This window comes from Chroicocephalus ridibundus, chromosome 20, assembly GCF_963924245.1.
Source record: "Chroicocephalus ridibundus chromosome 20, bChrRid1.1, whole genome shotgun sequence".
Taxonomy (NCBI): domain Eukaryota; kingdom Metazoa; phylum Chordata; class Aves; order Charadriiformes; family Laridae; genus Chroicocephalus; species Chroicocephalus ridibundus.
Window position 1 is genome coordinate 4,563,638 of NC_086303.1, and position 268,154 is coordinate 4,831,791.

General features: G+C 53.9%; 5 protein-coding genes and 2 non-coding genes across 35 annotated transcripts; 3 read left to right on the forward strand and 4 right to left on the reverse strand.

The window, feature by feature from the left end:
- Positions 1-4,411: 4,411 nt before the first annotated feature.
- PPP1R15B (protein phosphatase 1 regulatory subunit 15B) lies at positions 4,412-10,662 on the reverse strand. Its single transcript, XM_063356566.1, has 2 exons — positions 8,909-10,662; positions 4,412-5,958 (listed from the first exon to the last, which is right to left on the reverse strand). The coding sequence occupies exons 1-2, from the start codon at positions 10,451-10,453 to the stop codon at positions 5,755-5,757; spliced, it is 1,749 nt and encodes a 582-aa protein (XP_063212636.1). The 5' UTR covers positions 10,454-10,662; the 3' UTR covers positions 4,412-5,754.
- Positions 10,663-11,647: 985 nt separating this feature from the next.
- On the reverse strand, positions 11,648-36,688 carry PIK3C2B (phosphatidylinositol-4-phosphate 3-kinase catalytic subunit type 2 beta). Its single transcript, XM_063356609.1, has 33 exons — positions 36,610-36,688; positions 27,279-28,262; positions 25,296-25,396; positions 25,012-25,166; positions 24,732-24,852; positions 22,524-22,635; positions 22,337-22,416; positions 22,186-22,249; positions 21,814-21,960; positions 21,503-21,536; positions 20,967-21,162; positions 19,294-19,416; positions 18,340-18,507; positions 18,046-18,157; positions 17,813-17,955; positions 16,818-17,006; positions 16,586-16,679; positions 16,358-16,452; positions 16,097-16,277; positions 15,908-16,015; positions 15,728-15,820; positions 15,485-15,614; positions 15,057-15,193; positions 14,751-14,920; positions 14,450-14,606; positions 14,246-14,355; positions 13,917-14,118; positions 13,660-13,784; positions 13,466-13,583; positions 13,122-13,203; positions 12,918-13,024; positions 12,705-12,833; positions 11,648-12,596 (listed from the first exon to the last, which is right to left on the reverse strand). The coding sequence occupies exons 2-33, from the start codon at positions 28,188-28,190 to the stop codon at positions 12,408-12,410; spliced, it is 4,884 nt and encodes a 1,627-aa protein (XP_063212679.1). The 5' UTR covers positions 28,191-28,262; positions 36,610-36,688; the 3' UTR covers positions 11,648-12,407.
- A 1,682-nt stretch (positions 36,689-38,370) lies between these two features.
- TRNAK-UUU (transfer RNA lysine (anticodon UUU)) lies at positions 38,371-38,443 on the forward strand. Its single transcript has one exon. It is a non-coding gene; the product is annotated as a tRNA-Lys (tRNA).
- A 168-nt stretch (positions 38,444-38,611) lies between these two features.
- TRNAK-UUU (transfer RNA lysine (anticodon UUU)) lies at positions 38,612-38,684 on the reverse strand. The gene has a single exon. It is a non-coding gene; the product is annotated as a tRNA-Lys (tRNA).
- A 416-nt stretch (positions 38,685-39,100) lies between these two features.
- Positions 39,101-59,839, forward strand: MDM4 (MDM4 regulator of p53). Of its 5 annotated transcripts, none has more exons than XM_063356912.1 (11): positions 39,101-39,249; positions 45,481-45,587; positions 48,316-48,390; positions 49,850-49,983; positions 50,443-50,492; positions 53,301-53,362; positions 54,129-54,225; positions 55,607-55,767; positions 56,312-56,446; positions 57,171-57,251; positions 58,833-59,839. In XM_063356912.1, exons 2-11 carry the CDS (start codon positions 45,513-45,515, stop codon positions 59,385-59,387), a joined length of 1,425 nt encoding a protein of 474 aa, XP_063212982.1. In that variant the 5' UTR covers positions 39,101-39,249; positions 45,481-45,512; the 3' UTR covers positions 59,388-59,839. The 5 variants fall into 5 exon arrangements, with proteins under 5 accessions (XP_063212982.1, XP_063212984.1, XP_063212983.1 ...); XM_063356914.1 differs by lacking the exon at positions 39,101-39,249 and adding an exon at positions 42,932-43,595; XM_063356913.1 differs by lacking the exon at positions 39,101-39,249 and adding an exon at positions 42,933-43,591.
- A 15,427-nt stretch (positions 59,840-75,266) lies between these two features.
- Positions 75,267-109,869, reverse strand: LRRN2 (leucine rich repeat neuronal 2). 2 transcript variants are annotated; one of them, XM_063356705.1, is made up of 2 exons: positions 109,721-109,869; positions 75,267-77,696 (listed from the first exon to the last, which is right to left on the reverse strand). In XM_063356705.1, exon 2 carries the CDS (start codon positions 77,396-77,398, stop codon positions 75,308-75,310), a length of 2,091 nt encoding a protein of 696 aa, XP_063212775.1. In that variant the 5' UTR covers positions 77,399-77,696; positions 109,721-109,869; the 3' UTR covers positions 75,267-75,307. The 2 variants fall into 2 exon arrangements, with proteins under 2 accessions (XP_063212775.1, XP_063212774.1); XM_063356704.1 differs by lacking the exon at positions 109,721-109,869 and adding an exon at positions 109,307-109,611.
- A 54,445-nt stretch (positions 109,870-164,314) lies between these two features.
- NFASC (neurofascin) lies at positions 164,315-264,811 on the forward strand. Of its 24 annotated transcripts, none has more exons than XM_063356735.1 (32): positions 164,315-164,454; positions 204,264-204,439; positions 207,560-207,577; positions 208,465-208,570; positions 208,769-208,965; positions 209,939-210,061; positions 210,272-210,442; positions 213,820-213,870; positions 218,714-218,825; positions 219,841-220,025; positions 220,630-220,761; positions 221,072-221,215; positions 221,618-221,729; positions 221,828-221,994; positions 222,580-222,727; positions 223,351-223,475; positions 224,373-224,408; positions 225,195-225,296; positions 225,399-225,596; positions 226,589-226,659; positions 227,310-227,532; positions 229,505-229,620; positions 230,895-231,099; positions 233,166-233,288; positions 233,896-234,069; positions 236,158-236,172; positions 242,979-243,203; positions 245,475-245,591; positions 247,494-247,649; positions 252,631-252,762; positions 253,361-253,430; positions 259,237-264,811. In XM_063356735.1, the coding sequence occupies exons 2-32, from the start codon at positions 204,346-204,348 to the stop codon at positions 259,466-259,468; spliced, it is 4,080 nt and encodes a 1,359-aa protein (XP_063212805.1). In that variant the 5' UTR covers positions 164,315-164,454; positions 204,264-204,345; the 3' UTR covers positions 259,469-264,811. The 24 variants fall into 24 exon arrangements, 23 of the variants coding, with proteins under 23 accessions (XP_063212805.1, XP_063212806.1, XP_063212807.1 ...); XM_063356736.1 differs by lacking the exon at positions 164,315-164,454 and adding an exon at positions 164,814-165,040; XM_063356737.1 differs by lacking the exon at positions 164,315-164,454 and adding an exon at positions 165,261-165,282.
- Positions 264,812-268,154: the final 3,343 nt, after the last annotated feature.

Below are 268,154 nucleotides of genomic sequence, written 5' to 3' on the forward strand. Positions count from 1 at the left end.
GCTTCACCTCGCATCTGGCCTAAATTCTCTCCGAATATCCGAAACAGCAAGCCTAAAACAAGCAGCAGGATGCAGGAGAAGGGGAAAAGGCGCCGAATCCAAGCGTCCCTGGCTGGGTCTTTGCTTCTTCTCGGCACACAGTCCCCGCGAGAGACCTGGGACCATATCCCGGGTATCCCAGGTATCCCTTCGCACGTAGAAGGGCTGCAGCCCGTAGCTATTTTCCGTTCCTGCTGAGGGACCCGGTCCAGGGGTGTCGGAGAAAGAAAGGAGCCGACGCTTCCCAGGGTTAAGGAGCAGCTCCCCCCGGGCTCTCGGGAGCAGGGGGGAGGCAGAGCTGCTCCAGCGCCATAGGAAACACCTCCCTCCTCGTACCAAACCTCCGAGGACCCACCGAAGCCCTGTTTTCCAAGCAGGACCTTTCTTTGTTCCATACCTATCAGTTACCCTTTGTGGCAGCTACCTTCCCTAAAGCCAGGCTTTTCGATTTAGCTGAGGATAGTCCCATCCGTCACACAGGTGGGGGAATTTACCTTCAGCAGCTTGAGGACACTAGCCCATGGGCTAGCGCAAACCACGCTTGCCCCCCTTGGATGAGTAAACGGTGCTGAGGCCTCCCTTCCCACAGCCGCTTCAAAGCTTTGAGTCCACCCTGCCGGAGCGGGATACCCCAAACTGTACGTTTCTACAGGCAGGGGGGGTTTGTTGGGTTATTTCTTTCTTGCGAGAAGCAACATGGCTAGTGAAGGGAAGAGGACGAGCGGAGAAGCCAGTTGAGTCTAGCAAAACGCCGCACGCCATCCTGCAAAGAGAGGCGAGGACGAGGAGAGCGATGAATATCCGACGTGCTCCTACAGCCGGGGCGGCTACGGAGCAGCCAGTGTTTAATGGCCAACATCATCGGCTGGAGGGGCAGATGGATGCCTGCTGCTAACGGGCTCTAATACTTCATATCCCCACGACTAACGTGCAGCTTTGCCAAGGCTTCGCTTCCCACCAGCACCAAACACGCCGAAATAAACTTTGGATTACGCCCGAGTTACAGCCACGTGGCTGGAAAGCAGCAGACTCTCCCCGGAACCACAATCACGTCACGACTCGGCATCATCAGCGCCTTCTCCTGCCTCCCGGTTTCACAAGAAACTTGTTTTTTGCGGGACCAAACCAGCTCCGCAGCACCATTAATTTGCAAATGGCATTTCAGTGGACGCAGTCACCAGCGACTACAGAAATAGCAGCTCATTTACTCCCCACGCGCTTCGCTGACAAACAAGTTCTCAAGTCCCGTGGAGAAGATGCAGCGACCAGAGCAAGAACAATTCTACTCTCACACAGATAAATTGTCAACTAAACTCCAACGGCAGACCTCGGTGCTGGTAGAATAAAGAAATCCCAGCAGGGTTTCTACATTCCAGATGGCATCTGGATGCGCTGCCAGATACAGAGGAGCTTTTATTTAGCACGCTGTTTCTTTAAGCTATCTCACTGAATAAAGAGAAATTACAATGTTCGGGGTCTTTTTACTGAATAAAGAAATTACAACGTTCATTTTTTTTTTAAGGCAGATTTTAGAGGCAGCAGAACAGGTGAATGTGGCTTTAAAAAACCTCCGACCCACTGTGGTTCATAAACCACTGCAGTTCGTAATTACGATGTTCAGCTTTGTTCACTGTTTTAAAGGGGGTATTGCAGGAAGTTCAGACAGTGTTTTTTCCATGCCTAGTCCAGCTGTTTTCTGCCCACTATACTTTTATAGAAACAAATACCACATGACGAGGTTTGAGATGCCTGGAGGAGACGCAAGCACCGCGTGAGACACGGCTCGTGCTGCAAGACAGGAGCAAAAGCCTGTCCTACCGCTCCGGTTCTCAGCTCCGAGCAGCACTTTTCTTTAAGGCACAAACTAAACAACCGATAACTCGAAAGCTCTCCCCAAAACGTCGCTCTGGAAGAGGGGTGACGAACCCCGTGGCCCTTGAACTTATTCCAGAGACGACTCCGCCACGACCATGTCACCTGCGGTGAGCGTGCCACCAGCATCACCACTCTGGAGGAAGCTTGTCAGCAGCCCAGCCTCATTTCCCAGTATCCCACTGGAAACCCCTGGAAAAGCCGATTTATGCCTGAAAACACTTTGGGAAATGAAGCCCACGTCCTGTCGCCACCCTCGTCTTCCAGCCTCCTTCATCCCACCCAGCAAAGAGCCCCCAGCCGAGGGCGCGATGCCCCAGAGAGCGCCCAGCTCCTGCGAGGCATCTGGGCTCCACGCTCCTGGAAAACTCTGCCAAAATCATGGTATTCCCTAGTCTAAAAACCACGGAGTGATAGACGTAGCTTCACACACCAACCAAAAAAAAAAAAATCATTAAAAACAATTATGTTGGATAATGCTGCGCAGGATTAAGTGTCACTGGGCCTTGCCACCTTCCCATGCTCGCGCGTATTCTGAGCTCCTCACCAAACACTTTACTCCAATTCATTAAAAAAACCCAAAAGAAATAAATAATTGTCTGCATTCTAGGCCAACGCTGCGTTAAAACAGAGGGAAGTGTTCGGGCTCTTCTCTAAGCGAAAAACGAGTAGATGTGACTTCTACTCACCTCACATTTGTTTTAATGCAAAACCTCAAAAAAACTTCAAAAAACCCCACCCTGAAATGCCTTCAAACCCACGTACTATTCATATTTAAAGTTATGCTAACCAGCGAGCAAACTAAACCCAAATCTCCGATACTCGGCTTCAATTAGGGCAACAAAACATTAACATCCCTGTGTACACCGAGCCAACACCTCATCTGAATAAAACTAATTGCACTTGCACACTTTGTATTTTAGTTTAAAAGCTTCATCAGTCCGAGGAGCCCTTTTGGAAGGAAACTCACAGGGAAGAGCATCTGCTTCTAAATGACCACAACCTCCTCTGAAACACCAAAGGTGATGAAAAAAATAGTTCACATTCTGATAAAGCTAAACAAACGTGCATGAATCACGCTTTCATCCAGTTACCTGATGTCTCCCCTAAGTTCTTTCAAAGAAAAACAATTTGGCATTATCTTGCAAATATCTTTATTACAATGTACAGATTAGTTCTGAATAGTTTTATTATGTACAGAAATATAACTTTAGATATAAAAACCCAACAAACTTGACACAAATCAATTAAAATCTGTATAAAGCCAATGTTGAAGGTTTTCTAACTTCTCTAAATTATACAAAAATAAAATCTGATAATTACAGTTTTGATTTAAAGTTCAACAAGTGTTATTTTTACTGTCTCACTCAAAGCACTGACACATACACGTTCTGTGTGACCATTTTAAGGTACGTTATAGGGAAAATGGGAACAATCAAGCTTAGCTTTCTTCTGAGGTGATGTTTACGGTGATGAATTTAGTGTTAATTAGCTGTCACCTTACACTGGATACTTTGAAAACACGAGAGGCAGAACAGCTTACCCAAGCAGGTATGTTTGAGTGGGAATCAGCAGTGTTAGAACACAGTGCTTGATACACTGCAGACTGGAAAAAAAAAAAAATTCTCAAACGTTAGAAGCGCTTTGGAAGTAGTTTTTAATCTAGTTTACATCCAATTTGTCCATTCTGGTTGTTTCCAGCTGTAGCTTTTTCCAAGCTTCTGCAAACAGCCGATCAGTATTTGCAGGTGTTAATTCACACCACTCCAAAGCTCCTCACAAGCACCAGGAAAACAAGTGAGTTGTCCGGAATAACTGAAGCACCAACAAGTTTCTCCAAGATCGAAGAAACTAGGAGAGTGACAGAAAAATTGCTATAGAATATTCTGCCAAGAGCAATGAACAGCGTTTTTACTTATCAGTCACACTTGGACCATAAGTCAACAAATTTTCTCCTGTAATTCTACATTTGTCATCCTGCGTGCTTTTTCTAAACTAAAAAGCAGAACGGCTGTTATCAAATGATACAGGAAAATTAACTCCTAAAGGATTAGAATTTCACAACTAAAATTGTCTTTTGTAGGAAAGAAGAATCCAATTATTTTTTATGCCATGGGGATGACGAGTGCCATTGCTGCATTGCTCCCAAGCAGCCAGTCCATAAAGCTGCTCGAGTTTCAGCTGTGTCTTAAGGTTACGCGACAACTCTACTGTGTAGAGTTCATAACTGTAACACTTCTGATGTGTAGCAGAGAAAGGGAAGAAAATACATCATGCAATAAGAATAAACTCAAAAACTCTGAAATTTGAGACAGAATTAAAAATAATGGCCAAAAAGATAGCATGATAAAGCAGAAAATTCAGTAAAGTGCTGTGAAGCTTTTCTGTATCTGTAATCTTCTTTCGAATTAAAAATTGAAGCCATTAATGAGATAACAAATCTGAAGTTTTTAGGTTTCTCCCTTAAAAAAAAAAAAAAGGGAAACAATTCTAGTCTGAACCAAGTAGCAAATCATTTATTCACACAACTTTGTGCAAACAGGTAAGAACTCTTTGATGTTTGGTATTTATTCCATTGCATGACCTCATACCTGCTTGGCTAACAGCCACACAACATCCTTCAGGTCCAAACACATATCCAAATGGTGTTGCTTTTCTATTTTTGACTGAAACAACAATTAAACATTTTAAGTTAGGAACATAAATAAGGAGTGTTTTTCTTCCACTGAGGACCTCAACTTTCAGATCCTAAGTGTGAAATGTTATTTTCGTACCAGATGAACAAAAGTGCAGACGCATAGAGGTATTAATACTGGCTTTTGGTAAAGAACACAGCAACTTGTAGCCTTAGATTTCCATAAATCAAAGATAATTCTCCTCAAAAGTACCAAAACAAGCATATTGGATACAAGAAATATGTAGAATCCTCCACTTCAATCCCATCTTCAAAAAGCAGAATCAATTACGGCAAAGTTACTCTAAGATTAAGAAGAACTAGGGCCTAGTTCCCTGTGCGTGGCTTAAATTCAAACTATCGGCCATAGCCTCGATACATACCTTGAAGCTTTAATTATTGATCAGGGCGAGGCCTTTCATTGCCCTGAAAGCAAAGAGGTTTGGTGCACAAGCAGCCAACACCCTTTGGAACAGTACTGGGTAAAGGTATTTATTTAAATAACGAGAAACCAAAGGGCTTATAGTGCACCAGAGCTCCCCTGAATCCCCCAGTGTGCTAGACTGAAATATTAAGACAAAAAAGCATTACATAAACACTCAAACATTAGATTACATGCAAAACTGGGATCTTAAAAGGAAGGAATAAACTATCTGCTTTGCAGTAAAGTTAACATTGTTAGCTAACAAAATTTTGAGACTTTTGTACAAGTCAGAAAATGGAGAAGCACAAGGAAGTACCACATACCTCTAGAAACTTTAAATCAAAACTGCAATAACTAGGTTCTGAGCCCCATAAATATCTCCTTCAAAATAGGTTTTGCTTTTTCAAAGTGCAAAAATCCAACTAAATAGTCACCACTTCTCCACATACGGCAGACAAGGCATTTTTGGAATGGATTTAACCTAAAGCAGTCTGTTCCTCAAGTGTTACTTAAAAGGAATGCATCCTTACCCTTGATGATAATCAAAAGGTTTTGTCTGGATACCAAAATGGGACACACAGATATATCTGTTGGCTGAATATCGAACTGGGGAAAAAAACCTGTTAAAATCACACTTTTCTCCCCATTTCAAAATAGCACATGCAGCTGCCACTTCTTGTTTTGAAGATGTTCATGAGTGCGTAGGGTCACGCAACTACCAAATCTTTTAAGGTGCTAGAAGAGATCAACCCTCTTGTAAGTAGGTTTCTTGGAGTCTATGAAATACTTTTTGCCTATGCTCTGTCGTGAAGCAGTATCCTATGGCTTCTTCTGTTTCTTGGATACGTTTCTGGAACCTGCATCCATCTCGTGCAAGCTCTTCCCAGGGTCCTTTACGATCCTCCTCGCTGCTTATGTAATACTCAGTAACTTTTTCAAGGAAGGTTACCTGGAAAAGACAAGTCATTTAGTAAAGCGTTAATCAAACACTCGTGCAAAAAGGAGCTTCATATTTATTTGCACACACAAATTTAACAGAAGTTATTAAATGCCTAAAATAGCAAAAAGCCTCAGATATGCTACCAATTCATGCTAGGTCTCTGCACCACCCAGGCCAGAGTATATGTCACCTCTCCGCTTTAAAAGCCACCAGTTGCTGATTTCTCCCTCTATCAAAAGTAGTGCTCAAACTACTAGAGTTTCTGAACTGCTGCCTAAGAGGCCTCTTTAGGCTGACGGCAGATCACACAGTGTTCCCTGTGAAATAACACCCTCCCTGACATCAGCACTGGGTTATAACCTCACACAGATACGGTTCAAGCAGGTAACTCAGTGGGACATGCCAGGACACTCACCTAAGGCAAGAAATATGCTACCGGCCAACACCTCTGATTACTGAAGCTCACATAATAAGAAAAGGAAGAATCATTGTTCTGTGGAATAAGTAATCGTGTGAGTCAGCCTGTACTTCAGCACCAGAAAAAGAAACCACACCAAGCTACATATAAGGAAGCGACACTCGTCACTAGGCGATGGAACAAACCCATCTATTCAGAGCTGGGATCAAATTCCAGTCTATTTTAAGTTCATGCAACAAAACGAAGTCAAAGTCATGGCACTTTAAAATACATAGGAAAACTTTGACTCTCTGCTATTTTTAAGAACTATTAAGCTATTTTAAGAAAACAAAGAAATTTACAGGCTCAGGATCTAAACTTGACTGCATTTAGACTACCACTATGCTAAGGATATAAGTTTTTCTGTTATAGAACGATAAGCGAAAGCCAGACTATTTCAGGCTCCTACTGAATCTTTCACTTAGCTGTACAAAAGGCACAAAACTGAAGCATCCACCAGCTCTCAGACTAGAACAGATTCTTCAAGACAAACCAAACACTGTCCTTACGGACAACTCCACCAAATTTGCTGTAGAACAGCTACCTCTGGAAGGTCAGGAAGAAACTTGGGGGGTACAAAAAACCTGCTGCTCCATCCCCATGTTTTATTAACACAGAACCCTAGATTCACACCCAGTTCACGCTAACACAATGAGTGTAGAGTGAGACTGCTTTTTGTGGTAGTCACCTTCCAACCTTCACAGAAAACATGAAGTAACAGTTACAGAAGAAATGACCTACAGGAATAATCAGCAGTTGAGGATAAAGAGCCGCAAGGGATTGTGCAGAAGCAACCTCCAGAAGTCATCCCATTCTAGGGCAGCATTCCCAAATTACTGCCGAGCTGTCTGGGAAAGGCAGGGGCATCAGAGCCCACACATCCTCACGTAGTGTCAATGCATTTGCTAACTCGCAACTGAAACAAAACACTCCCAGGTTTTACGACTCTACAAACAGGAATATTGCTGCTGTTTGTTTGCAGGATGCCAGATAGGAAATAGCTTTGAGCAGGATGAACGGCCTGAAGATTTCCCGGGAACACCTTGGTCACTGCAGTCACTGCTCAGCAATCTCTGATGTTTAGCAGCCAGACCTAATTAAGTCTCTGCTTTCAGGCACACGGAGCTGTTACATCAGCCTATCCCTTTGTGAGTTCCTACCTTACATCCTTTTTACATCAGTCTAGGACACCCTTGGGCACAATTACTGGATTCTGTAACATCACGCTGAATATTGTGGCTAGATCACCGTTCTTTCACCATGTCAACAGATTGCACAGACTCAAGCAATAAATTAGTCAAAAAATTACTACTGGTAAGGTACTACATCCTTGACACGCAACAACATTGTAGGTCACAGAAGTATGAACTTACAGCAGGGCTCATCAGTGCTACCTCGCAGCATTTCAGACAGATGCTCTCAGTTACAGAGGACCTCTTGCAAAAACTGTTTGAGTATTTCCCATTTAGATTAAAATATAATAATTTATCCTGTGTGAACCATTAAATGCCACTTGCCCTAGCAAAAACAGGTACGAAGTTACCTACAAGTCAAGCTCTCAATTAAAGAAGAAAACAAATCTCTCCACTGTAAGAATGCTAAAGCAAGCATTATACAACTTTTCTATTTTGATAACTTGTTATACTAGTTTATTACCCTGCGACTTGGTATCACAACTCATAAAAATGTTTGCACTATCAGGCAAGACTCAGACATTGCACCTGAAAAGCCATCTTGTACATCCGTAGTATGATAAAACTCATGAGAAGATGAATTTGTTTCTTACTCTTTACATGAATCCTATTACATGTATTAAAAAGTTTTCTAATGCACTAACTCAACTAACTTTTGCGCTCAAAAGCCCAGTTCCAGATTACATCCTTTTAATAAACAGCTGCTGAATTGTAATAGTCTCTTAAATGGAAATGGGAGTATTACTATACTCTCTATTGAGACTTCAGTGGCTTACTGTAGCATGCGTTAACCCACAACACAAGATTTCTTCCTATTTCAAAAGACATTTGTAACTCAAGCAGGCTTATCACAAGTCCTAAAAAAGTTTACAATACTTTACATCTCGATTACACTACACACGCAAAGGTCCTAAAATACTTTACCAACATTATTCATAACAGAAAGGTGTACTTTCCAGAGGAAAAACTGACATCACAGTTCTCATCCGTTTCTCCGATAACGAAAACTACGTTACAACACAAATATAGAATGAAAACTAGAAACGGAATTTAAAGAAGTTACCCACTCTGTGTCACTGAATTACGAAATCTACCATCACGTGTAAGTGATGAGGCACAGTCATTTCAGCCAAATAATTAGACCATAAGCTCATGGGGGCATGATCTGCCTCCCCCATGGCTGGAATCCCGGCACAAGTAACCTCACCCACTTGCATACCTCACGCAACGTGGGTTTGTTGTTTGGTTTTCGGTTTGGTTTTTTTTTTTTAGCATCCCCAAAACACAAAACCATAAACAAACTATATACCTTTTTCCGCTTGGTACTTCTACATTTCTCACCAGAGAGAATGCCATGCTGCACAAAGCCAGTGACCCCACAGTTATGTTTTTCCAGCTGCACCCGACAGACAGTTAAGTGACTGTGCTCAGAAACAACCAAACTCGGCCTCTCTGCTCCTTTTAAACCAGGCGTCCCCTTTTTCTCTGCTGTTTGAAAGGCTGCCTTGAAATTTAAAGGGTTATATGGATCATCTGAGGTACAGAACGAGTTCCAAAGTTTCAAGTTTTCTGCCTCATCCACACTGCTACAGTCCCAGTCGTCCTCCTCTTCAGAACTAGGGTGAGGTGAGCCTGAGGACTCCTCTGCCCACGAAGAATCTTCCTCATCCTCCTCCTCCTCCACATCCGACATATCCTTTCCCGGATCACTGGAAGATGTCTGAATGGTGGCTGTGAAGTTCTGAGGGTTGTATGGATCCAAACTGTAGAAGGAATTCCAGAGATGAAGCCTCTCCCCGTCCTGGCTATCAGCATCTGAATCAGAGGGGAGCCCTTCGCTGTCAAACCCGTCATCATCATCATCATCCCAGTCTTCCTCATCATCCGCACTCTCCTCCCCACTGGAAGCTCCCCCTATGATATAGTCTATTAATTTATTTGCACAGACAGGTCTGGCTGAAAATGTAAGGTTTTGCTCTATTTCGGAGTCCCTGTCATCCTCTTCAGCCAAGGCTTCTGCCTCAAGTGCTCCCTTCTCAGCTGAACCCCTGATCCCCTCCTGCTCCACGGGACCACCTCCAGCTTGTCTCCCTGACTCACTCGGCTCCTCGGGCTGCTTCAACTCCCCGGTGTCACACCGCTGCTCCCGCCGTCCCTCTACCTCTTGACAAACACCCTTGTGGTGCTGCTCCTCCTCCAGGCTGTGATAGCCGTGGTCCGGCTCTGGCACGGCCAGGCCGCCGCTCGCCAAATGCCACCGCTGGAGAAAAGCCAAGCGCTTGCTGCAGAGGAACTCAACCTCCGGCAAGCCGCCCCGGGCAGGGCAGCCTCGCCAGGCCTCGGCGGGGACGTCGGCTCGCAGGGGTTGGGGCAGATGGCTCTTGCCGGAGGAGCCGGCCTGGCCCTGCTCCGGGCCCAGCACGTACCAGTCCGCACGCCGTAGGGGGAAGGGCACCAGGCTCCGCACCAGCCCGCTTCCCCAGAGACCCGCCGGGGGCTCCGTGCCGCCCTCTCCCCCCTTCTCCAGGGCCTCCTCCGGCCACGGCAGCGTCTCCTCGGTCCAGTCCAGCGAGGCGGCCGGCTCCGGGAGCAGCAGCAGCTGGGGTCCCTTGGCGGGCGGCTGCCCGGCGGCGGGGCAGAGGGCACTGCTCAGCGTGGGGCCGGGCAGCAGCCGCTGCAGCAAAGCGGGCAGCGGGGAGAGGAGCTGCGACATCAGTCGCAGCAAGGAGAAAGGCGGGCTCGCCTGGGGCGAGGCGCCGGCGGGGGCCGCGCTGGGCCCGGCCAGCTTAGGCCAAGCCGCGGCAAAGCCCAGCCGGGCCCGCCCCAGGCCGCGTTCCCGGCCGCTGGGCTCCATGAGCGGCGGCGGCGGGCTGAGGAGACTCTTCAGCGTTCCCAGCGGTGCGGCGGGGCCTGAGGAGCGACGCTCCGTCGAGGGGCTGCGGGTCGGCGGTCGCAGGGGTCGGCGGGCGGCTTCCCTCCAGTTCTCGACTCCATCCTGCTGCAGGCGGCGGCACAAAATGGCGGTGCGGGGCCGAAAGCGGCGACTCCACCCGCCCGCGGCCTGCGTGAGCGCCGAGGGGCGGGGCCACCCCAAAGACGCAGGCGCCTGCCCGCCCCCTCGACGTCACCGCGCGCCGCCGCCGTCCATTGGGCACGGGGGGCCGTCGCCGGGGAGGAGGCCCCGCCCCTCGCTCCGCGTGGGGATTGCATCAGCCGGCGCGCGGCGCGTGGCAGCGCCCCCTCTGGCGGCGGCGGGAAACCGAGGCCGGGCAACGGGAAGCGGGGCCGGGGGATGAACCGGGCCGCGCGGCGGGGAAGGACACGGGCTCGGCGGAGGTAAACCGGGGCAGGGGCAGCTGCCCGTCTCCCCGGAGCCTGCCAGCCAGCGGCACACCCCAGTTAGTGTTAGTCACAGAATGGTTTGAGTGAGGAGGGGCCTTAAAGCCCAGCCAGTGCCACCCCCTGCCCTGGGCAGGGACACCTCCCACCAGCCCAGGTTGCTCCAAGCCCCGGCCAACCTGGCCTTGAACCCCTCCAGGGATGGGGCAGCCACGGCTTCTCTGGGCAACCTGGGCCAGGGGCTCACCGCCCTCACCCCCGAAGAATTTCTTCCTCAGATCTCATCTAAATCTCCCCTTTTTCAGCGTAAACCTGTTCCCCCTCATCCCATGGCTCCCCTCCCTGATCCCGAGTCCCTCCCCAGCTTTCCTGGAGCCCCTTTAGGCTCTGGAAGAGGCTGGAAGGTCTCCCCGGAGCCTTCTCTTCTCCAGGCTGAACCCCCCCAGCTCTCTCAGCCTGTCCCCACAGCAGAGGGGCTCCAGCCCTCCCAGCATCTTCCTGGCCCTCCATTAATCAGCCATTTGTGGGCACGCTTCGTCAGCCCTCGGGGTAACAATTACTGAGACGGGCAGGAGGGGGCCGGGGTCCCCGCGTGTGCCAATAAGATGGTGCCTGGGGACGGAGGGAGCCATGTCCCCATCCACCCAGGGCTCGGCCTCCCAGGCCCTGCAGCAGGCAGATGTGCAGGCAGCGCTCACGCATCGCCCCATGCGTTTCATCTCCTTTATTTTCACGCCACCGTGTTACAGGCAGGAGGGTCCCGACCGCAAGAGGGTGACAGCTCCAGCAGCCCCAGCCGCCGGCGGGGCCAGGCTGCTCCCCCGGCTCCGTCCTTCCACCGCCTCCCACTAGATACAATATTTAAAACTTTTAATATAAAGGTTAAGTTCATTATTCTCGATCCTGAGAAACATTTCGTCCGTTTACGGAGCTCTCGCTGTAAACAAAGCACCACAGGCACCAAGCCCGCACCCCGGCGCAGGCGTCCCCGGCTCCAGGGCCGGATGGCAGACAAGGAGAGGGATGTCCCCACCGGCATGGGGACAGGGGGACCGGCTGCATGCACAGCCCTGCCACACCTCTCTCCTTTGGGAGTGAATTCCCCGTCATGGGAATTGCCCGGATCCAGGCAGGCAGCTCCTGGCTGGAGCAGTATCCGGGGCTCTGCAGGTACACGCACCCCCAGCAAACCTCCACCACGCCTCCCCTCTCCTCTCCGCCCCGGTGCACGCTACTCATTATTAAAAAAAATTAAAATACAGATATCCCAAAGGAAGAAATACCCCCTGAAGCGCCCCACCGGTCCTCCCTGCCCCTCCCTCCCCGCGTTGCTCCCTTGACACAAGGTAAACTTAAAAAAGAAGACGCCTGCGGCAGCGCCCGTTGGTGCCCGGTCCCTACGGGCACATCTCGGGGCGGGCAGAGCCGCGGCGGCAGTGCCGTGGGTCCCCAGCCCCGGCAGTGGGACCTCAGAGGGTGCCGTGGCCACGGGAGCCCAGGGCAAACCAGCCCATCTTCTCCTGCGCCAGGTCGAGGTCCCGCAGGCGGATGCCGACCTCCCCGAGGAGGATGTTCTCCCAGAAGCCTTCCTCGCTCAGCACGCTCAGGCGCAGCTCCCGCTGCTGCAGGTCCCCCCTGGGGATCCCGTCGTAGACCAGCTGTGGGGCAGGATGGGGCAGAACATCAGCCATGGCCCCCCTGGACCCCTCCATCTCCATCATCTCCATCCCCATCTCCATCCCCATCCCCATCCCCATCTCACGTACCATCTCGTTGTAGGTGGGGTTGCAGGTTTTTCGGGCCACTTTGGTCTTCCTCTTGGTGGTTTTTTGGGGGTCGGGCAGCAGGTAGGTCTTGACGTAGGGGTCAGGGTCATTGCCATCCTGCAACGGTGGCTGTGGGGCAGAGTGGGGAGCCCTCCATGAGCACACTAGTGGGGTGGACCCCCACCCCACCCCACCCGGGCACCGCGCACCTACCAGCCCCCGGATGTGCATCACCATGATGAAGAGCTTGTTGTTCTTGTAGGAGATGGAGAGCTTCACCTCCCCGCCGACCTTCCCCAGGGGCCGAGCCCACGTGGCGTCTGGAGAGGAGAGGAGGGGTGTGGGTGGGATGGGAGCCCCTCGCCATCACCCCACACGGTGCCAGCTGGATGCCGGCACTGCCGCCAGCCCCCCTACCTGCCGGCTTCGGGGTTGGGTTGGTGCCTGCTGCCTTCTCGTCCCGTGGCAGGGGGTGGAAGAAGGTGTAGATGAGGTCACACTGTGGGGGGAGGAGGTGACATTAGCGGTGACGGTGGTGACCATGTCCCCCGCCATTTGGGAGCAGTGCACGGTGCATGTGTCAAAGCTTTATGTGCACAGCGATGCACCATGATGGTGCATGCTACGATGCTTTATGTGGTGCATTGGCCTCCACGCACTTTCCCACCCAAGCTAACCTCACCGGTGTCCCCAGCACCGTCCCCACTTCTCAGGAGGCAGCAGCCCCCCTCCGCCCCACCGGGACCCCACTATGTCCCTACCTCTGCCACCTCAGGGGTGGCGTGGATGAGGTGCCAGATGTAGCCGTTCAACTCCTCCTTCCGCCGCTCAGCCACTGCTTTGCCCCGCGACCGTCCGATGACGAACCTGCTGGGGAAGCTGCAGGGACGGACACTCAGCAAAGCCCGGGGGATGGCGGAGAGCCCCGGGGGTCTGCCGGGGGCCTGGGGGGTACCTGGGCAGCAGTGAGGAGGGGAAGAGGAGGCGCAGCTTGTTGTGCAGCTCCTGGAACTCCTCGAAGGTGCGCTGCACGAAGACCACCTCGCTCGGGCTCTCCCGCTGCACCTTCACCACGTAGGTCTGCAGAAAGATGGGGCTGTGACATGGGATGGCGACCACTGGGTGCCCCAAGTCCATATGGGTCTGGGGAGAAGCACCAGGACAGAACCACCCAAGTTGTCACTTTGCCTGTCCCCAACCATCCCCACTCACGTAGCCCTTGCTGGGGTTGAAGACCCTCTCGTGGTGGCAGAGGAAGACGTCGCGGATCCGGCCGGACGTCTTGATGGTGTGCGTGCGGGGGGCGAAGGAGAGGGTTGGGCGGGCGTCGGAGCCCGTGAACTTCATCTGCGCCAGGTTGTGGATGAAGAAGTTGAGCTTGGTGGCCACGCTGCCCAGGCTGGACTCGATCAACCTGCAACGAGGCCACCACCACGTGCTCAGCATGGAGGAGCCCGTCAGTGTGCCAAGCCGGTGCCCGTGCCTCCCTCCATGGGCTCCCTCCATCCTCTCCTGCCCCATCACCCACCCATGTCCTCTACCTGGTGAAGTAGGTGGTGGCATCGGCATCAGAGTCCTGCGGCCTTAGGGCATCGTAGACGTACTTGAGGTCCTCCAGGTCGGAGAGCTCAGGGATGCCACAGGACAGCATCTGGGAGACAAGGCAGGGGGTGAGGGCAGGTGGTGGCAGGAGGACCCCTCTGCTGTGCCTGGCGGAGATGGGCATGTGGCCCCCCAGCTCTCACCAGCCCCAGGAGGTTGAGGAAGAGGTGTGTGTGCTTGCGGATCAGGTTGTAGGCTTGGCAGCACAGGTCGACAAAGTCATGGAAGCGGCTGGAGGGCTTGTCCCCCCCGTTGATGACATACGCCATGTCCGAAGTGAAGACGAACGGCGCCCGGTCCCTGCACCAGTGAGGGAGGGACAGAAAGTGACCATGGCTGGGGGTCACCCACCACCGCGACCAGGAGAGGGGGCTTCACCCGTGAAATAACCCCGCAGGGATGAGCCCAGGCAAGAGGGAAGGAGATGCCAGCAGCATTTCTCACCTCTTGATGTTGCCGAACATCTGTGCGTGGCCCAGGAACCTCCCGAAGTCGATGTGGAACATGTGGCCAGTGGTCTTGAGCATGATGTTGTCATTGTGCCGGTCGCAGATCCCCAGCACGTAGGTGGCCACGCAGCAGCCGGCACAGGAGTAGATGAAGTTCTCCACAGCCTGGGAGGAGAGAGGGAGGGAGGAAGTGATGGAGCCACCAGGCGTGGAGAAAGGCTGGAGACGTTGGGAAGCGAGGGGTCTCATCCCTGGAGAGGGGAGCATGAGGAGCAGGAACCCTGGCCAGGCTCCTCCTTACCTTCTCATACTCGTCCTCCTCGGGGTTGTGTTTCTGCAGCCAGTCTGCCAGCGGCCGGTCTTTGAAGGAGCCCGTCACTCCGTGCTCCACCTGGATTTTGCGTAGGGTCTCGGCGTTGGGGATCATCTCCACCATGCCTGGCAGCCAAGACAGCAGGGTAAGACCCATCCATCCTGCCCGGGGGGGCACCGAGACCCCAGACCCCTTTGCCACCAACCCAGCCGCTCCCCAGCCATCACCACTGAGTGACAGCCTGCAAAGCCTTGTGACCGCAGAGGGGCTGGTGGGATGAGACCCCAAGGTGGATCACAGCTACTTGCAGCAGCTCCTCTCTAGCAGAACCCCAGGACCTCCTGTGCTGTCACCAGCCTGAGAGCATCACAACCTGGGGCCCGATGCCACCTGGGGATGCCCTGATGCCAGGTTACCTCGTCCGCGGCCAGTGGAGAAGCAGCGGAAGATGACCATGCGCATGTCCAGCCCCTCCTGCACCCAGATCTTGTTCATGATCCGGATCATCTGCAGCGTCAGCATGTCCTGCCGCAGGTCATCGCCGCACTGTGAGCCGCAGGGGGAAGAGCCATCAGAGCCAGGGGCAAAGGTGAGCCAGCCCCACGAGGGCTAGGGCAGCCATGCCAGGGGTTTGGGCATCACCGGGGGGACGGGCTCACCTTGAAGATGACTCGGATGTTTTCCCCGAGGGGATCCACATTCTGGAAGGAGAGCTTCAGAGGGACGGCGTTGGAGTTGAAATAGGAGCAGTCCTGCAGCGGGGAGGAAAGAACAGCCCGTCAGGGTGAGCCGGGTGCAGGCAGAGGAGCCCCCCGCCACCCCCCGTCTCCGGCACTCACCCGGGGCACGATCCCCTTCACCAGCAGGCTGGGGCTGAGCGGCAGCCGGCACGACCCATTGGCTTTGAAGAACTGCTTCACGTCCTCCAGCCCCTCGCGGAGGATGCCCTGTGGGGTGGGCATGGGATGGGGGGGCTGAGACACAGCCCGGCACCCCCTGCACCCCCTTCCCACTGCCCCAGCACCCACCTGGCGTGCGGATGGGGCGGCATCCCGCACTTGCTGGGCCAGCCTGGCCAGCGTATTGACGAGCAGGCACTGCCGGTCAAACTCCTCCCGCAGCCCCTTCCCGCAGCAGCAGAGCAGAGCTGCCAGCAGGTACTGGTAGCGGATGCTGAACTGGGAGTCCTTGAGGCCGTCCTTCAGCAGCCTGCTCGAAGCAGGGGCACACGGGGTCAGGAGAGAGCCCCAGGGTCCCCCCCCAAACCGCTCCCAGCCCCCCCAACCCACCAGAAGAAGTAGTGGGTGATCTTCAGGTCGCAGATTGCTCGCTTCATAAGGAAGCGCACCAGCGGGCTGTCCAGGTAGCACTCGTACTTCAGGGCCTGGAGCGGGGACAGTTTTGGGGCACAGCAGGACCAGCATGCACCCCATGCCACCTCCCGGTCCTGGCATGCACCCCATGCCACATCCCAGTCCTGCAGGCACCCCACGCCACATCCCAGTCCCACCACACACCTGGACCAGCTGGGGCAGGTAGTCCAGCAGCTCGGTGTCGGAGATGGAGTCGATCCACTGCACAGCCGTCCTCCTCACCTCCTGGTCCGGGAACCTGTGGCCAGGACAGGCATCATGGGCACAGCATCCCCCCTACCCCGTTGTCACCACTACCCTCTCCCTGCCTGCACGGGGAGGGCAGCAGTGCCAGAGCATGCATCCCCGCGGCACCCGCAGCCCACTGGTGGCTTACGTGGCGTGCAGGAGCCCCAGGGCATCCTGGTGGCTCATGTAGGTCCACTGGCTGAGCAGGGCGTAGATGTCGGGCAGGCAGGCCCACTCCCAGCTGGGCGCACTGGCCAGCAGCATGGGCAGGGCGCCGGGTGCCGCGTGGCAGTAGTAGCGCTTCTCCCACAGCCGCTTGCGATCAGCGTCCATCAGCCTACGGCAGCGGGGGGGACGGGGTGCACGGCTCAGGCTCGGGGCAAGGGAGGGGATGGCACAGATGGGGATGGGGCTGGCAGGTTGGCATCCCTCTGTCCCCATTACTCATGGCGCATGGGACACTGATAAACCCCTCCCAGCCCTCCTTGCTGCCCCACGATGAAAAAGATGGAGAGCAGGATCTTGCCTGCATCCCCCCAGGTTGGGGCGAGCTCAGCAGACAGCTCTGTGCCGTGCTGCAGGATGCTGGGGGCTCCCCCTGTCCCCACGCTGCACCTCATTCCCAAGGGACAGCCAGGACCCGAGCGCCCGTGCACAGGGGTGACCAAGACGCTGCAGGGATAGCCCTGGCTGTCCCCCCCTGCCCAGGGACCCCCGAGCCGGTCGGGGGCTGGCTGTGCACCCCAGGCATTTTGCAAGGAGCGTCAGCACTGTCCTGCGTGGCGGATCCCGGCGCAGCTGCCGACACCTGATCCTCCCATTTATAGCCAGCGCCAGAGGACTGGGACCGGCTTGGCCGTGCCAGGCTGGACAAGGGGCCGGGCGGCTGTCCCCGCCGGGGGGGATGTGGCTGCAGAGACCCTCCCCAGATAGGGGCAGCTGGGGAGGGCAGAGCGCTGAAGGACCGACGATAGGCATCTGCGGGCAGGCAGCTTTGCCAAACGCCAGGCAAAAGCATCCCCAGAGGCAGGGTCAGACCCTCAGGTACCCGCTCTGCGTGCCACGGCAGTGCTGGGGGTATATCAGAAGAGCCCCCCCTGCCAGGGCGATGGCACCTCTCCCCCCCACCCTGGGGTTGCTTACCAGTACAGCGATTTCTTTTGCATCGCCTCCCGCAGCTTGCGCTGGTCCTCCTCCCCCAGGCTGCCGAACTCGTACTTGGGGCTGAACTCGGCCGCCGGCGGGCTGGTGAACTTCACCTCGAAGGCGGAGGTGGGGAAGTCGATCTGGGGCAGAGGCAGAAGGTGAGCAGGGTCCACACGTGGGGATCAGCGCCCGTGTGTCCCCCCGGCGCCCCCCCCCCGACCAGGACGTACCTGCAGGATGACGCTGTCGGGCTGGTTGAAGTTGGGGGCGCTCGACCTGGCTCTGGAGTTGTCCTGCGTCGCCGGCCACAAGCCCAGGAGCTTTCGCCCACAGGTGAGGACCCTGGAGGAGAAGGAGGGGTGAGAGCCAGGCACTGGGGGCTGCTCTGCTGGGGCAGGAGGGTGGCACCGCTGCAGCGATGCTGTCTCCGTGCTGAGCCAAGGCGCTGGGCCCCCTTCTGCCCCACTCTGAGGATGCCGGCATGGTCCCCCCCCATGCCCAACGCGGCAGGACACCCCACGTACTGCCTGAAGTTGAAGAGGGGGGTGGTCACCCAGCCCAGGGCCTCGGGGACCCGCCGTTGCTTGTTGGCGTCGGAGGAGCTCCCCGGGGGTGGGACAGGCACGGCGAAGAGCGTGACGCTGAGCAGTGTCTCCCGCGGCAGACGGTTCACCTGGATGGGGAAGCAGATCCTGCAAGACAGCAGTCAGCGGCTCAGCCGTGCCGGGGATGGCCACTGCCAGCACCCCGTGGCACTTGCCAGCCCCCTGCCTTGGGATGCCAAGCGTGCCCTGGGAGAGCCCGGCCCAACAGATGCCTTTGCTGATGGCGCTGGGGGTGCCACGTGCCCCACGGAGGTCCCATGTCATGGGCAGACACCCCGTGGGAGGTGGGTTTGGGGAGAGCCTGAACGCTCTCTGTCCTGGGAAGGTGACCGTGGGGCAGGGGGGCTGCCACAGAGGGCCCCCACCGCACACTGACCTCGTCCCGTGGCCAGGGAGGGCTGCGTGGGACCCCGGGGCTGTGGCTCCTCTGCGATGCTCCCAGGGAGCCCAGGGCAGCAGCTACATCCCGCCCGCGGTGGGCAGGGGCAGGGGATCGCCCGGCGGAGGGGACCGGCACCACTCCGCTCCCCGCCGGCCGCTCGGTGCCTGTCCTTGGGGGGCACCGGCGCCTTCTAAAATTATCCTGTCCCATCCCCACCTCCCCGGGCTGCTGCGAATGCCAGGCGTGGTGAGGGCTCGGCACAGCCTCCCTGCCTGCTCCCGGGGCTATTTTTGGAGCAGATCCCCTTTCCTGGGTGCAAACACGCAGGTCCAGGGAGGGCAGGGCTGGCGGCGGGGACGGTGCTATTCTCGGGGATGACACAAATGCTTCCGACACCCAAAAAATAGGGAGAGGCACAGAGAGGAGGAGGAGGAGGCAGGGGATGGCAGCGGGCACCCCCTGCCCGCCCCACGGCTGGGGTGCTGCCTTACTGCTGGTCCCATATGATGAGGTGGAAGAGGTATTTGTAGACGTGGGCCTTCCTGGTGAGCAGGGGGCTGCACAGCTCCTTGCCGCCATGGCTGAGGGAGCAGGAGAGGTAGAAATCTTCGTAGCTGCAAGAGGAGCAGAGAGAGCCATGAGCCATAGAATGGCCTGGGCTGGAAGGGACCTTTCAGATCATCGAGTCCAACCATCAACCCAACTCTGACAAAACCATCACTGAACCGTATCTCTAAGCACTGTGTCTACCCGTCTTTTAAATTCCTCCAGGGATGGTGCCTCAGCTGCTTCCCCGGGCAGCCTGTTCTGATGCTTAATAACCCTTTCAGTCTACAAATTTTTCCTAATATCCAGTCTAAACCTCCCCTGGCGCAACTTGAGGCCGTTTCCTCTTGTCCCATCACCCGTTCCTTGGGAGAAGAGACCGACCCCCCCCGCGCTACCCCCTCCTTTCAGGCAGTTGTAGAGAGCGACGAGGTCTCCCCTCCACCTCCTTTTCTCCAGGCTGAACACCCCCAGCTCCCTCAGCTGCTCCTCATAAGCCTTATTCTCCAGTCTTATGAGTCAGGGGGGCTTTGCCTGGGGCCGGGGAGCTGCCACCGGGGGCGTTCACCCCGCCATGGGGCAAACCCCACGCCGGTGGGGTGGGTGGATGGATGCGCTGCCCCTCTGTGCCTTCCCCAGGCCGGGCTTGGGAAGGGGGCTGTGCCGGGGAGGGGGCGCAGAGCTGGGAGCCCCCGTCCCCATCACCATATGCCACCGCGCATACCATCACACGGGGGGGCTGCCGGGGGGGCCCTGCCATGTGGCAGGTGCCGAGCGACAATCCAGGGAGGGCTGCGGGGCGCCGGAGGTCAGGGGATGCCGGCATTTCCCAGGCTACCCGCTTTGTTCGGAGCCAGTCACCAGGGGGAATACATTAAGGACAGGACAAAAGCGAGGGGTCCCCGGCGGGGCGGCTGCTGCTGGCGCCGCTGCCTCGCACGCCGTCCCCACGGCGGGCTCCTGCCGCCTGCCCGGACCCCCGCCGTCCCCCCACGTGGGGCCGAAAGCGGGTACAGGCACCGAGGCACCTAACAAAGGAGCACGCTGCTGCTGTGGGGTGAGGGCAGCCTGGCTCTGCTGCACCGGGGCCATCTGTCACATCCCTGGGGGTGGCGGCGAGCCCGGGAGCGACGCTGCAGCCATGGGGACTCGTGGGGGTGGGATGGGAGAGCGCGGCAGAGCCCGTCCCACCTGCTCACACCCAGAGGTTCCACCAATAGCTGGCTCTGAGCATCCCTCATCACCCGTCGAGCACCAGAACATCCCTCATCACCCATCGAGCACCAGAACATCCCTCATCACCCATCGAGCACCAGAGCATCCCTCACTGCCATCGAGCACCAGAGCATCCCTCATCACCCATCGAGCACCAGAGCATCCCTCACTGCCATCGAGCACCAGAGCATCCCTCATCACCCATCGAGCACCAGAATATCCTTCACTGCCCATCAAGCACCAGCTTCCTGCCCTTTAAGAGGCTTGGGGTGTGTTAGCTCTTATTCCCTCCATGTCTGCTGAATATCAGGGATGGGGACACACTCCTCAGCCACCCAGAAGAGGGACACGGTGTATTTAAGACAGGTGTGAGCCCCGGGATGGTGGCGGCAGCTGCCCTTACCTGGCAGCCCAGGTGATGGGGATGCGGTGGGTGGCGTAGACGGTGAAGGAGAGCGGGCAGGAGAGCAGGCGAGCCTCCTGCGCCACGCCGTGCTCCCGGCTCCCGTGCACGGCTGTCTGGAAGTCGGCATTGAAGGTGCTGCAGTAGAGCTCAACCAGGTTGAGGATGGCAGCCGTCAGGCTCTCCACGATCCTCTCTGAAGGGGAGGAGGGAGAGGGGTGAGTTGGGGCGGCCGCTGGCCCTGCTGCCCCCCGCAGCGTCCCCTGGGGCTGGAGTTGGGATGCTGGAGGGACCCCGGGGCTGGACCCCAGGCAGGTCCCCCCCGGGGACAAAGCGGGTGTGAGAGGGAGAATTTCAGGCTTCCCATTTTGCTGAGTTGATGGGGAGGAACAACAGCCATTGCCTCCAAAAACCCTCTTTTCTTAACCAGAACAGTTTCAAACACATTTTTGGCCTCAATAATTGAAGGGGAAGGGTTTGAAGATTAAAAGCACCGAGAACTTGAGCCCAGAAGGGGAGGAGAAGAACAGAAATACCTCGATTTTCCCTCTTGGCCAGAACATTTGGATCCTGTTGAGGAAAAAAAAAAAAAAAAAGAAAAACCACAAGAGCAGCATCAGAACCAGCCCCGCGCTGTCGGCGGGGAGCAGCTCGCCAAGCCGGCCGCTTTACGTAAGCTGCCCGGGCTCCTCGCCTTCCAGCTATTGAGGAATTTTCCACGTGGTACGGCAGGAGGAAGGAGGGAAAGAAGGCAGACGGGAAAACGTGCTTCCCCTCCGCACCCCCCGGCTCAGCCATCTCCCTCCACCCCGACCCCGCGCCCCGTGGGGACCTGCCCATCACTCACCTTCTGGATTTTGGGCTGCATGCGGGAGGGACAGGGGGGCATCTGGTTGAGGGCTGATGTGATCTCCTGGGACTCCACGGCAGCCAGGGCGTTGCAGATGGCCATGACCGACTGGATCACCCGTTCCGCCTTCAGCGGGAAGTCTCCCTGCAGGGCAGAGGTGGGCTGATGCAGGACCCCCGGGCAGCCGAGGCTGCTCCCTGCACCCCACACAGGGAGATGCACCAGCCCGTGCCTCAGTTTCCACTCCTTTCACGCCTTTCTCCTTCTCTGGTTCACCCTTTGAGCCCCATAACAAAAAGGGGGGAAGAGTCCGCTGCAAATGAGGCAAGGTGGCCCCAAAAATGCCCCCTCCGTCCCGCCGGTGCTCACCTCGGCTGCTAGGAAAGCATCCACCTCGTTGTGGAAGGTGTCGAAGAGGAGACTGAGGGCCTGCCTGGGGGACAGGGAGCAGAGCTCAGCCCCAGCCAGGTGGGCACCCAGCACGGCGCGGGGGGGGCAGTCCCACCGTGTCCCCCGCTACCTGCTGATGGTCTGCTTGATGGGTCTCTCCTGCAGGTGGATGTAGTGGTTGAGGGTGGAGGGGCTCTGGTCATCGTTGGCCTGGAGATGGAGAGATGCTGTGCTGTAGCTCGGCCACCCGTGGGTGCTCCCGAAGCAGCGAGGTGGCATGGCTGCCCCCACCTTGCCCCCCCCTCCCCGGCACCCACCGTCCTGGCCAGGTCGCTGCGCACCCCCTTCCTCTTCATCAGCTGCAGGCGAATGTCGATGTCGAACTTCCTGCAGTGCTGGATGTACTCGTGGCTGCCCAGCGCGTGCTTGCTGCGGGCACACAGAACCGCACGCTCAGCCCCACGCCCCGCTCCGTCCCATGAGACACCCCAAAACCCAACCCCGGGATGCCCCATCCCGCCGCCCCGGGGCCAGGCAGGGTCGGCTGGAGCTCAGCCGCAGCCACCTCGCCTGCAAAAACGGACGTTCGTGGCAGCGGGTGGTTTGCTCTAGGAAACTCAAAGAATAAGCTATTGTTTTCCCTCCTTCCCCCCGCGCCCTCCAAAACGCCGTGCGCAGGCAGCAAGGCGCCCACGGCCACCCCTGCCTGCTCCTGCCGCCCCTGGCGCCTTCTGAAAGCCAAGGGACAGCAAGTGACAGGAGCTCAGGCTGGTTTGCAGAGCTCAAGAGCCCGGACCGGCTTTGCAGGGAGGGTTTTTGGCACTTCCAGCATCTCCTCTGCCGCAGGAAGATGGGGAAAGAAAAGATCAGCGACAAAAGGGCTTTATGTCCCAGGGCTTTCTCAAAGGTCCTTTGAGGGCCCCGGGCGATACGGCAGTGCCTGCCTGCACCGGCTCCCGGGGAACCGCTCGCCGGGGACGGGCTGTCCCGCTCCGTGCCCAGGATGCCGTTCCCTGCCAAAAAAGCAGGAGGTTTGTCCCTTTGGGAAATGTCCTCCGAGCTGGCTGGATCCGTCCTACAGCTGAGTGCTCCCTGGCAGCCCCGAGCCACCCACAGCAGAGGTTTGCTCTATAGAATCACAGCATGGTTTGGGTTGGAAGGGACCTTAAGGATCATCTAATTCCAACCTCCTGCCCTGGGCAGGGACACCTCCCACCAGCCCAGGTTCTCCAAGCCCCGTCCAACCTGGCCTTGAACCCCTCCAGGGATGGGGCAGCCACAGCTTCTCTGGGCAACCTGGGCCAGGGGCTCACCGCCCTCACAGCAAAGAATTTCTTCCTCAGATCTCATCTAAATCTCCCCTATTTCAGCTTAAAACCCTTCCCCCTTGTCCCATGGCTCCCCTCCCTGCTCCAGAGTCCCTCCCCAGCTTTCCTGGAGCCCCTTTAGGGACTGGAAGGGGCTCGAAGGTCTCCCCGGAGCCTCGCAGGTCAGATGTATGGAAATGCCGCTGTACCCATTAACAGCTTGCACCTCCGCTGCATGCAAGCACATGTACACACACGTACACACACGTGCACACACACGTACACACATGTGCTGTGGTGCTTGGCAGCAGGAGTGCTCAGCACCGATGGGAATAAGCCCTTTGGCAGCCGTGCCGGGCAGCCAGGAGCAGAGGCTGGGCTCCGCTCGCCCTCCGCACAGGTGCCACGCAGGCTCTGCCGGGCTGAGCAATTCCCAGCTGCCCCTTTAGGGCCTAAACCGGCAGCTCCTGGAGGCCATGGCAGATTTCCGGCAGATTTCCCGCGGCAGGGCCAGGCTCGGGGCTGCTCTCCAGCAGCGGGAGCTGGCTCGCTGCACCGAGCCGCCGGCAAGGACGGCGTGTGCCTGTGCACGCGTGGCTGCTGCTGCTTCCCCTGCCGAGAGCGCTGCCGAGCACCACAAAACCCCTCCGGCAACGCTGCCTTCCTCCAGGAAAGGCAGCAAGGGCAGGAGGGATCTGTGCAGGTCTCACCCCCCCACTGTGCAGGTCTCACCCCCCCATCACCCGTCCCCGCTCCATGGCCAAGGGAGCCCATCACAGCCCTGATGCTCCCATGCCCCCTACCCTCGCTCCCCCCCAACACGTCCCTTTTCCACCTTCTCCTGCAAGTTAAACACCAGGCTAGGAGAAGCCGGGCTCTGCCGCTCCGCTCAGTGACATGGCTGTTATTAATACTCCTCCAAAGAGCTTTTTTGGCAGCTCCCTGCTTTTCAGGCCCTTCTCCCGGCGCGCAGGGGTCGGCGTGACGGATACCCTGCCACCGGGAATGATGCTCCCAACATGCTGCTTTTGGCAAGAGCACAGCTGCGGTTCGGGAGGAGGCGGGAGAGGGAGCGGAGAGGCTCCCGCTGTGCACGCCGGGATCAGCCCCGGCCATCCATCACACCCGGCCGAGGCCACGTACGGGGTGAGCACGGCCGAGCCTGGGGACGCCTGGGTTGTGTTGTCACCCCCCTCCAGCCCTGTCCCCAACACTCACTTCTGCAGGAACTCCTCCAAGCCGCAGATCTTGAGCACGAAGTCCTCGACGTCGATGGCGTGCAGCTCGTCGTGCGTGTAGCACAGCGCCTGGTAGATGAGCAGGTCCACGGTGGAGGAGCCTGCAGGGAGAAGGAGCAGCATCCTGAGCCCCGGGGATGGCGGGACACCCCTCCCCGATCCTCCACCCAGGTGTTGCTAGGGTTTTTCCCCGCTTCACATCACCCCCCGATTGCTGCAAGGGGGGACGGGCAAGCGGCTGCGCGGTGTGGGGCACTTACAGTCGCAGGTGAAGGTGAGGGGCTCCCGCAGGCTGTCACACACCACTGTCACCTTCAGGCTGACGCCGTGACCCAGCTGCTCGGGGCTGAGGTTGACGGCGTTCCACACCAAGCCCGTGAGGGAATAGTCCTTGGTGCTGTAGCCGGACCGCAGCCTGCCGAGGCAGGGACAGGTCAGAGATGTTGCCCTGCTTTGGGTTTTGCCCCACCTCCCCAACCCCCCAACAGATGCCTGTTTTGGGGCAGTTTGCAGTGGGATGCTCCAGCCCCGGATGGGTACTCACACGTCCAGCATGTGGCAGAACGCAGCCACCTCCTCATCCCGCTCCTCGGAGACTTCGAAGAGCTCGTAGCCATTGGAGAAGGAGTGTGGCCGGGGGGCAACCTACGGGGCAGAGCATGAGCCCATCAGCTGGCTGCAGTGTCCCTGGGGGCTCCAGCCCACCACCCGCCCGGGATGGGGTTTGCCGGATCCCCCCCATTAGTGAATCGGGCACTGGGAGCCTTTGCTCGCCCCGGCGTTGCTGTGACCAGGGGAACAGCAGCTCCGCAGCAGCGCGGGGGGGACGTGGTCCAGCACCGGAGGGGTTTGGGCCAAGCGGGCACCAGCCACGGGACACATCACCCACGTCTGCACCGACACCTTCCCCACGGCCGGGAGAAGGGAGACCCGAGGTCTCGCTGCCCCCAGCCCACAAAACTGGCCGTTTCCAGGTGGTTTCCAAAAGCCCCAGTGGGGAGATTCCCCAGTGGAGACAAGGGATGGGCAGAGATGGACCTGAGGATGCTGCGGGATGGGCAAGGACCGTCCCCAGGCCACCGGGGTGCCGCAGCAGAGCCCTGCCCGTGCCCGGCCCCACTTGCCGCTCCCCTGCCGCGGTGCCGGGGCAGGCGGCACCGCCGTGCCAGGCTCCCCCCGTGCGTGGGGGTCCCCGGGGCCTCCATCGCTCTTTCGCATCAAACAATGGCCCCACTGTCAGAGCAATTAACCCAGCCAACAGCTAATGGGAGGCAGAGAAAGGCAGGGAACACAGCAGCCGCTAAAGACAATTTTAATGCTCTTTTATAATTAGTTTCTGGCACCAAGAAAGCTGAGAGTGACTTACGTAGCCCCCACCGGTGGTCCCTGGCTGCATCCCTCGCTCCCCGGGGAGGGGGGGACCCTGTGAGGAAGGCGACTTCTCCGGTTATATATCTCCTCCTCTTGCCAGAGGTGGGATGAGCCGCACCAGAGCAGGGGCTCTGCCCCTGCAACGGGCACCTCGGTGGGGACGGGGGATCCGGCAGCCCCGGGAGAGAGATGGTGGCAGCGCCAGCAGCCCCCCAACACCTCCCTGAGCAGAGGGGAGGTGTCCCACTCGCCGCTCGCCACTCGCCCGGAGGGAAGAAGGGAGCCGGGATAGGAAAGGATGTTGTGAGTCGAACAGGAAAGTGATCGCCCGGCTGCCGGGAGGAGACTCCCGGCTCTTTCCGGAGGATCTTGTGACATTTTGCGCGCTGGCGGGACACGAGCCCGCTGCAAAACACCTGCAGCGTGATCTCTGGAGACAGCGGCGCTTGCGTGCCCGGCGCGGCAGCTCCAGGGCACTCATGTGCTGAGCCAGCCATGGGGCTGGGCACTGCCCGTGCCCTCCTATGGCCACCAGGCTTTGGCTGTGGGGTGGCAGCGATGGCCAGGGTGCCCTCCGAGGCTGCGGGCAGCTCCAGAGGTGTCTTGGGCAGGAGGGTGCAGAGAGGAGGCAGCGCTCAGGATGGCTGTGCACGGAGCATCCCGCCTGCTCGGGATGATGGCCAGGTGGGACTGGCCCTTCTGCTTGGCTTCCTGGCCCCAGTTCACCTGCCCTGGAGGGTTTTGGCCGTGACTACGTGATCCCGCAACCCTCGGGGAGACATGCAATCTGGAAAGGTCTTATTAACCCCCAGGGACAGTGTCTCAGGGTGCGGATGCCTCCGATCGTGATGCACAAACAAGACTCTGAGGAGCCACAGGGATGGGACAAATACAACCAACCCGGAGCAAAGGAAACACAGCAAAGCCACAGGCACCCATGGACCTGTTCACACCCTGGCGCCGCATTTCCAGCTCCCTCCAGCACCTCGGCTCCATCCCAGCCCCACTTCCAAGGCACGGAGAGAAAGGCCAGGTTGGAGGGGGCTTGGAGCAACCTGGTCTATGGGAGGTGTTCCTGCCCAGGGCAGGGGGTGGCACTGGATGGGCTTTAAGGTCCCTCCCAACCCAAACCATTCCATGGTTCTATGATTCTTACCGGGTCGATGGAGATCCTGCGGTTCTTGTTCGGTGCCAGATTCTTCCTGTTGCCGAAGCGGGAGACGTATGTCCGCGGGGGGACCTGCGGGGGCATGGTCTTGCTCCGTGCCACCGGCTTGCCACTCGATTCCTTCTCGAAGATGCTCCTGCCTTCCTTCCAGCCGCGGGCAGCTTCCCGCAGCACCTCCGACTCGTAGGTGGACTTCAGGTTGAGGCAGGTGATGGCGTCGTTGATGCCGTCGTAGTCGGCGATGCCGTAGGGGTCCTCCTCGGAGATGCGGCGCCCGAGCAGCTTGCCGTGAGCCCGCTCGTGGGCCGCCGAGAACATGTTGATGTCCCTGGGCTGGGGTCCTTTGGACGACGGGGGGGATCCCTTCCCCAAGCGCTGGTTCCCCTCGGGGGAGCTCCAGAGGGGGTGCCGGGGGGGCAGCGGGGGCGGCGAGAGCTTTTTGGGGGAGCTGCCCCCGTCGTCGTGGGGTGAGGTGCCATTGAGCGGCTCCCCGAGGAAGTCCCCCCCCGACCCCTCAAAGATGTACAGGTAGTCCCCGGCCAGGGGTCCCTTCAGCCAGGGCTGGGGGTCCGGATTGGGGGGGCTGGGTCCTGGGGGTGGTCTGGGCACGGGGGGACCCTCGGGCACCATGGGGATGTTGTAGCTGAGCGTGGGGTCGGAGCCGGAGAGGCCACGTGCCGCTTTGATGCCGTCGCAGCCGTTCCTCTCGGCGGGGTCATCCCAGGAGATGAGGGGCTGGTCTCCACGCTGCTTGGCCCGACTCTCCTCCTTGTCCTGCCGCAGGCGGGAGAGCGCGTCGTACTCCATCTGCAGAGCCTCCGCCAGCGCCAGCTCCTTCCGGCTGATGCCCACCGACTCCAGGGATTTCCAGTGCTCCCCATTGCCGCGTGTGGCGGACATCTCTCCGGAGACCGGGACCTCTTCCTCCCGGGCTGAGGGGTCAGGAGAAAGGCATGCTGCACCGCCGGCCACCTGGGAGGAGGGGAAAAGCAAGGGTTAAGGCTGGGCGGGCTACTGTAGGGAAGGTTGGCTAACAAGGGTCTAGCGGGCAGCAGCCGGTGGCACAGCCCTTCCTCTCTGCCACAGAAAAAAGGAAATGTTTAGCGGCTCAGCAATGCGATGGGTTAAATAAAGATTTTACTGCCTGCAACCCCCCCAGGACCCCATGGCTACCAGGCAGGCAGGGCTTGTTGGCCCCGCAGCAGCTGCTGGGGCTATTGCTGGAGCCCCGACGTATTTCCCCGAGGACAAAATAAGAGGCAGAGAGCGGGGAGGGCAGCGGGGCCGGCGCCTGCAGCTGGGGCTGACTCAACCTGCAACCGGGGCCGGGAGCTGGCGCGGGCTCCGCAGAGGTGCCGATGCGCCGGTGGCGTGGCTAGGACGGTGGCGTGGCTAGGACGTGGCTCTGAGGTGCCTTGATGGTCTCGGGACCAGCACAGCTTGGAGAAAAAGGGCAGCCTCCGCCAGCAAAACTAGGGGTTTTTGAAGGAAAAAGGAAAAGATGAGAAGGGCAAGGAAGGGAGGAGGCGCTGCCCCCCTTGCCCCACACCATGCCCGTGGGGGAAGTGGCTACTCGGTTTGCAGCAGCGAGGCTGGTGATAATTCAAAACCCGCCTGGACGCAGGTCCTGTTCGACCTGCTCCAGGTGTCCCTGCTTTGGCAGGGGGTAGGTGATCTCCAGAGGTTCCTTCCAGTGCCCACTGTTCTGTGATTCTGAGCCACGAACCTCCCGTGGCTGGTCCCGAGGGTTTTACCCGGCAGCACCCTGCTCCCTCCCCGTCTGAGGGCCATGGCATCCTCTCCCCAAATCCCGTTTCAGCAGAGGGAACCGCGCATAGCCCGGGATGGCCGGGAGCACCCGCTGCTCACCGGTTCCCATCGCTGTTCCCCAGCGCCGACCAGCCCGGGCTGCTTCAGCGAGGAGGACACGGGGCACAGCGATGGGGACGCAGGCGTCGCGCTCTGCTCTCCTAACCACGGACCCGCAGGTCCCCCCGAGCCTCTCGGCGGCGCCCGGCGCTGCACAGCCTCCAAGCCTGGGTTTTTGCAAAAATTCAGCTGCACGAGCAAAGAGGCGCAACAGCCGGACTGGAAACTGCTCCCTGGCCCCTGACCAAAACCCGCGGAGAGCGGTGACCGCAGGGGGAGCTCCGCTCTGCCCAGCCAGCACCGCGCTCCCCGGGGAAGGATGTTTCACCTCCTCTTCCCTTCCTAGCAAAATAAATAACGAAGTGGATGTTAAACAGAAGAGCGGAGCAAACCCGAAGCCCCTGGAGATGGCCAGCACTTGAAATCTTGAGAGTCAAGAGGCAGCCGAGTGTTCTCGGGCTCCGGCCAGGGCTCAGAATGGGGAGGACATGGGACCTGTGCTGCCACCCGGGGCTCTCCTCTGCCCTGCACAGCGCAGGGCTCCGGCTGACGCTCTGATTTAGGGCGAAAGGGTGCAAATAACTCCTTCCCGGTGATTGCAAATGTTTCTGCTGGAAAGTGCTGCTGGGGGCTGCGGGCACTGCTGAACCGGAGCATCCTCCCTCAGTGCCCGTGGCCGGGGGGGAGCCTGTGCTCAGGTGGCAGGAAAGCCCTTAATCACGGGGAGAGGATGGGCAGACCCCTCTGGCGATGGAGGGGCCCATCTGGCACAACATGTGGCCCCCACATCCCACTCCACAGCATGGGGCAACCACCTCCAGCCTGGGCTATGCCGGTGACCACCCTCCTCCAGCACACAGCACCCCGTGGAGCATCACCATCATCATGGAGCACCGCCAGGCTGGTCCGCAGGTCCCCTCCCAGCCCAGTCGCTGGTTATCACCCCCCTCCCACCTGCAAATGGGTCCTCTTGACCCCGGGACCAGATGGCTGCTAATTAGCCCGGCCCAGGCTTCGTCTGCTGCAAACACATCTCCTGCGAGCGAGGTGGGTTTGACCACACGGGTCCCCTCGCAGCCCCCCAGCACCTCACTCAACCAGCGCTTTGTGCTTTCTAACTGGAAAAACGGCTTCGGGTTGGGGACAGGCTGGAAACGCTCCTTTCCCCGGCGTTTCAGTCCCTGCCGGCAGCCGTGGGCTTTTCCTGGAAAAATAGAAATCCCAAAAGCTGGCAGTCCTGGGCTTCTGGAAGCTGAACAAAGAAAACCTGCTTTTAACCCAAAAGCAATAAAATCAACCCGATTTTTGTGGCTGACAAAGCCACAAACCCGTTCTCATCTCCAAGAGAATCATCTGCATCTTGCTGACGTTTCAAGCGGAGAAACGCTCCCGCCTGGTCGAGCCAGGGCTCCTGCATGGATGGGTGGGATGCAGCCGGACCCGCGCCGGGGCAGCAACAGCAAACTTGGACCTGCCTCTGCCATGAGCCTCGGGCACCATTGGAGCGGCCACGACACGGGGATGGGGACAGGGATGGGGATGGGGAGGAAGGCTTAGCCTGTGCTTGGCATAGCAACCCCGCGGTGCCAACACCAGCCGGAGAAAAGTCACACGGGAAGGGGCTGCGTGCACCCCAGGGGGTGTCACCTTGGCTGGGGACACCACGAGCATCCCCAAGCTCTTCTCCCCCATCCCCTCGTCTCCCGAGCCGGCATGGCAGCTGGACCAAGGTGGTGCAAACCCACATGAAAGAGCCCCAAAATCTCCCCGTCGCCCTCCAAATCCTCACCCAGGGGCAGGACTGATGCTCAACCAGCACCTCCCGCTGCAGGCTCCTGCTCCTGGGGATTTGGTGCCTGGCCGCAAGCGTTTCCACCGAATGCCTCCCTCTCCTCAGCAGCCTGTTACCAAAATTACCCGGGACTGTGAGCGTGGGTTGGGTCTCAGCACGGGAGCTCCCCAGGCGGGAGCTGAATTCCAGCGGAGCAGAGACAGGCAGATTTTTTTCCTCTTTAAAATACTACTACTACTACTACTAACATAGGGGTAATTTTCTGACTTTAAATTTCCTGGCATTCGCCACGGTCACGTCAGCCTCAGGAGACCCATCCGGCGAGCACTTGGGATCCCACCTTTTGGCGAAACGCTTCGCTGTGCCGAGCTCCTGCCGCTGCAGCGCACGGCTCGGCTGGAGGCGCGCGGCAGGGAAAACAACTCGGCCGCTGGAAACCCTGTGCCCTAAGCCCCGGAGTATGGTTTGACACAATTTTCTTCAGAGTTTGCACCAGCACAGCCCCGTCAGGGAGACTGCAGCCTGGCGGGGAGCCACACACAGCACCGCATCCCCCGTGGAACCCACCAGCAATCGCTGCGCTGCTCTGTGTGGCCGCGTCAGCGGAGCGGAGGGACGTTTCCCCATCGACGCGCTGCCCAGAGGCACGAAGCCAACCTCTTCCCGGGGACAGCCCTCCAGAACATCCGTGCTGAGACCAAACCCAGCTCCAAATCCTCTTTTTGGCAACCTCTTGCATTTTTAAATGCCATTTCAGAGCATCTGCTGGTTGCAGCGTGGCCCCTTGGTACAGCACCCTGCCTGCCAGCCCGGCCAGCACCCCCCTGGGCTCCGCAGCCCCTGGGGCACCCTCCCGGGATGGGACGGGAAGGGAAGGGAGGCTTGGGCTGAGGTTTTCACGCCTGCGTGCCAGCGGATCCCGCAGAGTTTATTTTTCAAATAACAAAACAGTCGGACCCACCCAGGAGTGAGCCCAGCCTGACGGCAGCGGTCAGGTCCCCCCCTCCCTGAGGGCTCAGAGACCCCGTTATCCCCCTTAAAATCCCCCCACCCCAGCGGGTCCCGCTGTGCGGTGGCTCTTGGGGACGGCCTTTCTGCAGGGCTTTGGGGCGGAGGGTGCACGGGCTCTCCCTGTCCCCACGCCCAGCGTCGGTGGGACAGGGAGGGATGATCCCAGCCCTCGTGCAAAGAGCCGAGCATCAGCTTGGGGCAGGCCGGGGGGGATCAGGGGGGAGCTCAGCATCTCCTGCAGCCCCTCCATACCCTCTCTGCTCCCGGCAGCTGAGCAGCACCTGCTCGGCACGGGGAGGGACTAGGGAAACTGAGCAGAAAATTGTCCTACGGGATCCCACGGTGGAGCAAACCCTGGGGGACGGGAGCCCGGGGCAGAGCCCCCGCGGATGGTGGGGGCTTGCTGTGCACCCCCAGCTCTCCCCATCCCTCCCTCCCTTCCCCCTCGCAGGCAGCTGCGTTGGGAGCAGATAGAAACGTTCTGAAGCATCTGGGAAGACATCAAACATCTGAGGGCGAGGAAGCAAAGGCAGCCCTGGAGGGGCACCTCCCCGGGGTGTGGGAGCCGGGGATGGAGGTTATGCCTATCAGGGGAGACAATTCACACCCATTTATAATCCGGCGGAGGGAGGAGCGGCCGTGAGAAGGATAAAGCACCAGCCTTCACCTCTGGGGCTGCGGGTCCATCCATCCATCCTGCCGCTCCCGCTGAACAGGGTGAGACGCGGCGTTCCCAGCCGCCGGAGCGGCCCCTGCCCGGACAGGAGGATGGCGAGGGCATCCCCGCTTTGGGGACACGGACCCAGCTCCCGGCTGCGTTCCCAGCCACGCAGCGTGTCCCGGCTGCGTGCCATCGCTCCCGCTGCAGGTCACAGCACATCGTGGGGTTACAAAGCTCCCCAGACGCACTGGACCCTGGGGCCACCCTCCGGCGCTGGGGATGCTCTTGCATCTGCGAGGCAGCACCAGTTCCTCGTCCCATGCAGCTCATGGCATCAGGGGGCATGTTTCTGTGCCCCCCAACAGCTCCAGCACCCCCCCGAGCAGGCAGGACCCAGCTCCCCCTCATCCAGAAGAAACTCTCTGGTCTCAATTCTCCTTTTCCCCTCCAAAACGGGAGGGAAATGGGGCCTTTCGGGACCTCCCGCTCAACGTCATGACCAAGGAAAGCCCTTTGGCTGGGTCTCCAGGTGGTGTTTCGACACGGCAAAACGCAGGATTTTCATCTCAGGTTGGAACTGGAGCTCCAGAGAGGGAACCTGGTCTCAGAGGTCATTGAAAACTGAAACCAAAACCCAGAGCGTTTCATTCCTGGAGCCACACTCGGCGCTGCCAAAACACCACCCGTCAACCCAAAACCCAGCAAAACCAACGCTCCGAAAGTGCTCACAGTGAAAACGGCATGATTCCCCCCAAAACTGATCCCAGCAGACGTTTTCAGGCTACTCTATCTGTTTTCCTCAGTTTGCAGGCAAAAAGCCCAACTCTGAAAGCCGAGGGGCTGTGCTCCCGGGAGTTTCCAGACGGGGTTTGGAGCTGACTCCCCTGCACCGAGAGCAGTGGACAGCATTTTTCAGCAGGGCAATAGGAAGGGCCTGGAGCTCATCCCTGTCCCCCAGGATCCAGCCCCACAGCCGGGGTCCCCGTGCCAGGCTCCAGCCCCACTTCACTGCCCAGGAGCCACCGTGGGCACGAAGGACACGGCTCCTTCCACGCACCCCGAAGCCTCCCATCACCGGGACAGACCTGCAGCGCTCGCTGCTGCGATGTGGAGACCCGCAGGGTCCGGCTGGTTCGTTACGTGCAGCAAAATAAAACCCATCAGCTGCCGCCCCACACACATCGAGCCGAGCAAACGCCTTGAAAACAGCCAGTGCCGCTCACTTCCAACCTGTTGCCTTACGGCCGGAGGAGTTTCTTCCTCTTCAAGCCAATACGTCTCCTATTAATAGCAGAGCAAAGCCCAGTCCGGTCCAAGCTCTCTGGAGGAGGCAGGATGTGAAGGTGGACGATGCCAAACTCTCTTCCATCATTTTTCTACGTATTTCCACCCTCGGGAGGAAATCCTGCCCCAGGACGACGGGTCGGGTTTGGGATGGGAAAGCCCCCCGACTCAGGCCAGCTGAAGGAGGGAGCTCTGCAGAGGAACCCCCCAGAGACCCGCGTGGCAGGAGCTGGGTCCGCAACAGGGACAACGGAGGGGACAATGGGGGTGTCCCAGGCAGGCGTGGGGCAGGAGGCAGCGTGGGTGGGGGGATGTCAGAGCCCCCCTGTGCAGCGACAGCCGCACGCTCGGCTGCACAGGAGATGCTGAACCTCACCCAGCACCTGCGAAGCGATGGGGACGCGGGGAGGAGCGTGGGTGGGACCTTTCCACAGCCACCCACCGCTGCATCCTCCCCGGCGTTCCCAGGCGGCAGCACCGACAATGGGGCCAAAATACCTAGTGCCTCCTCCGCTCCCCGTCCCCGGGGCACACCTCCGGTCAGACTTTCCAAATTACTCAACCCTCGCTGCTCCAGCACCCAGCACCCGCCCCCGGGGCCGGGTTTTCTCGGTGCTCGGTGTCCCGGGGGGGGGGATGCTGGCGGTCAGGTTCTCCCCGGCACAGCAGCTCCGGCACTCGGTTTCTATGCAAATCTCAGCTTCCTCCGCGCCGAGCGCCCGGTGTGGCGTGGTTAGCTGTACGACGGCACGGGTGTAGGGGCACCCAGCTGCACACACCGGCGTGCTGGGAGTGATCCCGCACGGGGGGCTCGGTCAGGCACGAGGGACTGAAGCCCACCCAGGAGAGCGGAGCCATGTCAAGCATGACACCTCCCCATCCTCGGCACATCCCGCTGCACCAGCAGTGCCCAGGAAGAGTCCTGCCCACGCGGCGGAGCTGGGATGGGCCGGCACAGGCTGGCAAGCAGTGGCCACCGCCCTCCCTGCCCTCTGCCCCGCAGCCCAAGGGATGGATCCTGCTGCTGCGGTCGCAGCTGTATCCCTGCCCCACACTCCGCAGGGCTGTTCCCTGATCTCATCCCAATGCTCCCGCAGCTGAACCGGCCACCGAGGACGTGCAGCAGCCGGGGTGCAGCCCCCCCCCTGCCCACAGCACCCTGTTGGGGTGCAGGGTCCTGGGCAGACCCAGCCCAGTCTGCAACGGGAACCGACTCCTCAGGCTCTGCCCGCAGGATTTACACGCCGTGGGAGAGCTGCAGCCCAAGGACAACACATCGCAGACACACGCAACCCCTCCAGAGCACCCAACATGCAGGGAAACACCTCACTCAGGACAGGGCTGTGGATGCTGCCGCTGCTACAACCCCAGTGGTCCTTCCCCAGGGCTCAGGACCGCGGGACCCCCGGCATTGCCGGCACGCTGGCCTCGCACACACCTCCCCTGTCTGAGGGTGCCGGCATGCACGGGCTGCACACACATCCCTGGTGTGCATCCAGGCAACGCTCACACACACACATGGAGCATCGACTTACCCTGCAGCACGCAGGGAGGGCCGGCTGCATGGCTGCTGGGCTGGAAAAGCAGCTCCTTTCGGCTCCTGGCAGCGCATCCTCTCCCCGACCTCGCTCCAGTCTGTATTTAGGAGGGTGCTCCCGAGGCGAGGTGGGGCAAGCGCCTCGCCGGGGCGGTTAGCCCAGGAGAGCTGGGTGCCCAGGCAGGTTTCCCTCATCCCACAGCTCCCCGCTACCCCATCCCTCCCGCCTGGGGAGGAAAACATTGATTTTTCTTGATCACGCTGGTGCTAGTTCACCCCGGCCCAGATCCCGTGAGCAATTACATTCGTGCTTGGCCTCGCACACACGAATAGCTGCGGTTAAGTCAATATATCTCCTTTGCTTAGGGGTAATAGCTCGCATATCTCTGGAGTTTACTGCTAAATACACGCATGGGCGTTTCTGCAAGTTGAGGATCCAGAGCACGGTACCGCAGGGGCAGAGGGAGCGTCGCAGCTGGCTGCAGCGTGCCCAGCATCCCCAGAAGCGCCTTCTGCCCCCACCACCGCACCGAGAGCCCACCGTGGCTTCGGTGGGACGAGCTGACCCTTCCCGGCCGCAGATGACCACTGGCTTGTCCCCATCCCTGTCCCAGCGCGGGGGGGGGGGGGGGGGAGGGGGGGGGCTCTGACATGCTGGCAAAGAGCAGAGCCCCCCCAGCCCTGCCTCTCCACTTTGCTGATGGGCAACTTTGCAATTTGACGGGGATCGTTTCATTGTTCTGCTCATAAAAATAACCCAACTTTCCGCCCCCTCCCCTCTCCCCCCCGCCCGACGGTGCAATTCAAGAGACCCAGACTCCGCACCGTGCCCCGGGGGGTGCAGCCCCCGGGACCCCCCCACCGCCGCCCCGGGGCTTTTTGGGGGGTTTTCAATCCTGGGAAAACCACAAGGTTAGGCTGGAGCGGGGGGAAGGACTGGCAGCACCCCCCTGCGCGACCCGATGGAGCTCCCCCATCTCCCCCCAGGAGGGGAAATTATTGATATACATATATATGTAATTTTTTATTTATTTTTTTTTAAAGGGAAAAACCCGGAACGAGCCGCCCATTGGAGGAGCCGGCCTGCTCCCCCCTCCCCGTCCCCCCGCACCCGCTGTGGTTGCCCCGTTGTTCCCCCCCCGCTCCCCGGGGGCTACGGCCCTACCTGCTCCGAGCGGGCTGCGGCGGCGGCGGCGGCGGCGGCGGGGCCGGGCCGGGCTGGGGCCGGGCGGCGGCGGGGCCGCGCCGCGGCGGCGGCGGCGGGAGGCGGGCGGAGGGAGGGAGGGAAGGAGGGAGGGAGGGAGCACGGCGGCAGCGGCGGCGGCGGCGGCGGACAATGGAGGGGCGCAGCGCGGAGCGGGGCCATCTCCCGGCGGCCCGCCGCATTGCACGGCGCCGGGGACGGGGGGCGAGGCGGGGCTGGTCCCCCGGGCAACCCCCCGCGGCTTCCACGTACGTGTCCCCGGGACTCTGGCAGCTCCCTCGGGATGCTCGCTGCACAACCCCCCCCCACACACACATCCCATCTCGCCTCCCCCCCATCCCACATCGTCCCTATCCCTCATCACCCCCATCCCGCGTCCCCCCCATCCCGCATCGTCCCTATCCCTCATCCCCCTCATCCTACGTCCCCCCCATCCCGCATCGTCCCTATCCCTCATCCCGCGTTCCCCCCATCCCGCATCCCTCCCCATCCCACATCCCCCCCATCCCCCACCGCCCCTATCCCACAGCACCCTCATCCTGCATCCCCCCCATCCTGCATTTCCCCATCCCTCATCTGCTGTCTTGCATTGTCCCCATCCCGCATCCCCTGGCAGGACAGTTGGTGGGCGATGAGACACTCTTGCTCCTTTGACGGCCCCCTTCCACCTCCCCAGAGTGCCCCATGCTTGGGGGCATCCCTGGGGTCCCCATCAGCACCCACCTCCCTCTGCTTCCCACTGGGCTGGTGCTTACACAGGCGCAGGTGCTCCTCTGTACCCCTCCGGGGAGCTGCAGGAGTGTGCTGAGACACCCCACAGCACCCCACTGGAGAGCTGGGGTGCTCCTGGGGGTCCCCAGAGCCCCCCCCAGCTTGGTGGGGACACACTCTCACCCGCAACCCACGGCTCAGGGAGGAGAGCAGGGGCAGAAGCAGCTGCACAAGCACATTGTGGGTAACAGATGTGCTGGAGCCACGGCAGCGGTGGCTGTAATTTGTTTTTGTGGGCGGCCGGCCCTGCCAGGCTCTTGCAGACGGGGGAAATAATCACCTCCGAAACCCCAGCGCCACGCTGGAGAGCCATGGACCGCGCTGGGAGGGCTGCGAGTCACAGCCTGTGGTTTGGGTTTAGTGGGGACAGTGTTATCCCAGCCTCCCTGCTTCTCTGCAGATCCCCAGGAGACGGGAGGATGGAGGTCATTGCAGGATTCACCATGCCACGTCGGGGGAAGTTGGGACTTGGGGGTCTCCCAGTGCAGCTGGGCACCCCGGGGCCCCATCTCCCACCAGGCCCTGGTGGAAAAATGGTCTCAGTCTGCACCACATCGGCCTGCAAAACCCACGGGAATCGTCACCCACGGTGTGGGATGCGGGGCTGTGGGTCGACTGGAGAAATCCCGCTAATTAAACACACCCCAGTATCCCCTGTGCTGGGACGGACTATTCCCAGTACTCTTTCTGTTCCCACTTTGCCTAACACCCTGCCCGCCCCCCCCCCTCGCAGCTTTCCCCAGCGCTGCCCTCCCAGCAGCAAGGAGCTTTGCTGTGGGGAAGGGCGACAGCCGGGGGGCCACATCCCTCCTCGCAGGGCACTCCCTGCCCGGCGGCCCACGCTGAAAGTGTCCGTGGGGGCGCGGGTTTCAGTGAGGGTGCAGAATGTAGAGGCAGCCGTGCGGATCGCGGCTAGAGTGATCTACATGCACGGCAAACTGCACTAACAGAGCCCGGATAGCTCAGTCGGTAGAGCATCAGACTTTTAATCTGAGGGTCCAGGGTTCAAGTCCCTGTTCGGGCGTTAACTTCCTTTTTTTCCCGCTTCTCCTAACTATTTTTTTCCCCCAAAAGCCTTTTACACCCGCGGCAAGGGCGGCCTTTCCCACCGGGGGTGTTCCGGCTGCGCCCCCAGAGAGGAAATAAAAAAAAAACACTCCAAAAACAAGTTCTAGCAGAGGAAAAGTAATTACGCCCGAACAGGGACTTGAACCCTGGACCCTCAGATTAAAAGTCTGATGCTCTACCGACTGAGCTATCCGGGCTCTGAGATTGGCGCTCCCGGTTTGTTCCTATCAGCATATGCAAGCACGGCAGGGCATGTACCTGGCTGCGGAGAGGCACGGAGTGGGGGCCGTACCGGGCCGGTGTGCGGGCACAGCCCTGTTGGGGCTGGGTAGATGGAAGGACGGGAGGGTTGGCATTGAGCTGGAGGAGGAGGGGTGTGTGCAGCTCTGTACCTTATGAAGCCGTTCCGGCGTGAGGGGCTTCCACCGGGCCGGGGGGGTTGCAGCGGACCGAGGGGGGCTGTACCGGAGCGGGCGGTTTGCACCGGAACGGTGCAACTCGTGCTCGGTCCTCCACCGCTTGGGGGCGCGCGCGCTCCTCGCCCGGGGCTCCGCGCCTCTCTAGCGGCAACTTCCGCTACGCTCTATGGCGCGGCCCCGCCGCGCCGGGCAGCCATGTTGCCTGCGAGGGGAAGTGGCGGCCCGCAGCCCCGCTAAGATGGTGGAGAGGAGGCCTCGGGGGGCGTAGGGGCCCGTCCCCCCCACCCCCACCCCCCCGACCCCGGCCTGTGGGGCGACCTGGGGCCCATGGAGCAGCTCTAGGGTGAGCCCGCCGCGGGAGGCCGGGGCTCGGGGGCGCAGCGCTCCGGGGCCGGGCGGGCCGGGGGAGCGGGGAGGGCGGCGGGGGACGGGGGTGAAGGCGGTTGAGGGGCCAAGAGCTTTTCCGAAGCACGCTTTTGGCTTTCTGAGCTTTTGCGTACCCGATGGTTACCTGCAGCATTGATAACTGGGGCAGCATTTAAAGTAAAAGCTTGAGGGATGTGATGTGAGCTGACTACGGCAGAGGCTGACAGGGGCTGTTGCCATGTGTCATCTTTCACAGAATGATTTTACCTTAAACCCTGCCGTGCTTTTCCAAGGCAAAACACTGCTGGAGGCTGGGCAGGTTAACGCTTGGAAGTAGCTGCTCTGCTAAGTGCGGTGTTAACAACAAGGAAGCATTTTCAGGCAGGGATTAATCGCTCGAAAGATTAGATGTGTGATGTTTCACGTGTATTAAACAGATGGACTTTAAAAGATGATCCCTTGTTTTTAGGCTGATCGGTTCTGACATACCCGCTTTGGGATAGTGCAGAATTTAGGGCTGTAACGCTCAGAGGGTTCAAGAGAGCTGAAATAAACCCACAGCTTTCCAAGACTTATATTTGACAGAAGCAGAATTTACTAGATGCAAATGACAAACTTTTAGAGAAGGAATAACAAGAGAGGTTGAAGGGGCCACTGAAATATGAACACAGAGCTGTTATGAGAACTCAGACTTGTTTCTGCTACGGTATTTGTTCATTTAATGCTCTCCAGCAGCTCCAAGTGGCCGCACGGCCAGCGTAGGTGGCCCAGCTCCAAGCAGGGTAGCCTGGACAGTTCTGCCAGGTAGGTCAGGTGCCAGGCAGCTCCCTGCGTTACACTCACTGCCCCGAGACTGAACAGAAAACATACCCAAAAATCATAGAATCATAAAATGTGTTGGGTTGGAAGGGACCTCTAAAGGCCATCTTGTCCAACCCCCTGCAGTGATCAGGGACATCTTCAACTCGATCAGGTCACTCAGAGCCTCATCCAGCCTGGCCTTGAATGTCTCCAGGGATGGGGCCTCCACCCCCTCTCTGGGCAACCTGGGCCAGTGTCTCACCACCCTCAGTGCAAAGAACTTCTTCCTAATGTCTCATCTAAACCTGCCCTGCTCTAGTTTAAAACCATTGCCCCTCGTCCTGTCACTACATGCCCTTGCAAACAGCCCCTCCCCGGCTTTCCTGTAGGCCCCAAAGAAAGGGTTAAAATTCATATCCCGAGTGCCTGCTTCTTCAGAAGTGTTCTTTGGACCTTTGGGCCACGTGGCAAACACACGTAACAGGAGTTTGAGTGCATGCCTATACATTCAGCAGCTCTGCTAGCAGTGGAGCAAAAGCCCCTAGACGTTCAGCAATACGCAAACTCATAAGTGAAACATCACGCAGCTAGTTCTGCCGAAGATGTGATTAAAATCAGGGCTTTTCTCATTTTTCACTGCTACAAAAAATAGATTATTAGCTTCAGTTTGACTCATAAATTCTAAAGTATTTGGCTCAACACTGAAGGGAAAGAAATCTTCATCTAAGCTGTAGTTTGCTGTGACAGGAACAGTCAGCACAGTCACTTCAGGGTATTAAATAGCCCTTATCTGATGGAAGCAGCTTGTTTTCATGATCTAACTACTTTTTGCTCCATGGTTGAATGCGTTAAAATAGTGATATTGATTTGACATTCCCTTAAGGAAGTATCTGCTATTGGGAAAAGCGACTCCGAGAAAAAGCCCAATTTCATCTGTTAAAATAGAGATAAATGGAAGCAGGGGCATGCGCAGTGGGGTGGAAGCGCTGCCCGGTTCCAGACATCACCAGCAACAAATACCGGCGGCAGCAGCTGATTTAGGGAGATTTGGAGCGTAATTTGCCAGTGTGCCTTTTTAAATTGAAACTATCAGTTTTGTTCTCCCTCCTGCTTAACTGGTTTTGCAATAAAATGAGCATTGCATAACATTTGCATTTGTTAACTACTAGTGTTTATCAAAGGTTGGCTAATTTTGGTGCATTATTGGCAGACCTTTGGGGAGCAGCACACAATTTGGGGCAGATGCAGCACAGCAGCAACAAAACTCATGTCAGGTGAAATTCAGAATTAAAATGGTTTTTGAGTTCGAAGATATGGATTTTACTCCAGAGCAGCTGCCTAAAAAGGAACTCTAAAATTAGCGTTTAGTATTAAAAATAGTAGCCTTGCCTTTTGTTGCCATATGTAATGCATTAAGGGACCTCTCCATAGTGAAATCGGGCTTTTCTCTGGATGCTTTTCCTAGCAGAGGGTATTTTTCCTGATTGAGTGCTAAATAAATATCAAAGCAATGAATTAGAGCATTTAACTGAGCACAGGACAGCAAAAGTTGAAGTCAAGCAGTCTATAAAGTGTGAAATCTGTTAAATCACGTAATTCACAGCCCAGCTTTCTCTCCTCCTGCTACCACTCCCATTCAGAAGCCCCCAGTAACCAGCCAACACTTACAAGGGCTCATGGAGTAAAATCGTGACAAGGTGGCAGTGGAAGGGCAACTTCGATGTCCCCTTGGCTGGCATTGTGCGGCTCTCAAAGGACATGTGTGAGCTTGTTGGGAACACGGTGATGGGATCGGGTGAAACATAGAGCCCAGAGAAAGGTGGAAGCACTGGGACAGCGGTGGTGGAGCGAAGGATGTCACAAGGTGTGGTTTGCAGGGAGGGGTAACCGTTTCTGTCACAAGCCGGGTGGGGAGGAGGACTTGCAGGCATGAAAACCTCGCAGGGACTCACACTGATAGGGACAAACCTAATTAGCTCTGGCTCTTGTCAGATTAGCGCTGGTGTAAAGCCCCCCTCCAGGGCCGCCCTCTACAGGACACTGTACAGGAGATTGCAAGTTTGTTTTCGGTAGAAATTTCGCTTTACTTCAAAGCCTGATGAAAAAGGATGATGCTGAGGACAAGACTTAAGTGTCAGATCGTAACCCACTGTTGAAGTGAGCCATTACAGGGTCCACAGATACACCGAACAATAATATCTAGCTTACGCTCCCTGCTATGTTTTCACTTTGCACAGAAATTAGAAATTGTGTTCTTTCCTTAAAAGAAGGAGCCTTTAACACGAAAAGTGAACTTGAATTACAAGTTTAGCTTCAGCTTTTTGGACACTGTTGTCAAGAATGTCTGTGCACAGTACACTTGCGCTCCCTTCTGGGTCTGTTAAATCTTCTGTCTCAAGCCTTGTCTTCTGCAAGCATCAAAAGCTGTGGTCTCGTGGGGTTTTGATCTCTCAAGAGAAGGAACTTTTACTCACAAAACAGGCAGATGACTCGTTCCTGTAGTGTGCATGACCATATAAAGTGTTCAAATGGAAAAAAATTGTTACTTCATGACTACTTTGTGATTCATGGTTTCCTCCAAATCATTACTCTGGTCTGGTGTAATTTTCTAACATGTGGCTCCAAAGCCATAGAGGGGAACAGCGGTAAGTTCACTGGTGCTTCCTTCAGTTGGCCACAAATTAGTTTAGACGCTTCCAGGGTTGTGGAGTAAAATATTTGGCATAAAATAGATGAGAAAATAGAGTTGCAGGGGAAAGTTAGATAGGGCTCACTGAGCAAGAAGCTTCTCAGTTCTCTAGGAATTGCCCCCTTTGTTTCTGGCCAGTCTCTGGACAGAGGGTGGTAACATAAATGAGATTTTCTGTCTTGGCAGGACGGTGACTGCCAAGTCCTTGGCAGGACTGGTGGCTGCCTCCCTAAATCCTGTGGCTGTCTGCAGCCTAGACACATTTTAGAGCTTGCATGCTTTGAGGGGCGGCATTCAGTAATCTCCAGATTAATTTCTAGTTAAAGGAAGTTAGTATTACTAAGAGTCAAACATACTAAAAATACAATTTGTCTGTGAAGACTGGAAGCAAGGCACTAACTTGCCTTTCTCTAATAAAACCAGTATTGAAACGGTTAAAGTCATCTTTGGTTGACACTTGCTGAGCCCCTTTCCAGGAATGCAGGGTGGAGAGGAAATCCACTGCTTTCTCCCTTTTTGTCCGTTTTTCACACCAACTCCAGCTCTTACCAGAGGCTGATGCACTTAGCAACTCCCTCTCCTGATTAGATGAGTTGGAGGCAGGAGCAGTTTTTGAAAGAGCGACTCAGAGCCCAGAGCATCCGCCGGAGCCCAGCCAGGCGTGGGGAGCTCCTGGGGAGGCTGCACTGAGTCCCCCCCCGCGCAGCTGGAGCTGCTTCTCCTGCACAAGGACCCGCAGACTCTCCTTGGCAGGAGCAAAGGGAACCTGGGAACCCGAGGCAGCGGCTGGCCCATCCTAGTGATACTCCTTAGAGCAGAGAAGTTCAAGGTCGGTAAGTTTGTCTGCAGCTAGGACAAAGTACAGCTTTAAAGCATAAAGGATCCGGTGGGCAGTTTGTGTTGCAATGTGCTTGGCATTATCAAGTAGAAACTTTAGTTAAAATTTAAGACACTGATAACGTGAAAGTTGTTTTAGCTGTTATAAGTCACTTATTTTGAGTTACTACCTAGACCTGTTCACTGTCAAGGTTATTTACCAAACTTGAACATTTGATATGCTTTAATTAAGCTTTCCTAAATATTTAGAGATATGTTTGATCTTTGGGAACGATTTTATTCCTGATAGTGCCTTACTTCAGGGAAATATAATGCTATAGGAATTTTCAGAAGCCTCTAACAAAGTCATTGTAAATTCCTTTTACTAGACAGGGCAGGGGAGGGATAGGTGGTCAGTAACTTGAATTGGTGCTCAGATTTTTGTCATTGCTGAGGTTTCTGCACTGCCTGCTAGATAGATGTTCAGCCTGTTTTGTCTACATCTAAAATGTTTGGTTACATTCCTCAAGGCGTAAGTCCGGTTGTTTTTCTGGTTTTGTACTGGCTTACATTCTTTATAGCTGTTGTAGTAATAGTAAATTCATTTGCTGTATCTGGAAAATTTTGCGAAAGACAATTTAGATACTGCTTTGAAAGTTTTTGCTTCACATGTTCAAATCTAATTTTAACTACTGCATGGTTAAAAGTCGATGCTTCTTCCAGATTCCACAGATTCCAGTAAAAACTTTCCTGAAGTTGCATCTCTGTAGGCAGGTTCAGACTTTTTAGTTTGTCTCGTGCTCTAGCCTGAAGTTTACCAAAATCACAGAATGGTTCGTGTTAGAAGGGACCTTAACAATCGTCTACTTCCAACCCCCCTGCTCTGGGCAGGGACAAAAATGGCAGTTGCCGGGCTTGTTTCTGTATTGCCTGCAGAAGTGCATCCAGATGAACGTTGAAATGGAGATTTTATTGTAACTAGGTCCAGGGACACACAGTTTTACAGCTATATTGATCTGAGCTTTACTGCTGCAACCAAGAGGTCAAGACTTAAGTTCCTTCTCCAGCAGGTTCGAGTTACTTTTTTTCAGTGGCTACTTAAATTTACACTGGCCTTTCTCTTTACATATAAAGAAGTTTTCAAACTTGTGTGGTTTGTGCTGTGAGCATGAGTCATTACAGATCATTCTGCATATGAAGCTGTGCTCTTTGGGTGGATACTGAAACTGATAGGGCTTGAAAAATTCAAATAGCTGCAGGACTTCCCCTTTTGTTCCTTTCCAGGAAAGGATCATTTCACCTGCTCATCCAGTAATGCTGTAAAAACTGTTCATTTATAGCCTGCATCTAGTTATTTGGGATGAAGGCTGCAGCAGCTTTAGCAGGTTTTCAGCTCTTGGAAGAGCGGGTGGGGAAGGTGTTAATTATTGCCATCAGCACTGACTGCTCCTCCGTTTGGACAACTGGGGGGGTTGCTGTCTTGTGGAGATTTCCATTGTGGTTGATTGTGACTCAGCTTCTATTTCCCCCGCCTCTGACTCAAGGATTTCACCATGTTAAGAATTTGCCAGGGGCCTGATGGAGACTGGCAGGTCCCCAAGTTCCTCACCATGCTGTGCCACTCCTAGAGATGGGCAGTTACAGCATCCTCAGTGCCACAGTGGATCTGTCCCAGTTGTTCCCACATGGCTCTTTGTCAGACATGGGGCAGCCGGGTGCCGCTCAGGTAGGACAAAGCAGGTGAGGGACACAGTAACTTTCGCGTTATACAGCAGTGGTTTAAGATATGCATGCAGGGCTAATTTTAAATACTGGTTTCCTGAAGCTTTTAAGAAGTGGAAGTGGTTAAACTCAAGACCAGGTTTTTCAGCTTAATTGATACATGGCCCTTCTCATTTATAGGTTTGTGCTATAAACAGCTAATCACTGCCAGAATGACATCTTCAAGCTCTGCCCAGCATCCCGCAGCTGAGAATGCCTGCAGAATCACACTTGGACAAGTTAACCAGGTAATTATCTCTCCCACTTATTCTCACAGCTTTCTCCTCACTGAAGCAGTGATTTCTTCCATCAAATCAAAGCTCTCCCAAGTGCATTTAAGTAATAAGAATTTAGCCTGCTGGAGTAGGGCTTTTATCCTGAGGAGTTCTGTTGGCTTTCAGTTTCATATCAATGATTTATGAACATTTTAAAGGGGGAGAAAGGGGAAAAAGCAGTTAAAACTTGCCATACAAGAAACTTGATAATGCCTATTTTTGTGCTGGACCTATATTTAAGAATTCCTCCTGGTGCTGGACTCTTACAGACAGTTGTATTGGAGCTTTGTAAGCTTCTATGCTGAACTTTGTCTAGTCAGTAATGCACCCCCATGCCTTTTTTCATGTCAATTTAGATAAGTATTGAACACGTAGTACTCCCACTATCTAATATTCCTAGAGTGTCCCTGGAACAAAAAGTACTTGTAGCTGTGAGCCAAGGCCAATGTGGCAGGTGTGTGGTTTGAGTATGGCTCGATACCATGTTGATAGTAAGTCAGAGAAGAGAAATTTGCAAACAATAACAGTAAAAATCTGGTCTAAAAATCAGAAAGGTTTCTCTGAGACAGGCATCCAACCTTCCAGAGCCAATACATTGTAAGAAGCATTTCCACAGTATGAGGGGATGTGGCAGGAAGGGAAATAAGCTGATGGGAAGTTGAGAGAACCTCCTATTTGAGGCTTAATTTAGAACTCATTTGAGGCTTAATTTAGAAGCTTTGAAATGTGGCCAAGTCCTGTGCAGAACTGATGTATACGCTTATTTATTCAATTCACTCTGCATGAAAAAATAAGTAAATAGGCTCTGATATTAGTAGCAAAATATTGATTGTCAACACTCAGTGTCCTAGGCAGTGTGGAATAAACACTTCCATTTTGGCTGTACTGTAGTAGCTAAGGGCCCATTTTAAAGTGATCAAGCTAACTAGGTTGCTGCTTTAATCAGCAAGAGATGTGTAAGAAGTTACTTATACCCATTTGAGAGTGGTCATTAGAGAAATGAATGAATGCAAACACATAATTTCATCTTATTAAAAATCATGTGCTGATAGAAGCACTTATTCGAGTTGTGCTGAGCTTTTTTTTTTCCCTAGTGAAAAAGCTGATCTTGAGAAGAGACTTGGGGCTGGACATGAGCTGTTCCATTTGAGCTTAAAAATGCATTTTGCAAACATAATAATGAGAAAACAGGCAGCCCAGACACATTCACAGGGGAGGTAATTTTTTTACAGTGTTAGAAAACAGGTGGAACAAACACCCCACCAAGATACTGTCTGATAGCTGAGTGACAAATTAGAGTTGTGACAAGCCACCAAACCCCACTCTTACCTTGTGCAGGAAAATGGTGCTGCAGGTCAGACTGTCCCTCAAGGGGGTATTACAGGGTTGCAGGGAGGCTCTGCTCCTTGGAAAGGCAAAGGGAGACTGCAATTGCATTTATATAGGGAGAAAGGAAGGGTGGGTATGCGACACAGGTGAACCCACCTAATAGTGATAGGTAAGGACCTTTACTACCTATCATGGATCACATGCCTGGAGAAGGCATAAGCCTTGTCAAAGGGGAAACAGCAATGAACGTCGTGCACTGAGGACTGGACTTTCTGTGCTGTGACAGATGGAAATATCTTGCTGTAGTAGCATCTGACAGACAAGGAGAACAGAGGAAGTGATTCAGTGTGGGAAATGTGCATTAGTGTACAATATTGTACATAATAGTGTAGCGTTCAGAGAACAGTGAGGGCTTTCTGACATTTTTAGAGAACACAAGGCATCAGATCATGTGGTGGCCCTCTCCTAGGAACTGTTAAAATTCTTTTGGAATAGATGAAGGAGCAACGTAGGGGGGAAGCAGCTATTTAAAACTTGCTGCTGTTTTATATAGCATCATCTCTCTCATCTGCTACTCAAAGCTGCTTGAGCGTGTGGGTGAAACTAAAGGCATTGTGGAGCAGTTGCATCGTTCCCAGGGTGCTTTATATTTTATATAATAAAGATTTTGTTTGATGAGTGAGATCTACAAAAAATACAGGTTCTGATCCTTGGTGTTAATTAACCACACCTTGTGTTTAACGCAGTCTTATTATTATGTGTCTATTCATGGATCCTAATAAATACATGCTCCCAAAGGTCTGTACAGAGCAGACCCAATTTGTTCACTGCATTAATTGAGAAAATTCAGGTGTGCTGCTCTTGAAGTGGCGATCTGAATGCACCACCATCGCTCCTAAATACATGACTCAGTAGTTTGTTAGTCGCTGCCTTGGACTCCATACCAAGGGTCTGAGTTTCCAGCCTTCCCTCACAGGATGAATGACATCAAAGTTAATGGGACAATGTGAGTGATTAAAGCCTTTAGAGCTGGCTGCCCAAATTCCTTGGCTTTTTTTTGTCTTGCACTTGAGTCAGAATGATTGTGCTGATTTCCAGTCCTTCTAACTTCTTTTTAAGCATTTGTCCATGCAGATTACTTGTAAAAAAGAATACCAGCCTTCAGCAGGTTAGCCTGGGGCAAGCAGTGTTTCCCCACGACTCATACCAGGGTTGTCAGCTCTGTGCTTGGCGTGAGTCTTGCACAGGTTGACCTGGGCAGCGTGTGTTCGTTTGCTGTGATAGGCAGGTGTGCGTGCCCGGGTGACCTGCTTTCTCTCAGCAGGGCACTGCTTCCCGTCATTCAAACAAAACTCTGTTCTTTGTTTTTTAGGTGCGACCCAAACTGCCGCTTCTGAAGATTCTGCAGGCTGCAGGTGCCCAAGGTGAAACCTTCACACTGAAGGAGGTGGGCTCAGTTTGTTGGCACTGAAATGTGCCTGTCCCTCGTTGCTTGGGGGATGGCTCTTTGTGGGGCAGGGATGGGACTGGCTATTAATTCTTCTGTACTTTGAAGCCCTATCTGCAAAACAGGGATATCTTAGCCATAGGGCTGTTGTGATTTGATCATAAATTGTCTTGAGAGCCCCTGGAGGAACTGGAATAGGAGAGTGAAATATTAAAGAAAATCATTTATTCTGGAAAATCAGAAACCTCTTTAAAGAAAGGAGAGATGGGATAGCCATAGTCCTGAGGAAGTGTGGGAGATTCTATTCAATTGTCTTGCTCTCTGCTCAGTGCATGAAAGCCTTAAAAATTGGATTCCAGTTGATATTTTTCTTTTAAGTTTCCTTTGAAATGGCTTGTCAGCTAAACCTGAGACCCCGTGAATTCATTTATTTTAAGATCAAAATGCAATATGTGTACGAGATTAAAAAAATGACACTGACTGTGATTTACAAGAGTACCCTGTCTGCAAAGAATTAAATGCAGTGGTTTTTCATTATGAATGTGTCAAATATTCCTGCAGAGCCTTGTGACTTATTTTAAACACTTATGCATTTAAATAACTTATTTAGCTTCTAAAAATTTTTGCAAAAACAAATTGAATGGTTTAAATGGGGAGAGTTGAGTATTAAATGCAGGTTACTTGTATAGATTAACATTTTAACTCAGGCAAGTCGTTTTTTTCTGCAGTGAATGGAGTACTGTTAGCAACTTCTTGGTGACACTGTCATTCAGGAGGGTCACTTGTCATTCAGGAGGGTCACTTTGGTGGGTAATGGGGGGGTTGAACCTGCCTATATAGTGCTTAATGCACTTTGCTTTATCCTCTTGTACTCTGCATTCCTCACTGTAGCAGAGCAGTCCCCTAGCTCTCAGGGGATGTTTCCTCTCTTATCCTTCTTTGTGATACTAATGCACTTATTTTTGCATCTTGTAAACTGTCCTGAGGAAGAGCACTGTAAACGTGGTCATCCTTTAGTAACAGCTTATGCTTTTCACCAGGGATACCTTCTGTCTCCTCTGCACCCATTCCCTTCTCTTCTTTGCTCTTATTTGGGCACCAGCAGTTTCCATCTGCAGCTCTCACTGAGGGAGGCTGCTCAGGTAAAAGTGTTAGCACCCATGTCGTGTTTCATTTTAACGTGGGGTAGCAGAGTGACTGCTGTTTGTCCGTCTTTGACCCAGTTTTCCGTCTTGTCAAGGGTTAATAGTTACAAACCTTATAGCAGTATGGTAAAGCATAACTCCTTTGGTTGGGAGGCACTAACGAATTGCAGGTGTGCATAAAAAGCAGGTGCCATTTGACTCACACTGTATAGGGTAGCAGGAGGCAAGAATCATAAACGAAAGCAAATTTCCAGGGTCTTTATTGGTTTGGTTTTAGCTGCAGATATGGCTAACGGTGTGTTACGTATCCCCAGGTTATGCATTACCTAGGACAGTATATAATGGTGAGGCAGCTATATGACAAAAGACAGCAACACATGGTCTATTGTGGAGGAGATCAGCTGGGAGAACTGCTGGGACTGGAGAGCTTCTCTGTAAAAGATCCAAGGTAGGAAAAAGTCACCTTCAATGTATGTTGTATTGTAGAGGTTGTCGAGACCCTTGGTGTCACTGTTTTTATTCGCTGTCGCATAACCCTCCGTGCATACCAAGTGCCCTGCTCAGTGGCTTATTGGTGATGCATTTGACAAGTTTGAGCTGAGTTCCTTTGTTCTGAAGAGCCAGTTTGGAATGGTCCAGGCAGTGAGCTGCTTGAGGTGACATCTTTTCCCTTTTATTTCTGCGTCTTCTCAGGCCCTTGATCTCAGACTTAAGCTAAAATCTGCATCCTTCAGTTAAGTTCTGAGCTAGACTTCTCTATAGCAAGCATTTAGGAGTGGCAATCTGCAGTTGTCCTGCAGTTTTCAGTGTCTCTCTGGATAATAAAAGAGAATTTCTGTCCCTGGTTTAAAAGGGTAGTGCTGTTTGATTTTGCGAGTGTAGTCAACTGTCGCCTTCTTTCCCATAGCCCAGTCTATGACATGTTGAAGCGGAACCTGACTTCTGCTGCAATGGCAGGTAGGTTTGTCACAGTATGGGCAAGTATATTCAATATAGTGTTGATGTAACTTGGGTAAGTAATGATATTCAGAAGAGAGAAATGTTTCTGAAGTTGGAACAAACTGCTAATGAAGGCTTTGACAAGACAATCTCTTCGAGTATGTGTCTTTTCTGTGTGTCCACCATCAGTAGCTGTGATATGAAATCAGTTAGCTGTTGGATGTACAAATCAACATGGCTGTAGTATCCCACCCAAATAATTACTGGTTTCTCAGTCTTTTCTCAGTTTCATAGCATGCTGTGACTTCTCGCTCTCACCTCATTTTATACATTCATAGTCTTGAGACTGAATATGAGCGCTGGAAACCCAGCCTAGTTCTGCAGGCCAAAGAGGTCTGGGCTTTAATTGAACACTTGAACCTTTAAAGGTCACTGTTACTTTCCCAGCTCATAAGAGAAATCAAATCTACCTACATCAAAAGTCCTTCAGTCATAAATTAAATTTATTCTTAAATTAATCTCAGCTGATGGCTTCTTTGCAGCTGTTCCCATTGTACAGATGGTAATCTTCATTTGAAAAAAACCTTCTAATGAAACTACAAGTGTGCAAATCATGCGGGAGCTGCACCAGGAGGGTTGTGGAGTCTCGTGCCGTACTTCCTGGGGTCTCTAAGCAAATAATATGCACTTAGTTCTTCATAAGGGCTTAGCCTGTTTTTTACACGTACATAAAAGCTTGCACAAATTTAGAAACTGAGAAAACATGGCCCTAAACTGCTTAGTCCTCTGCTTTGAGCCATGTCTCGGTGCCTCTGAGGTCCCCTTCCTTTCTCTATTTATATAGAACAATCTTCCTAAGTTGACTCTCGTCAAAACACATTACCTACAGAATAACTGTGTGAGTGCGGTTTCCCTTGCTGGTGATGCCCTGGCCTCTTCCCTATAGGCATTGTATGTGGAGAGCAAAGGATCCCAGCGAAACGCTCTCTCCTCTGCTGCCCTGTCCCCTTCTGCTCGGTGTGTGCCTGCGGCTGCGTGCCTGTGGCTGCGTGTGCGTGTATGGGCCACTCATGGTGTAACTATTTTTAAACCTGCCAAAGGAAATACCGTTCCTTTAGGGAGATGATCACTGAGTTATACCACCGTGTCTGCATGTGTATGCGTGGGACTATAAAACGAAACAAGCTTGGCAGACCAGGCCTTCGCCAAATACATAGGAAGGATGACTAGCTATTGTTTTGCCTTCATCACAACATAGGAATAACTAGAAGGGCCATAGGGCTTAAAGAGGTCTTCATGTTTCATGTTCTGTAATAGCTGCTTGTATTCGTTAGCCAAATCAGTGCTTATCAGCACATCATTTTGCAGATTATCTGGGCCACTTCTTTTAAGTACACTTGTAGAAAGAAAAGTGACTGCAGTACATCTTGATAATGAAGACTAAGCTCTTGCATAATGCTCTTTATCAGATGGTGTCCTTACTTGGCTAGCTTTCACGGAGCGTGACTGACATCAGGTGTATTTAGGAATACCTCACTTTAGAGGACATTTTGTATAGTATATGTTGGCTTCAGAAAAGGAAGCCTTCCAGTAAGTGGAGTGTCTTTTCACCCAGTGTTTAAGGCTAGTTGCAGTATTTATAAAGTGTTAGAAGGGTAGGTCTTCACTTCTTCTAGTGTCTCCGCAGAGCCAAAGCAATTATGGATGAGCCAATTGGCTTCTGTTTTCCTTCAGGCATTAAATAATCAGTGACTGCAGAAGCTGAGGGTGATGGAAGGGAAGAAAGGAAAGCTGAACTACTGCACGGAGGGCAAAGAATATAGCATGGAGCCATCTCATTTTGTGGTCCTGTGCCTTGGCTCATTTTATGGACACTTTGTGGTCCACTTTTCTGCCTATAGCAGCAGTTTTCAGTGTCTTCATATCAGTGCCAGCATTCATGATGTGAATCGGACTGTTCATGTCTGCCTGGCATTCAGCAGGGAGTTTTTCTGGTAAACTGAAAGGGGAGCAAGCAGGAGCCATCCTTGCATCTTTTGTTCTCTAGCAAGTCGTTCTGTTTAAAGGGTAGGCTTCCTAAGTGCAGCTCCCCTATTGTGTAGAAAGTTTTTTGTTAATTTGATTGTTCTTGCTGTTTAGGTTGGCCTTTTAATTAACTCTCGGGGCAAGCATAATCATCTGCATTAAATTGTGTAATGGATGTGTACACAGTTACCCAGGAAAGAGCTTGCTGTGCATGGAATTTTCCTTTCTTTAGTCTAGTCATTGTTCATGCCCACACCCTTTAAGGAAGACGTTTTTCCTGTCTCAGCGTGAGCTGAAAGAGATGGTGTCCTCAGGTATTTATAAAATCTTACTCTTCTGTGTTCACCTTCTTCAGCATGGATCTGATCCAGCCTTCAAGTGAGAGTGCCCACCCTCTGCTATTGCTCTAGGTTTCTGCCTCCATGCAAACCTCTTGAGTAAAGGACCTAGAACTTCTTGTGGTGTGAAGATAGCCTGTAGGAAAAAGAATAGTTCTTCACCTTGAGAAGAAGGTTCTTACATGCTGTGAAGTTTCATCAGGCTTCATCTCTGAGGGGGCACAGACTCTCTGTTCCACAGGCTAATGCCTCCATATGGACCTGGGAAGGCCTAGGGAATACTGGAGCGATGCCTCTCTAGGAAACGGCCAGCTCTTTAAGGAAGAAAGGGTTCTCTTTCTCGTAAAGGGTTACTTAGAGGTCTGCCAAGCCTGGCTCGTTGGTTGCTTGCTGAAGACCCTCTGTGTTGTGAGAATGGTTATTACCAGGGAAGGTTTTTTCTTTTGTTTTACCTGCCATCTAGATGCTGCACAGAATCTCGCAAAGGAACAGAGCGTCGATAAGCCAAGCCAAGACCAGCTGAAGGTAAACCCACTGCCTGGTGGTTTCTTTTGTTGTACAGAGTGCCCCTTCTCTGTACCTGTGCATGGTGGACTGCCAGAACTTTGTGCTGCTTGGCTGCCAGGTCCTCACCTTCCTGAAAAGTTCTTGGAGTCCACACAGCAGGGACAGAGTGACCCTTCTCTGTTCTCTTCATAACAGAGTACCAGTCTCTGAGCGCGTTTCTCTGGGGTGTAGCACTTCTAGTCCTCAGTTCCTCCAGCGTGCACTCTATTTTCATGCCTTTCTCCCCTCTCTCCCATCCCCTCTCTGAGTAGGAATTGCCAAATAATTAAGCTTTCTAAAATGTGTGAACAAGTTTTGTGTTTAGTAGGATTGTTTTCAGAAGCTTTCAGGCAGAATCTGAAACCTAGGAAAAATCTTTGCACACTCAAACTTGTTTCCAGGTCTATTTTGGGATTAAAGTAGTCTGAACTGGGAGGTGTCTGTTCTCACTGGGGGCCAGAGGGTCAAAAAGATCACAGCATTACTGCATTAAAGATGGCAACTTTTGGACTTTTGCCAATCTTAAGATTTTTCCTAGGTTGCCAGTATATTGTTTGTGCTGATTACAGATGCGTTAGCTTTCTTAAAGGGTCGTTAGTGTCTAGTTTTTGTTCAGAGGCTTTTATTCCTTTTCATGACTTCATGGTCTTGCCCTGCAGCTGGTGACTCGGAATTGAAGTGCTACATCCCCTTGTCCCTATAAGCTCTGGTGGACTAACATCTCGTTTTTCCTTCCTTCGTGCAGTTTAGCCGACAAGAAGGTTCTGACACTGGCGTCATGGACGGTGAAAGCAATGCTTCTGCTTTGTCTACCTCAGAGCAAAAATGTGAGAATTACGAAGGTGAGTTCCAGCTTTTCTGCGGTAATACAATGTGTACAAGCTCTTCTGCTCCTTCTCCAGTGTGACACATTGAGCTCTGCATCAGCAAAGTGCAGTAGGAGGGTTGGGAGACTAATAAAAACCTGTTGTGGAACATAATTTTTAAAAAATCATCATCTTATGTTAAAGATTGAGAGAACTGCAAATGTTCACCAAAGGTATTTCAAGGTAGACATGTTTTCTAGCTTGGATATTTGGTCTCATAAATAAACAAACTCTTTGAATAAAATGGCAGGATAAGCTCCAAAAGAACATCTATCACTAAACAATGTAATGAAAAATTTTACAGACCTTGCTGAAGGGTATTTTAAATGCTGAAATTATACTTGTATCTATTTATCTTCCCAAGGGACTCTCTCCTCTGATTACAGAGAACACAGCCTGAGCTGTCTGCAGTCATTACCTGCAAGCCAATCAGGGAACTGAGTAACAATGGAAAATTTTTTTCTTATCCAACTTAAGTGTAATACAGCTCCTTCATATTGAGGCGTTTCCTTTGTTTAATGTCTGGGGATTTCTTGCTGGTTCACTCAAGGGTTTGTGGTGTTACGGAAGCAATTTTCCTGGTTTTCTACTTTCTATTCTCACGTCGTTCTCATATCAAGGAACCTAATTTGTAAAACCAGATCTTCTTTGCAAGCGTGGGTATTTCCAGATCAAATGAGAGCAGTAGACATTTTCCTGGCTGCACGTACAAAGGAGGTAGAAACAGTCCTTGTCCTTTGAAACTCTTGGCACTGAAGAGAGAGAGATTCAAGGTTATCTTGAAATTCAGGCTACTGAGTTTAGGATCATAGACTAAATTGCACAGGCTAAAAAGGAGGCTGAAGCATGGGGTTATGGAGGATGGATTCTTACCTTCCTGCTTCCTATTTGGAGCCTGGTTTCGGAATTCAGGAGCTCCCATCACTGGAAATTTGAACCAAATTCAAAGCAAATTCTTTCTGCATCTTAAGTCACTCAAGAAATCTACGCGGTGTTGACTTGGGTTGAGCTCTGAAAGAAGCGTTCGTGTTTCTGTGCTGAGTTTTAAAAGCGAGGTAATGCTAAAGAGAACCTGTACGGTTATAGAGATACTGGGAACACTGGGATGCTTCTCTGAGCTCTGATGGCTCTGCAGTGACCATTTTGCCAGGTTCACTTGGATATTACATGAGTACAGGTGTGGGGCAGATCTAACTAACATCCCAGTACACTCACACAAACCCAAAGCTCTTAGCAGTAACTGGCTGTAAGAAGGAGCAGGAAAGATTTCTGAAATCTGATGGGGCCAAATTTTTCTCTGATAGTCTCTTAAGTAATGTAGGTGTGGCATGACTTAGATTCTACTTGGCTCTTACAGACAAAGACTTAATAGAAAACCTCTCTAAAAGCAAGAAGCCTAAACTGGACCTAGTGTTTGAGGAATGGGATGTAGCTGGTCTTCCATGGTGGTTTTTAGGCAACCTCAGAAGCAATTACAAGTCCAGAAGTAATGGATCAACAGATATTCAGACTAACCAGGTGTGTAGACATTTTAAGTAGGTGCACTGTATTCTCTTCCTCTCCTCTTCTGGGTTCCAAATAAATAAAATATTCTTGTTCTTTCTTCCCCCTTCCCACTCCAGGATTTTCGGCCTCTCCCTTGTGTGTTCCTGTCCCAGCCTTTCACATCAGGTGGTTGGTTACCTTTAGTGTTCTTAAATAAACTAGGAGCGCACTGAAGGCCATGTTCAGCCATTGGAGGTCCGTCTGTCTGCGCTCCAGAGCATTAGCTGCACTTCAGGAGTTGCCCCTCTTCCGGGTTGAAAGTTGTTACGCGGTGCACATGGCTGTAGCCTGGTGGCCAGGTGCCCTGTGGCCAGCTGGCAAGGGGATGAGCACAGGGCTGCTTGCAAAAATGGGTGTTTTTGTGAGAGTAGCGAGCTGTCCCCTTCTCTCCCAGGGGTGACTGGAGAAGCTGCCCAGGGCTAAGAAGGCTGTTAGTGAGAAAAAGGGGAGAGGAATTTGCTGTGGTGCTGCTGCTAACCTGAGCTCTGAGTGGTCTCTTCTGTTTCTTCTCCAACAGGACATAGACACTGCCGTTGTTTCAGATACTACTGATGACTTGTGGTTCCTCAACGAATGCCCGTCGGATCAGAGCAGTGCTGCAGTCAAGGGGGAAACGGTTGACTGCGAGGAAGTGAAAGAAGGTGACAAAAAGGTACTTCTTCAAACAGCCGCAGTGCGTGTGTTCCGCAGGTTGGCCTTGTTTAATTGATCTCATGGAAGTGCAAAATCCTTTGCTTTTCATCTGCCTTTTAGTGCTGTGCTGATTTGGGAGGAGCTAGGTCTATAACCATCTGGAGTTTAAACTGTGTTTAAAAAAGGCTGTCACCATTCCATACATGGGGTGATAGTTTTCCAGTCAATCTGCTTGGGTTTTCATTTAAATGCATGTATTTTCAAGGCAAAAAAATCATTTAAAATTAATTAAAATTCGAGCAGCAACTTTACTATATTTCTAGCCAGTAGCTGCAAGACTGATAAGTGAAAAGACCAGAAGAGGAAAATCTGAGTTTACGTTGTGTTAGTATTCAGTGTTAGGTAGGCTGGCCTCAGTCTGCTAGCTGAGGTGTAAGTCACTAGTAAGATTGATCAGAAGAGTAATTAATCAGGTGTGTGTTAAAAGGATTGAGTTCATGATTTCTTGTGTATGTGTTTGCGTGATTCTTGTGTGCATCAGAGAGAGGTATGGGTTGACCAAAGGAATATCGCCCAGCCACAGTTATTGACAACAGTCTAGAATGGATAGTGACTATAAAGTAGCTTTTCATTCACTTACAGAAATGGCAATTATATAGTCATTTTAGTTTTGGTGTCCAGTGCCAGTCATGTCATAAATAGAGATTATTGCACCCCTCTTACAACATTTCCACTCTTTCCAGGTGACTGAGGATGCATGTTTGCATGACTTTGAGGATTCTCAATGCTTAAGTGATGACACAGATACAGAAGCTACTTCTGAGGTAGGCATGCGTTAGGTCAGCGTTCCTTGCTTGCAGTGTGCTGCATCGTAGCAGGGCTCTGTTAAATTCTGAGCTGGATAGGCATTGAGCACTGAGAGCCCGTGAACGCTCTGATCCACCCAGTCCAAAGACACCAAGTGTTTCTCCTGACTGCAGAGCAGTCCTGGAACTTACCTGATTTCGGCCACTATTTCTGGTGACATGAGAGAATTCATACATGCTCTGGCTAGGAAGGTTTTTTGACTAGGAGATTAGGGTCCTTGTTTCTACGTTGTTCGTCCCTTTTGTGCAGGGTAATGTAGTGTCAGCATGGGCAGCCACTGGCTTTTTATTCGTGATTTAACTTGTCCCTTAACACACCCAGGAAATGAATGAAAATTAGGCCCTCAGTTTCCAGCATGGTCAGTCTAATGCTATATGAAATTAGTATTAACAATATCCATGCATGTTTTAATAAGGTTAATTCTGTAATGTCCTCTGAAAGGAAATCTAGAGTATAGTCCTTGGCAGAGATTTGGAAATCTAAACTAGGCACTTTGTAATCACCAAGGTGCTCACACTCAAAAAAATTGTTAGTGGAAATTTCTGTGTCAGGATCAGGATTCCACTGAGTCCTGGGTGTCCGAGCCAGCTCTGAAGCTGTCACTTGTTTTGTTGTAGTCTCTGGGATAAGAGAACCTGCTTCCCATCTCACCCCATTTTTCCGAGATACTTTGTCAGGAGGAGAGCCTGCGTACCTGCTGGTGTAATGTCTTTGTCCTCCCAGTGCCTCTCTAAGGACAGACCAGAGCTCTTCTCCCTGTTTTAATGAGAAAACAAGGTGGAAAGAGAGAATAAGCAGTAATTACTGGGTTGTCACTCCTCCCCAGTACCCCATTCCTCTTCTGAATTCTCATGATAGATAGCGAGGGACATCAAGTTTGTGTTCTTTCATCTGTCCTTTTTTTCTCCCAGTCCCGCAGGCTGCCTTTTGAGGTTTTGTTGTAAGTCAGCACAAGTGTATCACAATACTCTTTGCAGCTGGTGGCACCAAAGTTTTTTAGCATAAATTTCTAGACTTCTAGACATCCCAGACAAATCGGGATGTTCCTGGCGTTGGACAGCTGAATCATAGCTCTGAACTTGGGCAGCTCTTGCCCTCGCAATGCGGGGTAATCAAGTAAGCCGCTATTAGTTGTGCAGATTCAACAGATGCTAAGTGATTAGTGAGTCTGGGAAATATATTCCTGACTGATTCCAGGCGCTCAACCCGTGGATTTAGAGTGAGATACTGAAAATTCAATAAACTGCACAGCTTGAGAACATTGTGTTCTTCCAGAGGCTGGGAGGAAGGAAGGACAGATTTTAATGCTTAAGAAGAGATCTGCGTCGGTAGAATGCACAGGGTTAGTCAAATTCTCCTTAGGCTTTCTGAGCTGCTGATAATCAAACTAGCAATTGTGCATTCACAAGCTTATATCCAGTAATAAATGCCCTTTTTTGATGAAGCTTCTTTGCTGCTTTTCCTGTGTAGAGGAAAGGAGTCGTACACAAGAATACACTAACTCACTGCTGTTTTTGTCTGCCTCGATCATTCCTCAGGACTGCTGGCAATGTACCAAATGCAAGAAATTTAACTCTCCAGGCAAACGGTACTGTTACCGCTGCTGGGCCTTACGGAAAGACTGGTACTCAGATTGTCCCAAACTGGCTCATTCTCTTTCTCTGTCTGACATTGATGCTATGCAAAACAAAAATGATGATGAAGGGATAGATGTGCCGGACTGCCGAAGGACTATTTCTGCTCCAGTTGGCCAACCCAAAGACCTGTACATGGTAGAAAACAAATCGCACGTAGATCCCTGCAGTTCTATTGAGTCTTTGGATTTGGCACGAGAATGTGAAAGCAAGGAGTCTCTGTTGCGTTTCACTGAGCATAAAAAGGAGGAAGAAATACAGTCTTTAGAGAGTATAAAAAAATTACTCAATCCTTGCTTCTTATGCCATCATAGACCGCGGGATGGGAATATTGTCCATGGAAGGACTGCTCACCTTGTGGCCTGTTTCAGGTGTGCAAAGATGCTGAAGAAAAAGAGATCACCTTGCCCAGTGTGCAGGAAAGAGATTGAGATGGTGATCAGGATCTTTATGGGGTAGTTGCGCCAGTTCAGTCCTTCCCCAAAAGATAGCACAGAGGTTTTCTTGCACTCACACAGACCCTAACTTCAGAACTCGGCTGGTGAATACCAAAGAGAATTAAGATTCAAATTTGACCAAGAACACTGAGGACCCTCTGCATTAAATGAAGCAGCATCCACTTTTCAATGTCGATTTAAATTAAAGTCCATAGGGAGCAGGGAGCGACCGGCATGTTGCTGTCAATGCCCCAGCTTTGAAATTGTCTAAATCATCTAATTTCAGCTCAGTGGTGTCACTGGGATTCTCAGCTCTGACAACTGGTCCTTGCAGAAAGCAAGTTGTGGAAAGAGTTGTAACTTTGGCTGTTGGAGTGGTGTTCTCCAGTCAGTCAAACCTGTGCAATGCCTTTTACGGGGGGAGTCTGCATCTGAAAGATAGATAGAGAGAGAGAGATATGTGTGTGTGCATGGGTGGGCTGGGGTGGGAAAGGGTGGGAGGGAAGGTTAGACCACGGTGTTTGCAATTTAGATAAGCCATTTCTCCAAGGATCAGTTCTCCTGAGGGCGGTGAGAAGTAAATAATTTGGTTTCTGCTTTTTTTTGTTGTTGTTCTTTATTGTAGGTTTGTTAGATAAAGTGAAGGTCCTCTTGCTGCCAAGATTGAAATAAGTCCTCCTAAAGTTTTAGTCTGTAGCTATCTCAGGTCACGTATCAGATGGCAAAAGAATGGAATGTTATACTTTGCTTAGTTATTGGATCTTTTGGTTTCTATTGATTTTTTTTTTTTTTTTTTCATTTAAACACAGTCCTATGTCATCTGTGCCTAACTTTGACGGAACCTGTCCAACGTTAGCACAGAACCTGGTCTGCCAGCTGGATTAAATTATAACAGCTCTCTCCATGTTTTGGGATGTTCTCATAGCTCTGTGCTTACAGCCCCATCGCAGTTTCTACCTGCCTCATCTCATCAGGCTGCTATAGGTAGAAGATGGTCACTTCAGAGCGCGATGTGGCTTTAAAGACAGGATATGGGCCTTTAAGGAAAAAAAAAAAAAAAATTCCGTAAAGCACCAATTGCAGCTGGTTAGTCTATGGGCTGTACTTGATGTTAGTTTCTGGGTTGTTTTGGTTTTTTTTTTTTTTTTTCCTCATTTTCTCCACTACTTTTCTTTCCCCGTGATTTAACGCTTCAAATCTGTTTTGATTTGAACGCAGCATTTACGTGGTCCCTCAAATTTACGCGTGGTTGCTCTACTGACTGTTAAAACTCAGCTAGAACTTGTAGTTTAAAAACCACTAACCCTTTTCTGGAGCGTCCTCGCACCGTCCTCAGCCTTCCTGTTCTCCAGGGCTTTGGAAGGCCTGCATCATGCGGCAGTGCCTTCACCTTTCAGGTATACAGGCACATCAGTACAGTGCGTAGAATAAACCCCGTTTTGTTGTCTTCTCTATAATTCCCCCTCTAATCTAGGAAGTACACCTGAAGACCCAAAAAAAAAAAAAAAAAAAAAAAAAGGGAGATAGTGCTCATACCTTGGTGCTTCTCTAGGCTCCTCTTTTCCCCTCGATTTCCACACTCCTTGCACTGGTCCAGCCCCAGCAGGTCAGGTGTACGGTGGGAAGCCCCAGAACCTGCCCAGCGGAAGGTCCCTGGGACACCCCAGCAAACTGCGGTGTCCGAGTTGTTTTTCTGCAAAGATATCAAGAGTAGGTGCTATAAGTAATCACTGCCAAAAGCCAGATCTATTTTATAGTTTGCGTAGTGTTGTGATTATTTCTTTGTTGGCTGTAATGTAGGCTATTACTGTTGGCTGTTATTTACAGTTGTATTTTAAAAATCGGAGGATAACCGTTTGGAGTTTTGGTGCACTATCTGTAAGTCCACGGGAATCAATGTACATGGAAAAGCTCTCGTAACTAAAAGGCTGTTAAATTGCTGGTGATGCACTTTAATCATGCTAAGATCAGCAGCGTTACCTCCTGGAGTTGTAGGAGGGAGTTTCTGTCAGGTCGTTTCTTCCCTTTTTCGGTATTTTCTTTTCTTTTCAGGTTAAGGTATCGGGTTCAGGGTGTGTTGTGGCACTTTGTGGCACTTCTGAATGCTGTGAATTCCCCCTCGCCCTGATTGCTTCTAAGAACTAAACCTTTTTGCTAAAAGCAGTTTTACTGAATTGTTCAGATCTGGCCACGCTGAAAAGCATGTAATTTGTGTTGACCAAAAAAAAAAATAAAAATATAGTAGTCAGGAAAGTTTAGTAATGGGGTTGAATATCCCTCCTAAAATCCTCCCGAGATCTGTACGCAGCTCCCATTGTGAAATGAAAATTGTTTGTCAGTGTGGCAGTTAGTGATGAAAAGCAAATCTGTAGGGTAACTTTCAATGTAACAGTCTGTATCTGTGACTTCTTGTTCGGTATAACTATGGTGTTTACAAATTGCATTTGTCGAGTTCTTAATTCTTTTAAACTGAACTAGTTAGTGGACAGAGGATCACAACGTAACAGTTGATTTTCCTTCCTATAGAAGAATAAGCTATTGCAGGGCACGCACGCTGCGCGTAGCTGTAACTGCCCAGCTCGTGGCTGGGGCTTGGAGGGGTGGGGAATTTTGGTGCAGGAGAAGGGGCGAAGAACGTTTTATTGTTTTAACTTAAGTCTAAGACTAAATACGTAGCAATTTACCGAGAACTGTGCTTCTGACTTCATTTTTACGAAGTGCGGACTTGAGGTATGGGTTGAAGAAGTAGCTCAGGGCGCTCGGCTGCAATACTTCGGTTGCAGCGCAGGTGGGATATTGGCCAGACAGTGCTATTACTTTCCTTCTCTACAGACGCGACAGTTCATGTGGGATCCTAATTCAGAAACCCATTTTTTGGAGGAGCTGAGCATTTACCTGAGACGGGTGTGAATTCAGGTTCTCTGAATAAGTCTTGGTGTCTCATAGCGGATGACAGTTCTTCTCTCTTACAGTGGTTTTACTATGAAGTGCAATATGAGAGAAGACGTCCTTGGTAATCTTTAGCGGTCTTTGCTGCACGTCTGGTAGGAGAAGTGTTGACCACAGCTGTCTTTTGATGCCCAGACTAGAAAGGTTTATCTGTGTCACTGCTTTTTTCCTTGAGTGACGTTGGTTGGTGTTCCTCAGGAACCTGCTGAAGTCTCACTAGCGCGAGTGTACCTGTAGGTCAGGTTTCATTTACTAGATCCCTCAGCTTTTCAGCCAGAAGTTTTGGCGCTAATTATCCCCAGAACCAGCAGCTTTCTTACTTTGGTGGGTATTTAAATACAGGATGGGAGCCATGAGGCTCGCAACCGTATAGTGCCGTTCAGCACATTATAGTGCTCTGCAGCGTGAAACTGTACATACATACGTGAAACTGTAAACTCTCGGTATTAGCAGCCAGAGGTGCGCACGTTGCATTGACTCCTGAAAGTTTTCCCAGTTCAAGTGCCTCTTCTCGGTTACTCTCAGTGACTCATTTACTAACGTGCACAGCACATCAGCCTTTTTTGCAGCGGTCTCTTCAAAAAAATCTCAGCATCCCTCCTCTGCTGAGATGGATTATTGAGCCAATTTAGCCTAAACAAAGCCGCTACACGAATTACAAAGACCCTTTGGAGGAGCCCCCCAGAGTGCTTGTTTCTTCTGAACGGTGGGTGTTTCCACAAAGACAGCAATGAACTTTCTGCCTGTGTTAACGTATTTAGTACCGTGCATGATTGTGATGGAAACAATAATGTAGCTTGCCTGGATCTGCTCCACCCTTCTGCATCCAACATGGATTGTATCTGCTGCTCAGAAGTTGTCCTTGCAGAGAAGTGGCTGTTGGATAAATGGAAGTGGAAATGGAGTGGAAACTGAGCGTCTCAAAAACCCCATCGGGGCAGCTTGCTTTTGCCTGTCCTGAACTTCATCTTCCAGTCCTGGAAGAAAAACCAAAATGCTCTCGCTAGGGGCCTTCAGTGAAGGCTGACCATTTTGGAAGATGCCATGATTAAGCAATTGAAGAAAGAGCCAGGGCACCGGTCTCCATTCTGTCTTTGTCCCTAAGCTGAGCAAGGAGCTCTTCAAGTCCTGTGCCTGCTCTTTGGCCACCTGGATGGACATCAGCAAGTAGCGTCAGGATCCTTGAAAAGGAGATACTGCGAGGCTGTTCTGTCAAGAGCAAGAATGAGACCCGCAAATGATACGGGGGTGATAAACTGTGCGTTTGGAACAGCTCTGGAAGCACAGATGACCTTCGTACAGCATCTTTTCCGCTCTTTCTTCGGTTATCTATCCACAATGGCTGGAATTTTCCTTGCTCCTTTGAAAACAAGTGAGGCCCTTGTGACTACATGGTGGTATCTGGCCAGCAGAAAGGTCAGCTGCCACCAGCGGGGTTACGCATCCCATCAGCTCGCTCTCTGCACCTTATTCTGATTAGTACAGGCAGCTGTTGTGATCGCAGTCCTGGTTTTCTGTGCTGTTTTACCCTGGTAACGTGCAACGGCTGCCCACACGTCTGTGCAGACGCCCCACGCTGCTTCAGGGAGACGCAGCCGCCGAGCTCGGCAGCGACCGTCAGAGCCTCCGACTCCTAGAAGACATAATCACGCTGAGGAGATACACAAAGAAGGCAGGAACACATCGTACCTCTGGCAAAGATAAAGATTTGCTGTTCTGGAAAGAGCGATTTCCTACTGGATCTCCCCAGCACCCTTCTTCCCTGCAGCCTGTTGTTCCCGGATATATTTTTCTTGTTTAGAAAAACTCTGCGTCTCAATATCCACCCACGCAGTCACTGCGGTAACAAGCAGGAGCGCTCGCTGAACAACATCTGTGTCGTTGCACTATTGGAAAAAAAAAAAAAGAAAAAAAAAAAAAGGCATGTAGCACAAAATTGATGACCTGGCTTTTGTGTCCTGCACATAACAAATTTAATTAAATTGAGCGCATTCTATGATAACGTAGGTTTATTTTTTCATTTGTACTGCGTTTTGGGGAAAACCTTTAAGTAAAGGGCCGTTACCGGTTCAGCAGCCTGGGATCTCCCTGTGCGTCCACCATTCCAGGAGGGAGAGCCCTCCCGTCCCTCCCAGTATGGGGCTGCCCTGCCGCTGGGAGGGGAGGCTGTAGCACCTTGTGTTTGCAGAAGCCAGCAGGGACGGGAACGGCTCAAGAGTCATCTCCTGAGCCAGCCTGGGAACGTTCTTCCTGGGATGTTTTTAAGCTGGCTCCGCGGTCCCATTGCCACCAACAGCCGTCACCATGCCAGGTTCCCAGGAGGGGCAGCCACCTGGAAGAAACACAAGGTGGGATTCAAATACAGATTGTAGACATCTAAATTTCAATATTTCTGTAGCAGAATTATAGAATGTTTGAGGTTGGAAGGGACCTCTGGAGGTCAAATGGTCCAGCCTCCCCCCTCAAGCAGGACTACCTAAAGCAGGTTGCCCAGGACTGTGTCCAGACAGCTTTTGACTATTGTCAAGGTGGGAGACTCCACCACCTCCCCAGACAACCTGTGCCGGCGGGTGGTCACCCTCACGGCAAAAAAGCATTTCTTGGTGTTCAGAGGGAACCTCCTGTGTTTCAGTGTGTGACGGTTGCCTCTGGTCCTGTCACTGGGCACTGCTGAGAAGGGAAAACGATGGCAGTGCCAGTTTAGCCCCTTTCCAGCTGTTTTTAAGGCAGTTTGCTGGGGGCGGGGGGGATATGGAAGCAGCCCGGGGGAAGGCAGGGGCTCCCCGGGCAGGCGGCTCACTAGAGGGCACCCGCTGGCCGCGCATGGCACGGAGCGGATGCTGGTGGCTCCCATCTCCCAGCCTGCGCACACCCAGCCTGCACTGACGCCTTCTGCTGAGGGACGCACGTCCCATGGTTGGGGTTGGTCTTTTCGTATTTTCCCTCGGTTTACGGTGCTGGTTGGAGAGCAGCGGGCTGCAGGTGATCAGGAGGAAGACAGATGAGCGCGCTCCGCTCTTCTGTGTTGCAAACCAGCCCCGCGCACGCCCAGCAGTGATTTATCACCGACTGCTTGCCGAGGAGGAGATGCTGCTTCATAACGGAGAGCATCTTGGTTGCTTTGGGGGGAAAACAATAAAACTCCACCTGTGGTGTCAGAACAGGAGAACCTGCGCTGGTTCCCCCAGCCCTGGCACGGGGACACGGGCTGGCAGGGGACGGGGCTGGTCGTATTTACGGTCCTGCCCAACTGTCCCTGCTTGTCCCCTGCCCGCGTTTCTCCAGCAGCTTTAGGTAGGGCTGGTGTCCAGGATCCCACCGGCCGTTTCCATTCTGTCCCGCAGCAGCTGTTAAGAGCAGAATTAGACTTGCTGGTCACCTCTGCCAATCTGCAAGCCCGCAGGGAAGTCTCTGGCTCTGCCCCCGCAGCCTGGGTTAACCTGTCCTTGTTCCCTTCCAGCAAAACCAACCTGTCCCAACCTGCTCCAAGGCGCAGGGGCTGCATAAAGCAGAGCAGCTGCGTCTGTCCTGTTTGCCAGGGGCTTTGCTGTGCTGGGGAGGTTGCCCACCCTGGGCGAACAGAAGCCAGGGGCAGGCGAAACGAATCCTCCCGGTTTTAACGGAGAAGGTACTGGAGCAAAGTGGAATTGCTCACCTCTGAATTTGACTTGTGAACAGGGGGGGCCGGCCGGCTGCACGCTGAAAGGAGGTGGCCGTTCATCTCAGACAGGAAGCAGCAGCGTTTCGTCCTCCTCGCAGGTGTGACCACAGCGTGTTTCTGTGGGGAAGAAATCCTATTCTTAGCAGAAAATAAAGGATGCTTTTTTTCCGCTGTAGCGTGTGAGTCGCCGGGGCTCAGTGCTCCACGCCGACTCAGCTTCTACCCCCGAGTCCCTCCACCTCACCATGCCTCATTTTTCCTTGTTTTTTTTTTTCCCCGGAAAAAACATACTTTTCTGATGTGAGCCACACCGCTGCTGTCCTAGCCACTGGCCCAGGCTTGGAGACCCCCTGTTCGGGGTCTCCAACTGGAGCTTACTGGGACGGGGAGGAAGGCGGGGTGAAACCTCGCCAGCAAAGCCAGCTCAGCACCGCGGGTGTGAGCTGCCAGGGCACAAAACCCAGGGTGGTTTTAAGAAAATTAAAAAATAAATAAATAAATAAAAACTGCAGCTTTTTCTTTTAGCAGCTGAAGCCTCATTAATGTGAGGATTGAAATGGCCACGCAATCGGGACGTGGCAGCGCGGTCCCAGCGGCGGGGCTGAGCGGGGGTTAGAAGGAGCCAGCACCAGTCGGTGGGGTCTGGGGGAGCAGAGGGAGGCGCTGGGGGGGCCGGGCCGTCTCCTGCACAAAGGATGGGGGGGGGGGGGGGGGGACTCTTAGTTCTGCACATACCTTTTTTTTTTTTTTCCCTGGAAAACAGGCCTCTCTGTAGCTCCGTTTCATGCGACGGCGACGCTCTGCCTGGAGAAGGGCCCTGGTGCCACCGAGGACCTGTCCTGTCCCCGCGCAGCGCCAGAGCCGGCCCGAGGCCGCAGCATCCCCCAGTTCAGGCAGCGGTAACGCAGGAAGGATTATTTACGGGAGTGATGTAGCGACATGCTTTAAACGGCACGTAAACGTTTGCATATTGCTTTGAGCGTGGGAACAGCTTTACAAGCGCTGGCTTTTGTTATTTTGCTTTGGAAACCATGTTCTCCTTAAAATCGATATCGCAAAGAAGAATGCGCGAGCAAGCTAGTTAACTCGCGACAATACTCTTCTTATTGCCGTTAGCGGAGAGGGTTGTAACCCAGGCCGAGACAGCCCTGCGCGCTCTGGGTCTTACTCTCATTTGGTGTAAAGCATCGCTTACTTTGTCGCGAGAGAGCACCCTCGGCCCTGACTTGCAAAACTGCGTTTTCTGCTCATACCTAGAAATAAAACACGTTGCAGTCAGGCCTTAAAGCTATAAAAAAAAAAAAAAACAACCCCAAAACAGCCGAGTATACAAAGAATACATCACTCTGGCTAAAAAACACAAGGGCACGGACATTTTGCCACCGATGAGGAAGAGGACAGCGAGCCGGGCTGCTCAGGCTCTTGTCCCTCGCTGTCCCCGCGGAAAGGGCCGGGAGCTGCTGGCACTTGGCAGCCCGGAGCGGGTTTAATGGTGGAAGTGCTCGGGTATCCTCTCTGACCCTGATCCTGCACATGTGTTCAACGCCCACTTGCTCCCCAAGTGCTTGGGGGGGGGGCGTGTGTGCTTTGGGTTTTATCCCAAAGTGGGGCTTTACCTGGCAAGCCGGGAAACGTGGGGGGCTCCCAGTGGGTGCCCACTGCCCTCGCTGGAGGGACGGGCACATCCTTGCGCACCCACCCCAGCCCCATCAGGCTCTATGAGGGCTTTTTCCCACCCCCCAACACGGTGCTGAGCTGAACCCCCAGCTGCAAACTCCCATTTTCAAAGCAGTTCAGCCTCTGCCCACCTTCCCCCCCCCACCCCAGCGCAGCCCTCGGTGTCCCTGGGTGCCAGGGCAGGGAGCTGGCGCCTGCCCCGGCGCCGCTCGGTTTATTCCTGCCTTTGCTGGAAGAGGATATTTTATTTATCTCCTTGGTGACTTTATCTGGACTTAATGTTCTACAGGTGCCACTTTTATGCCTTCTCCCCCCTTTTCCCTTAACCTTCTTTGTGTAATCGCTGTGCCCAAATTAAATATTTACTGTTTTCTCTGTACTGGTGAGCCTCCCAGTTCCCTTCTGCTTTCAATTAAAGATTTACTAGGTGGGCATCAGCACTTCTGCAAGGCCGACGAACCAGCTCCCCCCCGCCCCCCGTCAGGTTTTTAAGTAAGTGCTTCGTTATCGCAGTTCAGCAGAGCACACCCTAAATTAGAGCTAAAAACCACAGCAGCAGGCACACACTTACCCTGCAACGCCCGGCTTGGGCTGTGCGAGGCCGAGCCCAAAGGCAGGACGGGAGAATCCCTGTCTCCGGAGGGGTCTTTGGCTTCCCCCAGAGTGCTGGGGGGACTGGGGGGGGGCGCTGGGGACAAGCCCATGGCAGGGACACGGCGATGCTGGGCCGGGCACCGCTCCCACCGCAGCTCTACTGAGACAGACGACAGTGTTCTGCCAGGCAGAGCCGATGCCCATCCTCAGGCCACATCAAGAGAGGGCAGTTTCCTGCCAAATAGGCAGAAACGGGGTCCTTTCTCATCCCCCTGCTGTAATATTTATAATTAACCAACTTTTTAGATCAATATTTTATTGGGAAGGTTGCTGGGGTAATTCACGCTTCGAGCATCTTCCCTCCACGCGAGTGAAGCCCGGGCTATTAGGAATAATGAACTTTTTGCTGGTTACCTTTAGCGAACTAATAAATCTTTAATGCTGGCTGGAAATTTAATAACGGAAATTTAGTCCGTGACCTCAAAACTGACAGAAAAAGGTGAGGGAAGTGGACGGGGAACAGGGTGGCAGGCAGGAGCTCGGTGGCACAGCGGGTGAACGAAGCCGAACCCGGGTGGCTTTGGCTGGAGGGATGCTGGAGGGATGCTGGAGGGATGCTGGAGGGATGCTGGAGGGATGCTGGGAAAGGAGCCGGAGAACCCACAGCCCCCCACACGCCCCATGCTCAGCACCACCACTGTCACTGAATTAATTCGGCAAAGAGCGAGAAAACAGCAGGGTCTCCAGGCGAGCTGCTGAGCCCGGGGTCAAGAGACACCGTCAGCTCCTGCCCCTTCCTCAGCGGCCGCAGTACATGCTGCTTTTTATTTCCAGGCAGGAGAGAAAGCGCTTTTACCCCCTAATTCCGCCCCCCACACCACCCCGGGCTTTTTGGGAAGGCCCAGGGGCTCAGCATCACCAGGCTCCCCCCCCAAATCAGCCAGTCCCCCCCCCCTGCCCCAAGCAGCTGTCGGGGACCTGCATTATTTATCTGCTCAGTAACATTTACTGGGATCTAGTGTTTAATAACTGTCACTCCAATATATCTTCTCTTAATCCCCTCAGATCTGTCGCTGTGGCAATTTTAAATATTTATCAGCGCAGTTTGTGTGTTCACCGTTAAGGTTGCAATTTTCTTGTAATTAAAGATTTACAAGACACTGCTCGAGACTTAGGGAGGATTGGCAGAGATCAAAGCGGTTTGGCATTCGCACTAGAAATCCCCAGCTCGCCGGAGGATTTCCCCAGGACCCCCAGACGCGGGCAACGGTGCCGAACCCCCCCCTTTATATTTAGTTATTTTTGCTGTTGCTTTTAAGCATTTTTTTCTGGCTCTTGTTGCAGAGGTGGGATTTTTTTTTTTCCCCGCTCCGCGTCTCCCCGTATCTGCTGAGTCCCCGCCAAAACCTTGTATTCCTCAGGGCCTCATCCAGCCTGGGCAGAGCCCCCGGCCACGAGTTGCCTCGAGAAGGTCCCTGCTCGCCCCACGGGTCCCTGCACTCGCTGCCCGCCCCCACGGAGCTGGGCTCTGGCTTGTTATTCCCTATTAATATTCACTCCCCATCAGCGCCAGCCCTGCCTGCCTTTCCCTTCTCCCAGCTCTCTTCCCATTTAGGCACATGCAAATCCAAAAAGCAATTCCTCCCTTTCCCCCCCAACCCCGGCTAATTAAGATTGAATCCGGCTGCAGGACGATGCGGGGGCAGTGAGGGTACCAGGGGGGGCGGATGCCGGGATGGGAGCAGGGGGCTCTGTCCCTCTCCCTGGGGTGGCCACGGCCTCCCGCGCCCTCGCTCACTGTGGGGTCGGACCCCAAACACGCTAAAATGGCACCCAGGAGGACACCAGTTGCTTAATGAATGATTTAAGCCTGTCTGGCATCGGCAGCATGAGCAGAGCCGGTGGCCAGCAGCGAGCACCCGTCTCTCACCGGGACCTGCAGCACCCGTTGGCAGCACCAACGTCTCCTGTGACGCTCCTCCGGAGACCCCCTGCACCGCGGGACAAATCCAAGCCACGGCCTCATCCGTGACAGCATCCCCTGCAGATGGCTCGACCATTCGGGAGAGGAGCCAGCCCTGGGAAGGGTCCTGGGTTTCCCAAAATACTGCCCGAGGGAGCGGGAGAGCCGGGAGGAGGCATCCAGGGCCGGGAAAGCAGCTAATCGCAAACCAGCCCCCGGCGAGGCCGGTGCTTTTCAAGCCTCAGCCAGCTCCAACCTGACCTCCTGCCACCTCTCCTGCCCCGCTGCTTTCCATCAGCCTGATTTTAGCCTCAATTGCCTACTTGAAGGCAGCTGAAGCCATTTACTCGGGCCGGCCGGGCTGCTCTGGCGGGGGGCAGGAGCTGCTTCAGCTCTGAAAGGCTGGGAAAGGCGACGGGAAATCAATGAGCTGCAATCATTCCTCCTGCCGTCGCCTCTTCTTCCTTTCCTGGGCGACTTCTGGATGGAAAGGCCAAAGCACCGCTTGTCTCCTGACCCCAGCGTGTGCTCGGAGGGGGAAAAGGGACCGGGGACCATAAGTCACTAAGCCTCTCCCTGCCTCAGTTTCCCCACTGTGTGAGAGCGCAGAAGCGTTGGGAAGGAGAGCTGGGTGCCGTGGAGACTGACAGGTAGATTTTCCTAAAGGCTTTGAAAGCTGCACCTGCTTCATCATAATGGCATCATGCATATGGATAACAGCGCTGACATTTCCCGGGGAGGTCGGGTGATTTAATTTAAATCATTTTTGAGGAAGTGCTGGAGAGGGGCGGAGAGGCCTGCTTTGATTCTCTAACGAACTAATAAATACGTGCCCGTCACAGGCGAGCCTGGGAGCCTTCGGGGCGGGCGGGGGGCGCAGGCAGCCCTGGGAGCCCGGCGACGGGCGCTGAGAACGGGGCACCTCCACCGCCGGGCCCTCGGCAGGGACAAGGGCTCCGCGCAAGAAGGACACAGCAATGGAGCCGCTCCAAAAATCGGTTTTATTAGGTGCTTAAAATAGAGCCTGGCACGCAGTGTTCTCGGCTGGCTTTGTCGAGGGGAGCTCGGTTGCATGAGAGACCCACGATGCTGTTTGCGCTGAGAAAGAGGAGGAGGAGGAGGAGGGGTGGAGGGCAGAAGAAGCAGAAATGAGGACTTTCACTGCTATCCTCAAAGTGAAGGTAATATATAAAAAAAAAAAAAAAAAGAGAAATTAAACCTTGAGGAGCAGCTAAGGAGGAGTGTTTTATGGGAGAGAAACCAGTGCCTGGGGGTGACACCTGATGGGACAGGCTGGAGGAGAAGCGTTTCCCAAACAAGCCTGGATGGATGGATGGATGGAGGAGGAGGAGGAGGACCAGGAGGTGACGGAGGCCACCCCCACTCGCCTCCCTCGCCCTGTTGGGCCCCCGGCACCCCTGGGCTGGGCTGGCAGCGGCCAGGTGGGGTGTCAGGTGTTGGTGACAGTCTCCTGGGCTCAAGAAATCTGGAAGCCTCTTCACTAGAGCATCTCTTCGAGAGCCGCATCCCTGCGGGGGGGCTCGGAAACGGAGCCTGCTGTCCCCTGCTACCCGTAAAACTGCTTCAGTGGTGAACTACTACTGCTGATTGTAAAAAACCAGAGCGACGTCTTGTTTCTGATTTGAGTTGCCCTGGCTCTCGCCGTGCCTTTGGGGGGCAGATTAAAGAGCCCTCTAGCCGAGAGCATCCTGGGTCAGACACCACTTTCCCCCTTTTCCGAAGCATCTCTGGTTCCTGCCGCATCCTCGCTCTCCGGGCTGGCAGAGGAGCCCCTGCAGAGCGAATCCACCTCGGCGCCCAGGGAGCTGCTCCCTCTTGAAGGCAACTCGAGATGCAATTAGCTTCTGCTGTGCCTAAAAAGCCTCATTCCCCCTGCCTGACACCCCAAAATAACTCTCCTGCGCCTCCCAAAGCCCCCCCAGGTGCAGAATCCAGCCTCCAGGCGGAGGGACGGGCCTTAAGTCCCGATGGCCAGCCCTGTAAAACTTCGCAGCCGCTATAATTCACCCGGCGAGGTTCATTTTTGGCCGGATCCCTCCCGATGAGGAGCGTGAGCATCGCTCCCCTGCGCGGGGGGGTTGGTGCTGTGGGGCTGGAGGCTGCGCGATGAGGGTGAAATGTGCTGTGGGGCTGGTACCGAGGCGCTGGGCTCTCCCCCAGCGAGGGCTGGGCTTTAATTCAGCCGCCTGCCTTGGACACGCTCGGTCGTGGCCTCTGTAGGAGGAAGAGTCTTGAGCAGATGGGACCTCGTGCCCCTGGATGACAAGGGACAACGCCGGCGAGGCTCTGCCCACGGCTGCTCCAGCTCCACGTGCCCCATCCAGGCTCGGGCACGGGGGACAGGCACCGGTTTCCGGAGCCTTTCCTCCAGCACCGTGCCGGGGAAAAGCTGGTTGGTGCTTTAAAAATAAATAACAACAATAATAAATAGCGTATGAGGCGCCTACGGTGCTCTCAGCCCATGTCCTCGGAGGAAGGGAGGGGATGGAAGCGGTTCACAGCGAAGCTGCTGGTTTGGGGCATTTTGGGGAGGGGGGTGATTTGCCCCCCCACTCCCCCAACCCCCCCGTGGGGAGCCTGGGCTGGCTGAGTGTCACCCACCCGGGGACACTCGGGGCCAGGGACCCACTGGGCAACGAGTCCTTCAGCGGCGGGTGCCCCGCTAGATGCACGGCATCGAGCTCCCTGGGTTGCTCCGGTTTCCAAGGAAATCAAATCCATTGCAGGTATCCTGCATTTCAATCCCTGGCTTGCAGGCATCGCTTTTAGAGGAGAGCCCACGACTCAGGCAGCGGCTGAACCTTCCCCTCCCGGCCCAGCGTGGCGGCGGCAGCCGCAATAACCCTGATCGAAGAGGCTTTTTTCCTCTTACACCTACAAAATTACAGCCTTTAAGGGGCTCGGCCCTTGCTTTGCGCGGGAACCGATAGTGTTTTTGGCAGGGAGCGGGACGGCGGAGGGGACGGGAGGCGCCGGCGCTCAGCCCCTGCGTCGCGGGGACGAGCAGGATTAAATCAGGGACGTGTTTACACCGGGGAAATTCCTCAGCAACTATTTCCAACGTGTTCCAGCACCAATTTCGCTGAACCACAGGGAATACATTCCGCGTTTAAGTGTCCCCCGCTGGACAAAAGGCTGTTTCAGGCCCTGAGTCTGCAAACTGTGATGGTCACACACCTGAGCAGAGCTGAATATTCAAAGGGCATCCCGACTCTCATTCAGCAAAGTATTAAAGCCTCAGGGACCCCCCCGGGGACCTCGCTGGGTCCTGAACACATGCTGAAGCGCTTTGGCGAGCGGAACGGGGAGCGGGGAGAGCCGTTACCCTCCGAAATAATTCCCCCGGCGAAGTCGCGGGAGCCGTTTTCGCGTGCCTGGCTGAGCGGAGCTTATCCAGGGGGGGAACCATCTCGCCTTGGCCGGAAGATGGATGAGAAGTTCAAACGGCTTTTTACCGCGTCAAGGTTTTCCTGGCCCCTTCAAAGCCGTGACTGCGCTGGCACAACCCGCTGCGCACGAGGGGGCACCGCGTGCGCAGGGAGATGCAACCTCCCGGGGGTACCCGCACCCCCTCGGCCCCCCCAGCTCTGGCTGGGATGTGTTTTCTTGGTCTTTCCCATGGAAGGACCCTCTAAGGGTGGCGTCGGCCGGGCTCTGGATGCACCCATGCCCGCACCACGGGCTGCGCCGGGCTCTCCTGGGGCCGCGCGCGTGTTGGTAAAGGCGATTTCATTTAGGATTGCAGATAACCCGACCCCAGAGCCCTCCCCCCCGACGAGCTGGCGTTGGGTTCAGGCCCCAGCAAAGGGGTGGCGTGTTCCCGTTACCTGGGGAGGGGAACATCACCTGCAGCATCAGCGTCCATCGAGCAGGAGGGGAACGGCTCCAAGGTCCCTTGGTTTGGCACAACATGGTGGTGGGGGGGGGGGCGGGGAGGGGGGGGCTGGTGCTGCCCACCGCTCCTGTTCATTTGCAATTTTAATTGCTGATCAGAGAAAGAAGCATCAGCCGCCCCAGAAGAGCAGGTTTTGTGTCCCTGACCTCCCACACGCACTCAGGGACTGTCCTGCAGAGGCCCCCCAGATCCCCCCCCCAGCATCTGTAGCAAGGGGTTCCTACCACGAAGCTCTCCAGCTGCGCACCAGTATACAAAGAACTTCCTTTTTTTTTTTTCCTCCTTTTTCTTTTTCCATACAAAACCAGTAAAGCAAGAACTTCCACCCCATCCCCCACACCCCTTTTCTTCCCGTTTTTTCCCTTTTTTTTTTTTTTTTTAAACATTATCCACAAAAGTTTACAAAATAGCCGTGAGATTACGCTTGCGGGATACAGGATCCGATCGCCTGCGGCAGAAGCCGGCCAGCCCCGCAGGGATGCCAATTAAGAGATGTATCACCATCACCATTCCTGTTCCTTTTGCCCAAAGTCCCCTCCTTTCCCCTCTGCTTCCCTCCGGCCGACGGCCGCGAGCAAACGACAGGGCAGCGGGAAGGCGCTGGGGGCGGGTTTGTGGCTGATTATCTGAGTGCTCAAAAAAAAAATAAAAATAATGAAGAAAGAAAGAAACAAACAAACAAAAAGAACATGTATCCCAAAGGTAAAGGCCTTTTTTCTGTATTTCCAAAACAGAGACTGTCCAGCCAAGGAGCTGACACCACTGGGGTGTTGCGTGGTACCAGGGGGAGTGGGGAAGGGGGTGATCTGCTGATCATCCGTATGGCTCTTCACCGCTCGGGGCATCAGCCCCCTCGGGCTCGGGCCCCTCTGAGCCCTCCCGGATGCCCAGCGGGTGCTTCGGGGAGCCACGCACAGATCCAGACCCTACACGTGGGTCGAGACCCTGCCAGGACCACGAGAGAGACTCTACAAGCCCCGTGGCCAGCTCTGCTCCTCTCCATCCGCCACACCGCTTCGATTCGTGGTCAAGTCCATGATGAAACTCCTTTTTTTTTTTTTTTTTTTTTGTTCAGTTTTGTAGTTGGGTTCTTTTTTTTTTTTTTGTTAAAAAAAAAAGTTTCTCCCACCTCCCACCCCAAACCACCCCACCCCACGGTCAGCCCCACCAGCACATCAACCTTCAGCAGTCCAGGGGGGCTGCCTGCACCTCCACAGCCAGCAGCTGCCCCCCGCGCTGCCCCCGAGCCCAGGGCTGGCCGAGGGGGGGGTAGACCACCCGCACGGCCGTGGCACCCCGCAGCAGCTCCCTGGCCCTCCTGGGCTCTGCCCCAACGCCATAGCGAGCCACGAGGCTGGCGGCGAGCAGCAGGAGACAGAGGACCAGCACCATCAGGAGGCTCTGCCGGCCCTCCAGGAGCCGGTAGCGGTGGGCAGCCTCTTTAGTCCTGGCGTTCACACAAGCCACCTTGGCCTGCAAGTCTACAAAGGCCACGTGGAGGCAAGCCCAGTACTCCGTGTCCTGGTGGAGCCGGGTGATGTTGTACGTGTGGGTCCCCATGGGGATCCGGGCCACGTTGGTCATGTCCAAGTTGGAGCTAAGCAAGAAGCTGGACCAGGTGAGGTTGGAGGAGACGGTGTTGAGATGCGGCTTCCAGGCAACCAGGATGTGGTAGGCCTGGACATCCGCCACCACCAGCTCCAGGCTGTCCTCACTGAGTGGGAAGGAGTGGTTGACCATCATGCTAATGCTCTTAGTGTCTGCCCCAAGGAGGTTGTGAGCCACACAGGTGTAGAGCCCAGCCTCCTGAGCTGAGATCCCATGAATCTCCAGCGTCCCTTCAGGGTGCACCTTGTACCGCCCATCTTCTGCGTAGGGGATCAATTTCACCCCCGAAGGAGTCACCCAGTAGATCTCCGGGTCCGGCTCTGCCAGGGCTCGGCAATGCAAGGAGACATTGTCACCATCTGCCACCTCTAAGTGGGAGGGGAAGCTCTTGGTGGAGATGAGAGGCAGGCACCTGTCTGTCATCTCCCGGAAGGGGACATCCCGAATGTGTCTCCTCTTGAGGTCAGGGGGCTCGGCGCACAGCGTGGACTGGGGTTCAATGAAGCGGATGTGGTTCTCTGTGCTGTTGACCCAGCGGATGACGCAGTCACAGCGGATGGGGTTGCTGTGGATGCTGATCTCCTGCAGGTTGGGCAGGGACCTGACCGTCTGCTTATGCAAGGCACTTAGGGCATTGTTGTTGAGCATGAGGGTTTCCAGTTGGGGAAGGTGGTGGAATGCATTGGGGTGGATAAAGGACAGCTTGGGGTTGTTGGTCACATCCAGCTTGGTCAGCTCAGGGAGGTTGATCAAGGCAAACTGGTCTATGGACACCAGCTCCTCCATGTTGTTGAGCCCCAGCTCTTTGAGGTGCAGCATGTTCGTGAAGTCGCTTTGCTTGACCCTCTGCAATGGGTTTTTGTTCAGATCTAGGAACTTCAGGCCAGGAACTTGCTGCAGCGCCCGTTTGGGGACATTCACGAGCTTGTTGTCATAGAAAGAGAGACTCTCCAGGCTCCGCAGCCCTTCTAGAGCATAGTCTGAGATCTCCCTCAGGTTCATCCCAGCCAAAACCAAACTCCGCAGGTTCGACAAGGGCCTGAAGTTCATATCCAAGATCGCATCCACCCTGTTGCCTCCGATCATGAGGATCTCCAGGCTGGGGAGCATCTGGAACCAGCGGCTGTCCACCATCCTCAGCAGGTTGGAGTTGAGGTGGAGGCGCAGCAGGCTGCCGAGGCCGGAGAAGGCACGGGGAGCGATCCTGCGGAGCTGGTTGTGGTTCAGGTAGAGCTCCTGCAGGTTGCCCAGCCCAGGGAAGCTGCCATCGGGCAGCTCAGAAAGCTGGTTCTCCTCCAGGTGCAGGCTGAGCAGCTGGGGCATGCTCTTCAGGCCAAAATCCCAGACATCGGAGAAGCTGTTCTGTGACAGGTCCAGCTCCGAGAGGTTTCTGAGATAGTCCAGCTCGCTCTGCTCCAGCCTGGCGATATTGTTGCTTTGCAACAGCAGGGTTTGTGTCCCCTCCGGCAGGTCTTCAGGCACGGTGGAGATGAACAAGTCATTGCAGTCCACCGTGGCAGCCTCCCGGTACACCGAGCGGGGGGTGTACCACGGCCTGATCTGGCAGACACACTGCAGGGGGCATTTGACCTTCCAGGGCACGATGGGGATGGCAGTGGCAGCCACCACGCAGAGCAGGAGCAAGCTGGTTTGGAAGCGTCTCATTTTCGGCTGGTGGGACCAGCTTCCTCCCAGGCAGGAAAGGCTCACGGGGCGTATCCGGAGCGGGGCACGGGGTGACAGCCAGGTGGGGACAGCATCCGTGGGAGAAGATGCTCCATGAGAGCCCCTGGCACCGATCAGCCCCTGCTGCCGGCTGCCCTGCCTGGTCCCCCCTGGCGAGAGCACATAAGACCCAGGACCGGGGCTGGTGCCTTCAGTCAGAGCTTCGCCTTTTCTTCCTCCCCAAAAGATTCATTTTTGCACTCGGCTGCATCTTTCGGGTCCTTCCTCGAGGTCATTCCTGAAAGAGGCCAGACAACAAGTTGTGTTAGAGACACCTCCTGCACATGGCAAACAAGAGAACAAACAGGCTGGAGAGGCAAAGCCCCATGTACAGGACACCCGAAACCTCACCCAGCCTCAAGATAGACCAATGTGTTCACTTAGTCTATTTTATATCCATAGCATTAACTGCGCCCTCCTATCCCAAGAGGTTTTAAGTATAATTAGCCCATCGATGCTCTGCTCAGGGCCACCAGCAGCCCATGCACCAGAGGCTTTCCCCTGAGCAGAGCCAGAGCTGCAGACACTGGGAAGAGAATACCTCCATGGGGACAACTTTCCTCCGGGCTCTCAGGACTCTGCTTTCTGCCCATTACCCTCCCCAGCACCGAGTGTCCTCATCCAGAAGCTCCCAGCCCTACTTGCAGGCCCCTAATGTGTTTTTCCTTGATGGGCTTATGGAGGAAACGTGTCCCCAGGCACAGACCTGTTTCTTGGCGTCTCTAGCAGAAGCCTCATAGCAGCACACAGGCCCGTGGCAGCACGTGGCCCACGGGCTCAGAGCTCACTTTGCTTTGCGCAGGGACAGACTATCCCAGACCCACCTCACCCCTTTTGTTTCTACACTAGCAAAGCAGTAAGGACACCTACCTCGGCACAAACTTGGGCCACAAGGCTTAAATTAGCTGATACTGGGGGGAAGCCGGTGGCCCAGAGGGCTGGTGCTCAGCAGAAAGCCAAGCTTTTTTAGGAAAGAGCAGTACGAAGCCAGCACAGCCCCTGCACGACGGGGCTGCGGCATCCAGAACAGCCACACAGACCCCTGTACAAGGAGGATTAAAGGACAAAGCCCCCCCCGCCCCGGCCCAGCTCCTTTTAAAGCACTGGCCCAGGGTGGGGGCAATTTTCTGGGAGCAGAAAACCCTGATTGGGCTCATTAGAAGCTCCTGGGGGAATGCAGAAGCCCTTTAACCCCCTCCATGCTGGACCTCCATGCGAGGTTCTCCATGAGGGACCTTGTCCTCAGCCCCTTGCCGTGCACTGTGTCTGGGGAAGAGGGGGGTCAGGGTTTCTCGGTGGGGTGTTCGGTGAGGGGCTGGGGTGGGCATGAGCCCCCCGGTACCTCCCTGCCCCTCTCCCGGTCCATCCATGGGGTTTGGAGGAGGCGGAGCCGGCCATCACTCCACTTTTGATTTTTCGGATTTGCTACAGCTCCCCTGACCCCCGCTGACACAAATCAAACCCAGCCCCAAAGCTTCTCCCTGTCTTAAAAGACTCTCACGCAGCAGGGAAAAAAAACCAAAACCAAACATTAAAAAGCAGCCAGAGTGGGAAAAAGAAGGTTTCTCTCCGAGCAGCTCTATTTTATCACCCCCTTGTTCTCCCTGTAAAGGGCTTCCAACCAAAGTTTATTCAGCATTGACTCGGCCAAGCCTTGCGCCAGAATTGATCCCGCACGCTTCCCTTCTTGCCTGCTGCGAGGGCATTGGCTTTTAAACCATCTCCCGGAGAAACAGCATTAAAGAAGAGGAAGGTTGTATTGATTTCTGCATCCTTCTGATGGACCCTCATCTTTCTTTTTAAGTGCATAGACATTTCTGTGACTATAAATCTCTCCGGCCATTAAAATATTATAGCATCTTTTCTCCTTAAAAACATAATACGGAGGACCTGTGTTTTTTTGTTTTTGTTTTTTTTTTTCATTTCCTTAAGGCTGCGAAGAAGAGCCCAGAAAAAGCACCTTGTTTCAAACCCCGTTTTACAGGGGAGACTCCCCGGCTCTGCTGTTGGGCGATATCTCTGTGGGGTTTGTGTCTCTAACCAGGTTTTATCGCTTTTCCCCGGCACAGGACAGCGTTGCAGCACTGATGGCCACGGAAAGCCTTGGATACAGGATGACGCCATAACGGTCCAGGTGTTTGTATAAGTAACGGGATCAGAGCTTGCAGAAAAATGTCATTTTTTGGGAAGTCTAGCTAATAAACCTCATACTTCATGGTTTCAAATGCCGCGGAGCAAACGGAGCAGGGAGAGCATCGGCAGCGTGTCGTCCCCGCGGCGGAGTACGAACCCCGGGGAGGACAGTCCTGGCAGGGGACGGAGCTGCCCCCCCCCACCCCTGCCGTGACAGCCCAGCTCCCTGGTGATGGCAGTGACACCCTGGGGACCTGCACCCCGAATTCCCACAGCCCAGCCGTGGGGCGGTGAGGAGACGGGGAAGGAGAGAGCAGGAGCCCGCTGGCTGGCTTCTGTCCATTACCCAGTGAAGTCGGGCTCATTATTTCTTAATTAGGCACCGAAGCAGCCCGCAGGTAGCACACAAACTCCTTCAGCCGTTTATTGCGCTGCACCAGAGAGGGATGGTGGGACGCACCGGGCAGTCCCGCAGCTCCCACGGCCACCGTTTTAGTTCTGTGGGTTTCCCGTTCGGGTTCGAAAGCCTCCCCCTGCGGAGCTGCACCCCCCAGCCTGGGGGAGGCGGTTGGGGACGGGGGTCCCGGGACCCGCGGGCCCTCGAGGGGCTCCCATGGGGTCGATTCCCCATGTGCATCTTTGCTGTGATTCACGTACGCACGCACGTAACCCAAACTCCCACCCACCCCATCCATCCGCCGCAGCACCAAAGCGCTGCCCGTGCCCCAAAAGCCCTTGTTTTCCCCCCAAACAGACTCAGGGCACAGAATAAGACAGAAAAAGCGGAGGGACGTGGGGTTTGAAGCTAACAAATAGAGAGATCAGGCTGGAGACGTGGCTGAGGTTGCGAGGCTAAGTGGTGTGTCCCAGGGAGCCCAGATTTCATCTCCGCTCCGAGACAGCCTGATTTCTGCCTTCGCAGATGGTGGGAAGACGCTGCTCGGGATAACGGGAGCCTTGGTAAAACCCGAGAGAGGAAAGGGGACAGCCAGGAGGAGCGGGGAGGTGGGTGCTGGAGGGTCTGCTGGGGACCAGGACCCCCCCGCAGCCAGGCTGGGCTCCGGCGATGCCACGAGCCCCCCGCTCTGTTTCAGCCCCCGGCTGCTATTTCAGGCTCTTCCTCGGCGTGGGCTGCGGCACGGCGAGAGTGACAGCAGGGAGCCGGGTGACGTTTATTTTTTTCCAAAAATGTAGAGCCAAGGGGGCTGAAACATTTGGTGCAGTGCCCCGGCACACTGGGAAATGGAAAATACCCCCAGTTTCCTTTTTTCCCCCCAGCAGGACTCAAGCCCGGTCCCCACACCGGGGATGCTCCTTGCCTCTTCCATAGTTTCCCAGCATTTACCCAATTCCTTTGTCGCCCTAAGGCATTTCTGTGACTTTCTGGATTTACCCCAGGTGCAAATGTCCATCTCCCCTTCCTCACGATTGCAGAGAAGCTGGAGCCCCAGTATGCCTCTGGTAAGGATTTTATCCGGAGGCGGTCACCGAGGAAATGAGACACAAAGTGCCAGGGGCAGGCGGGGGGTCTGTGGCACTGCCCCACATGGTACCAGCCTGAATTTGCCACAAGCCCATGACATCGTCTGCGGTGTCACTGATGGGGGAATCGGTTCCCATCCCAGCCAGGCATGCTCAGGGCTGGAGAGGGGGATATGGTGGAGAAATACAGAAAGAGAAGGGATAAGGGGGGATGAAAGCGCCACAAGGAGATAAAGAAGGAAAACGAGAGGTGAAAAGGAGAAGGAAAGGGACAAAGAGACCATCAGAGAATGAGGCCGGGAGAGGGAGAGGAGCCGGGGAGCGCAGGAGAGCCGGGGTGCGCAGCGCTGGGGAGGGGGGAACGTGGCTGCATGAACAGGCGGCAGAAGCCCAAGGAAAGGGTAAAAAAAAAAAAAAAAAAAAAAAGAAAAGCAAAGAAAGAAAAAAAAAAAAAAGAAAAGCAACGAGAATGAGAATTGATGAGGCACAGAGAAGGGAAGAATCTTTTCATCAGCAAGTTTGCTGGATGAAGCCAGGAGATAAATCACCCGGTAGAAGGAGCCTTGGTCTCGGTGCTTGCACCGGCTGCCTCTCTCCCTCTGTCATCTGTCTAATAGCCCGGCTTCGGGAGATAAATGGCTGCAGCTGAGCCCGGGGCTCTCCTGCCCGGCCCTCTCCCTCACCGCCATCAGCAGCCCAACGCTTCCCCCATCGTGCTGCCGGGCGGGAGGCGACGGACACCCCCTGCACCCTGGGGGGGACAGGGAGAACCCTGACACCTCCCGGGGTCCCTTGGCTGGGGGAAGCCGGGAGCGGGGCCGTGCTCAGCCCCTCTGTGCGGGGGCAGCTCTCCCGCAGCCGCGTCCCCAAGGGGTCGCAGACGCCCCAGCCCGTGCTGGGTCTCGCCGGGGACGGTGAGCTCCTGCCAAGCCCCTGTCTTTTCTGGGTGACGGCTTTAAGCAAGCAGAGCACACAGCAGCCTGCGACACGGCCAGCGCTCTCGAAGCTTTCCAGCCCTGCCGCATTTCGGCAGCTGCTGAGCCTTCACGTCCCTGTCACCGGCCCCGCCAGCTCCCGGCGGAGGCAGATGAGAAGTGGCAGTCGGACGCTGTGGGAAAATCCTTTCCCCTCGCCCGTCCTCGACGCCTTTTGCCTCTTTTCGATTCAAATCCGCAGCCAGCCCCGGGGAGAGGAGGCGGTGGCGGGGAGGATGGGGATGGGTTTGCTGCCGGAGACACGCACACGCTGCCGGTCCAGCCTGGTCCAGCCTCTCTGCACACTCAGACAACACCAAACCAAGCTGCGCAGCCCCACCGTACCCCCAGAAAAGGGATATTTTGGGGGACATATCACCTCGCCTGGCTGCTCTGGGCTCAGGGCTTTCCGCAGTGACACCCAGCAAAGTTTGTCCCCTCAGGCTGGGGTCACATCTCTCCTCTTTAAATCTCAGTGTAATAGCTTCATTCTTACTTGTGATAAAACCAACAAGAATTAAATAGGGTTCTGTATCAATTACTTGTAAAAGTTAGAAATAGGGTACCCTGCTGTTATCCGAAACACTCTTATATCACTTTTTCTATCTGGAAGGAGATGCTGTATTAAATCCTGCAGGGCTTTAATGACCGGTTTTAGGAGGTTGGCTCTGGGGTTCTTGCTGTCTCCAGGGCTGTCACCGTCCCTTGCCCTGGAGCAGCCGGCACAGTCTCCCCTGAACCACCACCCTCCCCGGGTAAAAACTCCTTGGGAATTCCTATTTTCAGCAGTGCTGAGCACCCACATCGTGCCTGGCATCCGGAGGCAGCTGTGTGCAGTTCACAGGACGCAATCCATGCTGGGAGGAGAGGGGAGAGGGATCGCATGGACTCCAGGGTCCCCAGCCCTGCCCCTGCTGCCATCGTGATGCCAGCTGAGAGCGTGACTTATTTATGATGCGTTTACAGCAGTAAAAGCCTTAGTGCAAATGCAAAACAAGCCCCTTCCCCGCCCCCCCCCCGGGTAACTCGTGCCTTCTGGAGAGGATGCACAAACGCTGCCAGCGAGGGCACTTTGTGGCTCCATCCACCCTGGGCCAGGGGTTGGCGCTGGGGCAGCTCTGCCCGGGGAGCTCAGATGCCACCCAGGGTCCCCATCGCTGCCTGTCCCCACCGCGGAGCGTAGGATCAGGCCAGCCTGAGTCCGGATCTAAAAGCACAGTTCCAGCATGGCAAATCCATCCCAAGGGATCATGAAATGGCATGCATTCTGGATTAGCCACTTATACAACTGTCATACTAATGGTATCTATTAGATAGCTGTTAATCTTGAATAAATGTTTTTAATGATCCCCTGTTTAACATACAATAACTGACGTATTAAATCTCAGTTAAGCTGCGGAGGTCAACTCATTATCTGGGGCTAATGGTGGCAGGGATGATGCGGAGACGTAACTCTGGATATCAGGAAAAGGAAATATATCCTTCAAGTGTTACAGAGGCTCTCGAAAGGTTTTTCTGGTGTAGGGACCAGCCGGTGCCCCTGGGCACTACCGGGGATGGAGCAGCGATGGGGCGGCTGCGGGAGGTGGGATGAGCCCTGGGCTGAGCGTCCCCCTGTGCCTGGGGGCAGAGGGAGCCCCACAAACCCCATCCCCGTGGAGTCTCAGCCCTGCTGCTCATGGGTTTTTAGGGATTTTCTCCATTTGCACCACCAAGGGGGGGAAACGGTGGGTGAGAACCAGCCAGGCAGACAGAGGGATGCCTCTGCAGGCGTCCTGGGTTTGCTGCAGCTGATACAGGGATAGAAAATGGCAGAAATTGCTGTGTGAGATACCTGACGCTCAAGCAAGGAATCTTGTTCAAGCACCGTGGCCCAGAGTCCACCCAAAGCTCCCCTTTGTCAGAGGAAGCACAAGTTTCTCCAACTCAGCTGGCCTTGGCTGGCAGGTCTCCTCGCCTCTCCCACAACCAACAAGCCCAAAGCCCCCAGCCAGGTTTGATTTTCCTTCCCGGACCTCCAGCATGTCCCAGCAGTTGTACCATCCGGCACTGGTAAGATGCTCAGTGTAAGAAGGAAAACTTCACACCCGGGGAACGGAGCAGACGGGGGTTCGATGCAGCTGGAGACCTCGGTGGAGCCTCGTCTGAGCTCGACTCTCCCCTGTCCTGGGCTGAAATTCGCTCCTGGTGCTGGTGGGAAATTCCATCATGCAAAGACGTGTTCAGGGTAAGCCCCCGGCGCCGGAGGCCAGGATTTCTGGGCTCAGTTCCCATCTCAGACCCGTGTTGGGACTGTGGCAAAATAGTTATAGAATCACAGAATGGTTCGGGTTGGAAGGGACCTTAAAGGCCACCCAGTTCCAGCCCCCTGGGTCACGGGGGTGACACCTCCCACCAGCCCAGGTTGCTCCAAGCCCCGTCCAACCTGGCCTTGAACCCCTCCAGGGATGGGGCAGCCACAGCTTCTCTGGGCAACCTGGGCCAGGGGCTCACCACCCTCACAGCAAAGAATTTCTTCCCCAGATCTCATCTAAATCTCCCCTCTTTCAGTGTAAAACCCTTCCCCCTCGTCCCATGGCTCCCCTCCCTGATCCCGAGTCCCTCCCCAGCTTTTCTGGAGCCCCTTTAGGGACTGGCAGGGGCTGGAAGGTCTCCCCGGAGCCTTCTCTTCTCCAGGCTGAACCCCCCCAGCTCTCTCAGCCTGTCCTCACAGCAGAGGGGCTCCAGCCCTCCCAGCATCTCCGGGGCCCTCAGGCTTCCCAAGCCCTGTGTCCTTACAAACCCGGCATGCAAGGCAATGGCAAAGCGGGGGGCTGGGATGTTCCAGCAACGCTGCCGGGGAGCTCATGTCTCCGCACAAGCATCTTCAAAGCCCTGGGGTGGAAAAGCAGCTGCTCTGTTCGGAGCAAAGATCCCGACACAAACCTTGGCAGGGAGTTTACCGCCGTGTCAGAAAACAAACAAATAAATAAATAAATAAAGAAAAGACACCGAATCTCCCCCCACCACCCCCCCTGTAACGTGGCAACCGATCCCCCCGCATCCACGGCAGCCTCCCTCATCTGTATGCTCCGTCACAGCCCCGCACCATCCGCCGGGTGAGCACCATGGCAACACCGTGGTCTTTAAACACAGGAGTTTGTGCTGCGATGGCAAACAGCATTAGGCAATTTAATTAAGCAGCTGGCAAAAGGAAAAACTTTGCCTGTTTGAGGCGTTTTATTAAATTCCGGCGTATTATGCAGCTCTGCGTTGCCGCTGTCTGGTTCGAGGGATGGGAGGATGCTCCCACCCCGGCTTTTCTGCAGCTTCACCCCTGGCTGAAGCAAACAAATCAACGCAGGGCTGTGGGGGGCACGGGGAGCCCCGTAGTGGTCCCTGCATCCTGCACTGGTCCCTGAATCCCGCACCGGTCCCTGCATCCCACACTGGTCCCTGCATCCCACCTTGCGTGCTCTCTGCGCCAACGCACGGGGCCACAGCAGCAAAGCCATGCTCCAGCCTCAAGCGGTGATTTTAGCTCTTTAGCCCCTGAAAATCATTAACACGAGACAGGGAACAGACCCCTCCAAAACCATCAGCTCCGGGCTGCTGCTCTGCCGGCTTCTCTGGCGGTTTCTTGCCTCGGTTAAGTCTTGCTGTGTGCGGAGAGACCCAGGGATGCTCTTTGTGGCCCTTCTCCTGCATCTCTCCTGGCAGGGAGGGCGATAGCGTTATTTCTGCTTGTCTGGGAGATAAAAAGCTGCCAGGAGCGTGCAAAGCAAACCGCTCGGCTGCCTGCACCTCGCTATCGCACCCATCCGCCAGGAGCCGGTAGGCAGGAGCCGTCCCCGCTTCTTATCTGGATGCTTCTCTGCCTCCACTTGGGATGTTTTTTAATGAGGAGGGCTGGGAAATAAGCCTGTTGTTCTTCTTCTTTTGCTTTCAGGCTCTGGAAGGGTTGCGGTGGCTCTGCCTGCCTCCAGAACGCTCTCACAGGTCCCAGTGGCTTCCCGGAGATGCTGCTGGCAGCTTCAGGCGCAGCCTCCAGCCTGAAGCGTTGCAGGATTTGGCCCTGCTCAGCCACAAACTGCCCACGCAGCACCGAGCGCATCCCAGAGCTGCTTTTGGTCCCACACTCGTTGCCTGGGGATAAACACGGTCCCATCCCGCCGGGATGCTGAGAGATCCGGTACCGCAGTGGCCGGGGAGATGCTCAGGGAGGAGCTGGGGTCCCTGGGCTGTGCCGGGGGTCCCTGCAGAGCAGCTTCTCCAAAACGTGGCTCAGCGGCGTTCAGGCTTTCGGAAGGTTTATTCTTCTTGGAGACAATCACCAGGGCCCTTCCCTGCCCCTCGTCTCCCTCGTTCTCCTGGATTGCAAAAGTTGAGACGATGAGACCTTGTTGGGGAGCAGTCCTGGGGCCGGGTGGCCACGCACAGTGGTGGGGACAGATGCTGAGATGGCACCTGTGTCACCCAGAGCCACGGCCGGGCTCCTCAGCGGGGCCAGGAGTTCCATCCATCTGCTCTGCTGGGAAAGCAGCTTTGGAGGTGCTGAGCTGGTGGCACCAGCTCTAAAGGCATCAGTTCTTCTCCCGTGTCCCGCATGCCGCATGCTCGCGTCTCTGGAAAGCCTCAAATCCATTCCTTTTTGGCTGGGCAGCCCTGGGGGCATCTCATTTTATCCCCGAGAATTGCAGGGCTGGTCTCCAGGCTGTGGGGTTAACTGGTGCATTTGTAAATGTCTCGCAGAAGCCAACTGGAAAAGCTGGCGGATCCCCGCTCCGGATTGCCCGAAGAAATAAGAGGCTGGGAAGATGGAGTCTCAGTCCCAGCTCGTAGCTGAATTGTCCTTTGCTCTGTAAAATTGGCGTCGTTTGACAAAACCCGCGCTGCATCGGGCTGCAGCTCGCTGCATTTTTGGAAGCGTCTCTAACGACTGGCACCGTCTCCGGGCTGCAGCAGGAGCTGAACGCTGATCCCACACCACCCCCCGCACCCCCCGACACCCCTTTCAAGTGTCAAAGTCAAGAACATCCGGGGCAGAAACGGGATGGAGAAGGTGGGGAGGTGCCGGCGAGCTCGGTGAAAGCAGGAGAGCTGCCGTGCTTGGTTTTGGAGGCACCTACCGCACCCCCCGCCACCGGCTCTTTTGTGATCTGCCCTGGTCCGTTTTGCTTTTCACGTGGGACCCATTTCACAGCTCCAACCCTCGCCATTTCCCTGCCCAGACCCTTCCCGTCCGGGCAGGAGAGCCCGCAGGCGCTGCTCAGATGGCAGGAGCATCACTGGTTTTGCTCTGCCGCTTTATTTATTCCCTAATCCCTCGCCTGCCATTTGCCCTTTCCGACTCTTGCTGCACTGTTTGACTGTTTCCAGAGCTATCTCCGCGATCTTCTTCCTGAGTGGCAATAGCTAATTTAGAGCCCTTCAGCTTGTAAAAGCCATTGCTGAGCTGCTGAGAGCCTAGCGCAGGGTTTCAAATGGCGTTTGCCTCCTTAATCACCCCGAAGCTTTAGAAAATGTTATCTGTGATCAGCAAAGCTCCTGGTTCCCTGGAGAGCTGTGTGTCCCAACCCCAGCACCCTCAGACAGCACCCAGCGTGCCAGGATGCCCCGAGCATCCCGAGCCCATTTAAAACCCTCATCCTTCCCCTCTGCTGTGCTCAATTCCCACTTTCCACCCTCGCGGTGACCTCCAGTTTGCTCCAGCACCTTCCCGGCAAGGCACAGCTCCAACCTGCCCGGGTCGGAGGCAGATAGTGACGGTCCCTTCCCCAAACTGGTGTGACTGGTGTTGGCCAGCGGTGCCCGGCAGCAGGGAGCCGTGCCGCAGGCGCAGCCTGTCCTCGCCACTGCCGTGCCATGGCTGAGAAACAAACAGCTCCAGCCCGGTAATGAGCTCCCCCAGTTCCTCCTCCCCGCCGTGCTGTGGAGCAGCGTGTTAAATAATTCAGGCGAAGCTCCTGAACTGCCTGGAAAACACCTCCAGGTCTTTCCTAATGAGCTCGCTACGGACCCGCCGTCCAAGGCTAGAGAGGAGCAGGGAGGGCCAGTCCCTCCACCAGCACAAAGATGCCAAGCCAGCATGGGCGACCGCACTGTCCCCAAACGCGGTGGCAGGGCTGGCTGCCGGGTCCCCAGATTCCCGAGCCATGCAGGCAGCACCACAAGCATCTCGTGGAAGGAGGGAGGTGGCTGGGCCATGTCCCGGCTGGTGCAAAGCCGACCAGGAACCGCATCGGTGGCCACAAAGGGCCACGAAGCAGAAGCGGCAGTGCCAAAGCCAGGCAGATTCAAACCAGGCAGAAATGGGGGACGCAGCAGAGAACAAAACCTGGAGCAAAGTCCCCCACGGGGAGATGGGCTCTGCTTGCGGGTGCTTTCAAAGCCAAATCCTTTCAGTATGGTCCAAGCCCGGCTACTGGGGCGTTGCATGGAGCTTACTGGTGGAGCAGGGCACAGCCTCCCTCCATCCCCAAAGCCTCGCTCCGTAGATGAGGGTGGCCGGGGAGAACCACGCCGCACCCCACAAGCAGCAACGGCTCCAGAGCAGAGCTGGAAAGCCTCGGATCAAGCCCTACACCGCTGACATTTCCCTGTGTCCCCTCGTTTTTCCCCTCCAGCATCCCCGTTCCCTTCTGCCGAGCCCCGCGGTGCCCTGGGCAGAGTCTGGACGCATCCCCCAGCCCGGCGGGGGGGCAGGAGCGGGGCACTGCGGAGGGAACACACAATAATGTCACTCATGCCATTAGCAGGGCCCTTGTCCTCCTGTTGCCTGTCATTGTCTGGCTCTTGGTGGCAGCTCCGATGACAGACACGGCTGCTGTGACGCGACTCCCCGGGGGTCTTGGGAGCACCGGGGACAGGAGGAGGAGGCGGAGGAAGGGGGAGCAGGGTGGGTGGTGGGGCCACGGGCCAACACATGCATCTTGCTGGGAGGGAGCATGTCCAGGAGGGAGGATTCGGTCCCACCAAGGCTGGCTACAAATCCAAGGTTTAATGTTCGCTTGGCAACCTCCTGCAAGCAGGTTAAGGCTGTGGAAGCGGAGCCTGCTGCCTGTCAACGGTGCTTTGTGCTGCTGCTTTGAGGCTACGGGAGTGACAGTGGCTGAAAACGCACATGGGAAGAAAGTGGTGGGAAAAAGAGGGAGATGGAGACGATGGAGAGATCCCCCGTGGGCTATGGACCGCGCGAGGCTGCTCTCACTGCCCAAATTTCCACCCAACTCTGATCTCAGGGGGAAATTTGCCCTGGCTTCTGAGCTCCTCTGCCCTCTGCGGACAGTCCCCATAGTCCGAAGGGGCTCTAGGAAAACCGGATTAATCCCTGAAGGCAGGAAAATCCGGGGGATCCCCAACTCCAGAGGCAGCAGCCCCAGCTCTGCTCTGGCAGACCGTTCTGCCCGCGTCGCTCTTGCCCTCCTCCCAGCAGGACCTCAGGGGTGGGTGCACCCATGGGCGACACCGTGGCTTGTCCCACTCGTGGTTTCTGGGTGGAGGAGAGCACCTGCGAGCCGAGCCCCAGCCCTTCGCCCGCCGCAAGCCAGAAACCGAGCAAGGCCAACATGGGCTTGTCTGGAGAGTCCTGGCCTTGAGAGCGGAGCAGCCGCGAGTCCCAGAAGGCCCCACCAATTCCAGCTAATAAAAAGGATATTTCACACATCAGGCACTTCGCAGACACGTTAATGAGAGCAAACAAAGGCTCCGCGATGCAAATTAGGGGATGCAGGAAAGCATCTCCCAGGATGGGCACCGCCGGTGGCAGCCAGCCCAGCTTTGCCATCCTCCTCCTGGGGGACACCCCCGGGACCACCCCCGGGACCACGGCCGGACTCTGCCCTCCGGCAGCTCCACGAGGCTGAAAGGCTGCTTTGGAGGGCAGCACCGTGGGGCTGGGGGGCAGAACCGGGCAGGCTGGAGCTCCCCAAAGTCACCCCCAGGCCTGGGGAAGGGACCAGCGTGGTGCTGCGGCCGCTCCCCCGAGAGCGAGAGGAGGCAGGATGCCAAGGAGCCGTATTTTTCATGCAGCCGAGCACCTCATAAATACAAGGGGAGGCCAAGGGGGAGCTTAAATCACCGCCCCCACTCCTGCCGTATATTTCAAGCACAGAGGAGGGGCCAGCGGGTGGCTTGCCACCCGGGATGCTCGCTGTTGGCCGAGGGGATAAGGCCCGTGGCTGTCCCACTGGCGGGCAGCAGGTACGGCCACAAGCCCGGTGGGATGCAGCAACTCCCGACATCGCCCTGATGGAGCAAACGGCGTCACTGGAACAGTGTGTCCTCATCCTCCCCACGGGCGGGGGGTAGATGGGTGCTGTGCACCCTGAGGGGCTGCACCCACGTTGGACACCCATGAAATCCAGTGTCAGCTCTCATTGGGCCAGTCCTACCAAAAGCTGATTACGATCCAGGATCTTGCTTCAGCTCCGGTGACAGTAGGAGCTTTAAACTATCCAAATGCTACGTTAGAGTCTGATTTCTGCTACTCGCCATGCGGAGTATCCAGAAATGGAAGCATCACTAGAAGGGTTAATCCCACCCCCACCCCCCCCGGCTTTTCCTTTCCTAAAGGAGAGATTTCATGCCATGCTGAATAAATAAAATAATGTGATATTACAAAAGACTGCAGCTCAGTATATTAGATACCACAGCACTGTTGCAGGGCGTCTGTCAGCACCAATCACGATGACTGATGACTTATCAAGAATGGACCTGACATTTCCAAATGAGCTGTTTTGATAGAGTTGTCACTCAAAGGGGAGCTAAAATAAAATAATAATAATAATAATAAACCCAGATAGGAACAGGAAGAGAAATGGAAAACATTTGCCGCCTCTGTCCCACCTATTTAAGGGTTCCCAGCTTGGCAGCAGGACGATTTGGTGTAGAGCATCGGTGGGTTGGGAGGGACGCGCACGGAGACTTTGCTGAGGCTGCGGCTACAGCCCAAACGTCCCTTCCAGACCCGACCCACAGCCAGGGTGCGGAGGGATGGGCGGCCCCAGCGCCCTGGTCCACTCAGCGGGGCAGGATGCGGCCGCCCCGGCCGCTGCCCAACTTGCTAATGGAGGGGGGTCAGGCAGCCAGCGCACGGGGGCACGCGCGCCCGTGTCCTTTCCTTCAAATGGCTTTTAAACTCTCCAATTTCAAAGATAAGGAGGCAGCTACGAGTTTTGTGAAAATATGCGGCCCGGGAAGGCTTCAGCGGGTGTTTAAGCTCACCAGGCAGCAGCACTGATCACAGCCGGCTCCATCGGGGTGTCAGAGCTGCTCAGCATCCCGACACGCATCCATGGGACAACTGGCTGCAGCGTCTCCAATGCAGTTGTCCACTGGAACACCACGTTGCCACTTAGGGCTACGAAGATGCTGAGGGGACTAGAACATCTCTCTTATGAAGAAAGGCTGAGGGATTTGGGTCCTTTCAGTCTGGAAAAAAGACAACTGAGGGGGGACCTTATCAACGCTTATAAATACTTCAAGGGGGGTGTCAGGAGGATGGGGCCAGGCTCTTCTCAGTGGTGCCCAGCAACAGGACAAGGGGTAACGGGCACAAACCTGACCATGGGAAGTTCCATCTCAACATGAGGAGGAACTTCTTTACCCTGAGGGTGGCAGAGCCCTGGCACAGGCTGCCCAGAGAGGTGGGGGAGTCTCCGTCTCTGGAGACATCCCAACCCCGCCTGGACGCGTTCCTGTGCCACCTGCTCTGGGTGACCCTGCTCTGGCAGGGGGTTGGAGGGGATGATCTCCAGAGGGCCCTTCTGACCCTGTCATTCTGTGATTAACGCTGGAGATCTCCATGCAGATATTATACATCAGACCGGTGCGGTCTGTGCCCGGGTCTGTGCCGCCGCTGCCGCGCTGGAGCAGCTCCCGGGGCAGAGCCGGCAGCAGAGGGGCAACACACAGGCAGAGCCTTTGGGGAGCGTATTGCTGTGTCTCCTTGCCTTTTCCCCCAGGCACTGTGCATCCACTTGAATTACTTAAATAAAGTAATATCGCAGTGTATTATTTCTCTTCTGGAGAGGGAAATTTGCAGAAGATACAGAGTCCCTCTATTATTTCTCTTCTGGAAAGGAAAATTTGCAAAGGATATGGAGTCCTTCTTGAAAACCCAGGGCTGTGTCACACTGCAGGCAGCAATATTAAGCTTTGGAACAGGTTATTAACCATTGGAACAGGTTATTAAGCATTGGAAGAGGCTGCCCAGGGAAGTGGTTGAGGCACCATCCCTGGAGGAATTTAAAAGACGGGTAGACACAGTGCTTAGAGATACGGTTTAGTGATGTTTTTTGTCAGAGTTTGGTTAATGGTTGGACTCGATGACCTGAAAGGTCCCTTCCAGCCCAGGCCATTCTATGATCCCAATATCACCCTGGCCCTGGTGGCTGGGAGCCAATGAAGCCCTGGCAGGGCTGGATGCGGCACCTTGCCATGGGGAGAGCCTTCCCGCAGGCGATGGGGCAGCTCCCAGCCCCGGCACGGAGAGAATGGGTATGCAGCATCCCCCATACCAGGGGTGGCTAGCACGGTGCAGGGCTGCAAGCCCGCTCCCAGCCAGCCCCTTCCCCTTGCAGCCAGCAGGATTGTGGCTGCAGGACCCCCAGGAACACGTACGCAGATGATGGGTGCATCCCCCGGATGGGTGCTGCTGCAGCCAGAGCACCCAAGAGGCGGGCAGGGAATCACGTCGGGGCAGAGAGACAGCCCACCATCGACTTGTCTTCGGAGGAACCGACAAAATACGGTTTTCAAAAAAACCACCGAAGCTACTCTTCCGCGTGACTGAGCTCTGAGCAGATCTTCATCCATTCGTGGTGCAGGAGGAGGGAGAGGGGCTGGTTTGGGGGGAACTTTCAGATGTGTCGTTGCAGGTTTGAAAGGACTGGAAAAAAAAGATGAACCTGACGTGGGATGTCGGCATGTGTGTGTGCGTGTATGCGTATTAAGAGCAAAGAGAAATTCAAGAGCCATTTTCAAGCAGAAACCTACAGTGGCAGTGACATGCTAAGTTTTTCTTCTACATAATGCAGAACAAAATACAGGACTTTACCTTTCCAGTGCCTCCTCTGCAGCCGCCTCCAGGGTATTTACACCAGCCATGGCAGGGGAAGAAAGAAAAGCTCAAGCACACCATCGAGGGGCCAAATTTTGGGGCAGGCTTCTCCAAAGGTGCGCAGGGTGCAGGTTGGCATCCCTAAGCCTCTCGGAAATCAAACCACGGCAGGGAAGTGCTCTAGGAATAGCACAGGAAAGGCAGATTGCATATCACCGAGATCCTCCCGCTGGCTGTGAAATAGCTGTGATGAGCCCCTTAAGATCAGGGGTTAACGAGCACCGAGTCCAACCTCTGCGTCCCCAACCCCCCCAGCAAAGCAGCACCACTCAGCATCCCGTGCCCAATTAAATAGGATGCTCTAACGGGGTCCTCCTGGCCCTGACGAGGCCCCATCATTATGTGATTGCTGCCAACCCCAGCTGGAGGCTCCAGCAACTGTCACCATCCCGGTGACAGTGGCAGCCGCGATGGTGACGCCGAGATGGCTGCGGCAGGGCTGGGTGGGCATCGCTGCAAGGCTGCTTTGGCCAGTTTAGGGGAAACCTGGTGGTCCCTGACTCTGGGCTGGTCCGACCGGGCATGCAAAGAGGCTGGATCCTGCTGGATGCTGGGGGCTGAGCGGGTGAGGAGGGACGCTGGGCTGCAGGCAGCCAGGTGCGTGCTTAGGGCTTTCCAGGAGTGATTTTAATTGTTTTTAGCTTCAGACAAGATGAGCTTTGACCTCAGTTGCGCTAACAGCTAACCGAATCAGCCATCACTGAGCCCCAGATGTCTGCGGGGCACGTTAATCGTAACTCCGGGCGAGGGCTGCGGAGGGAGTCGGGGGCACGGCTGGGGCAGGATCGCCCCCGGATCCTCCCCAGGCGGCACAAAAAAACGGGGAGGCACATTGAGCCCGTGGCGATGGCGGGCAGGGTCTGCCAGGCTGCCCTGCGAGCCCACGAGGCGCCCAGGGTGCCCGCGGGATGCTGCTGCCGGCGGCACGTTGGGCTGCAGAAAGGGGGTGAGCAGGGAAGGATTTCACTTACTTTAACCGGCCTCGAAAAACATTTCACCTTAAAGAACCACTCGCCAAAACTGAAGTTTTGCTATTACCACCTATAAACAGTAAAACTTCTATTTCAACTTGCCATGTTTTGAGTTTTTTTTTTCCTTGAAATTAGAGAACCTTGGAGTAGAGGAGATTCATTTTCACCTATGAATTCGGTAATTTTTTTTTCTTTAGGTTCATGACACTTTTCGGAAAGGAGGAAGGAAGGTCACTAGTGGCGGGTCAGGACCCTCTCTAGGTGTTACAACAGTCTCGCGGCTCAGTGTAAGGGGTGTGTAGGACTGGGATGAAACAGAAATCAAGAAGCCAGTTTCAGCGACTAGCATTTGAAGACCCCGCTGCACAGCGCGACTCCCACGCTCCTGTTCCAGCGAGGGATGCCTTATACAGGCCTTTCAATTAATACCCCTTCTTCTCCCGAGTTCGATGCAACCCCTGCCCCGACCTGGAGATGACATTTTTCCCTGTGAGATCAGCTTATGTAGCTGCCATTTGATCTTCGTCTTGCTGATATACCTATTTCTCCTCTTCCCTTCGCCCTGCCCCTTCTCACGACTCGTTGCCTGCTGCTTTTAATGGGGCACAGCGGGCGGCCGCGTCCCAGCGTGGGGCTGGAGGGCACGCTGAGACTCAACCTCGCAGGCTTCGGAGAAGCTCTGAAACCAGGTTTCTGTTCATCCAAGGGTCACAGAAAAGATGTTTTCCCTTTAAAGCGAAGCTATTAAAGCTCAGGCTCAAGCCATATTCCAGTCCGGGTGATTACTGCCTGCCAACGCCTCATTCCCTCTGCAGTTTTAATTGGTGCTATTAAAGAGCTGCAATGCTTCACCCCAGAAGAGGCTCGGTCTCTCTCGCAGGACGAAGGAGCCCTTTCCTTAGTGGTCGGGTTAAAATTACGGCGCTCGGGGCTGGGGAGGAGGGAAAGCGGGTGGCAAAGCGCCTGCTCGCTGGCTCGGCAGCGTCCTGCTGTCGCTTTGCCCCGCGTTAGAGGATGCGCAGAAGCTGCAGAGCGGGAGGGGGGCGGGGTCGGACTTCTCGGAGGTGGGTGATGTGATGTGCGAACAGAGCAGAGAATCGCAGAATCATAGACTCGTCTAGGTTTGAAGGGACCTTTCAGATCATCGAGTCCAACCACCAACCCAACGCTGCCAAGTTCACCACTAACTCGTGTCCCTCAGCGCCATGTCTACTTGTCTTTTAAATACCTCCAGAGATGGCGATTTCACTGCCCTGGGCAGCCTGTTCCAGTGTTTGATAACCCTTTCTGTGAAGAAATGTTTCCTAATATCCAGTCTAAACCCCCCCTGGCGCAACTTGAGGCCATTTCCTCTTGTCCTACCACCTGTTCCTTGGGAGAAGAGACCAACCCCCAGCTGTCTCCAGCCTCCTGTCAGGGATTCATAGAGAGTGAGAAGGTCTCCCCACAGCCGCCTTTTCTCCAGGCTGAACACCCCCAGCTCCATCAGCTGCTCCTCACAAGTTCTCCAGACCGTTTTCCTTGTTCTCCAGACCCCTCATCAGCTCAGTTGCCTTTCTCCGGAGCCGCTCCAGCCCCTCAATGTCTTTCTTGTAGCAAGGGACCCAAAACTGGACACAGAACTCAAGGTAGGACCTCACCAGTGCCCAGTACAGGGGGGCCATCACTTCCCTGGTCCTGCTGGCCACACTATTGCTGACACAGGCCAGGATGCTGTTGGCCTTCTTGGCCACCTGGGCACACTGTTGGCTCATAGTCAGCCGGTCGTCAACCAACAGCCCCAGCTCCAGCGCCTCGGGCTGCCATATCCCCATGACAGCTCATGTGGCTGCTTCAGGCTGAGGAGGGAGGAGAAGGGAGGCTGCCAGGCTCAGAAAGCGGCGAGGTGTTGCCACAAAGTTCACCAAACTCAGACGGCTCTGCTCATCCCGACCCCACCGGGCATCACGCAGCTTCCAGCCAAAGCTACGGCACGGAGTGACTTGGTATTCGAGACCCAGCAACCACCTTCTTCAATCTAAATTAAGTGTTAAAGTGAAAGGCAATTCAGCAGGACCGTGAATTCATTAGAAAACAGCTAGATCCAAAAGGTGTTGCTGATGATAACGTGCCAGGGAGGTGGGGATGGGGCGAGGGGAGCAGGGTGCAGACAGAGACATAGAAGCAGCAGCCAGTTAAAATCAGAAAGGCGGGGAGGGGGGGGGAAATCAGTGCATTATTGTAGATGAAGATTAAATGACAGCCCTGGCTTCAAAGGGCAAGCGTGAGAGGCTAACAGGCTGTGACAAACCAGAATGCATGGACACAGGCAGCCAATTCCCTTAAATAAAACTTTTATTGGCCATGATATCTGAAAACAAGCAGCTCGCAATGGGGATTAATGGTTTTCCCCGGCCGCTCCCAGCACTCTCCGTCCCGGCGAGGGCCACCGTGGCTGCGGGCCGGGCGCTGCCTCCCCCGGTGGCCCCCGCTGCAGCCGGGGATGCCGAAGGGCCGTGGGGCCAGGGGAGGAGGAGCGAGACGGAATCACTTAGCCTTCATTAGGCCAAATTAAAATCAGAAGTGAGATGACAATTACAATTTGTGACCGGCTAATTGTTCTCCTCAGAAGCTGATCGTTGTGCAGATTGGGAAAATTAATTGTTCGCAGTCCCAGGTGGGTTGGCTTTGAACCCTGCCGAAGAAGAGGAGCTCCTGCCCGCGATGTCTCCTGCTCTCCTGCCAGCCCCGGGGATGACGGCCTGCAGGGGGTCTCCAGCATTGCGCCAGGGGGGCCTGCAGACCCCCAAAGCCCCTCGCTCCTCCAGCATTAGCGCCTGGAGCGGAGCAGAGCACCCCGTGCTGTATGGGATGGCAGCGCTGGGACCTGCCACCTCCACAATGGGAGCGCCCATCGTCCTCCCCCCTCAAGGAGACTTGCCTGCAGACCCCCCTCCCAGCCCACCCAGCCGGGGGGGGAGCTCCCTTCGCGCTGGGGCTCATCACCGCTGCTCCCTCACCCATCCGGCGCTGAGCGCGGAGCGTCAAGCCCAGCTCCCATCAATCAAGCCTCCCCCTTCAGAGCATCCTCCTTGATTTTTATCCCCAGGGTGCTCGGGAAAGGGTGTTGTGAGCACTCGGATATAATTATAGCTTCTAACGGGGCTGCCAGAGAGGGGGAAGGTGCCAGATTTCAGCGGAAACGGAGACCTCCAGCTCCTGCCTTCGCTCCAGCTCTCCCACCTCCTGGGTTTCTGGCAGGCTCCCCGGCCACGACGCTGGCTGCGTGGGAGCCGGCTCTGCCGGGGGCTGCGGAGCCTGGGCTCGCATCAGCCCCGCGTCCAGGGGGATGCAGACTGGGGCTCTCCCATGGGAAGCCACCCCTCTCCATCAGGCAGTGCCCTGGCGGAGGGACCTTTTCCCTCCTCGTCTCTCCAGGCTGCTAATTAGCTGTGAGGGAGAGCTCAGCCTGATTTCCTCCCCCCCGCCCCCCGCCATGCTGCCACCGCACTCTCTCAGCAGCGAGGCAGGCTGGCGGCTCGGTGACACCCCGGCAATTCGAGTCTAAAGCATCTCCCACAGTCTGCAGCTCCTCTCCCTGCAGGGAGGCTCCGCGCTGGGTCCCTGCGAGCCATGTAGGGGAGGGGGGTCCTTTTTCCACCCCCCCCGCAGCTCTGAGACACAACGGTCTCCCGCAGCCCCGGGGAGGCTGTCGGCAGGGAGCGAGGAGCGGGGCGGCTGCCAGGGGCTGCCAGCAGCCGGGCGCTGGGATGTGATGGCTCCCGTGGCGGTAGGCGCCTGTTGAGCTGCGACGACACGACAGCAGTGGTAGCTCATAATCCGCACAAGTGCGTGTTTGTGCCTCGCAGCAGTTTGTGTGCTGGAGAGACAGGTGCACGCCAGGAAATTATGATATGTATGTCCGCGACATACCGTTTCCCTCCCTTGTACGTTGCAGATCCAGGGAAAGACCCCACAGATCGTTAGGGTGGGAGGAAAGGCCGCCAGCCGGCGGGAAAGAACGGCTCCCCGTTAACCATTTGGGACAAGATTTTCAAAGGGCTCATCTCCCATGCGCCCATCTGAATGATGCAGACAGCTCTGAAGCTCTGGACACTGAGTCCTTTTGAAAAATCAAGCCAGTGCTGCGTAGGAGCCGGGAGTGAAGAGGGATGCTCATATCTCTTTCATTTATTTCTTCATCTCTCTAATCAAATAAACAAGTAGCATGCCCAGAGCTGCAGCGGGCAGGCAGAGGCTGTTTGAACCTTCCTCTCCGGAGATGTTGAAGCCCAGAGGAAAGCGTCCATCTCTCTGTGTTGCTCTTGGCTGCTTGGACCCAGTCCCCATCCCACCCAGCACAAAAGCTTGGTCCCCAGTCCAGCCCAGGGGCATCTCGGGCCCTAAAACCGTCAGACCGATGGCCAGGGTACCCACTGTCCTGGCAGCATGACTGCAGGCGCTGCCGGCGCTGCATCAGCCCGAGTGACCTTCCCCAGCAGATCAGCACGCCAACAGGAGCGATCGATCCCCCTCGGCACAGCCCGGGGGCCGGGGGGGTGCCCATTAAGGTTGGCTCATTTGCAGAGCAGCCCCCCCAAACCTCCCCCCTTCCTCTACCCGCACCAAGGCCAAGGGCAGCATCCTTTGGAGAGGGGATGCTCCGGGCAATGTCAAAGGCTGTTGAGCTCTGCTACCCACGTGGCTCTCCACGAACTGGCCACGAAGCCAATCTGAGCTACAGGCTCCGGAGGGGACAGAGACCCGGGATGTCACTTGGGGAGGGCACATCTGTGTCCATCTGTTGGACCAAAAAAAACAGGTCACCGGAATAAGGTATCGACAGGCTGCTGCTGCCTGTCCCCCTGGGGATATTTTAGGAGGAAACATTCTGCCAGCGCAGTGTTCTGATGTCGGTCCCTTCAGAGGGATAAATCGAGGCTCTTTAAACTTTCTTTGGCAGGGGAGGGGCGGGTGGGGAGGAAGAGGTTATTAAACAAAGCTTAAAAAAAGGAAAGAATCCCTGAGCGTAATTAAAATCTAAACCGTGATGGGATCTCTCCTGTTATTTCTCTAGAGGAGTCTGTTGTTGGAAACAATATTTCTCCAGCGAAGCAGCCTTGCTGCAGGCGGGGAACGCTGCGCAGACGGTGCCAAGAGAAGAGGCGAGGGGCAGGGGACGGGGGACCTCGCTCAGCCCTCGTTGTACTGGGGGCTCAGCTGGTCCCTTACCATCTCCAGCTTATTTGCCTCTTCATTCATGGATCGAACTGCTCTTCCAGGGGTGAATGGAGCCAGGAGCTCACCGGGTTGCTGGCCACCGTGGTGGCTGGCTGGGGAAGGGGACGGGCAGGGACACAGGCAGGGTTCAGGGCCAGCAAACGGGCTGTGTGACGGGCAGGGGACTCCGGCATCGGCGGCCGGGCAGCGGAATGGGGTCACATCACACACGCAAAGTGGGGCGAGAGCAGCCACGGCTGCAGCCCAGCCCTGCTCCCTTTGATCTTCAGCAGAAGAAAGGTCAGGACGGGCAACGCAGCTGCTTGTAAGTGCCGTGAAATCAGGCTAATTTCTAATTACGGGGAAGTCTCTCCCTCTTATCTTGCTGGCACATTCTGGCCTCCTTGGGCCGCGTGGCTGCGATAAAGGGCTGGAGTTACAAAGCACCTCCTGAGGGCTTGATGACCCCATGGAGTGACACAAAAGAGCATCTCAGCAGCGTCTGCAGGGATGCGGGATGCTCTTGGAGGGAGGGCTGAGCCTGCCCTTTGGAGGCCTGGACTCCCCCACTGCTTCTCTGTACAAGAGGGACATTGAGGCGCTGGAGCGTGTCCAGAGGAGAGCGACCAGGCTGGTGAGGGCTCTGGAGACCAGGGCATACGAGGAGAGGCTGAGGGAGCTGGGCATGTTCAGCTTGGAGAAGAGGAGGCTGAGGGGAGACCTCATTGCCCTCTACAGCTCCCCGAAAGGAGGGTGCAGAGAGGTGGGGGTTGGCCTCTTCTCCCAGGGGAATAATGACAGGACCAGAGGAAATGGGCTGAAGCTGCGGCAGGGGAGGTTTAGGTTAGATATCAGGAAGAATTACTTTACTGAAAGAGTGGCCAGGCACTGGAACAGCTGCCCAGGGAGGGGGTTGAGTCACCATCCCTAGAGGTATTTAAGAAACATCTAGATTTGGCACTTCAGGGCATGCACTAGTGGCAGAGATTGTAGGCGTTTATTTTTTTGGGGGGGGGTGTGTTTGTTTTTTTTTTTTTTTTTTTGTGTATGTATGGTTGGACTCGATGATCTCAAAGGTCCTTTCCAACCATGAAGATTCTATGATTCTATGATTCCCACCACAGCCCACATCTCGATGAGCTGCTGCTCTATTGCCCCTGCAGATGCCCTGGGGACATGAGGTCCTACCAAACCTACTGGTGCATGGAGGTGGCAGAGGCTCAGCCAGCAGCGAGAGGGAGCTTGGCTCTCCCTTCCCCCGTCAGCAGCGGCCCCCCCTTGCATTCAACACCTGGGCTCAAAGGTTGCAGGACAGAGCAAAGAGGAGGGAAGCTCCAGCAATAAAAAAGCAAGGACAAGAGCAGATCCGGACTGGTGAGGACCCGTCAAACGAGGGGAACAATCCCCTGCCCCTGCGCTGCAGCAGCTTGTCACTGACCCTAAAATCCCCCAGGTCTTCCCATGGTTTTATCCGAGGGTTGAACATTTCAGGGTTAAACATTTCAGCCAGTAATTGCAAACCCGATGTTTCAGCAGCTTCTTAGGACGTGACAGCCAGAAAGAGCACATCAGTGACATTAAAGGGTTGGAGGTGAAGCTGTTCCTGGCCATGCTGGTGACTTTGTCCCCTTGGTCTCTGCTTGCCCCCCACGCTGTTTCCCATGTAGAACAAACAGAGCAGTGAAAAACCCAAGACTTGATGGTTTGTGCCTCTGAAGGAACCAGGCAGAAAAGCTGAGCGCCACACACTCACCTGCTGAGAACCCCGCACTGCTCGCAGGGCCCAAGCACAGGTTCGGCAGCCAGAAAATGGCCCCCAGGTGAGGGCAAAAAGACTCTCCGAATCTCTGAAAAAGCCTCCCAACGCTTGCAAAGCCAGCCCTGGCCATGCCCGGGTCCAAGCCCTTGCTTTCAGCCCGAGGGAGCCGGGCAGCCCTGCCTGGAGCATAGCTCCAGCCTCGCGAGCTGCTGGGTGATGCTCATGAGCAGCTAAGAAGTATCTAATCCATCTGAATAAATCTGGGTGAGGCATTACTTTTGGTATTAAGCACGGATTTTAAAAAGAGTGCATTTGATTTTCTCTCTGTGCTGAATTTCACCAAGGAAAAGCTCAGGCGTCCTACCAGCATGGGTGGAAACAAGACACTGAAGTCACATCTCGGACCCCATCAAACCCTGCATCAGTTTGGGGGTCTGCACAGTCTGGGACCCCTCTTCCTTCGCCCGGGGCTGTTGCTTTCCACTCCGTCTGGCTCCTGCCCGGTGAGAGCCATTCCTCTCCAAACCCCGTGGTCCTCCAAACCTTCTCTCAGCCTCACTGGGGGAAAAACAAGCCGTGATTTAGCACCTGCCTCTTGCAAAGTGCTGGCCACTGGCTCCCGTCTCTGCTCTCCCTGGGAAGCACCGAGGATGCTGCGCCTGGTGTGGGGGGCAGCACCGGGGCAGCCCCCCCAGCCCAACCTGGGCTCCGGCACCGCACGGGATGCGCCTGCTCTTAGAGATTGAGGGGAGACGAGTTAACCTCCGGCAGCCAAAAAAGCCATAGATTGGTGCAAATGCCGATAAGTCATTAGGAATCATAAGAAAAATGTACGGTTGCCATAGCAACTGGCAGGCACAGCCGTGGGGCTGCTTCACCCCCTCCTCAGGCACGGAGCAGCTCCAGGTGGGGATGGAGCCAAAGCCCTGTGCCGTGCCCTGAGAAGCCACCGCCACCGGGGAGGGCTCGGCAAGGCGGGGGCAGCTTCACCAGCATCGCCCTGACGGGCTTTGGGGGTGCTGAGTCCCTCCATGGGGAGCAGCAGGGCTTTGTCGCCAGCAGAGACCCCCAAGATGCTTTCTAATGGGATGGGGACCACTCGGTCCTTTGCCAACCATGGGGCTGACTCTGCCATTATGAGCCATGGGGGCTGCACGTCCCCCCCTGCACCCACCCGCTGGGGAGGAACCAACACCCAGCCCTCAAATCTCCACCTTTTCTGTACCAAGGTCCGTGTCCGTCCCCCCCCCCACTACGTGCTGGTCCCTGCCCATGGCCAAATCGCGGGGCATTGGGAGGCTGATAAAAGTCCCTCCCCAAACTGAAGGGGATGGAAGAAGCCTTCAGGGGTGAGGAACTGTGCTTATTCTTGGCAAAATGCATTCCCAGTTTATTTTAAATCATCGATCTGACTGCTGGGAGCCTGGGGGCGGAGGAGGGGAGAAGGGAATTGCTAGCAGAGAGGGAATTAGCCCGTAGGAGCCTGCAATGAGCCGGGACAACCGGGCCACTGGCATTGCTGAGTTTGGAGGATGCTGGGCTGGAGCCGGAGGCTTTGAGCCGAGAAGTGACCCTGAAGTCACTTCTCCTGGAGGGGCTGCGGGAAGGACGAGCGTTAAGGATCAAAGGTGCATCCCAGCTGCTCCTTCGCTCATCCCTCTCCTGCTAATTGCAAAGCCCCCAGTTTCCAGGGCCGCCATGCAACAGGGAAACTTTGTTCCTGCCCTGGGTCGCGCCGAGCCGAGGGCTGGCTGTCACCCGATGGAACGAGGCTCCACCGCACCGCCCGGTGCCCGTCCGCCCAGCGCGGGCAGAGCGTGAGGAGTTGCCACTTCTCCCATCGTCTCCGGGAATTACAGCCCCACGTGCGTCCCCCCCCTCCCCGCGCCGCAGCTGCACAGGGCTGGCGGAAATGTCACCCACTTTGTCTTTAATTCACAAACATCGTTTCCCCCCCAAGGAATCTTTTTTCGTTTGGGTTTTTTTTTTTTTTATTTTTTTTCCCCCTCGATTTATTCACAGAATGAGATCTCTTCCGAGTTTCCGTGAGTGGCTCATCACCTCTTAGTCATCCCAAGCTGCCGGGGGGATCAGGGCGCTGCGCCGCGGGGCGATCCCGCGTGGGGGGCAATGCCTGGTTGCAGGCAGCCCCGAGGGCAGGAGGGGGACGAAGGGTCCCCAGCACAGTGGGGTGACCCGCTGACTCCCCCCCCCCCCGCAGTCAATGCAAAGGAAGGATTCAGCCCTGCGGAGCCAGGAGCCACATCAGCGCCCCCCCCCCGTTGCCTCTGGCTGCAAACGTCCCCCCCCCGCCATGGTTTTTAAACCCACTCGACTCTGCAACTCAATTATTTACAGGCGCTGCCCAAGGAGACTGTCTGCACCAAGGACACCGGGAAAAATAAGATGGCACCAAGCCCTGCGCAAGGAGGATGGAGCTGGCACCCACCTCTGCCCCACAGCAGACCTACCGGAGTGGGGCTGGGGTCTGCCCCCCCCGGGCTGAGCGGGATGCCGTGGTGCATCGCCCTTTACTCTTCCGAGCGCACCCGCAATTTCCTAGGAGAACGACGACTTTGGCAGCCTGCTCCTCTCTTCCCTCCGTCCCCGCTTCCTTCCAGCCCCTTAAAAACAGAAACCCCGAGCAAAATGCAACGTCGGGGCTGCTCGGTGAAGCCCCCCGGCTCCCTGCGGCCCCCGCGCTGCAGAGCTGCAGCAGTCCTGCCGCTGCCAGCGCAGAGATGTCGGCACGGTAAGCGATGGCTTTCAGATGTAAACAGCCCCCTTCATTTAACTTCCCTTAAAACCTGAGCAAAACAGGGGAAAAAAACGTGCCAAGCCACGGGGGGGGGGAACAAGCATGGCCAAGGAAAGGGGGCCAAAGGGGTACGTCTGCGGCTTGCCAGGAAGGTTTAAGCAGCGAAGAGGGAGTCAACAAAATATTAAAAAAGCCATAAAGCTAGCTGGAGAGTGTCACTGAAATGCCTTTTGTCTTATTTAACAATGGCTATCTTCACAAAAAGGAAAGAAGGGGCGATTTCAGCACGGAGCGGGACTCGGACGCAGGCGACGGACGGGGGGTCGGGGCAGCCCCCAGACCCAGCAGCATCACGGCGGAGCCAGCCCCGGCCCTGCTCCTTGGTCCTTAAAAACGCTCCGGATGCAGGGACGAATCCTGCTGCGTGTCGAGGAACTAGAGGACCCACCGACTGCATGAGCCGCGTTTTGCTGCCGGAGGGTCGGAGCACCGCTGAGCCCCATCTTTGGGACAACCTGCCCGGCTTTGAGCAGCGGTGGCAGCACGTAGGAGTTAGGAAAAGTGACTCAGAAATAGGACTCGGCAGAATTTTCCATGGAAATAAAGGCCTTGTGCTGGGGGAAAAAAAAAAAAACAACCAAACAGCAGCTCCCGATCAACTGCAGCAATTTGCAAATTGGGATCAAGCGCCGCAGACCCTTTTTTGGGCCAACGTGTCCAAAGTCCAAATGGGCTTTTGAAGTCAAGCGCGCGGCTTTGATTGCGCGTTGCCAAACAGTGGTTTGAACAACCAAAGCACTGAATTCAATTTAATAATCACACTACGAAGGAGTGTCAGACACCCAATTGCAATGCTTATTCCAGCACAAACCTAAGTCGTTCATTTTCTGACGTTTCACAAATAGGAAAAAAAAACCAACATTTTTTTCCTTTTCAGGTAACCAGATGCTTGTGGTTTTGGTTTTTTTTCCCTCTATTTTTCCAGGCTGTTGATCTCTATCCGTACGGTCCTGATGGGACACGGGACAGAGCAGAGAGAGAAGCTTCCCTGGGCTCTGGGGCAAAGATGCTCTCTTCCCCCGAAACCTGGAGTCAGCTCATCTCTGCCTTTGGGAAAAGCTGGTTAAAATGCAACCCCCTCCTTTTATACTGTTTACAAATTCCTCGCTGATGAAGGCTTTTAAATTCAAAGCAAGCGTTATTAAGTCTCACAGAAGCACAGCGGCCTGTCTTCATGCAAAAAACCAATTTTTTCAGCTTGAACCTGAAAACAGAACTCTGCGTTGGTCAACAGGAAGGACAAAGCCGGTCACGCTCCGACCTCGCACGCCAAGTTTAATCTCGGAGTGATTTTTTTTTTTATGTCTGGTTATAAACGCCACAAAATATGGTTTTATAATAGCGCCTGGGATGGGCTTTTAAAGCCGATGGGTTGCTCTGGAGCCTGGATAGGGTCAGGAGATATCAGAGCATTTATAAGCTGCTGGAGGGGGAAGCTGGCATTAATTCTGAGCAGAGTTGGTGAATAATTTATCACAAGTAATTTATTGACTAAGTTTGTCTCTTTTCCCTGTCTGGGTGAAAAGCACCCCAGTGCCGAGAGCCAGCACAAGACTTAGGCACCACTTAAGTCCCAATTAAGCCCTTTGTGAATTGTCTGGGAACGGATCCCAATTTTCCCATATTTATTTGTTATTCAGAATTACACGCCAAACAGAGCCGGCACATAATTCCTGCTCTGCAGCGTGTTTGCAAACACTTCCCGGGGAGCACCCACTGCGAGGACTCCAGTCGTTTTGGGGGGGATGGGGGTGCCCCATCCCTCCCCGACAGGGATGGTGTCATTTGGGGGACCCCATTTTCCACATCGAGGAGCCCCAGGCGCTCGCCACCACCAGGGGGGAAGGCAAAAGGTGCTGGGGCCGCCATCCCCCTGCTCCGAGCTCCAACCGGAGCGATTTTCTCGCCCATTTATCGCCTCCCTAAAACCCACCCATTGGAACAGCCTTTTACAAAAACCTGCTATAAATATACTTATCACAAAATGCTCTCTGCCATCAACAACGGCTAAACCTGCACATATATTTCACCGCCTATGAGCTGGCTGATGTCCTGGAACAGTGTCGGGCATTTCGGTGGCTGCCCAGTTCCAGCGCGGGAGGGATGCCGGGAGGGACGCGCCTGGGCACTGGTGTGCCGGAGTCCAGGGCACGGCCGTGGGCAGGCACAGGAGGGCAACGAGGGGATGCCCTGGGCTCCACGAGGAGCTCACGACCCAAGAGCATCAACGACCAAACCCTAAACTCAAACCCAACGTCCCAGCGCAGAGCCTTCTCCGCAGAGACTTCTTAAGGAGAAGTTTTAAACTCGTCTAATTTTACTGTTTTTCCTGGCGCGCTCCCAGCGAGCAGCAGACAGCGCTCTGCGCTCGGCAGCAGCCCTAATTCTCCTGCTCCTGGCTTTCCCCAAGCAGAGCTGCAGCTCTCGGTGGAAAGCACAGGAGAGGGCATTTCCCCCCCACTCCGGGAACAACAATTTCGTTTCCAGGAGGAGAACCAAAGCCACGGGTACCTCCCACGCGTGCTGAGCAGAGGAAGAGCCACTATCGCACCTCACCTTCGGCAGAAGGCAGCGAAACAGCCCCTCGGCGTGTTTCCTGGCTAAAAGGATGCAAGAGGAAGAAGGGAAGGTGGTGGCGAGTTTCTGTGTGAGAGGAGGGGATCCCACGGGCCCCGGGCTGGCAATTCTGCTCTTTAGGAAATCAGCCACATGCCAGCTGGAATGCTCTCCATCCCATGGATGGCTTTTAGGACAGAAGGGAAGAGGCAGTAGTGACCAGGGTCTGCCCTGAAGGTGATTTAGGAGATACATCGTCTGCTGGTTATAAAGACAGGGAGAAAGCCCTGTTTTTTAGGACTTCCCTGCATTTGGAGCGGTGCTGGTAGCGTGGTGAAGTTCCCAACCTTTCAGACGCCCACCTGGGACCTAGCTCTGGACCTTCCTAGCATCCTCCATCCCTGTCCTAGTCGGGAAATTTAGGATCACATCCCTAAATGGCAGTGATCAGCTACAGCGAGGAGCGGGGACAAACCCTCTGCTGCCGTGAGCCGGCATGGCACTTGGAGGCAGGAGGAGCCGCGTCTGGTTGGAGCAGCAGAAGCTCGGCTCCGCGTTGGGAATCGCAGCCTCCGCCGCATCTCCTTTGAAGCGCTGAGCAGAGGGGCTGCCCCAGCCCCTCCGGGGGAGTCAATTATGCAGCTTAATATCCAGTGCTTTCCTGATGCTCCGACATCCCGAGGGAGGTGGGATGGGTTTGGTTGGGGTCCTGCCTAACTCACCACCCCCTTCCCCTGCACCTGAGGGATTTTCCAGGCTCTGCGATGGGTGTTGGCACAGTTCAGCCCCGGCAGCTGATACCGAGCTCTTTGTTTTACATTGCAGAAGATAAAAAAAAAAAGATCCCACGCAAAGGAAGGGGTTTGAAATGGCTGAGGAGCAGAGACTCGTCCCCAGATTTGGCCCTCAGCCCTGCCCTGCACAGCCACTGATGCCAATGCCAACTGGGTGCCAAAGCAGCCCCCCCTGCCCACAGAGAGGACCCAGGGTGCTGGGGTGGCAGCACTCAGATGTCAGGGAAAGGAGAGGCAGGAGCACCAGGAACAGCTGTGTCCCCAGCACAGATGCTGGGCCAGCAGGACCAGTGTCCTCTGCCCCGGGGAGCCAGGACCGGAGCCGGATGATGGTGCCCCACGTCCCAGGCGTGAGCCCCAGGACCGATGGACACCCCCGAGAGGAGAAGCCCCATGGCAGGGAGCAATCAGCGCTCCGGGAAACTTGCACCCAGCCACATCCCGTCATCCCGCGGCCGCACCGCGCTCAGGCTTTGAGAGATGGAAACGAGATGTTCCCTTCCCAGCCTTCCTGTGAGCAACGCCTGCGTCCGGGCTGCGGGATCAGGGCTGCTCATCCTCAAAGCAACAGCAGGGGCTGGGTCCTGGCTCAGCACCGGCACAGCAGGGGGTGACAGGCAGCATCCCTGCGTAGCTTCTGAGCCCCCAGCCCTGGTAGATCATGGCTTGAGGAACCAGATCCTCATGGCCAGAGGTGATGGCAGCACCTACCTGCAACTTCCAGCAAAAGCCTCCCTGGGAACACTACTCCCAGGGTCCTTTTCCCACCCCACAGTGCCCAGCCTGGAGCATCCCCTCCTCCCCTCCGGGGTCCCACTGCCAGGCTGGGACAAGCCCTGGGGAGCACAGGGCTTCACCCCCTCCTCCCCCATGGGAGAGAAGGGCATTGCTGAGATCTCTCCAATCCCTTTTTTTTCAGGCTCCGGCAGGGAGCAGGAGGAGGTGGGGAGGGTCCGACGCCTGCCTGAGCATCGGGGAGAGGCGAGCCACACACGGAGCCATTGGGGTCCCTCCCCACCCCGAGCACCCTTCCCGGACCGGGTCAGCGCAGGCGGGTGCTGGGGTCCCTGCAGCAGGTCCCTCCCTGTACACAGACCCCCGGGAGCCCGGGTCCCCATCGCTCCCCAGGCTGGCAGGGCACGGCCACGCACCCCACGCTGCGGGAGGGGACGGATGCTTTGCACGGGGGTACAAGCACAGAGACTGCGGGTGGGGGCATGTCCTGTGTATCTGCGTCGGGGAGACGCATGCATAGAGTTAGGAAGGGTTGAGGCAAACGCAAAACCAGCACAGAAATCATTAAAATGACATCATGGACCCAGGGTGGCTGCTCCCTCGGTCTGCTTTGCCATCACCTTTTGCCTGCCACCCCCGGGGCAGCCTGTCGTCTCCTTTGGGTGGCACCAGCAGGTGAAGGAGGGTTGGGAAGGAGGGAGGGAGAGCAAAGGACCAGGCTGGTTTATTCGGCACGGCTTCTTTTCTACGCCTAACTTCACTGCTTTAACGTTTTCTGCGGAGCTCAGGCACAGAGGGGTTAAGGCGTTGGAAGCGCTGCTCCCGGCTGGATCGCATCCTGCCAGCGTCCCTGGGCAAGGCTGGATTTCAGTCTCAGCAGCATCAACCCCCGCGCATCGCCACGGGGTTGGCCACGGTCACCCCACGTTCCCCTCGGTGCCTGGGTGACGACCGACTCCATCCCAGAGGAATTTCCAGCACTGGGAATCCAGCTCCCTCCATCAGTGCCAAGGGAAACCTCTTTTCCCTCGGCTGCCTCACGCACCCCTTGCCCAGTCCTGGACCACGCACCGTCGAGGCGCCGATGCCATGAGCCTTTCCTATTTTCACCTGCTTTTTTTGCTTTTATTTTCAAATACTCCATTTATCCTCCGTGCCAGAGACCAGCGAAAGCAAAGCTCTGGAAGGAAGGGGAAAAAAACCCAACCCCAAACAAACAAACTGCCGAGCAGCCGGCACTGTGTTGCAGAGCCCCCAGGCACATAAGCCCCCCCAAAAGTCACAACCGACAGACAATACAGTTAATGGGGCTGGAGCCCAACTTACCCTTGGACTCTCCTCCCGTCTCCCAGCGTTGCTGTCATCCGCCTGCCCGCTCCCCGCCACAGCTGCCCGCACATCTGGCTCGGGCAGAGCCCCCACCGGCAGACAAAGGGCCGGGGTTGCGTTGGACCTGCCAAAGCTGGGGGGTCCGTCCTTGTCCCTTTGGGGATGGGGGGACAGGGACAGCAGGCCACCCCCCTGCCAGGCTGCCCCCACGCTCGCCCTCAGCGCCCGGTCTGGAGGCAGCGGGGAGAGACCATCATCCTTCCCTCGCACGCTCGCCGCTCCCCGCTGCCTGCAAAGGCTCCCCCCTCCTCCTCTTTTCTCCCCTCCCTTTCCCAGTCCTCCTCCTCCTCCTCCTCCTCCTCCTCCTCCTCCTCCTCACTCCAGTCTTGTCGCCACGGACGTGCCACCCACCTGAATCAGCTCCTGCCGGCTGCTCGCTTAACTCCTGCGGCTCTGGCGAGCGGCCGGGGGGGCAGCCCGGGCACCCCCAGCCCCTTGGGGTGATGCTCCCCAGGACCAGAGAGAAAAAGCTCCTGCAAAGGCTGTGCTGGCTGCTCCGCATCCTGCTCCCGCTGCAGCGGAGCCCGCTGCAGCACCGGGGTCCCCTCCCCACAGGCTGGGACACTGGGGTCACCCAGCCCGGGGGCGGGCGGTTCTCCCACATGGCCCCACATTAGGAGGGAAGCAGGAGATTCGATAGGGTGGACTCGTGGCCCAAATCCCCTCCTGTCCGCCAGCACCCAAAGGGCTTTTGTTTGCCTTTGGAAAGATCTGTCTGGATGTGGTCCTTGGGGCCACCTACCCCATCCCGGTGTGCCCAGGGTGACACCCATGGGGTTTTGCAGCACCTTCCCCTGCCCCTCTGGCTCTGGCTGAGTCCCCAGGCAGGACACGCTGCCAGTAGCTCATCTCCTCTGGAAGGGGATGCTCAGAAACTCTTAACCTTGAAAAACATTGGGGAAAAGCTGCCTTCTGCTTTGCTGTGTCTCAAACGGAGAGGTCTGGGGTCCCAGATGCCTGTCACCCTTCTTAAGAGGTGAGGGACAGAGACCCCATCCCCCTTCGCACCCCAGTGTGACACAGGGAGAAGTGTCTCAGAGCCAGGCACAGCCCTGGCTCTGACAAAGGCAGGCTTTGGGGCGGGTGCAGCAGAGCAGCCCCAGCTTTTGTTTGCTTTCCAGCCGTCTCTCCCCAGAAATGCTTTCCCCATCTCCATCCAGCGGCTGTCAGAGCCCTGCGGATGCCACACACCCCCCGGGGAAGTGACAGTGGCCATTGAATCCCCATTTCATGCTCAGTGAGCTGAGCTGGGGGTCTGGCTCGTTCCCAGAGCATTTGCCTGGGGCGGTGGGCTGGACCGCAGGGACGGAGAACAGACGCGCGCACAGGCGAGAGAGCCAGAGAGGCAGAAGAGGAGAGAGTGGAGTGACCTGATTTAATTGGCAGGACTTCAATAACATAAAATCCCTGCCCATGTGCCCAAACCAAATGGGTGATGTTCTGGCATGTTGGCCCCCATTCAGCCAAGCGTTTATGCGGATACTTAATGGGAACACATGCTTAATGTTAGCCTCGCGTAAACGCTTTGCAGCATAAACTGAGAGTCAAAGAGGGGTCTCAGCTGGAAGGTCCCCTCACGGCTTTTAAAACGGCAAGAGGTGAAATGTGAGGCTTTATCCAAATACTGGGGCATGCGGGGTGATGCCGCTTCATTTTGCAAAAACCCCATAAGCATCCTATGAAAGCTGCTTCTCTTGTGGGAGGATGGAGCTCCCCGTCGGTCGGAGAAGCCCTTCCAGATGGTCTTTGTGCCGGTGCCCACCTCCTGCTGCTGCTGCCAGGACCACAGGGGCTTAGAGGGAACAGGGGCTGGGATTGCTTCTGGTTTTCACCCCCCCCTGTGCTGTGGGGCTGGCAGGGCAAGCGCCTTGCGCCCTCCCCTCCCACTCAACATCGGGGCAGAGGGGCTGAGCAGGTGGCTGGCCACACCAGCCCACTGCAAACCACCCAGTGCCCACCCCCAGTGAGGCATCCAGCACCCACAGATCACAGAAACAGAATCACGGAACAGTTTATGTTGGAAGGGACCTTAAAGCCCATCCAGTTCCAACCCCCCTGCCATGGGCAGGGACACCTCCCACTAGACCAGGTCGCAGTGAGCAAGGGGGAAGAGCTGCCTTGTACTTCCCATGGTGCAGGAGGCATCTCAAGCCCACCCCAGGTTGCTGCACGGAGGGCTGGCTTCAGCTCAGGGAGGAACAGGGAAAGCTTTGCCACGGCCATGTGGCCATGGGTGGATGCTCCTGCCCTCGGCTGGGTCCCTCTGCAACATCGTATAGCTCCTGGGGACCGTTTTCAGGGCACCCTGACCTAAACACGGGCCTGGGGGAGGTGGGGTGGCAGTAGCTCCCTCCCCAGCTGCCAGAGCACCATCGATCGGAGCAGCCGGCGCTGCAGAGACCTTGCTCGGGGCTGGACCGACAAGCAAACTCCATAGAAACAGCTGAACCCAGATGAACTGCACAGGGCTTTCATCCAAGCCTTGGTACAAGCTTGTACAGCACCGTTAAGCCCAGGTCATTTAATCACTTCTCATTGCAAGTACGGGGGGTTCAAAGGTGCTTGTTTGGTCTTAAGACTAATTGAGTTTCTCCTCCTCTGCCGCAGACTCCCTGCGCGAACTCCGGCAGGTCCCTCACTCAGTGACCCCCTTCCCATTTGCCGGATGGGGACACTAGTGTCACCTCCTGGTGACATGGGACATTTACTGCCTCGCAGAGGGAGAGATGCTGGCCCATGGTTGCCAGCGTTCCCCCACGTGCTTTAGCTGCAGGAGGAGAAGCATTTCTGTAACCTCCGCTGCAGGTGAGGGAAGGAGATGGAGCAAGGCTTTTCCCCCTGCTCCAGACACGTTGCCGGGCGGGGAGAAGCCGGCCCCGGGTGGCCAGGAGCCTTCTCTGTCTGACACCTTGCTCGTAACGGGGCTCCTCCGAGCGCTCAGCCAGCCTGCTGCGGATGATGACTAATGCACGTCACTCTGGAGATGCTATCTTCAGGCAGATGAGTACAGCCTGATCCAGGTTTTAATTGTGTGGGATTTTAGCCGAGATGGCACTAATTTATTTTCCCTGCTGCTTCAGCAGTTCTCATGCCTCTGCTGCACTTGAAGGCACCTGGAGCATATTCCCCTGGTGCAAGGGGTTAAAAACTTTTCTTGCTGGAGAAGCAGCTTGCAGTCTCAGGATGATTTTTTACCTACAGCCAGTTACACGTGTAGCGTTGTAAGGAGCTTCCCATTCCCCTTCTTATCCCTTAAGACACCACATTAGCTCCTTGGGGAGCAGCTCTAAGCAGTCTTATGGAGAAGCAGTAGATTTGGAGGGCTAAGCTTGGGCAAGCCGTACTCAGCCAAGCCTTAGCTCCAACAGACCTGGATGAACATGGGTCCTGGTGCCTCTGCCAGGTTTCCCATCCGCAGCATCTCCCCAGGCCAAAGGCAGGATTCCAGCCTCTCCAGGCTGTGCCAAGGCCAGGCAGGTCCTACACCCACTTGCGAACACTTGGGAGGCAAGAATTGACGCCCCCAGTCCCTGGTGGATGATGGCAGGGCTGCTTTGGATCCGTTCCCAACAGCAGTTTGCTCCTCTTCTTCCTCCCAGGCGTCGGCTGAGCCAAGCCTGGCATCGCTACCTCCCAGTGGGGACGGGAGCTGCTGGGTAAGAAGTACCCACACCTCCTGGAGACTCATTATTCATATATGGCAATTGGTTTTGGTGTCGCGGTTCTTATTATTCTTTAATGATTTAAGGACATAACGGCAGCTCCCTCAGGCAGCGTGATGGAGCCATAAACCCCGGGAGGTGTTGGGAAAAGCCGCCCGCGGCCCTTTCCCTGGAGCCAAAGAGGAGCCACCCCTTCCCCTCCCGCATCTCCCTCGTGCGGAATAAACCAAATCACATCCCCGCAGCTGGCAGTAAGTTATTGCCGGCCTATCGCTGGTGCAGGACAGAGCCGTAACTCAGGCGGGCTCCGGCTGCTCCTGAGTTACGGCATCTCTGCCGCCCGTGGCAGGGCAGCTATACATTACCCTCGGCGCCCGGGGCTCTCCTGTTGTGCATCGCTGGAAGCAGGGATCGATAAGCCTTCTGCCTTTGGCAGCAATGCCAAGAAAAACCAGCTGGGTAAAACACAAACCGGCTAGCACAGCCCGAGCCCCGGAGCTTCCCTGATTTGCCTTAAAAAAAGAGGTTTTCAAGGATCTACTACGTGTTTTCCTCCTACTCCCACTGTGTTTCTCTCTCCGCTGCTGTGCTTCTCCCAGCCCTGATCTGGGACCGCGACTCCTCCCTGGAGCTGGGGGCTGCTCCTGCAAACCCCGGGGGAGGTTTTGGGCAGCGTGGGGCCCTGGAGCTGGCTGCGACACCAGCTTTGCACCTAGGAGGAATGTTTGAATAATTGCTCCTTTGGAGGAGTAACATATATTTGGAGTTTAGGAGGCAGGAGGCTTGGGGAGGCTCGGGGAGGCTCTGTGTCGTCTGGAGCTGCCGTGTACCCACACCAAGCTTTTTCAGGGTTATCAGTAAATCCACACTTCCACCGTAGGTACTATTAATGTGCTATTATGATGATGTTCGTGATCATATTTTTATATATTTTTATAGTGTCTTTTAGTAGTTGTTTTGGAATGGTTTCCAAATGCCTCAAGATCAGCCCGTGCGTGTTAAAACGCTGCCCAGGGAAAACTCCCTGTCCCCTCCCGAAGAAGGGGAGCAGAGGTGCAGCAGGGCAAGGTGACAAGCCCGTGGAAGCCATCGGTGTCAGGGAGCCAGGGGGGGTCCTGGCCCTGGGGGTACGGCAAATTCCAGCACGGCTCAGCCACCGACAGGAGCCCAAACTTGCACCGGAGCCGGGGAAACGAGGCACCGCGAGGCCAAGGGCCAGATCAATAAAGACATTTAAGCATCTCCCTCCAAGCCCCCATTGATTTTGGTATCTAAATACATTTGGAGCGCTGGGTCTATACAGCCGAGCCAAGGTCACAGTGGAGTCCGGAGCAGCGAAGGGAACCGGACTCAGGACTCCTGCCCAAGTCCGAGGCGAGTGTCCGGAATGACGGGGCTGTCCTTCTCCCTGCCTGCAGGTGCTCGTTTCAAGCCGATTAAAGAGCGCTCGTCCCCCAGCCTCACACCACCTTCGAGAGATCAATACCAAACCCCGTCTTTATCATACAGACGGGAGCGGGGAGCCCTGATTAACCCCATTTCGGATCAGAGCAACCTCCCCGACGCGCCATGCTTCGCTCGGCCGCGGTGACAGCGATGGAGGGACACGCTGCATCCCCCCGGCTGCCGCACCGACCGCGATGGGTGGGAAGGGGGAAACGTTCTTCTGGTTACTCTATTCCTCTGCTTTGGGGCTGGTTTACAGCTACTATAAAAGCTGATAATAAATCAGGGGCGGTGCTATAAAATGCAGGAACAAGAATAGTTAGAGCCCAAAGGAGACCGGCTCCCTCTGCCAGCCCCAGAAACGCAGGAGGAGCAGCCCAGTTTATCTTCTCCCCTCCCCGTCATCTTTACAGCCGCCCTGGGAAGCGCGTGAGAGGGGTGAAGCCAGCCTGATGGAGTCCCCCATTACACGAACACGCCGGCAAGGCGTGCCGAATAACGTGGCCTTTTTTTTATGGAATGCGCTTTGCATTGCAGGAATTTTATATTGCTCTCTCTTCCTCTCCTTCACTCTCTCTCTCTCTCTCTCTCTCTCGCCGTCTTCGCCCCCACCCGCTCTCAAATTTACGGGCAGGAGATTGGTCCGGGGGGAAATAAACTTCCTAAAAAGCCCAACGTTCGCTGATAAAGAAAGGAAAAACCAGCGAAGAAAATGATTACCGTGCCTCCTGTGTTACGTGCTGCTTTAAGAGTCAAATTTGTTTCTTTTATTGCCAGACGAAACTGTAATTAAAAGGCTGCAGCGTCAGCCAATTGCAACTGAAGTTGTTGCTGTTTGCGAGCAGACAGGGCCATTAACACCTTTTGTGTCTGGGTCTTTTAATCGCGGAGGACCAGTTATCTCTTCCCCTGCCTCCCCGCAGATACAGAACCAGGTAGCTGCGACAGGGATGTACCGGGAAAATGGTGCCGCGAAGGCTTCGGGAGCTGCCTTCCTTCCCAGCTTCTGCACCGGCATATTAACCGCGTGCTGTGGTTTCCCAATGCTCTGCAGGGACAGCAAAGCTGGGATCCCGAGAGGGGACCGCCTGCCCCTTCCCTGTCCCCGGGCTCCTGCTGCAACCCCCTCGGGGACATCAGCCCGACCTGGCGATCCATCCCACACCGCGGAGAGAAACCCCGCAGAAATTTCAGGGGATGAGAAGAGGAAAGAGCGCAGGGGACAGGCTGGGAGGCAGGATCCAGTTCTGGGCTCCCCGGGTCAAGAAGGGCAGGGAACTGCTGGAGAGGGGACAGAGAAGGGCTACAAAGATGCTGAGGGGACTGGAACACCTCTCTAATGAAGAGAGGCTGAGGGATTTGGGTCTTTTCAGTCTGGAAAAAAGACAACTGAGGGGGGATCTTATCAACGCTTATAAATACTTCAAGGGGGGGTGTCAGGAGGATGGGGCCAGGCTCTTCTCAGTGGTGCCTGGGGACAGGACAAGGGGTAACGGGCACAAACCTGACCATGGGAAGTTCCATCTCAACATGAGGAGGAACTTCTTTGCTGTGAGGGTGGCAGAGCCCTGGCACAGGCTGCCCAGAGAGGTGGGGGAGTCTCCGTCTCTGGAGACATCCCAACCCCGCCTGGACGCGTTCCTGTGCCACCTGCTCTGGGTGACCCTGCTCTGGCAGGGGGTTGGAGGGGATGATCTCCAGAGGGCCCTTCCGACCCCACCATTCTGTGATCCTGTGATTCTGAGGGCTCGTGCGGTGCTGGTGTCTCGGGGTCCCCGCTGGAGCTTGGGGCAATGGGGGGTGCTGCTGAACCCGTGTCCCACTGCCTCCCGCAGGCTGGGGTCCTCCGGCACCCTGCACCCCAGCTTGGCCTGGCAAGAGGGGTGAGAAAGCCACACGGGCATCCAGGCCGGGCAGGGGGCCGCGGGATGTCCCTGCCGTGGTGCCTGGCAGGACCCCACATTCCCTGGGCGCGTTTCGACGCTGTTTGCCTCGGAGCTGCCGCTCAAGGAATATCGGTGCGAGGCAGAGCGAGCGGTGGGCGCCAGCAGATTTGTATTTGTCAGTGTTTCCATGGCGATGTGGCAGTGTCCTTGCCCCTTGTGCGTGCATGTGTGCATGCGCAGGCACGGGCTGACACGCGGGCGCACACGCATGTACACCCGGACAGCACACGCACACGCACGCACGCACATACACACGCTCAGCTGCACACACGTGGGCTCAGGACCGACACAGGACTAATTTCTCTTTTAATTCTTGGGAAAGCTGCACTTTTAGAAGACTCTAGTGCCTGAAGTTGTGAAAATATTTACTTTACAGCCAGCTCTGGTGTGCAGGTTTCAAGGTCTCAGTGCTTTCGAGCTCCCCAGGTGTGGGGATGAGGAGGAGCGAGACCCGGGCACTTGACCCAAGCTGCCAACAGGGTTATTTCATACCATGAATGTCACATTCAATAGAAATTAGAGAGTTTGCTGAGGAGTTCTCTCTCTCTCTCTCCCTTGATGGCTGGGATCCTGAGAACTCCTCGCCCGGGTGCCGGAGCCCTGAGCCCTTCCCTTCCTCCCGAAGCCACAGCGCTCGCAGGGTCCCGCACTGGCTGTCCCTGCAGGGAGTGCACGGCTTCTGCGGACGGAATGGGCTGGGGAGAGTCCTTGGATATTTTATATTGGCATCGGGATCAATACTGGTTCTTTAGTGTTATTAATGTTAATTTTCTAGTCTTATTCTATTAAATCTGTTAATATTTCAACTCTTGGGCTTCCTTCTTTTCTCCGATTCTGCATCCTGGATGGGGAGGGCTCATTGGGTGAGAGAATAATGAATTGTCTAAATGACAATAAGTTGTTGTGTGTTCTCCAAACCGCAACAGCACATATGCACATGCACATGCAGGCACACGCACGCTCACAGGAGTGTGCACACACGCACGCTCACATGCACCCCCATGAGCACACACCCCCCCCCAGCTTTTCTCCCTCTCCCTTTCCCTCCCTGTTCCATCCCGGGCTCCAGCGCTCCGGGCGCTGCTGGCTGCAAACAAGCACTAACAGCAGGCGGCTGCTCGCGCCTGCGCCCGCGGCTGAACACGGAGAACATACAACTTTGGAGGCGAAGGCTGCGGTTACAAGATGTAGCATTTATTTGTTTCTCTGCTGTGGGGCCATTCGCACACACGCTCTCCGTCGCTGCTGTTCGGGTGCTCGCCGGGGCTGTCACCGCCCCAGGTCACCAGAGAATGGCTCATTACTGGCATTTCATAAAAAAAAACCAGCCACCCAATCATCCTTTTTTCCCCCAGTGCAGGTTCCAGCAAAGGAGTTAATTACTCAGGGTAGCTCTGGCTAATGTGGTGCCTGGGACCGGTGTCCCACTGGGGCGTGCGGCATGCGGCAGGAGGTGAATATTTGCCCCCCGGGGAGGCAGGAGGGAGAAGTGGGGCGGTGATGCCGAGCCAAGGGACGCGGGGGGAGCTGGGGGTGCCTCTGAATGACCCAGCATGGTCCAGGGGGTGATGCTGGGCAGGACCCCCAGATGATGATGAGGAAGATGCTGGGCAGACACGGTGCTGGCACTCGCTGGGCTGCCCCAGCCTGCAGCATGGTGACCCCGCAGCGTTGTCACCTTCACCGAAATAGATCCCTCATTAGCCAACGCCCCGGCCACGGCTCTCCATCCTCCCTAATCCCATCAGCCTCGCTTATCAGAGGCTTGCCAGGAGCTCCGCGCAGGGATGCCGTCCCCATCCACACCCCCTCGTCCCAAGAAGAGCCAGGGGCGAGCGCAGGGTTTTCTTCCCATCTTGTTTTTTTTTTGTTGGGTTTTTTTTTTTTTTAATTGGAATCTCTGCTGAATCTGCTAATTAAGTTCTTTGCCTGCAACTAATATTGTGCTGCTAATTCCTCCCCAGAATGATCCCTCCAGCAGTCGCAGAGGTTATGTTCGCTGGCATCCTTCCACCGTTCCTTCATAAAAAAAGAAGAGCCCTTTTTAATCACTGCAAATGACTCATCGATGAGCAGCCCTGGTCCTCGGCCCCGGTGTGCCAGGGGGTGAGCCCTGCCTGCCCTGCACCCTGGGGGCTCGGTCCCGGCAGGATGGGGCCACCCAGCACGGTCACGCCAGCGCAGCCGAAAGCTACCACGTTGTCCCCTCTCCTCGCTCAGCCCCTTTGCCGGCTGCAGCCCTGTGTGTGGGGACTCGGGGCGAAGTTTAAGCCTCATCTGCTTTGCAAAATGCCATGAATTATAGAATCACAGAATGGTTTGGGTTGGACAGGACCTTAAAGATTGTCCAGTGCCACCCCCTGCCCTGGGCAGGGACACCTCCCACCAGCCCAGGTTGCTCCAAGCCCCGTCCAACCTGGCCTTGAACCCCTCCAGGGATGGGGCAGCCACAGCTTCTCTGGGCAACCTGGGCCAGGGGCTCACCGCCCTCACAGCCAAGAATTTCTTCCCCAGATCTCATCTAAATCCCCCCTCTTTCAGCGTAAAACCCTTCCCCCTCGTCCCATGGCTCCCCTCCCTGATCCCGAGTCCCTCCCCAGCTCTCCTGGAGCCCCTTTAGGGACTGGCAGGGGCTGGAAGGTCTCCCCGGAGCCTTCTCTTCTCCAGGCTGAACCCCCCCAGCTCTCTCAGCCTGTCCCCACAGCAGAGGGGCTCCAGCCCTCCCAGCATCTCCGGGGCCTCCTCTGGCCCCGCTCCAACAGCTCTGTGTCCTTCTTGTGCTGAGGACTCCAGAGCTGGATGCGACAACTCCTGCGCAGGAGCCTGGGCTGCTCCATGCGCAGGATTTGGCCCGCAAACCCCCATTATTGCGGTGCCAGTGGAGCACAGCACCACGTCCTCCCGGGGGCACCGGGCTGTGATATGCTCCAAAAGGCCGTCTGCTCACAAACAGCATGAAAATTCAAGAGCTCTTTGATATTTTTCCTCTCCCCCATGTTTTCTTCCACTTTCTATTTTTACAAATAATACCTGGTCTCGAACTGAACAGAATACCAAGCGTGCAATTAAATCCCCGAGTGCCAGCGCTGCCTTTGAGAAGAGCTTCGAAGCATCTTTTCCTGGAGGCGGCGATGCCCCAGCAAAGCCGCAGCTGGCTCAGACCCTCACGCAGGAGCAGCAGCACTTAACAGAGCCTGACCCTGCTTCAGCACAGCCCTGGGTACCCCCACTGGAGACAGGATTGGACCCACACATCGCCTCCGAGCTGCACCCCAGCTCCTCCAGGACCAGAGCTCAGCCCCTCCATCCCTGATTTCTGTGATCTCAATTCCCATGAAATGCCAGTGAACTGGGGTGGGAGCAATCGCTCTCCCGGCCTGTTCTGAGCTCGTTTAAGCGCTGAATTGCTGGAAGGCAAAACCCATCAGGATTAAGAGGACGGAGCAGGGAGAATAATGCACATCCTGCATGTGCAAAGGTGGGAGGCGGGGAAGAAAACCTGGGACCTGGGTTTTTTTGGTGCACTAAAACATATTCATGCTGCTTTGACGTATCTGGGGGTGCTGATATCTACCCGAGTCGGGCAGAATGACCCCTTTGCTCCCAGTTCCTGGCAATGGAGGCAACCGGGCTGAGCACGGGGCAGGGCGCAGGGTGGTGGTGACAGTCACAGCTGCCTTAGAGCCACCCCAGGGCTGCTCAAGTGCCATCAGGCTGGGGCATGGCACTGCCCAGCGCTAGACAACAGGGACAAAACCCCGTGGCGGTGTGAGCTGGGCACGGAGAGAGGAAAACGGGTGGGATTGCAGCCCAGGAAAGCAGATGGGAGCTGGGGGAAACGCTCCCCGCTGGAGCTCCAGCCAGCTCCCGACGCTGGCAGGCAGCTCAGGAGGAGGAAGGCTGCGGGGTTGCCATGGCAATCAAGCATCTACAAATTCTGGGATTATTTATCTTCGGTTTTGTTTTGGCTGAGTGAAAGTAAGTCTTGCTTCTGGGCTCTTCAGCGGGCTGTGGGCACAAGGGAAAGGAGGGTGGGAGCTCAGCCCAGCGCTCTGTAGCATGGGGGTGCACATCATAGAAGATAAGAGATAAAATTAAAGGCATGTCTCAGCTCCAAAAAGGAAGCCTTTACCGAAAACAAGAGTTCACAACTCTGAACTCTAACAAAAAATGTTAAGTTTGGGCTGGTTTATTTGCCGTTTGCCTTTTCAGATACCCTGTAGCCCCAAATCTGCCACAGATCTACAATTATCTGGCACCACGAGGCCACCTTGTTAAATCTGGCACGTGCAATATGGGTTTGGGTTTCTTTAATTAGTCAGCTTTGGTGTCCGGATAGGTTTGAACTGGGCCCTAGATTTGTCTGGGGGGCTGTCTGCTGTCAGTTCAGCTGTCTGCTAGCAATGCTCTCCAAAGCAAATTCCCAAATTCGAGAGAGGTGATTGAGTGCCGCTCTGATTGATGGTATGTGAGGCCACCTCCCGCGCTCCACCGCGGCATCGCGTGCACTGGGAGCCCCGGCCTGCCGCGAATTCCTTCGCAAAGAGTCGGCCCGTGTCCTCCCGCTCGGGGCTCAGCCCGTCACGGCCGCGCTGGTGGCACCGGAGGAGATTAAAGATGCTCGATTGCAGAGCATGGACTCCTTCCAAACGTCTCTCTGTGAAGCTGCTGTCACTCAGGCTGTGGAAAACAAGGGGACCGGGGTGGGGAGGTTTGGAGATGCCGGTCGCTGGGAACTTCTTGTCGAGGTGTAAAACAGAACGAGTGTCACTTCTAGAGCCGGGAGAGCCCTGAGCATTTACCAGCCCGTGTCACCTGCTGTCAGCTTCCAGCCTCCTCCTCCTTTGTAGGAGCCATTGCCGTAATTGCTTCTAAGTCTAATAAGCGATTCTTTTTGATGCCTTCAGTGTCACTGCTATGTAAATCCCAGTGCGAGGATGCTGTATATTTTATGGATTGGGTGTTTGCCGACGTCCCCGTGTGTGTGTGCAGCTAAAGGGACACCTTTGATTGTCGGATCAAAGAATCGTGAGAAACGTTAAGGACAATACGAGCAAAGAAAAACTCAAGGAAATCAGGAGCCTGCGGTTAAATTGATTTGATTTTGCCAATAGAGGTCAGTATGAAGTATTAAGGCTCCTGAAATTGTACAAAGAAATCCCATTACTCAAGGAACAGACGAGCTATTTTCAGAGAGGAAATGACGGGAGGGAGCGAGCGAGGGAGAGGTGGCCAGAGCCAAGGAGCTCAAGGTGGTTTGGGAGGAGATGTTGTACACAAATGGAAATGGCGACAAACCCCAAGCTGGGTAGAGCAGAGAGCCGGAGCAGCGCTTGGCTCAAAGGGGCCCCGTGTCTCCTGTGAGGAAGCTCGTGATCTCCCTCTGCTGCTGCATGACCCCTTCCCTGGCCTGGAGGATGAGAAGTCAAGAAAGGGCCGTGGCGATGCCTTCCCTCTCCCCAGCCCCAGAGCTTTGCAGGGACAAGGAGGAGAGGAGAGCTGGAGTTTGGATGTAGCTGGTTACTGGAGGAGAAGACCCCTGGGTGCAAACCCCCTTCCTCAGCTCTTGGACACAAGTTCTCCTGCTTTGTCCTCATCTCCAAAGGCCTTCGCTGCCCTTCTTCTATTGCTTCAAGTGGCTTTTGTTTTCCTGGGTATTCCCGGGTGAGCCGTGCTGCTCCAGATGGTGACCTGCTCGGCTATTCCAGGCCATCAGCTTGACTGCCCATGCCTGGGAGCCCGCCGGGGTCACTGCAGCTGCGCTCGGAGCCCCTCTACAAAAGACGCTGGGGTGGGGGTGGCTGGCAGGTGGACACCGGGGTTTATTTTCCACCGGTACAGCTCTGACAGTGAAGCCTCTGTAAAAGTGCAATGCAGAGGAATAAATTAAGCTGACAGAGCTTCCCCCCAAGCAGCAACCCCATCCCTTATCTGCAGATGCCTCGAGATGGCCAAGGAGCATCTGCAGGCTCTGGGCTGCCCGGTGCTGGGGGATGCACAGGGGCGATGGTCCCAGCTGGAGCTGTGGGAGGAGGAATGAGGACCTTCCCTGGCTAAGGATGGGTATGAGCTGAAGATGCTGAAGGAGCCTTAGATGAGGAACACCTTCACAGAATCACAGAATGGTTTGGGTTGGAAGGGACCTTTAAAGGTCATGTAGTCCAATCCCCCCTGCAGTGAGCAGGGACATCTTCAACTAGACCTTGTCCAAGAGCCGGTGCGTCTGTGTTTCAGAGAAAGCTCAGCTCTCCAAGCTGCCCCACAGCAGTGTCAATGGGCCCACAGCTTAAAAAATGCAGAAGTAGTGTGGGATTTGGCTAAACGACTGGAAGATGGAAACAACCTTTAGAAAGCCCTTCTTGGGAGGGGAGGAGGGGAGGGAAGGTTTTCCAAGAAACGCCACCCACCGTGTGGGGAGGACAATGACAAACGAGGTGAATTTGGAGGCTGCGGAGAAAACTTGGCAGAGCGTTGAAAATTTGCTGCCAGGTTTGGGGGAGCTTTAAATGGCATTTAATTAGCGGCATTCAGGTGGTCACAATACTGTTGAGGCACAGTGGCAGCAACAAGACAGTACGGCAGTTCCTGGCATTTGTTAATTAAAGCCACTCCTGACAGAGACTAATGACTTTTTAATGAATCTGTTGTCTTAATGTCTTATTAAGTTTTGACTTTCCCTTGCTATCCCCTTTGAGATCCTCTGCCCAATCTCCCCCCCCAGCTGCCAGCCGTTTTCCTGTGAGTGTTGGCATCCAAACGAAGGGACCGAGGCTTCGCCGGGAGGCGTGAGGACGGCTCCTCTCCTCTCTGCGAAGGGGCAGATCCAGCTGAGAGGAGCAGAGGGGATGGCACAGCTCCTGCCTGCAGGTGACAGAGCCCCAGTCACCTGAAAAAAAGGGTACACATGGATTATGGTGGAGAAATGCTGGCTGAGAGGGGATGGATGCTTCCCCCTCATCCCTGCTCCCCCCAGCCCTGTGGGACCCCTTCTGCCTCTTCATCTCCTGCTTTGCTGGTGGAGATGGCAGGGTGAAGGACAACGCTGGAGAAAAGCATCTTTCCCCAACACCTGGCATCAAGAAAGGTGCAGAGCAGAGGAATCAAACCCAAGTGAATCCATTAATCCGTACCACAAAAAGCAGAAAATACCCCCCCCGGAGTGGGTACCTGCCCTTTGGAGATGGGCTACAAGGGCAAAGGCTGGCACAGCCCCTGCTGCAGAGGGACCCAATGCGGGTGCAACAGCTGCTCTTACCAGTGGCTTGAAGGGATGGCCGGTCCCTGGACGGAGGAGCAGGGAGGACAAAGGTGGCCCCAGGGTATCAGAGGTGGGTGCTGGAGATCAGCCCCAGCCTCTGCTGCTGAAGCTCAGTGTGAACGTCTGCTGGGGAGTCGCATTCGGCCACCTCTCATTATACCAGTCCCTTGGGCCAGGATATAGGCAGGTAATTAAGCCCCTAATTCTCCTTAATTTGGCCAAACACGTACACGAAGGCATGGCCCTGCAGAGGGTGAATGACACACACACGTCACATAACCGTATGTCCCAGGAACACAGCAGCAGCACACCCCGGTGTGCGCACACCCGCACGGGGGAGACGCACCTGACGCACACGCATTGAACACGCGTGTGCAGGGGCAGCAGGCACACAGGAGCACACGCGCACACCGATGCGCACTGCCCAGCTGTGCACGCGTGCACACTCAGTGTCCCTGCGCTTTCGGACCTGGGGCACAACTCAGCTCAGTGCAGCCGAATTTTTAGCGTTAAGATGCTGCCGGGGTGTTGCTAGAGAGCAGAGAAGCCACTAAGCCCAGGTATCTGTCAGCGGGCCAGCAGGTTCGATCCATCGGGCGTCAACCCTTGGCAGAGCTCTGCAGAGCGCTTGGCATTTAATCCTCCTTTCCCGAGCCTCTGCTCAAGGACGAGCGTGCTTGGACATGCTCAGCCCCCCCGCAAAATTGCACACTCGTGCTGGTCCAGCCACTCTCGCTCGGCAGCGCGCTTGCAGGGGGGTGAAGCGTGCACGTCCCCCAGCACCGGCATTGCCGCAGTGTGACCGGGGGTTGTGTCACCTGCTGTGACATGCACACAGTACCACGTGGACACGCACGGGTCACGCGTGCTGTATAATCTAGATGAGCACAGGGATGCAAACACCGCCGGGGACAAGTCTGGATGCTCAGGGACTCACACGCCCACCCTGGACCTCAGGGACCCCAAGGATGCTGCATGTCCCCTAACTCCTGCCCTGTCCCACTCCCTTACACTGAAAGGCAGGCAGCGCTTGCTCCTCCGTCCCAACTCTGTCCCCAAATGTGGCCTAATGCCAGAGCATCCACGGCTCAGAGCCGAGCAGGATGGCAGTGTGTCGTGGTTTTGGCCAAATTGGCCAATGGCTGGCGACAGATGCTCCCCCCCAGCCTCTCATGCACGGAGGGGAGGAGGAGAGATAAAGAGATTTACGAGTTTAGAAGAAACAAAACTACTTTAATGAAATATTAATAAGAAAATAAAAAGGAAAATAATGAAATAGATACAATATATACAAAACCGTATCAAGCTCCCAGGATGGTATCACCAGCAGACACTGGGGGAGTCCCAGACTGGACTCAGTGACGGGTGGGAACTTGGTTCCACAGATGGAGTCAGGAGCACACGGATCAGGATCAAAGGCAGATGAACAGCAGGGTCCTCCTCAGACGTCAGCCATTGAAGAAAAAGAGCTGACCCTTTGATCCCTCAGCTTTTATACTGAGCTTTGGGCAGATGGGACGGAATACCCCTGTTGGTCAATTTTGGGTTCCCTCTCCTGTCCGCTCCTCCCTGCAGGTGGGACCCCTCTAGGCTTTTCGGCTTCCGACCCTCCAACGGGGCAAATAACGAAATTAGCTGACCTTGGTTGTTACAGCAATAAGGATAAGCAAGAGCCTCTGTGCACACCATTCCTTGGCACAAACTGCCTTATCACCCTGAACGAACCGTTTCAGACACCACGCGCTGTTAATGTCAGAGAGTTAGCAGAGGCCTAGCTAAGAGGTTAAAATTACTGAACAGAAAGTTGGTTCTGTTTCACCTCAAACCAGGACGCAGGGTAACGCTGCCATCTCTAAGGCGACGAGACGCGGGGAGCCTGGCACCCGCCTCCCCGCCGGCCACGGGAAAAAGCATTCACCGGGGCTTTATCTCTCGGAGCCACCGTCCCCGCTGCCGGCGCTGCCAAGGGATTTAGCTCCGGAAGCCTCCGCTAATCTGGGCGGCTGGAGAGGGGCACGGGTCTCTGCGCCCCTCGGCCTTGTGCCTGGGCTGGAGCAAAAGCATCTTTCTCCGTCGTCGGCGCTGCTGCAAAGCCCCCCGCAAAGCAGGAGTTAACTGCGAAGCGTTTTTAGGAGCGCTGGACCGGAGAAATCTCTGGGCAGGTAATTGAGGACGGAGCCGCTCCACGCGTTTCAGACCCTCTCCGCTCCGTGGCCAGCCGCTCTCCGTGGGTGCCACCACCCTGATTGAGAAGAAAACGTTTAGTGGAGTGGATGGAATGGGAGGAGAGAGGGAGGGAGGGAGAAAATGCAGAGAGGACACAGAATGAAGGTACAGACAGGAGAAAAAAAATGGAGGAGAGCAAAGACTTCTGCAGCCTAAGGCCCAAGAAACAGATGCAAATGGTTCCTTACGTGGAGGAAACCAACTGCCTCGTGGTCGAGGCACTGGGCAGGATTCAGCCGATCTTGACTCAGCTCCGGGCTCTGCCACCGGCTTCCTGACGTGACTTTGGACAAGGCACTGTTGGAACCAGGTATTTACCAGGTTTTCCCCAAAGGCCGAGTGCAAAATGTGGCAGGATCCTAATTGCATCCATTTGTCAGGCATCGCTCTCGCTACACGGATTCCCAGAGGCGCTGGGTAGGAGCCCACGTCCCACCGACTGCGGGGCTGACGCTGCTCTGCCAGTCGCCGGTGTTGACATCCTTCGGAAGAGCAGCAGGCGAGGATCCGTTTCAGAGAGAGCACAAAATCACAAAAATAGATCCCATTTCTACATCTATATTTAACACTCTGTGTTCTCCTTGGAATGGACTCAGGCTACGGCAATTAACTAATGATGAGGATGATTAAGGATTGCTCTTGCGCTTTACATTTATAGCATCTCTCCCACTTCTTTTATGAATAATAATTCTTTTCCTTTGCAATACCGTCAGAGCATCCCCAGGAAACCAAGAGGTAAAAGGCAAGGTAAATTAGAAAGGTGACCCACTAAATGGATCGGGGAAATGAATAAATCTGACGTTTACCTATCCCCAAAGCAGGACGAGAAGGTCAGTCCCGGCCAGGGTTTCCCCCCAGCTCTCAGGTGAGAGCGAGAGGCTCCAGCTCGGGCTGTGCGAGCACAGAAGCGTCTCTGGCTGCTAATGGAGCTCGAATAATAAACAACTGGGACCGCTCATGGGGATGCATTCAGGCTCCAGCCTCAAAAGCGGGGGGCTCTGGGCTGTGCTGGCTTTATGCGGTCTCTTTTCCGGCAGAAAACACCGATTTTCCAGGCGAAGGTGTTTTATTGCTGTAAGGTGGCGTAGAAGAAAGAAGGAGAAAAATAAAAGAAAATCACCAGAATAAAAATAGATGTGAGATAAATAGGAGGAAGGAATCAGGCCGGCTATCGAAGCCACGCTTCTGCTAGCCCGTTGGCAGGGCAGGGGAGTGAGCAGCCATCGCTCGCGGGGGGGGGACGGAAAGCAAGCGAGTGACCAGCAGTTCTGTGAGCTGCTATTCTGCTAGACCCCCGCCCACCCCAGCCCATTCAGCGTTGCTTTGGCAGTGAGAAATATTGTGCTTCTCCCAGAGAGGGAAAACAAACAGAGCATGAAATAAAAAAAAAAAAAAAAAAATCAACTAAAATAATTACAGGTTACAACAAATCAATTGGAACTGTGTAAATAGCCTTCAGGCAGGCGTAAGACACAATGTTCATTGCTTAACGTGCTCAGTGCTCGCTCGCTTCCCCGCACGCCTCGGCAGCCGCCACGGCTCGGTGATGGGGCGGACCGGTGACGAGGGGTCCCTGGGACAGCAAACCACAGAATCACAGAATGGCCGGGGTTGGCAGGGCCCTCTGGAGATCATCCCCTCCAACCCCCTGCCAGAGCAGGGTCACCCAGAGCAGGTGGCACAGGAACGCGTCCAGGCGGGGTTGGGATGTCTCCAGAGACAGAGACTCCCCCACCTCTCTGGGCAGCCTGTGCCAGGGCTCTGCCACCCTCACAGCAAAGAAGTTCCTCCTCATGTTGAGATGGAACTTCCCATGGTCAGGTTTGTGCCCGTTACCCCTTGTCCTGTCCCCAGGCACCACTGAGAAGAGCCTGGCCCCATCCTCCTGACACCCCCCCTTGAAGTATTTATAAGTGTTGATAAGATCCCCCCTCAGTTGTCTTTTTTCCAGACTGAAAAGACCCAAATCCCTCAGCCTTTCTTCATAAGAAGGAAGTTCTAGTCCCCTCATCAACTTTGTAGCCCTTTGCTGTCCCCTCTCCAGCAGTTCCCTGCCCTTCTTGACCCGGGGAGCCCAGAACTGGACAAAGTACTCCAGATGTGGCCTCCCCAGGGCAGAGCAGAGGGGGAGGATGACCTCCCTCCACCTGCTGGCCATCATTCCCCCAGTGCTCTGTGCCAGGGAGGCGAGCAGGAGCCAGGACAGAAGCACCCAGCGGCTCAACCCTGAGTCATACAGGCTGGAGGACACCTGACCATGGCCAGCCCAGGTTGCCCATGGTGGGTAGCGGTGCAGGATCCCCGCCAAGTTTGCGCTGCTCCTGCTAACGTCCCCATGCAAGTTCTTCCAGAAAGCAAACATTGAAACCTGCCATCGGTAGAAGCCAAGGCTGCAGCTTCAGGTGTCATCACAGGGGAGGTTGGAGGGAAGGGTCTGGTGTTTGCTCCTGTATAATCCTGGGAAGCAGATGAGGGACCCCAGGCGCAGACTTTGGGCAGCAGCCTGGGGCACTGGAAGGATGCCCTGCCGTGCATTCAGAAGCCTCTCATAGCAGAGACTGTCCTTAGGTATTCAGGCAGCTAATTCTTAGAGACATGCTGCTTGAAATGAGAGGGCAAAACCACCGTAGTGGTGAAAATTTTATGGCTTGCAAGCCTCATTACAAAACGTTTTGAGGAAACAAGACAGGAACAATTTTCCAGGGTGCTTCTTTTGCAGCCAGGAACCCCGATGAGCATCAGTGCCGTGCATCAGCTGCCAGCAGCATCCAGGTGTCCCGTCGCCCTGCGGCACTGCCGCAGCCACAGAGGTGGATCTGAGAGGGTTTCTGGTTGGATGTGTGGTGCTCTGGACCCGCCCAGGGCAGGTTTCTGGAGCAGGAATGTGGACAAGGGCACAGCCTGGTCTTCCCCTTGCAGCGACCGCCTCCTGGACTAGTCGCCATGGGTCATCCGTGTCTTGGTTCCAGCTAAATGATGGTTCCACCTGGAAGATGACACACATAGGGCTTATCAGGACCACCTCAGGTCCATCTCACTCTGCCTTTCACAGGATTGTCCCACCTCCAGTGGCCCCTGGCTGGGCATCACTGGTGGTAGCTCCTCCTCGAACCCTGTGCTTCTGGTGGGACTGAGCTGCTCAATTCCCCTCAGCCCTCTGGGAGACCAGGGCACACGACTGCTGGGGGCCTGAGAGGTCCCACCAGCGTTGGGACCCCCTGCCATGGTCCTGCATGTGCCCCTGTGGAGGGGCAGCCGAACGCCGCCCCATGGATGGATGCTGCAGTGGTGGGACCTCCCCGCTCACCCGGTGTCCCCAACACTCCGCAGCTGATCTATGGCCACTGGAGACTCATTCCCGTTGATCGATCTCCTGCGGCTCCTGTGCATGCTTAGCCAGACGCTAATTTAATGCTGTGGTCAACTGGCAGTGTATGAGGATTAATGAGAGCTAATTCTGCAGAGCACTACCTGCGAGGAGACAACCCCGCGCCTGCAATGCTGCTCCGGCATGTCCGGGAAGCTCTGGACTCATGGACGGGGCCCACGAGGCTGCCCACCTTCCCTCCGCACCTCTCCACGCAGGAGGTTCAGGGAGGTGCTCCAGTTCAGTCACAAACCATAAGTGTAAGATGGTTATTAGTGTAAAATGCAGGAATTTCATGGCTGGAGCACAGGCCGAGTGACTGCAGCAGCCTCTTCGGTCTGGAGCATCATGGGCACCGTATCGGATTTGTTAGGGCAAGGCTAGAACTGAGTAAATGCCTCCCAGAAAATAATTTTCTGGACAAATCTTGGCTTGAAACTCGCTTGTGAGCAGCTTATGAGTTTCCTGGCCAGATCTTCTTTTAAAAATCAATCGTGGAATAACTTCTGCACCAGCTGCTCAAACGGCGGCTAACGCACAAGCAGCAGACAGGAGATTTGCAGTATGAACTGCCTCGGTGAGCTCCGGATCAGTTATTCCTCCTGTGCCTCTGCTCCCCTGTGGGATGGCTCTTTGAATGCTTGCGGTAGCGAGCTCTGAATGCACTTTCTGGAAATATCTCTAAAAGTTGCTTTGGATTTGGCTGTTTGCTCAAACACACGTGCCAAGAAATTCATTAGTAAACTATTAATGGAAAAGAACACAAAGTCTGAGTGCTCATCAGCAAGCTCACAAAGGAGACACTTGGCAGTTGGCTGCTTTCATCAAGATTGATGTCCAACACCTGAAAAGTGTTGGAAATTCAAGACACTGAGCACCTGTGTAAGAGCTGCTCTGCAAATAAAGTTGCGGAAGGGGAGGGGGCTGCTTCCCCTGGGTGCTGCTGCTGGACCTGGGGTGCCTGGATGTGGCACTGGTGGTGTGTTGGGGTGGCATGTCCCTTCTCCTGAGTGTGCTATGGGACAGGCTTGGTGCTGGCTGAGGTGGCCATGGCTGCTGGGACATATGGCTGCAACCAGAAGCTCTTGGTGTTACTTGCTCCTGCAGAAGACTGAGGATGGGAGGTGTGATCCTGAGCTGCCCCGTGGGCACGGGTGATAAGGTAAGGAAGGAAACCTTCTGGGTTTGGAAGGGGTGCGGTGCCATTGTTTGTACACAGGCAGGAGCTCCTGGGGAGGAGCAGCTCCCAAAGGGTTCATCTCACTAGTGAACAGGTTGTGGGGACTGGTTGGATTTGGGGGCTGGTTGGATTTGGGAGCCCACAGCAGTCCCAGGTGCTGCTGGAATGGTTTAACCTGCTGAACCTTCCCTGAAATGGAAGGTGCTGCCTGGCAGAGTTTGGTGTCTTCAGGTCTGGCTTTGAGAGACTCCTAAGGAAAGTGCAGCTATGAGAGGATTATCATCCTGGTGCTTAAAACCAGCCGGTTTTTAATGGCCTGCCTGGCAGTCCACCAGCGCAGCTGGGTTTGTGGTGTGTCTCTGTAGTAGGTAGCCCCGGCTTCCTCAGCTCTCTCCGATCACTCGGTTAGAGCTGGTGGCTGACTGCGTGGGATGTCCTCGGTGGAGAAATACTGTACAGTCAGTTCTAGCTGAGAAATGTCACAGGCAAACCCCTCCGTGCCTGGAGATGTATATTCCTCCTTTCCTGGAAGGAATAATGCAGAGGAGAGAGGGAGGCACTGAAGGGATGACACTCAAGTGTTACTGAAGAACTTGTAAATAATATTCCATGCTTGAATCCCTTTGCAGTGCGAGGTGTTGGCTCTGTTGTCTGCATTCATGCTATATAAATATTTATGGCTCTTAATGCAGAGGCTTGTCACATGCAATGATGTGAAGCTAACGTGATGTTGTCTATAGGTGACACGCTGCACCAAAGGAAAGCAGCTCATGTCCTCCTCGGCTCCTGGCGAAAGTGCAATGGCAATGCCTTACATGTAGCTAGAGGACAAGGGAACTGGGTGTGGAAGAGTCATTTCCTCCCTGACATGATACTTAAAGATAAGGGAGGGGAAGCTCAGAAAATTAGTTTAGCCTTTCGGATGGCTCTAAGATGAGAGTTGATGTGAAATCTTCCCCATGAGCACCCCTTGCTGCAGGACCAGGGTGGCGGTGGTGAGCATGCCTGTCCTGTGAGATGGGGGGAAAACCCCCCTGGCGCTGCTCCGAGGTGATCCAGGACTGTGTCGTGTCTCCCCCCCCAGCAGCTCTGGGCCACTGCTGCCTGGGTGGGAGCAGAAAGGTCTCCTGTCCCAGCCCGTGGAGGTACGGGGGGAGCCAGGGCTGCTGCACCCTGCTCCATGCTGGCATCTCAGAGGTGGGGGGAAGGCAAGAGGGGCCCAGGTGGCCCTCCAGCTCTCCTCCTGCGTGTCCCCTGCCACTAGTGCTTGCAAGCCTGACTCAGGGGTGAGGGGGCACCTCCGGACAGTGACACCCTCCATGGAAGGCACTGGGCTGCTGGTGCCCCTCTGCAATGAGGCTGAACCCCGGGACCACCCTGTGCCACGCAATGGGGTGCAGCCCCCGTCACACACACCGCTTGTAACCTGCTAATAATACCCCTCTACCTACTCCTCAACCACACAAATATTCCCCCCCCCTTCTATTGTTCTGTGTATTTCAGCTGCTGGAGGCTCTGAAGCTGTCTCCCAGCCTCTCTGATAGCATCACCATTGTTCTCCTCACCTACTGCCACTCCTCTGAGTCATCCTGCTCTCTTGCAGGGCAAGCACAAAGGTCTGGGAGATATCAGATGCAGCTCAGCCAATATCTGGCTGTTTGTTGTTTTTTTTGGGTTGTGTTTTTTTTTTCGCATCTGCGATTCATCTGGAGAGAAGTTAAGGGGCTGGGGGAAGGGAGGCAGACTAATAGGATTAATCCTCTGAATTCATTATGCAAAAACTTGGCGCCCTGCCAGCCTTTCTTGAACAAATGGTCAATGCTTTTCTTTAATAGCATTAAGCAAAATTACAAATCACTGTGTTGGTTAATCAATCTCAATAGGTTTTGCTGTATGAAGTTTTTTTTAAACCGTCTCCTGGAAAAGACTGTAGTAGCGGATGCTTTTTTGTCTCCCAGTCGTGGGAATTAGTTGGAATTGCTAGAGAGGTCCTGGTTATTTTTGTCTTTTTCTGAAGTCCTGGGCTGGATGGCCAGAGGCCTGAATACAAACTAAAAAGAAATAAATAAAAGGACTCTCGTGTGCGCATCTGAGCACCAAGCCTCGTGCAAGCAGCGAGAAGCAGGGCTTGGTTCAGCCCTGCCTGAGCCCTGGAGCTGGGAAAGGCTGAGCACCAAACCAGTCCCACTGCCCTTGGGCCACGGTGGGCAACGGGCATCGCGGGGACTCGGGGTCGCTGCCCAAGTAAATATAAAATTTTATAAGTAAATATACATTTTAAATGCAGGCAGGCATTTTTTTTTATGCTAGGCAACAGTTTGGAGCCAAATCAAGGCGTGCTTTGGTCTTGTTTTTATTTCAGTATTGCTTTCTTATGTGAGCATATGTATATATGTATTAATAGTCAGTGATGGTTTGCACGCAGTGTATGGATATGTAACAAAAATGCTAACACATGACTATATATACGCATGTATCATATGTACAGCTATAGACTGCCACTGTTTGATGCAGACCTGTATGGCCTGAGCCAGAAACTTCACAGGAGCAGGCGGGGAAGAAGGCAGAAAACCCAAAAGAGCAAAGGAAGCCCTGCGAACCCGGCCTCTGAGAAAGCTTTCCAGGGTGAGCCCTTGGTTGGAATAAGAGATGTGGGAATCCGGGCTCTGAAGCTGCCTGGCATTGTTTGCTTCCTGCAGTCCTGGGGGGAAGGACTGGAGTAATAAGCAGCCTTGCTTCACAGAAATGCCCATTTACCACCTACTTCACATTTTCATGTGAGAGCAACCGAAATATACCTCTTAGGTCCAAAGTACTAATTACGTTTAAGGTCACTTCTAGCTTATTTATGGGGTTTTTCTGGCTAAGGCGTGAACATTCCCATCAATATGTGTAGATGAGTGTGCTGAGCTGGGGCATGGCTGTCCCCAGGCCTGGGTTGTTAACGATGTTTTTGACACCTTTGTAATATACCAAGAGGAAATCATCTTGGTGATGTATGCAGTGCTGGAAGGGAGAGGGCAAACCAGCCCCCCTGGGTTAGAGACCTACCCTGGGACGTGAGAAACCGCACCATCTGCTTTCCTCCTCTGACTGTACACGAAGCTGGGGAGAGGGCTGGTGGTGGGCTGGAGGAGAGGGATTCCACCAGCAGGGTCTCAGCTGGTGTTCTGGTGGCTTGGAGGGCTTACGGATGGCTAATGGACTTGCGTGTGGTTGGTCCGGTGCAGGGATGCCTGAAGCCTGGCAACCCCAGCGGGGAGCCTGGTGCGTGGCAAGGGAATGGCTGGCTGCGAAGGACCTGGCAGAGCCATTTCCATTAGGGAAGATGAGATGAGATCTCTAACACTGAGCTTCCCTTGGTGCACCAGCTTCCTCCTCACCTAATCTAAAATTAACTTCACTGTTCAGCTGCATTTAAGCAAAACCAGTTGCCATGGCCACGCCAGGGGCTCCTAGATATAGCAAACGAGGTAATCAGTTAAAATGAATAGCCACAGAGCTGATGCTTGCTGTAGGTTACATGTGAAGTTCATTCACTTGTTAAACCTAATGGACTGTATTGCCTATGAATTGGAAATGTAAATTCTCACTTTTGGTGGCTGGAGTTTGAGTCAGGCTGGGAAAGCTGGAGGAAAATGTCAAATTAAAAGAGCTGGTGCTGTGGATAATGTGAGCCCATAACGGATCAGAGGGGATTTCTGTGTAGGTTCAAGCCTTAGGTTTGCTGCGAGGCATATAACTGAAAGCTGAGCCCCCCTCGCTGCTTCCGAGAGGGACACCGGTATTTATAGTACCTTATTAATGCTTGCCTTGCTGGTGCTTATTAGCTCTGCTACCCTGAATAAAACAAGCTATCCGGTCCTGTTGGTGGTTCGCATGGCTTCAGAAGAGGCAGGGAAAGAGCTCTGTTTCCAAGGCGTAGCCTGCGCCCCATCCAGAATCACAAGACACAATGGGATGTGATAAATCAGCTGTAACAGGCACCTGTCTGTTCATCACCTCCACGCCGTCGGACCCGGGGCGGGCACAAATGCTGCGCCAGGGTTGAGAGGGGCTGGGGACCGATGCGGGGCCGAGCCCACTGCGGGGATGCCAGGGGGGTGCTGGGCATGGGGAAAAGGCTGCCAGGGAAGTAGGCGGGCTGTTACTATTTCCAGAAGCTCACTCCTGTAGGAAGATCAATCCTGGGGAACGGTCCACACGTCCATTTCGTGTCTCAGGTGAAATTTGGCGAGTGTCCTGCTCCAGAAGGTGCGAGCCCGGCCCTGGCTCTGTAAGGGTGCAGGGAGCAGGGTCCCTGCCGTGGCTTTCTGCAGCCTCGGCACAGCCTTTGGGGGTGACAGCCCCATGCTGAGCCTAGAGCAAGGGACAGCATGACCGCAGAGGTCCTCCTGCTTGTGCTGCTGCCCAGGACAGTCACTGGCCAGGGACAGGTGCCTCAGGGGCTGCCTTTTTGGATAAAACAAGAAGTCCTTGGGCTTGAGATTAAAATTCCTGCCATACAAAGCTGTCAGTGACCCAAACCGGTGATGCCCTGCTGCCCTGATGGATGGGAGGCTGCTGTCGGATGGGTGGGGGATAACCAGGTCTGAGTGTGTGGCTGAGCCCTGTGGGAGCATCACAGCTGGCTTTGGATGGGATCCCTGAGTAGATCAAGCCCAGCACAGATCCTTTGCTAATCTGCACAGCACAGACAGAAGTGTGCTGCACCTATCTTGCTCTCTGTGCTTAGAATTTCCTGTAAACCTGTCTTGAACCTTCTCCATATGGTCCAAGCGCTGGGATTTCTGGAGGTTTGCACTTGAATCGGTGTGTGTGCTCGTTCTCAGCATCCTGTGCTCCCCAGGATTCCCTCGGAGGAGGCTGCGAACGCGCAGGTAGGCACAACATCCTCTGCTTGCTCATGCTGCGTCTCTACTGAAGTACGGAGGAGGCTGAGTCATCTCCTGCCATCCTCCCCGTCCCACCTCCTGCAGATGGATGGCTTGCAGCACTGGTGAAAAGCTGGTCCAGGCGCTGGGGTGGTTTTTGGGAGGTCTGGATTCAGGTCTTGTGCTCTGTAGTGCATTTCCCCTGCAGTAAAGTCACTCTTTGCAATGTCTGTTCTAACCTTAAATTAAGGCGTCTGCATCCGCCATCAGTATATGACGTTTCCAGTGTTGGAATGTTGTATTTTATTAAGTTAATCTCTCTCGCTAATTCAGCTTCAACCAACCTACAAAACAAAATGGACATTATTTTGTCTACTTAGGGCCTGTAGCAATTGGAAAATTTTACTTTTCTACTAGCCTGGGACTTTTGATGGGCATATAACACACCATTAGCCTTTTTTTATGATCTTGAATCATAACTGCAACAGGCACAGTAGTGGTTTGGTGCAGAATGTCCATATGGATAATTATAGACCCATATGGACATTATGGACTAGTTCATCACCTGGCATAAATCAGAGCCGCCCCGTTCTCTAACATAGTTACGCTGATTTACATGAAACCAGAATCCACTTCTAAATAAGCTTGTGACATTGAGTAATAAGCCTCATTGCAAATCTAGGAGAAATTAGCTTTGCTGTGACATATGGCACAACCTTCAGGTCCTAATTGTGCTGGCTCATGCATTCATAATACTACCAATTATTTATATGATGAGGCAAGATAGTGTGTTTATCAGCAATTCTCCTTCACCGACAGTTTATGATGGGCCAAGTAGCACCCATTGGAATACTCCAGGCAATTAGCCACTCTGATGTGTGTGGTGTCATCAGATGTGTCGCATAATAAACAAAAAGAAAGATTTTTATGTGTTCAAAGGGGGCTCTGCTAGAGCTGCCAGGTCAAAAATACATCCTACATGTTGCGACCATAATTGCAGGCGGGTGTGCAATTTGTCATTTCTATGCCTTTGTCTGGGCCGTCCTTGCACACAGATAGGGAAGCACATTAACTACAGCCACGAAACTCTCCAGCCCGAGAGTCTCGCGTTTGTCTTGTGCTCCCCAGGTTTAGGATTTGCTGCGGCAGCCAAAGCCATGGATCAGGCAAGCTCCGTATCTCCCCGCAGCACGAATGAATCGGTCAACTCATGGCACGCAGGCACTACGTCTTACCCGCTCTGAGGAGGGCTTCATCCAGCGTCGTATGCGCCAGGTCTACGGGGCACAGGCAGAGGTGCCCCCTTGGTCCCTCAGCTTTCGGGGGTGCCAGCAGGTCCACCGCACCCAGCGTGTAAAATCCAGTTGCTCTTACCATGTGTGGTGGGTCTGACCCAGGGCCTCGGGGCTCCCGGGGGTGCCTGGAGATGGGCGATCACCTCTGCTGTAGCTGGGGGTCTCACCCAGCTGCCTCCCAGGGCGTTTAAAGAGCTGTTATTTATAGACTCCCCTGTCTCCTGTAATTTGTGGAGAAGAAAGCGCTGCTGACTGACGCTGCTTCTTCCACCGAATCTTATGTGTTCATCTGTCAGGATAAATATGTATCTGCAGGTTCTGATGAACGTGCCGATGTTCCCGTGCGAGGGTGTCCGCGCTCACATCTGTGCTACCTAGGCAGGGCGAGCGCCGTGAAACGCAGACCCGTGTTATCTCGGTGTACCCAGGGTCCTTGCTTATCTCTTGTGTTCCTTGTAATTTCTCTGGCGAGGTGTCAGCGCTCTCCTGTTAGTGCTAATCAGCTGTTTCCGACTGCCCCAGCAAACTTATCAGATAACAGGGGCTGATAGGAGCAGGCAAGGTGGGAAATGAGTAAATGTGGGATTTGGGAAGAGGTGGTAATCCTGAGGCGGCTGCCAGGTGGAGGGACAGACTGTGCGATCAAGTCCTCTGGTGACAGAGGTGCTTTGTCTGAGAGTGCTGGCGCCTGCCGTGGCGAAGCATCGCTGCTGAGGGATGCGAGAGCTCAGCGCTGCCGGCAGCCAGCCATCAGTCAGAGCAGTCGCTGCTGCCTGTGTCTCAAAGCTCCCCCTCTTCATCCTTCTCATCTTGAGGGCACAGCTCTGAGACGCTCGCTCTGATCCTCCTGCCTCGTACAGTTGCCTTCCCAACCGGGGACTTCAGTGCTGGCCACCTCGGAGCGTGGGGAGACCGGTGGAGCCTTTGCTATAAGTAGATAAACCTGCACAGGGAGGAAAAGGAGTCCGTAACTGCACTCAGGCTGCCTTCAGCAACTGGGTTTAGCCAGAACAATTCAAGTTGTGCTGTGTTTCACCCCATCGTCTCAAGCAGCTGGTTGCCCTTATGGTGCAGTACAGGCTGATCTCCTGTCCAGATGGCAGGGCCCATTTCTCAGCAGCTTGAGCACTTAGAGGGGGGGATCAGCCCCGCCAGGAGCACGTCTTCAGCTCCACGTTTACTTTGGCAAACTTCCCCTTGGCCGGTTGCACGGTTTTCTTCAGTAAGCGGAAGGGAAGGCGGTGAGATGATGGCGGTACGCAGCTGTATCACGCATCGCTGCTTGGACGTCTGCTAGGAGGCATCTCTGCTGGGCGAGCTAAGCTCTCCTTACCGGGGTTTAAACATTATAGTGACACTATGGGTTGTAAAACACAAATGCTTTGCACAGAGGAGTTTAATGGTCAGCTTCTGTTCAGTGTAATGCTTGGAGGGCAAGACAGGCTCTTGAGCAACCTGGTCTTGTGGGAGATGTCCCTGCCTGGGGCAGGGGGGTTGAACTAGAGGATCTTTAAGGTCCATTCTAACCTGGACCATTCCAGGATTCTTTGTACTAGAGAACTGGGTGCTTGAATTGTAAGGGAGAAACAGCAGAAACAAATACTTTCAGGTCCCTGCTTTTATGTAAATCATTGGGATCCAGAATTGTTAATACAAGGAAGAACGAACAGGTTTGTTTCTGCCTCTCTGGGGACCTGGGTGAGTCAGTTCACGGGGTTTTTCCAGTGGAGCCCCTTGTGGTGCTGGGGCTGTGTCTGGTGTGGGTTGGTGCTGGGTCTGGTCCATCCAACCCATCCTCACCTCCCTCCTCGCCCCCGAGCTGCAGGGAGCCGGGGCTGCCTTTCGAGGAGTCACAGCTCCTCTCCTCTCCCACACATTGATTGAACATTAATTAATGCCTGTGAGGCACTTCGGAGGCTGGGTGAAGCTTTCAGTGTTTGTGTGTGTTCTTTTGGAGTAGGACTGGGTCCTTGTGGAGCGTCCTGTCAGTGAACCGGGCTCTCCTTCCCTGCAGAGCTCTGCCTTCCTCGAGCACAGCTCCTGCTCGCAAAGGACTCATCCACCCCCGTGCCAACACCTGCAAGTGAAAATTGAGTATTTAATAACCTTGTGCTCCTAAGGAGCTCCTCTGCTGGGCAGGACAGGGCATGCCTGCTGAGATGCTCAGTGGCTGAGGCACAGGCTCCAGCTGAGCAGCGTTTTCAGCTTCCCAAATGTGCCAGAGGAGGGAGAGATTAAACCAGCTACCTGGGCAGCAGCCTGCTTGTGATAACAGCCATCGTCCTCCGAGATCCGTCCTCTGTGCCAGGAGCACCCGGCACTGGAGCTAATTAGGCTTTGCCTGGAGGCTCCGGGTTGGAGATGCTGAGCTGGGTCCCCAATTTGAAGAGCTGCTTTCACCTTTGCAGGCTCCAAGCAGCACAGGCACCTGTAGCTGTGTTTTCAGATGAAAGCCCAGCACAGTGATGGACTGAAATATCACAGAAGCACTTGCTTAAAACAGCTCTCGGAGCCTCACCTGGAGTGAAGCAGCTGCACCGTGCCATCCTACAACAAGCAAGAATTCCTCCAGCATCCATCCAAGGTCCCAGCTCTATAGTTTGTTTCCAGGCTGCATTATTAAGGAAGGCTTTTAAACACAATTGCTGCTTCTTATTTTTGTGTTGTCTTTTTTTCTTTTCTTTCTGGCTGCAACACTGAAGTTTAACAGATTCCTTCCGATCAGCTTTGCTTTCTCTTTGAGTGACTGTGCTCGTGTGTGGTGTAACCTGGGGCGGAACGCTTGAGTCCTTCATGGCTCAGACCCAGCGAGCTCCGGGGGCTTCGTGCCCCGTGCCTCTGGCACTCGTGTGTGTCCTTCTGTGGCCTGGACCCATTGGGACACTGCTTTCAATTTGGTATCATTATTTTGCTCTCTTTTTATAGCTCGGTCTGGGTGTATGTATATTAATTATTTTCTTTCTTCCCGTGGAAACTGATTGCAAAGTTTGCTGAGTGCCGTGGCTGGGCCTGGGAAGGCAGGCTGTCGCTGGGAGGGGGGTTAAAGCTGCAGCCTTTAACCTTACCGGGGGTCCTCGGCAGCAGGCGATAACAAAAAGCCATGGGATGCGACTCGGTGGGAAGGCAGCGCAGGGGCAAGCGCCGACTCTCCCCCGGCTCCTCTGCATCCGTCGGCAGCCCCTCAGCTCATCAACGGGGCTGGGCACCAGAAGGGGTTTTAATTAAAGACTTACTGAAAAAGGGGGTCTGGCAGGGACGTGTGGAAGTTGTTGTTATTGTTACATGAGAGGCTGCTTTTCCTGCACAGGATAGATAACATTTAAAACACATCGGCATCGGGTTTAGTGGAGTGGCACCGACAATAGGCAGCTTTAAGCCCTACCTGCAGATGCCAATGGTGAAATAGTCAGGGGATCTCTCTCTACAGCTCTGCTTTCCTAAGCCCTGTGTGTGTCTCTGCCCACGCCGCTGCCTGCCAGTGGGCAGGGGAGGGCAGAGCCCCCCCGGCACAGCCCGGTGGAGAGGAGAGGGGCTGGTGTGACCTGGCATCTGTCCCTTCGTCTCTTGCGGTACCAATTGGGCTGGATTTGGGTGCAAGTCATCACCCTTAGTTTCAGCTTAGCCTTAAAAACTCGAGATGCGGGCAGTGGGTTGGCTGGGCACTGCGCTAAGGGACAACGGCAGGAGCATCCTGACATTGCGACCGCCCGTACCGTCCATGGCAGCTCCCTGGCTCCTTGTACCCCCACAGGCTCTTCTGCCCCCCCACCACCGGCTTGTTCAGGCACTCAGGGACAAGCTCATTGTTTCCAAATGTCATTGTGCTTCAAGTCGGGGGAGTTGCTTGTAATTAAAGGGGTGTCTGCGAGCTGGCTGCCCGAGGGGCACTGAGAGCAGATCTAAATCCAGGCTCAGCTCGCCACTGCCTTTAAACCCCATCAAATGCTGCCTATCAGGGGACATTTAAGAAAACCTTTTAGTCAATATTGCCTTGAGAAATTCTCTAGTTGAGAGCCTTAATGCCTTATCATCCGCGGTGTGTGGTATAGGCCACCACAGACCGGGAGGCAGAGAGAAATCCTCAAACTCTTTCATCTTCTGGATGAGTAGTGGGGAGGATGAAAACCCAAACTGTGCTGCCGGTTGGAAAAGTAAATGACTTCTTCCCGGGGGAGAGAAGTAAGAGGGTTTCTCTTGAGTGCTGCTATTCTCCTCAACGTGCTCTGCTTTCCCGGTGAGAAGTGGATTGGTAATGAGGAGGAGCAGGGGACCCCCAGCGCTTTGTGAGGAGACTTTGGCGGGGGAGGCGGTGTGTTTGGGAGCCCAGGGTGGATGTGTGCGTCGGCATGGTCATACCGTGGGTTTTTGTACATGTGTCTTAATGCACATTCAGTGTACACGAGTACATATTCCTACTACGTGGCCAGGACTCATTGCCCGAAGTGTTGCCTAAGAATGGTCTCACGTTGCTGGAAGGGATGACGGTGGGGCTCCTGTGCTGCCTAGCGGCACATCAGTCTGTCTTGCAATATTTTTTTATTTATATTTATAAAGCCCCTGTTTGGTTTTCACACCTCCTCCGGTGAGCAGGTCAGTGCTCTAGCCCGGTTGTGTTCATCCAGGAACACGGGGACTGGGGTGCGCGGGCCAAAAGCCCCCAGCCGGCAGGAGCGGGGTAGAGGGAGCATCCTTTATGGGGAAGGAGGGGGAGGAAAAGGATTCAGCTGTCGCTCCCTCCTGGCAATGGACATTCCCTGGCGGGCTGCCTCCGAGCCCTAGGTGGGAATCCTTTCTTTAGCTGCTGATAGCAGAGCCGTGCTGTGCGTAAATAAGGGAGAACGAGCTGGCTTCTATTTTTATATAGACCTTTTATCTATCTGTCTTTCCCAACTGTCACGGTCTTTTGTATCCCCGTTTTCTTCCCTATCCCTCCCCCTCTGGGTCTGTCTCTTCTCCTTTCTATGTCTCCCCTTCATTTTTCTTCACTTCGCAGCCTCACACCAATTAACGCTACTAATTAGTTCATGTTTGTGCATACAGCAAACGGGTATGCCATGCTGTATGAGTGCTAAATGCTAGATGTTACGTTGTCACTTAAACCCTGGGCACAAGAAAGCTGTCTGTGAGTGTGTGTGCTGTACGGGAGGGTGTTGTGTGTAGGACCAGCGAGGGCTGTGAAACCCTTGTCCGGGCTGGCGGCATCTTCCGTGCACGCTCTGGGCAATCAGAGGGAGTTTGCTCCACATGGGAATAAACTGCACGTATCTTATAAATACCATTAGGCACAAGCCCAAAGCTCATGTGTGAGTGCCGTCCAGGCGTGGGTTTGGATGTGTGTCTGTAGGTGGGTCCTGAGAGATCTGGGGGGTGCGTTGGTGGTTGCTATTTAAAAAAAAAAAAAAGGGGGGGGGTGGGCAGAAAATCAGCAAAAGATTCAATGTGGGCATTTCCACAGTTTGGTCAAAATACCTGGGTCAGATGTATGTGTTTAGGAACACGAGGTTTGTAAAAGGGCTTTGCTTCCTGATTCGGTGCAAGAATTTACTCTTAATCCTCATCCGACAACTGCCTCGGAAATCACTTTGTAGATGGGACTGAGTGTAGAATAAACTGGGTTATTATAAATAATGAGGCAGTTAGTTAGGTATGTACGTTCTGTACAACTTTCTCAGCGCCTTTGCCACTGACGTGGGAATAAAATATTCTCTCCTGCATGGATAGTGATCACCGCCAGCCCGGTCCCTCTCCCCGAGACCCTGCGTGCTCTGCGCCGTGCAGTGCTCTGCCCTCGTGCCCAGGGCGATTTATTAGCAGCAGAGGCTGGGCTAGTCCCTCCCTGGTGTAAATCAGCAGCTCTCCATCAGCTTGGGTAGGGCACAGCCCTTCTCCCCACCTGAGACGTGCCCGTGGGTGCTGCTGCTCCCCCCGCCCCCCCCAGCCCTTGAAATGACCCATGGCATTTTGCTCTGGGTTAAGCCCCAAAGGACCATGAACGCCTTTAAATTTCCTTCTACTGCTTGCTTGCCATGCAAGACTTTTTTTTTTTTTTTTCCCTTTTTAGTAAAGAAACCTGCAAACAGGCCCCAAGTCCTCTAAGCAAAGGGCGAAGCTGCTGTTGTGGAAATCAGGCAGCGGTGGCGAAACCAAAGGGCTGGTTCCTTTACCCGCTGCCCGGGCGCGAATCCGCTCCCCCAGCGCTGCCGCTGAACACAAGCACCAAGATGTGGGCACTGCTCGGTACCCGGGGCCAGCTGTCCCCGCCATCCTGGTTGGTCCTAATCCCAATTATTTTTCTAACTGTGGAAACCCAATTATCCGCCTAGCTGCTGGGGTCAGAAGAAGAGGTAGTTAGCGTGATAAAACTTCCATTACCGCATCCCCCAGGCTCCGCTGTATTATTTTCTTCCATTATGTCACACTGTCAGAATCCATCGCCTGAGAAAGCGTGTGGCCTGACCATCCCAAATGGTCCCTGTAGGATCAGGGCTGATTAACGCTTGGTGAGCCGGGGGGCACGTGTAGGGCCTGTCTGGGGTTGTTGCTTTGGTGGGTCTGTCCATCCAGAAACACCAGCCCCAGCTGGTTCTCAGTCTCCTGCGTACCACAGCTCACACTGCTGAGCAGCCTAGGATGGTGAGGAGCAGGCTTTTTGGGGGGCACCCTGTGCTCCCCCTTCCCCTCCAGACCCCCCCATGGCTCAGCAGCTCTGCTGCCCACATGGCTCCCATTGCAGTCAGCCAAGGACACATGGACAACGGGGAGCTTGATGCTGAAATTCCTGCTGATCTGCACTTTAGATGCTGGACGAAAGCCTGGAAGTGTCCCCCTAAATCACCTCCCTGCACAAGCCGCCTGGGCGGCCCTCGATCATCCGTGGCACCGAGCCCCTCGGGGGTCCTTACTTCTGTCTGGTGCAAATTGGCGCTGGTGTACTGGAGACAGAGCGGCGTGGCGAGGGTCTGGCCTGCTGCCCCCGTGGCTGTGCCTCATCCCAGGCTGATGTGCAGCGAGCAAACACAGAGGGAAATTCGGCAAAGTGAATTAATTATAAAAACTCGGCTGAAGGAGGTTATTTACATTCTCCAACCTGCTGTCGAGCTACCCACTGTCCTGATCAAAAATAAGCGTGGAGTAGCCTCTCTGGGAGTGCGTTCAAGACAAGATCACATCTGTCTCCTGCATTTCTTCTTCGTCTCTCACCAGACTTCTCCAGATGGCTTCCCCGGAGGAAGGGGGGGGACCCTGGCTTTCCAATTAAGAACCAGGAGAACAGATGACTTCGCGGCACCACTGGAAGTTGTTAGGACTTCCTTGCCTCCGAAAAGCAAGCCCTGGAGCTGTACTGCGCACCCGCTGCCTGCCCCGCACGGCAGGATGCTCTGCAGAGGTCTAACGCGGCCACGGTCATCAATAATGGATGTAAGGAGAAGGGAAAAGCCACGTGTGGTGTTTTCAAGCAGATATTTGGGGTGCAGGAGTACCATTACTGATGCATGGGGCTGCAGGAGAGGATTTCTGCATCGTTGCATGAAGAGCAGAGCAAAATGGAGACCAGAGGAAGACCTGGGCAGGTTTCACGGGCCAGATCCCCAGGGTGACTGCACGGTTTGGGGAGCTCGGGCTTTCATTTCAGACACGCTGCTTTCATCAAGAGCTTGAAAAAATGAGAAGCCAGAGACTGATTGACACCTGAAAAATGAAATGTTTCATCTGGAAGTTCAACCTTTTGTTATTTTGTTTGTTGTTCTAATGAAAAACAGACTTTTTTTTTCTTTTTCCCAAGGAGGGCAAATTCCATGAAAATTTTCATTGAGTTGAAAGTAGAGAGGGAAACTTTTAGATGAGCCTTCTGGGAAAGTCCCTGGTGAGGTTTCAAAGGAAGCGAGGCAATTTAAAATTGAATCCAGCCAGAGCCAGCAGAGAAAGCTGAGTTCCAGTGGAAGTGATGTGCCCAGCTCTTTGTGCCCGCACGGGGAAGCGTGTAAAGGGATGGCTGCGGAGAGGGAGATGCTTTCCCAGCTCTCTGTCCTTTCTGAGAGCTGAGAGGAGCTGTGCTGCATCCAGCTCAGGCTGTGAGCTTCCTTCCAGGAGAAACTCTTGTGTCACCAGACACACAAAATGTAAAAGCTGTAGGTGATGTTTGTGAGCACTGAAAGAGCCACCGAGCGGGGACAAACGTGCCTCCTGGCCAGGAGCATCCTTGCACTGCAGGGAGCTGAGCCCAGGTGGGATAATCCACTGTTTTTCCTTGAAGTCAGTGTGCTGGCAGTGATTTACAGGGCTCAGCCCCGGAACTGAAAGCCAGGATAAATCTGCTCCCATCACCTTCCAGCTTGTACGGTTGCTGGAAAACAAACGCTGCTGCTCACTGCAAACGCCGCTGCTTGGTGCTCGCGCCCATCCCAGGGTGGCTGGGGGTGTCTTTGGTCCCCCTGCAGCTGGTGGCTGAACCCCTCCCCATCCCTGGTGAAGCCAAGGCGTACCCAGGTTCAACTTTCCTGACCTGGGATCTCTTGTCAAAAGTCACTGAAACAGTCAGAAAGCGGGAGAGTAGCACTAAGGGGGGGAAAAAGGAGCATGGCAGCAGGAACGAAGCGAGAACATCAACTGCCAGGGACTGCTCCTGCGGCGGCTGACGTGGGGCTGTCAGGTACCGTCAGTGTAATTATGGAAAATTGCTGCAGGATAAACATCACTGTATTTGGAAGAGTAATTGTGCGGCAGCCTCGGGTTCCTTTTGGCATGTCAGGTAGGCACCAATTTTAGCTCCTCATGCCTTGACAAGCTCAGATGCTCAGAGGGAGCGTGTTCCGTCCTCCCCTCTCTGCCTCCATCTCCAGTGACAGCCAGGGTCTGCATCCCTCCTCCGGCTCGTCCTCTCCGCGAGTGACCATAAACCACCACCACAGCAAATGCGAGTGACATCCCAACGGGGCCAGAGTTTCCCTTTTCCCCCAGGGAAGAAGCAAATTGGTCTGCGTGATATGAGAAGACCAAAGTCTGAGCCAAAAGCAGCCTTGATTTTTTTTTTTTTTTGGCAGGAAAACGCAGTCTAGCGATCTTTTCATCTCATAATTTGTTCTTTTCTATACATTCTCATTAGTAATTGTGGTAAATAAAGAGCCTCTTTGTATAATTGTAAACAACTCGCTGCTGTTTTGAGGAGAAGGTTTGGCGAAGGCACTGGGCAGGGCTGCTGGAGACCCAGATTCCATGTACCGAGATGTTCCTTCTGCAGCTGGCTCTGAAGTCCGATCTTCCCCCGCCTGGCGTGTCCCTCTGTAAAGATGAGACAAATAGGAGTGGAGGAAATCCCACATAAAACAAGGATGTGGTGAGAATAAGATCCAACAAGAGGTAAATCAAAAGTAATACCATAAATACAGTATCGCTGGCGGGCTGTGTGCACCGCTGGGTAAGAACCTGGACCGATTTCCAATGAAGAATGGGTGAAAACCAGTTAGATTTGTCTGTGTGAAGGGTGTGCGTGCCTGTGTCCTTGCTGGAGCTTGTTCTGCAGCGCAGCCAGGTGTGGGGTAAGGGGACATCTTCGTTCTTGAGCCGCTGCAAATGTGTTTGTCTCTGGATGCTACGTGCGTTCATAGGGTACCTGTTGTTTGTGATGTCCGGAGGGACTGAGAAACACTCCCCGCTGCTGGGAGAGACTTGGAGCTGGGTTTAAACTCAGGTTTAACTCCTGCTCTGCCTGAGATCACCCTCAGGGTGCTCCCTGGGCAAACCGGCACCGCCAGGGGAAGGGGAGACTGAAAGAGCAATTAGACTAAGCAGATGGGTGTTTGCGTTTAGGTGGAGAAAGATAAATACGGATGGATAGCCAAGCCATAAAATATCATAGGTAGATAATTACATGGTGGATGGTTATGCCACTGAGAGATGATGGATAGCTGGCTAGAGAGATGAGTACATGGAGAAACGGGTGTGAAGAGATGGAAGGAGACTTTCCTTCCGAACAGAGTAATCTCTCGTCTGTGTAACTCATGACAAGAAAAACACTCAAGTCAACACACACCCACGTGTGTACACAGTTGGCAAATTTTGTAAAATCCTGCTAAAACCTCAGAATAGCTTTATAAATAAAAACTTTGCTGTCTTGAGGTTTAGCACAAAGCAGGAGAACGGGAGCTGTGAAGCCTACCTCCTCCTGCAGCAGGCCACGAGGCACCAGGGCCGTGCCCAAGGCTTTTGCTTAAAACACTGTGTTTTGGGGATTGCATCAAATGGGAGGTTCACTGGGAAGCTCTGGTGTTGAGCTCGCGTCCTGCTGCCCGCAAACTGGTCGTTGCAGCAGAGGGACGGGGATGGGTGGTGCCTCTGCTGGAAGGGATGCTCTGAGCATCCCTCCCCCTGAGCTGGGTACGGGGCTCCTGGCACCCAGCCGAGCTGGGCACAGCCAGAGGAACAACAGGTCTGGGTTATTCTGGCAAAGTGAAGAGAAAATGGAATGAAGAGGAAACTGAGTTTATGGACAAAATGCCATAATATAACAACAACTGGAAAAAAAAAAAAAAAGGCGTGATGCTAGGGAACTGCTGGAGAGGGGACAGCAAAGGGCTGCTAAGATGCTGAGGGGAGTAGAACACCTCTCTTATGAAGAAAGGCTGAGGGATTTGGGTCCTTTCAGTCTGAAAAAAAGATGACTGGGGGGGATCTTATCAACGCTTATAAATACTTCAAGGGGGGGTGTCAGGAGGATGGGGCCAGGCTCTTTTCAGTGGTGCCCAGGGACAGGACAAGGGGTAACGGGCACAAACTTGACCATGGGAAGTTCCATCTCAACATGAGGAGGAACTTCTTTACCCTGAGGGTGGCAGAGCCCTGGCACAGGCTGCCCAGAGAGGTGGGGGAGTCTCCGTCTCTGGAGACATCCCAACCCCGCCTGGGACCTGGGACTCTGCTGCCATCTGAGCGCACGTCGCTGCAAATGGTCCTGTGCTGGGGTGGGAGGGGGGGAAGGTGCAGGGGAGGACGGAGATTCATCCTGGGAAGCTGTCTATCAGGAAAACCCTATTATGTGTGCTATTGACAGAGATTAATTTATTGTTAAAGAGATCTCTCTGATTCCATTAAGGAAAGCGCTAAGGCACCTAACAAATCTGCTGACCCGGTTCAGGCTGTTTGCTTGTCAGTCAAACTAATGCACCCTGGCACTTCCCAAGTTAATTTGCTGCCTAGGTTAGCCAGCCTTACGGCTATGACACCTTATAAATCATGTTCCTTAAAAACTAATGTTTGCGTGCCCCTATTAGTAACATCACAAAGAATCCGCACTCTCTCCCTGCAGTTCGGAGGCTCCGAATGCCATGAGAAGCTCTAACAAAAGACAAGTTTGAGAGAGGAGTGTCAGAGCCGTCCCCATGTGCATCAGGGGACTCCGGCAGACATCCCAGCGACCGTCTCCAGTTAAATATTTGCACTGCCTGGGTACAGCCGGGGTCATCTCCAGAAATTCCTCTAATCTCTTCATCTGTCTCTTTCTTTGATAAGATTGACTAACCCTCCAGATGCTGAGCTGCAGCAGAAAGAGAGGAGGTGCCCACAGTAAATCTGTGGGGAGCAATTACTGCGTATGAGTTCAGTCTTAATTTGTTGCGGGGGGGGAGAAATAAAAAGATCAAAAGGAAATTTTTCCTCTGCTGCAGGAAAAGGAGATATAAGGGCTGCCAACTTAGGGGTGTGGGGGGGGAAAGAGCTATTTTGGTATTTGGATAAATCAGCTTTTTAAAGAGCAGTAATGGGCAGAGCTGCAGATTGATCGTTACTGCGAGGGAAGAGCAGCGGGGGAGTGAGGGTGCCGGCGGCTCGGCGTGCGGTTTTATACATGGCTCGCAGCAGCGGAGTTTTACAGCCGGCCCAGTGGCTGCGTGGCTGGGCAGCATCGCTTCCGCACGGGCTTCGTACCATGGGGAAAGAAAAAAAAAAAAAAAAAAGAAATAAAAAAAAAAATTCTTTGGAGACTGTTAAGAGAGAATTTCATCAAAACTCTTTGCTCCCTGCCTCACGCTGCTTTCACATGTGATCTACATCAAAGCATCCGAGAACTATTTGGAGCTCCGCTAACTGCAGAGCGAGTCGTTTCCACCCGAAGCGGAGATCTGCAGAGACCTGCTCCTCTGTACCGGCAACCCCCGCGCGTCGGCCTCTCCCGGGAGGGCGGTGGGTGCAGCCTGTCTCTGCTCCTGCCCAGCTGAGCCCCCGCTGCCACCCCCGGCAGCGTCCCCTCTGTGGGACAGGTCACCCCTGGGGAGCCACAGGCAGCCCCCGCGCCTCCCACCTCCTCTTTCTAGGAGCAGAAAACTTCCTCGCCCTCTGCTCCTCTTCCCTTAAGGGCTCCTCGGCTGATCCTGCGCGCGGGAGTCGGAGAAGTTTATTTTCCTACTTTCCGGAGCTTCTTGAAGCCCCAGGGTCTGGGTGCTGCTTCCTACCCGGGAGCTGAGCCCTTCCTGCAGCAGTGACGAGGCTTTGGAGCTGGGGGTGCCTCGGCACAAAACTTTGTAGTAAATGTGTGTGTGCGTACGTATATAGTGCAATGGAGATTGAAAAGAATAATATCCTATAAAACATTGGCTATATAAAACATAAAGTAGTCATTATTAAGATATGCTAATAGGATGAGTATATTTAGAGTTTCTATGTTGGAAAACATTAAAAAAAAGACCATCACCATGTAAAAGATCTTATAAATGATTCCCTCCCTGTGTCCCTTTCCATGCTCGGCCCGAGCTGCTGGTCCCTGCGAGCTCTGCGAGTGCCGTCCCTGCGAGGGCTGCGTGGGTACGGGGACACACGTGGAAAGCAAGACTGTGGGTATTCGCTCCATGTGGCTCCATCCGAGCGGCAGCGCTCCCAGCTCCGGCGGTGGGAAAACCAGTGCTGTCGGAGCTGGGAGCTCGCGCTGGTCGTGGAGAGAGCGAGATGGGATGCGTGGGAACAGGAGCTCTCGTTCCAGATGGCGGCGGGGGAACAAGCCCACGCGGGTGACAAGGGAAGGTGGCATTTAACGACCCCAGAGCCATAGCCCAACGTTTTTCCCCAGTGTCTGGGCTCCCCGGGCTGGCTGAGCCGCCTGCCCTTCCACCCCATCCATTACACCCCACGGCAACGCCATGCAGACACCGGCACCAATTTACTTGATAAATTCTGCTGCTTGTTATTTGAGGGATCGGACAGGCCTCGCACTTTCGGGAGATTAATTTTTGATTTATTGTCGGCTGCAATGATTTATTCTGATCCTTCCCCAGGGAAAAGACAGGGCTGTAAATATTTTAAATGCCGTTGGCTGGTGACAAGAAGCATTGCTGGATGGTAACAGGGTGGATGGGGGATTGAAATCATAGCAGCCTTTCTACTAAATTACTTAGAGGCAACTCCAAATGTCTGATGGTCTGTTTGAACGGAGGCAGAGGAAAAGGGAAAGAAACCCCGCCACATGTTAAATTGTTATCTTATTAACTGAGACGACGACGTTCTTGGCTTTCTCCGTTTGCCCTCGGAGCCGCTGCTGCTGATTGCGATGAATTGAATTTCAAAGCATGATACGGCCTCGCTGAGAGCACATTGTGCGCCCTGGTGAGAAATAGAGGCGGCTAATAGGAACCGCATTTTAAAACCGGCCAAATAACCAAATGGAAACCCTCCCGGCCAGGGGCCGTTGGGGCCCTTCTGCTTCTGTCTGAGATCTCAAAGTGCTTTACAGCAGGGGGTGAGCACCCCCCTGCCCCGCGCTATGGGTGCAGGCCAGAAAGGGCAATCACCAGGTCACCCAATGAACCAGCAGCAGAGCTGGGGGAGGCCCTTGGGTCTCCTGAGGTACTGGCCAGTGCCCTGGCCACTGGGTCCCACTGCTTCTCAGGGAAGGGCTCAGAAGTCCCAAAGGGGCTGGGTGGATTTAACCACTAGAACAACTCTCCATTGACAAGGAAATGCCCCAAAACTTCCTTATTGACCCCTGCCCGAGCTGGGCTTTGCTCTGACCCCAGCTGTTGTGGCAGAAATCTCCCCGTGGAGGAGTGCGAGGGATGCCGGGGTGGTCTCAAGCAAAGGTGAGAGCCGTGGTGCTCCCCGCTCCTCCCCGCGGTACGTCCCTGGCGGTGCTTCCTTGATGCTGCGCTTTATCGATGATGTGAGGAACCGGATCAAAGAGAAGCTGGATACAGCTCTTGGGGGAGAGCAAAAACACACAGCGTCTTCTGCTAAGTTATGCAAAATATGCAAATAAGTTTCTTTTTTTTAAAGATACGTTTCGTGCCCTTCTCCAAAAGTTTGAGACAAGTGAAAGTATTTGGAACTTTTTTTTCAGGATCCCTCTTTTTCTCTCCTTACACCCAAGGATGATGCTCGTGCTGGTGATGGCAGCCAGTTCTTTGCCGTGTCCCGATGCAGGATGAGGTTTATGTCACGGCTCTTTCCCAGCATCACAACCCAAAACCCTCCCACGACCCGCAGAGATGCGGAGCCTGTCGGGGGCGAGAGGACAGCTGGAAATCGGACAGCATCCCTTGCAATATTTTGATACGTTTCCCGTGGACTGGCCTTTCTTCTCTGCCGAAGCCCCTGTGCTCAGATCCATCAGCCCTGCTTGTTTGCCGAGCGCTAATCAAGAGCAGTTATTCGGGTCCCAGCTGTGCCGTGAGCTTCCCCATAAACCTAATGGGGTGTGAAGAGGAAGCACACACAGCGCTCCAGCAGGGCTTGGGGGTAACCTTCTGTTTTCATGCCCTCAGTTCACTCCACGGCTAATTCCTTCCCTCGTTTTCCATCGGGGCTTTGAGATCCTCAGCCCTAAAGAAAGGCGAGAGACTCCGTGCACTCTCTTTTCCCCCAGTGTCTCCGGGCTGCGATGCTGCTGGCGGGCGGATGCTCAGCACCCGGTTTTCCTTCTCCTGGGGAGACCCTTCCAACCTCTCTTCATTCATGAGCAAAACCACGCCAAATCTCCTACCGGCCGGGTTGTTCCCAAGCTCCCTTTGCCACCTGCCGGCAAGAGGAGGCTGTTGGCCACCGGTGTGCAACAATCCAGGTGACAATTGTACCCCACGAAGCATTTTACCTGCTCACGCATCTCTCTGCAAGCCGCCAGCAGGATGCTCAGGGTGGGCAGGGACCCCGGCACCAGTAGGAGCACGCCTGCGGGGTGAGGAGGACGCCATGCCCAGCAGCGTCCCATCCTCCCAAAATAATGTCCCCAGCCCCTGTCAGCGGAGCTGTGGTGCGAGGGTGCAGCGTCACCCCCCCAGCAGCTCCCAGCCCATCCATCCCTGGGCGCCGAAGCGTGGAGAGGGCTCCGTGCCAGCAGCCGGAGCGGTGGCTCCCTCCTTCCCCTTCTCTTTTTTCTTTCTTTTTTTTTTTTTTTCCTGCCTGAACAGCAAATAAAATCCTTTATTCCTGCTGCTAAATTGGAAAGAAAGGGGAAAAAAAAAAAACCCACCAAACCCCAAACAAAACAACACTTCCCTCCCCAACTGAACAATGAGTATCTTGAAGGAAAAAAATAACTGGAGCATTGAAGATAAAAGAACGGCTGTTAAATGAAAATGTTGAGGCAGAAAGGCATTAGACAGCACTAGTAATTGTTAATTTGTACTCAGATTTAGTACGAAAGGGCTTTTAATACTTCAAATATGCATTTATTCTGCTTTTCCGTTTGGAGCAGTAACACACAGATGAGCTTTCAAACCCCCAAGGTATTGGGTAAAATAAAAAATAAATCCTTTAATGGATTTTTCAAGTCTCTAGTCCCAGCAACCATTTTTTTTTTTTTTTGGTTGTTGTTACTGTTTAGAGCAATATAGTGTGCAATTACAGCAGCACGATGGGCGTTCCGTTAATTGGCTGAGCTCCTTCGGGAAGGGAAGGCAGCGCTGAGGGGGGACGAGTCCTGGGGTGACCGGCAGGGTCCTGGGGTGGCAGGCAGGGTCACGGGGTGGCCACCAGCAGGGTCCTGGGGTGGTAGGCAGGGTCACGGGGTGGCCACCAGCAGGGTCCTGGGGTGGCAGGCAGGGTCACGGGGTGGCCACCAGCAGGGTCCTGGGGTGGCAGGCAGGGTCACAGGGTGGCCACCAGCAGGGTCCTGGGGTGGTAGGCAGGGTCACGGGGTGGCCACCAGCAGGGTCCTGGGGTGGCCGGCAGGGTCCGCGTAGGGGGGGTCCTGGGCCATCACTTGCTGTGCAGGGAAGGCAGAGACCGTGCGGAAGAGCCGAGCTCTGCAGTTGCAGGAGCCCACCTTTGGAGACAGCCCCTGCCCCGGCGATCTCATGCTATACACCCCAAAATTAGAAAAAAAAACCCCCACAATTATTTCTGCTCTGTCACAGGTGGGGAGCGTGGGAGTGAAGACAGTAACTTGCGTTATAGAATCATAGAATTGCCCAGGCTGGAAGGGACTCCCATCGAGTCCAACCATGTGTTGGAGCTACGGGAGCCCCCAGCGACGCTGAACCGAACCAGTGACCCCAAATGCCAGCCTGATGGGGCTTCAGGGCCATTGCTCTCCATCCACTGCTTTATTTTTGGCTCCGCTGCCCTCCCACCGACTGATGGGTCAAATCCCTGCCCGCACCAACTCATCCCTGCCCGTGCCAGCCCTGGCTGCTCCCCGCGCTGGGGCCAAAGCGATGCTGGTGGGTGGCTGTGACCGAAGCTTCTACCCTGGGCACTGAGGGCTTGAGCGTGATGCAAAAGAGCTTCGGGAGAGTTTTCTGGCATGCATAGAGTTTCCCCCCCGCCGCAAAAAATATTCTGGTTTAAATGGGAATCGATTCAGGGAAGTCTGACAGACGAATACTATAAACAAGATCAAATGAATTTATGACTGTTGTCCCTTCCAGCTTGATAATCGATGAACTGTCAGGGGAAAGATGCTGGAGTGGCAAAGCACTGGGTCTGTATCAGCAAAAGTAAAAGTCAAATCAGGCACCGTTGGACGCGTACAGTTGCTTTTGAGACACGTGCAGGCTGGAAAATTATTTGATTTACTGACCACCTGAAGCTGGCTAAACGCTGGCACAGCCTGCACACCACCTCCTCTTGCAAGCGGTGAGATTTACGCCGGGTACTGGAACCCACGAGTAGCTGTTTTCCTGCACTATTTGCTTACACTTCGCATCTTTTGCCGATTACTCGCTTTATCACACACGGTCCCACCTCCGTGTCAGGGTAGTGTCTCCTCCGGGGACACCCCGGACCTTTCCCGGCAGGGACCCGCTCCCGCACCCTCCGGGTTTGCTGCCTGCTGTCTGTGTCGGCTCAGGCGTTGCCACCTCGTTAATGATCCGTGTGCGTGTCCTGCAGCTTTATGACCTGTTATTCTCTCTGAAGAACTCGGTTTATCTTACAAGTTTGTGGCGGAGGCTGCCAGTGGGTGGGTTTTACTGCCTGAATCGCAGGGCTGGGACAGCCTCATGGCGGGCGGCTCCATTAACGAGTAATCACTTTCTCTCCAGCCCAGTTTGGGCTTGCGTTTGCTCCTTTTCTTTAGCTGGGAGTGAGCTTTGAACTGTGCTGGGCAGAGCTGGGAATGGTGAATAAAAACCAGCCCACTCCAGTCCCGTTGCTGGTTCGGTGTCTCTGAACCAAAGGGGATTCGTCTCGTTCGGTCCACGCAGCCCCGGGAGGGGTGAGGGGGTGAGCAGAGGACTTGGTCTTTGGGGGATGCAAGCAGGAACACCTCTTCCAGGGTGGGCAGCTCTTTTAGCACCATAAAGCCCAAGATGTAATGACTAAGGCGCAATAAATAACATTAACACCCAAATCCTCTTCAGAGGTCCCACAGACTCCTTGATGCAAGAACCCCTTGTTCTCAGCATCACCCCAAGACCCCCTTCGTGCTCAGTTGGACCCCCCCAGCCTTTTAATTCGCATTCACGCCCACGGCGCTGTGTCTGCAGACGGAATAGCAGAGTTAATACCTGTGCTGGTGATCAGACAACCAGAACCGTGCCTTCTGGCCTCAAAAGCCCATCAGTTGATCCCAGCCTTCACGCTTGCTCCGCAACGGAGCTCAGGGAGCACCAGGCCTTCTGGAGCTGAGCCGCCCCCCCCAGCCCCCCTGTGAGCATCCTTCCCTGCACCCAGCCAGCAATAAACATGTCAGATGCACTAAGCTTGCAAGGATCGATTCCCTTCACAGGATCAACAAAGCAATTTGCTGTCTAGGTCTTGTTCTGTTGTGAATAACAAGCAGCCGTGGAAGCCTGGCCGGTGTAGCATCTCGTGGACTTGAAATCTGGAAACCATCAGGAACTGTAAAGGCAGGGAGCGGAAAAACTCGGAGGGGGAAAGGAGGGAGGGGAGTTCCTGCCACTGATTGTCAGCATCAGCATCTTCTCAGATACCTAACCCATTAAGGGCTCTTCAGATTCTCGAGTCCTGTGGACAAACAGAGGGTAGGAATTCAACACGGTTCCCACTTTGCAGCAGGAAGAGGGCAGAGGCGGCTGCCACCCCAACCAGGTCACCGCCTGGGCAGTGGGGTGGCTTGGGTTGCTCCAGTGGTTGGTCATCATCTTACTTTGTGTGCAGCCTCTCTCCTTAGAAGCTTCCTTTTTTAATTAGTCCTCCTCTCCTGCCTGAAGGCATCCACAGCTTTGCAGGGCAGGGGATGCTGAGCAGCTGGACATCTCCATCCGTGCAGCTCTGTGGAACAAGAACAAACTCACAAGGACAGATCTCTTGGGGCCCTCTCCAAAACCATCCTCCTCCATCAGTCCACTTGTGGCTGTATGGAGCTTAGCTCTGGCCATCTCCCCGTGCTTTGTCTCCATGCCCAGCCCCGCCTCCGGTCACTGGGCAGTGTGTTATTCTCCACTGGACCCACCATCACCCCCCTAGCCCAGTGGTGAAAATGCAAGAGCCGTATCCTCCTTACGCAACGGCACAAGCTCATCAAGTACCTTCAACAACAACCGGTGCAGAAGGCAGCTTTTGCCCAGTGCACCCAAAGCCTTGCAGATCCCCTCTCCCCGTGGGATATAACCGAAGCCAGATGCTGGTGCTGCACACACAAGGTCCCACATGGACCCACGCCTGCGGTCTGTGCTCTACCCAAGATTGGATGCAAAAGCAGCTGCTGTTTCCACAAGGTCACATAATTAACTGGGAACTCGGAGAAGGAGTACAAGGAACGACCCATGCACGTATCGGAACATGCGCGTTCCCAGAGCCATACGAGCCCTGCACGAAAGCCACAGGAGACGCACTCAGCTCTCCCTTTGACAGAGGTGTTTTGTCCCTTTTGCTCCCCAGAGTGTTTCCAGCATACCAACATCAGTCCATTAACATTGAACCCAGCCCTCCTTCCCCTTAGCAACAGCATCAATATTTATGATGTGTAGCTAATGCAGTCTACTTATATGATTTCTAGGATTTCAGGTGGGAATTCTTTGTACAAAAGACCTCTATTACCTTTCAGTATAGGACGCTGCTGTTCACCTTCAAAACAAGCATTATGGATCCGGGATCCTTCTTTTACAAGCTATTTCATGCTGACGAGACCCAGCCTGCAGCTGCTTCTCAATCACGGATAATTTAAGTGGGAAAACAGGTACCAGAAACCCACCCAATACTAATTGCTCTGCTTAGGCAGGTTTCTGTAAGGGTCTGAAAAGGATCAAGCCTATTGATTAATTAACCGGTAACCTATATAGAGGCTTTGGCGCAAGCTCTGCGGTTGTGGGCTTGTGTGGCTTTGCTGCCTTCAGTCACACGAAATGGTGAGCAAGTTGAGCACCCTCAGGGTTGGCTTTATTGCTTTCTTGCCTGACGAGGCTGTTTGAAAGACTGAAATGTCTGTACCAGGGCATAACGAGGAGCTTGGAGGTAGATCGGTGGGGATGGAGGGAGACTGCTGTTGTGGATAACAATGTGGTCTTTGACTATTGAGTAGGCGCTGACGTTGTGGGGCTGATGAGTGGGAGGTGGTGACAAATTCATCAGGGCTTGAAATATGGTGGTGAGCAGCCCCCGGAGCCCCTCAGAGGAGAGTCCTGTCTGTGAGAGGGCTCTCAAAGGCAGGGTGCAGGAACCCTTGTGTCGTGGAGGGGCTGCACCAGCTCGCCAGGGTGTAAGATGTGTAAAGACCTGCGGTGTCCTCCCTGAGCTCTTCTCCCCAGCTCACGAGCTCATGCTGGGACATGGCACCTCTGTGCTGCTGCAGTTTCACGCATCCTCTTGTTGTTCACTGGGGGCTTCAGTTTTTGAAAGGGGGTGACTCTGAAAAGGCGTTTGTCCTCCCTGGCAGCCGAGGCTTTCTGCAGGGGGGATCTTTCTCAGCTCGCTGCCTGGCTAAGGAGGGCTGGGGGAAGTTTGTCGTTTTTTTTTTTCTTTTTCATATAAATAGGATATTCAGCTGGAGTGGTGTTTTCAAGTCAAGCAAAAACATTGCTGAGTGTTGATCAAGTCCCCTGTGCTTTATTTTTGTTCAGGCACAGCCATTTAAAGAAAGAAGCCAAATACTTTGTACGACCCAATGCAATTACCATGTCTTCCTTCCTCACTTTTCCTGGAATTAACTGTCTGTGCAACCCTAACCTGGGCTTTCCCTGATGTCCCTTGTTTCTGCTGTCTTCTCTGGACCCTTTAATTCATCCGTGGTTTATAAAATCCCAGGGTTTCCCACCCACCCCCGGGAGAGACGCCGCTTTAGGACTAACGTGTGCCAGACACCGTGCACCAGCCCCACGTTTCCCCTCTTGGCACTAAAGCCCCGTGGAAGGCGTTAGGGACCAGGCAGCCGTTACCTGAGTGATGCCCAAACACTGAGACACCCTTCCAGGCTCCCAGCCCCAGGGATGGATGTTCCTGTCAGGGCACGTCCTTCAGACTGGAAACTTCTCCCTGCTCCGGCGAAGCCGTTGCCCTTTTCTGCCTGGGGCATCTGGCAGCCGAAACCCAGAACGCTAGTTGTTAAAAACAGTTGACTGATGATTATGTTCCCTCTCTTTTAATTAAAAGCCTGGCATTTACAAATCAAAAATATCCACACCGGGATTTTTCCTGCCCTGGTATTTTAAATAATAATTGTTAATTATTAATTATTCATGATTAATGAATGCTTTGCACATCTAAATGTCTTCCTTCCAGAGAACCCTGTAAAATCATTTGCTATAATTGTGAGAAATCTGCTAAGCTAGTGATAGCGGTGAAAGTCCCAGGTCCATCTGGGGCCCTGGTGGAAATGCAGCAGATCTTCACTAATAGACGGCCAAACTCATCACCAGGGAGGGTGCCTTTGGTAGTTAATGGGTTTGCTCTTGGGATGTGCTCAGTTTCATCTGCCTGCAACTACAGGAGGCCCATTTTGTTCCTGCTGTCTGTAGGATACTGCCTGGGTCACCTCAAAGTGACAAAATTGCAGACGGAGGGGCTGCAGACACCCCCTCGTGCAGCGGGGCTGGAGGTGGGCTCTGAGGCACACGGCAACAGAAGGGAAAACACAACCTTGGGAGTTTGAGACCAACACGTTCAAGTTAAGAACCTGAAGTTCAGCTCTAAAATGTTGACCCCAGCTCAAGGACTCGGTGGGTGGAAGCTCAAGAGTGCTTAGTGTGTAACAAGTCCTCTTGACCTCGCTCTACAAAGAGAAATGGAGAGGAGCGGTCTGGTGACAGCCACCGCTGCTTGTCAGTCCTGCCAACATGTTGCCTTTGTCAACCCACTGGTTTCTTCTGGGTCACCTTTTCCTTGGAGGATTCATGGCCGAGTTTTAAGTGTTCAATGTCTGTGCAAACTCAGTAGAAAACAATGGCCCGGTTTCACTGGGACCGGCTTGTAACCTTTACCTCCATGGCAAGGCAAAGCCTCGGGCAAACTGGCTGAGAGGCCAGACGTGCCCTCAGCCCAACCGAGCGGGCAAGTGAGATGTTGTCGTGGGTTGTGTGCACCCTAAAGGCAGCGGTTTCCTTTGCTGTGGCTCACTTCCAGCAGGATTTCTCGCCTAGATTTTTGCTAGAGTGGTTGCAAGACGTTCCAGTTGCGGTTTGCTCCTTGCTCCCGTCCAGCAAATGTGCTGGCAGCAGAAACTGGTGTTTTGCTGCAATCTAGTGGTGTAGCATGTGGAGCAGGTTCACGGCGTTCACTTCAGGCTGAAGATAAGCTCCCAAGCAGGTTTTCCCAGGCTCTAACAGGTAAAGCCTGACTTCTGCAGGAGCCGAAATGCTTGTGTATGTGTGCTCCGTACTAAAATGGACATTATTCTTCACATTAAGCAACAGAGAAGATGGATACGGCACAATATACGTGGTGCAGAAAGGTGTTTCAGGAAACAGAACCTTTTAAATTTGCTATCTGGAGAGTGCTGGAAATCTTTAGGTTTTATGATGGGGCAATGTTAGTGACTCCTTGCATAACGAGCAGCTGACTGATATTAGAAATCAAGGTGATAGAAGCACAGGCAAGATGGCCTGGTCTTTTCCAGCTGAGCAAGCTCCTAATCCTCTGGCAGTGAAGAAGTAAATGGAGGCACTCGGTGCCCTTCAAGTCAGCAGAAGTGCTTACAGGGTGATGAGAGAGAGATGGAGATGTGCAGGGGAAAGGTAAAGGGGTGGGTTTTTTGGTTTGTTCTTGGGTTTTTCACCCCATCCCCTTCACTTCCCCTCAATCCTTCCTTGGGACCCTGGGGAGCTATAAGGGAATGACATAATTCAGCTTTCCCTTGAAAAATATCTTCTTTACCTTCATCTTTTTCCGATCCCACCACGTAAACGAGGAGGTTTGAGAGCACAGGGATGCCAGGCAAATCTGCCTGATGGGGAGAAAGGGGGTGGGGGGGAGGATGCTGCACAAAGCTGCCTGGACTCTTGCATCTGTGATCGTGAAATCTATCTGGGAAGAGCAGTGTCAGAGCAAAGCTTTGTTCACATCGAGCTGCTTAATATTTCATGGTAAGCTGGCGTTGGGCACAGGAGTCTGCAGGAACGCCTGGAGCTGTGCAATAGCGAGGTCTCCATGGCCTGGGTGGCTGCCTACCTGCCATCGGCCACAGCGGGCTCTGCTCTGTGCCAGTGCCGTCCCCTCGGGGCTGATGGCACCCCTGGGACCTCACAGCAGCCTCCCCATGGCCAGCATCCCACCCAGCGGTTCCCCAGACCAGGTGCCTGGGGCCACAAACTGTGTGGATCATTTGACCAGGTAGAGAGAGGGGTATTAGAGGCAATTTTTAGGGAAACAACCACTTTGGGATGCTGTTTTGCAAAAACTTCTTAGGGCAAGTTCAGTTGGTGTCCCCGCTGGTTTGGGAACAGACATGTCGGTATTTTTGTCACCTACCTGATGACAGACCTCAGGATTTCCCCCAGCTCTTTTTTGGGGTGGGTGCAGTCTTGGTTGCTACGAGCAGGCAAATAAGGGTCTTTTTTTTTTCCTAGTTCTGAAAGTTGAAGGAAAACTTTCCTGGAATGAAGGCTGGAGCATGCCTGACTGATACAAGTAAATCCCTCCATGGGATGCAGAGCGCTCGCTCAGCTGGTGCGCAGTTAAGACATCTCCTGTCCAAAAGACACGTTAACAGCCCTGGGGAGGGAAAGTGGGCAATTCTTGGGAAGCAAAACTGTCCTCCCCAAGAGGCTCTTTGCTGTCAGTTTGGGTATCAGAGGCACTAGAGGAGGCAAGGGAAGATCGACCAGAGAAATAAGTTTCACACTTATGGGGTGTCGGAGACCAGTGCCAGCGAGGATCCGCTCCTGGAGCCTGCGCAGACACGGATCGCTCCCAAAGAGTCCCTGGCATGTTACAGAAAACAAATCCAGCTGGTCCCTGCGCTGCCCCGAGGAAGGTGAAACGCTGCATGGGATCATAGTGACAACAGAGGTCTGGAGGATTGCTCAGATGTGTGGCTGAGGGTTCTTAATTTGGTGCGGGTCCTTTAATTTAATCAACAGACCTAGCTTAGGTTTGCTGGTTTTCTCTGCTTACTGAAGCCATTAAACTTACCCTGCTGCAATTCTTTTCCTTTGCTTCTGTGCCTGTAATACGCACACAGAGAAAGCTTTGCTCCCAGTGCCAAGGAGCTCATCTTCTTTGATGAGCCTTTGTAGGGAAATGAAGTAGCTGCTCTCCCAGTTTGCTGCCAACCGCCAGCAGATTTCCCCAGTCCGCTGAGATTTACAGGCGAGATTCAAAAACAGCCGCCTGGCTGCGGTAGTGTGACTGTGTGCGGTTTGTGGGTCGAGTTTCGTGCACGCTAAAAATAACCGGCTTTAGCAAGAAAACGCCGTTTTGCCGTAGCAGCAGATGGCAGCAGCCGCTAAGGAACGGCGTGTGCCGGGCTGGGCTCTGCCCCGGGGCTCCATCCAGCCTGGGCAGCCCCGGGCACCCACAGCCAACCCCAGCCGTACGGGTGGTTTGGTAGCGGTAGGTGGTTTTTTGCACCCTTCTGCGGTTGCAGAGGTCTGGTATTGCTGGCAAGGGAGAGCCGAGGCCTCTGGACTTGGATGCTCATGCACTGAAGGATCCCTTCCCCTTTTAAATCGTTGGCTCCAAAGGAATAGAGGTCTGTGCTGCGTTGCATGCTCGCGGTGGCTTAGCAAATACTGGATCATAGAATCACAGCATGGTTTGGGTTGGAAGGGACCTTAAAGATTGTCCAGTGCCACCCCCTGCCCTGGGCAGGGACACCTCCCACTAGACCAGGTTGCTCCAAGCCCCGTCCAACCTGGCCTTGAACCCCTCCAGGGATGGGGCAGCCACAGCTTCTCTGGGCAACCTGGGCCAGGGGCTCACCACCCTCACAGCAAACAATTTCTTCCAAACTTCTCATCTAAATCTCCCCTCTTTCAGTGTAAACCCGTTCCCCCTCATCCCATGGCTCCCCTCCCTGATCCCGAGTCCCTCCCCAGCTTTCCTGGAGCCCCTTTAGGGACTGGAAGGGGCTGGAAGGTCTCCCCGGAGCCTTCTCTTCTCCAGGCTGAACCCCCCCAGCTCTCTCAGCCTGTCTTCATAGGAGAGGTGCACCAGTCCTCTGATCATCTTCATGGCCTTCTCTGGACTCGCTCCAACAGCTCCACATCCTTCATGTGCTGAGGAATCCAAAACCTGAGTGTATTTAAATGTCAGTCTAGGTTTTAAATCCCCTGTACCAATCCTGAATAAAACTGCAGGTGCATTAATGAGGCAAAACACCTCTGCCAGTGCTCGTGTAGCTACAGATGGGAAGAGTTTGTGTCCTGTGCCCTCAGCTAGGGAAGTACAGGCTGGCTGCAACGCCACAATGATTTATGTCCTAGGGGCAAGCAAAGCTGCTGCTCCATTAAAACAAAGTGCCTGGGATGTGCATCCATCACTTCTGTGCTTTTCCTGAAAGGCTGGAGTGTCATAGCAGGGTGCCCATGAATCCATCTTTCCAAGTGCAAATGCTTTAAGGCTAATCAATACTTTTTTCAAAGAGATGGGTTAGAGGAGAGGAACTCATCTAATTTCTCCTCATTGCCCATTCCCTGGTTAACCATGTTAATTTGATTGCAGTGGATCCCTAGGGAGAAAGCAAAGAAAGGGACCCTCGATGAGCTCCGGAGTGAGGACAAATATCCAGAGAGGATCTGGGAAGGACTTGGAGCCAAGGAGGGAGCGTGCCGCTGCCGTGTCAGGAGTCAGCCCCTCACCTGCCATGCCTGGGCTCTGCCCTGCAGGAAGCTCTGGCTCTGTAACCAACGCACATATGTCTCTCTCTGTTGGTATGGGATGTCCTCCTAGTTCAGCCGCCTGCTTGCTGGGAAACACCAAGCGCCTCTTACAAATGTATCTTGCAAGTACAGGGTGCAATCTCCATTGCACTTATATGCATCATCTCAAGTTGCCAATGGTTTGCAACAAACTGCTTCTTTTGACCATTTTGATCCTTGCCGCACCAGATTTGGTTACCTCTAGACAGGGATGCACACGAGGAGACACGTCTCAGTTTCATTTCCGCTGCGTACGCATACTTGAGCTGTCTCCGAGCTTTTCATCAGAGCTCTGCTCACCGTTTCTTCCAGTACATCTCTCAGAGGTAGCTACAAAGAAGAGTGAGCAAATTTTTGTTCATAGCACAAACAGATCAGCAGTGTATATTGCAAATTGGTATTTGTGCGATGCAGGTAGGCAGTGTCCTCCTCCAGATGGGATTCTCTGCAAAGAGACTTCCAAAACCAAGAAGGGGTATTTCAGTTCCTTCCCAGCAGGCTGGTTGGCAAGCAACACCACTAACAGGAGAGAAGGGATAGACACATGCAGGAACAAGGAGTGAATTTTGCAAGGATTTTGCAAGGCACTGAGCAGCTCTTGTGAAGTACAGCGTACCCTCGGATCCCTCTGGAGCTAACAGTAATCAGCATCTTGGAGGAGCACTCAACACTGGTTAAGAGGGAGCTCTTGAACAGTGACTTTACATACTCCTGCCCTAAATATAGCTGTACAACGGGATCCCTGCAGAAATGGCAAAGCCTGATGAAGTCTAATGTTTCCAAGGGTGCTGAGCAGCCCCAGGGTAAGGGAGGTCAGCCTGTGCCTCGGTGACACTCATAGGAAAAGGTCCCCACCTTTAGACACCTGATTTCTTTGCACTTTGTTGCTGATCCCTCTTTGCTCCTGTGTATGGTTTGGCTTTTGCCTTCGTTTTCACCAGCACCCTGGCAGGTGAGGATGGGTGGCTGGAGGTCTGCTCCGCACCGGGTTCTGCACTGTCTCAGCTATTCTTAATTGATTTATCTTTATTTATAGCAGCTGGGCCATCGCTGTCCTGCAGCACCTGCTCTCTGAATCTGGTTTACTCAGTAGTAAAATTGCAGTCTCCAGCTTCTTTTTCAGATCCCCTGAGGAAGGGTCTCTTCTCTAGTGGTCCAGTAGACCCCGCAGGACACACATGTAACTTCTGACACGTGAATTCTTCACTGACTTTCATGGGATGGCAACCCATGTAAATGTATCTTTTGGGCTAAGCCAGGGACCTCAGTACTTCTTGTGATAAACCCCTAAATGGCTTGAATATATGGTGTGCATCAGCATGTTCAATAGCTGTTGTCTAGAAGATATGCTAAATCAATAGGATCAGTGTGTTGCTTCTAGAGAAAGTGTCTATATTAGTTTAAGTTTCACAACTCAGCAGAATATTTGTAACGTAATCAAATGTATGGTGAGGGAAGCGGCAAATCTTGCTGTGAGATGGGGGAGGCTTTAATTAAACTGACATTTCTGATAACCAAGTCACTGAAGAGATGTCTGGGCTGTGATGTTAACAGAAGCCTCTGCTGGGTCACTCGGTGGGGGGAAGAGTGCCCGATTGCAGAGAGCCACCAGCTGCCACCCTGCCCAGGGCCAAACTGTGATACTTCTGCTCCTCTGCACCAACACCCTGCGTGGCAAAGACCCCCCCCCCCGCCCCTGCCACGGGCGATCCCGCTTCTGGGGGCGCAGCGCGACGTGCTGTAACCCGGGGCTCCTCCGCAGCTCTTCGTCTGGGTGATTCCCAGCGCTCAGAAAACCCTTCTCCTTTCCTGCCCGAAAAATCTCACGATGAGCTTCAGAGGCCGGGGCCGGTTATCCCGGTTTGGGCTTTTCTTGCCCGCGGGGAACTTTTTTTGGGGGGGGGAGGCGGGGGTAGAGGCGGTGCCGGCCGGCAGCGCGCTGTGGGGCTGCAGCTGCTAATTAACGGCGCTGCTAATGAACCCCTCCCCCCTGCCTTACACACACCCCCGTCCCCGCCAGACTCTGCCTTCCTCCCTGCCTCCTCCCGGGGCGCGCTCGCCCGCCCGCCCGGGAGCGCGCAGTGCGGCGCGGCCGCGCCCGGGAGCGCGCAGTGCGGCGCACCGAGCCCCGGCTGCGGCGAGCCCCGCCGCTCCCGAGCAGGTAAGCGGGGCCGGGGGGGGGGGGAGGTGTGGGGTGGGGAAGGTCGGTCACCCCCTCCCGGGGGGATGCTCGGGTCGGTCCGGCCGCGGCAACCCCGGGGCTACGGCTTGCGGGGGGGCGGGATTGGCCCCGCACCCGCATGGCGGGGTTGGGACCCCACTGCCTGCGGGTCCCCCCCCCCCCGCCCGGGTTTTTCCCTCCGCCGGGCCGGAGCCGAATGCAGGGGCGAGCTGGGTACCGGGTTCAGGCATGTGACGGGGTTTTGGCTCTTACGTCATGACATCGTGTCTATGCGTGTGGTAAAATCCTGATGTGTCAGTCCGGGGGGACGGGGTGCGGGAGGGGAAGCGCAGCCCGGGCAGGGACCTTTGTGTGCCAGGGCATGTTTCGGTCCCCGAACGTTGCTGGGGAGGAAGGCTCGCTCTGCGGGCAGGCTGCACCCCGCGCCGTCCCTCTCTTCGGGGCTGGATCCCTGTTCTCCCTCTGAAACATCTTGGGCTGGCGAAATACATCAGCGAGGCCCCTTTGAAAATACCAGGGTTGCGATGCTGCGTTGGACGGAGCCGGGCCTCGCCGGAGAGCAGCGGTTAGTGCCTGCCGTATTTTCAATCTGCGTGCTCCGGCTGTGCCTGCAGAGCAGCTCCCTGCCATCGATCAGGCTTCTGGAGGTGGGGAAAGTGCTGAATCATTTGTACTCCCGGCTGTACAGGCGGTTCGGCTCTTCCCCATCTCCGGGAAACGCTCAGAAATGGGCTGCAGGGGCTGAAGGCAACTCTGCGGCGTGTGCGTGGCCGGGGCCGAGGTGGGAGTCCTGAGGGCCTGGGAGAGGTACGGTGTGGCCTGAGCACAGCGTAATATCTTCTCCCGTGGCCTTAGTTGCTCCTTGGAGGAGAGGGCACAGGGAAGACGCACGCTTGCATCTTGGTGAGGCCTCCGGACACGGTACTGCGGGGATGGGGGGGGGTTATGGGGCGTTGGAGGGCGGTTTCCTCCTGAGAATCCTGTCCCTTCAAAAACTGGGAAAGGCATGTGGGGCTTGCTGCTCGGAGAGGTTTTTCTTTTCCCTTTTGAATAGTGTCTTTGAGATTCTTTTTCAAGGTCGGGTCCTTGGAATAGCGTGTGGGCTATGGAGTACTTCTGAAAGTCAAACAGGGATGTTTCTGTCTGCTTTTCGAGAGAGAGGCAATGTGAAGGGGCAGGGGGACACGTATATTGCAGGAAAACTGGGAATACTGAAATGCAGACCAGATGCCTGACGGTTTTAAGATGGATACTGTGGTGCTGTCAGTGTTTCCGGGGTGCTCCTGTCAGATACCGAGGACAAAAGCAAGAATCCAGTGACTTTTATTGAGATGCTGACTCCTTTATTGTTGACCGTGTTTCTGTAAAATGTCTACCCTTGGGCAGACAGCTAAATTGATCCTCAGCGTGACTGCTTTGTTTCCAGAAAACTTCTTTGCGTGGCCTACCTTGAAAGATAACTGCTCGAATTCAGCATCGCATTCTTTCTATTTAACAGCTTCAGGCCGGGCCCTTGCTGACTTTTCCTTTTTTTTTTTTTTGTGTAGCTGTAATGTGAGTACAGCATAAATAATGCATGGAGGTCTTCTCAGCTGAACGAGGATGGGCTCAAGTTGTTAAATTTGAAAATGGACTTTGTTTACAGGGGTTGAGACCTGGGGACAGGCTTTGTCTCGCTTGAGCTAAAGCTGTGTGTTAGGGCCGGCTCTCGTAATAACAAAGCTCCAACATCATCTTCCGTAAGTCTCGCTGGGGGTTACTGCAGGCCGCAGCGTTTCCCGAGTTGTGTTGCCTTGGCCGTGGCTGGGGATCTGATTTAAACTAAGTCAGTCAATCCAATCATCTCTTCTCCCAGCTAATGATTAAATGGAAAATATCCTAAGCTCTCCAATGGTATTAATTCATAATGAATTATTTGCCTAGCCGTGATCTAATTGTCTTCGTGGGTCTTGTGCATAAAATCGATGCTGCCGCTGGCAAAGTGCCACCGCAAAGGCTTTCTGCAGTGCACAAGCGTCAAAGATGGTCAAATGCCTTTAATAATAACAGCAAGAAATGAAGTCTCGTTCTTCGTATCTGTGTTCCTGCCAGCTGTCTGAGACCCTGCGAGGAGGCCACTCGCGCGAGCGTGTAGGTCTCCGTGTGGCTGGAGGAAGGAGGGCACCGAGTCTCGTGGGCGAGCTGCCGGGTGCAGCCCGTGCGTGGGGAGCGGGGAAGGGGTTGAGCTCGGGTGTGAGCGGTAACGTGTCGATGTTGTGTGGCGGGGACTGAGTGGGAATAGAAATGGAAAGCTGTAAATGCAGACCCAGGCAGCTGTTGGCGCTGCCTGCGGTCATGAGGAAGGGAAGAATGGACGTAGACAGGAGGCAAAGGGACCTTTGTTGGTGCTCGGGTCAGGCTGACGGGAAACAGTAAATAGATGGCTTTTAAAGTAGTTTAACTTTCCACTGAAACGATTTTTACTTCCGATGCTCTGTTTCAGGCCTGGTCGGGTGACCTGGTGTCCTTGGGAGAAGGCTCGCTGGGTGAATTATTCATAGGTACCAAGGACCTTGCCAGATCTGAATCCGCTCTCCATTCCTGTCTTCTGTTTAACCCCACTTAGCAGAAATGTGGTAGTTATGGGGTCTCTCTAACAAAATACGGTCTGGATAAATGTTAGTGTTTCTAGAAATGGAGCCCGCCTGGGCAGAGCAAAGGTTGTACAGGTTATTCAGAGCCTCAGAGTGCGTTGCGTCCGTCTTGTTCTTGGTGTGTCCTGGTAAGGAGGAGCCCTCAAGCAAAGGGTTTGCATTTGAGATTGTGTAAGAAATCTGGGGAAATCAAACAGCCGGATTCCCAGGATACATCTGCAGTTCGGATGTTACCTGTGAGCCTTTGGCAGGAGTCGCTGAATTTCTTCCTTCTTTGTACAGAAGTAGCGTGTGTGTGTTGACTTTTGTGGGGTTTTAATTTAGTTGTCTGTGCACCATCAGGATCTCAAATCTCATCAGCACATAACCTTATATGCAGATAAACTTGAATGGCAAGGCAGAGCTGCTTCATACCTATTGTTACAGGACTTTCAGGGAGATGTGAAATCCCCTGGTTCCCGCACAGTTGTGAACCTCTGCCTGTTTAGGTGAAATAAGAATGCAGCTGAATTGTGAGGATTTAAATCCATTACAGTTGCTTATAGAAAATCAGGTTTTGCTTGAATTTGAATAAAAGCAAAGCCTGGGAGGAGACTTTTAAAAAATCCGAGAAAGAAACCTAAACTCTGGTACTTCCCCTTTGAATCTTTGTTGTTCCTTGGGTTTCATTTGCCCTTATCAAAATATTCCCTTGCATCTTAAAACCGAGCAGGCAGCTCAAACCAAGGATTGTATTCAGTTACAGTTTTTGAAAGGCTCTAGCAAATCTTGTCAGAGAGGTCTAGCTTGTCTCCCTGCCCTGTGGGTAACTCCTTTCAAAAATAATTTTCCTTATTTTAAATGTTGTTGGATGACTTCTGCTCTGTCTTCTTTTTTTTTTTTTTCTTTTCTTTTTTTTCCTCCTGCTGAAGCAGGTCATCCCTTCATTCTTTCTTTTACCTTTGCTGTCGAGGATAATTGTTGCCCAATTTTAGAGATCCAGCTCAGAATGAACTTGCTAGAAGTTGTTTTTATGCTAAATAATCCCCCTCCCCCCCCCTTTTTTTTTTTTTTAATCCAGATCTGAAAGAAACCATGCTGTGTTATTATGGATTAAAATAGAGGATTTAGACCTCGGCCCTGCTTATAGGGATCACCATTCCTAGTTAATGAGATAGGAGGAAAAGGATTAACAACTGAACAAATAGAGATGGTTTTGCGTGGCTAAACCAGGTAGAAGTTCCCAAGGATGCTATGCAGGGACAAGTCTTTGCCTTGCGCCTTTAGCTCCCCTCAGCTCAGTGTCCTTTGGATCTCACCCCATCCTCTTGCTGCCGGTGATAACTAACCGCGTCCTGTTCTCACTGTAGGAATGCAGCTGAGAAAGAACAGACCAAGGGCACAGGAGAGCAAAACATCCTGCCCTGGCTGGGGGCAGAGCTGAACAAAAGACTGGGTACAGCCCTTGGGAATAGGGAATGGAGGCTTTGCTTCAAAAAGCAGCATCTGGAAATCCTTTGCTAGCATCACTCTGCCTCTGCTTCTGAGGTCTAAACTGAAGGCTGCTGACTTCTGAGGCTGCCAGAGGAGCATCGGCACTGGAAAGAAGGTGCTTTTGGTAGAGTCAAGGTTCAATCTGGTATGGTACTGAGCACCTTCCAGTCCCAGTGACTCCAGTGGAATCTGAGAGGGTCCAACAGCTTCATACGCAAAGGCCTGTGCAGTCCAGGGTGGACCCACCTCCTGCCAGACCCTGCTCCAATGGGCAGTGCTGTTCCTTGTCACAGGCAACAAATAATCTCATGTTCAAAGCATGACATAGAAATAGCTGATAAATACTAGCATGGGCTGTCCTAGATGCTGCTTTCCCACCTTTGGAAGCAAATGTTGATCCTTACAGATGGCTAGTTAAAGGGAGCATAACCCAGAGGCTTGGTGCAAGGTGAACCTGGAGGTTCATTTGAATTCCTGGCAGGTTTTCTACTGTTTTATGCCTCCTTGACAGTAGATTTTGCTGTATTCCGGCATGAGGACTGATGGGTTCCTGCAGACATTCTAAGTCACAGCAAGCATGATACTGTCTCAGTGTCAGCCTGCATACTATATTTCTCCTGAAATGCCCTGGCACGGATGGGCAGGCCTGGCAGTTGCATTGTGAGCTGTGAGGTGAATATGAGTCCTTGAATCTGCAGAAAATGCAGTTAAATCCTCTTTCTGCTATGAAATGTTTACTTTTCCTAGTTATCCCAGTAACCTCAAGAAGCTCAAACTTAAAAGAAAATGTAGAGCTGTTAAAAATGAGGAGACCAGCTAAGGCACTGACTTGTTGCTCATGCTTTTCATTTATATTAAATAGTGTCTCTTTGAGGAGGAAAAGTGGCTTCTGTGTTCTAGGCGTTACTCAGAGAGCAGTGCTCTTGAACCAAGCATTCAGGCTCTGGATTTAATTTACTTGGTGTCCTGCATATGTTTGCTGCACAAGCAGGACGTTCACTCCCCGCTTTTTAAAGGCTTTTCGTCCCATGGAAGGTGTGTATTTACTGAAGAGACAAACCTGTAGATGTTGGTGCGCGCCTGAGAGAGCATCCCATCCCCAAATTTCAATGAGGAAAGGTGCTTAAAGGTTGATTTACTTGGCGTTAGCAAGAAAGAATGAAAATCGCCACGGGGCAGGGAATGATAAGGAAAGGAGTGTCCGCGGGTGGGAGACAGACCCGGCCCCCGCGTGTCCCTGTCGCCGTGCCGCGGGGCGCCCGGCCGCTCTCCAGGGTGCTGAACCGCCGCCCGGCCCGCGACCGAGGGGGCTCTGCAGACCCTGCGCGTTAGTCCTGCGGTGTTGATCTCCCTGGTGCTCCTTCTGTCATAGAATCACAGAATGATTTGGGTTGGAATGTACCTTAAAGATCATCTTGTTCCAGCCCCCCTGCCATGGGCAGGGACACCTCCTACTAGACCAGGTTGCTCAAAGCCCCATCCAGCCCAGAACACTCCCAGGGATGGGGCATCTACAACTTCCCTGGGCAACCTGGGCCAGTGTCTCACTACCCTCAGAGTAAAAAATTTCTTCCTGATGTCCAACATATACGCCCTTGTAAAAAGTCCCTCTCCAGCTTTCCTGTAGGCCCCCTTAAGATACTGGAAAGCTGCTAGAGATACTGCTTAAGATACTGGAAAGGCTCACTGGAGCCTTCTATTCTCCAGGCTGAACACCCCCAACTCTCTCAGCCTGTCCTCACAGCAGAGGGGCTCCAGACCTCGCAGCATCTCCATGGCCTCCTCTGGATCCACTCTAACAGGTCCATGTCCTTCTGATGTTGGGGGCTCCAGAACTGGATGAAGTGCTCCAAAACTGGATGAAGTACTCCAGGTGGGGTCTCATGAGAGCAGAGCAGAGGGGCAGGATCACCTCCCTTGGCCTGCTGGAGACCTGCTGGAGAAGGGATAACACGCATAGGTTGGAACAAGAGGATGAGGGGGAATGGGGGGGAGGGGATACCTCCCTTCCCCCCTTAGCATGGGTGTCCAGCAGTAACATAGGTTACCCAGAGGGGCTGGGTGGTCTCCACCCTTGTTGGATGGGTGTTTTAAAGACCTGTCTGGATAAAGCCCTGAACAATCTGGCCCAACCTTATAGCTGATCCTGCTTTCAGCTGATGGTTGGACTAGGTGACCTGCTGTGGTCCCTTCCAAACAGAATTGTTTTGTGATCCTGTTACCTTAAGGGTTTTCACCAGCAGGAAACAAAACAAGCTGCTCCCTCTCTGCATCGCTTTGAGAACCTTTTCCCATATACAAAGATTGACTACCCATCCTCGTATCACTGTGAAGCAGTTTTTATTGGATATTCACAACAGCTTTTATTGGATGTTCAATAGCCTGAGGCTAGGAGGGAGGCAAAGAAATTGCAGCACTCCCTTCTCACCCAACAAAGTGAAAAGGTGAAGACCAGCCCTGACTCTTGACTTGCTCCTGGAAGCTTTACACATAGTCTGCTCAGTTAATGAGGAGCTGCCTGTGCTCTGGTGTGTGAGTGGTGGTAAATGTCACTCTTCCTCAAGCAATTTAGATTATTAGTACTTGGAGCCAGCTTGCATCTTGTTCCACAGGCTCTTAACAGTTCCACAGTAGGGTATGGTACCACCAGCCGCCTCGCATTTAATTACACAGCCCTGTTTGTGATAGCTGGGAGAGTTACTAATATGCCTAACAGCACAGCGTGGCTCTGCAGTTGATAAAGACACATCTGTATGCTGAGCTCTACCCTTATTGAGTTAAGGGCACAGAAAAAGCTCTCTTTCTTGCTGTCACTTAAATGGTGTCAGGATTCGTGAAATCTTGCTTTCAGATTCCTACCAGACCCAGCAACAAAGCCTGCTTGTTGCAAGCTCATTGGCTTCTGTTCGAGTCCCTGTGACGTGTTCACAGATGTGTGCAGGCAAGTGGGAGGGAGGGGGGAAGGAGAAAAGTGACGCTTTGTTGCCATGCACGTGTGACAGCATGCATGGGACCCCTGAAGCTCCTCTCGGGCCAGCCCTCCTTTCATGACACGTCTGGCATGCCCCAGACCATGTTTTGGCACTGTCATTTTCAGCAGTCTGTCTGTAGTTGAATTGCAAGTCTTGCAGTGTGTCTGGGGACTGAAATCTTGTTTTATTTTTACTTCTCCCATTGCAAATTCAAAAGAGTGTGGCTAGGTAGGATTTGATGCCCTCTGCGGTGAAGCTGTGTATGTGAGCATGCACCAAGAACAACCTCTTGAAAACCAGATCAAATCAACTTAATAAATTGATAATCCTATTTCCTTCTTCCACTATACTGAGTAAATTTGGATTCTAATGTAAAATGTCTTAAGACTGAACTTTCTGTCGAAACCAACTGCTCCTTCCTTTATGCCCAGAAAATCTGAAGTTAGGGTTAATTCATACATATATTAATTTATACAAAATAGACGGGCTGCACTTATTAGAAGACAAATATGTGTACAGGAAAAGTGTCCTTCAAAATATTACGTTGCATATCACAGCCTGACATGTCTTATTGACAGCTCTGGTATCCAGATGCCAAAGCCCGCAGGGTTTTATTTGCCAGCAATATCAGCAGCTGGGTCCACAGCTATGTATTTTTGGTTGACCTCGTCTGAATTCTCCTGGCCACGGTGACAGCTGTGAGGCTAATCTGGCTTGAGCCCAGTATAGCAGGCTTCTCTCTAACGTTGTATTTCATGGACTCCACTTTCCTTGTCTGCCTTGCGACTCTAACCTTCCTCTCCAAATAGACCAACCTTTCTAGAGAGCCTTGGTTTTGGAAGGGAGGTGGGACTGGTTCCTGTGAGTGCCAGGAGATGCCCTGCGGAGCTCTAAATGTTCCTGGCAGGCTTTTTACTCAGGAGATTGCTCTGTTTGCTCAGCTGTAATGCTTCTTGCTTCCCCCTAACTTGCCTTGCAAGACAAACAAATGTGAATTATGTTTATGTCCCTAAAACGCCCCTGATCCATGACGCAAGCTAATATATTTAAGAGACAACTTTATCACAATTAAGAGAGGAGTTAGGGACTTACGTAAGAATAAATACATCTCTGACTGCAGAGCTTGGATCAAGAGGCTGCGGAAACAGGTTAGTTAAATTCAGTGGGGCGACTGGGATTGTCACTTCTGGGGAGGGGTGGCACTTCCCTGGAACGGCGTAAATGGGGGCTCCCTCCAGTGAGTCTCAGCTCTCTCCTTGGCACCCAGTTGTTCCCAAGCACCTCTTATCTTGGGAATTCCCTTGCTGCTCTAGATGCTTCCCAAAGAGCAGGTTTATAATGGCAGTTTTATAATGTCCAACAGCACGGTCCCTTTGTGGAAATCAAACTCGCCGTAACCCTGTGATGTAGGGTTGGGGTGGGGGGGAAGGGCAGGAGCTCTTGGTTGAAGGGACTAGTCAAAGCAGGAGAGCCTGAGAATGAATTTTAAATAAATGTATTGCCTCCTAGACTCAGCAAACATATAATTAACAATAAGATAACAGGGTGGCTCTACAAGGCAGCTAATCGCATTTTCAAATGTCAGCTTGTCAGCTCTTATTTAGTCTTCACTCAATCTGGGCTTTGCCAGAGCAGCGTCTGGGTTTAAATGGCATTTCCCTCTCCTGGCACCATGGAAGGATCTTCTCCTTCCTTGTCGTCAGAAATCTCTGCTAGCTCCAGCTCCTGGTTTGCTTCACCTTAGGTGTGGTCTTTCTTGCTAGAATATGATATTAGTCCACTGGTTTACATGAAAAAAATTAAATAATAAAAAAAGGCTTTGCAGGCGTAGAAAAAATAACACCACAAACAATAGGAGACAGCCCTGCAGGCTGCAAGGGCTTGCAGTACATCAGCTGCCTGAGAAGGTCTTGCAAGCGCTTTCCTCTTGCTACAAGTGATAAGATACCACGATGCGAGATGGGTGTGCGGCTGCCCTGGGCTCCACACCCTCCTTGGCGCGCTGCTTGTAGGGGCCATCAGTGGGGATGGCTCCACCCGGGCTGCTGTTACGTGGGCTTTGTGACACAGGCTTCTGTTTGCTGATGTCAAGGTGGGAGCTGGCGACGTGGGGACAACCTGAGATTCCTTGGATGGGAAGAAAATCGTGTCACCTTTGCAACTTGCTGACTCTGCTGCTGACAGATAGCTGAAAAGCTCTGTGCTCTCCTGCCAGTCCTCTGAGTAACAGCTGGTGCTTTTGAAACTACATGAATTTAAGGTCAAAGAAGTGTTGGGATATATGATCCCATAGTAAAGGTTGTTTCACAGGAATGACAGAGACCTCTAGAAGGGGTAATAGCCCTCTTTCTTTTCAGCCCTTTTATTTTCTTGAAATGGCCACTTAATTGATGTTCCCTGAGCTGAGGAGGTGGAGTGGGGTTTCTGGCCTTGTGCTGGCACCCTACAGGCGTGGGTGCTGCGTGGGTGCAGGGTATCATCCCAGATGTGAGGGTACCTTGGCAAAACTCAGCCCCTGTGGAGAAGGCTGGTGTGTGACCGCAGGCAGGAGCTGGGAAAGGAGCACGGGGACATCCCAGGGGATCCATCCAGGGGAGGGTGAGGAGCCACCTCCCCGGCCCCTCGACAGCCTCCCCGTGCCAGGCAACTCGCTTTGCTGTGTTTCTGGTCCCCATCAGCGTACGCGCCGTAGGAAGCGGCGCAGCAGGTTGCTGTCGTGGGAGGGCGTTTAACCTGCGCTGCCCAGCGCGGCCGTATCATGGCAGGGATTAGCATCACCCTCCTGCGTGAAGCAGACAGCGCTCACGCCGTGTCAGCTCCAGCCACGCATCACAGCAGCACAGAGTGAGCAGCACCGTGTCACTTCCACTCAGCACAGCCGGGGACAGTGGCCTCGCAGCTGACCAGCGAGTAACGCCAACACCGGCCCCCCCTGCGCCAGCCTGAGCCTGTGATAAGTAGGGAAATGGCACTAATGAACTTTTCAGTGTCTAATCCCTGACATGCTTAGGCAGGGGTGGGTTGACTTGACTTAAGGATGGCTCTGGACCGCCTGCGGTGGCAGAGAGTGTCCGTGGAGCTAATGCTGCCTACTTAAGGCTTGGAGGCTGGGAAGTGCTCTGCATTAGTGTGTGTAGTCACGCCGGGGGTGGCTTGTCGGGGACGAGCGCTGCCCTCCCTGCCCTGCAGCTGGCTGTGGGCGTACGAGGGCCAGGCTCCAGCATGAGGTGGATCAACCGGCAGGAGAGCAGCAAAACTTTCAGTTCCTCCTAATCCCTCAAAATCAGACCTCCTCTGTGCACCGCTCCTCGCTTCACTGCAGTGCCAAACTCCGCGCACAGCCTCGGAGCAGCGCTGTGGGAAGGGAAGGGGGTGGTTTTAAAGCACAAGTCCCAGCTCTGTGCTCAGACATCCAGGAGGGACTTGAGCTGGTGCTCTGGAAACCCTTGGAGCTGCTGGCCCTGAGCAGGGAGGTCAGGGTCCCTCGGTATTTGTGGCCCTTCCCAACCTCCCAGCCATCCCTGGCAGCGACGCCCCATGAGACTCATCGTCCCCAGCTCGATGCAGGGGAGGATTTTGCCTTCGTGACTGCTCTTGATGGAGCAGCCCTGTGCGGAGTGACGGGGCTGCAGGGTGAGAGCGCTGAGCCAACCGCAGGCACCTCGTTCAACCTTCTTGTGGTCACGGCCTTGAAGACAAAGCAACTGAAAAGAGGATTTCTGAAAGTTTTTTGCTTTGCTTTCTCCACATTTCAAGGTCTGGTTCCATCCTCTGTTACTGCAGGATTGTTCCCTAAACCACAGCTAAATAGGGATTGAAAATATTCCATAGGACAAAACCAGAAGTCCTTATTCTAATCCCAGCTCTGCTACCAGCAGGCTGTGACCCTGAACCAGCCCTTTAGATACGCTGCCTCAGTTTCCCCTTAGGTGGGTAAGGAGGATTGTCCATGTTGTGGGAACTGGTACATGTTTTCTCATGTCAAGAATCCTTGAGGCCCTGGGCGAGCAGGAAATATTTATTCTGTGGGCTGTTGAATGCTTTGAATCACTGCCTTTGCCTGGCTCAAGTCAACATACGTCAATCAATTTGCAATAAATCCTGGCTCTCAATCGGGAGGAGCTCTTTCAAAATCAAACAGAGCAGGCAAGCAGCAGGGATGCGGTACGTGCGCAGCCATGGAAGTTACATGCCAGAAAGCAAAAGAAAAAAATGCTTCTCTACAATGGAAATGCAGTTTCTGCCTGATGCTGCCTATTGTCCAGTAAAAAGGGGTTTGTTGGGCTGCGCTGGCGACTCTCCTGGTATTGATTCTGAACAGATGCTGAGATGCGGGAAGGCAGATGGAGCCCCGCAGCGCAATTACCTCCCGCGATGGGGTGGGCAGCGGTGGCCAGCTGCCACGTGGGGTTGGTGGGAGGGCTGGGGTCCGGCCCGGGCTGCGATGAGCCTTTCCCCACCATCCTGCGGTGGGAGAGGCTGCGGAGGAGATAACACAGTCCTGGTCTCGGGCGAGTGGACCCGACACCTGACTAAAATCCTAATTGTCCCGGTGCTGAGGGACCCCGCGCCGCGCAGAGCGATGTGTGCCACCGTCTTTCTATTTCTGAATTGTAATCTGTGACAAATCCATAGTCGTCTTCAGCATTGGGCTCTAGAGGGCTTTTGGAGTTGCGTTGCCATCAGAGTGTGCTCGTGGTTAATTATAGCCCCGTGCCAGCAGCTGTGGCTCCCGTGGATGGAGGGAGGGAGCAGCGGGGACCACCGCTGCTGGATGGAGCAGGATGGACCTGAGCACTCCCAGTACAGCCTGGGCTTCATCCTGCTGCTCTGACCGCATCCTTGGCATCTCTGTGCACATCTGGGCTGTGGCCAGTGGCCGAAATCCCATTCTCAGGTGCTTTTTGGGTGCAAAGGACCCAGAGGGTCCTGCCCTGCAGCTGAGCATCGGGATGGGAGCCGGGGGGTGGATGTGGGATGTGGACAGGGGTTTTTGGTGTGAAGAGTTTCTAAGCTAGAAAAGATAATTGAAATGAGAATACAGCTACAGCTGGGATCCTGGTGGCAGAGTAGCAATGCGTCAAGAGCAAGTTAAAGATGTACTAAGCTGTTAATTGGGACTTCTGGAGGGTTTTTAGAATCCAGCCTCAAGTGTTAATCAGGCAGATAAAAGGCATCTTCCTCCTGGCGAGGAGCTGAGGCAGGAGAGGAGATGACTTGCCTTTAGCCATGGGTAAGATGGGAATTCCTGGGTTTCACACTATATTCCTACCCCTTCCTCATGCTTCCTTCTCTGAGTTACGGCAGTCTGTAAGCTTGCATGAAGAAAAGTGATCCTGCCTGACAGCAACACGTCCCGCTGTCTGCGCGGCCAACAGCTTGTGTGAAATCCTGCCTCCCCCCATAAAAAGGGGCAGCAAACAGGACAGCAACGCTCAGAAACTGCACCAAGCACCAACCGCAGAAGAAACCAACTGCTCTTCCTCCGCAGTTCCCTTCGGGACAGAGGCAGAAGAGGAACGGGGTTGGTTTGTTCTGGCCAGAAACTTTGTGGGATTGTCAGACTCACGCTGTGGGACCATGCGGGAGGTTTGCAGGGCTAATCAATCAGAAGGCAGCACTATGTTCGCTCTTGCGTGCTGCCATTTCAAGGAACATGAAGGGCGTCTTCTTTAATAAACAGCTTTATGCTAAGTTCGAGTAGTTTCCTAGCTGCTGCCCTGGGCATGTTTAGTCCCTGATAAAGCACCAAGCCCGAGCTGCAAAAGGAGCTCAGGACTTTCCCTGCCATCACTGCTGGCTTGTGGGTCCCCACCCCATGGAAAAACTCATCCCATCCCCTCCCCAGCAGCTAATTATCTCTGAAACATGACCAGTTCTAAAGGCCTCTCGGGGCTTCTCTGGGGGGAAAGAAGAACCAGCTCCAGTGGGCTCTTCCTGCTCGGTGTAAGCCTGTAAGCAATCAATGGGATTTCAAGGGTCCTGAAAAGAGAACATGGCTCATCTTCCCTGGGGAGCCTTTATTCATCCTCATTATTCCCTATCTCCCAGGCCTGCAGCTTGTGCTGTCCCCAACTTAAAGCAATAGAGATATTGGCCTGAGTTAATCCCCAGTGATTTCATTCATCTTTGAGCAGGGATGGATTTTTGCTGGCAACCAGCCCCGCTTCCGACCACCTGCCACTGCTTTCAGTGGCATGGCTGAGGCCGTCGCCTCCTGCCAGGCTTTGCGTCTCGTCCTCCGCACCTCTGTAACGCGCTGTCTGGGCCGTCCGTCACCGAGCAGACAGCGTCCGCTATACGATGGGAAATTTTTCATGACTGCAGTGCTGGCAGCGCCCTGCTGCTGTCTGGAGCCGTGCGGGGAGCAGATCTCTCCGGCTGCTTTTGTGCCGTGAGGATGATGGTGCTAACGTGCGCTGTGCATCAGCGCGTCCCGTGGGAATACGCTGCGTTGTAGAGGTCGGGAGCGAGGATTATCCACAAAGGTTTGGTGGCTCGCTCTCCAGGGTCAGCGTAATGTCCTGGGGGTGTCACTGGGAGATGCCACCCAGACGCTGCAGCCTCCGCAGCCCGTGGAGGGATGGCAGACGGAGCCAAACCCCCTCCGCTCCCGCGGGGGGAAGGGAGGATGCTGTGGCCTCACCAGGCTGGGCGCAATGGCATCACCAGACCTAACAATTCAGGGCATCTGGCGAGGTTTTGTGTCTCTGGGCGCTGTGAAGTCTGGCATCCTTGGCAGGAGGAGCAGTTCTGCCATGCTAAACCCCTAAGGCAGTGTGAAAGGCGGAGGGTCTAGGGCGAGCAGCACGGCCGGCAGCGAGAACGTGCCATTATAGCTGGCCTTTTGCAGCGGCTGCTGTTGTGTCCCCTCCAGATGTGGCCCGTCAGCCTCATCCCCCACCTCAGTGGTGACGGAGCGGGCTGAGCCACCCCATGGCATGGAAGCATGGCTTCCACAGCCCTCTGCTCTGCTCCCCGTTCTCAACTGTAGCCCCGCATCGCCTTTAGTCTCTTTGATACCATGGTTCAGCTGAAGACCTGCATTAGGCAGTTCTTTGCAGATTAAAAGCAATTAAGTTTTTAAACTCAGATCTTACTTATATCTCTGTAATGCGTATTCTTCGAGAGGCTGGATCATGTTTTAATTTCACCAGATAGCAGGAAGGCATTGCTTGAATGAATGCAGGGAAAACCAGAGAGAAATAACTAGTCAGTCGGTAGGCGTGTGGCTTATGGTTTCAAAACCCGAGGCTTGGTCCTGCTCTCATTGTCCCGTTGCATTGGATCCCTTATCCTTCTCCCTTCCAATCCCAATTTTCTAGTGGTTTGAAATCTGTTTGGGTTTGCTGGCTTGCCCGTTGGGCATTGCCCAATCCCAATAATCCGGATCAGCAAGGCTGGCTCTGTAATTATCTCGGCAGCTCCTCTGGGTTAATGAGACATACAGACAGCAGAGTGGAAGTGAAAGCAGTTTGTGGTGGCTACTGTTCCCTTTGCAGGGGGGGGAAGGATTTGGGGGGGTTTGTGGCGGCTGAGGTGCGTTGTGCTTGTGATTAAATTAGCTGCCACAAATAACCTTCTGATCAGTTGTTTGAGGCTTAAAGTTATTAGAATGGTAATTGCTACTAAAGGGTAAGTTTTGCAGCACTGGGGTGGGGGGGGGATTGTGTGCTCTTGTTGGCGGAGATAAGAACATACCCCTTGGCATACGACATCCAGTGAGCGTTAATACCAAACACTTGGGAGACGGGAGCCAGAAAACAAGGGAGATGTTGCTGTGTTTGCTCCGAAATATCAGGTTCTGGGTATATCTGAGCTGGGAGGAAGGTGCGTCCTTGGAGGGCACCTTGGGAAGCAAGAGAATTGAAGCGCTTGCTCAAAAAGGTGTCACCCGAACTGTCCCCAGGGCTTAGACCTCTCGGCACTGAAGCACCTCCTCCCTGGAGGGCAGCCAAGGCCACAAAGACTTCTCTACTCCCACCCGTTTAATCAGGAAAATGGAAATAGCATTTTAATAAGATGGTAATGAAGTTGTGGATCAGATTCGTCGATTCCTCATTTGAAGCTACAAAGGGGAGCTTTGTTTTTTTTCCTTGGGTTTATCACTTCTGCTCTTGCCTGATTAGTCGTAATCTTCTGCTGTCCTTCACTGGGAAACTCCCTCTTTTATCCCCTGCAAAAGTCTATCCTTAAGTTCGTGTACGATCCTCCAGGGAAATCAGGCCACCTATATTTCATTTAGTGACTTCAAACAATTAACCTAACAAAGATTCCTCTCTCTCTCCCCTCCTTCCCCCATCTGTTTCCTAATTACCGCTGGAACTGGGATACACACGCAGACTCTGCCCGTTTTTTAATTTAATCACCTCTCTCCGGTGTTTTGTGCTTGGCTCTTTAAAAGCTGTGTTTCGCTATTGGAGAAATAGTAAAACACGGGATGTACCACGAGGGCGAGTGAGCCTGAAAAGGGTCTCAGATTCAGACTTTTGGGGATTTTGTTCATGTTGGAGCTGGAATGCAGAATAACTTCAGCCCTTCTCGTGGATCGGAAAGCGTGGAGTCGTGTGGAGGGGACGGCTGAGGGACCAGGGACCCCGAGGAGGTCTCACCCTGCTGCTCAGCCTCGAGCAGCTCCGGGATAAGCTGGGTTTTGGCCGTGGAAAGCATTTGTGGGAGGAGTGCCATTTGCCGTTTCTCAGTTCAAGAAGGAAAAATCCCCCGTGTCCCTCTGTCCTTGTACAGGCTGTCCTGCCTGCCCCGTCCCGCATCCTTCGGAGAGCCCCGGCGTGCCATGGCCCGTGCCGTGCCAGCGAGCTCTCCCTTGCTGCGAGCGCAGTGCTGTTAAAGGCCCTTTGCGAGGATGGGGGAACCGGTGCATCCATACTGGTGTTACTGGGAGGAGGAGAAGTGCCCTGCGCTGGGGACTCGGGCTCTGTACGGGACCTAATGCCCGCGTGGTGCAGGCTTTGCTGCACCCTTCGGCTCTGGTTGCGGAGCTGGACGCGACCGCGCACTCCCAGCTCCAGGACCCTGCCGGCATCTTCGCTCCCTTCTCCCCCCGCTCCCTGCCCTCCTCCTGCTCCCCCCAACCCTTTTCTTCGCCCTCTCTTTTACCCTCCCCTGTGCTCTGAGTCACCTTGTCTGCACCGTGGGGGACGCCATGAGGAAAACCTGTTCACGTCTGGCTGCTCAGCCCACGCTGTGGGCGCGTGGGAGCGAGCTGAGACGCGTCTGTCTCTCCCCCGCGCCGGGAGCCCCCCCGCTTCCCACCCGGGCACCCCTGCACCCCAGCAGCCATGGGGACACCGCTGCTTTCCCGGCAGCTGCAGTCTGGTTGGCAGAAAAGCATTTAACTCCTAGGGCTGCAGTTAATTGTTACACAGGGCAGGACAGTTCAGGCCGCGCTGAAACCCGCTGGGAGGGAATTATCCTCTCCCTGGCTCTGAATGCCTTTGCTGCCATGCTCCGGGAGTTAAACCTGCAGCCGATGCTGCCGGTCGCTGCGTCTCGGGCGTTGAGCCTCGCCGGGCTCGGGAAGGTCCCGCCAGCCGCGCCGGCAATGCAGTAAGTGATTCAGCAGAACGGCTGGAGCCAAGCGGGTCTGGGAGGAGGGTTCGGGAGCTGCTTTGCTCTATTAGCTTGTGCTCCGCCGTGTTCAAGCCTTGCCCATGTGTTGCGAGGTGGCTGGGGTGGTGGATGATGGGTGCGTCGCCGTCCGGTGGGTGTTTTTGGGGGGGAGACCGTGTGCTCCCAGCGCGCAGCAGCTCGAGGCAGGACGTCTTGCACCGGGCGCAGAGTCTCAAGGACGGTTGGTGTTCGGGAGCAGGGAGGGTCGGAGAGTTGTTTGGAGCTCGGTTCTGCAGCGTGCTCGGTGCTTTCCGCATTGCAAGAGCAGGACCTGGGAGCTCTAAGGGAATTTTCATTGTTTCCCACCCCGGCTGGTAGAAGGGCAGAAAAGCCCGTGCTGTCCAAAGCGTGCCCTCAGCATCCTCCTCGGCTTCTCTTGCTTAAACTGGAGGGATTGGCACTTCTCGGGCTGCTTCTTGTACTTTGCAATAAATAACATTCTCTGCAGAGTCGGTGAAGTCTGCGTTTGGGGCATATCAGGACTGTGGCTGCAGGGCGAAGGGGGGGGGTGTGTGCTTTAATTCATTCACTCTCTTGTGCATCCATTTGGTACCAGCAGAGTTGGCACCTGAGCAATCAAATGAGGCTCCCTGTGACTCCTCACTCTTCCGTACCTTCTTTGCCTCAGTTTCCATAGCTGTAAAATGGACATGCTGCTGTTGGAGAGGGGGGAAAATTGTGCTGAAACACAGGTGAAATACCTAAAAACTCCTGGCTAGGAAGTTTCCACCTGCAGGCTGGCTCCGGCGTGGGTGAGATCCCTGCCCTGCCTCCTCGGCAGCTTCGCCCCGTGATGTACGGGTCTGTCTCCCCACCGCGGGTGCCGCTGCCAGCGGGGCTGGAACAAAAGGAAGCTGCATCTGGGAACAAAACCCCGTCGTACCGGCAGCGCTGGCGCCCAGGACACGGGGACAGGCCCTGGCTGGCACTCGAACCCGCTCCCCGCTGTCTCGGGCACCGGCAGGGGACAGAGTGGGTAGTGTCCTGCACCACAGCTCCTGCATTATTCATGGGGGAGAGTCCAGCAAGAGCAAGGAGGGAAGGGAGAAGAGAAGTCGGAGTTATTAATAACAGCTATTGTGCCTTCTCCCCTTCACCGGCCCGCAGGGATGGGTGGGCTGGAGATAACCCAGCCCTGTGTCTGGGGGAGGATGGGGAAAGGGTCTTGGGCAGCAGCTCGGTGATTTCTGGGCTCGTCCCTGGTTGCACCCGCTCCAGGGCTGGGGGCTGCTGGCGGAGCCGCGGGGCTCACGGCTCTGCGAGGGCTTAGCGCATCCCCCCCGGCACAGGGAGACACTGTGTGGTTGGGATAGAGGAGACGGAGAACATTAACCCGAGCGCTGAAGGGGAAAAACCGTGTCTTAAATGGGAAAGGCAAAGGTAGGCGGCTCTCTGCCTTCGGAGTGACTTGTGAGGAGGGGGCGGCGGAGGTGATTTTCTGTAAAAGCCTCGGATGTTGGGACGTTTGCAGGAGGATGGGCAGGAAAGCGCTGCTGTGTCCTGCTTGAGGGCTGACCGGCGCGTCCCGAGGGCTTCCCAAAGGCACGGCGTGCGTCACCTTGGGGCTGAGACCGGCCTGTGGCTCCGTCCGCGTGCGGCTGTCCTGCTGCGCAGCGGTGCGCTGAGAGCGGCCGCCGGCACCCACGCCTCCCTTTGCTCTTTCATTGCCTCATCCTGCCGTGGCTGGATGGTGCCTGGGGCGAGCTAGTTGGGTTTTGATCTCTATTATCGCAGTGTGTCTTTCGACTTTCTTGCTTTCCGTTCTTTTCCGAGTCAGGCAGGGATGACGTGGGCATCTAACCCCTTAATTCCTGCTCTCGGGGCTGCTTCTCACCGAGACGGCGCTGAATAACGCTGCTGCTGTGCCTGGGTGGAAACAGCCTGTTCCTCTGCAGGGGGGAGGCGCTGGTGTAAATATCAGCCTTCATCAGAAACATATGTACCTTTTGATTTAATTACGATGCTTCTCTCTTAATCCAGAGGGCTTTAGGGCAAGATGTAAAAGTGCTATCCTGACTTCTTGGGTCGCTAATAAGCTTTTTCTTTCAAAAAGGAGTTGGCGGCTCTGCAGTAATCTGGGTGTAAGCTGATTGTAGCCTCCTGCTCCCTCGCGCTGTGCTGGGGGTTTCTTTGGATCCAAGCTGGTGTGGGAAGGAGGTTATTCCAGAGCACCCATGGATTTTTTCCCCAGGGGTCTGCCCGCAGCCCTGCGCTGCAGGCAGCCCCAAGGCGGTGGCAGGAGGCGTTAGAGCGCCCTGCAGCCTCTGGGCGCGAGGAGATGGAGATGATGGAGGTGAAACTCCGTGGGGAGGTGATTAGTGTCTTCCTCCCACAAACTGTGCTGGGCATTTTTCATTACTATTTAATGTCAGGCTTTGTCTGTTCTGCTTTGCCCAAACCCTCCGTGCACTGAGATGCTCCTGAGGCCCTGGAAAACTCTGTGCACGGAGGAGAGCGCAGCCAGCTGGGCTGGCTTTGTGCTTTGGAGGAATGCAAAAGGCATGTACAAGCTGGTGACCTGGAAATCTGCCTCCCTGCTCTCCTCCATCCGTCCAGGAGGACCCGTGAGCTGTGTGGTATGAGGAGGATATTGCATCTTCGTTGCCCCCAGCAATGGCTGGCACATCCCAGCACAGAAATTCAGCCTTTCCCCCCAGCCCTGCCCGTGCTGCGGGGAAGAAAACTGCTCTCTGAGCTGCCCCGGGTTTTGACACCGGCCGCATGGTCAGACGGTTTGGGTGTAATTGCAGCCACGTTGCTCTGGAGATGCTGTGTCGAGTTATATACATCAGTGGTACCTGTCTGTTGCTGTAATTTGATCTGATTAAAATGAAAACCTCTCAAAAGGTTGACTGGGAAACCTATCCTAAAAGCCCTGATAGCAACGGCTGTGTTTCAGTGCTGCTGGTTTGCTTCCAGAATATGCTCCATCAGACATCTGTTGGGGGGGGGACTCTCTTTCAAGGACCCAGAGCTGTCTGCAGGTCAGTCTCCCCCGCGTGTAGCTCAAGACTCAGTCCCTCTCCTGCCGGTGAAGCATCTGAATGTGGGAAAGCAGAAACCAAAGTCTCTGGATGAGCTCAGTTTTGCTGCCTTTTGTCTTCCTCCTCCGGTTGCCCTGGCATCTTTCCTTCCACACCCACAACTGCGCAGTACCAGCGCTGAAAGGCAGGTCAAAATTATACCCCCCGGGCTCCATGCTGGGCTGCGGCCGTGGAGTTGCAACAAGAGCCATTAGTCACCCTGTAATATCTAGCAGGGATTTGCTGGGAACCGGTGAAAAGGGCGTTAACGCGTGGCAAGCTCTCCTGCATCCCAGCCATGACCCGGCGGGATGGCATTAGCATCCCCAGATGGAGCGGGACCAGGCGTGTCCCGAGGCTGACGTGACGAGCTGGTTGCGCTGCCGGCACTCGGAGTACGGCACATACATTTCCATGCATCCCTCTCTCTCTGGGAAGATTTTGCATAAAACTGTACAGAAAATAATTAGCATAAAATGGCTGAAATGAGGCTGTTGGATGGGTACCAGGCTCCCGGGGGTGCAGCGGGGACCCTGGGCAGGGCTGGCTCCTCCTGCCAGGGCTGGAGCAAACCCTCTGCCAGCTCCAGAGGGAAGGGGAGAAGCCGTCTCCGAGCCGCAGGGAAAACCAGCTGCCATTGGAAAACCAGCTCCTTGAGTTCTGGTGGGGTGGGAATGGCGAGGAGGTTTCCGATTTCTCAATCATCATGTAATTGTGCAGAACACGGTCCTTTAATTGAATCGACTTCTTATATATCCCGACTGGGTGTTTTCTTTTCCATGTCAGTTTATTTACTGCAGTAAGTGATGGGATTTCTCTGTCCCTCTCTAGTTAAACTGCCCGTGGGCGCGGGAAAGGGCTGTGATGGAAAAAAAGCAAGTAAAAGGCTGTGGGTGCCCGGGGGCAGAGGGATGGGGAAAGGGGGCAGCTCGGGGCTCCCCATAGCGTTGCTGCATCCCTGCGAGTCTCTGCCCGCAGCCTCAAGTTACCTTTTGGTGCAAGATCAGGTTTGGCATTTGGAGTAAAAAAATTAAAAAAAAATAAAATAAAATGCAAATGGGTTCAGCAATCTCTGATGCGAGCGGCTCACGCTGGCTTGGGCTGCAACGGGAGCTGAGTTAGAGGAGCAGGAGACGGGGTCTGGAAGCAGCGGTGGGGGGACCAGCCTCTCTGCCAACGGCTCAGGCTCCCTTCAAGGAGGTTTTTCTTCTAATTAAGATCAACAACAACAAAAAAAGGCACTCAAACTGGTGCTTCAGAACTGACATCGCAAGAAAGGTCTTTTTTCCTTTATTAATATTAAATTAACAGCCTTTTGCCAAGGGGAGCGGGGAGGAAGGTCCTCTGCCTGCCTGCTCCCAGGCAGGGCTGGGGGGGAGCACACTTCGGAGGGCTTGTCATAGCTCTCACTAATTTCTCATGAATAATTTTTGAGGTGGGGAGCAAATCCCCCCCCCTTTTTTTTGCTCAGGAGGGCGTTTCTGCGCATGAACGCGGGTTGCTATGGCCACGCGCGAGAGCTGCGCTCCCGGGGGATGCGACCGAGCGGATGGGGAGAGCGGGGGGAGCTCGCGACCCCCAGGAAGGGGTCTGACGGTGATGTGCTGCAAGGATGTCTGCTGCTCCAAACCATCCTGCTCCGATCCTGATGTCTGATTTAGTGACACTCTGAAGCCTAAACGGCTTTCGTGCCTCCCCGTGTGCTCTGGGGCAGGGTTGGGTCCTGCACACTTCATTCCTCCTTCATGGAAATCCTCATTTTTCCAAACTCAGAGCTCGCCTCTCTTGCGTTCCGCAGGATTTTGATGGTGGAAACCTGTTAGCTGGTTAGATGATTTGATTTATTGCCTCCGTAATTTAATCCTCTCCGTCCGGTTGCCGAGATGCTCGCCGCGCAGCTCGCATTTGGCGCTGGCTCCCCGACGTCCTTGTGCCTCCTGGTCCTTCTGCAGCGGGTTTGTTCTCCCCTTTCCACCTGAACCGGCGCTTCAGGCCACCTTTATATTTGGTCCTTCTCGTTCCGCAGGCTCAGTGCTGTAGGAAGCACGGCGGGCGGGAGAGGTGGGAGCCCCGATTCCTGCCTCTGCCCTGCCTGCATCCTGCGTGGAGCCGCGGCGTTGGGTTTGCTCCCGTTCCCTGAAACTCCACAGCTTTCTCAACCGATGCAAAGCAGACAAAGGGTTACAGACGCCTGCAGGTTCTGACCAGCTTTCGGAGCCGTCAGCGAGGCCGGGAGGCAGATATTATGGGAATTGTATGCATGCCTGAGCGGGAGGGAGGCTCGGCTGCTTGGCATCCGCTCGTCACATGGTGCCCGTTTGGATGCCAGGGGAAGGATCCTGAGGTTGCCACCCAGAATAGATGCTTGTTCTTAAGCTAATTGCACCCTTTCAGCGATTCTCAAATAACAAGGGTGCCAAACTTTCTCTGCTCCGAAAATTCCTGGAAAATGCCTGACACTTTTCATTATGCGTTGGAAAGAACGCTTTTAAAAGAGGTAGCTGGCAAAATAAACAGCTGTTTGTAATTGCAAGATCATAAAAAAAAAGAGTGTTTTATGAGCAGCGAAAAAAAAAAATATTCTGGCTTTATCGAGCTGCTTCAAGGGGCTGGGTTCTGCCAGGCTTGTGATTTCCCCAGTTACTTTGGGAAGCGCTTGCCAAGGGAGAGCGGGCTCAGGCTTTGGGCATCTTCCCGCGTCTGAAACGGTACAGACCCGCTTCCCCTCTCCGCGTTTGTAAAAGCAACGTTTCGGTCGATTTTTTTACAAGTGCGTTTCCTTCTCCGATGGCGATAAAGACTCGGGAGCTGCCTTCCCAGCCCTGCCTGCTGCCCGCGTGGCGCTTGCCTGGGCAGCCGCCCCCCGCCTCCTGCAGCCGGGCAGCACCGCTCCCCCTCCGACAACGGCACCTGGAAAACGCTGTTTCTGCCTTTATATCTATTTTTTTCAGGCGAGAAAAAAACGAGTCGCCCTGCTCGGGACCCAACCAGAGCTCATTAACAGAAGGCCCTTGGTATTTTGTGCTGGGGACGGTGTGGCTTTACCACTTTGTAGCAAGGAGTATGGGCTTCCCTGCAAAGGAGCTTGAAGATCCCATCCTTAAATGAGAGCGTAACTCTTGAGGCAGGAATCTGCTTGAGTTGGGTGTGAAGATGGAGCTGGGGGGTACAGGGTCGGCGCAGAACTGATCAGACTTGTGGCTCGCTCTGCCTTTGTTCACGCTGGGCTTGAAATCAAGCTACTTGTGTGATAAGTGCGTTGCCTCGAAGTGCGGCTTGTTAGGAGTGAAACTAGCAGCAAGGCTGGAAGGCAAAACTGAACTCTCTCATCGCTTGTTATGGCTTAAAAACAATTGAAGCTGGCTTTTCCCCTCTGTTCTTTGAGGGGGTTTAATAAATGAGCTGTGAAAATATCTCTGGGGAGAGATGATTTTTTAACGTAGCTATCTTTTAAGCGTAGGCTTGCCTTATCAACGTTTCTAACGAAGTCTTAAAGCAGAGAAACGGCTAAATGGGTTAGGCTCGTCGGTGCCGTGGGCTCTCAATGGGATTTCAGCGCGTAACTCTCTGGTAGGATGGAAGAAACCAGCCTTAACCTTCAAGCCCAGCAGCCACGAGCGGTGGTACCAGTGCGTACGTTATGGTACCGCAGGCTGGGGACATTGCAGTCAGCACCACGCTGAATATTGGAAAATTCGGAATCAGTGTATTGTTTTGGTTTGGGGTTTTTTTTGCCTTTTACAGTGATCCAGCTCCACGGGGTTCTCTGTGTGCATTTTGGTCAAGAAACTCAAACTGACTCTATTTTTAAAGTTAACATGTAGCTTTCTGTTGGGTTCTGCTCCGCTCTGTCGTGGTTTAACCCCAACCAGCAGGTAGGAGCACGGTAGGGTCCTACCCAGCCTTTCTCCCCCCGCAAGGAAGAGTAGGGAGAAAAGGAGGGGAAAGAAAAGAAACCCTCCTGGCTTGAGATAAAGACACTTTAATAGAACAACATCAGAAAAGGAAAATAACAATAATAATGACACAAGTCACTCTCACTGCCTGGTGCATTGGCACTGTCCCGAGCGGCGATGGCGAGTGCCCCCCACCTCGGCTAACCCCATTTCTGTACTGAGCATGAGGTCTGTGCTATGGCATATTGGCCATTCCATCGTTCTGTCTAGGCTTCTTCTGGGCTTCTACGGGAAGCGGAAAAAAAAGTCCTTGAAAATGATAAACCTCGCCTGGCAACAACTACACCAATATGTATTGTTGACATTCCTTTCGTACCAAATCTGAAACACAGCAACCACTAGAAAGAGAATTAACTCTGTCCCAGCTGAAACCGGGACATGCTTTTGAAGCCACTGCGCAAAGCCCAAGCTCATGTAGTTCCTTCAGTGTGAGAATAACGTTGCTTGGAAAATGTCAGCAGCTCGTGTTACAAAAAAAAACGGGAAAGAAACTCTTTCAAAAACCATGTGGAAAACATCTACTGTTTTCCGTATCGCTTTAGGCAAGGTGGAACACGCTCTGCATTTCTATATTGTCTTCTGTCCTGGGGGAAGGCAGGGGATGCTTTGGCTGAGCATTGCGGAGCACCAGCCGCCCCGATGCTCCCTCCGCAGCCCCTGCCAGGGGAGAGCTGGGGTGCTACTCAGTGGGACCATTTCTCCTCTCCTCGAGTACTGTCAGGGGGAAAAGCATTTTAGTATTTTACTGGAAAACCAAAGGCAGATAGATTTCAGTTCAAGCTTTGGCATGCAGAACTCAAGAAAATTGCTGATTCAGCCCTCTGTTCCCAATCCCTTCTCATCACCCCTTGTTCTCTGTCAGCTACAGTGTTTTAACGGCTTTTACAAAGATATTTTGCATTTAACACATGCAGCGGTTCACCTCCATGATGCAGAGCTTGGCTGGGTGAATTTGAGAGACAGTGGAGTAGTTAAATATTGAAGTTTTCCTTTCCTTTGTTTTCTGCTTGTCTTTAAACTCCATTATTTATCTAGTGACGTTTTCCCCTGCTTCCAGTCCTTGTCAGCAAGAGGAGATTTGCACTTGGAAGGGTTTGTGGGATACGGGTTTCAGATCTCCCAGCCTGTGGGATGCTGGAAATGATAATTCTTTGCCAAGAAAGGTTGGACCAGATGATCCTTGATGTCTCTTCCAACCTGGTGTTCTGTGATTCTGTGACAAAGGTCCTTAGCTCACGCACCCCTGGCTCAAACTGGCCTCCCAGCTAAATGCCGCTTGTATTCTCCGCATTGATCTTGCACAGCTGGAGATCACAAAGCGATGGTTAGTCCTGCAGCTGGTTTATGGACATGTTGGAGCGGGGCCCGAGGAGGCCCTGGAGCTGCTGGGAGGGCTGGAGCCCCTCTGCTGTGGGGACAGGCTGAGAGAGCTGGGGGGGTTCAGCCTGGAGAAGAGAAGGCTCCGGGGAGACCTTCCAGCCCCTTCCAGTCCCTAAAGGGGCTGCAGGAAAGCTGGGGAGGGACTCGGGATCAGGGAGGGGAGCCATGAGACAAGGGGTAATGGCTCTAAACTGCAAGAGGGGAGATTTAGATGAGATCTGGGGAAGAAATTGTTTGCTGTGAGGGCGGTGAGCCCCTGGCCCAGGTTGCCCAGAGAAGCTGTGGCTGCCCCATCCCTGGAGGGGTTCAAGGCCAGGTTGGAGGGGGCTTGGAGCAACCTGGGCTGGTGGGAGGTGTCCCTGCCCAGGGCAGGGGGTGGCACTGGCTGGGCTTTAAGGCCCCTTCCAACCCAAACCATTCTGTGATTCTATGATTACTTATCTATCATTTATCGCCGACACCTACGCTGTTCCTGTGCCCATCTGCACTTTATCAGGGCACAGACCGGTTGCTTGTACCTTCACATTGACACAGCCGGTGCCAGAAATGCCGCCGGCCGGGGTGTGCATTGCGCCGGGTGCCGGTGACAGCAGGTTTGCAGGGCAGCTGGGGAGCAGCAGTGCACGGAGGATCTCTCCAGCAGAGCCTCGCTGCTTTTGCCTTCGATTTGTCTCTTTTAAAAGAAATACTAAACGCCAGCCTGGTCTTTCAATATGCATACACATCCCTTTTTTCTTTTTCTTTGTTTTTTTTTTTTTTAATTTCATTTTTTTAAACACAGTGAACAAGTAATCCCTACCCTGCATCCTGTGCTCAGTCCTGAAGGTTAAAAGCTGTTTTCGTGCCAGCTTCATTATGCAGAAGCCAAATGCTTCTACCAATTAACTTATTACTCTTTTGGAGGGGGCTCAAAAGGCAGATGGAGCGACTGTGCCGGCAATGTTAATGACCGTGTTGCAAAGGGTGAGAATTTTATGCAGAGCAATGTGGAAACTTGTGAAGGCTTTGCTGAGAAATACCAAAGAATGGTGTTTCCCTTCTAATTCTGAGCTCAGGGTAAGAAATATAACGTGTGATTTCACAGCATCTCTGCTACTCCAGGCTAAACCGCGCTGCCTGGCGTTAAAGGCTGTCAGTAGTTCACCTCTGAGGATGGGCAGCAAGAACGGGGCCACCAAAATGTGGTGGGAGACACGTAGACCATTAACTTTGGGTCGCCGACTGCTTCTCTTGGGAAATAAACTGCTTTAAAATGTTGTTGGTGGGGCGTGAGGGAGGAAGGGGGAGCGAAGGCGCCCAGCTTGGGGGGTTGAGGGGTGCAGGGGATGCAGCCAGAGCCGTGGGGCTGCTTTGACTTTAACCTGCATTACCAATAAAGTCTGTGCGTCAACGTCTCCTGGGTGAATGTCTGTCCCATAAGATGAAAGCCCCCCGACAGGCCGTTTTCTGGCAATTTGCAGGAATTGAATGCCCGTAGCAGAGGCCGAGAGGTCCCCAGCTGGGTTTGAAACGGGCCAACAGGTTGGGGAGTTGTTGGCAGCGACCAGCTGAAAGGCAGGCAGCGCGGGGAGGGCTTTTCCTTTGGAAAACTGGCTGAAAATGTGGATTTGTGAGACTTGGTTTGCCCCTTTTTTGGAAAGTCATCACAAGACACACTTTATGTCTGCAGAATAATCCAGTAAAGGGTAATTTTTTTGTGAAGCTGTGGCAGGTGGGCAGTCATTGAAAATCAGATTTCCCAGACATGAGCTCAATTATATCATAGTAATGTGACTTGTTCAGGAAGTCTAGATGAGAGGTAATGATCTCCTTCCTCTGGTTCCCCACGTGTAATTAGGATCTAAGCGCGCACAGGGCAAGGAAAACCCGTTACACAGCATTTTTGCAAAAGCAAATCCGGTGCTACTGAGAGAGGCAGATTCCCAGATAGCCTCGGTGTTTGCGTTTTTACATAAGGTTTTCCAGAATTGCCCTATGTTTCTTGGTCCCCTTCCGTTTCTCCGAGCTGCTCCGCGCTGAAGGCTCACTAAAGGTTGTACGTCCGATGGCTCAGGGATGAAATGTCAGATTTGCTGCCGCTTTGCTCCGTCACCGCTGTCGAAGCGCCTGGGATTTGAAATTAAATGTCAAAGGCATTTTGCAGCACATGGGAGCCAGATGTGCTCCAAGACTCTGGCTGGGAAGAGCAGAGCAGCTTAATTGCCTCCATTGACTCTTTTTGGGGAGACTTATCCCTGGATTTGGGTGGATACCCATCGTAGGGATGTGGTCCTGGGGAGCTGCCTGGTTTAAGGGGGTGGATGGAGGAGGGGGTGGATGGAGGACACAGTGTCTGGCAGCCTCCTGCTCACCACCACTCGCTGTAAGGTGATACAACAGCTTGAGGGCCCTCGGCCAGGCTCTGGGGAAGAGCCGGTGTCTGTAAATACAGCTCACTTACGGGGATTAATCATCAGCAGGCGTGTTCCTGCCTTGTCGGTGACACCCGGGCGTTTGATCCGGTTACAGACGGGGGGAGATGGTGTCCGGGGATCTACTCTGGGGGCAGCTGGTGGTTGATGGGGTTGGGAGCATTGCTGAAAGCAGCCAAAAGGATTGGGGGAGAGTGCAAAGGAGGAGCAGAGCCTGCGTACCCGGCAAAACACCCGTGGGGCTGCAGCAGGTGGGTCCCCACGGACCTCAGCATCTCCGCTGGGCATGGCCAGCCTGTGCCCCGTTGTGTTCCCGCTGGGAACGTGGCATTTCCAGCCTCTCGGAAGGTGCATTCCTGCGTGGGCGGGTGGCTGCACAGCCCTGCTTTGTTACCTGAGCCCTCTGAGGGGGCACAGAAGGACTTGCCCCGTGACGATGCTCATCGGCTCCTCAGAGCTGGTCGCAGCCCTCGGTGCCATTTCTGTCTCCTGTTCTCGGTGGCAAACCCCTCCTTGCTCCCCCCTTGTCTCAGCTCTTCTTCTGGGCTTACACCACCCCATGAAAATTAAAGCTTTTGTGCTCAAGTCCTTCTTCACCTTTGAATACTATAATTTCCAGTGGGAAATATTCAGCACTTGAATAATTGCAGCCATTCAGTGTGTCTTGAACGGCACCCATGCCTGCGAGCAGGTCTGAAAGAGCCCGGCTCTGCCCCCAGCCTGGCCTCGCTGCCTGCACGGCTTCGGGACGGCCGCCCTGGAGCCTGTACTTCTACTTTTCAACCCAAAAACCCAGAATTATTGACCTTCCTTCTGGTTGTGCTGTGGAAATAACTGCATTTCCCTGATGGAGGGAGCGTTCGGCTTAATAAAATGAAGGGTGGTCTGCACTAAGGCAATTGTTTTCTTTTCCATCTGCTAAATAAAAACTCTCGGGGAATTGTTTTGAGAGGAAAGCCCGTGGAATAACCAGTCTCTGTTTGCAGAGGCGCAGGCAGGACCAGGGCTCTCCCGGCTCCCTCTGCCGCCGCGTTTACCCGGGGATGCTCCCGTGCTACTCCCCCCGCTCACCCTTGTCCCCGCGTTCACTTGTCCCTGCCCGGCCACCCAACCCGGGGCACTGGGGACACTGGCTCTGGGCACAGCAGCTCTCCTCGATGCTGGGGACCGCTCTGGGCTGTGGTACAGACCCATCCGTATCCCTGACCCTGCCGAGGCTGAAAGCAAGTTTTCCTCCCAGTCAAAGGACTCAACAGGGCACTGGGGGGTTCCCGGGAAGGAGTTAGAGGGGAGTGGGAGGGTTAATGGCTTTTTCCCAGGCTCTTTAGTGATCACAAGTGACCAGGAGCTCAGTAATGTGAGAGAGAAACACAAATACTCCAATTCATTTGGTACCAAAGTGGCTTCCCGGTGTGGGAGCAGCTGAGGGCCTTTTAACCCCTGGGTGCCCCACGCTGAGGGTCAGGCCCTTTGTCTTGATTGACCTTTTCCTTCTGTGCGAAGGAAAAACCCCTGTCGTGGCGTCGGGGCGTGTGCATCTGCGACGACGTGCACCGTGTCGCCGGGTGCGGCTGAACGGGGCGGCTCGTCCTGCCGGGCACCGCGTGCGGGACAACGTGGGCAGCTCGGGCGCCCCATACTGAAGAGGGGCTTTGGTGGCACAGCCGAATAAGTCACCGTTTAGTTACGACTTGAGGGTGGGAGAGACACTGTGGGCTCTGGGAATGCCCTCAGCGTGGGCAGGGGAGAGGCTGGGCAGGGGCTCCCGGAGCTCGTGGGATCTGTGGGACCCTTCTCCTCCTGGGACCTCCGTGTGACAACCGCAGGCTCCACGCCGTGCTGACCTTTCCAGCTTTTTAACTGAATGAAAGCCCAGAGGGGAGGGGAGCTGGCCCGGGCAGCGTGTCCCCTGCCACGTCTTGCGGTCTCCTCCGGACACGGGGATTGAGTGCGGGCAGCGGCGTGTGTCTGGGAGGCTCGGCCAGCTGACGGCTATTGAACCCTCGCTGCAGGCTCGTCCGGAGCCCTGCTGGGACACAGCTCCTGCCTGGGTCACTGGTATTTGTTGTCATGAAGGAGAAGCAGCCGCAGGAGGAAATTGCTGCTGGGATAAGTCATGTCTGATGCTCTGTGCCGGGTTAAGGGCTGCCTGGCAGAGTCGGGGCTGCGGTGCCGGGGGGGACACGGGGATGAGCGCCAGCTCGCTCCCGTGTCCCACGGCTCCTCAGGCGGTGGGAGGTCAGCGCTGGGTTGCTCTGCCTGAAGTGGCTTTGTCCATCGCCACAGCCGCTCCCCTGAACATCTCAAGACACATCAGCGGTGTGGATGAGGTCCAGGTTATAAGGAATGTACCAGGAGGGAAGAAGCAAGGGCTGGTGCCCTTAATGAATTCAAGCCAGACCATCTCCTGGCCCCATGCAATTATCACAGAATCACAGCATGGTTTGGGTTGGAAGGGACCTTAAAGGCCACCCAGTGCCACCCCCTGCTCTGGGCAGGGACACCTCCCACCAGCCCAGGTTGCTCCAAGCCCCGTCCAACCTGGCCTTGAACCCCTCCAGGGATGGGGCAGCCACGGCTTCTCTGGGCAACCTGGGCCAGGGGCTCACCGCCCTCACCCCCGAAGAATTTCTTCCTCAGATCTCATCTAAATCTCCCCTCTTTCAGTGTAAACCTGTTCCCCCTCATCCCATGGCTCCCCTCCCTGATCCCGAGTCCCTCCCCAGCTTTCCTGGAGCCCCTTTAGGGACTGGAAGGGGCTGGAAGGTCTCCCCGGAGCCTTCTCTTCTCCAGGCTGAACCCCCCCAGCTCTCTCAGCCTGTCCCCACAGCAGAGGGGCTCCAGCCCTCCCAGCATCTCATCACGGTGTCACCCGCTGCCCTCCGTGCAGGGCCCCGTGCAGCACTAAAACGGGCTGCCAAGACAGTGCCATCCCTGTGTCCTGTGCCCTAAAGTTGCCCCTTAAAGCTTCTCAGTGAGAAACTTTCCTACCTGTATTTTTTTCTTTTTAACCCATATTTTTCACGCCGGTTCCCTTCCTTGTCCCTCTTAAATGAAGCAGCATCCTAATTAAGTAAATGACCGTGTATTTTTCCAAATGGGTTGCAATATAAGGAGACTTGTTAAATATTTTTCCCCAAAAATAACCAGTAAAAATTATTGCTTTTTTCATCTTAGCAGTAACCCACCCCGTGTTCCTTAAATGTCATGTCAAGCCCAAGAAGCAGCCCATGCAGAAGCGATGCTCTGGAGCCGCTTTGTTTTCTACCAAGTATAACTCGGATGAATTGGTGTTTTTTTTTTTTTTTCTTACTGGCTTCTCACTCTTGCTGCTGAAAGGACAAGATGTGGGCAGGAGCGGCTCCCCGGGAGGGTGGGAAGCTGATTAGCGGGGCCGGTGTGACCCAGTGTCCCGCAGGTCCCCAGCAGCCGGCGGATCAGCTGTCGCGGGGCCAATTCCCAGCTGCCGCGGGGGCACGGCACCGGCTCGGGGCGATGTGCCGGCTGGCGAAGGCCACGGCGGCATCTCCCATAGAAAGTTTTGTGCTTTTCCCTTTTTTTTTTTTTTTTTTTTACCTTCCCCTTTCTGTGACCGGTTTGTAAAGGTTAAATGGTATTTTCTGATTAAAGTGAGTACTGTGGTGATCTCAGCTCATTTCCCACTCACGCCATATCTTTTGTCTGACCTTGGGGTAACACTTAACCTCTCCGGACTGGAGTTCCTCTGTGTAATACAATGACAGTATTTCCTTACATTACCAGAAGGACAGGATGATAAATTAATTCACATTTATGTAGTGCCGAGATATGACCGTGATAGATTAAGAGTCTGTCCCTGGAGTTATCCGTGCTCTCAGCACTGACACGCAGCTCTACACGGGAATGAATTACCTCCCGACAGCGTAACCGCTGCCTGCGCTCCAACGCTGCAAAATGCAGCCCCGGCTCGGAATAGCAGCAAGTGCCGTTATCCCTTTCCTCCTGCGTTTTTTAAGTTATTTCTGAAATCGGAGCGCGGGCACAGCTGGTCCCGACTCGGGAGGGCTGCAGGAGGAAGGTCGGGTGAGCTCTGGCTGGCTGAGAGCTATTGAGACGAGCTAAAGTCTAAATCTCCTTAGTGCCGGCATCAGCTAGAAAGTTCAGGGGACTGACGGATTCATTCCCACCTCCCACGTGTTGCCCTGTGCGGAGCCGGAGGGATGCTGCCGCGGCTCTTCCCGACATGTGCTGGTGGGTGACTTTGGGAAGCCATCCTTGTTCCTGGTGGTGTCGCGGCGCTTTCTCTCAATGCCTGTTTGTTTGATCGGTTCTTTTAAAATGCACACAGCCCGCGGGGCTTGGGATTGAAAACTCCCCCACGTGCGAGGCAGGAGAGTCGCAGGGAGTGAAAGGAAAACGCAGCATACGGCAAAAATCCCGTGGAGGAGTGAGACAAGAAACCAGGGGCTGTGAGATGCGGGCTGGGCGCGTGTGCCTTCGAGGTGTGCTGAAAACGTAATGGGAGGGGTGTACAGGTGGTTATCCCGAAGAAATCAGTCTGCCTGGAGTTTTTGCGGAGCGTTGGCAGTGATGGTGTCGGCGGCAGTGCCCGTCCCTGCAAACCTCCGCTGCTGCAGGTCGTGTTTGGAGAAATGCCCTTTTCTTCAGAGGGCAGGAGCAAAGATGTGTTTGGGGCCTCCTTCGGGTTTACAGCGGGTATAGAAAATGATGCTCGACAGACATTGAACCATCAATAATTTAACCTAGGACCCGTTTCCCATGACAAGCCTGGCTTTCGGTCTTGCCCGTGATTAGTGGGTGGGTGGGTCTGAAGCGTCAGCCGCTGAAAGGAGGGGCACCTTTGTTTTTTAAGGGGGAGAAGACGAGATGCAAATGAATTTGCTGCTGTTTGCGCTGACAGTTGTTTGGCAGAACAATTGTGAAAGCCGTACCCAACCTCAGGAACAGACACAAAGCGCTTCTCTCTCCTCTGGAGACAAGCGGGGCACGCTGCCCCCCGCCACTGCTGGCCGTCCCCGGGAAAGGGCACGGTCCATCCCTCGGGATGGAAATGCCAAAGGAGCGTGTCTTGCCGCCTCGATGATCGATTCTTTGCTTCTTCATGATCGTTTCTTTCCTTCTTTCCACTGACTTCTGTGCTGTAATGCAACATTTGCTTTGGATGGCTGCTTATGCGCGTTGTAGGGATGCGCTGTGCGTACATCGTTGACCGGCGTGCGCGTTGCAGTGGTGTGGTTTGGGGAATTAGGACAAAGAGCCAAGTTTTGGCCAAATCACCCTGGGGGGGATCAGAGTCCCAGCTCCTATTGCCTTGGCCCGGAGCAGGTTCTCACTGGTGGTTGCATCTCCGCAGCAAGAGGAGATATCTGGTCATTTCTTTGCTTCTTCGTGATCATTTCTTTGCTTCTTTGTCATTATTTCTTTCCTTCTTTCCACTGACTTCCATGCTGCATTGCAACATTTGCTCTGAATGGCTTCTTTAGCACCCCCCTAGGGCTGTGGCTGTGCGTACGTCATTTACTGCTGTGTGTCTGCGTACGAGCGGGGCAGCGAGAAGGTGTGTGGATGCGTCCGTCCATACTGCACCCACAGGGTGGGTTCCAGCTTCCTGCGTCGTTCCCGGTGGGAATTCACCCACCGGGAGCAGTCCCTCTGGCGGGGTGTCAAGGCCACCTGCATGGTGGCTTTTACCAGGTGTGACAGAAGGTGCCATCACCGCCGAACAAAAATGGGGTGTAGATTTATGGTCTGGAAGTCAGAACCCTGGAAACCCATCGGATGTGTTACTGTGGTGGTGGGGTAGGGCCACGGAGAACCTAAACGGAGCGGGAGCAAAACAAAGCCTTTAGTCACTGTTAGGGAATCACATACATATATTGCCTCCTAATCAATGTTTTTCATTATCTGAAACCGAAAGGGTTTTCTCGTTGTGGAAGTGTTGCTCTGTGCTATTCAATCAGTATTAATTAAGCGGCTGAAATGCATTAAATGGTGCTGTAGGAATCTTCTTGGGAACACTCGCTGCTCGAGTTTTACTGTTCCTCTTACAACCGTAAATAAGGATAAATGCCTAATTGCTACTGAAAGCGTCCTGCTGGACCTAATGAGCTGAGCGAAAACAATCCTTCATTGTGGAATTATTTAATTCTATTTAACTCCAACCAGAGATTCCCCTTGCTTACCATTTCTGTGTCTGCTCTGCAGCCCCCGCCCTGCCTCCGAGATTTCCTGCCCGTCGTCTTTTTGCGGGGCGGAGGGGGGGCTACAGGGAAGGGATTTGTTTCCATCGTTATTCCGGAAGGTCTCATTTCATTAAGCTGTCAAGAAGGAAACAAATTTCAGCCCTTGCCCGGTGATATTTGTGCAGCCGGGGGAAGTCCTGAGGCCGTGCTCAGCGAGCCCGGCTTCCCCGGGGCGGGATGAAGGGCTGGGGCAGGACACCCTGCCCGCTGCGGTTTGCAGTGATGTGCTTTGGGGAATTATGACAAAGAGCCAAGTTTTGGCCAAAGCAGCCCTGCGGTATTGGCGTCCAGGCTTCTGCTGCCTTGGCCCGGTGCGGGTTCTCGCTGGTGGTTGCATCTCTGCAGCAAGAGGAGATATTTTCATATACTATTTCCCCTCCAGCGCTGCGAAGCCGTGGAGCTGTGAAGGGGGAGCCCGGCCGGAGAAGAAACGAGCGGATTCTGTGGCGTGTCGTTCATGTTCTGCTAATGAGCGGAGCACGTCGGCAGCCTCGTCCGGCTGCGTTCTGCTGGGGGAGGGAGTCTGCGATAGGCAAAATCCTCCCCCTCCCACCTCTCCTGGCCGTGCCAACCGAAGCCAGCGGGAATCTTGTTGGTGCCGAGCAGATGGGAGCGGGGGGGGAAGCAGGGATGCTCCGGGGCTGGGATGCGAGGATTCGCTAGCGCAACTCTCCGCCATCTGTGGGAAGGAGAGATTTCCCCCATCACAAGGCAGGGAGGAAGCAATGTGCATGTTAAATCGACGTGTGCGTGGAGAAACGGAGATTCGAAGTTTCTTCTCTGGGGCTGTGAAGGTTTGCAGCTCTGCCAGGCTGGTCCGCAGCCTGCTGCGCTGGCTTGGTGTCCCCGAGGAGCTGTGACGAGAGGAGGCAGTGCCTGCAGAGAGACCCTTCCCTAGCGGTACCACCCACAGCAACGCTGGTGCCAGAGCCGGGCTCTTAAGAGAGGGAGAGGGACCTAAAGGAATTTTAAAAGCTGATTTTTTCCCCTTGTACTGCAGATTTGGAATGGCTTAGAGACAAAGTGCTTGGATATGTTTTCTCTTTTAATTATTAGTATGCGAGCGGTGCCTTGACATAAGGAGAAACTTGAGAGCGTGAAACTCGCAGCAGCGCCGGGCAGTGACCCTGCAACAGCAGATGGGCCAGCTACAGTTTTGGTGGCATCCCATTCGCCACATGGCTCTTGGGATAATCCAGGCACATTCGCCTGGTGGGTGCCGTCACCGTCAGCACCTCTTGGGAGAGGGTGTCGTGTCATGGGGGGGCTTCTCCCTGCTGGGGGGGCACACGGGGCCAGGCTGGGCTCTGCCAGGCCACACGAGCATCCGAGACCCCGTGACTCTTTGTCCCTCCTCTTGACTCCGCCGACCCTCGGGGCAGTTGCTTACCTGCTGCCCTATCATTTGAAAATCCAGATTTTTTCAGAAAACATTTGAAAATGCAGCAAAATCACCCTCTGCCTTTAAACAAGCCAGAAACCCCACGATGCCAGGATCCGGTCCTCTGCCCGTGCGTTTTGTAATGCAGGATGGCCTATGCACGGCAAGACGTTTCCTTCTGGAAACTTCTTTTTTCTTTCACGCTGATTTGTCCTGACCGCTGCGCAAGAATAAAAACTGTGGCTGATTTTTCTAGGGAAAGTACAAACCCTCTCCAAGCCCTCCAGTTCCCATCCTGGTTGCCCAGCCCTCAGCTGGGGCCGGCGCTGCTGCCATTGAGTCCCAACATCGGTATTTTAAGCCCTGGGACTAATCGTCCCATCATGGGTGTCTCAGTCACCCCCAGGTGTCCATCCCTTTTTTCTCTTTCTTGCATTTAATTTTTTCCCTCCGGTGTCTGCTCAGAGAGAGGAGGGAGGCTCCAAAAGGACCAGAGTTAAGGTTGCACATCCACCTCTTGATTTCCAATGTTCCCCACGCTGTGTGGGTATTTGGTTGGATTTTGCTAAGAGGAGCAGTCTCTAGTTTGAAAGGTCCTGTCCCGGGGTTACTCAAGATTTTTTCTGGAGAAAAACGTATTTACAAAAGTATCTGATGCATCTGGCAGGAGTCTGGGCCAAGGTCTGGGCCGTATTTCTCAACCCAGACTAAGAGTTTGTGAGAACTGATGTTGCAGTAGGTCATGGGGGAAATGGAAAGCACCAACGAGTCTGAAAAACGCTTCTGAACTCTGGGTAAATAACTGGGGGAAAGGCATCTGAGTACGACTCACTGCTGTATCTCGCCCGTAGCTGGAGGAAAGTGGAGCAGGGACATGGCTTTACTTGGTGCCTGGATGCAGGCTCAACGCTGGATGAGAAGCGCCTTTAAGCAGTTAAATTCCTATTTGACGGCATCACAATCTTCCAACTATTTGCGTGAGATTTTGGCCTGGTTTGTGTTTTGACTGAACATTACGGGCCCAGATTTCAGATCGGTGTTGGGTCCAACCAGTTCAGAGGCTTCCTGAGCATCCCCGGACTCAGCCCTCCCACCTGCACGGCTCTGCCCATCCCAAGAGGTGGCCGCAGGTATGAGGTTGAAGGGCTTGTTCCGCTCTTTGGGCAGGAGTCAGATCTTTTCTGTGTTGCACAAGGGGCAGGGAAAAAGGATTAAGAAATGCTAAGCTGGGAGAGAAGAGGTCTCACCTGCCCCTTTGCGTGGGCCATTTGAGTCAGCCTCAGAAGCAGACGGAAACATCAGGCAGCTTCACGACTCGTAGCATCCCCAGATAAGAATGTTTGTGACCCTGCCGCGGCTCCAGCCCTCTGTGCTGGGGAGATGTCCCCGTCCCCGGGCGAGGAGCGGCGCTGACAATGTGGGCAGTGTTCTGCGTAGCCGGGGGCTCGCGGCACTGCCTGTCCCCGGGACCCACCTACACGCGCAGGCACGGCGGCAGCCTGTTCCTGGTGCGCGGCGAGTCGCACCCACATCTGCCCCGAGACAAAGGGGCCCTGGAGCAGCCCGGCCTTCGCTCTGCTAAAGGCGGGGATGCATTTCGTGTGCGCCCTGTCGTGGGTTTGATTATTTGCTCACGGTCGGCGCTGCTCCGTGGGGATGCACGGTCCTACGGGCCGTCCTCCGCGGCCGGTCCATCGGCACTGGAAGCTCCCGGGTCACAGGATCACAGAATGGTGGGGTCGGAAGGGCCCTCTGGAGATCATCCCCTCCAGCCCCCTGCCAGAGCAGGGTCACCCACAGCAGGTGGCACAGGAACGCGTCCAGGCGGGGCTGGGATGTCTCCAGAGACGGAGACTCCCCCACCTCTCTGGGCAGCCTGTGCCAGGGCTCTGCCACCCTCACAGCAGAGAAGTTCCTCCTCATGTTGAGATGGAACTTCCCATGGTCAGGTTTGTGCCCGTTACGCCTTGTCCTGTCCCTGGGCACCACTGAGAAGAGCCTGGCCCCATCCTCCTGACACCCCCCCTTGAGGTATTTATAAGCGTTGATAAGATCCCCCCCTCAGTTGTCTTTCTTCCAGACTGAAAAGACCCAAATCCCTCAGCCTTTCTTCATTAGAGAGATGTTCCAGTCCCCTCAGCATCTTGGTAGCCCGTTCCCATGTAACTCTGCCCATGGGCTCTGGCGTGTCCCTGCTCCTCCCTTTTGCAGCAAAAAAGTAATCTGCAAATTTCTCTCTTCCTGATATGCACAGCCCTTACTTTTCTAGTCCCCGTGCATGTGATGACGGGTAGGAGATAGTGCCTTGCATCAGTTAGGTGCCTCCTGCGTATATTGTACCTCACAGGATCACAGAATGGTAGGGGTTGGAAGGGACCTCTGGAGATCATCTAGTCCAACCCCCACTGTTTGGGGGGTTGTTTGGGCTCAGCCCTTTCTGTATTCTCATTTAATGCAAAATATATATAATATACAAATATCTCCCAAGCACACGTGCCAGGAACCTACTCCTTCCTGTCGCAGCCATTTCTCTCACACCAACTGGTACCCAGTCTAAAGAAAACAACATATTCTTCGCTTTCCAGGCTCCAAGCAGCAGGTAGAGATGTGCCCTATTTAAATGCCTGCTGTCCTGCACCATCCCTCCCGTGGTACCTCTGTGAACCAAGAGGGGATTGAAGCATTTTGGGATGGTGATGTGAGGCATCAGTATGCGAGCAGAGGGAGGACGCTAGAAATCTCAGCCTTGCTAAATCTCTGGTTGCAGCATTGGCTGCTTCAGTTCATAAGTCAGGCTCGTGCTTAGGAACAGAGAGGCATAAAACCAGCTGATCCATTACTCATTTTAAGCTGTAACTGGAGAAATGAACCGCTTTAAAAAAAAATGAAGGCTACAGATCACAATGATATCTTCCCTTAGACAGAAAGCTAAAGAAGTAATTTGAAAAGCTTTGTTCAGCATGACCTGATCACAGGGCTGCAGAAGTCCTGGACATGACTTTAATTACTGGCCCAGTCCTATAATTATTTTGTCCTTCAACTATTTTTATTGCAACAGCTGGATTGGAAAATCCTTAGAACGAGCAAAAAAGATCAAAGCCACACTCCCCTCCAAGCCCCTTCACAACCTACAATCTGTCATCTGGTGTAACTGGGACATGCTGGGACAGCGAGTTCCTTCGGGCTTCAGCCCAAGCGTGGGGACAGGGAGACCCCGATGGCAGCCGAGCCGGGCAGCGAGGAGGCCTGGCTGGAGAAACCATTCGGCACATCCTGTTCCCCATCAGGGAAACGGGGAAAAGTGTCCTTAAAAGTTGTCTTGCGCTGGGTTTGAGCCTGTCTGGGATTCAGGAGAGCTTCCCGGGCCATGTGTCAGGGCTGTTGATTTTCCGTGACATCTGCTCCGCGCTGGCCCCGGGCAGCGTTCCCTGTGGTACCCGCAGCCCCCGGCAGCCCCGCACTCGCCGGCTTTTGTCTGTTGTGGTGCGTCCCCCCCCTTCCACCTCCCGCGATTGCCTCGTCCCGGGCTGGGGAGCAGCTGAAGGGGCAGCAGCATCCGAAGCTGCAGCCGGTTATTTATATTTCATGAAGCCGGGCTCTCCTTGCTTGCCAAATGGCCTCTCCGCGCTGCTCCCCTGCGTGGCCGCATCCCGCCTGGGCCAGGGCCGGGGAGGAGCGGTGCCGAGCAAGGCTGGGGATTTTCCACTGTTTGCTGCCCTGACGTTATTTTTATTCTTAGCCGAAAGAGCCGTCTGCACGTCTGATGCCCTTTTTATAACTCTATTGCAGAGAGTTGTAACTCAGCCGTGATGCAACCCCTGGGCAGCCTTTCTAAGGGGGCTTTTATTGTACAGATGGGATAATTTATCCTCCTTTTCGCTCTTTTTTTTAATCGGCGCTTAGTCTGCGGGTTTATTAACAGCAAAATTAAAAGGTGCGTGTATGGAAATCACAAATGATAACCCGCGAGGCGGTGCGGGAGGTTTGGCTGGGCGCCTCTGGGGCGGTGTGCTGCACACCTGGCACCAGGGACCCTCTGGGGAGGGAACCAGCTGGAGCCCGGCTGGGAATGGTTTCGCTTAGGGACTGGTTGGGAAAGGTCCCGCCATGCCGCGACTCCTGCTAGGGCTGTGCCGGCGTGGGGACAGGCTCTTTGGTACAGGAGGGGGTCTCTGGAGCTGGTCCCCCTGCTATTCCCGGGCTGCACGTGGAGGCAGAGCTCATCCCAGTGCCCTGCTGGAGGGAGCAGATATTTGCTGGGTATCTCATGCATAAAATGTAATTATTATTATTTTTTCAAACAGCAAATCATCCTTTTTATTTTCTCCTATGGGGGCTGTTCCCTGCTGTTGTATTCAGTCGCTCTGACTAATTTTCCATCCATCCCAGGAGACAGCATGGTCCTCCTCCTTCTATCCAAGAGGCGTCCCCAGCGTTTGAGCACAAATAACCCCATAAAGCTGACGTTCTGCCAGCAGAACAACCCAGGGGTTGGGAGGACACCGACTGCGGGCTTGTACCTGGGTCAGCAGAGCCTGTAAATTATTTCTGGCACTATTTGCAGCTCCTCGTCCCTCCACAAAAATAGTTTGGGATTGGAAACTCTCTCCAGAGTTGCCAAAGGGGAGATGACAGAAATGGAGCTGGAGACGGCTCGGTGACCGCTGGGTTTGTGTTTGTTTTGCAGCTGAGGATCCGTCTGCGCCTGCCGCTGCTCTGCTCGCCCCGGGGCACGCAACCCAGGTCCTAACGCTGCCCAGGCCTCCAAAATGGTCATGCAAAGACACCACCTCACCCGCGCAGGAATAGCGTTGGCCCTCTGCCTTCATCACCTCGTCAGCGCCATCGAAGTCCCTCTGGATTGTAAGTTACGGTTTACCCCTCTAAAACCTGCCGCTGAAATGGTTGAGGAGGTAGAGGGAGGATGTGCGTGGCCCAGGCGGCTTTCCTGGTCCAGCCTAAGGTTCTTTGTTTGGGGCTATTTTTCGTCTTAAACCACATGCCCTCCAGCAGGTCACCAAAGTCACTCTCTGGTTTAGTTCATCTGTCTCAAAAGCTGAGCGAAGGACTCAAAACCCCGTATCAAAACGGGACGGAGCATCTGAGCCCAGCTGGTGAAGAAATAGGGTCCCGGCAAGTCCTCAGCCTGTTGAGTTCAATGGAGCATCCCGGGTTTCCTGGTGTTCCTACGGAGCACGGGCAGGCTTCGGGATGCTCCTTCGTGAAGGGCACGATCTGACACCCAGGTCCTGCGCAACGATGTGGTTTTTCTTTTTCTCTCTGTTGGGACTTTACAGTTAATTATGAGATGGGAGTTATGTTTTATTCCGAAGCGCTGGGGGATACGGAGCGAGGACGGAAGGGGGACATGGGCTGACGTTTCTGCTGAATGGGCATCTTCAGGCCAGCGCATGGGAAATGCCTGACTTGTTTGAATGCACTTGAGAGGGGGGGTTCGTACCGAGAGCTGCTCAGCCACTGGTCTGGAAACCAGTTTCATAATTTCTTTGTGTCCCAGCTTCCTCCTGTAGCGGCTGTTAATAATAATCAGCCTGTCGCTGCAGGGAATCTCTTCCGACAGCGCGACGCACAGAAATCCTCCAGCGAGCAGTGCGTTAGTAGAAAAAGCACAGCTTTTCGCTGGGGTCTAAATTCAGGCTGAAGTGCCGGGGTTGCTCTTGATAAGAGAAATTTCTGCCCTGTGGGTTGTTGCTCTGGGGAGTCCTGGGCGTGCCGGCCACAGCCGTGGTACCGCAGCCGACCCCTGACTCTGGGCAGCAAAATGGGAAGGAAAAAATTGAGGCAGTGGCTTTTGGGTGAAATTTGGAAATAACTGAAGAGAAAGGGTGAGAAAGCTCTGATTTGCGGAGGGGAATAAATACTTATGTTACTTGAAAAGGAGAGGGTCCCAGACTGGAGTGTGAGTCCCTGCTCTGCTCCATTCCAGATGTTTGTGGATGAAAAATCTCTGTTCCCCTGGCGTCAGCGCTGTGACACACACAGGGCGCTCTAGTTCCCAGCAATGGGAATTTTATTTGATGCACACAGCTCGGTGGTTCCTTCAGGCCTGGCTTTGTCAGCATCTATAACAGTCCGGAAAGGCATGGAAGTAGGGGCCAGTGCAGCTGGGGAAAACCGAATGGGTCTGCAAACAGCCGCCTTCTGCCATTTCTCCTGCTTTGCATCAGGAAGGGAGTGATTTTGCTACTTAAATGTAATGCGACCTTAGAAAAGTAAGAGAAATGCTGACAGCTGGTGGAGAAATGCTCAAGGCAGCCTGCGGCAGCTGACTATCTCTCAGCAGCTCACCGTTTCTCCAGCCTCCTCCTCCTCCTCCTCCTCCTCCTTTTCCTCCTCCTGTTTCTCCTCCTCTTCCTCCTTCTCCTCCCTGCTGCACAGCACTGACAGCATCGTCCCCTCCAGCACTGGTGGGAAACTGGGAGCCTAACTCAGAGCATCCTTTTGTCACGCTTCCCTGAACGGATCCCTTGTACAACAGATGTTTGTAAATAATGTGCGTGGGGGCAGTTGCACACAGCGGTGCCGAGAGCGGGTGGGTGAGGAGCGTCTCCCAGCCCGGAGTGAGGGTCAGGGACCCTGCCAACGCCTGTCTCCACCAGCCGACCCTTCCCAGCCTCCCTCCACGGAGACACGGAGCGTCAGCTTCCTTTTACTTCCATGCCGACCTTCGGGGCCATCAGGGGTTTGCTTTCAGCTCCTGCTTAAGCCACCTGGTGATCAGGGCTCCCTTCCCCACTGCTCGTCTGTGGGGTGAGCTGATGAAAGCATCACCCCAACTCCAGCGGCTGCAGCTCCGACCAGGGAGGGTGCAAACAGCCCCAGCTGCTCCGGCTTTGTGCCGGGGCTGATAAACCTGCAAATCCTGCTCTGTGAAATTTTCTTTTTCGAGTCCTCCCTGCTCCATAGAGATCAGCTCCTTCCTCCAGTGCCAGGGGGTGGGCTCAGCCCCGGGGGTGGGAGATCTCTCCAGGAAGGCGTTTTGCTCCCCAAACCCTATATTTTAGAATCATAGAATCGTAGAACTGTTTGGTTTGGAAGGGACCTGAAAGATCATCTAGTTCCGACCCCCCTGCCATGGGCAGGGACACCTCCCACTAGATCAGGTTGCTCAGAGCCCCATCCAGCCTGGCCTTAAAAACTTCCAGGGATGGGGCTTCCACCACCGCTCTGGGCAACCTGGGACAGTGTCTCACCACCCTCGTGGTGAAGAACTTCTTCCTAACGTCCAGTCTGAATGAATTTTTAAGGGCAGAAGCAGCTCAGGAGAGGGCAGAAGTGTGGGCAAAGCCTTGGGGTCCCTTCATGGCAGAGGGAACAGCCCTCGCTCACCCGGTCGCAGGGGGACCTGCACTATTTGCTCTTTCTTTTAAGCCTGTCTAGGTGCTTTTTCCCTGCCCCGACCCTGACAAGTTTTCTTCTTTGGATAAAATCCTACCTGCCCCTGTCCTGGGGACAGGATATGTATCTCTCCCCATGTTACAGGCACCTTCTCTGAGTTTGAGCATCACTTAAAAAAGGTTTATCAGGCACCTATTAGCCTCTAACTCAGAGGGATGAAATGTGGGGGGGGCCTCAGGGTTAAGCCTGGCCGTGGGAAAAGGGGGAACGTTGCTATCTCCTGTGGGCAACCCACTGGACCGCGGGGCCACCAGCACCTGCGGGCAAGTGGTATGAGCACACCGAAGCCCGTCCAGGCACCCTGTGCTCTCTTTTGGGCTAAACCCCCCCACTGCAGAGGCAGCTGACAGCGCACAGGACCGTTCAGCAGCAGCTTCCCCCCCGTGGGCAGTAAGTAGGTAGATTAGAACACGCTTGAATTGTAAAACGATTTTGTGTGTAGGATTTGCAAGCCCCATGATAACTATACCTGTTTGTTTATGTTTGTGTACATGATGTTATAGGTTTGCTCTTCTATTAACCTTCTTTCTTTCTTTCGTTATGCTTGCACTTTGGAAATAACAGCAAATATTCAGAGTGAATGTAAGTGTTCCCCTCACCCTCTGCGTGTACGTGTCCGTCTCCTCTGCATGGCCAAAACAGGGCACGAGGGGTCTGTCCTGAGCAGGGGGTCACACCGAGCCGGGGGACGGTGGTGGCCATTGGCACAGGGTGCACGTGGCAGCATCGCCCGCTCCCGGTGCCAGGCTGGCCAGGCTCAGCACAAGCCACTTTTCCTGCCCAGCCAGGCTGGGAAAAGCCCGGGAGGTGCTGGAGCAGCTCGGGAAGGAGTGCTGGGGCTCTGCTGCTTTCCCTGGGGCAGGTCTAGCAGCCAGACAGTGCCTTTCTGCCATGCAAATATTGTTTCTGCGGCGGCTTGTGATTGCTAACGCCGCATGGCAGAGGCTCCTCGGCCTCGCGCGAGCGCCTGTGCCAAGCTCAGCCCCGCGTACGGACGCGGTTGCAGCATCGCCCGCTCTGCCCTCCTGAACACCGGCGCTGCGCTCCTTTTGGGGTGAACCTGGGAGGTTTTGAGTACCTTTAAACATCTTCCCATGGATGCCTGGCTCCCTGCCCCAGCTGCAGCCCCTCTCTTTGAGGTGCAGAGCCGGGATGCCTTTCAGTCCGATCCGAATGACCCGAGGTAGCAGGAAGATGCAGCTGTGACATTCCTTAATGAAACCAAGATCCCGAGCGAGAGACGGGGGATTCCCAGTCTGAACAGTGCCAATGGTCCGAGGGGTGACGAGCAGCACACCCCCACAAGCGCTCATGGTAATTTCCTCAGGTGTTGAAGGGCTTTAAACCACAAATTACACGTCCAGCCTGGGGAAGAAGCTGAAATGCCATCAGGATCTGCTGCAGGATGGCAGAGAGGGGATTCGCCCTCTTTGCGTGCCCCTCCTCACGGCTTTTCGTTTGCTTTGCAGTGCCTCAGCCCCCCACAATCACCAAGCAGTCCGTGAAGGACTACATCGTGGACCCAAGAGATAATATCTTCATTGAATGTGAAGCCAAAGGGAACCCCGTTCCCACGTAAGTGCCTCCACAGCCCCTCTTCCGCTGAAGCTCTGGGGTTTGTTCGGGCTGGCTCGCGATGAGCTCCCCTCCGGTCGAGCCGTGCCATTTACCCCACCAGCTAATCCCGCCGGTGGCTTGCGCAGCACAGGTGAGGATCCCACCAGGTAAATATGGTCCGCGGTTACAAAACCAACCTCTTCCCTGCGTTTGCAGTTTTTCCTGGACACGGAACGGGAAGTTCTTCAACGTGGCGAAGGACCCCAAGGTGTCCATGCGGCGGCGGTCGGGGACGCTGGTCATCGACTTCCACAGCGGGGGGCGGCCGGAGGACTACGAGGGCGAGTACCAGTGTTTCGCCCGGAACGACTACGGCACTGCTCTCTCCAGCAAAATCCACCTCCAGGTCTCTAGTGAGTAACAGCAATGGGACAGAGCACGCAGACAGCAGCCCCGAGGAGCGCAGGGACTATTTGCATGGTATTTGGCCAACGGAATTCTGGGCTGCATAGGGAAGAGTGTGGCCAGCAGGTCAAGGGAGGTCATTCTCCCCTTCTGCTCTGCACTGGTGAGGCCACAACTGGAATACTGTGTCCAGCTCTGGGCTCCCCAGTTCAAGAGAGACAGGGAACTACTGGAGAGAGTCCAGCGTAGGGCAACAAAGATGATGGAGGGGTTGGAGCATCTCCCTTATGAGGAAAGGCTGAGAGAGCTGGGACTCTTTAGCCTGGAGAAGAGAAGGCCGAAGGGAGACCTTATTAACATTTACAAGTATCTAAAGGGTGGGTTCAAGGAGGATGGAGCCAGACTCTCTTCAGTGGTTCCCGGTAACAGGACAAGGGGTAACGGGCACAAGCTGGAACACAGGAAGTTCCAATCAAATATGAGAAAAAACTTCTTTACGGCGAGGGTGACAGAGCCCTGGAACAGGCTGCCCAGGGAGGGTGTGGAGTCCCCTTCTCTGGAGACCTTCAAGACCCGCCTGGATGCAGCCCTGAGGGATGTGCTCTGGGCAATCCTGCTTTAGCAGGGGAGTGGGACTAGATGATCTTGAGAGGTCCCTTCCAACTCTGAAAAATTCCGTGATTCCGTGTATGAGATTTTGTAGGAGAGGCATGGAGAATACCCACTGCTCAAACATCTCACCCTGCTTCATCTGTTACCTGTGTCAGGATGTATCCGGTCACAGGACGGAGATGAAGGCATGGGGGTTATGGCTGTAGCTAACAGGGAAGTACTCTGTACAGGTTTAAGGGAATCTTGCACACGGAGAAATGAAGTTTGCATTGAGGCCGCTCCATCGAAACCAGGCCAGGTCCAGCGGGAAGAGATCTGCAAAGTCTCTTCCCTCCTTTCCTCACGAGGCGTCTTTACTTCTTCTGGCAGAGTCTCCCCTGTGGCCCAAGGAGAAGGTGGATGTGATAGAGGTGGATGAAGGTGCTCCGCTCAGCCTGCAGTGCAACCCGCCGCCGGGCCTACCTTCTCCCGTCATCTTCTGGATGAGCAGCTGTGAGTCGGGGCAACCCCCTTCCCACCTTGAACCCCGGGGGCAGCCTTCCCGTCACCTGCAGCCTTTATTTAAAATAACTCTGTTTGGGGTCGTCACTGCTAGCTCAGAGCTTGGAGGCGCCCAGGTGTGGCCTGGGGCAGGGGTTTCTCCTTTGCGCAGCCACCCGTGGGAGGATCTGACCTTCTCTGAATGCGTCTTTTCCCTTGCAGCCATGGAGCCCATCCACCAGGACAAGCGCGTCTCCCAGGGCCAGAACGGCGACCTGTACTTCTCCAACGTCATGCTGCAGGATGCCCAGACCGACTACAGCTGCAACGCGCGCTTCCACTTCACCCACACCATTCAGCAGAAAAACCCCTACACCCTCAAGGTGAAAACCAGTAAGTGTCACGGTGATCGCTCAGGATGGGTCTTCCCTGGCCTCTCTCGGGCAGGGTTTTCCTTCCAGACACCTCGTTTCTGTCCTTGACGGCACTGAGACCTACCAGGGAGAAGAGTGGCTTCCTTCATTTTATTTGGGATGGTACAGGACCCTGTCTGGATGAGGAATGATAGTCCTGGGATGGGTAACCTGGCAGGGAGGGGTGGCTGCTTTCCCTCCAGCATCTCAGAGCTTTGCAGCTTCGTGGGTCACGGGCTGCAGAGGTACCTTGGTGCAGGCATCGCTCAGTCCGTGTGTCTGGGATAAACTGGAAAGCATTTCAACACAGATGGGGCATTCCCTCCATCTTTAGGGAAATTTATAATATCAAGTGGTCTTTCCCTAGTTGGAAAAGCTGGAAATAGCCTTGGTTTGCTCCAGGCTTAGGTTTATGGAGAACTCCCAGCCGTGCTGGTGCTGCATGGGGGGACTGGGATTTACCCACCGACCAGGAGCTGCTGTTCAGCCCCTTGGCTCTGGGACGCGCTGACAGGAGGGCTCGAGCCTTTGGGGCCTGAGCGCGTACACGTGGGACACGCTCAGGGTGGCCAGCGATCTCAGTGCCACCTTGGCGAAGAGCATCGCCTTGGGGTCAGGAGGAGCCACATGCTGGCTCTTTCCAAGCGTGTGAAGACCCTTTCCATGGGCAGGTCCAGCCACCAGCAGTCCCTTCTCCAGAAAGGAGACTGCATGAAGGAAGGCGAGTTCCTGACGCCAACGTGTCCCATGCCACTGGCTGGTGGGAATGCTGGCAGAGGGGAACTAAGCTGAGCGCTGCAGGGTGTGAAGCTCTTGAGCTGATGCGGGTCCTGCAGAGCAGGGGCTCACTTTTGGGGTGGGTGCGTGCAGAGCACCGGCACAATCGGCGATCGACACAGAAACAGCATCTATGGCCCCAGTCATCAGACAGGAGGCATCTCCCGTTCCCAGTAAGGTCCGACTGGGAGGAAGGGGTAGTGGGTGCTGGCAGATGCAAGGCTGTGTTTTGGGGAGCAGGAAAAGCTCTTGCGCGAAGCAGGCATGAGGCGCTCCTGAATCCCAGCGTTAGGAGTTCAATCTGACCTCACAGCAGCTTAAATGAGAAGTAACGCTATTAAAGCCACCTGAAAACAAAGCGAGAAGCAGACGGGGCCTGAAATATTTTGCGCTTTTATTGTAAAAGCACGAGCGGAGAACCAGCAATGCAAATACTACAAACAGGCTCTTTGCTGCTGGCGAGGAACGTGTGTAGGTGGCTTGTTCCGAATGTTATTTGCCTGTTTACAGACCTGGCCAAACAATGCCAACCTTTACCTGTAAGGGAAGGACCGAGCCCTAAATAAGCGTGAGCTGGAGAAATTCTAGCAAACGAAGATATGGGGTCGTTTGAGCCTCCAAAGGCTCCAGCCTGACGTATTTGTATAGAAAAAATGTGGAGGAAATCCTAGAAGGTTTCTGAGCAGACAGATACAAGCTCCCCCTCCTGCTAGACTCAGATGCCACCACAGCGTTTTGCTCCCAGGCTTATGCAGAATTGGCTTCCAATTATACTGGACCCTCTCTTTAAGTTTTCCTTTGGAAACATCTGCCGTATTATCAGATGCAAATACCACCCCATGAGCTCCCCAAAGGCCCTTATAATTTCAAGAACGGAGTCTCTAATTTCTCATCTGTTATTATACAAAAAATTCTTTATATGTTCAGTGTTCAAAGGAGATGAGCTTGTATTTGTCTCAAGCTGTTCAATCATCTCAGCCTGAAGCCATGAGCATTGGCTGTCTTTAAAAAAATAAATTCACCAGCTGCTGAAGAATCCTTGCATGGGATTGCCATGTCCTTGGATGCAAGAAGAGACAAATGCAAAGGCCTGGGGGAGAGATACGCCCGTGCCTTTCCCTGCAGAGCCTTCCTCTGGTGTACCCAGGCTCAGGTAGCTCTTGGGCATCACTGTTGGAGCGGGGCCGGAGGAGGCCCCGGAGATGCTGGGAGGGCTGGAGCCCCTCTGCTGTGGGGACAGGCTGAGAGAGCTGGGGGGGTTCAACCTGGAGAAGAGAAGGCTCCGGGGAGACCTTCCAGCCCCTTCCAGTCCCTAAAGGGGCTCCAGGAAAGCTTGGGAGGGACTCGGGATCAGGGAGGGGAGCCATGGGACGAGGGGGAAGGGTTTTACACTGAAAGATGGGGGATTGAGATGAGATCTGGGGAAGAAATTGTTTGCTGTGAGGGTGGTGAGCCCCTGGCCCAGGTTGCCCAGAGAAGCTGTGGCTGCCCCATCCCTGGAGGGGTTCAAGGCCAGGTTGGACGGGGCTTGGAGCAACCTGGGCTGGTGGGAGGTGTCCCTGCCCAGGGCAGGGGGTGGCACTGGGTGGGCTTTCGGGTCCCTTCCAGCTCTGTGATTCTGTGATTCTACGATCTCCTGGGCTCTCTTAACCCCCTGAACAGGGACCTGGTGCGTGGCCGATGACTTAAGGCTCAGGGCAACAACTATATGGTAGCCAACGTAGCCTCTCGCCCCTCCTGTGCAGCTGATACCGTAACACGGCGGGGCCACATCCTGGTGGAAACCAGGGCGTTCTCGCACACCAAACCAGAATGTGGGGTAACGGTGGGAGCTGAGGAGGGCAGATCCTCCGGCAGCCGCGGGCCGGGACGCTGCATCCCCAACTCCTCGCAGGGCGCGGGGGGCAGTTACCTTTCTCCTTCAAGCCTAGGTGATGGCTGGGGGTGGTTGTCAATAAACGAGAGCAGCGTGTTATTGAAGAGCTGGTGTTTTGCATGTAACACAATCTACTTTAATTACCTTTTAATTAAAAGGGATTTCACAGCAGATTATGCTTTTAGAGCCTAATTATGATTATTATTTTTATTTGTGCATCCTCGCTATGCCTTTCTGCATCGTTACGCTGCTGCCCAGCTGTGTCCAACCTATGCTTTATGCTGGGAAAAAGTAGCCGGAATACGTTGCCCTCATAGTTAAGAAACTGAGAGAAAAAGCGTTTTTCTTCTCCAAATTGAACTGATTTTTTTTTTTTAAAGATACGACTGTCTTTATAATTAGGAGAAACACACTTCAGGGAAATGTTTCTGATACAATTTTCATACGTTTATTTGTCCTCCCATCTCGCAGGAGGAAAACAGCCCTTTTTTCCTCTCCTTTATTGCCGTGTTATGTTGTTTGTCCTGGAAGGCAGCTGTGCTGAGAGTGCTTCTGTATCCCCGCTGTTGCCTGTCCGCGTTGCTCTTGTGTTTCGGGAAGTTATTTTGTTTTCTGTCCCCCGTCCCCCCGCACCGCCTGTCCCCCGTCCCCCCCCCGCCCGCTTTGTGGCCCTCGATATGCTCACGGTCTTTTGTTTATTGCAGAGAAACCCCATAACGAAACGTCTTTACGAAATCACACTGACATGTACAGTGGTGAGTCAACGCTGGCTTCTGGAGACCTTCGCCATTTAACCCCCTTCTGCCTAACCTCGACTTATCTCCCGCGTTAACCGGGCAGCGAGCGGCCGCAGCGCCCTCTGCCCTTCGGCTGCGCCCACCCACCCCTGTGTCTGCCCCCGTCCCCGGCCGGGGGCGATGAGATGGTGGGATGGGTGGGACAAGATGAGCCAGACAGGGACAAAATCCGCCCCCAAGTTTGCACCATTTAAACTTAGTGAGTTTTAAGCTAATTCACTGGATCTGCAGAGCCCGGCTTGAGAGGCGTTCGGATTAATGGGGTCTGAAAACGTCGACGTGGCCGAGCGAGGCCAGCTCGGTTCCTCGCCAAAGAGGTGGCTTGTCCTCAGCAAAGGCTCATGATTTAAAGATAAGACCCACCATCCCTCTTCTCTCTGTCTTCAGAAAGGGCATCTATTGTATTTGCGGCTAAACGCAGGCAGTGACTGGGAGAAAAAAAGAAGAAAAAGAGGAATATTTGGTTTTCTCAGAAGCTGGGTGCTTTGTTTCTTTGTGGTGAGCTTGTACATGTGCTGGTTGCTTTCGCCAGGCTCTTGCCCTTTCTCTGGGCAGGGACATCACCTCCGGAGCCCGCCTTTGCTGGGAGAAGCCCGTCCCAAACTCATAAATTACGCTGCAGGCACCGAACCCCGCGGCTTCCCGGGGCGCTGCCCTGAGAAGGGATTGGAAGTGCCACAGACGTGAGGGATGATGTGGGCAGAGTTGGGCAGCAGCAGGGGTTTGCGGGGCAGATGGGGGGTGCCTGCGGGCGATGCCGAGAGCGCAGGCACTGCCAGGGATGCGAATGCCGCGCCAAAGACCACCGCGGGGTCGGATTGCCCCGAGGCCGGGCACTGTTGTGGGTAGGATTTGCTTTCTGCCCCCTCTTGCTGCTTTTGGGGACCAGGGTTGTGGCAGCGGGATGGGGACAACCCCAGCCATGCCCCATGCTGGTCCCCAGCCGTGCCCTACAGAGAAATCCCGCTCAGCCAACGTCTCATCCTCTTCCACCCAGAGCCACAGGTTGGTTTGTCCAGGGCGCATTTTCTCCTTCCACGGGGACTTTTGGGGACAAGGAGTGCTTCTGCCAGCTAGGAGCAGAGAGAGTTGGAGTGTGGGAAGAGGAGGATGTGTCAGGCGAGGACATTGGGTTCGGTGTCCCTGGCGAGAGCCCTCCCGTCCCTTTCCCCACTGAGGCAACCGGCGCGTTGGCTTCTCACTGGCAGCCAGGCGTTGGGTTTCTGAGGATGCTGGAGAGCTGGGGAAAGCTCAGCAGAAGAACTGGCCGTGGAGGAAGCACTGGTGGCAGCAAACGGGCTGGGTGCGGTCTGAAAATATTTGTAGAAATGGCTGGGAAAGGGGATTGCCAGCAAAATTAGCTTCAGTGGGAACTGCATAAAGTGAGGCAAGCAGGAGGAGATGGCTCCCTCGCAGGCACGCAGGGCCAGGGACCAAAGAGAAATCCATCTCCTGTAAACGATGTTTGCATTTCAAAGAGGACGCCTTCACGCCGGCTGGGCACCATTTCTGTGCTTGGAGCCCTCGCGGGTTCAGGAGGGAACGTCACCAGGGTGGCTGTGGGCTTCCCGATCTCCCACCGCAGGTCTGTGTTCAGGGCAAAGGGATGCTTAATAGTCACTTGGTTAGAAAAATGAGATCTTATCTGCACAGTCTTATAGATTTCTCCAGGTTGCTATTCATAGGTGCGCAAACTGCCTGCTATTTGCACTATATGGATTATTTGCACTATATGGACTATTTGCACTATATGGACTATTTGCACTTAGTGTCTTCTGGAACATCCTATGGGTCCAGTGGATTCAAGTCATCCACTCGCGCCCCTGTGCAAATCTGAGCGCCAAGCCAGCGCTTTCTTAACAGTTAAAGAACTGGTGAAAAAATTCTTACCCTCAGCCCTTTTTTTTCGTTTTGTGAGCCCCATGTTTCTCCCTGGGATGACCCGTCTGGCCGTAGGCGCCACTGGGACGAGCTGCAGCAAGGCAAGGGGTCTTAGTGGTGGGGAGTGGGGAAGAGGGACATCGCTCTCCCAAGTATTTTAGGTGGTTGGGAGACTTGGGGGTCTTGGACCCTCCACCTTGGGGTGCTGCTTCCCAGGGTAGGGGCTCAGCTCCAGAGCCAGCTGGGGAAGGGCTCTGCAGAGCTTGCAGGGAAGGAGGATGGGATGGGATGGGATGGGATGCGATGGGACAGGGGTATGTAGCAAAGTGGCAGGAGACTGCAGGTCGCCTCCCCTGCCCATCCGTGACAGATGTGCCTGAGCTCAGCTCGGGGACGTGGGACCTGCTGGTGTGGACGTGGGGCAGGAGCAGTTCATGGGACGCTTGTCCCAAACCGCACCCGAGGGCCAGGCTAATCATGGGAGACGTGACCGAGCCCTTCTCCCCGCAGCTCGTAGCGGGTGCAGATTTTACTCCTGCAAAGCTTAACTGCCCAGGCAAACAGGCTGCAATTATGAAGGAAAAATTACCTAAACGGATTAAAACAGATTAATTGAATATTTTATTAGCAGAAGTTTCTCACCTTTTTTTAAAAAATGGAAATTAAAGTCTATTTTGTTCTTTTTTCTGGGTTTTTTTTTTTCATTTCCCCCTTTTGGCAAACTCGGGGATGTTTTAAAGCTGGCTGGCTGTGCAGGAGGCGAACAGATGGGATGTGTCTGGATGCGCATATTCCTATTATCGCCTTTCAGCAGAAATGCGTGTACAATTTTTAAATCCGTCAGGTCAGGGCTGTGGGGAGGGGGCACTTGGCTGCTCTGGGGTGAGAAGTGGCCGTTTCTGGGATACCCGGCTCCGGGTCCACTGACTGGACAGCTGAACGGGTCCAGTTTCATAGAGGTGGGGACAACAGCAGCAATAGATTGGGAGCAGGGCCTATTTTTAAGCATGGGATTTCTTTTTCCAGTTCTTTTCCATCCAAAGAGATGAGTGAGACGTTGCTATTTGTCTGACAGCTTCCAGCTGTAGCTGCCGCAAGTTCAGAGCTGGAGCGGTACCTCTGCCTGAGAGAATTTCTGGCCGCTCCCTATTATAAATAGCAAAATATTAATTAGTAGTGCTGTGCTAAGGCAAAAAGCTTACCAGCTATGCAGGCTTGCTGTTAGGTTTATTAAACAAGTGGGTAGGATACTAATTTGTCTCCCTTATTTTTAATTTTCATCATTAATATATGGCTCGTAAAATTTGGCTTGCACTGCTGCTTTATCTCTTCTGGTTATGCCCCGGGCTCCTGAGCAAAGGGGTTCATTGCGGGAGCGAAGCGTACAGCCTCTTCAAACAGGCTGCAGACTGTTGGCTAATAAAAGCCAATACTGGCTTATAAAAATAATATCCCACTCTCCTAATCGCATGAGAAGAGGGAAGTTCACGAGTCTGGCCGGAGGTATGGGAGCTGTTGATAAATACCGACTTTCAATCCAGCCGCTGGCTCTGTCACCCCCCCGCAGAGCCCCGCCATGGGCTGGTTGTTTTAAGGAAGATAACGATGCTCTCCCGAAGCAGGCAAGGAAGGAGCCGCGTGTGCCTGCCCAGGGAACTGGCCCTTCAGGACAGGGTCAGGCTTTGCCTGCCGTCGTAATCCATTAATCAAATAATTAACTAACCGGCTGAGGAGCACGTGGGGGCCGGTAACCTGGGGGTGCGTGGGAGTGGTGGGACGCGTGTGTGCGGCCGTTTCAAAGGCACGGTTTATCTCCTGGGGTTGGGGTTTTTTTTTTTCCCCTCGTGAGCCCGATCCCAGGCTTTTCCTAATTGGGGCTGACGGGAACTCCATGAACATCCCCTGCCCCCTCTCCCCTCCTCCTCCCCAGCCCTTTTTCCCTACCAGAGCTCAGGTGGAGGCTTCCCAAATAGACGTGGGCATCCCCCGGAGCCCCGCGGCGCTGGGCGCACCCCATCCATCGCCTCCGTATTTGTAGTGACCCTGTGCCAACCCCGGCCATTCTCTTCCCTCTCCTAATCCCATAACCTCCCTCTCTGCTACTGCTGCTTTCAAGCCCATCTCATCCTGTTTTGTCCTCACTGATCTAGTTTAATAATTCCACTTATTAATGGAATTTATTCCATTAATAATTAATTTTTCCCCCCTACAAAGAGACCTTCGTTGTGTGTATCTGTAGAGAGTTGTCTTGTGTCTTCCTCTAGTTCTCTCCTGTTAAACTTTCCTGTCCAGTCCTGATATTTGTCATTTTGGTCACCAAGTTGTTCCTTTCCAAAGGGCACTGTCCCTCCAGGCCCCGCAGCTCCTCGTAAGGGTGGGAAACCTCCTTGGTGCTGCTGGAGCCGCAGGCAGCACCGGGATCCTCCGTGTTTCGGAGATCTCTGTGGCAAAGCGGCTCAGTTGTCCACGTAAACCCTTCCTGTGCCCATGTGTTCCTTTTGTCCTTCATTACGTGTTCTGTCCATCAGTATTTCCAAGTCTTATCTGATTCCAGCCCATTTCTTCGTGCTAGAGGCAGGGGTGGGCAGGAAAGGTGCTGCCCTGGTGGGCGCTGATGTGTGGGTCTTTTTCCCCATGGCTCAGCTCCCTCTGCCCATCCTCTGCTGCTTCTTTTCCTCCTTACCTCCCAAGCACCCTCTCTCTACCCTATTTTATTTTAGTTTTTTACTTTAAAAATTACCTTGAGCCCTTCTCTACTTCCCAGGTACATGACTGAGTTCAATATCCCAGGCTCGGCCAGAAACTTGACAGCTTCTCCCTGAAAACACCATGTATTTTTTAAAAAGAGTTTAAAAGCACCGTGTTTTCTTTGTTTGTTTTTTTTTTTTTTTTTTTCCTTCCCCTCTCCTGCTGATTTCAGCCCGAGGGATTACGGAAACAACTCCCAGCTTCATGTATCCCTACGGGACCTCGAGCAGTCAGATGGTGCTGAGAGGGGTGGACCTCCTGCTGGAGTGCATTGCTTCAGGAGTGTACGTACCGCTTCCCGGCCGGCAGAGATGGGGAGAGGGTGGTCCCCAGCTGTCCCCAGTGGGATGGCCTGGGACCAAGATACTGGATTACCAGTGGAAATGCCTCTGGCTAGGAAAAGGGATCATTCCCTTCCTTTTAACAATGCTCTCATAAGCTACTTGAAGCATAAGAGCATGGAGCAAACAGAAGAGCTGAGGTTTGCAGCACTGTTCACAGAAGCAGGTGTCCTTGGATACTTGTTGTCCAAGGATAATTCAAGGATTATTCAGCCTGGAGAAGAGAAGGCTCCGGGGAGACCTTCCAGCCCCTGCCAGTCCCTAAAGGGGCTCCAGGAAAGCTGGGGAGGGACTCGGGATCAGGGAGGGGAGCCATGGGACGAGGGGGAAGGGTTTTACACTGAAAGGGGGGAGATTTAGATGAGATCTCAGGGAGAAATTGTTTGCTGTGAGGGTGGTGAGCCCCTGGCCCAGGTTGCCCAGAGGAGCTGTGGCTGCCCCATCCCTGGAGGGGTTCAAGGCCAGGTTGGACGGGGCTTGGAGCAACCTGGGCTGGTGGGAGGTGTCCCTGCCCAGGGCAGGGGGTGGCACTGGATGATCTTCAGGGCCCCTTCCAACCCAAACCATTCTATTAATTCCCCACTGATTTGTCCTGAGAGCTATTTGCAAGTCTCCTGGATGCTCCTCACCACACTGTATGAACGAGGGGGGAGGATGTTTGTGGTCCATGTGGCTGCAGAAGCCTCCTGGGCTCAGGGTCAGGCTTCAGCTGCCTGGTGCTGCCAGACCAGCGCTCTGCATCCCCAGGCACGAGGCAGGAGACGGACCCTGCCCCCAATCAGCTGGTGATGCTCGGGGTCCTGGTTTAGGGGCTGTGGTAGGCAGGAGGTTGGCCCAGAGGTTGGATCAGTCCTTCTCCCTGGCTGTGAGTGGTTCCGAGTGTGGAAACCCACACTGTTTTCTTAGGAGTATTTTTTTCTTGTCTTGCAAAAGCATTTATCTCCTTCCCTCTCCTTAGACCAGCACCAGACATCATGTGGTACAAGAAAGGAGGCGAGCTCCCAGCAGGCAAAACCAAGCTGGAAAACTTTAACAAGGCTCTTCGTATCTCCAACGTCTCCGAGGAAGACTCCGGGGAGTATTTCTGCTTGGCGTCAAACAAGATGGGCAGCATCCGCCACACGATCTCGGTGAGAGTGAAGGGTACGTCATCTTTACCTTGTCATCTTTTTTACCTTCGCAACCAGAAGCTGAGGGAGGTGCACGGGAGGGGATGCTCTGATTTTTTTGGTCAGACACTGGAATAGGCTGCCCAGGGAGGTGGTGGAGTCACCATCCCTGGATGTGTTTCAGAGTCGTTTAGATGTGGTGTTGGGGGATACGGTGTAGGGGAGAACTTTGTAGAGTGGAGATGATGGTTGGACTCGATGATCCCACGGGTCTTTTCCAACCGAAATGATTCTATGATTCTATGATTTGTCTCAGTGTCTGAAAGTGGGAGCGGGGTCATTGGTCATTCTGTGGGGGCTGTCTCTGTGCTGTATCCAGTCACACTTGCTTCTTGTCCAGACTGCCCTAAAAGCAGCATGAGATGTGATCCCAGCAGAGCTTCACTGATATAAATGGTTGCGTTTTTGTGTGGGCAAAGAGTGGGGGAAGGGGACTCTCCGCTCTCATCGCACCCAAGAAAGCCCCCTTGAGAGGACGGTGGTGTCCTCGCCTTGGTTCAGCAGGGAGCAGTGGAGAGGGCATTCTGGACGAGGTAGTACTGCTGCGTTTCAAACTGGTGCATTGGTGTATTTTAAAGCTGCTCCATACTGGCTGGACGAACCCCAAAACCTCATCCTGGCCCCCGGCGAGGACGGCCGGCTGGTGTGTCGAGCCAACGGGAACCCCAAGCCTGCGATCCAGTGGCTGGTGAACGGCGAGCCTATAGAAGGTGAGCAAGGAGGAATCTGTTCCTCCTTTACAAAAAAACCTAGCCAAGGATCTCGTGGCTGGCCACCAGAGCCAGAGGTGGTGCCAGGCACCGTGCTGAGCTGCGTGCGTGGGCTCTGGCATCGCAGCACATAAACCACCTGCTTGTCTGAGACAAGGCCAGTGGAGGGAACCGCGTCTTTGTAGGCTGCGGAGGTCATCTGCCATCATCTGGTTTTATCCCGGCTGAAATGGAAAGATGCGTAATGATATTGAGAGTCTTGTGAATTTTAATTTAAAATTTAATTTAAAGAGTGCTGTCTGTTTTGAAGCTTCTCCCCCCAACCCGAGCCGAGAGGTGGCTGGAGACACCATTGTATTTCGAGACACCCAGATCGGCAGCAGTGCTGTGTACCAATGCAATGCATCCAACGAGCACGGCTACCTTCTCGCCAACGCCTTTGTCAGCGTCCTGGGTAAGTACTTATGGCAGATGAACATCCTATACTCAAGTTTTCCCTGCAGAAGTTCTCTATTTGCTTTCCTCTTTGTCGTTAGCTACTCTGAGACTGATATACCTTTGTACATGGCCTCTGCAGCTGGGCTTCGGAGCAGAAGTCCATCGCCATGGACCTGCAAAGCCAGGCAAGGCTGAGCAAGTCCTGTTGGCGCTCAGATGTAAGCCGATTCGTGTAGCGAAGCTAGAAAGGGAAGGAGAGATGAGAGGGAATGGAGAAGCTCTACTGAGTCTTGAAAGTGCCACCAAGGAAGAGCGAACAAAAGAGAAGGGAGGGTGGAAGAAAAGACTGGAAAGGGAGCAGTGGTCTGGAAACTGGTTTCTTTTCTTTCTCAATGGCTGTGCTTTTTGCCGTTTGCAGACGTGCCTCCACGGATACTGGCCCCCCGCAACCAGCTCATCAGGGTGATTCAAAACAACAGGACCCGACTCGACTGCCCCTTCTTTGGCTCGCCGATCCCCACCTTGAGATGGTAAGAGCTGCAGCACATCCCCTGCCAGCCCGGAGGGGTGGGAAGGGGAGGTTTCCTGCTCTTTCTTCCCTTACAATAGCACTTTGTGGTGTTGTGAGGTTTAAGAACGGCCAGGGGAACACACTGGATGGAGGAAACTACAAGGCACATGAGAACGGAAGCTTGGAGATGAACATGGCTCGGAAGGAGGACCAGGGCATCTACACTTGTGTGGCTACCAACATCCTGGGGAAGGCAGAGGCCCAGGTTCGCCTGGAGGTCAAAGGTAAGGGAATGAAGGGCTCGTGGTCAAAACGGTCTCTTGGATCTTCTGAAACTTGCAGCAGAAATAATAACTGAGGTTCAGGGAGGGTTGGTTGTGTGCTCCAGCAGTCTGTCAGCAGGACAGGCGCTACATAATTTGGAGCTGGAATCCAGAAAAGGGCAGAGATTCCCTTTTAGTGTTGAAAAAAACCCGACCAAGTCTGTGCATATACTGAAAATGTAGAAGGACTTGATGTGGATATTGAGCTGTGAGATGCCATTAAGCATTGCAAAAAGAAATCCAAAGTGTATATCAGGGTTAACTGATGGCAACAAAACATTTTCTGAATCAAGTTTCCACCGGGGCTTTCCCTGTTCAGCAAAACTGACTGCTGACTCCGAAAACTGGGTATTTTCTTAAAGGGTCAGCATGAATTAATGGCTTGTTAAATTAATTTATTTGTATCAGAGACAGTTCACTCTAGCAAGCTCAACGAACGCTTGATGTGCCTGCTTGTCTTTTCCAAGTAACGCCACTCTTCATTGAGTTCCTGAGCTGAGACCCAGCAGTTTGGGTGTTTAACGCTTTCTTTCTGCCTTTGTGCAGACCCAACAAGGATCGTGAGGGGACCAGAAGATCAGGTGGTGAAGAGGGGCTCCATGCCTCGCCTCCACTGCCGCATAAAGCACGACCCGACGCTGAAACTCACCGTCACTTGGCTGAAAGACGATGCACCCCTGTACATGGGAAACAGGTCTGTCTTTAGCAGTTTCAAACCCAGAACTGTCGGACTTTTTACAGAACGTTTCAGGAGTCACCTGGGCTAATAAGGACAAACACTGAGTTCCCGTCTCGGCAACATTTGCTGTTCTTCATACTTGTAATGTTACTAGCTCCTGCCAACAGACACTGCCTAGCAATTCAAATTGACTTATCAGTAAATCAAGACTTTGACTATAGGTTTTATTTACAGGTATATTAGGACATCTTGATAAAACAGGTCGTTTAATAACGAGCTTCTTCAAAATTAATGTTTATCTGCTGCGAGTGGTACAGTTGTAATTTCCTTTCCGAGCTGGCTCCCTTCTCGTGGAGTGAGATCTGATTACGGGACATGAACCAGGCAGAGGTCGGACCGTTTTCCTAAAAGTGCGATTATTCCAGATAGATACCACAGCGCGTTCACCGATTCCTTAGGAAATGAGGTTTCCAAGAATAACTCAACACATCCTTAGCTGATAAAACCTTCAGACCAGAGATGTACTCCTCGTTCTGTTCAGGCTTTTATACGCATTTTATCAGAGAACAGTTAGACCTCCATCCTGCTGCCTAATGTGCTTAGCACAGTTGGGTGATTATCGTTCTCATCCCTTTAAGGATGAAGAAGGAAGATGACGGTCTGACAATATATGGCGTGGCTGAGAAGGACCAAGGGGACTACACCTGCGTGGCTAGCACGGAGCTGGACAAGGACTCGGCTAAAGCGTACCTCACCGTACTAGGTAAAGCTGTCCTCCCAGCGTCCTGGCACGGTATTATTTTTAATACAACAGACTGACTTCAAGGTCAGACCGAAAGGGTGATCCGTGGTCACAGACTCGTCCTCTGAAGCAGCGATGCTCGGGGAGGCGCTGGCCCAGCAGTTGTTCCGTTGCTGCAGGACTCGGCAAGGACGCGCTGCCTAATCTCCCACTGACAATGGCATCGAATCCGAGTCGAAGGAAACCTGCGTTTGAGACCCAAAAAAAAAAAAAAAAGGGTAGTTATTACATACAGCTAAAAATATCCAAACGTGGATGTTGAAGCTCTGTGAGAACAGTTCTAAATTTGTAAGTGAATTCAAGCGAATGTCAGGCTGCTGAGCAACACTGGAGAGCCGGGGGTGAGGGACCCGTTCCCAGCCTTGCAGGTCCCCTTTTCAATATGGGGAGCGACAAATCTAAACCCATTCCCCCGACGAGATCTACTCGAAAAACACAGATTTATCAGTCCCTGCTCTTGGCCACCTCAGATCTTGCTGACGTGCTGTGTTCACGGGAGTGCCCCAACCAGCCAGGACCCGCAGGGCCCTACAAAAGTCAGAGCACAGTATGAATCTCCTGTCCCTAATAATTTGGCTGGGCTTGATTTATTTCCCTTCCTTTTCCCCTGATTGCTAATTAACCCAAAGCAGGCTGATGTTTCCCCTTTGCTGCGTACGAGAAGTATGAGTAAAGGCGTGCAGAGCGTGCCTGGGGGTCTCTGGGGGAAGGAGGTACCTTCTCTGGTCCCCGGGCAGGATCGGATTCTTCTGAAATCTGTAACTCTGTGTGTAACCTTCTATTTGCCAGGTGCTCCTTTGGCCACCCAAGCTTAATGACTAAACTAACACTGTTAACAACCAATGTCTTACCTTGCAGCTGTCCCTGCTAACCGTTTGAGAGACTTACCTAAAGGTAATCATCACTAATTCATTGGGTTTATTTTATTGTGTAAATTGATTTTGGTTTGCCTTGCCAATAACGCCAACAGAAAATCTAGGTGTAGCGGCTGAAAAAGCTGGGAGCTGATGCTTCCAGGTCCTGTCCGCGTTGTCCTTGAAAACCCATCCAGATGGCCATGGGTAGAAAAGTCCTGTGTCACATCATTTTGTGTCCCACAGTGCCAGTGCCAGCATCACCTTACCCATACCTGGAAATGGTGAGAGCCCTGATGGGAGAAAAACAACATCACATCGAATCCCTTGACCTTTACCTGGAAAACAGTTATTACTGTTACTGCATGAGCTGGTTCCGTGCAACCGAGTGGGTTGTGACCAGATAAAGAAACCAGAATTGTGCCCAGAGCACTTTCTAATGAGTTTGTATTTTCATTGAGGCTTGGTGCCCTTTCTGTTCTATCTGTTTGCATTGATATTTTGGACAGCTGCGTGTAGTTTGTTGTAAGATCATATATCCCCCTGTTAAGCCACTATATTGTGCTTCCACCACTAGGTAACATCAGTCGTACAGGGGGCAGCTGGAGTTTCAAGGCACAATTAGTACATGAGAACATTTGTATTTAAAAAATTGCACTGATCCACCAAGAGCTGCAGGACGTGAATCGTGCCACAGAGCACGTGTCCTCCCACGGGGCTGGGCCAAGACGGCCAGGGCTTCCCCTCCCGGGAGAAGCGATGGGAACTGGGACTCCCAGCTCCTGGGACGATCCCAGCCTAATTTGTCTCGTTACTCGGCCAACAGAACGACCCGACCGGCCCCGTGACTTGGAGCTGACAGACCTGGCCGAGAGGAGCGTGCGGCTGACGTGGATCCCCGGCGATGACAATAACAGCCCCATCACAGGTCAGCTGCCGGACCCTCTGCCCCGTATCCCTCCCGAAAGCGGAGGGAAAACTTCCCTTGTGAGCTGAGCCCTCACCCCCACCTCTCCGTCCTCTCCCCCAGACTACATCGTCCAGTTTGAGGAGGACCGGTTCCAACCTGGCATGTGGCACAACCACTCCAGGTACCCCGGGAGCGTCAACTCGGCCGTCCTGAGCCTCTCTCCTTACGTCAACTACCAGTTTCGGGTGATCGCGGTGAATGATGTGGGCAGCAGCCTGCCCAGCGTGCCCTCCGAACGCTACCAGACCAACGGGGCACGTGAGTACCGTCCACCCGGTCCCTCTACCGAGGTGACTTGAGGTTGTTCTTTAGCATCTGGCCACCACTCTCCGTGTAGACTCTTCCCTCGTGGTGTCTGATCACAGCTCCTATAACAGAAAGAGATTTCCACAGGTGAGGGAATGAGCTGCTCCATGCATGTGCTGGGGTGAAATTTTATATATCACATCCTCAAGCCCACGACTGGTGTTCTGCAGAGCAGCAAAACTTAAATGGAAAGATTTATGCAAAGGTCGCTCCAGTAGAGTCTGTTGAAGGAAAGCCCAGTTTCACCTTACAGAGAAGCTTTCTAAAGAAAGCCTTTCATCCTTTCTGACCACAGGAAGCTCAGAAGTCTCTTGGAAAATTAGACTGAAGAGTAAACTGGCCACAAGCAAAAGGCATTTTGTTCCAAAACTGCTAATTCACTGTGCGCTGCTAGAGCTGGCCAGGAGCCCAGACTGATGCAGGAGGAAAGTGTGCTCCAGTCCACGACCAGGACTCAGGTCTTCAGTTTGTGTGCCCGGTGCTTTGTACGTTGTAGAATACTTGGGAAAACTCATATGAGGAATTCACAAGCAGCTCGGTAGCTTTGCTGCATTTCTTAGTTTAACCAACGCAGAGATACTTCTGCAATATCTGCTGGCACCTAGTGTTGGCTTTCGACATTGCTCTTCTTGTTTCAGATTTCAAAAGTGTCAGACTCGGCTCCTGGGGTTGCTTCACAATGGCTGTCTTTCAAAGATTTAGGACATTTTGGTAAAAAAAAAAAAAAAAAAAGCGGCTCCTAAATAAGTGTCCTGGTTTTCAAGAGTGCTGAGAGTCTCATGTTCCATTAACCTGAATGGGAACTTCTGGAAAAATCAGGCCATTAACTTCTCTCTTGGAAGTACTTTTGGCTTGCACAGTAGAGGGTTTTTCACCACTCAAATGCTCGTTTTTTCAACATTATAAAGTGCTTTTTTTTTTTTTTTTTGCAATGCGAATTTCAGGTCCTGAAATTAATCCAACAGGAGTTCAAGGTGCAGGGACCCAAAAAAACAACATGGAGATCACCTGGACGGTGAGTTCTTCTTTGATGCTTGACAGCCACCCAGCATCTTACCATTAGGGCCACAGATGCTGAGATATAGAGAGCTCCGCATCTCCAGCACGTGTGATGTACCACACAGAATACCGCAAACTCGCAAACTTAATGATCCTAAAGGCAATAAAAAGCGGGAGATGCATCTACAAGAAAGGCCATTGTTAGTGCCTAGAAGGTGGTTTGTGATAAAACCAGTAATTTGCACCAACGTAAGCCAAAGAAAAGATGTAGGATCACAGATACAGATTAGGGAGGATGCTCCGAGTCTGATTCCTTAAGCAGTACATAGGGCTTACAGACCAGCTCTTGCTTTTCTTCGTGGACCAGCAGGTGTCATCCACAAATAAGCCAGCATCTGTGAGGAGGATAGAGATTGCAGTGGAGTATGCAGAGATTGCGTACGGACTGGAATATACGGATATGGTTCTTGCTCCTGCTTTGGGTCTGGAGGGCAAGGACCCGGTATGTCTCTCTTTGGGAACAAAAGCATTGACCTCCTTTGAGATTCGCTGAAGGAGCGTGAAATAAGAACCAGCTGCTGAACAGAACTTTCTGGAGCTCCAGGGCAGAGAAATAGAGTTGCACTTTCTCCTTCTCACTTTCTTTTTCTGTTTTGGTCCATTAAGCCTCTGAATGCAACTCAAGCTTATGGGCCCAACCTCAGGTACATTGTGAGATGGAGGCGGAGGGACCCCCGAGGGAGCTGGTACAACGAGACAGTGAAGGCACCGAGGCACGTCGTCTGGAACACACCCATCTACGTTCCCTACGAGATCAAAGTGCAGGCAGAGAATGACTTTGGTAGAGCACCGGAGCCTGACACCGTCATCGGCTATTCGGGGGAAGATTGTGAGTATTTTCTCAGCCAGAGATCGTAAGTTTTTAAGAAGGGCAGGATCCCAGCCAAGGTCAGTGGGTTGGCACCTGTGACCGGGACACGTTCACAGCACTGCTTGATTTGGCACAAAAATCCAGTTCCAGGCATTGGAAGAAAGAGATTTGGCCATTGGATTACATTCCAGGCTCTGCCTACGTGACCCAAGGGTCACTTAGACCCTTGCTCTCTATAAGACCCAGATAACACGGTGGAAGACGGTAAGATTTCATTTAAGATGAGCTCTGGCTTGTATGCCAATAAAGTGCATTAAATTTTTTTGCTCCTGACATCTGCGGAGCACCGAGTTCATCTCAGAATGGCCAAAAGGGCCTTGGTTGAACTGAACTGGATTCTTGTGCCTCTCTGATATAAGGCCCCAGCTAAACCCCAGCTTGGGCTCCTGTTTGCAACACACCATTGGCTCAGCTTATCTTTCTTTAAAACAGCCACACGGAACAGCAGCCGGCTTGTTTAACTCGCTCTTCACCTTCTTTCTGGGCTACTGGTATCACCTTCTGCGCCTGTAGCATCCAAGACTCTGAACTACGATTATCCTTATTCTGTTAGGATAACGTGGTTTGCTGCCAACAGCTTTTTTAAAATATATATCAATATATATATTATTTCCTCACACTGCAGCATTGGTGGGGGTCCCTGGCTGTGTGACTCTGGGACTCGCGAGAAGGAAGGTAGCTAAGGCAGGTAACCGTCCCTGACTCTAGGCTTGAAGTCAAGGGGACACAAACAGGGCACAGCAATTTCAAGAAAATCTGCAATCTTGGCGCTGAGATAGCACGTACGACACATCCTCCAGCTGGGAATCTTCTCCCAGAGGAGACAGGGCAACGGGAAGGAAAACGGGCAGAAATGGTGGGAGTTGGGGTAAGAGTGGAGCACTGGAAGCAAAGCTGGACCTAACTTGTTTCTGGAAAAGCTCCACAAGCACCCAGCTGCACCCTCATCTCTGTGTTACCTGTCTGTGCACTACCAGGGCTGGTTTTTTTCTAGTTTCAGTTGAAAACTTGTGCAATAATTTTGAGTTTTGGGAGGATGTGAATGAGCCTGGACGTGTGTGCTGTACACGGAGGTAACCCAGGGAGACCAGAGCTCCCCTATCACACCCCAGACACAAATGTGTTCCTGCCCGTGTCCCGAGGGGTGGGACAAGGTAAAAAAAAACAAAACCACAAACTAAAACCAAACAAAAAACTCTAGTCCCTGCCCTGTCATGTCTGAATTGCTTCACAAATCACTGCAGATTTCTACATACGAGCAGGTGACCTGTAAAGAGGAGGTAAAAAACCCCAACTGGATCGACAACAGGTTCTGGCCAAATTCAGATTAATGGATGTGGAAACAGCGGGTGGTTTTGTAACTCTTGGGTCTCACGGTGGCCAGGCAGGTGCAGTGGGAGGGGGCGGGATTTGGTGGTACCCTGTGGTGACCCAGGTTCCTTCCTTGCTGATACGTTCCTTGCAGCAGTTTGTAGGAAGCCCTACAATGAACTGTATCGCAAATATTCTCATGATGGCTGGCTGAGTGAAATATAGGGGGGGTTCCCCCTCTTCCTGTGCAAGCACTGCTAAAAGAACCACTGATCAGCTTTTAAAGTGCGCACATGCCAGGGAGAAAGTGAGGGGGACAGAGGTGAGTGATGCTATTCGGTGTATTCACAGGGTGGTAGGGTCTGCTCGCCCCCAAGGAGGGCAGCCAGGAAGCTGAGAGCTGGCCTGTTGCTGCTGGTTTATCTTCATCAGATTTGGAAATCTTTGGAAGGAGGGAGAAAAGAGATGGTTATCCCCGTGAGAACGCTGTCCTGGTGCCCGCAGATGGCAGAGCCGGCGTGGGGGGCAAAGAGGGCAGAGGGGCGTCCGTCCGTCTGTCTGACCTCCAGGGTCCCGCTGGGTGCCTAACCTACACTCTCCTTTATCCCTGAACGCTCAGATCCCAAGGCTGCGCCTACGGATGTTAGGATAAGAGTTTTAAACAGCACTGCCATTGCTCTGACCTGGACCCGAGTGCACCTGGACACCATCCAGGGACAGCTCAAGGAGTACAGAGTGAGCACACCCAAATCCCGTCGGCACTGACCAGTAACACAGCTAACCCGCTCGCGAGGCGCGGTGGCCCCGGCGATGGCGCTGCCTGCCATGGGGATGACCGAAAACTCTCCTCCGGCCATCAGGACCCTTTTCCCGTGGCCAGGTGCAGAGCACAGGGGCTGAGCACCAGGGATGATGTGCCTTGGTTTGCTCTTTGCGGCACCTGGAGGGGGCTGGGAACATCTCCCATTGCCCCCCCCGCCAGGGCTCGGGGCTGGGCTGGCCCTTCCCAGTTGGGGGTGTTCAGACAAAGCAAGTGGGGCTGCCCTTGAGCACGCAGAGAGGGACTCGGGGGGGTCCTGCCCACGCAGCGAGGTGTCTCCTGGCTCTAGAGCTGCCCAGAACCATGGGCTGGCTGGCTCTTGGAGAGGGGGGGAGGCGGGGAACGACCTCAGATATGTACACACAGGCTAGTTTTTGTGTCATCCCCAAAGTACCCGCATCATCTTTTAATGAGCACCAACCCCCGCAAAGCCTAAACCCAGCAGTTTGTACTAACTGGCGACTAAAGATGGCATGGATCATGTTTGTTCATGTCCTGCTAAGGTAAAACACCCACGTTTGTGTACAGAGGCTCAAAACAAGCAAAAGTCTGGACAGAGCCCCTTCTAGCAGAGTTTACGACGTTACCAAAAGCACACGTCCCACAAACAGTTATAGCATTTAAAATCCAATAATCCGCTGGACATAAAGAAAGCTCCCTGGGTGCTGCTTTCTTTTTTTTTTTTTTTTTCCCTGCCTCTGCTCTGTCATTCTGGTCTATTTTATGAATGAATCTTATTTCTGCATGAAATAAGATTTACAGTCGGGGCTTCGAACGGGAGATTTTTTCCAAGTCCAGACTTTCCTTTGTGCCTGGACGCGTCCCACCTTTCCTTGTACACTGCGACGGTACTAACCCGGGTAGAACGGGAGAGTCACTCGATGCCTCTCGCTCGGTAGCCAGAAATGGCTCTTTTTGTAGCCTGAGCTTACCTGGTTTTGCTCCAGGACCTTCGATAAGTACTTAACCCCGTGCTCATCCTCTTCCTCGGGTAACACCACTGACCTGCCTCGCCGGGGGGACGTGGAGCTTCATTAATTGCTCTAAAAGGCTTCTGCAGCCCAGAGCTGCTCTTTGGAAAGGCGAAGTTTTGCTCTGCTTTGTTAATGAAAAAAAAAAACAAACACAAAACAAACCACAATTGCACTTAAATGGGAAAAGCTTCACTTGCCATGCATGTTTCTTGAAGGCCTATTTCTGGAGAGACAGTAGTTTGCTGAAGAACCTGTGGGTCTCCAAAAAACGGCAGTATGTGAGTTTTCCTGGAGACCGAAACCGGGGCATAGTGTCCCGGCTGTTTCCTTACAGCAACTACAAGCTTGAGATGGTTGTAACCAACGGGCGAGGAGACGGGCCGCGCAGTGAAGTTAAGGAGTTCCCCACACCCGAAGGAGGTATGTTCTGGGGAGGGGGGGATTGCAGGTACCATCCTTCGGACACGTGCTGGGAGAGGTTTGGGTGGTTCGGCTCTGGAGCGGGAGCCGCGATGCTGCTGGGAAGATGCTCTAGGGACCATTTTTAGCTGAGCCCGGGCAGCGTCACTGTCACACGGCGCTGCCTTCGTCACCGCGGGGTAGGTGACATCTCTGCAGCCACTCCTGGCGCTGTCTCACCAAGCTGAACTCCCCTTCAGGTGCTCTGAACACATCGGCGAGTCTCTCTCAGGCTGAACAAGGGAAACGTTTGCGAAGCCTCTCCAGAGGCTCAGCGCCGTGCCCTTCGTTTGCTGCCTGACCGGCAAATGTCACCGCACCTCCCCGAGCGGCGGGTCGCCCAAACGGGAGGGAATATATTCATCGTGCTCAGTAAAAGGCAGTAAAATCTCTGTAAGACCTAAGTACTTTTGTTCTGAAATCACGTCACTAATGCCCCCGTCAGGCTTTTAAGGCAAGAGCGCCTCATTCTTCTGTTTAAAGAGCTCGTGTCAAGGATGAACTGGAGATTTTAATTTTCTTGCTGTGACAGGAGCTATTTATAGACACGCCAATAACTTTTTGTTGGAGCTGCACTTTCAGTGCCTGGCAGTGAACCTTGCCAGAGCACAGATGGTTTTGGCACAGTATGTTACGAAAACGCAAGAGGAGAAAACAGTAGAGACTGGGGAAAAAAAAACCTGTCTCAACTGACAGAAAATGCTGTGGGGTCTCCCTCTTCCTCTTCGGTCTGTTCCTGCTGCACAAGAACAGCACCCCCCCGGCCTGTCTCCTTCTTCCTTAACATCTTCTGGGATGCTGTCACCATTGTCTAAGGATTTGGTTTAAAAAGAAAGGACTCTGTTCCAGTAGGGCGGTTTTACAGTCGGGTGCATTTTGATGGCGCTGCTTATCTGCGTGCCAGCGGCATGGTGCGTCCGGGGCAGATACGTGCATTTGGGGTAGGAACACGCACATGTGGGTGGCACTGATGGAAAGGATTATAGCAGATTGTACTCTTGTCACAAGTAAGCTGCTGATTTGGTTTTTTTTTTCCTTCTATTGACTATATATCAATGTTCAGGAGATTGAATGATATTCTGCAAAGCTTCTGTTTAAAAGAAACACTTCTGTTTTTAAAAAAAAAAAAAAAAATCACCGATCTCTCAGATCACAGAGCCAAGTTCTTTCCCCAGTCAAGACACTGCAATTACGAGTAAACCAGGAGACCAGTTTCATTCAAGGATGTGTAACGCTTTCCTTCCTTTACTAGCTTTGACTAAGCAGCCATAAAAGCAGCCGTTCCTCGGGGTAAGGACCACTGCACACCTGCACCGGCTCCCTGTTACAGGGCTCTAGGCATGAATAACACAGAGAGCCTTTGCAATAAGAGAAGCTGCTGTACTGTTTTTCCCTGTTGCGACAGATAAACGGATGAGGTGGAAATGATGGGCTGGGTGGGGGCTGTAAACGAGACCAGTAAAGTGGAAAAAAAAATATATAGAAAGATATATATAAATACATATACACAAATATATATAAATATATATATATACACACACAAAGATATATATATATAAATATATATACAAACATATAACTATATACACACAAATATATATAAATATATATACATACACACAAATATATATAAAAATATAGATAAAAGCCCTACAGCAGCGGGACATGAACACGGTCACAGCTCCGCTTGACGGCTGTGGCAGCTCTCGCGGTGCCTCCCCGAGCTGTGCGCCGGAGGCAGCGGTATGGGGGGGCGCTGGGGCTGCATGCTGAGCTGCTCGGGTTGCTGCCCCCTGCACACCCCGCTGCTGCGAAGCCCGGGCTGGCGCATGGTTTCTGGCACAGATTCTTGCTCAAGCGGTTTCTGCCTTTTAGTGCGCGCGTGTGTGTTCTCTCTGTGCATGTATTTACGCGTGTCTCGAGTGTATCGGTCAGCCTGTGATGTATACCGTATTGTAAGGTATGTTATCTTGTATGTTTTTTTTTTCTTCTTTCCCCCTCCTTCCCGGTCCCATCCTCCTCCCAAGTGCCCAGCTCCCCCAGGTATTTAAGAATCCGACAGCCAAATCTGGAAAGCATCAATCTGGAGTGGGATCACCCAGAGCATCCCAACGGAGTCCTCACAGGATACAACCTTAGATATCAAGCCTGTACGTTCCACACGTTATCTTCTTAGTGATAATCGTTAAGTCCTTAACTATTTTCCTTGCTGCTAATTGCCCCCTCACCTAGCCCAGAAAGCTCTCCCTGCGGACTTTCAGCCGGAGACGGGAGGTGCTGGCGACGGAGAGGGGTCCTGGCGCAGCGCTGGGCGGCCGCAGTTAACCAGGGAGGGTGGCGGGCGCTCAGCCCTTCTCCAGACTCGACCACCGAAGGGAAATAAGCTTGGTTTCTGATTTAGAAAGACCTTTAAGTGCAATCTGAGTAGTTTATGTGCTCACTCAAACACAAGCTCCTCTGGCTACGCAAGGAGATGCTGCCCAGAGCGCAGCACGCTCCGCAGAGCCCAGTGCAATGCCCGCGGCAGCACAGCCTGCCACTTGTGCCGTGCCCTTCCTTGGCCACCTACACTACCCCGAATGTCCCCGCTAGCACGTCCCCCAGCCACTAAGTCACCAGCTGCCCTAGATTTAGTGTATTTAACAGCTCTGAGTGCATGTGGCCCCCAGTCGGCCCTGGGGGCGAGGGGACGAGGGAGATGGCATGGTGTATTTCTGCACAAGGCTGAAGCCACCACGACCTGCCTTTCCTCCCCAGTTAATGGAACCAAAACGGGCCGAACCCTGGTAGAGAACTTCTCTCCCAACCAGACAAGGTTCACCCTGCAGCGGACAGACCCCATCTCGCGCTATCGCTTCTTCCTGCGCGCACGGACCCAGGTGGGAGAAGGAGAAGCCATAGTGGAGGAGTCGCCAGCTTTGCTGAACGAAGGTAGGTGCAGCAGCAAGAGCTCCTGGCTTTGCTGTTGGGGGGGGGGGGTATGGAGGGGGGGTGATGGTACATGCGTCAGCTGAAAACTACAGGTCAGGGAATCAGGTGGTGCACAGAACAGCCCGTACAAGGTGGTAACTGGTGTACAGCTACTATTTACGGCAGAGATAGATGGATGGATGGATGGATGGATAGATAGATGGATGGATGGATGGATGGATAGATGGATGACCAGGATGAATACTGCAGCAGAAATGCTGGCGACTGGTGGACTGTCCTGTGCTCCAGGGACCATCTCACTGACCCCCACGCAATTAGCGTTCCTCACCTGCCCTCGAGCAGGAGGGCATCATGCTCTCTTCTTGCAAAAGGTGAAGCTCTAATCCGCCCCTCTGCCCTCTATCTAATCTGCCTAAATAAGGGGCAGATGAGGGTGATTTTTACACGTCTCGAAGGGGTGCAGCAGCTGCATCCTCGGGGCAGTGCACCCCAGCAGGGGCTATGGTGCCGCTTCCCTGTCACCCCATAACCAGACGCCGACCCGACCCTCCAAAGCGAAGCCCCAACTCCCGGATCCCTTAATAAGATAAAACGCCCATTGTGGGACATTCATCAAACTAAGTGAAAGTTCAGGAGCCCTGAGGGAACTCGTGGAGACAAAAGCTGGCTCTTTCCTTTCTTTAGCGTTTGCTAAAAGAGCTATGATTTGGTTAGTGCTCTGATTTAATGGAGTTTTTGCCTCCTTTCCTCCATCTCCCCCTCCCCAACTAATGGCGCTGAGTAGGAAAAGCAATTCCTACCGATGACCCAGTGGAAATGAAATATTTCCCGACACCTCTTAGGTGGGCTCCAGCACCGCTAATTGACGGGCCAGGATGGGAGATGGGGCTGTGTTTGCGATGGGGAAAAAAAAAAAAAAAAAAAAAAAAAATCGGTTAAATTACACCCTGGCAAACCTGGGAGGGGGCACGTCATTGCTTCAAAAAAAGGAGCTTTGCTGAACAAAGTGCTCAGGCACAGGGATCGGCTTGAAGTTGTCGGTGCAGAATCAATAGTTCTGGGTGTTTCATATACTTTTGTTTTCCTGGGTTTGTGTCTATACGCTGGTAACAGGGACTGTTAGGGGAGCACGGCTAAATAACAGCCGTAACCAGCCGCGGTTGTGTATTGCTTCACTGATTGTACCGGGAAATAGCGGGTACAGCGTACGCCAGCCTGACAAGGTAAGGGTCCCTGGCCACAGGGTCAGGGACACAGACGGGTGGTGGCACCCAGGGACCAGCTGCTGCCACTCAGCAAAAGGACAAAGCACTGGCCGTTAAGCAGCGAGAAAAATTAGAGAGTCAAATCCCAGTTTGAAGTTAGAGAAATATGGCAAAGTTTGACCTCAAAACACGAGAGCCAGAGGTACGACAGGACAGAGGCGAGCTCAGCTGACGACAGGCGTGTAAGTACCATTAGCAGCTCTACGTGCCCACTTTGGTGCGAAGGTGCCTGCTGTAAAGCCACGCGAAAGACGAGTTTGGAATTAAAAAAAAAAAAAGAAAAGGGCAGATGAAGAAAATGAAACCCATTAATGCATTCAGAGGTTGTTTTCGGCTTGCCCAGCCTCATTCACCTGCGAAGTCTAAATAAAATACCTCTCTGATGTTCTGCACCTCGGGCTCCAACCCACACAAGGCAGGACGAGCTCTGACGCTAGAATTACACGGGAAAAAACTAAGGCGGAATTCAGAGTGTCGAAACCGGTCCTTGCTGGGATTAGATAGAAACACCTGCTTAAGCACTTTGCTGAATCGACACCACTGGCATCTCAGCTGGGGTGTGTTTAACCGATAATCTCCATCTCCAAGGGCTGTTCCTGCCCCCTCTGCCCTGCACGAGCGGCTGGGATGCACGGGAGGGTGACGGGTTGCAGCTAAAGCACTGATCCGCTCTCTCTCAGTGTCTCTGGTGACTGTGTGCGAGTGGTCCCGTGTCTCTTGTTGGTGTGTTCTGGTTGTTTTATATATTCCTCTGTTTTCTCTTCCCTTCTCTCCTATGCTCTCTCCGTATTCCCCTCTCTATCCTTGGCGCTGCCCTCTGAAGCCACGCCAACCCCAGGTACCGTACCAGCCGGAGGAGGTAACAGGCATGGGGCAAGGCTCACTCTGCTTTCGGGTGTGCTGGCAATTAAGCATGCACTCCGTTAACCCTTTCAATGGGAAGGTGAAGTGTCAGGAGTCTAAATTGGCCATACGAAATGACGGCAGCAGGTAAAATGAAGCCCCGCAGGCAGCAGGGATTAGGGCAGGCTCCGTGGCGGGGGGGTCTGCAAAGATGAAAATATCTCTGAGTGGGGCTTAAGAGCCTCCCAGACGCGTAATGATAGCCAGCCCCCCCCCAACACCGCAGCTGCCACAGGCTGTACAAGCTAAAATGAGAGTCAAGTGTCCCTATTGAAGAGGTTTCTTTAATCCCAGGACTGCACAAAGCCCCTCGCCCTTTTGAAACCTCAGCACCCAGGTGCCCATTGAAAGGGTTAAGGACAATGTCTGTGCCACCGCTGTGCATGTCTGCATGCGAGGCTGTTGCTGGCTTTGCCCTCCGTTGCGAATCTCTATAGCAGTGTCGAAGCAGAGAGAAAACTTTTAACCTTTGCGGGGGGGGGAGGGATGCAGCATCTCTACCTGCTTCCAAGGAAACCCAACTCCGCAGTTACCCAGCATCAACCCGGCAAAGCCCAAAGCACAAGCACAACTACTGGTTGCCCAAAGGACACCCACCTCTTACGAAAGCTGCAGACATGGCTTTTCCCTTCCCCACCCCTTTGAGCCGATATTTCAGGAGCGGGGCCAGCCCCGTGGCCGAGCTCAGAAGGGGGCCAGCGGCAGTGCCGGCGGGGTGCAGCCAGGCCAACCCCCCCCCCCCCCCCCCCCCGAACGCTGCAGAAAAGCTGTTTTGGTCTGGAGCGACCGCACTCGTTTGCCCTGCACCGAGGGCTCTGTAAGAGGTCGTGCTTTGCCTTTGCGGGACACGGCCCCGGGGCTGCTGGGGCTCCCCAGGGAGGAACAGCTTCCCAGGGAAGGCTCTTCCCAAGGGACACAGGGGCAGGACCTGCTCTCTGCACCTGTAGGTTTTGCTTTCCTACCTCGTAGATGTTTCTCCTCCTTTTATTTTGTTGCAGTGATGTCTCTCTCTACCCACTATTATTTTGCAGTTCGTTTTCCTTTCTGAATAGACGCCAATCTTTTTTCTTACTATAGCTTCTCTTCCTGAAAAAAAAACCAACCAAACAACGGGGTAACAGATTGGTCTGCTTTGGGTGGTGGGAAACTGAAAACGGACGTAACCTTTTGGCTCCAAAGGAGCTCTATCCTCCCAGTCCGGGAGGGCTGTTTCGCTGCTATAGCTCGTACTTCAGCCAGGGTTTAGCTTATCCACAAGGATCTGGATTTTCTTTGTGGATCGGGATCACCTTCCAAAGCGCTTTTCTCCTTGCGGTGGATAATTCTGAACTTTGAAAACACAACGTCATCTCTTTATCCTTCCAGCATCACACTGCTTTAGGCATAATTTCTTACACCACTGGACGCTAGATGAGTGAATTGCCATTTAAAGGATAATTCTAGAAGAAAAGAGCCCACTGGTCCCTTACCCCTCTATTTTTCACCTTCTGCTAGGAGAAATAGTAAAGAAAAAAGGTATGCCGGCGCTGAAAGATGCCTTAAAGAGTCAGTAAGTGGAGTAGTAGGTGGTTAAGTGCTAACTCAGCCCCATCCGCAGCTCCCTCGCCGTGCCAGGCTTCGGCAGGAGAAGCCAAGGCGACACAAGCCCCGGCGAGACCCAGCACACATCTTCGTCTTGCTCTTGAGCTGGATGTCATTTCTCGTTAGGACACGGGGCGGGGGCGGGAGCTCTTACACAAGTCGAGCGGTGTTTGTCCCGAGAGGCTGTTTCTCTTCCTAACAAGTACGGGGTTGGAGTGAAATACTGTTTGACCTTTCTCGGAAGATTTATCTCCGCTCAGTGGCCTAGATTTTTGTAGATTTTATGGATTCGCAGTGAAAGTTGTCTTAAATTGCAGTAAAACGCTCTTTGCCGTGGGCTGCTGGCACTCAAAAAAAAAATAAAAAGGTCTTTTTTTTTTTTTCCAGGGGTAACCTTACATATACGGGGTCGTAGCTGTTTTGTGTGTGTGTGTGAGAAACCGGACCAGCTTGATGAAATCAAAGTGAAGTGCAGGGACTTTCCCTTAGGAAAGGCTTTACTTTCCCTAAGCCTGACTGGGACAAAGGCAGAGGTGATGCGGGAAAAGAGGGGACGTCTAAAAAGGGCTCTCGTTTATGCTAGGAATGAGGGGGAAAAAAAAAAAAAAATCCAAACTGGATGCTGTACTACCCGTGCGTATGAAAAAACTTCATCAGGGCCCATAAAGAGTATTGGTCTTTGGCTTTAAGGAAAAAACCATTGATTTTTTCTCTGTTCCCTTCTTATCGCTCCATAATTATGAATCAGAGGAGAAAGATCCTATTGTTCGTTTCAGAAACGGAGGGCAGCAGAAACAGAGAGAACTGCTGAGCCCTCTCTTTTAGAGGCTACTCAATCGCTCCTTTCTATTCTTGAATTTCTTAGAGCTATCAGATTTGGAACACTTTATCTTTATGGTAAAGACCTTACACTTGCCTTCTGTCGCTAAAAACTGGGAGAGGGCGAGAAGAAAAAAAAAATAAAAAAAATCTCTGAAACTGTATTTGGCTAATCATCAAAATTCATGAAAAATTAATCAAATTTCTCCAAGCCTAATTATTTTGTAGACACACCCAAGGGAAAGCTGTTACTACAGCCTAACAACACATTAAAAGCACCTTTAAATAATTAAAGAGCAGTATGGATGTGTATTGTTTCCTGTATTTCGCAAAAAAACCCCCCATGAAACTACTCCCTGAACTGCTACGCTACGCAGAGCAGGACTCGAGTGCCTCTTTAAATCTCCCCCTTTTGCTTTTATGATTCTTTTTATGATTCTTCCTATCAGTCCGAGCCTCATAGAGGTTTTCTGTAAGGTCTGGGCTCCTTTTTACTGGCCCGTTCCTGGCCACAGGAGCCAAGCTGCAGCCAAGAGCCCAGCGGTCCTGCTGCAAGCATCTCTCTCATTACCGAGCCTATTAATTGCTACAGCCCGACGGCTGCACCCCCTGTCCATTATAGCAGCCCATCTCCTCCCCTCCCGGCCCCTCGGTCTCCATCACCCGAAAGGGTAATGCGTCTTGCAGATGGAACGAGCAATCTCTGCCTTGCAAAGATTGGCGGGGGGGTGGGGGGGGGAAGCAGCTATTAACGAGCTGAATGCTCGTTTAGCTGTTTCCAGGAAGATGGGCTAGGGCTACGCTGGGACCAGGAGCAGGGGAATTGCTGTTGCTGGCTTTTACGCTGGGTTTGCTGGGTGTACCGGGGGCAATTTCAAACCTGCTGGAAACACTGGTTTGTGGGGTGCTGCAATTGGGAAAGTGGCAGCCCCTTCTCTGCCCCGGCTCCTGCTTTCAGGGAGCGGGGGGGGGGAATTATTTTCCCCATCACACAAACGCCAAATGCTCCCTCCTGTACCTAAACTTGAGGCAACTGTTGTCAAAGCCCCTGAGCGAACCTCGCGGTGGGAGTGCAGGAAAATAAATCCAGCTCCTCACAATAAATTAAGCAAAGCTCAGAAACGTTATACCCGATGAAATATCGCAGCCACGTTTTTAGAAGGATGTGTGTGATTTCTACATCTTTTTTCAAAACGAGCTGTTCTGGAAATGCCAGCCTGGCCCTCCATCTCCCCTGTCCACCCCTCCCACCCCCCCCTCTCTTTTTGCTGCCAGGAGCAGTGATTTGTCACCCCTTAATTAGTCCCGATGGGGTGGGCAGCGAGGGGGGACGCCGGGTGCCCTGCGCAGGCTGCTCCCCCGTGGCGGGGTGCCCTTTTCTTCGGGGGACACCAGAGCGCTCTGATCTCTGTCAAAGACCCCCCCCTTTACCTCCCCCCAGCCTGAACCAGCTCTCATTAGGGGATGGATTTCAAAGCCTAGAAAATGCCCCTTCTCTTCTCTCCCCGAAATCTCCCAGCTGAGCTTTTCTCCCGGGTAGGTTCATATTCAGACACAAATGAGGCTGCGGCTTTGAATCCCGGGGCAGCTCAGGGCTAAAATCCCCCCTCAGCTGCGGGAGCCCCGGCCTTCCCACCGCCCGCTCCCATCCCGCCTCTGCCCACAGACGCTCCATCCTCCCCTCTCTGAAATACCGCTTTCCAGATTCACCAGGTCCCACTTTTCACCTGTTCCCAGTCCTGCCAGCATCATTTTTATCCCCGGTGTTGCCACCCCCTGCTCGATCTCACGCAGGGACCCGCTCGGGAGTGACTCCCCCCGCCCCAATCCCCGCGTTATCCTGATGCAATGTGATAGCCCTGCTCCGGGGATCACTTCCACTAGAGTGCCGGGGCAAATCCTGCCTGGCATCAGCATCATCCGGAGCCGAGCAGCACCAGCTCAGCCCGATGCTGAACCGCTTCGGTCAGTGCAGCACCCTGCAGGGTCTTGGCACGGCAGCTTCACCTGCGTGCGTACCCGCATGTAGTACAGCGAGATGATACCCTACACGAGGGACAGCGGAAGGTTTGGCTTATCCCAGATAATCTCTTCCCATTGAGGGTCTAGAGGAACATTAAAGCTGAACCCCTGCTTCTGCTCGCGCCATTACGGCAGTGCTAGGTGATGCAGATAGTGCTCAAAGGTGCTGTGCGGGACAGGCACGCCCCAGGGACGGGTAACGGACCTGGGGGGTTGCACCCGGTTTCCCACCAGCTCCTGCCTTTCAGCAAGTTACTTTGTGCCTTGGTGGGTCCAGTTTTTCCTCAGAGGGGAGCCAGGGATTCACAGGGGAAATGCTGAGACCGCATTAGCTAATACCCAGTGTCTACGGCGTGGTTTGAGTGTGTACAGTGCAAACCTACCAAGGAGCTGCAGCTGAATCGGGTTAATGGTGACATTAACCTAGTGACGCTAATCTCTTAACCTTCAAAAAAAAACCCGCTCTGAATCAGCAAAGATGGACGTTAATACTTCTCAACTCAAGAAAGGCTTTGGTAACTTACAGACTCATAGAATTGTCTAGATTGGAAGGGACCTTTCAGATCATCGAGTCCAACCATCAACCCAACTCTGACAGACACCGTCGCTAACCCACAGCCCTCAGCACCACGTCTGCCCGTCTTTTAAATACCTCCAGGGATGGCGATTCCACCGCTTCCCTGGGCAGCCTCTTCCAACGCTTGACAACCCTTTCAGCGTAGAATCTTTTTCCTAACATCCAACCTAAACCTCCCCTGGAGCAAATCCCTCCATCAGTAACCCCTGTTGGGGGTGGCTGGATCAGGTCAGAGAGGGCTTTGCTGCACCACAAACACCCGAGGACAAAGCCGTGCCATTTCCCACCCGGGCTGGGTCCCCTCCCTGTCACCGACCCTTCCCGCTCCCCCCCAGCCCCTGGTGCTTTCTTTGGGTGGCTGCGCTGCTGCATGGGGCTGGCTGCGATGCTGCCGCGGTGCCACCGCCGCGAGGACGTGCGGTTCCTCCGGGCACACCTTGGGGTGGGCAGGGGTTTTCGGGACGTGCCGGTAACTTGTGGTTTTTATTGCAGCCGCGGTTGGGCAGGGAGATGGGCTGAGTGACCTACTGCTCTTCTCTGCTTTTGGAGCGCTGGGGAGGGCTGAGGTTTTAGGGGTTGGTCCTCCTTGGGGATGGACTTGGTGAAAATGAAAGGCCTGGCTTGGTTCTGGGACACCTTTTAAAGTACTTTCCTAGAGCTATTCTTGTTTGTGGGTGATATTTAAAATAGCCGCTTTCATTTGCCTAACAGGGGTATTTGTAATCCCTTGATCTACAGTAAGAGTAAGTAAATACAATTTACTGCAAGCATCACAGGGTAAATCGCCGCTCATTTACTTTAGGTGGTTTAAGCAGCGTTTCGGCTGCATTTTCTGCTGGCAGGTTTTCAGGCCCAAGCCAATGCACCCCCCCTTTGGTGGCGTGTGCGTAAAGTGCACATTCACCCCTTTGCTCTGGAAACACGGCGGAGGTGAGATGTGGACGGGGGCTATTTAGAAAACAAATAGCTCAGACTTTCCCCCTGCACAGCTTGGGGTGTGCCGACCCCTTTGGCATAATTTCAGGGTCGATTGTGAGGGGCAGTGATGGCAAAGTACCATCCATCACTCACCCACGAGCTAAAATCCACCTAAATGCGAAAGCGGCTCCATCCCCAGCCTGCAGCATCGGTCCGGAGCCGAGCAGGGAAGGAAAGAGCTGAGAAGCTGAAGTGGCAGCTCAAAAATGCTGGAGGTGTAATCCAGGGGCTGCTGAATTAATGTAATTGTGGCTTGCCTGGCCCACAAAAAAATGGGATTATTGTGTTTTCTTTAGAGATAAATCCTGTTTCTTATTTCAGGGAGCCGAGGGTGCTCTCAGCGCCGGGGGGGATGATGGGGCAAGGACAGCCTGCCCTCTGCATCTCCCAAACTCTCCTCACTTTCCTCCTTCCGTGCCCTCCGGGCCATTTAAGCCCAAGGGGGGCACCGGCGGCAGAGCAAAGGCAGAGGAGAAGCAGGTCGTTCAGCCCCAGGGGAGGGATCAAACCCCGGGTGCGCAGGAGCAGCCCCCGCTCCGAGCCCCCAGCATCGCTCCCCGTCTCCCGGCCGGGCATGTGGCCGTCCCCGCATGTGGATGGGGACGGGGAAAAGCGGTTCCGCCTCATGTTTTCCGGTGCCGTTTGCTGCCCCGCCCCCCGTTCCCCGGTCCCCCGCCGCTGTGCCATGGCTGCTCTGCATCCCCTCGCGTGCCCGCGCGCCCAGCCGTTGCCGTGTCTGAAAAACCAGTGTTTCCCTCTCCCAGCTGCAACTGGGCTGCCTCCAACTACAATCGGTCTAACCAGTACTACTACAACAACCCCAACTACCACCACCACCGACACAACTACCACAACTACCGACACAACTACCACCGACACAACTACCACCACCACCACCACAGCCGCCACCACTCTACCCGCCACCACCGTCGCAAGCGCTACGGCAGCTACGGAGAGGGCTCCGGCAGCCACCACAAAGCAGGAGTTGGGTACTGCGCTTTCCTTTTCCTCTAACCCCTCTAACCCTACTGGGACCTTCTTCCCTGCATCTTGCCCAGAGCAAGGATTAATAACGGGCGGAGGCAGAACTGAAGCCATCCCACGCTCCGGGAACGGCTTCGCGAGGAGCCCGGAGGTGGCACAGGCGGAGGAATGGAGGTGCACAAGTGGCTCCCGGCGATTTGGGGGTCCCTGTGCCACCCTCCTGGTCTCAGTCTCAGAGATAACACAGCCCTCCCCGGGGCGTCGCGATGCTGAATTAGCGTCAGTGTTCGGGAAGGAGGTGGAAGAGCCCACGAAAGCTCTCAAAAGTATTATCTTGTGTCTTACCGCCATTAGAAAGGGGTTCTGTTACTATTGTAGAAGATGTCGCTTCAAATTTAGCACATCAGCTGTTAGCCAAGAGACCTGTCATCATTCATACGAGTCGTTTGGTTTACGCTACCGCTCTTTGCGCTGTAGCCGAGCCGTAGCCCACAGAAGAGCTGGGGACGGGTTCAAGTCACAGCACGCGGGTGTGTGCCAGGTATTCATCGGGTCGAGCTAAACTTCCCCCGCACGCAGCTAGAACGGGGTGATCACGCGCTGTTGTGGTGGAGGCGTGTTCTCTACTCCGTGGGTTTTACTGATAAATAGGCAGAGATGTATCTCGCTGAGCCTTGTTTTTAAAAATGCTGCTATAGTCATATCTGCAGTTAATAAATAATTACAGATAGTTACATTCCGGTTATTAATAAATAAATCAGACTAGTAGCAAAAGGGAACGCAACCCAAAGAACTCCGTTGCGTAGCTGCGTAGGACACACTCAAAAACATAAGTGCAAAAGCTACAGAAATCCTTGTTAACTCTTCATAAAGAGGGAAAGGAGATAATAGTAAAGAATACCCAAGCTAGCACTCATTTAGTTTAAGGAAGTCAATTAAAGCAGTTCAGACGCCTTTCCTTACATTCTTGCATAACGTTAGCTCAGGATGGTTAAAAAAAACAGCAAAACCACACGCCGGGAGGAGCAGCCTCCACCCGACGCTCCGCAGTAAAATAGATTTGTGAAGCGGCAGCACGTTCCCTGCTCTGCGCTGATTTGCTTATCAAAGACGCAGAGCTGAACTGAGAAACGTGAATTTGCGTCGCAGCTCGCGGCCCCGCACACCTCCCCGGCCGGAGCAGAGGAGGGGAAGGGAAACGCGCTGCCGAAACAAAATCGGCTTAAAAACCGGTGCAAGAAATACAGCTGCAGCCTCGCCGCTCTATACGAGGTCCTAGTAACGAAGCCAGAGTGCTACCGAAGCGCAGTCGCTATTAAGTGACTACGTGGGAAAACGTTGCTAATTGAAAAAAGGCGGTGAAGTGGTGAGGCACGCACTGCCACGGAGCAGGGAGAGGAGACGGCAGGGAAAGAGGAGCTGGGAGAGGGACCGCGCGTGTCCCCAGGCGCCCTGGGGACAGGAGGGAAGAGGCTGAGCCGTAATGCGGGCGGACAGGGCGGCGGGGTGGCAGCACAGGTGGGGTTTGTGCGAGGGATTCTAGGTCACATCCCCGACCCCCCCGGCGTCAGGGCCTTGCCGTTTCCTCAGAGCGGCGTAGCTGCCTCGTCCCAGGGACCGCGGGCATTGAGCTGTATTTCGTCAAGCCAAAACCTGAGCTACACCCTGAAGTAAATAGCCATAATAATAAAACCGAGGTGTAATTTATCTGACGTCACTTAAACGCGCACTGAACTAGTGGATTAGCTCTACTTCACTAGAAATGAAGTTCATCCGCTCTCCAAAGCAACGTCGACAATCCTTAACTTCAAAATCAGAAACGAGTGACTTCATTGCCCCACTGGCTGTCTCTAGACCCAGTAACGTGACAATATTCTCTCCCGGTCTCTCCATCCCGGTTGTGGCAGCGAGTCCCTGTGCACTCATGCACGCGTCTCCCGCGTGCGTTTGGGCACGAGTGTAGCCAGGAGATTTCCCTGCTGACCGAAATCCTCAGGGATGTGCCACAGAAGTCTTCAGGCTCCAAAGATAAGCCGAGTGCAGTTGGACTTAAACACCAATATGCAATGAGCTTCTGCTACCAAAGCTCCCCCAAACGTTTAAATTTAAGGATCTAGGAAGGAACAAATACATCCTTAGGCACGCCTGTAGGTTAAGATCAAAGAATTATTAACTACAGGAATGATTTTGTAAGGTTTTACCAACACCAGATGCTAGATGAGGTCTCATTCGTGTATAATCCGAAATACTAACTCCTGTTCTAACCTGTCCACCAGCCACCAATGGATCGTTCATATGGGACATAAGAGCTATGGCTAATAGTAACTGGGCAAACATCACCTGGAGCCACAATTACTCTGCAGGAACTGACTTTGTGGTTAAGTATATCACCAGTAAGGATCAGATCGCGTGGGGACTCTATAGGGTGGTGATGCCATTAGAGATCCTGCCAGCTCCCACGGTTGCAGCCTGTTACTTGGTCTTAATTACGGCGTGTGGAATGACACTCGACGGGCACGTGGAGGACGGGAGAGGAAAAGGCGGGTCATGGTCATGGCTGTTTAGATGGCACCAGAGCTAATCCTGGTGATCCACAAGTCATTCCCCCTCCTTGCACCAACTGTCGTGGGATGTTTATGGAACACGGATGAGCAAGTTTGTGAACTGGTTCTTGAGCTGGGCTGTACGTGGTCACAACGTAAAGAGCCTTTTGTATACATATATATGAAAGGGGACAAAGTTTTAAGGGAAAACGAATGAAACCTACATAAATTGGAGAGCAGTTTTAAATGCCTTTGAAGACAGGCTTCTTGAACCTGGAGTTGGCAGAATCATCTATGATCCCAAACCTCCTGTCATATCGGATATCGTTGTCTCTTAAAATTGTAAGGCTACGTACTTAGTCTAGAAACTCAAAGCTAGTTTTAGTACTTGTTTAGAAAAGGTGTTTACGTGTTGTTGGGGGTTTTTTTTATTTATTTTTATAGATAGGCAGTGATGACTACTGCTTATCTCTGACTTTATTTCCCAGCCATTGCAGTCCTCACATCAGCTAGAATGCCAGTCTTAAATTGTCATTTAAAATAAACCGACTAGGCGTAATTATTGACAGCAAACCATTTATGACATCGCTTAAGAGATGACCTTGATTTCTCCTTGAAACAATTCCTAACGCCCAACCAGTGCCTGGTCTCGCTCCGCAGCGCGGGCTGGGCTGGGCTCAGCTCTGCCCTTTTTAACTGCTTTCCGTAATTCAGGATACGCGCCAACTTCCCAAGCCCTAAATGCCAAGTACCCCAACTCCCAAACCACCCGCTGCCAGCCTTGTTTTTTTTTACCCAGCACTGGGAAGCACAAAGCGCAGACGATGCCATTCCAGAGCCCTCGTGCTGAGTCAGTGCTTGGGATGGGCCGGATACCCTCGTCGGGATCTGGTGAGAGGGAGGGAATCTCAGCCCTTCCTTCCCAAAAGGCCGTGGCTCTCCTCGCTTTCTGGTGGCAATTGAAGCTTTTGATCTCAAAGCCACGTTTCTCCTTCCCCATAGCACCGCCGGACTGGGGGTGCACACCTCCAGAGCCCCAAACCAAAGCCCCGCTTTAGGCTTTCTTAGAACTCAATGGTTTAATGCTCAGCATTAAGCTCATCAGCAGATGATTCTCGGCACAGTGCAAAGAACAGGTCGTCCCTGGATAGAGCCTGGGAGCAACCAGCCCAGGAGCATCCCCTCCTGGCGCTGACAGGCTAGAGAGACCCCTGGCGCCCCCAAAAGCAGCAGTCTGCCAGCTGGGGCGAGTGGGTCTCGCAGCACGTTTAATGCCACATCCAGCTCGTTCAAAGCCACCTTAACCTACCGGCAAACCCCGTGCACGGGTACCACTCCCAAAGCACAAGAATTGGCTTCTTTATTGAGTCCTGTAGCACCTTCACCCAGCTGAGCGGGACCAGGCAAATTCCAGAGCTTTTGCGGTAAATATCCAAATATCCAGACCTGAGGCTGGGCAGATAAAGGACCTGTCAGGTTTTGAAAGCAGGGAGAGATCTGAATAGCTACCAGTATTTTTTCCAGTATGGCACGCAGGGATGCAGCAAAACCCACACCATATTCCTGCGTCGCCGATTTTCTTCTATTCTCAGTGAGTAATAATCACGAAGCCGTTAATAGCTCCTTGACCATCAAGCTGTATTATTTCTGCTCAGCGGCCAGGGGTAGCATAATGCATTGCCTGCAGTGTCAACACGGTAATCTCTCCGCGCCTCCTGCGGCTGGGTTTGATGTGCGGTTTCTGTTTCTCAGGTAACAAGACAGAGAAATCTATCCCTGTTAAAGCTCAGACCCCTTCCTCTGTGCAGCTGGCGAATCTGACGCCGGGAATGATGTACAAGCTGTGGGTGTTCCCCATATGGTCTAGCCCCAGCGAACACTCGTACATAACCTTTACCACCAGCTCAGGTGAGACGGGCTTCAGCCCCGCCGCGGGGTGCGTTTCCGAGGCATGTCACATCCATCACCGCCGCCCTCATCCGCGTGGTGGCGGGAGGTGGTTCGACCATGACTGCATGGAACAACCCTCATCCACCCCCCAACAGCCCCCTCCATCTCTGCCCTGATGAAAGAGCCGCCCCCCCAGCATCGCCGGGAGGTTGCAGGGAGGAGGAGAGCCCCAGGAGGCGATGGGGATCCCTTCGAAGGAAAGGGTCTTGAGCGAGGGTGGAGAACATGCTCATGTTCTCATGCGGCTCTGCTTGAAGCCCCACCACTCTGTGTTTGCACTTCCACATGCGCGTTGCTACTCATGGTGGTGATGGTTGCTTTGGCCCCAGAGAGCGGGGACGCGTCTGGTCCCAGGTTGTGGCAGATGGTGATGGGATGCAGGTGATGGGATGCAGGTGATGGGCAGGACCGGGACAGGGAACACGGTGTTTACAGAAGACCTTGGTCAGAGTCACGTGTAGTACATGCTTAGGGCTTTCCATCCTCCAGGTATGTTTCCTCTAGCAACTTCGCATTTAATTGCACAAGCAATTTTCCAGGCTTAGCACCTGAGTGATTTTTACAGCTTTCTAATTATTGGCTTCCTACCACTGCCCACCAAATGCCAGAGAAATACCCTTATTGACTGCCGCAGGCACTGAATCGGGCTTTATGCATTTATAAAACTTCACTGTTCACACTCGATGAGTTTCAGTAAATCAAAACAGCCGTAACATCCTTTGTATTCACCCGGGGGTTTTGCCGTAGGAATCTGTGCACAACGCCTGTCAACGCGCAGGTCCAAACACTTAGCTGAAAACCCAAGGAGCGAGCACCACCGGAGCAGCCCGCGTGACAGATGTAGTAGGTAGAGGCTGTGATTTTCAAAGAACTACAATTATTTCACTCAGATCCAGCCACGTAATGGAAAAGCTCAAGCGCTCACCAGGCGCTCTGCTGAGAAGTGCAAAAGGAAAATGCAGCTCACAGCAAGGGAGTGCTGCGGGGGGAGGAGGGGAGCACCGGCTCTCCCCACACACCCCCCTCCGCACATCTTATTTGGTGTCCAAAAATTTGGCAAGCCGTAACGCCACCGAGTAACTCTCTGACGCGATAAGATGATGCAGGGACAGATGGCAACTGCTGGTATTTCTGCACGTCTGCTGCTGCCCAACTCTGAGAAATAACCAGCGAGCGCTGACCTTGGCTCTGTCCTGCCTCTGCCCCGCACTGAAGGCTGATGTGCCTCCCCAAACTGCTCCATCACCCTGCGATGGGGTCGAATCCGCAGCACAGCAGCCCCTGGAATGCGCTCGGCTTGGCAGAGAGCCGCGTTTTGCAAAAGGATTTATTTTCACCGGGTTTTTTCCCCCCACGGCTCCGCCGCTGTACGTGCCGCGCGGCTGCCTCGCCTCGCCTGGGGAGTTTTCCCAGCTTCGCTTTGGCAGGACTCGGCTCGCAGACGCGCAAACTGTCTGCAGGTTTCAGGTCCCTGGGCTCCCAGCCCGTTCCTACATTGCAGAGGCCGATTCTGACCCCAGTCAATAAACGAGCTGATTTTTCAACCCAGACTCTCTCCAGCCCAGCTCTGCTGCAATGTTCCATCCCCAAGTTTGTTTCTGCTTCTGGACCCTCCCCTGACTCAGAAATCGCCCCCAGCTCCACAGCCCCCACCCGTACCACGCACCGTATCTTTCTGGATAACTGTTTCCCAATCCGGACCCGTCTCTTCTCTTTTCTCACCTGCTTTTCACCCACTTTGGGATCAGGGGGGAGAAGGGCCCGCCCCCAGCACAACAGACACCACGGGGCAGGGAATCGTTAGAAAGAGGGGGAAAAAGCGCAATATCCTTGGGCTGATTGATGCCGGCAGTCTCGGCGTATCTATTTTCTGTAATTGAGGGGTTCCTACCGATGTTCTCGTCGAGACTAAAGGATGGGGCCACCTTCGTGCCTGTGATGGAGGCGGGTGGGTGACCCAAGCCCCATCGCCGCGGGATGCGCGGAGCTCTCGCCGTCCCTGCGTGGGGAAACGCTGCAGATCCATTCCTTCCCTGGCTGGATACTGCTGACACGAGCGCCCGGCCCCCGCTGACAGTCATATGCCATCAGGAATGCTTTTGACAAAAAAGCACTGTTTGGTGGGGTTGTTTTTCGGGTTTTTTGGGGGTTTTTTTGTTTGGGTTTTTTTTTTTTGCGGGTTTTGCTTTTTAATGCTTTGCAAATAGCTATACTAATAGCTTCTTCAGTTTGAGCGCAGATAAATAAGTCGCAGCCCACCCGCACCGCCGCGGCGGGACTCTGCCCTCCGACTTGGCTTCTGGTGAACTGACAGCTCAATAACCCGCCAGAGTGCCTCCCAGTAGCAAAGGACACCTCGGGACTACAAAACATAGCTTAACGCAAAGAGCTCTTCTATATTAAAAAAATAAATAAATATCCCCAACCTATAAAAACACAGGGAAGAGGATCATGCAAGGCTGGAGCTAGCGACACTCCACATACCCAGCGATCCTCTTTACAAAGTCAGACGAGAACTTTGCTGATAGTTAGGTTTTTCTCACGGTTTTTCCGTCAGTGGAACGCAGGCGGCTCTGCTATTGGCATATAAACTACGACTGTTAGGTAACACGCTTTCTGCCACAAAATTACAATTAATTAAAAACAAAAAAAAGCCACCGCAGTTGCATTTCAAATCAATACCTGTTCGATTACACAGCTGCTTCCCACTATTTCCCCTTGACGTTGGCCTTACATTAAAGCAAATCAAAACATCCTCTCTGACAGCCATGTACTTAATCTTCTCTTTCTGAATGCTGCAATGACAGTCACTCGTTTACTCTAAATACAACATTGCTGTGACTATAATTTTGTCGTCATGTGTTGCTTTTTTGGGAAGGATGGCAATTATACCTCTACCTTGGCGACAGGCAGTGCCGCGATCCTACTGCAAGATCCCCCGGTGACTTGGTGCTCAAAACCCTCCCTCCCTGTAAAACTCAGCCCAGACCCGTGCGGTGGCACAAAACCCACCTCTTGGGCTGCTTTGGCATTTTGCACTTTGAAGACACCCCTCCTTATTTCTCCCTTAGCATCGGTTTCAGCACAAATCCCATCCCACCAGGGCGGCTAACACAATCTTTTTCCATTTCAAAGCTCTCCGGTAAAGCTTTCTTCCCCTTTCCTCTCCGAGCACTCAGCTAATTGAATCCAGTTCTCAGCTCTGCTCTGTTATAATCTCATTCTCTCCATTATAAAAAGTGCCTCTTCAAGGACTACATAGCCCAGGTTGTACTAAAGGTAAATATTAGATGGGGCAGCATTAAAGGGAAGAGCAGCAAAAGGGGAGCCAAGGCACCATTAGGCACCTGCTTCCAGCCAGCTTCCCCAGGAGCTCGGGGATGCTCAAAAAACACAGCGCATTCAGGGTCCAGCAGAATTTCTTTAGCAAATGGTGCTCTTTCTTGTCGTTCTCCTCTTTTATCTGAATTTCCTTGTCACGGTTTGGCTGCAATTACCTCCTGACACCGTGGCGCAGATTTCATCCTAAGGAAAGTACCTTTTCTCTTGGGTTCAATGTTGATGGAATAAGTGGGCGCTTACAGTCCTAAAATGGTGTGGGTTAGGGAAGTTCGCCAGTTCAACCCATTTTTTAAAGCTGTTGTCTCTCTTACAAGAGCCTTTCCTTCAGAATACATGAACGGAGGGCTGTCTTTTATGCTTTCTTTGTCAGCACCATCTTGGTTTTTGTCACCCGGGCACCACAAAGGGATGCTCACCGCGCCGTCCTGCCCGTTTCAGGCAAACCCCCGCTAAATCCCCATTCAATCCCATTCAGCTCAGACCTCCCGCGCTCCTGCCAGGAATACCTATCTCTGTTTGCACTGCAGTCTGGTTAAATTTAGCCCCCCTGCTGCGCTGAAGGTTATTTTCTCCTCTGCTCTGTCTTGCTGAATACGAAGTGCATGTCAATGAGAGCCAGAAAATGGCAGCGTGTTGCTATTTATAGGACGCAGATTTGTCTGTCTGACCATGTACGGGAGCCGCAAACAAGAAGTCAGAGTACGTGAGGGAGGACACGGCAGTTATGAGCCGGAGCGTTGTTTGGGGGAAAAAAAGACACCTCCTTGCTTGGGATTAATTTATTAATATTCAATAGCCTTGTGTGGGTGCTGGAAGCAGTGGTATAAAGAGCTTGCCCCAGGAGAAAAGACTTCCCAGCGCTATCAGACCACCTTCAACTGCCTGGGACCCAGCTGTCATTCCTCAAAGAGCTCTTCCCGCCTCTGCGTCCCCTCTCGTGCCTTGGCCAAGTCTTGGTGGGCATCCACCAGCCCCCTCTCAGCCCTGGAGCCCCCCCAGGGCCACCCAAAGGCAGCAGGATGCCGGCGGTGGTGGCAGCAGGCAACTGCCCGTCGCCTCTGCGGCTCGGACAGGGCTGCCCCGCGGGATTCGGGTTTCTCCCAGCTTGAAGCTGCTCATGAGCCCTTCAGGGCTCCGCAGCCCTCTGGATCCAGTGATGCTGCTCAGCCTCACTGGACGCCGGGGACTGGATCCGCTTGGGCACGTTTCTTTCAGACCTTCTCGCTTCCAGGGCGGTTTTCAGACACAGCAAGTGAAAGATCAAATCTGTTACCCAGCTTCTTTTTGCCATTATTTGCAATGCGCCTTTCTCACCGGTCTGTGCTAGGTTTGACTTTGTGTTGTGACCCTGCGCTGTTTGTAGCTCCTGCTAAAACGTTGAGTTGACCCACCGCCACGAAAGAAAAGAGAAAAAAAAGCCACAGACGCCTGTGCTACAGTCTCAGATAACCTGGTCAATACGCACCCAGACACACAAACACAGCGCTAGAGATAATTTCTAAACCCATGGACTGTGTCTTACTATTCGTCTTTTTCCCCCCTCTGCGGTTCTGGTCTAGTCCCTTACGGCTGCTTTTTCTTTCAATTTTCATCCCAGCTTATACCAAGAATCACGTGGACATCGCGACGCAGGGCTGGTTCATCGGGCTGATGTGTGCCATAGCTCTCCTGGTTCTCATCCTCCTGATAGTCTGCTTCATTAAGAGGAGCCGAGGCGGGAAATATCCAGGTAAGAGCCTTGCGCGGCAATCGTGTGCGCTCATGGTTTAAACATCTCCAGGCTTCCGGGCGCTAATCAAATTGTATTGCTCTCAGATAGATGCTTGTGATTACAAGGGCTCTTCTTTCTCCGTAGCGGGAACACTATTATTAGTGGGCAGCATTTCAGCTAATTAAAGGTCAGGTAAGGGCTCTGCGCTGCGCAGGCTTTAGGCTGCGGAGCTGGACGCTCCTGCGATGCACGACCCAACCTCTACTCTGCAAATTTGCTTGTCCTCGTCTAGGAAAAAAGATCTTTTCAGGCAAAAATCTCATTAAAAAGTTTTGCAAGGCAAATGGCAGGCTTCAGAAAATATACCGATTAATACGTCCTCTCCCGCTACCTGGAGCGCCCGTGCCCTGCTGCCACCACAGCAGCACCTTGCAAGCCCTTTGCGAGCCCTCTGCGAGCCCTCCCAGGTGCGGGTTTTTTACCGAGTCAATGAAGAGCTGTACTTCAACCCCGCAGGGATTTCACAAAGGCAGCCAAAACGCCGTCACTGCCTCGTAAAGCGTTTACCTTCTGTACTGCTCTCTAACGCCAATGTCGGGGATGTGCTTGCTTACAGTACGAGACAATAAAGACGAGCATCTCAATCCCGAAGACAAGAACGTAGAAGACGGCTCGTTCGACTACAGGTACGCTCCCGTTGGCATGTCCACCCCCGCCACCACGTCCCCCCCATCCGCCCCGCTCCCAGCCATCACGGACCTCACCGCGCTTCCCCTCCACATAACCGCAGCACCGCGGTGCCACGCAGCCTCCTCGATTACCCCTCCCACCTTCCTCCTCCTGCCTCCTGCCCTCGGCAAGTCCTCTACCGAAGGAAACGCTCCCTGGAAGAGTAACAGGGCTGCGAGGATGCTGCCAAGGTCTCCTCCTTTCCCTGTCTCGGCCTGGAAGGATCAGTCCAGGCGGAGAGCCGGGGCTCTGGCATCAGCTACCCAGGACACAGCTGCAGGCCAACCCCGATGACACCCATAACGCATACAAAAGAAAAAGAAAAAAATAAGTTAAACTGGAGCAGCCTGGGGATATTTCAGGTCAGCCTCTCTCTCCTACCCGTAAGAGAGCATCCAGGGGAGAAACGCCCGAAGTCCTGTTTGGGTCAGCGCTGGGAGCGTGCAAGAGGACCGGTTTGGGGGTCAGCCTGCATCCCAGTGCGGGCTTTCCTGCAAGGTCCCCAGGCAAACCCCCCAGAAACGCCCTGGGGGCTGCAGCGCAGCCCGGCCGTGGCTCTGCTAAAACCGCTCCAATTCCCCCCCTCAACCTCCGCTCAGCTGCTTTCACACAAAATGGCATCCTTGGAGGAGCAGCAGCGCCCGTTTTTACTCCAGGAAAACTCCCAGGAAAACTCCCAGAAAGGGGCAAGCGCTCTGCTGAGCCCGCTGTCGTGCAGCGCAGCATCCACAGCTCCGCTGCTGTGCCGGGTTGCCCCCAAGGAGCAGGAGCAGGTAAGGACGTCAGGTCTCATCGGATTGCCCACACTTGACAGATGACAGGGATGCATTACAGCGCCTACAGTGGGCTTTGCTTTTCTTTAAAGAATTAAAATGCACCTTTCCATCCGAGCTGGATCCAAAGCCCAATTAGGCTAGCAGGAATTTTTCTCCTGACTTCAAAACAGGGGTTAATTAAACCCTACGTCATTACCGATACTCCTAGCATCGCAAATTGAGGTAGCAAAGATAGAAAAAAATGTATTTACGATTCAGTAAGGGATGTAACAAGACACGTGTTCCGCCTTTTAGACTTTAGAGGAAGCAAAATGAATATATCTGCCTGCACACAATACCTAAATGGAAGTAGAACAACTGCAGCCCTCAATACGATCACATTTACATTGCTAGTAGCGCAGTAACTCTATTTCAGTAGCGACTCTTTTTCTCCAAAGGATGTCGTAAACCCAAAGCTCCCCAGTCTTTCCATAGCATGATACAGAGTGTAAATACACCCCAGCAGGAACCAGAATAAGCAGCATGTTGTAGGAAAAGCTCTTTATTCCCTAAACAACACCCAGGGGCAACACCTCCCTCACCTCCCTGCGAGATTTGGGTATCACCTCTAGTGGTGGCAAGCCACACCGGGGCAATTACATTAAATCCACATATAAATCACAGTCTGAGGATGTTCCATCCAGATTCCTGGCCGGGACGCAGAGAACAGCAGAGAAGAAATTAGCTCAGCCTGGTCCTGTTGCAGGCTTTGCCCCAGATCAAACATCTCTTCCCAGGCATGATTTCACAAGCGCAGGCAGAGCCCCTTGTACAGATACGAGCCATTACTGCACGCTACGCAGCCAGTGTCCACACTTCGACCAAAATGGGTCCCCTTAATGCTCTGAGCCACGATAGGGATCCTCTTGGTTCCCCAATTTGTGGGATGGTGTAAATACCATGTGGCAAACCCGAAACATCTCATCACCTACCCACACACCACCCCACGGGCTCAGCTCCATCGCCTGGATCTCAGACAAGGTCTCCACAGCCGAGCTTCTGGCAGTACGCACCGATTTCAGAGATCTGCTTCTCAAGAGTCCGTCGAGGCGGTTGCAGTCAGGACCTCCTCACCCCCATCGCTCCTAAGGCAATTCCATCGCCAGGGACCACTTGCCTTGCACAGAAGGAAAAGCAAGCTCTTGGCATGGCCGGCAGCATTGCGACAGTCAGCGATGCTGCATTTGCTGCCCAAGCACCATCCAAGGGGCATTTCCTTCCAGGCAATGGGAAGGAATGGGGGAAATCCTTCATCCTACGACACAGCAGCTTCTGCTTAGCTGAAGCTCAAACTTTTATCAACAGCCCCTGTCCCAAAAGTTTGCAAGCTAAAGGCCAAAATTAGTAGACAGACAACGACCAAGCTCCAAGATGCTCCTGCATTTTCAATCACACTGTCCCACGGACTAGATGGAGAAAAAAAACTACACCCAACCAAACAAGAACAACAATCAAAAAAACCCAAAGAACCCATAAACTTTGCCCCCTCCTTCTCAGGAACAACAGGTTTCCTGGGAGAAGTAATAGGAGGCTTCCCTCAAGGAGGCAGAAAGGAAGGTGAACCTGGAGGATTGATACGAAATGCTGTTGGCTGATTAAGATTCAAAATGATTGCAATGTTAGGCTCGAGGAGGGTAGCAATTAGTATTTCAAGCAAGGACAGGAATTGAGCTGACGTGAGTTCTTCATTGGTTTCCCTCCCCACCTCCACATAGCATGTCTGATATGCTCTCATCATATCTCACGTCCTTAATGCCCCGTGCATGCAACTTTCAAATCTCTGCAGCCTATAATTAAGAGATACTGTCACATCTTTCTGTTCCACTAACAGAATAATGGTTTTCCTGAGCAGAGGCTAAGCTGAGAAGCTTATTTTCAAAGCAGGAGACCATTATCCTTGGACAATGTTCTGTGCCAGTGACTGTGCCTCATTATACCAAATGTTTAAGCTGCACGTGGGGGAGTCGGCTGGAAACCCTGGCCGCTGGGAAGGGAAAGTTGAGTGGTTTTAGCTTCTGGGCTCCAGTTCAGATTCAGTGGCACAGGTTACACGCCGCAGGCAGCGCCAGCTTGCCCCGCATGGACCATCTCGGCAGACATCGAGACAGGAGGACACAGAGCCGTCCTCTGAGGGTAGCGAGGGGAGGAGAGCCCTGGCAAAGCAGCCTGGGGCGGTGTAGCCTTCTCAATAGATAACACGATGCTGCTGCATGACTAAATCGTGGGAACCCAGCAGAAGGCTGGAGGGGAGACCGAGCGTCCCGTTCACTTGGCCCTCGTCCCGCTGCCTGTTGGTCCCCAGCAGCGACCGCTGTTCCCTACAGCCGCTCGCCAACGGGCTTCAACCACCAGCCCTTTTCTGACCAGCCCGAGGACAAACAGCTTCCCACCATCCGCTGCTGCTCCGCACCCGCTTCCTCAGGGAAGCCAATGAGGCTCATCCAGCTCCGAACAATTATACTGGCTCCATTTGGTATAACGAGGCAATTAGCTCCATGAGGAATGCAGACGTTTCCTTTTTGGTGTTTAGCACTGCCCCTGTAAATGCAGACCTCATCATACCTCTCTCTGATCAGGCTCTTTCTGCTTCTCTCTGTTTTATTCCCATTCTTTCTTCTCCTTTTCACCTGGTCTATCCACATGGACCATGAAGGTCTCTTGAAAGGTAGGACCACGTGCTGCCAGAAGTCCGGCACATTTAGCTTTTTTTATTTTCCTTCCTTCTAGCTATTTATTTCTTTATAGCCGAAACTATACCTTCCCCTCCCTATTCCCGTGTACCCGCCTCCACCTAACACATTAAACAAGATCCCTCTAACTGCTGCCGGCATCGGGGGTACCCCCCATGTCCAGCCAGTTGCATCTCGCTTGGAAAGGCTCCGTGGGCTGGGGGCACCCCCCGAGCGCCAGCCAGGCCCCTCCGGCCCCACAGCCCAGCGGCTGAGCCCCCCCCGGTGCCGCGGGACCTGGCCGAAGGTTGGGCCTGGGGACGATGCCCTCGGTGCCTTCAGCGCCTTGCTGCCCGTCACCCAGGGGATGGTGGCAAGAGACAGGAGTCAAAAAAAACCAAAACACATTAGTTCCTAAACAATCTGCCCACTCTCCGTCCTGAAAATCCTCCCCCCTTCTTTCTCCATGATTTATGCAACTCAAGACAAACGTTTCCCAAATGGTTTTCATCTGGGCGCTCTGGTTCTCTAATGCACACATCAGCAAGCCCCACAGAAATCCATTTTAACAGGGTTATAGCGCATCAAGACGCTGATGAATATCTGCTTCGCCCTCCTAATGCACTAACAGGATAAATAGTACCGGAGAGAGGTAAAACCAGGGGGCAGGTTCGGGAAACGCTTTGCCGGGGAGTTTGCTGCTGCAAACCCCCCCCCCCCATTAGGGAAAATCTGGCTTTAACCGAACCCCAAATGCGGAAAGGATATTGCAAATAAAGGGATCTGGGTTTTGCCACTCTCTACTTGGCATTTATTGGGCTTTCTAACTGGCGGTCCTGCTTGCAGACTGAATTCTCTTCCTCCTCCCCCCCCCCCAGAACGAAGCTGCTTTCAGAGCTAACAAGTTATTTTTTATTGTGATGCCAAGTTAACACAAGGCCTCCAATATCGGTTTTGTATTATTGCTTACTTCACAAAGTGCTGATACAAGGAAATATGTTAAAAAGCTGCGTGTTGTACTGTGGGATACCAAATTCCTCTCCCACTGGAGAGGGCGATGCCATTAATTAAACGGCATGAGAGAGACTTAATGCCTTCCCCAGCTGAAGAGCATTTTGCCTCCTGGCCCAAGCAAAGTGTTTCTCACTTTGTGTGAGAAAATACCTTTGTGTGGGCATCAACTACCAAGAGCTGCCATCAGAGCCCAGCGCTTTTACCAATTTTAAGAAAAATAGAGAACAGAGCCAAGTGCCACGCTGGGGAGCGAGCCTGAGGAGTCCCGAGCTAAAACAATAATAAAAAGACAGGAACGGAGGTGGGAGGAAAGAAAAAATATGTTTAAGGTACCTATGCGATATCTTTAGGAATGTTACACAATGTGCATGCTGGACATAAGATCAAACGTGAACCAAGGACTAGCCAATATGAACATTAATTTTTACGTATAGCAAGCCAGTCGTCCTCCACACAATGTTATCTGTATTTATGAGATACCAGCCCTTGCCCTCCAGAGAGAAAACAGCTTTTCCCTGGTTTGTTTTTGGTTTTTTTTTTGTTAAAAGCGTGGGTTTTTTTAAAGGGTTGCTTTTTGTCCTGTGGGTCAGACTATTTATTTTTCAGTGACCTGGCTTAATCTTGCTAGTGAAAGCGAGAAAAGGATAAAGAATCGAGCAAACAAGCTTAGATGCTCAGAAATAAGCTTGGAAAGGTAAATTCCCAGGAGTTTTGGAAGCTGCACAGAACTTGGCATCCTACACATGCCCCCTCGCAGTGCTTTGAGAGCGCTCCCCATTGCGTGTATCTAAACACCCGAGCGGGGTTTTGCAAGGAAACCTGGAAACAAGCCTCAGGTTACACCAAGGGTGGCCAAAATGCTAAGAGAAAGAAAGAATATTAAGCAATGACAAGGAAAGGATATTTATAACATACATCCAGTTGGACGGATCTAAGCATCCTATGTAATATAGGGTTAAAAAATAAAAATAAAAAAGGCTTTCTAAAAAGAAAAAAGCATGAAGGTTGGGCTCGCAGAAATACCAACCACAGCAGCGATCGCACGGGCAGCTGTGGGTCTCCTACGCGGAGACTTGTCTCCCCACCTTCACCTGCATGGGCAGACACACCATGACTTGCTGCCGGCCGTCAGAGCACCCTGTATTTGTGGTCTCTGGTCAGTATATTTGCACACTGGATTTATTTTTTGAATATCCAGACCTTGGGTGAAGGTTGTAAGCCCCGTTCTCAACCCTTCCTGTGTCTGTCTGTCTTCTGCTACCCAGCGATGAAGACAACAAACCCCTGCCAAACAGCCAGACCTCCCTGGACGGCACGATAAAGCAGCAGGAGAGTGACGATAGCTTGGTGGACTATGGAGAGGGGGGAGAAGGGCAGTTTAATGAGGACGGCTCCTTTATCGGCCAGTACACGGTGAAGAAGGACAAAGAGGAGACCGAAGGCAACGAGAGCTCGGAAGCCACCTCCCCAGTCAATGCTATCTACTCCTTGGCATAGCGCAGTGCACTGAGACCACAACCGGCCCGAGGTGTCTGTAGTGGATGGGGGTTAAACAACAGCCCCCGCCGCCACTACCTCCAACAGAAACGTGCGAATGAAAAACCAACCAACGATGACACACACAAAAAAAAAAAAAAAAAAAAAAAAGAAAAAGCAACAAAAAAAAAAAAAAGAAGGGAAAAAAAATCCAAGCAAACAGGCAGACCGGGTGGCTGCCAACGCCATCTTCTCCTTAGCAAACAAGCGAACGGCAAGGACTCGCGGGGCGCGGATGGGTTGTAGCTGTAGCTGAACTCTGGGCTGAGCCAGAGGGGCTGGAGCAGGAGCGGGATGCTCGGGATGCACCCCCAGCTCCGGGGCTGGCCCCGGCGCCCAGAGCCAGCCCGGGGGGACCACCGCGGGCTCAGCCGCCCAGGCTCCCCGAGGCCCTTTTTGTTCTTTTGGGAGGCAGGTCAAAAATTCTTCTTTTTAATCTTTACAGGAAGGTTCCAGATAAGAGGGGGAGGGGAAAAAAAAATAGAGAGTTTTGGGAAGCAAAGAGGGGTGAGCGAGGCCTGGGCAGAGTAGCAAGAGCAACGTAAGTGCATGAAAGGAGGAAAGTGGTGGATCTTTGGGTAATGACACAACGGCACCGTATTACCGAGATGTCCATCCTCACAGCAGCATCCCGGCCATAGCCTCTCCCAAACCAGGCAACCTCCTTCCCGGGAGATCAAGCAGCACCTCTGCAGGGAAGAGCAGGTCCCACCACTTCCCTCAGCACCGTAACTCGCATCAGTGCTGAGGCTCCATGGTCCATCCCCGCTGTGAAGCCCATGGAGGGGGTCACCGGAGCATCCTCAGAGGACAAGAGGTTGCAGAAGAGCTTGTGGGATTTGTGGAAGGACAGTCAGGTACCGCTCGCCCTCCGAGCCCAGGACAACAGCATCGCTTGCCTGGGTCACTGCAGGCAAACCATTTTGGTTTAGTATTTGCTTTGTAAGAATCTGGGGGGAAACCACCCCCAGACCCCACACCTGCTTTCTTTTAAAGGCAACTCCATAAATCTTATGTAGCAAAGAGGGAGTGGAAGCAGGACCAGTATTAACGTAGGATGAGGGGACCAGAAATCACTTATTTTTTACAAAAAAAAAAAAAAAAAAAAAATCAGAGCGACCCAGTTGTGACGAGAAGCACCCGCTGGGATCGGGGGGAGGATCACCTGCACCACAGCTCGAACGGTCCAGGGACACGTGTCCCTCAGGGGACGCACAGCGGGAGGGCAGGACCCGAGGTCCACGTCTCCCCCAGGCACCGGAGATGAGCCAGATCGACAGTGTTTTCCACTAAACTCCCCTCCTCATTTCTGACAGTGGCCTTTCCCCCCTCCATCAATCAGCCTGAGCGAGACCCTTCCGCACCGGGGACTCCCCTCCGCTCTCTTATTTACATATCAAGACAACACGCGATTTAAGTTAACCCGTTAACGCACTGTAACAACGCGTCTCGGATAGGAGTGCTCCTTCACATGCCTTACACAGCTTCGAACTTCCCATGAAGTTTAATAAACTGATACGATTCCCCCCCCACCGCTTCCGCGCCCCTAACGCGACGGTCTTCGATCCGCCAGACTAGTAGGAGTAGGATGCCTGGGCAGCTCTCCCAGCTGAGACAGCATGGATCATCGTAGAAGGTAGAATTTTTATAATAGACAGTCCTTAGTGGCCGACGCCATGTGTATTCTCCCACTTCCTGCACTTTTGAAACCAAAGGTACCTTCGCTGAGAGAGATCGGATTTCTTCGGACCGTTTCCCAGACGGCCAACGACGTTAGGATGGATTTTTCTTTCATTTCTTTTTCTAAAGGAGGATGACGTTGTTCAGCATAATGGATTAAATGCAATAGGATTAATGCAATTATTCTTTGAGCTTTCAAGCTGGTTTGCTACGAAGACGTATCGCTAACAAGAATACTTCTACTAATATGGATTGTTGAGATGGACTTTGCCACACTCTTTAAGCTGCTAACGGCACAACTATCCTGCGCTTCGGGGAAGAGCCCGGACCCGGTCAGCACCCGCGGGGCACCTACTGCTGGATCACACGGAGAAAAGAGGAGAGCGCTGGATGCAAAGCACACAGCACAGGAGTTCCGGGCACCATATGAGCCAAGGAGGGTGTAAGGCTGGTGCCACCAGGCAGAGGAGCCCCCTAGAGCTGGGGGCGCTCCTGCCACCCCAGGGCAGCGCAGGGATGTCCCCGCTCCTGCCCACCTGCTGGGATCCGCCATCCATGTCATCTCGCAGGGTGGGAGCCACACGTCTTGCTCCGTTACCGTCGGTGTAAATGCATTCCTGCAACAAGCCTACTTCTACTGCTGCCGATCCGGCTTAAGGAGAGCATCTCCCAGCCCATTCCCAGGACGCGCAGCAATTGCATTCGGTTTCTAAGCAAACACACCAGGCCAAACGTAGCGCAGCCCTCGGTGACGGGGATAAGCGCTCCCCAAGCCTACGGCTGTCCTTACGATGAGAGTTGGCGCGACTTCTTGCCCAAGCACTGGTGGAAACGAGGAGAGAAAGAAACTACAGCCTCCGCTGCCGGAGCCGGGCATCAGCATTCGCACCCAGCACACCGGAGCCTCGCCGCTTCGTGGACCAACCGCTAACGGGGGACCACAAGACCCTCAGCTCCCACCGACACCTCCAAACCTCAAGAAAGTTGGTCAGGCGTTACTGGAAGCAGGGCGGTCCGTGTCGTGTATCTGTATTACGTGCCATTTGTATTAAAGCCTGTATTTCTGTCCTGTCGCGAACCACCATTTTACTGCGCAAACCTCTTCGCATCCGTTTGGAAACGGAGAAGCGTTTCCCCCTGTAGCTTTGCAGCATGTGCCCCACAGCACGTGTTGGCAAGCGGGGAGGGAAGGAGCCAGACCCAGCCCAGCTAGCCCTGTCCTAGCCCCAAAAAGTCTCGCAAAAGCCATTAGTCTCCTACCACCACCTTACTTTAACCAGAAGAGGAAGGAGATGTCCGCAGAGGGCCCAGTGGACAAAACGGCTCGGTGTAAGCTACTGGGAGTCTTGTATTGGCTTGGTGTAAAAACTGCTCAAATATTATAAGGTAAAGTTAAAATTTTAACATTTATTTGAAACTTCCCCTCGAGTTTTGGAGCCCAAAGAAAATTGTCGCTAAGTTCAAAACTCAACACGAGCTTAACGTTTTCTACTCCCTTTAGCAAGGGCTCAGTAGGTGTTTGCAGGTGCGGTTACTGCATGGCGGGGAGCAGAGCCCTCGCTGGCTCCCACCGCCAAAACCACCGCAGCTCTGACGGGGCGACCCCACACCACCCCAAAACCGCATTCGCCCCCCAGAACCAGCCAGGGCCAGGCTGCACCCGCCCCGCGGCCACGCTTCTGCTGAGCGAGTGTCCTCTGAGCTCTGGGAGATGGACGGAGACCCCGCACGCGGACCGGTGGTGCCGAGGGGTCTTGCCCGCCCGTCTCTGCCTGTTTGGGTGCGTGCCATGCTGGTGGCCTGTCCCCAGTGTCCCCCACAGGAGCTGCTTTGCTTCTCCATCCCTAGCTGTCCCTGTCCGGAGGGGACAGGACAGTCACCTCGGCTCCCACTACCTACAGCGTAACCCCCAGGGCCGGCAGAGATGCTCGGGGGAGCCCCGTATCCGCCACCCTCTGCTCGAAGGGCAGGACCCCTCCGAAGGGGTCGGTCTCCATCACAGGGGCGACCGTCCCTCTCTGGGACCCGCACAGCCTCTCTGGAGCAGGGCAAACTTCCACCTTTTCCTTTGCAGAAGATACGTCTTCCTAAAGGGTTTAAATTAAGGGCCAACGCTTAATAAATAAATAAATAAACAGAAGAGCCAGCCCCAAAATCAAGTGCTCTCAGAAGCCGGGGGGAAAAGCAGTTTGGATCCAACTCCCAACTTGCAAATTTGAGCCTGTTTCTAAAACGCGCTGAGCCAAAACCTCGTCCATGTTCTGGAGGCGGATCCAGACTCTGCCGGCTGCATCGGAGCCCAGGGAGACAGCCCGTCCCTCCCGGACGCCTTCTGCTCTTTGGAGCCCCGCACGTGTACGGCAGCGGATACAAACCACAGAGGCGCAAGCGTGGGGTCCGAGAGGACAGTTGCCACAGTTACGTGATCTCGAGGGGGCTGCTGTTCTCCCCGAAGTGATGTTGCAGTAAAGACAGAAAAGCAGCGGGGAAAAATCAAGTTTTGTTACGGGCCTGGAAATCCTGCTCACGGAAACACCATCGGTCTGTCCTGTCCTGACGTCCCCTCAACACGCCCCCTGCCAGCATTGCCTTCTCGCAGACGCCAGCCCCCGAGCCCGCGTGCTGCGGTCTCTTCGGACCCCAAGCGATCGACCAGCCGATGAGGAGCCGCGGGTCGTGCCGCCGGGGGAGCGGGACGGGTGCGAGGGCAGAGCCGCGCAGCATCGCCCGCCGCCGGAGCCCAGCCCCTCGCCGTGCCTTAGCTGGCATGCAGCCCTCGCCCCGGCCCTGCCGCCACGTCCCCGCGCCTCTCCTCGCTGTCACCGAGTCCCAGCGGAGCCGCGAGTTCAACCTGCAACTTAACGTCCGTCGTACCAGGCTTCATTGTGTACTAGCAGCAAACGGTTTCAGTTAAGCAATAAAGAGAAACAAACCTTGTTAAAAAACAACAAAAAAAAAAAAAAAAAAAAAAGAGAGAGAGAGAGAGACCACGTTCTATTTCTTGCACTAAGACCTGTTTTATTAACGGGAATTAACGATGCTTTTCTGGTCCTAACAAAGCCCCCACCGCATCCGTAGCTCCCCTTGCCCAGCAGCGCCTGTCTCTCCACGTCCTTCGCAAGTGGGCATCGGGCTTTGGTTGTCAAACGCCGTCTAAACCCCGTGTCAAACCCGCGGAGCAGGCTCCTTCCTCTGCAGTACGGAGTTCTACGTGTTCGTTCCTCCTGCTCACGTCAGAAAGAAAAGTATTGGACTCTTCTGTTTTTCTTTAATTTGTAAATATATTGCCAGCCATCCATCCTCTCTGTAAAACCTCCTGGTTGTTCTAAAGTATTCTATGTATTTATTTGCCTTTTTTTTTCTTTTTTTTTAAAAAAAAAAGCAAAAAAACCAACACCTTTGCGTTAACCCACTTGTTCCAATGAGAAATGTATAGCTGAAGCTGTAAAAGCAACAGTTTACAGCGAGAAGATTTACAGACTAGAGAAAAAAAAAAATGTTTAATATAAGGACTTATAAACCGACTGCATGAGAGATGAAAGAAGGCCAAAATACTCAGATATCATTTTTTTTGAATCACTGTAAAAAAAGAAAAGACTGGATTTTTTTGTATAGAGAACACTAAACATATAATAAAACATTGTTCAAAACTCACGCTAAGCCTGTGGCTCGTTTCCGTCACCTTTCTAAAGGTAAAAGCCGGCCCCGCTGCTCACCCAGTGGGTGCCCACCCAACACGTGGCCCTGCGAAATCCTGCTGGTCCCCAACGTCCCCCAGCCCGCAGCCTGCCCCAGCACCACCCTCCCTCCCCAGGAATCCCTCTGAATTCCCTCATCCTTCCCCAGACGTTCCCCTGAAACCATCCGAAGGGGAAGCACTGCCCAGCCCGAACACCGCCGCGGAGATGCAGAGCATCCTTCCTGCGGGTCTGTGCTTCCGCTGAAGAAAATTCGACCGAGCGGTTTAAAACCCTCAGCGCCTCCTTTGCCACCCTGCTAGAACATTTTTTCCGCCCTCGGTTTATCGAGGCGAAGCAGCACTAGCCCCAGGCCAAGACTTGGCAGCGATAAGATGCCGGGGATGCTTTGTTTTCGGGAGCATCTCCCACCGGCCAGGCGCAGAGCCGGGAAGCAGCAGCCAGGGCGGTGGGACGGGAGGGGACCCTCCAGCACTGCCCTCTGCCCGCCAGCTTGTCCCCCCCGGGGGCACGGGGCAGAGGGGACGGTTCCCAAAGCCCTCGGAAGCTCAATGCGGCAGGTCCTGCACTTCTGCTGCTGCGACACGGCACGAGAGGGTCACGGGAGGCTGCAGAAAGGGTCTGGGGTGCGGTGGGTCTTCACTCCCGCTGCACCCGAGCAGGCTGCGGGGATGTCCCGGCACAGGCAGGACAGATCTCCCCACCAGGATTTTTACAGGCTGCGGGGATGTCCCGGCACAGGCAGGGCAGATCTCCCCACCAGGATTTTTACAGCCCCCCGCCCCCAGCTCTGGGTGCTCTGACATCTCCCACCCACAGCCAGATCTGCTCAGCTGCATTAAACAGCAGGAGATGCTCCGGTCATTAAAAGCTGGTAGAGGTTGAAACATGGGAGTCTCGGTGCCAGGACAAGACGCCGTCTCTGCGTCGAGCCCAGCAGAAGCATCCCCGGTGAACGGGATGCGGGCGGCTGCGGGGATGGTGGGGACCCAGCCCTGGCGCATCTCGCTGCACATCGCAGCAGGTCTGTTTGCATTAGGGGAAACACTCAAGGGCAGCAATAACCACCCCCAGAGACCCGAGCAGGAGCTCATCACTCTTCGCAAAGCCCTTGCCGACCACCTTGGCCACCACCGAGGCCTAAGTGCAGGCAACGGCATCCTGTCCAGGTGGGGAAACTGAGGCACGAAGGAGCAACAGTTGCTCAGGGACAAGCCCTGAGTGTGGCTCCCTGGCACTGCCCATGCCCATGATGCTGGTTTGGCACCTTTGAGACACGCCGTCCTGGCAAACAGCAGCTCTGCATCCGTGCCAGCGCCGGCTGCATCACGAACCCCCTTCAGAAGCACACGATACAGGCTGGAGAAAGCAGCCCCCCCCAGCCCAGCAAACATATGGGAGCATCAGGGTTTAACCCAGCTCCCCCCTCCTGACCCGGCAGGTCCTGGCAGCGAGTGCTGCCTCCCCCTGGGGCCCATCCTGCGCCCCCCCCAGCCTTTCCTGCCCCCGAGGCTCTGAAGTGCTCTTAGCAGAGGCTCCCTGGTGCAAAGCCCTGACGAGAATGAGCTGAAGGATGGCGGGGGGGGCGGTAACAGCAGAGCCAATTTGGCTAATGAAGATGTAATTGCTGCGGCCCTCGCTAATAGGATGAAAGTATTAGTGCTTCCTGCTCCAGTGCTGCGGCGGGGGCTCTGTCTGTGTACCCACACCCACCCCCCCACTTACTTGAACAGGAGCGAGGAAAAAAAAAACAAAAAAAAGCACCCTTTGGACAGTGTAGGAGATGCCCAGCACAGACTGGGGTGATGGAGGCGCCAGCCACCCTCATTCCCTGCCACAAGGAAGGAAGAAGGAGGAATAGGACGTAGCCTTTGACGCAGAAATCCCAGTTAGTTGGAGCCCCGGGACCCCTGCAATACCTCAAAGCCACCATGTCCCACTGCCCACAGCCATGGGAACCAGCGGGGCCCGTGGGCTCAGGCTGCGCAGGCGGCTGCTCCCATCATTCCCATAGGACACACGGCATTTTTATCATCCAGGAGCGAGCGACAATGGACCCATCCTCATCCTCGCGATCGATACAGCGGGAGACGTGCACGCATTAGCGCTCGTCCCTTTTTATGGCAGGATAATGACACCCATATCTTCCCTGACCTCTGCCCGCCCGTGGGGCAGCGGGGCTGGGTCGATGCCGACAGACTGCCTCCAATTACCCTCCTCCTCCTCGCAGAGGCAGCTCCAGCCTATTGCCCATTACCGCAGCTAAGAGCCATCCACTGTCGGCACCGGGAATATCCAAGGGAGCCCTTACAGAGCCGCTTCCTCCCCCAGCTGCTATCGCTGCGGTCTCAGAACACGTCTGCACTAGGGCGAACACCCGAGAGGTCACTGATGTCACTGTCACCTGCAGAGATACGCTTGGGGGGCTGCCAGTAACAGAGACACAGAGGAGAGGGGGCAGAGGGCAGGTCCTCCACCAAGGATGGGGCTCATCACCTCTCTTGGGTTGGTCCCTCCATTAGTCCTTTTGCTGGGGGTCAGGATCCAGCCCTCTTCTTCCTTTCTGCCCAGCAAAAGCGAGTGGAAAAGTTATGCGTGAGCACCCGCAGGAAGGGCTGTGGCCGGTTTCTCCCAGTCTCACCCCAAAACGGCAGCAGGGAGCAGAGGACAGGGCAGCTGGGCGAGGGGAAGAGAGGTGGGACCGGCAACACACCCCACTCCATCACGGGCATTTCTGCACCCATTTGCTGGAGGAGTCTGGACCGCTAGAGCTTTGCCAGTCGATAGAGATACTAATGCTTTAATTACTCCTCTGTAATTGCAGACCATTAACCTGTGGACAGCCCCAGCGCCCATTGATCTCCTTACATCATTAACAGGTCTGGGCTGGGAGGGATGGAGAGTGCAGGGTGGTCCCTGCCATGCTCCTGAATCCCCCGCTCCCCACCTCGCTGTGCAGCCTGGCAGCGACCCGAAAACCCCACCGCGGGGGTCCTTCGCACCTCAGCAGCGATGGGATCCGCAGCGTCTCCTTCCCCCAAACCTCAGGGCCTGCAGCGTGGCATGGAGGAGGTCCTGAAGCGTCACCCCACCGGGACAGACCTCCCCCCGGCAGCCAGAAAACAGCAAAGGTCTCGTGGCTGCAGACATTCGCAGGGAAGGGCTCTGGGTGCAGCCTCATGGGGGGGCACAGCTACAGTTTGCAGAGCGCTGCCAAGGCGGGCAATCCCAGCCCTAAGCCCCTTGCACCACAGCAACAGCCGAAGGTG

Bases quoted from the DNA above. Each gene is read 5' to 3' on its own strand.
- PPP1R15B (XM_063356566.1), bottom strand. From the start codon at position 10,453: ATGGAGCCCAGCGGCCGGGAACGCGGCCTGGGGCGGGCCCGGCTGGGC. The intron at 5,959-8,908 runs GTATATAGTTTG...TGTCTTTTCCAG, and splicing joins GAAGTACCAAGCGGAAAAAG to GTAACCTTCCTTGAAAAAGT.
- NFASC (XM_063356735.1), top strand. From the start codon at position 204,346: ATGGTCATGCAAAGACACCACCTCACCCGCGCAGGAATAGCGTTGGCC. The intron at 208,966-209,938 runs GTGAGTAACAGC...TTCTTCTGGCAG, and splicing joins AATCCACCTCCAGGTCTCTA to AGTCTCCCCTGTGGCCCAAG. The intron at 229,621-230,894 runs GTGAGCACACCC...TGTTTCTTGAAG, and splicing joins GACAGCTCAAGGAGTACAGA to GCCTATTTCTGGAGAGACAG.
- PIK3C2B (XM_063356609.1), bottom strand. From the start codon at position 28,190: ATGTCCGCCACACGCGGCAATGGGGAGCACTGGAAATCCCTGGAGTCG. The intron at 12,834-12,917 runs GTAGGTGCGCGG...TCTGCCCCACAG, and splicing joins TGATGCACATCCGGGGGCTG to CCACCGTTGCAGGATGGCAA. The intron at 12,597-12,704 runs GTACGTGAGATG...CCTGCCCCACAG, and splicing joins ACCCCACCTACAACGAGATG to CTGGTCTACGACGGGATCCC.
- LRRN2 (XM_063356705.1), bottom strand. From the start codon at position 77,398: ATGAGACGCTTCCAAACCAGCTTGCTCCTGCTCTGCGTGGTGGCTGCC.
- MDM4 (XM_063356912.1), top strand. From the start codon at position 45,513: ATGACATCTTCAAGCTCTGCCCAGCATCCCGCAGCTGAGAATGCCTGC. The intron at 50,493-53,300 runs GTAGGTTTGTCA...CCTGCCATCTAG, and splicing joins GACTTCTGCTGCAATGGCAG to ATGCTGCACAGAATCTCGCA. The intron at 53,363-54,128 runs GTAAACCCACTG...TCCTTCGTGCAG, and splicing joins CAAGCCAAGACCAGCTGAAG to TTTAGCCGACAAGAAGGTTC.